Source organism: Acomys minous (genome assembly GCF_964271855.1).
Source record: "Acomys minous genome assembly, chromosome: 12".
In the NCBI taxonomy this organism is placed as follows: domain Eukaryota; kingdom Metazoa; phylum Chordata; class Mammalia; order Rodentia; family Muridae; genus Acomys; species Acomys minous.
This window is the reverse complement of record NC_140493.1, coordinates 66,339,185-66,567,277: the sequence shown is the minus strand read 5'-3', so window position 1 is coordinate 66,567,277 and position 228,093 is coordinate 66,339,185. Positions and strand designations below refer to the sequence as shown.

Genomic DNA, 228,093 nt, shown 5'->3' with positions numbered 1-228,093 from the left:
TGCAATTTTCCCACTCCCCAGGCTGATCGTGCTCTACCCTTTGGTTCCTAAGACTGTAGACCCACAAAACAACCAAGGTGTTCACATTCAATAATTCCCATATGTAACCTTGTTGTAGCTTTCCTTTCCTTAGGTGTAAGATCTCAAAGCCTCACCAGGGCCACACAAGCCCTGTGTGCTCTGGCCTCTGACAACCTTCCAGCTTCCTGTCACTTGGCCCTTTGCCCCAAACAACTAGGACACCGTCTGGGTTCTCCAGTCCTCAGATACAAGGTCCCTGAAACCTTGGGCTTTTCTAAGTTGTTCCTCTCCTTGAAAGCCTGACCCCTTATCTTAGGTAGGTTTCTATTGCTGTGATAAAACACTATGTCCAAAGCAACTTGAGGGAAAAATGTTTTATTTCACCTTATGGTTCCACATCACAGTCCCTCATGGAAGGAACTCCTGGCAAGAATCTGGAACAGACACTGAAACAGCTGCCATAGGAAAACCCTGCTCACTGGCTTACTCAGTCTGCTTTCTTACATCACCCAAGAGGCGTGGCACTGCCCACAGTGAACTGGGCCCTCCCACATCAATCATTAACCAAAAAGCTGTATGACAGGTTTGCCTATAGGCCAATATTATGGAGACATTCTCTATATTGATGTTATCTCTACCCAGATGACTCTACCCTGTGTCCAGTTGACATAAAAACTAGCCAGCATTCATGCCAGCTCTTCCTGGACCTGGGGATGGTTTGTTTGTTTGTTTGTTTGTTTGTTTGTTTTTTCAACATGACTTGTTTTAGCTTAGACCACTCTGTCATATAATTTCACTGACAGTACCAAACTGACACTTGACGAAACTCCAAAACAAGGATTAATGAAATTGAAGCAGGAGACAATGTCTCTGCCTCCAAATAAACTAAAACACTCCGAGAGAGTTGGGACAGTTCATCTTGTTCCTTGTGGTATCCATAGCGCTGAATGCAGTGTCTGAGACAAGGCAGGAGCATGGCAAGTTTCTTCAGACAAATGGGAACGGATGTGATGCATGTGAAGCCATCCAGAAGGCTTTTCCTGGAAGAATAGGTCGTCGAGATCCCTTGGTTGTTTCAGGAAACACAGAAGACCACTGTGACAGGAATAGGGAGGCATGGACAGCCACTGTGCCAGCTGGAGGAGCAAGCGGGGAGAGGCAAAGAGGAACTCTGGAGTCTGCAATGATCAAGGCCACAGTGCTAGAAGGTGCAAATCAGAAACACTCCAGAGAAGCTGGACCAGGGCATGTCTGAAAGGCCTTGTGTACATCCCCCAACCAAAAGCTTGACGGACAATGGCTTCTTAAGGGACTTCTGAAGCTTTCTGATATCCGTTTCTGCCTACATTGTCTTCAGGAGGCTTATTACTTCCTGCCAAGAATCCTTTTATGTCTTCCCCCCAACAGCCGTACAGAGCTGATAGTTTTTGGTGGTTCCTGAGCATGTATCAAGTCAGTGACAGGTGAACTCACATCCATGATGTATATCACAGTGCTCAGCACTCCCACGATGATCTCACAGTTGTCAGCACTTCTGGGGGTGAAGGGCGTGATTTAAAATACTTAGTACAGAAAGAATCTCCTGTAGAAGATTCAGCCAGGGCTGCCACACAGGCTTAGTACGTATCACAGTATACAACATGAACAAGCTCCATCCATATATTCAGAAAGTAAAGGGCACTGGCCAAAATGTTACATCTTATCAAACCAAAAGAGAAGGCTAACAGTTCCTGAGTTTGACCCAGAAAAAAAAAACAGTAGAGATTTGATTCAAAAACCAAGTCAATCAAAACCTGAAATCTATAAAAGATTGCTAAATTACAAGTTGGAAAAAAATTACTAGAGCCACAGTGGGCATTGATAGGCTCGTATAACTCAACACAAGCATTCTTTTTTAGGAAATACATCTGTTAAGTGGAGAATTAACTTTCACCATCATGAAATGGCCAAAGAACTCACAAGGGAGTGGTGCTACATAGATGTGGATACAAATGAAGTCATAGGCTTAATGATCAAGACTTAAAAGTGTCCCCATTTGATGGTTTCTATTTTCACTGCCAGCAAGGAGACAAAACCAACTACACACATGGAAAGGGAAGTGACAGCATCACCAGTGATAGATCTGAGATAGCTACTGGAAAAAACAGAACCAGACAACTGATGAAGGAAACGGAGAAGCCACCGGGATGTTGAAGACAGGGGATATAAAAACGTATGACTCGCAGTATACAATAAGTACTCAGCTCCTCCCCTTTACTACCACCTTCTAATTATTCATACTTGTATTCTCAATTTTTCCACATAATTAGCATCCAGTTTTAGTAGCGTTGGGACTAAGTCCTCACACTTAGTAGGTGAGGTACATGTTTATAGAACAGGGATGGTTTTTACAGAACTTTGCTATCCTGGTCAGAGAGGTGACAAGAGCAGCATCCCTTTGATCCTGGTCTGACTAGACATCAGAGAACCTGGACCGAGGGACAGAAAAAGTTACAACTTTTTCACACTGTTCCAGCTGCCTCTGGGTCTTGATTTCCCACCCATTAAACAATGACCTATATCCACCAACTTAGAAAACCATGTTGTTAAGGTAACCAACCTGAATGGAAGTGCTTTGTAATGTACCTGACCAAAAAGACTGTGATCCTCTAAGCAGGTAATTTTTCACAGTATCAACAGCCATAAAAATGTTTGTGCCTCATAACCTAGGTATTCCAGCCCCAGAAATATGTCCTACAACAGGTGTTGTATCTATCAGCCCACCCAGAATATCACCATTAACGGTCCATTCCTAGATTGTGGACAAAATCTATTTAATCCAGGATGTGACTGTGTGCAATTCCCACTTCTTTGGCTCTCAGCTAGAGGTAGAAGGAAGGAACGTATTCTGAATTTATTCAGTAAATTAAGTAAATAAATCATCAAATGTAGTGTTCTGCCTGCTGATAAATTAGTTGCAGTTTCTGTAATCTATTACCACAAAATGTTTTGGGATTCAAATTTAAAACTCCCATCATATAAAATAACCAAAAAGAATGAAAAATGCCCAAACATTGCTAATTGCTAATGGCAATTTTCATTACCTCCTCATGGAAATCCTGGGTGTTAGATAGCTGTGTGTTATGGCTTCTTGTCTCAAGGAGGAACCTTGGATTTACATGTATGTAAGATAGGTCGAGAAACAGCAAAATGTAATAGAGTTGAGGAGTCAGAAGGTCTGAACTGCTAACATCAACCTGGCTGTGATGTCCTATGACTATTTCAAATGTTACCAAGTCAGGCTGAAAAGATGACTCAGCAGTTAAGAGAACTTGCTGAGCTTGTAGATGACGGAGATGGATTTTCAGCACTGCTCACAACCACCTGCAATTCCAGATCCAGAGCTGGTGCCCTCTTCTGGCCTCCATGAGCACATGCATGTGCATGTGTACACACACACACACACACACACACACACACACACACACACACACACACACACACACTAATTTTTTTAATTTTGAATGATTTATTTTTATTTTATGTGTATTGGTGTTTTGACTGCGTGTATGTCTGTGTGAATGTCAGATTTCCTGAAACTGGAGTTACAGATAGTTGTAAAGCTGTCATGTGAATGCTGGAGATTGAGCCCAGGTCCTCTGGAAGAGCACTTAACCACTGAGCCATCTTTCTGGCCCCAAGATAAATCTTTTTTAAAAATAAAACAAAGTTGTCAAATACCTCAGACAGGATTCCAGATGTCTACGCACTTTGAAATGTAGACACTGCGTGAAGGTGACATAGCCACAGCATGCTGCTTCCCCCGCTAATTGGGGTCCACTAGGAATGCTTTAGATCCAAACATTAACCTTCCTTTTACCCATTCCTGTTAAGAAACACACTAGGATTCTATAGTTGGTCTTCATGTACATGCAAGGCAAAGACAGAAACATGGCCATAATTGACAAAATAAATATTTATTAGAAATCAAAACAGTATTTCTTCAGTGAGACCAAAGTAGTCTTACTCTTTATGATTTCTTGAACATGTGCTTCCACACATATAACACTAAACACAAGTCTATAAATTAAGTTTTACAATCAAGCACATCCAGTGAGAATGAGATGATGATTTTGTATCTGGAACCAAGATCACAGTAAACATAAAATAAGATAAAAATGTGTAAATCAATGCAGAAATCAAGTATGGTGTACAGACTCTGGTGAGGGCCTGTCTCCCTGGGTCTCACCCAGAGCAAAAGGGGACAGTCACCAGGCCCTGAGGAAGAAAGGAACCTCAATAATACTGTATTCTCTTGGGCATATGCCTAAGAGGTCAATGATTTCACAGTACAACTTTTCACTCCTTCTCCCCATACCAGGAAGGAAGGCAAGCACCTGTGCTCTTCCGGACAGACACATGATGTAATGTCTACAATACAGAACTCTTCCTGAGGAAATGTTTTGCTAACACAGGGTTTGCAGCTACTGTCTGAGCATGCTCAATCCCATCCTGGAAAACCTCTTGCCCCTAAATCACTGAAATATAAGTCATGGAGTTTTAAGATGTCCTGATGATAGGACCGTGGAATCAGTGGTGTGTGTTGTTGCTATTGCTGTTTTGATATTTGGTATCTTTATTTTGTTTTGTTATTGTGTGGCTTTAGGCACATTTGACCTTTAGACTTGCCATTGGGGTTGTAAGGACAATGCTAACTTCCAAGTCATGAGAAAGAGAGGGGGAAAAATACTAGCCCCTGAATGTGCCAACTACAAAAAGACCCAATGACAAACTGTACAGAAGGGGCACCTATGGACCAGAAATGAGGACACCCTAGCCTCACCTGCTCTGGGGTGACTTTGAATAAGTCTGTGTTTGTTCCAGAGCCTGGGTCTCCAGGTGTATGATGGGGGATTTGGTCCTTTGGAGCAGGCTGCCTTTTGTCCAGCTGCCTTTCCCTGCTTTGGTGAACCCTCTTAGCTTGACCTTCCAGGCTGAAAGCCTTAGGGGGAATTTGACGTTTACATAAATATCCAGTTTAGAAGTGGTTTTCCCATCCAGTTCCACAGAAAGCAGATCTCCACAACACATGAGGAGACAACGGGCCAGCTAGTTGTTTCTGTTCACTCAACTTCGCCCACCTTCCATTCAAGTGGGAAATGCAGAGCTGTGTGGGTTTTGTCTACCAAAGTAAAGCTGGCATCCCAGCTCCCTGGAGCCAATGGCGGCCCTTCAGACATGGACTTTTGTTCAGGATAACTCAAGGAACCTCCAGCTATGAAATACTGATTTATAGAATGTCTAGGAACCTTAAAATTCACCTAATTACCTTCTTCAACGTCTTCCCCATAAGTGCTCAGCCCTTTTCTTGAACACCTCCGAAAGCCGGAGCGGCTGTCTACTGAACTGGCTCTCACTATTTCTGCCCATTGGGAGCACATCTTCTCCTTCAGCCCATGATGTCTCCTCAGTCTTCCCTTTTCCAGACATATGATTTGTCATTTTCCCCTACTTGAGTGTGATCTTTGAGCACTAGAGATCCCAGACAGGTGAGCAGGCAGGGACTGCTACAGACTGGGCAGTCTTCAAGTGCTGTGCCACCTACCATCTCTTCCAGACCCAGCCATGCAGGATGTAATGGCCAACTTTTCGCCTGCCCAGCTAAACTGGTACATGGAACCTTCTAGAATGGAGAAACCTGCCAGAGTGGGCTGTTTTGCTGGTCGTGCCTGATTAGCTCACCAAATGCCAAGTTGTCTAAAGACCCAACTTATTTCCAAAACCTTTAGCATTAAAAACATCTTCATAATGACCTATAACTCCATCTCATGCCTTTCCACATGAATCCTTTTACTAAATAACAGCTGAGTGTGGGTTGGGGAAGGAGGGTAATTGCAGTTTTAGTCAGTGGAAAAATTCTTCAATCTCCACCTCTACTCTCCAAACTAACTCTGAAATTTCAAGGGGAAAAAAAAATATGAAAATAAGCCCCAAGTTTGGCAAACATTCTCTCATCAAAAGCCTTCTGCTACAGTTTCAAAATTCACAGTTAGCAAAAACATATGCTAGCAGGGCATTCCGGGCATCTTGCTGAATTCCCCAATGGGAAACACTGGCATGTGCTAGTCACCTCTGAGTTTTAAGACCCTATAAATAGATCAGCTGCTATTTGTGTCTCAAATAAAGTGAGGCCAGTACTGAGTGAGACTGGAAGAAGAGGATGGGTGCCAAACCCTTCCCCCAGATCACAGCCTGTCTCCTTCAGGCTTCACGTGTGTGAGGAAAAGCGTATCGTCTTCTCCCTGGCCACCTGAGACCTAGTATATAATACTTACATCTGGTCCAAAAGCCCAAAATCTGTTTCTCAGCTTTCGAAGTTGCCCACTTCATCTGAAGCAATTTTCATTCAAAACTGAAATGGCTTTCCTGAACTAAGAATTAAAAACCTTATGTCGATTATACTATTAAAGCATCTCTCGGTTGGAGATAGGTTAGCCTTGGATTTTGTCCCAAGGATGGAGCCCAGTTTCCTGTTTCCTGGAGACTCAGGAAGGGCATTTCCATAGCTCACTACCCTCCCCCACCTCCAGCAGATCCAGCTTAGCCTGGGTCCTCTGCACATTCTGGGATAGAATCAAAAGTCTTTCATAAATTCAGGCGATGCAATCATAGTTGGGAAGGTAAAGAGGAGTCTTGGCTGAAGCTGGCCCCAATAATAAGAGGGGAGGGGAAGACCGCTCTCCCTACTCCTCAGACGCCAGCTCCTCCTTTCCCCAGCACATGTGTCTTGGAGCTCAGCCTCACCCTGGGCGGTCGGGAGACTTCCAGACTCAGGACTGCTGGGCATGGGTTTGTACTGACCTCTCTCAAGTCACAAAACCCAGGATGCTTCCCTTCAGATCCCGATGACCGCTGCCCCTCAGCAGGCACCAGTCAACAGGAGAAGCTGAACTCAGCGCTATGCACAGCACCTCAGCACTCAGCCTGCAGCATCAGACCGCGTTGTTCACAGCAGTTCTAAGCCATGCTTCTACACGGACGTTTCTGGAAATTCATCTAACTCATCAAATGCGTAGAGGGTGGTTTTGCTGTTGCTCCTGGAAGAATCTTGGATTTTGTTCACATCTGCTGTGGGAAACAGGGCTGGAGTTTAGATGCCCATCCCTCTCTGTGTGTCCTGCTCCTGCGCCCTTTTTCTCTGCTGGTGCTGAGGCAGAACCCAGGACCTGAGCTATACCCCAGGCCCCTAACATTGAATTTTTAAAAGCTGTTCTAAATAGTGCTATAGAGTATCAGAGCTTGGAGGGGACCCCCAATTTCACAGGTGGGAAAAGCCAGGGTTCTTGGTCTTGATTCTCGCAAAGTTACGTAGTCCGCAAAAGAAGATCCCACACCACTCCAGAGCAGCAGTACCTGTTCGTCTTATGGGCCCTGGATCTTCATTAAGGAAGGACACGTGCGTTTTCCATTCAGTCCACTTCACCTCGTTGATCCTGCAAGTGTGATCACATTACTTACTACTTTATAATCGAATCTCAGTAAACACCAGCAAACTCATTTGGGGTGCCCCAGGTCCATGTAGCTCCTGACTGTCATGGATATGGGAATGCTCCAATTCCTGTTTGATAACCCCACCCACCTCAAAGACTACCGCCCCACACCCCTTCCGTTACCGCAGACACAGCCGGAAGTCCTCGTCTGCTACTTTGCACAGCTCTCCCATGCGGAATCTGCTTCTCAACCACTCTGGTAACACTTTCTCAAACTCCAAAATGGTCCTGGCTCTCTAGGGAGATAAAGAAGCCTAAACTAGTTTTTCCATGCCTGCTCTGAGAGCCCTGCTCCAAAGAAGGGCAGGTACCCATCTAAGAGCTCACTCCAGCCTCACTTGTGCTTAAAGCAGAGGTCTTAAAGATTGAGATCACCTGCAGGATTCAAACAAAGCAGAAACTTTGGGAACGATGCTTAAATTGCTTTAAGCTTCACATAAGTATCTGCACATCAGGAGCCTCCTAACTGAACTGTTGGGATCTTGGAGCTGCGAGTGCAGGAAACAGAAGTCAAACATTCCCACACTCTCTCCCAGGCCTGGACTCCATGGACGCTTTCCTGGTCACGTGCCCAGTCTCTCTGGAACATTATGCAGCCCAGTCAGAAAGATTCTGGCAACTGGAAACCCAAAGTTTCTCTCCCTGTCGTCGTGGTGTGTGCCTCAGTTCTGCCAGCTGGGATGGCAGAAAGAAGCCACAGTCCCTCCCTTGCAGGCAGCTCTGCAGATATCTGAAGGGGTGCTCCCCTCCCCCACCCCTACTTCCAACAAACACTTCCTAAGTGGCACTGCTTCCAGTCAGCTCACAAATCAGGCCATCACCGCAGGACCCACACTGTGTTCTCAGAAGTGGGAAATGATAAGGATGGGATGAAAGGGGGGGGGGGCAGGGGGGGAGGGAGAGTCACTTTCATTTTCCAAAATCTTACTTCTCTTACTTCAACCTGGGGTCACTTTTCAATGTCCACATACCGCAGGTGACAATGAACAGAGCATCCCTAAAAACCTACATTTCCCTGTATGTGCCGCTGGTCTAGACCCTGTTCTCAAAGAGCCCACATTAAGGCTTAAGCAGAGTCTCGGGATGCACCCAAGACCCACTGGTGCCGAGGGGTGTGCAATGCATCAAGATGAAGTGCTGAACAAAGTCCCTACGGAGGGAGGCCTCTGCCCGGCTCACCTGCAAGCGCCAGATCCGCTCACTCTCTTTGGAGACGTTCTCCACCGTCTCCCCCATCAGGGCGATGAGCATATTGAGGAGGAGGACGAAGGTGAGGATGACGTAGGTGATGAGGAGGAAGAGGAAGAGGATGGGGTAGGTGGAGTTCTGCTGGATGTTCAGGTCGCCCAGGCCTATGGTGAGCTTGAAAAGCTCCAGCACCGCGTCGCTGAAGCTGCCGTAGGAGCTGCAGTCCTTTTTCTCCTCCGAGCACTTCTCAATTAGCGAGGCCAGCGCTGGGGAGGCAACAGAGTTTCGTAGGTTCCCTGCTGGCCGGCAACTCACAGAGCTCACATGTGGGCCTGTGTACACGCCTCTCAGTTCCCAGCTCTCCTCTTCTATATCTCCAGTTTGGGGTTCCCCCAGAAGCCTAATGACACTGATTTTTTCCCACCCAGCCTGCAGAAAGCCCTTCCTGCCCACTGAAGCCCAGCCTCTCCTCCTGCCCTCTACCCCCCAGCCCCGGTTTAGCCCTTACTCATCCACAGCCTACCAGGGTTGCCACTTATCCTGTGTGTGACCCTGGCTCCCTATAGACTAAGGTTCTGACTGCCTAAAGCCTAAGCAGTCTCCTCCAGGCCTGTCAGTTCCTGCACCCCCTCCTAATGTTGTACTGTACGGTCCCTGTGGATGAGATCTGGGCTTGCTTTTTTTTTTCTTCTGTCCAACACACCACAGTGATGGTTCTCTGCTGGGTAAGTGAATGGACAGGCTCGTGTGTGAGCGAATGCATGGAGTAATAAGTACATGGTGGAGGATCAAATGAAGGAGCAAGAATTGTCCCTGAAAAAGCATCAGACACATGGGAGCAGCTGCCTAGTTTGAGTCAACAGTCACTGAAGAAAAAAAAGGGGGGGGAAGATCCCTGTAGAAAAATATACTCAACATGCTATCTCCTTATGCAGTGGCTAGAAATAGAACTGGGTTTGCTGTTCCCTCTGCATTTTAAAAAAGGGTCTCCACATCTCTGGTCCTCTCACAGAGATATCTGAAGCAAACTGTGAGAGTCACCTTGGTACAACTAGGTGGCTCCTAGTTTTTGAAGACTACCCATCCGGATTCTTTGAGCTCTCATTTGCCCATCTGTGGAATGGGGCGAGAACATCTACTGAGCTATCTCAGATTGTGATGGATGTGAGAGTCTGGGGGAAACCACAGGTTGGGTGGGTAAGAGTGATGGCCATGAGTCTCTAATCCATGGGTTCAGGGCTGGTAGTCCAGCTTGGCCACGTCGCTGAGAGAAGAAACACGGCTCTGCTTTGCAAACACTAATGTGGCGGGTATTGCATCATCACCGATGAGGCCACTCTGTGTTTGTTTTGTCATTTGGATAGCTAGATAAGGTTCTTAGCAAGCATGGAAGTTACTGCTCATTATGAAGCAATTACCTACTCCAAATCCAAGTAAGAACAGGATGTAAACAAACAAGAACTTCAGAACATCGTGCAAAATGACCTGCAAAGAAATAAACACGATTCAAGTGTAAGGTGTGAGTCCATGGTCGCTGTACATACATCTCCCTGGTACCCACTTAACCCCGCCTTCTCTCTGGCCAGTCTCCCTCCCCTTCTCATGCCTTTGATGCTCCCAGGCTCCTCTGAGGGCCCCAGATCTACGTACCAGGAATCTTTCTTCCCTGCTTTACCCCCAAGGCCTCTCTTCCCATTACCTGACCTCCCAGGATGCAGTTTCTGTGATTCACCCTGTGCCTTTCTCTATGGAGTCTCACATCTTGGCTTCCCTGGGCCAGCGACATGCCAGAGCCAGCCAATACCAACTTCTAAGATCTGATTGCTGAATTTGTATGAATATTGGGGCCATGGCCACTATGAAAAACTGAGTCAAGCGTTCAATTATAAGATAAATAATTCTGGGGCTCTCATGAAAAATGCCAAATTGTGTAGTTGAAGGGTGCCCAAAGCATAGTTCTCTGATCTTCTAACACATATAAATGGTAGCTGTGTGACACAATAGCTGTGTTAATAAACCTGAAATTGGTGATCACGTCACAATATACAGTTATACCCAACCCTGCACTTTAAATGTATACAGACGTTCAATCGTAGCTCAATAGAAAATTAGAAAAAGTGATTTTTATTGCAAAGCTATTCAGCCATGTCAGTCAGGTGCAGAGAGCATGCCTATAGCCCAAGCATGGTGAAGGCTGAGGCAGGAAGAGCAGGCCCTCTAGCCAGCCTGGGCTCTATTTTTAAGAGCCTGTCTAGAATTAAAATCTTAGTCACATACATGTATAGTTAAGCTACATTTTTAAGATAATAAATAGCCAAGATTGGGTGCCATCTGGCTATTTCACTACACTATACAATTATCTGTGCTCTGTGGGATGGTTTACATATCTATTGTAATCAGATAGTGGAAATTCTATGCAATGATGTGCAACTGGGCATCTCTTGCCAGATATATTAAGTGACATGATGTCAGCAGCTGCAAAGCTGTCACGGTAGGAACACTTATGCCATGAAAACTGGCAATGCTACAAATATCTAATCCTACCAGCAAAAAAACACCTCCTTGTTTTATTCACATCTCCATCTGAATTCAAGACAGTGACCCAGAAAATGTTAAGGCAGATTAAACATTAAAATGCGGGCTGTCCGAAACTCACAACTGGTCAAAGTGCAGAGAAAAAGTATCTGTGGAGATTTAGTCACAGATGGGATGACTACATTATGTCCCCTCCCTCACAAGGCTTAGGAACCACTGTGGGACAAAGGGCAAAACGATTGTAAGGACCAACGGCCAGGGGAGATTAGATGGAATTGGCATCTTCTGGAGATGCCAGGGCCTCTGCAGCAATGAACTGCCACTGTTTCCTGGAGAAGACCTGCGTAAGGTCAAGCTAACCAACATCCCAGCTTGGAGTGGGGAGGGGATCACCAGCCCCCACCCCTAGCATAGAAGCTATTCATATTGATGGCTGCAGGGGCGGGGAGGAAGAGTCAGCTTTTCTTTAAGAGTTGGGCCTATGTTATTTGACTACATCCCAGTGGATGGCCCCACACCCATGAGAAGCACAAATTGGAATCATTAGGCATGTGGGGCATATATTATATATGTATTAGGTAGTTTATGCATGTATTTGTGTGCGTATATATTTTTGAGATTTTTTTTAAGAAAAGATAACATGAAGTTAAGAGGGTTTGGTGAGGAAAGGCTCTAAATACGATCAAAATACACTGTATGCATGTGTGAAATTTTCAAAAATTAGTTAAGATATTGTATCTTTAAAGAATATACTGTGAATAATACAGGAATGTTAGCGATCCTTCTGGTACTTGCTAACAATTCCAGTTCAGCGAAGCAGCTGCTCTCAGCTTGACCAACAAGCTCCGCGCTGCGTCTTCAGCGCATCACCTCACACACACTTGCTTACGAAGTGAGCCAGCTGCAGCCAGCTGCAACAGCAGCCTGGAGCAGATGGGCCCACTCAGAAAACAACAAACTATGCATGGATGCAATGTATCTGCTCTCACCTATGTACGTACAGGTGTGTGCGCGCGCACACACACACACACACACACACACACACACACACACACACACACACACATCCCAAAGAGCAATTGTTAGCACACCAGTGCTCAGGGGTCAGAACATTTCCTTCACAAAGTGTGTCCCTTTCCAATGCCCAGCAAGCCCAGTTGTTTTAAAGTCTGGACCCTTAAAAGTCTGAAATGAAGACTGTGGCATTTGGGAGAGAGTGCTGAACTACCAATTGCTGCTCCAGATCTGGGTCGGCACACCTGAGCCTGGACCCCTCTCCCTCAAGGGGCGCTCCAGCGGCTCGGTTCCCAGCGTACCTTCTGGATCATGACGCTGTACATGCCCATGGACTGGAAGCCTCTGGTGTAGTAGAGCATGTTCGCCCAGCCCAGGGCCATGGCCAGCACGAGGCAGGCGAGGTATTCTTTGTAGGCGAACAAGTACAGGAAGACAGACAATATCACAAGCGCAGCTTGGACGAAACTGTTCAGGAGACACGGGAGACAGGGGCCTTACTTCTCAGCAGCAGCAGGCACAGGCTTTTCCGCCCCCGAACCTTAACCTCCCAAAGGGTCACCCTGGTGGCTGATGCCAACCAGACGCACAAGCCTGCCTGGCATCCGTCCGTTCAGCTGGGTCTGAATGCAGTGTAGACTGCAGCACTGGGACACAAGGCAGAGCCAGTGTGGGCTGGTAGTATCTGACGGGGACTTAAAGGCCAGATGCCAGCAGAGTCTGGCATACAACCCACAAGGCCTGATGGCTTTTAGAAATCAGCTACATGATTACAATTTCCACACAGATGTGGGAAACACTAGGGTAGATGAGTTAGTAAAAAAGTACGTTTTCAATAAAAATGTTCTAACATTTATACTCAGAAACTAATCATAAAGTCCCCCAAAGCTACTCTTGTGTCATTTTAAGGTATGACATACATTATATGAAGCATGACAGCTATAAAACAGCAGACACTGCCTTTCTACTTATACGAAGTACCCAGAGTGGTCAAACTCAGAGGTGGTCGCCAGGGGGGAAGCCTGAATGGGGTGATTTACTCTTTGGGAGCTTCAGTTTTGCGAGAAGAAAAGCACCCCAGAGGCTGGGGCACAGCAGTCTTGAGCTGTGCTTGAATGTGGTTAAGAAGACAGCTTCAGGGCTGCAGAGATGGCTCAAGTGGTAAAGTGCTTCCTGCCAAGACTGAGGACCTGAGTTTGATTCCTGGAAATCACATAGTAGAAAAAGAAAACCAACTCCTTCATGGTGTCCTCTCACTTCCACATATGTACTATGGCATGTTACACACACCCCCTTCACACACACACATACACACACACACAGACAAATATTTTCTTAATTATTTTAAAGATGGTAGTCTTTGTGTGATGTGTCACTATAGAAGAGGTCGCAGAATGATTGCAAGAGCCAGAGGTTGGGGGAGGTGCTCTGCAAAGCAGTTGTTTCTGAGTATGACAGGGCTGTCGTGTACAAGAGACCTACGCAAGATCAAGCCAACCAAAATTCCAGCATGAGTAGAGGACGGGCCCACAGAGCCCCACCCATGGCTGAGGAGCTCTCTGCACCTGATGCCTGCTTCGAGGGGGGGGGACAGTGTTTGGTGATGTAGCCCCTGGTGGGTTACCAGCCCGCACTACATAACTGAGCTCTGAGCCAGCCACACAGTGAAACCCCATCTCAAAAAAAAAAACCATAAATCAAAACTAGTACATGAAATTTGGAGGAAGAAGTTGGAGAGGAATGTGAGAGTGTTGGAGCAGGTGAGAGCAAAATGTTGAATTGACGAAAATGTTTTACATAAATGTATTAAAAAAACAATAAATATAGCATACAAGAAGCATACATGATGAAAATGTCCTCCTAAGCAGTGTCCATTTTTCCAGCTTTGCAGACATCTAGTTGAAAATATGCTTGTGTTTCTAATGTCAGACAGTTCACACAAGGTATCTTACGGAGTTCAGACCACAGCAAGCTTGCTTTTCCCTCAGGGGAAGAACAAAGGCCTAACTGGTAGACCACCCTGGGGACTCGAGTGAGGAAAAGCAGCTCTGCTCTCCTCTACTCTAACAAAACACAGAAGCAGAAGAGCAGGGCAGCACACTAGGACCAGAGGCTGTATAAACATATCCCCTCTTAGAGCCAGCATACTTTCTCAGCGGCAGCAGGCACACATCTGGCCTACATCCTGGGGCAGTGTCCATCTGGCCTGTCCACTTGCTGCACCTGTCCTTGGGGCATGAAGAACTCCATCCGTACCTCTAGACAGCAGGTCGGAGTTGGAGATGGCTCAGACAGCATAATGCTTCCTGCACAAGCATGAAGACTTGAGTTCAGATCCTCAGCACCCACGTTTTAAAAAGCCAGATGTGGCAATGAGTCCCATCATGCCAGCCCTGGGGAGGCAGAGATCAGAGGGTCCCTAGGGCAATCAAAGAACTCCAGACTCAGTGAAAGACTGTGTCTCAAAAAGTAAGCTGGATACCCTATGAGCATATAAAGGGGGAGGAAGTCCCCCTCAGGCACAGTCATAGGGGAGGGGAGTAAGAGGAAAATGGGAGGGAGGGAGGAATGGGAGGATACAAGGGATGGGATAACCATTGAGATGTAACAAGAATAAATTAATAAGAAAATAAATAAAATAAAATGAATATACAAGAAAAAAAGTAAGCTGGAGAGTGATTGAGAAAGATGCCCAACATTGAACTATGGCCTACATACATAACACATGCACTCCTGTACTCCTGTACATGTGCAGATATCACACACACACACACACACACACACACACACACACACACACACGGAAACATCAGTCTCCTACATATTCAAAAGAGAGACATTAATGGTGTGCTACAGTGGCAAAACCAGCATTCCTCATCCTTAGCTGTGGCCTCTGTGACATTACCACAGAGTCAAGCTGAATCTGCCTCTGCTCACTAAGCCAAGGGTCACGGGAGCCCTCAGTGTCAGCTGCACACGACTTCATGCAGAGAGACTGCTAAGCTGGGCTTTCTCGATGGAGCCCAGGGCCACCAACACAACAATAGCTGGGTCTCTGACACCACCGGGGCATGCATCGTGGTGGGTGACTCGCTACCTTGCTCTGAGAACTCCAGGGGCGACTATACATGAGACAGATTTCTCAGGTGCCTTCTAAGTCCTGACCAACCAAGATATCCATTGGCAACTCTGAGGCACCACTGAGGGTAGATGGGACTTCCCTGAGACACTGCTGTGTGCAAACCCAAGCCTATGCTTCTCCATGGTGCCTGCCACTTGGGGGCCTAAGAGATGGAGTCATCCCTCCCCTGCCATCAGGGCAAGCTCTGCCCTAAGGGTTGCTGATCCCCTTCCCAGGCATTGAAACAGATGTCCATCTACAAGCGGCAAAGGGGGCCTCTGGACTATAATAATAGCAGGACGTTTAGATATGATGACATGTTTGGATGGCTATTCCAGAGAGTCTTCAGCTTTTCCTCTCCATTGTGACCAAAGGGACAGACCTACTTACAAGACAAAGTGAAACCAGGCATCCGACAGGATGGACTGAAGATCGGAGGGTCGCAGCAGGAAAATGGCAATGCCCTAAGAGCAACAGAAAAGAAGAGCTTTTTCCTGCAGTCCACCCAGTGTTCTGGGAAGAACTACTCCAGCGGGGGTTCAGGGAGGGCTGTGTGTGTGACAGCTCAGCTAGAGTCCAAGGCTGGGATATGGAAGCTGACCTGTGCCTGGAGGACGTCACTGAGCCCTCGATGAGGGTGGATGCTCCCACAGGCTTCTCACTCGCATCCTCAGCCCAGAAACTGCAAAGCCACACAGCCACCGTAGCTACCCACCAAATGTGGCCTAATTCCCCAGCCTCCGAGCTTTCTCGGAGCCTGCTGCTTATCATGGCTTTCCAGGCGTACCCTGCTCTAGGGGCGATGTAGCTTCCACCCTCCTCTCACTCCCAGATAACTCATCTCCCTCCCTCCAAACACCTCTAATACACCTTACAGTCTAGATGTCTGTGCCCGTTAGCGCCCTTGCCAAACCGAGCTTAAGAAGGGCAGGCTCCCTCCATCCCTGTCACACACCCCAGTGTCCCAGATACAAAAGGCTCAAGATCCACAGGTTGGTTCATTGCCTGACTCTATGGCTCATGAATGGGCGGGTGAGTGAGTGAGTGGATAGACGGATGGGCAAACGTATAGATGGATAAAAATGGCTGAATAAAATCAGAAGCATGGTGCTTTGGTTATGTAGGATTTGTAATGGATGAGTGAGGGGCTGGGTAGAATAGAGGCAGGTCACAGGATGGTAGAATCAAGAAGAAAGAATGGTAGACCCAAGTGGCCTGAAGGATAGACACCTGGTGAGCGGAGGATGGGATGGAGCAGGTAGAACTGGCCTGTCTTGGTCATTGTTCTCTGTGCTGTAAACTTAGGAATCTAAGGCCTGAAAAAGAAACATCTTCCTGAAGCCCCTATAGTAATGGAAATACAGGCCAAGAGTAGAAGCCTGCCCTGCTCCCACCCGGCTGGCCTCCGGTAGTCTAGGAAGGCATAGAGCCGTACTCACCTCTTTCACAGAGATGCACATGGCCCAGATAAGAACAAACATCCTCCCTAGGAGTTGCAACCAACTCATCTTGTGTGTCAGGGCCAAGGGATGTGGGAGGGCCTGGGACAGAACGAAAGAAGGTGGTGAGGATGAGGAGCGGAGAGAGAAAGGCAGCGCCAGCTCTGGAGGACCCAGGCTGTACATGGGTGCTGGACCTTCAAGATGGACCATGGATCATTGTGGCACTCCATCTCCTGGCTCTGCCTGCGCCACCCTCAGTGGGAAGCCAGAAATTTGCAGTGAGGGCAAAGCATTATGGGCTAACAACCCACGGCCCACCTGCATGGGTCCTTTCAACCATGTCGACTACCAGACACTCAGAGGGTCCTCTTCCCAAAGTTCAGTGAAGCCGAAACTCTGCACCCCACTAACAGATGGGTAACTGAGGCCCAGTGTAGTAGGGAAGCTTAGCCAAGTACCTTCTCCTCCACCTGCCTCCTGTGGGCCTCACAGCAGACAGTGTATTCTAGAGCCACATAGAAAGCCTGGGAAGGACCTAGCCCTCCCTAATGCACAACTCTCTCTCCCAGTAAGAGTCTCCCTAGATCTGTGCACCTGCATCTCTGCTAACTGTTCTTTTCACTGGGAACTTTGGAAAATAACTGGATGCTACCATGAAAATCACTTAGCCTATCTGAGCCTCAGTTTCCCCATCTCCACATGGGGCAGTTCCAAGATCCTCCACCTCAGACCTCACAACCACCACCCCATCCCCAGGACTCCTCTCCCCCACCTCGTACCTCATCCTCCCGAGGACGGTAGTAAGAGACGAGGGTCAGGGTGATGTTGTAGAAGAAATAGAAACAGAACGACAGGAAGAACATGTACTTGGCAAATTTCTTCCATTTCATGTGCAGCAGCGTGTGCAGAGGCTCCAGGGTCAGCATCTCATGACGGTTCTAGGGACAGAACACCACGTGGAGATGAGGCAGGCAGAGGAGGACCATTTTCTTTTCTTTTTAATATTTTATTAATTTATTCATATTGCATCTCAATTGTTAGCCCATCCCTTGTATCCTCCCAATTCTCCCTCCTTCCTGCTTCCTCCCCTACTCCCCTGCCCTATGACTGTGACTGAGGGGGGACCTCCTCCCCCTGTATATGCTCATAGGGTATCGAGTCTCTTCTTGGTGACCTGCTATCCTTCCTCTGAGGGCCACCAGGTCTCCCCATCAAGGGGACGTGGTCAAAAATGGGGCACCAGGGTTTGTATGAAAGTCAGACCCTCCCTCTCCACTCAACGGTGGAGAATGTCCTGTCCATTGGCTAGGTCTGGGTAGGAGTTCCAAGTTTACTGCCTATATTTTCCTTGGATGGTGCCATGGTTTGAGCAGGACCCCAGGACCCAGATCCGCCCATCATAATGTTCTTCTTGTAGGTTTCCAGGACCCTCTGGATCCTTCTATTCCCCTGTTCTCCCATGCTTCCCTCACCTAAGGTCCTAATATGATGAGAAGGATCATTTTCAAAGGTCCCACCAGGAGCCCAGAGTCAGTGGGGCCAGTGGCAGAAGGCTCCAGCCATCATGGGCAACAGACTGGCTTGGTGGAAGTGCTGGGAGTTCCCAGCACCCAGGGCTCCTTTGCGGGCAGTCAAATGCTACATGGGTCTGGGGTTTTCCAGCAGGAGGACCTAACAATGCACAGCAGGAAGTGGGGACTAGAAATGGGTCCCAGTATCCCTGTGACCTTAGGACAGCTCCTGAGCCTTTCTTGGCTCGCCTTTTCATCTATACCACAACCCTTAACCACGCTGGCAAACAGGCTGCTGCGAGGGTCCAGGGAACCTCTGCGGAGCAAGGCTGGACATAACGTACAAAGGATGGAGAGCTGGCCCACTGCCTTGCTCGCCCCAAGAGCTGAAATCTGTCTGAGCCGATCCTCTGTCTTTACCTGTGGCTGCATCAGCTTTCCCCCTCCTGACTTCTCCAGGAAGGGTCCAGATTGCTCTAGCTAGTGAGCTTGATCTCGTGTGTACTCAAGTTTAGAGGAAGAAAGGACTCTAAGTCAGGCCATACAGGTGAGTTCGGGTGTGCAACATCAATATCACACACTTCTCATTGCCTGCAAACTGCCCAGGACTCTGAGGCCAGCCCCTCACCCTTCACTCTGTTATTCACTGTTAGCCAGGAGCAGAAGAGCGAGCTTCTGTCTGGGCCCCGCCCTCTACATCAGACTCCACCACCAAAACAAATCACCAATATGGGACTTAGGGGACTCTGGCACAATTGTCCCCAGGGTCCTCAAGCCCTGGCCTGAGGTCTAGCCCTCATTCCTCATTTCTGCCAGCCTGCCTGGGAGACCCACATCAATGTTGGTGTTGTAGACGATAATTTCCAGCACAGAGTTATCTGTCGTGGTGTCTACGTTGGTGAGGTCATACAGTGAGGATGACACAGGCCCGTACGCCCAGTCTGTGAACTTCCTGGACAGGCTCCGGAGAGGCTTCTCTTTGATCTCGCGACTGAGGATGTACTTCAGAATCTGGGGACAGGAAGGAGGATAGTGAGGGATGGACCAACCAGAGGTAGGTTAACCCTGAATATGTTCCCACCAAAAAACAGTATGAGTACCACCTCTGCCTGGAGCCATGACCTTGGATATCTGTGAAACGGGAGCGAAGCCACACACTTCTGGCCTTCTCTCAGAGTGTGTGATCCCTCTTGCACACCGCAGAAAGCCAGATCATCCTCTAGGAGGTCCCTAAACCAGCTGGGTCCCAGCTCGGTAAGGAATCCATGAATTGGCCGTTTTTAGAAGTGGTTTCCATGAGGCCTGAACTTGAGGCTCTGGTTTCTCTGCTCCTCCATTCCACCCCCACTCTAGACTTTCCAGCCAGACGCATCATCACTCTGGCTGGACAAGCTATGACATCAGGCACCAGGCTTCACAAAGAGGCCCATCAAGCCCACTCTGCAGGTCAGTGGTCCTCAAACTCTGCTGTGTATTAGGGTCTCTGGGGAATTTTTCAAAGCACCCAGATGCAGATCGTATTTGTAATGTTCTCCTGATGAGTCCTCTGTACCACTGCTCTGTCTTACCACTATCTGAAAGCTACCCCACTGATCACCCTAACTTGGGGATAGAGAATCCAGGAGCATGAACTCAAAACCCAACAGGAGGGACCTGTTGGGAGGACAACATAATCGTGTGACTCTCACGCAGCCCCACAGCATCCCCACTGCATCTCCCACTACAGCCCAGGCAAACAGCTTCTGCACCCCAATGAGTAAAAGCCCCAAGAGCATGTCTGCAGCTTGGGCATTGCAATGTCCTCCACTCCTGGTATGGCAGCCATCTTGGGTGACATCCAGGAAAATGTTCTACAAGACACTGGATAAAGGCAAGGACTCAGGAAACTCCCTGAGACCGGCCTGGATAAGAACACTATCCCGTAGAGCATAAGGGTTCCCAGGGCCATGTCTCCTGCAAGATGCACCTTCCCTGGGCTGGAGTGGCGGGGAGCACAAATGAGACAGGAGCATACAAGGAAACCCACAAATACCCTCTGACTCTCCTCAGAGCCCCTGCAAGCTCTGACCCTGGCTACCAGGATAGGGGGGTCAGGTCATACAATTCACCCTTTGTTAAAGCCGGTCTCCGCTTCCTCCTCCCCCACAAGGGAATAAAAAGGTCCCTTGTGGGCTCCAGCTGACCTCAGGGCAGCTGACTAGGAGAAAGCAAGGGTACACAGCTAGAATTGTTCAGTATGTGCCAACCATCCAGTGTCCCCTCACAGCCTCCCAGGAGCCACACCCCCCTCCCAAGGTCCGTCCCCTGAGAAGAAGGTTGATCTCAACAGAACCACAGCTCCAGCCACATTGACCTGACCCAACCTAGGTCTTCCCAAGGCTCCCAGATCAGCCTGGTGTTCTTTGAGCACATCACACAGGCAAAGGTGCCTGTAGAGCCACACTCTGCTGGAGAAGAGGCCTGGCCAACAGGCTAAGGTCCCTCTATTGCCAGGGATCAGAAGCCTATCTGCTGTGGACCCACAGCAGCCACTGTGGAGCCTCTGCCCCCAGAAGAAGCAAGCCTGAAGGACGGACACACGGCCTGTGGCTGAGCATCACCACTCAGGAATGTTCAACCGCAAAGCACCTGGCATATTGCATCACCTCAGTCTTAAGGATTCCCCAATCTGGCTCCACCTAGGAAGTTCCAGGAAGGGAGACTGAACGCTGAAGTCCAGGACTGATATCGTAAGGGTGGACCATATGCTAGAGTTTCCTGAGCCGCCACCGCCACGCGTCCAGACCTCAGCTGGAGCCTGTGGGATTCTCAGACGGGCCCCAGGCTGCCCGAGTGGCAGCTGTGCCTCCCCAGCCCCCACACCCGCTACAGGGCCCCACCTCAGCCTTGCCCATCTTGGCAGCCAGCTGCAGTGGCGTGAGGCCATCATTATTGCGCATGGTCTCCAGCTCCCAGTTGCCACTCTTCAGCAGGATCATGTCATACATGCGCTTGACAAAGTCGTTCTGGGTCTTGAAGTCCTCAGCCACTGTGACCAGCGCGTGCAGGATGTTATTTCCCCGAGAGTCCTGGGAGGTGATGTCCGTCTGCCCGTTCTCCATCAGGAGTTGCACGATCTCAGGCTGGTTGGTGCATGCTGCCAGGGCCAGTGGTGTCTCGCCTGGGGGAGGGGAGTGTCTGAGCTCGGTCCCCTTGCAGGCCAAATACAATATACTCCTGGCCCCAGGTCCAGAGGCCCAGATGTCGACCACCACAGCAGCACCCATTCCCTGAGGTTCCCTGGCCACCTCCCCTTGCTCAGTGAAGAGGGAAGTGAGTTCAGACCTGCAGTCACCTGATCTCCCTGCTCCCCAATGACTTCCTAATGCTCTGCTCAGCAGACAAGCAGAACAAGCATGCTAGGTCCCTGCTTCCCCAGTGTGAGAACTCCAACTCCAGTACAACCCCTAAGGCCTTATGTGGTGTGAGCTCCTCTCACCCTCTCACACATGCTCACACCTCTCCAGTGGCAGCAGCCTTCGTCCTCCAACAAGGGGCATTTTCTAACTTCAGGGCCTTTGCATACCCTGTTCTAACTTCCTGTAGCTACTCTGTAGTGCTTACTCCCAGTCTTTGCTCAGATCCTACCTTCCCAGTGACTCACTGTAACCATCCTATTTAAAATCTAGAAACCCTCCTACCCACCCAGAGAAAACGCCTGCTCCTCTTCCTCTGTTTTACTCCCACCTGCGCCCTCTCTTCCTCCCGCCCCACAAATGTCTCCCAACACAGGCTGTAGTTAGACCCCGTGCTAAGCAATGAGCACCCAAGGCTGACGGACGGAGCCAGAAGCTGTCCTCAAAGATGTGCAGACTCATCCAGTCCTGCTAATTAAAAAGCCAAAGGTAGGGCTGGGGAGATAGTTCCGTGGATAAGAGTTCAGATCCCCAGAGCCCATGTAAAAGGCGGGGCATGGCGGCCACAGGCAGAGACAAGAGTCTACGGGGCTTACTGACCACCAGCCTAGTTCCAGATCCAGTGAGAGACTCTGTCTCAAGAGAAAAGGATGAAAAGTAATGCAGGGGACAGCAGATGTCCCCCTCTGGCCTCTGCACACACATTCACATGCATCTCACATAGAAACTTCACACACAAACAAAAAAGAGGGGGGACAGCAATGACAGGTCCAGTGAGGCTTCTGATTGCCCATCCTGACTGTGATGGCAGTAATATATTATAAAAATAACATAACTGTACACTAAAATGAGTGGATTTCACTATATCTAAATTACATTTTTTTTTCAACCCAGAGAATTTGTAAAGGCAATGTGACCATTGTCAGAAGAGGGGGAAAGGCATTTGTGTCGATTCTAACCTCCCACCAACACATACACACACGTACATGTACACATACACGCACACACATGTACACATACACATACATGCACACACTCACATATATGTACACACATGAGCACACATAGACACACCCCAAGAAAAACAAAACAGTAAATAAAGCCAGGAGGTCGTGAAGAAAATACATTATAAGCATTACAGCCAAGGGTACCAGAAAGTTCCAGAACCTCAAGCTTACACAAGAGGCACCTCTGTAAGGACAACTATCTGGCACACACAACACAACTACAACTGTTTTTGGATTTCTGATGGGTCAGGATTCTCCTCCCTCCCTCTGCCAGTCTGCCCAGATGCCCCTCATCTCTGTCTTACTGCTCCAGGGCAGGGCACTTTTCTTCTCAGCCCACTCTCCTCACCTATATAATGGGACACCATTTACACACACACACACACACACACACACACACACACACACACACACACACACACACACACACCAACCCAAGTCTTTGTTCCCTGCAGGTGTGGGCCCTACCAGGCAGCACTGTCAAACCGGCTCTCCCACCCCAGCGAACCCCTATGGAGGTGGCACCGGTGACCCCTCTGCGATGAGTCAGCACAAGGCCGGCTCTGAGAGGAGGGGGCTCTGTCTTGCAGCGCCCCCGTGTGGCAGGGTCGGTCACAGCCGAACACAGGGCAGGAGGCTCCTCCTTTTCTCCAGTCTTCCACCCCGGGCTCGCCCCACCCCACCCCACTCCACCCCCACGCAGGGTCACCTACCAAAATAAAAGCCTTCGTGCTGGTATTTGGGGTTGAAGAAGACCCCCTTGGCGTGCGCGTTGACGTCTGCACCTGCTGCTATGAGCACTGCTGTGATGTCTCCCTGGCGCCGCTCGATGGCAATGTTCAATGCCGTCTGCCCTGCGAACAGAGCCCGCATGGCTCTCAGGGGCCCGGGACAACCTTAAGCTGATCTTGGAGCCCCTTGACCCCAAGTAGCATGGCAGTAGCTGACTGAAAAGACTAAGGGTATAGACACCCTACGGGGAGGACACAATGTTGACGCCAGTTGCATTCTGTAAAAGCAGGAATGAACCACACCCCACCATGGAATAAAGCAGGCCAGGGATGACCACAATCTGCTGCAAGCCCAACAGCAAGGTCTTGGTAAAGAGGGTAGTGAAAGCTAAGGAGGAGGATTTGCGGCCAGGACAGAAAAGCCTTACTATGAGCATGAATAAGGTTGGTATGATAACGCTATCAAAAACGTGTTAAGTCTGTCCGGTGTGGAATCCTAAGGCCCATGAGGAACAGATCCCATCCTTGCCCTCAAAAGGACCCCAGTAGGCAGGCCTAGTGGCCCAGGCCAGGAATCCCAGCTACTCAGGAGGCAGGAACGGAAAGATCACAAGTTCAAGGCTGTCTGCCTGTGAAGTGAGTTCAAGACCAACTTGAACAAGTTAGTGAGATCCTTGCTCAAAGTTTTAAAAAGAGCTGGGGATGTAGCTTCGCGGTAAGAGCACTTCCCAGTACCACCACCCCAAAATTAAAGGGCTCTTGTACCAGCAGTGGGGAGACCATAAGACCCTGAGCTATAAACAAAGAGAAAAGGAAAGCACAGAAAGAGATTAGAAAGGGAGAAGAGTCAGCCTGGCACCCGTCTGAACCTCTGAGGAACTGGTGTCAGCTCTCAGGTGACAAGCTGACCACAAGATACAGCTCCCTTTCTCTATTTGCACTGATTCCCCAGGGAGCTTGTCCTGCAGTTCAGCAGTCAGTCAGTCAGTCACAGCAATCCCTCCCTGGGGCCCCGGCCCCTCCCCCATAGTGCCATGACTTTCCCTTTGAGAATGGAGAAATAGAAGGATCCAGAGAGTCCAGGAACTCTACAAGAAGACCATCAAGGCTGGCGGATCTGGACCCAGGGGGCGGGGGAGGGTGGGGCTGCACAAACTACTGTACCAGCCAAGGACAATACATGCAGAAAACCTAGGACACCACCCCCACCCCCACCCCCGGTTTGGATCTATCCAATGGACAGTGCACTCTTCACAGCTGTGTGGAAGGCAGGGACTGCCTCTGGCATGGACTCTGGTGCCCCCTATTTGACCACTTCCCCTTGATGGGGAGGCCTGGTGGCACTCAGAGGAAGGGGATGCAGGCTATCCAGATGAGACCTGTGATTATATGGTGGGGGAGGAGGTCCCCTTCTGCCACAGGCCTAGGGGAGGGGGATAGGGTGAAAGAGGGAGAGAGGACCAGGAAGATACGAGGGGATAACAATCAGGGTGTAATCTGAATAAATTGGTTTTTTTTTAATTCTGTAGAGTTCAAACAATAAATCAAGATTACTTTCCCCATAAGGAGGGTTTGAGACCACATCTAAACCCCCACCTGGAAAAGCTGAGGTGTTTATACCTCCTGGCAATGTCAGCAAGATGGCTGATCATGAGCTGATCACTTCTGCTAACTGCAGCAAGTTGTTTACTGACTCCAGAGACTCTCGGGGCTTAGCCTGTTAACTGCTCACAGTGGGTTTCCTGGGCAGGGAAACAAGGCACTCAATTTTATCCCCTCAGTCCACAAAACTAGACTGAAATGGGACAGTTTAAAATATTGATGACTGCGACGCTGATGGCTTCCTTTGCTGACCTTCCCTGGTTCTCTAGCCTCTCCTCCAGGCTTTTCATTTGCTTGCTTGCTTGTTTGTTTGTTTGTTTGTTTGTTTGTTTGTTTTGTGGTTCTGGGAACTCTAACACATGCTAGGGAACCTCCCTTCAGCCAAGTTACATCCCCAAGCCACACAGTCTTCCTAGTGTCAAATCCACCAAGCTCACTCCCATCTTGAGGCTCCTAAACTTGGTTGGGATCCTTCCCATGAGATAAGCTTTTGATCAAGGCCACCACCGCTCTACAGTTGCTTACCCCAGCCTCTCGCTGTCACATCGCATCATCTTTACTTCTGCTCCTAGCATACTCTGTCTAAAGTCGCCTTTTAGAGCATCGACGGTTCCTGACTTGCTCACGCGTGCTCAGCATTATTTACAGGAAGAGGAAGGGTGAGAGGGTCCCTATTGCATATTTGGCTTCCCCATGGCCAAAGTGTCTCTGTGTGGCAAGAAGGGCATAGCTCTGCAGCCACACCCACCTTGGGAAATCCTAACCTCTCCCCCTTGCCCTCAGGTTGCCTCTGTCTCCGGGTACCTTCATAGGCCTCTTCTGTGTACTCAGCGTTGATGAACCTGTCCAGGATGTCATTCTCCTCAGCGAAGGTAAGCAGAATCCGGACGATCTCTTTGGTGTTGGGGTTGATGTTGAGCAAAGCCTTCATCAGGCAGGTCTTCCCAGTGTCTGAGGCTGTCAGCTTGTGCATGAGGAAGTCTGCAGACAGAACCAACGATAAAGGCAGGGGCAGGAAGGCCTGGCTGCCCTGGGCCTCCCAGACAGAACAGGGTACAGCCTCACACCTCAAAAGCCTGAACTTGGGCCCCCAACCCCATAACACCAGATATACTTTCTTCTTCTCCTCAGCCCCTCCTCCAGCTCCCTTCCTGGTTTGTCACTCACAGCTCTCTAGCAACCACCTACAAAGGCTTCATCCAATGCCCCCTGCTCTTTGAGCTCTGCACCTTCTCTCCAGAGGGGAGACGATGTCACCTGCTGCAGGTTTCCCACTTCCCATGTTGGTGCCTATATCCCCAGTCAATTCTTCCCTGTGGCCTAAAAACTATAGCTCGTCACCTCCCCACCAACCTGCTCCTTTCCTAATCCCCAGACAGCTATGAACCCCCAAATCCCTCAATTCCTGTCGATGCCTGAGGAACTCTCCAGAGCTCTTCCTCCTGCCCCAGGCCTGCTTCACGATCCCAACACTCCACGCAGTAGTCAGCCCAGCCCTCTGCCTGCCTAAACCCACCCATGACTCCCCAGGGCCCTCTAAGTAAAGCTCAAGGGTGCTCTCCCAATATCCAAAGTGCCTCACAGGAGATGGAGCAGGGGCCAGGCCAACCCAACCAGGACCCAGAGGCCCGCACCCTGTGCCACGGCTGGCTACTAACCAGGCACATCCAGGCCACGGCGGCGGCGTCTGCAGAGGTCCTGCAGCTCCTGCAGCAGTTCCCGCAGCTCCCTCACGCAGCCTTCGGACACAGCCGCAAAGATGCGCTTCTTCAGCCGCTTCTTCTTCTGCCTCTGTTCTTCCTTGGCCAGGTTTGCGCTAAGACCAGAAGGCACTGTGAATTCACCCCCACGTTCACCCCCAGCTCCCACCCTTGTCCGCCACCACCAACGCTGCCGGCCTCCAGGCCGCTGCTCCAATTCTTACGCCGCTGGTGTCTTTAAGGATGCCGGTGTTTGTGCTCTGTGTTGCCTGACCAGGCTCCCCTTCCAATACACATGCAGTCACAGTGATCAAAACACTCCTGCGCGCACACACACGCGCGCGCGCGCACACACTCACACACACACACACACACACAGGGATGATCAAGAAGAATCTATGCCTGTTGTAGCCGTTACTTTGAAATATGGAACTAAAGGAAGAGAAAGCTCCCTCTCGTCTCCCTATCTGAACTTTTCCATCTATCCCGCCCTGCCCCCAACACTCCAAACAGACCGTTACAATCATGCAGATGTGCCTTCTGTCGCTTGTATGTTTTCTTGCAAAAATGCATACTGATGTCTGTGTGACTAGATCTTAAATTTATGTAATTGTGCAACTTGTGCTTAAGTCCTTATTCTTTTGTGCGTTGTTTGAATGTTTTATGTGCATTGTTTGAATGTTTTATAACGACAGATCGTAGACTGATACGTCACTCCACTCCACAGAAGGTCAAGTGCCACCACTATGGCCCAGGCCTCCAGATGTTTGTCCCAACTCCCCAGGGATGATGGCTTCTTTCTCTTCCCTGTGCCATCTCCTCTTGCTGAGAATGCTGGGATAAGGGGAAGAGCCACACTTACCTTGGACTGTTGGGGTTTGATGGAGTCTCTGTCACATCATCCTGAGGAGACTGAGGGGAATCCATGTCATCACAGTTGCCAGAGAGGCTGGAGATGAAGGAGAAGAAAGTGAAGGCAAAGAGCAGGACAGATTTAGAAATGGATGGTGCTGCTATACCACAACCAGGCCCAGCCACGTGTCCAGGCCAGCAGCTAGTACTCACCACTGCCGGATGTTGGAATCCATCGGCTTGGAGAAGATGGGAGGAGATGTCTTGGTGACTGTGGAGTTGGGCTCAAATCCTTCTATCTCCAGGAAGAAGTGTGCACTGAGGGACACCCAATCAAGGCCATTAGAACTGGGACAGGGCCTGACTGCCTGTGTGTCCTGCAGCCTTGCCACAGAGGACCCACTCACCCTGAGCCCTGAGCCTGTGTGCCACGTGTCCTAGCCAAGCACTGTAAGAAGGCATAGACCCTAGTTCTAAGCTGAATCTACATGGCTTTTTTCTCTAGAAGCACCATGTGGATGAGCCCCAGGTGCTCACTGCTGATGGCCCGGCGCCTGAGGATCTGCAGCTGTCCCCAGGTCTGTGGTGTTTTGAAGATGGGAACATGGCAAGAGGAGCTGGCTTCCCCTTCGCCGTCCAGCCGATCCTAGAGCCTGGGCCTGAAGGCAGAGCCTTTTAGAGGGGCCTCTGGGCTCAGTTCTACATAGGCCTCCCAGCAACTTTTTAAAAAAGGGCCAGAGTCACCTTAGCTGCTGTGTTCTGCCCACTAGTTCCTTTGCCACAACAGGAAATGGGCAGAGAAAGCTAGTCTAGGGCAGGGAGGACTCAAGGGGCCAGAGGCCCAGGCTGAATATTCCTCTCCAAGAAGAAAACCCAGACCAAGCATGGTGACTTAGTCCCCCAATCTCATCACTCAGGAGGCTGAGTCAGGAAGATCACAGATTTGAGGACAGCCTGTGCTTCATAGCAGGTATTGTTTTTAAATTACATGTATTATCTGTATTATCTGTAGGCCCAGCTAGCAATCAATCAAGACACAGACCCTTATTATATTTTAAAATAGCCTTGGTTAACTTGGGGCAGGGCAGATATATCAATCCTCTAAACTACCTCGCATAGTGGGGCAGGTATGGGATCCCTGCCTCAATCCCGTGCCATCAGCTTCCAATAACTTCTATCAAGCTACCTCCCACCCATAATCCTGAATAGTTATTAATTTTCTTTATCTGGGCTGGATTCTCCATCCACGCCGGCCATGTGCTTCTCCTCCAGCTAACCCATGGCGGCCCCCTCTCTTCACTTCGGGTCTCTCTCCTTCTCCTCGTGGTCATCCTTCTTTTTTCCAGGACTCCTCTCTCCTAGCCCCACCTATCTCCTTTGCTCTGCCCACGTGGGACGGCTTCTTATTAAGCAAAAGTTGGGTCACAGAGACAGCAAGCTGTAATTGCATCAAAATACATCAGACCATCCCCCGACAAGCAGGACTAGCTCTGAAAAGGTAAAATGAAATATAACCTATATTACGTAAGAAGGGACGTCATGAAGACATCAAGCAACATCAAATGGTGACAAGAATGGTGGGCAGGAGAGGAAACCTCGCACGCTGATGTAGGGCGTGTAAGTAGCACAGCCTCTGTGGGGCTCATTATGGAGGCACCTCAAAACTTTAAAAATAGAACTCCCATATGATCCAGCTATACAATCTGTAGGTCAATAGGAAAAACAATCTGTGCTAGCTCTCTACAAGGACACCTGCACGTCTGTGTTTATTGCATCACGATTCACAACAGCCAAGTTATGGAGTCAGCCAAGCTGCCCACCCACAGATGAACAAATAAAATGTGGTATCTTATAAAATAGTGTTCTATTCAGCCATGAAGAATGAGATTCTGGGCCATTTTCAGAAAAGCATGTGGAACTGGAGATCAGCCTGCTAAGTGAAATAAGCCAGACTTGGAAACAAAAATATCATGTTTTCTCTAACATCTGGAGATAGAAAAGTGACATAAAACTACAAATGGAAATGCTATGGATATAGATGGATAAGAATAAAAGGAGAAGGAATAAGAATAAGAAAGTTGGGCATGGTGGTACACATGTTTAATACCAACACTCAGGAAGCAGAGGCAGGTGGATCTCTGTGAGTTCAAAGCCAGCCTGGTCTACAGAGTGAGTTCCAAGACAGCCAAGGCTATTAAAAAAGAAACCTGTCTCAACAAAGCAAAACAAAACAAAATGTAAGTAGGATGAAGGAGAGATGGCTGAGCAGGCAAGAGCACTGGCTGCTCTCACAGAGAACCCGGGTTTGATTCCCAGAAAGTACATGGAGGTTCACAACCATCTGTAATTCCAGTCCTAATGGATCCTGTACCCTCCCTCTTCTGGCTTCTGTGGGCACTGCACACACATAGTATAAAGTCATAAATGTAGGCCAAATATCCATACACATAATTAATATGTATTCACATATAAATAAATATTCAAAAACTACCTTTTTTTTCTTGGTTTTTTCAAGACAGGGTCTCTCTGTGTAGCCCTGGCTATCCTGGACTCACGTTGTAGACCAGGCTGGCCTCAAACTCAGAGATCCTCCTGACTCTGCCTCCTGAGTGCTGAGATTAAAGGCATGCACCACCATGCCCGGTTTTCAAAAACTACTTTTTAAATAGAGAAAAAGTAGCATGAGAGGCAACTATTATCAAAGTACATTATGTACATATGTACACCTCATGAATGAAGCCCCTAACTTTGTGCAGTTGATATATGCTAGCAAAAAATAAAGTGAATTTTAAAAACAAAAAAGAAAGGAGGGAGGGGGCCCAGAAAATATGGCCAGGAAGTGGAGGAAAACAACAAAGCCATGGCCAGCTTTCTCCTCAGGCTTCAAGGAGAAACATGTGGGAATGCGAATGAGAGACATATGCTAACTCAAGAAAAGCCACACACTCTGTCCAAGACATGCCAGCCACAGGCAACCACACCCACAAATGCATGACCTCAGACACCACAGTCACACACTGGGAGATGAGTCTTCTGGTAACACTGAGGTGAGGATCAGCTGAGGGGGAACTTAGTCACAGTACCCCCAACCCTGCCACTGCCGCAGCATTAGTTGCTGCTGACCATGTGACCCATCCGGCATGCTGCCCTCCAGACTGCAGGCATACAGCGTTCCTAAACACCTTTGCTGCCTCAGTGATTCCCAGGGCCCAGAACAGAGGAAGTTCCAAAGTGCAGCTCTACCCATCTCAAGTTGAGAGGGAAGAGCAGCAGGCTGTTGTGACCAGGGCCCTAGTCTACAGCCAAGGCATCTGAGACTAAGAATGAGTAAGCACCCTCCCCCAAGGGCAGACGCGAGTCGGCCATAGGACCTGCTTCCCACTGTGCCGGCTAATAACTGACACAGCGATGGACACTGCCCTGCTCTCAGCTTCGTCCTCTGGGCCTGCTTCCAGCCAAACCCACTTCAGGGGGTTAGCTAAAAGGAGGCTATCCAGTTGGGCAGGCAGGAGAGTCCCGGTGGCCCGGGGAGTCCCTCTCCTCACTTCAGGCACAGACAAGCCTAAAAGCTCCTAGTTAATCCAGGAATGAGGGATAAATGGGGCAGAAGACACATTGGCTTCCCTTCCCCGCCCCGACTCCCTGGCTTCTGACCATCAAAAGGAGACTTCTGCCTGGCTTGGTGACTCACACTATGGAGAGAGAGAGAAAGGGGGGGGTGCTGGGAGGGAGGGAGAGGCAGAGAGAGAGAAAGAGAGAGAGAGAGAGAGAGAGAGAGAGAGAGAGAGAGAGAGAGAGAGAGAGAGAGAGAGAGAGAGACTGAGAGTCTGGCCTCACCTAAAAACAAACACTTCAAAAGTCATGAGACATATCAAAAGAGAAAACAAAGGGAGGAGAAAACTTTTGGCCAGGACTCAAAGCTCTGCATCTGCCTCCAGCTTGGCACTCTCCACATCTTTGGACCTGGAATCCTCAGCTGATAGGATACTAGCTGGTCCAGATGATTCCTAGCCAAGGCAACTCCAATACCATCCATTTATGGCCTGCCCAGCTAACATGGACATTGGAGGTTAATCAGTCAGATGACCCTTCCCTGAACTGCTGCTCCAGAGCTGCCCCCACTCCACTAGGACAGCCTGACTCAGAGGCTCCAAGCACATTTCCTGGATACTCAGCCTCAAGCCATCCTGGTTGAGAATTGCCTCCACACAGAACTCCAAACCCACACTGATGGGTTTTCTCCACAAAAGTTTGGTCTGGTCCTCCCTTGAGGTCACCCTGCCCTTGAGGCTGCTTCACTTAACATATATTTATCAAGCACCTACAATGTGCCAGGCACTGGCTTTGTAGCTATGATGCAGGCAGACTTCCTTCTTTCCCAGATCTGCTGTTCCAGTGGGGCTGGTCAAAACTAGCTCCAAGGTGAAACCACTGCATAGCACTTTGGCCAGTTCACCCTTTGCTCAGGACAATACATTATCATTAAGATGTAAAGTCTCCCAATGGTGGGCACTATAATGACGTTATCCTTGATTTTCCAGAACCAATCTTGATTCCCTAACAGTGGTCCTAGTACTCAGAAGACCTCACTGAATAGATGTATGAAAGGATGGGTGCCCACAGGGGCCCATGGAGACTGCACTGCAGACCAGAGAGCATGTGTAGGACTGACCTGGGCTCTCTGCACATAAGTAACAGTTGTGTAGCTTGGTCTTCATACAGGACTCCTAACAGTGGGAGAGGGGCTGTCTCTGACTCTGTTGCCTGCCTTTGGGACCCTTTTCCCCTACTGGGCTGCCTCATCCAGCCTCAATAGGAGAAGATGCACCTTGTCTTATTGCAACTTGATATGCCAAGGCTTCTTGATTACCATGGGAAACCCCGCCTTTTCTAAAGAGAATGGAAGAAAGAGTGGATGGGGGGGGCCAGGGAGGGGTGGGGGGGAAGGACTGGGAAGAGACAAGGGAGGAGATACTGCAGCCGGCATGTTTAATTAATTAATTAGTTAATTAATTAAAATGTTAAATTTTTAAATGATAAGTAATTAATGAGAAGTATTCAAGTGGAAGGAATAATGGCTGGTCAGACAGAAGGAAAGAAGAGCTAATAGATGAACAGTGGGTAGATGACAGAATAATAAAAGAATGAGTAGATTGATGGGTAGATGGGTGGATGGTGGATAAATAGATGGATAGGTAATAAGCAATCAAGTAGATAGATAGGGTGGAAAGGTCTATGGATAAGACCAATGTTCAAACGGATTAACACAACCTTAAACTACCAGTGGTGGAGGCTGAATCCCCCCTGTGATTGGCCGTGCTCCCAGCTTTCACCTTTCCCCCACCCCTTCTCAGTCTCATTCATACTCAAAGCTGAAGTGGGGTCTTCTTGTCACTTCTCCACCAGATCCCATCTTTTCTTGGGCTCCTCCAAGGGATCTTGATTCCCTAAGAGTGGTCCTAGTACTCTGAAGACCCCACTAAATAGATGTGTGAAAGAATAGATGACCACAGGGGCCCATAGAGACTGAATTGCCGACCAGAGAGCATCCATAGCACTGAACTACGCCTTCTGAAATATTTAACAGTTGTGTAGCTGTTCGTGTACAAGCCACATCATGTAACTATTCACACCCAGGCCCAAAGCAGAGAGCCCCAAGGAAGGGGAGAGTCACCTCATGATGCAATGACCTGGCTGGTGCAGAGCCTCTGGGCAGCTTCCTCATTGGCTCACACACTCTCCTCATTGCTTGCCTGATCCCTCATTGGCTCACGCACTAACTCAAAACTAATCAGTTGCCCAGTATGTGTAACTGAGGGGATAGGAAGGGGACAATTGCCCCTTCCAGAGACTCCATCCTCAGAGATGTCAACCAGGGCTGACACATTTATCCCAGTGACCACATCAGTCTCTTTAGGGAAAGGCTGGGTCATAGGGACACAGGAACAGTGAAGACTCTAATAACTGAGGGCAGGAATAGGAGGCTTTCTGTGCTGTGCTAACTGGGATACAGTCTGGATCTTGAAAAATGTCATGGTTCTGGAAGAGTTCTGAAACAGAGAGAAGAATGAGAAATGCTTCCTGGACTAGAAAAAAAAAAGTCTTTGCCGGAAAAGGAAACATCTGGAGGCCAGAGAACAAGATGCAGAGAGAGGAGTGATGACAGCCAGGCTGGGGAAGATCAAATGATTAAGCAAGGGCCTAACTCATAAGGCAGGTCCTGACCCATGCCTGCCCTACTTGACACTACACAACCACATCCCACCCACCATCATAAGCACACGGTAAGGCCTGGACCACATGACGTCCTGCTCCTGCCTGCTGCAAATGCTCATTGTTTATTCCTTTGGTCTAGGTCAAAGGGTGCAACCTGGGTGTGGTTAACTCAGGTGCAGCACAGACAGCTGTATATCATTTCTCCACCATTTCTGTCACTTTGAAAACTCCAAGACCAGGAGACAGCCTAAGGCTAGATAGGAGCTTGTCTAGCCATCTGCTTTGACCCAAGAAATGTCCAAGTGTCTGAACTCCCCAAGGCCAGCTCTCTGACCCTGACTGCCACCTTGCCTAGGGTCCAGTAAGGAGGTCAACGTGGCAAGTACTCAAGGAATGACGTGATGGCTCAGGACAGCTCCCAGGTCCAAAGATCTCACCTCTCTGTGGACTTGTAGTCCTCATGACACCTCTAATTTTCCCATTAGTTCATAGCCCCCTGGTTACTGGCGTTGCCCTCTATCTTTCTTTCTTTCTTTCTTTGCTAGATTTTTTAAATTAGGGTATACATTTATATTGTTACACATGAATAAAATAAACTACATACAGCAGGAGGAAACATGAGATAATCAGGAGTTATATAAATGTTACATTCATAGTGATTTGGCTATTTGTATTTGGCAAACTTGAAGTAAACATCTTTCTAATCTTGTTGGGTTTAAATTTCTGAATGGAGATTAATATCTATCATATTTCATTTCTATTAACTTTAAACATCTAACTTGATTTTAAAACATCTTAACCTCTAACCAACTAAGCCTAATTGTAAGACTAAACTATCTGGTCTTCATCCCCATCAGAGACTTTAGAAGGAATAAAACTTAAACACCTGAGTGAACTGGAAGTATAGGTTAACAGCTTTCAAAATGAAAAAAAAAAATGACTGAGGCAGTTTACTGCCTGAACAGTCACCCAACACTCTCTATAACATTGCAGCAGCATCTTTGGTCTTCTAGCCCAATGTGTCTGACAGACATATTTGCAAGGCAGGAACTATTGAGGACTTGCTCACCTTGTGTTGGCAGAGTTTGGCCATCAACTCTGCCTGCACCTAAGCTTGCCTATATTTAGGCAGAATTCTGTCTGTGGCAGAAACAAGGACATTTTGCCCAGTGGTTTGTTTGCCACATTTGGAGCCAACTCTATCTATAAGGAAGTTCTTTGATGCTCATCATTTTCTTTGAGACAGGCTGGGTGTTGACAGGAGTTAACTTGTCTTGTTGCCAAAGACTTTTAAAAATAATTTTTTTAAATCTTGAAATTCCATATTCTGTAGGTCTCTGAGGCTTTTGAAGACCTTACTTAACTATTTTACCTTATATGTCTATAGAATCCTATCTATCTATTAGACCTAGAATATATATTCTTGTGATAAAATTAGACTAGTATTTGACATGACCATGATTTGCATCAATATAAAAAGTTCAATACCAATGAATTAAAAATAACCTTATTTGTGAGTAACAATTAAGGCCTTGAGATGAGGAGTAGACTCAATAATATATCTTTTGTTCTATCCTCCCTCTATATTTCTATATCGTCCTTTCTTTTCAGCTCCTATCTCCTTACTTACAAAAGAAAGATAAAGGAAAAGAGAGATGTCCCTGAGTTCAACCTAGTCTTTAACATATAGCTTATTCTTTATTTTTTCTTCTCTTTAGACCCAAGACTTATACTCAGCTCTGAGTATAAGCGCAAACATTCACATAAAAACCCTCAGAAAGTCTTTGGAACCACCACTTCAGGAGACAAAGTCACACCTTGTACTGTTGGTTGGGACAAGCAGTCATTTGGCCAGTGACTCTGTGCCCAAAACTAAGTTCATGAACAGACATGGAGTTGAGGGGAGTTCATCTGGGACTGATGTGAAAGAACCCAGGGTTTTCTTGAAAGCCTATCCACAATCCTTTCCCTATTCCTGAATCTTTCCCTGGAGTGAAAAGAAGGAAAAATGGGCCACATTGGCTTAGGTCAATGGTGCTTTTGATACTTTCCGGATGGGCCCATGAGGTTCTAGGCTGCCCCCACTCCCATGCTACCTGTCTCACTTCTACTTGAACTACAAGGTGGAAACTCTGCCTAGGTGTCCTCTGGGCACCTCTTACTTGGCACTTCACACCTGAACTTGGCTCACCGCTCCTGCCTTGCTCCTTCCTTTGATGTGAGTCCTTGACTGAGGTCACCCACCATCCTTCTGAGGGTGAATCGTCTGGATCTTCCTTCTCTATTCTTGTCTCCAGACAATCCGATGACTAACTCCACTCCTGTCCTTCCCTTCCTCCACGCGTGACCACCCAGGCTCAGGCCTCACCACTTCTCACTTGTTTCCCAACATCTTCCTCATGCTCTCCCTATCCACAGTCTCCACCTCATACACTGTCCCCATGGGTCATACAGAGCAGCATTTCCAAAGTTCCTATCTCCTTCTGCCCTCCTTCCTTCAGGAAGTCACCCTGTGACTGCTCCAGTTATCTGAGGAGCATCAGGGCTGGGGCGCAGGCAGAGGAGGCAGGGGAAATGAGCCATCTAGACTGTGGACTACCTTGGTCCAGGGAGAGCACAACTGAACTAGCCTCTTGGTTCAGCTTGTCCCAGCTGAGAGGGACCCAATCAACTAAAGAATGAAAAAGCAGCTATGGACATCTAGAAAGCATCCTCCACTCAACTTAGAAGTGAGACAGAACCATTCTGGCCCTGCCCAGCTCCCAGGAGCCCCATACTATCAAAGTCAACTCACAGTGAGCACTGACCACCTTAACTTTGCTAACCACTTAGTCAACGTGATGTCAATTAACTATGTCTTGTAAGTTGATGTCATCCAGCTCGACACAACTGTAGCCCATCTCAATAATAGTCTCCATTTTCCCTACCAGGTGACCGTGCCATGCCTCTGAAACCCTACAAGAGTCACAGTCATTACAACAGCTGAAGCCGAAGGTGGCACTGCACACCTGTAATCCCAGCACTCAGAAGGTGGAGGATTCTAAAGGCAAAACTTTGGCGATGTATCAAGTACCAGATAAGCTTGAGAAACTGAGGAAGACCCTATCGCAAAAGAAAATAACTAAGCCAAGAGAATTATGTGCCCAGCTTGTTTATTGACAGTAGCCGTGAGAAAAGTCAGGTGTATTCTGGTTAGCTATAGCTACCTTTATCCAGCCCAGAAACATCTACCTCCTTCCCTGGGGTACCACGACCCTCCTGTTTTGCTGCCTCCCAAAACATGCTTTTTCTGTAAGTTTCCAGTAGGTTACACTTTACACAATATTGAATCCATGCCACAGTATCTTCTGCCTTCCCGGGTTTCCCCAAAACAACTCATTATAGATACTTGATTCCACAGTAGATTGAAAGCCGTGTGTTTATGTGTGTGTCTCTGCATCTGTGTGTGTGCCTGTGTGTCTGTGTGTGTCTGTGTGTGCGTGTGTATGCCTGTGTACGTACATGTGTGTGTGCGTGTGTGTGTGTGTGTGTGTGTGTGTGTGTGTGTGTGTGTGTGTGTGTGTGAAAAGCATGCCTATCTGAGGATCTAGACTGCCTAGAATGACACCCACCTTTTTACTCTTGTTCTTAAGAATGGCTTCAATGACCCTAACCCCTGCAAATGTCTTCCTGAACGTTCTTGCTTCGGTGCCCCCATCCCCTCTAAAGAGACCCCATTCCTGTGCCAGTCATGAAGACCTCAGCAAAGACAGCAGAACATGCAGTGCTGCCTCCCCACCTGTGCCCAGCCTGTCATCAGGCCACCCCAAATGGCAATCAGAGTCGAGTGCGTGAAGCCGTGTAGGCCTGGAGTGGGTGCTCCATGTCTGTCCCACCCTGTACACCGCTCAGGCCCAAGCCATCGGTCTTACCTCTTCTTGGTGGGGGTGAGGTCTGCTGCCCTCTTCTCTGTCAGCACAACAGGGTTCCCACTGGGTGCCGCAGTTCTTCTGCCCATGAGGGGCACCATCTCCTTGGAGTGGGCATTCATTGCTGGAGCCCAAGGCATATGCTGAGTTTGAGGGGGCAGGAGGTAACTGCTGGAGGCCTCAAACTCCCATGGGATATCACCCACCTCCTGCTCGGACCTGTCCGACAGGGAGCTCACTGCCTATCTTTGCAGGCTGTCAGGCCTTCTAGGGAACAGGCAAACTGTTCCTGCAGTTCCCATACTCCCTGGTTCTGAAGGCCCAGGAGAGGCCAGCACAGCATCCAGGAAAGGACCACTCTGCCTCTAACCTCCCATCACCATCTCCAGCCCGAGCATTGTCTAGACAGACTTCTGAGAGTTAACTCTGCCTTCTCAGTGTCCCCCATAAGACTTAGCATTCGGGTCTGTTTGTCAAGGTCACAGAACATTTGACCTTAATAGACCATCAATGTCACCTCCTTTTCTCTAGATGATGCTCTGAATAACAACACAGCTGGGTGTTTTGAATTCCTCGGAACCTGCATGCAGTCTCTACAGCTCATTCATTTTCCCCACAAGCTAAGCACAGCCAGACCATGACTGGTACCCTGTCAGACTCCCTCTTGCCTAGAAGATGCAGACACAGAATACAGGAGGGCAACCTTTCAGTCCAAACATGCCTTACCAATGGTCGGTATGGGGTGAGCTGACTAGGAAATGGACTTCAGAGGGAGGGCTAAAGAACAGAATGTAGCAGCCATGCTGTCTAGGCTTGGGGCACAGCCTGCACCAGGCTCAGGACAGCTCAGTGAGGGTCAAGGAGAGGGCGGAGCTGCAGACTCTACATGAGTTCACGGGGACCCCTGGCAGAGAAGGGCTTGGCAGCAGGCTGAGCCACACTGTGAAGCTCTCAGACATACATAACTTGGAAGCTGAGATTGATGCCAGGGAAGCGGGGAGCGGGAAAAAGTTCCAGGTTCCACAGGCAACAAAGCCTGAAGGAGATCAAACCATGGGGCTGGGGGGTGGGGAGACACCAGGGACCTGGGGGCCAGGAAGAAGCTGCTGTGGAGAGCATGGGGAAAAGCAAGAGGCTGCCAGCCATGCAGGACAGGATAGACATGGAAAGGTAGTGTGCACAAGAAAAGGCAGCTCTAAAGTTAGGGGACCAACCTCCATCTAAGCCACCTCAGATAACTTACTTAGACACAGAAGGGACGCCCAGCCCCTGCCTACCTCCATCACAGCCAGAACCAGATGGGTGCCCTTTAATGTTTGCCTCTACCCAAAGCAATCAGTGGACAAATGGGCCTAAAGAGGAAGAAGACAGAGGTGTGCCTCACCCTCCCCTATCCTCTGACTTCCGTCCTGAGAAATAGCTAAGTGGTCCCCAATTAGCCCGTACCCCTGACTATAGGCTGTTCTGGACAGCTGGGGCAAGTGGGGGTCAGGATAATCTGGACTCAGGCTCCAGCAGCTATAATTAGCTCCTGAGTCACCCTACAAGCCTTGCATCCTCACCTGCTGGACTCTCTCCCTGACCGGGGACCCAGCTCCCTCACCCAGGAAGTACAGTGTCTCACCTGCCAGGGCCCTGACACTGATTGAGATGGCCCGTCCTAGAGGCACACACCTGGCAGGAGCCACAGGGAGTCCTCCATAGCTGCTACCTCAGTACCTGTGAGTGCGGGGGCTCTGTCCCTCCCTCGTTAGTGCTGGGATAGCTCATCCCGTCTTGGACACCCATCACACTCCTGGCATGGAGCTTCATGTCCCTGAGTTAGCTGAGAGAGACACGAGCCCTAGAGTTTCTCTCTTCCTGGGACTCCCAAACATCAGAGAAATCTCCCTGGGCCTGTCAGAGCCTGAAACTCTCCTTTGCCTGTGGCCAAAAGCTGCCACAGCCATTTTCCCCCATACTAGAACCCCAGCTCTCCTTGCATCCTCCCGGGGCCAATGGTCACACACAGCCCAGAGGATCCCAGACCCATGCTCTGGGGGGCATTAGCTTCCCTGAGGGACAAGGAGTTACCTGGCAGGTTCCAGATGGTGGTGGCAGCCCTTGCTTTGACATCACCGCATGTCTGGGGCCCAAAGCCCACCGTCAGGAAGGTGGCTGAGGTGGCGAGAGGCTCTCATCATAGGCACAGAGATAGCTGACAGCTGGAATGAAGCATCAGAGGCAAAACTGGCTGGGCCACCTGCCCTCGGCGGCGCCAGGCAGGCCACACCCACCACCCACGTGCCCTACCTGAGTCACCCCCACACCCACAGATCAGCCTCACCCTATAGGAGAAAAGGCAGGAAAAGCCCTTGCTGTGCACAAAGCCGTAGGTCTGGCTCCAGCCCTTCCCTCTTATATTTGATCCTCAGAGGCCTCAGTTTCCCCTCTGGGAAATGAGACCCATTACAGAGAGAGAGAGAGAGCTTGCTGATCGAGGAGGATGCCATGCAGAGGCAAAGATGGTGGCGGGAAAGAGGCTTCATGAGTGATCAAAGGCTACAACCAAGGGCTATGCTGGTGGACTTCAGGGTGGCCAGCTGTGAGACTTGACATCCATCTTTCAAAAGTAGTTCCTGGGGTCAAATCCCTCAGAGACAGAGGAAGTCCAGTGTTTCCCAACAGCTGTTACACATCATGGACCTTCATGGGCAACAACCTCACCACTTCCTGCCTCTGTGATCTTAGGCAAGCTATTCTCCCAAGCCTAGGTTTCCTCACCTGTCAACCACACATAACTCAGCTTGGGAGGTTGAGCATAAATGAGGGAACAAGTGGAAAAGGCTAAAAAAAAAAAAAAAAAAAAAAAAATCAAAGGCCTAGAGTGCATAGAATTCACAACCTGTGACAACGGATCATTTTATTGCCACACCAATTTATTCTCCCAGTGTCTGTGCCACTGTTCTCCAAGGCCAGAATGTTACCAAAACCTCTGTGCCCTCCCTGCTTGCCCAAATGGCTTCTGGGAAAGGGGTGGAGCAGAACTTGACTCAGGAACTGCACACCTCCTTCTACAGGGAAGATGCGTAGGCAAGGCATGACAGGGTCTGAATGGAAGTCCCTGCTGTGTGACAGCGCAATTGGCTGATGCGGCAGGGACTTTCCCGACTTTTCCCAGGGAGTTGGGATCCTGGATCCCTGATCACTACAACCTGCTACGCCTGGGGAAGGTGGACTGAGGCACGGTCAACTTCTAGGCCAAGAGAAAGAAAGGCCTGTGGCCAGGACAGGGCAGAGCAGGTTTCTGGTGTGGCTGCGATGGAGCGACCTGCTGTTACTGCTTACAACTCCCCACTGCTGTTGCCAGCACAGCCACCATCAAAGCCCTGCCTTCCATTAAAAGCAGCCTCTCTCTTCCGCACCTGCCCAGGCCTGACTAAGCCTTGGGCCATCTTTGCTTCTGATGTCTCAGAATCCTGGCCATGAGGCTGTTCCTGGCTCTGTGCTGAAACTTTCCTTGCTGTCACACTTCAGCAACCAGCTGGAGACTAGCTTAAAAGGTCCTTTATCTCTCAGCCAATGGCATGTTCTGTAACAACAGGGGTCAGGGGACGCCCCCTCTGTTCTAAGGGTATGACTTCACGGGACACCCAGTGTAGCACCAAGGGCTGGTCCCAACTCGGTGTCATTGAATCCAGCCATTGTGAGACCCCCTACATAGGAGGCCCCAGCAAAACGCCAGCGAAGGATTCAGAACTTAAGAGTGCTGCCCCTACCCTCAGGAAACTTATGGGCTACCCAGAAGACCAGCTCCAGCAGGGATGATCCCATCACAGATGACAAGGGCCAACTGAGAGGCAAGAGGGAGTCATCCAACGGGGAAGCAACATGGGTTCAAATCAGAGGGAGCATTTGGACTGGAGTTAGAAGGGGAGACGGGCAGACACCTGCGACCCAGGCCTGTCTCAAGGTGTGGTGACATGCCTAAGGCAAGGTGTAAACTCAGCAAAGTAACCAGACATGGGCCCAAGATGCAGTCCACTGAGTGACCCCAGGATGCTGGGTCAACTCTGACCCTTTAGTCACCCAGGGTCCGGCAGGCCCCTGGCCAGCCAGCGACACTGTCGCCACTGTCATCTCACAGGGGACTGACCCAGCTGGGCTGAGCCAGTGGCACACGCTAAAGGCTTCTGACTTCCTGTACAGCATTAAGGTTGCCAGCGTGAGGTGCCTATCCTGTACGTGGGGTCCACACAGCACAGCCGCAGGCCTGTGCAGCTAGCTCAAAGCCCCACCTCCTCCTTTCTAGCAAGCCCAGCCTTGCTTGCCTGGTTCTGTGGATGACCCAGAGGGTTTATTCAACTTCCTCCAGTACCAGGTTCCCAGTTCCAGAAGTAGCCATGAGCTGTGCCGTGCATGCTTTTCTTTAGGAACCTGAACTCTCCTTCCATGAGGAAAAGAGTGTATGCCAATCCCAGGAAGAAGCCTTTTGGATGTGGATATGTGTGTGTGTGCGCGGAAGAGGAGACAGGGCCAGAGCCTGGGCTTGGATGCAGGGAGAGAGAGAGAAAAGGAAGATTCTGGTTATCCCTGCCCTGCCCTGTCTTACAGAGGCCCAAACACCAGGCAACCTCTAGGTGTCCACCAAGATACCCATGTGTGCCTCACCGCGCTAAGGTCAGAGCAGCAGCAGGCCTAGTCAGCAGTCTATCTGCAAAAGCCATCCTCTGCCTGACGCCTAACGCCCACGGAGGGCTCACAGGAGGCTATGAGCAAACCCGTGCAACTCTCCGCACCTTCTAAGACCCGCAGACACCAGTCCAGGCGGCCAACCCAAGGATTCCATCTCTCCAGGGAGGACAAATAGGAATCTCTGTGGGGGAGGGGCTGGGGAAGAGGGGCAGGTTCTTCCCCTGCCAGGAAGTGAGGCAGAATTCCTTCTCCCACCTCAGGCCTGAACAAAGGAGGTCAGGATTGGTTCCTTCTGCATTCAGGGCGAAGAGCTGAGAAGCTGCCTCATTGGGGATGTTGAGGCAGGACGTCAAATGGCAGAGGAGGCTGTTGGGGGAGGGGATAGAGAACTCAATCCATGAGAAATCTGTATTCTGTTCAGTTTTCCTGCGAACCTAAAGCTGCTCCAAAAGTAATTCATTAATTTAGGCCTGAGCTTGCTCAGTGGCATAGTGCTTGGCTAAAATGTATGAGGCTCTAGGTTCCATCCTCAGGACCAGCAGGAAAGGGTGGGGCCAGGAATGGGAAGAAAGAAGGAGGAAACTGGAAGCCGCTGGGTTCAAGTTGCATTGATAAACATAGTATTCTAATTTTAAAAAGAAAAGAAAGACGCAGACATGACATTTAAAAAAAAGTTTCACACCAAAGTTTTGCCCGTTTGTTTTACTTTCAGCATTTCATTTATTTCAAAATCTTATGACAGCCAAAACAGTAGAATGAACTGCATTTAATAAACCACACGTACACACATGCAGATGTTAAGTTAAAGGGAATAAACTTTGTTTTGATAGGTAGTGGTAACAAAAGTTAAAATTGCTTTCATTAGTAACATAATTCAACATCCCTAATTTAGCACAAATCTTACACTTTTTTTTTTTTTTTGCTTTCCTGTGTTCTGTGAAATCACCGCACCTAAACTGTTTCTACATATTCAAATTTAATTTTACTGTCTTTGCTTGTACTCTAATTCCAAACAAAACTTGGCATAAGCTTCTCCAATGTCTGTTCCATTTCATCATCAATGTCATCCAAATGTGGATGACCAGCCCATGATAAACCCATTCCATTTTCCTTATGGTCTGAAAGCAAAATCTTCCCTCAGTTAATTTTTGATATTCATCTTGGGGATCTGCAGCCTCTGTACCAGCCCTGGAATGTCCTACCTCCAGGGGCCCAGAGCAAGACCCCTCCGACTCCAAGGAAAGAGGGGTCCCTGGACAAACAGAGCCCCAAAGAGTTCCACCTACTTATCAGGATAAAATCCTGTAGCAGAACCCAGAGCTGGCAATGGCTAAGCCCCAAATGACTGTGGCTCCTGTGCCTAATATCTAAGCTGTCTGCAGATGCCTCTGTGTTTTATCCATCAAGTCACTCCTGTGACTATACAGAATCCCACAGGGATGGTTGTGAGGAGTACCCCACACATCGGAATATGTGACGTAGCTTGAACAGCTTGCAGAAACGCTGACTGTTCTGGTTACAACAGGCAATGCCTTGCAAGAAGAACTGTAGGACTCACTCACCTACCACCAAGCCTTGTCTCCCCCAGGTCTCCCTCATATGAGAGCTTGTCTGTCCACGTACCAGACTGACGCTTCCTCCCATAAATTACTGCCTCAAGGATGTGGCAACGAATACAAAGCCAAGGCTCAAGCTGCGGACGGGATGGACCAAGCTGATCTCGAATGTTTGTGCTGTTGCTGGGAGACCTTCCGTATCAAAGGCACCAGCAGGCACGTCTTCAAGAGCAGAATCTTCTTCAGCTTAGTCTGTGGGAACTGCTGAGTGCTCTCTTCTCTAACCCTGTGGAGGACCTCTTAATGTGTGCGGTAAAATTACTGAAATTGGCAAGGTTAGTGTTAGGAGGCACTAAAGCACGGGAAAGGGAAAGTCTACATTCAGAGACTTGAAAATGCCTGAGATGCAAACTGCCTCAGAGAGGTAAAGAAGAAGCTCCTGAGGCTTAGTAAACTCTGATCAGGTCGCTGACGTAGAGTCCGTGCAGCTTCGCCATCCGGAGTAGATATGCTTGAAAAACGATCCTAACTGCTTCGTGGGTGGACTGACATTTTATGCATCCAATGCTGTCCCTTTTAACAAATTTCGACCCTTCCTTTTGCAAAGGGACACCTACACAATCTACTCGAGCTCTGGGTAAACTCAAAAGTGGGTCCAATTTATAGAACTCTGAGGCTGGAGAGGTGGCTGAGATGTTTAAAAAAAAAACAAACTTGTTGTGAAGTCCAGAGTTCGAAACCCCAGAACCCATGGAAATATGGCGCTGCTGTGGCAGCTCACCCAGCATGAAAAACTGCATTGGCTAGTCCTGGTTCCGCTTCTGAGGCTTTGCCTCGATGAATAAGGTGGAGAGCAATCTAGGGAGATTACCAATATCAGCCTCAGATCTACACACACACACACACACACACACACACACACACACACACACACGCGCGCGCGCCCCCATAAATGCAAACACATATACATACACTCCACACACAAGCCCATATACATGCACATCACACACAGAAACAAATGAAAAAGAAATCTGTAGTTATTGAACAATCACACTAGGTTTCCTGAGCCAAGCTACGAGTAAAGCAAGAAGTGCAGGGCCCACAGCAGGTGGCGAGAAGCCGGCCCAGCTCCCTTCAGACAGGACTGACCTGCATGCCCCAAGCCTGACTCAGCAGTAAAGGTGGGTTTGAAGTCAGGCTGCCCGGGGTCAAACCCGGGTCACACTCTTTGCTGGCTGTGTAAGTTACTATTGGAGCCTTGATTTTCTCACTTATGAAGTAGCGCTAATAACAGCTTCCTTGTGAGCTATTAGGAAGCGTAAAGGATAATGCGTAGCAAGCCCTTTCATAAGCACTCCCACGTCCTGATGGTGTGTTTGTATTCTTCCTCCTCGCTCACCTTCCCTGTGGGCTGTGCACACCTCACTTCACCCATGGGCACCTCCAGGGCCAACCTTGGGCTCTTCCACTGAGCTTTACATGTAGATGACCCCAATGGGCTCCTAAGTTTAAACACTTGGTCTCCAACTATTGGCACTGTTTTGGGAGCCTCCCACAACTCAACTATCAGACACTGACTACTTGGAGTCTGGCCCCAGCATGTTGTCATGCCTTATACAGACATGTAAAGGCTAACTTCCTAGTGATCCATGAGCAGTCAGTCTCAAGAAACACCACTGAGCTTTCAAGATGGCTCAGCAGGTAAAGTCTTCTTGCCTCCAAGTCTGAAGACCTGAGTTCGATCCCTAGCACCCATAGGCAGGAGAAAATTGATTCCCACAAGCTGTCATTTGACCTACACACATATGCTGTGGCAAATAAACGATTTAGAGTAGAAAAAAGGAAGAAAGACAACTGATGATATAAAATGTATTTTTAATGAGATAATGAGAAGTTCACTTAACCTGTCCAAATATGGGCCACACACAAACAGCACACAAGATAAGGTCAGGCAACTTCTAACAGTTAAAAACAAAAACAAACTTCCATTCCTTCAAGAGGGTGATTTTTTTTTTCTCTTAGAATTTGCTCACAGTTAGCCAGGCATAGTGAGACACGCCTTTAATCCCAGTGCTCAGAAGGCAGGTGGATCTCTGTGAGTCTGAGGCCAGCCCGGTCTACATAGTAAGTTCCAGGACAGCCAAGGCTACATAGTGAGACCATGTCTTAAAATAATAATAGTAATAATTTCCCACTGCGTCTCTCTCTCTCTCTCTCTCTCTCTCTCTCTCTCTCTCTCTCTCTCTCTCTCTCTCCTCACACTTTACTTTCTTTAATAAATCTTTGTGTCTGCTCTGGTCTGATAAATACTTTATTTGTCACAGCTATTCCCTGCACAACATAGCTGACAAATGTCAGTCAACTAAGCAGCATTCCTCTGTGGCTTCAGCTTCAAGCTCCTGCCTTGAGTCTCTGCCTTGGGTCCCCTGATGATGGATGTAACCTGTGAGATTAAATAAACCCTTTCCTCCCCAAGTTGCTTTTGATGGGAATGTTTTAACACACATACACACACACACACACACACACACAGAGAGAGAGAGAGAGAGAGAGAGAGAGAGAGAGAGAGAGAGAGAGAGAGACTGAACAGAGAACAAAGAACTGCTTAGCAACATCAACCCAATTACTATCACCAAGTACTATCATACTTGTTATAAAGTATATTTACAAACAGATACACAGTTTATTTTATGAATTACATACAAGACTAACAGTGGCAGGTAAATTTAGCACTGCAGAGGGTGGAGCAGGGTTGTGATTATAATACATGAAAGGTCACTGAAATTGTTCTACCATGTCCATTGAGTGTGTTTCTGTATTTTTACTTAAATAGCAATGAAGCTAATATTTGGTGAGGAAGGAGAGAGCTACTTCTAGAGCAACCTTGATTCTGCTGGACTTGAGGTTGGGACTGGTGTCCTCCACCTTCTCTGGGTTTGTCAAATGACAAACTCTTCCAAAACCTCTCAGAGCAAGTAAGATAGTCAGTAGAGTGTAGAGGAGAAAGATTTGGGCATTTTATATCAGAGCAAGCAGTTAAAGGTTTGTTTCCCTGGACTCCATTTGCTCGTAGTCCCAGCCACCCAAAAATCAAATAAAAGCAGGGCCTAACATGTGTCCACGTAGAGATCTGCCATCCACTCTGTTTTATAAGGTCTGTAAAGAGTTGAAAGCCAAATGTTTGAAGACAGTCCACAGATCTCTCTTCTCATGCCCCTCCAACCTTCCCATGGCACGCCCAGTGAAGTCCCAGGAATGTGCCTGGGCAGGCACAGAGAGCACACAGGCAACATCCACCACAGGGGCAACGGGCCATCCAAAGGCCCAGCACTGACCCCTGCATGGTGTCCCTCACTTCTCTGCTGGGGCCATGGAATCCTTGAAGAGCTCAGCGTCCTCTGGCTTAAGGGATCCTGTGAAATGCTTCAGGTGCATTTCCTCAGGCTGGGTGCTATGCCTGTCTCGAGTGCTTGCATCCCTCAGAAGGGGAACCAGGGCAAAGTTCTTCCAGTTTCTCCCTGAAACTGAAAAGGCAGCAGCACATCATTAGTCTCTTGGATGCAGCAAAATAGACTGGAGTTCACCGATAGGCCTCGCAGCTCCAGGTGAAAGGGAACCCAGGCACCCTTCAATCAAAGAAGCTTCTCTTTACAGCAAACAGAGACCACGACAGAAAATCACAACGGGATGCCACGCACAGATCGAATGGTCCTGGAGAGCCCAGCCCCAGTGAACACAGCACACAACCCCTGCACCTAAGGCTCAGGGAACATTTTGGAAAAGGAAGCAGAGATTGTTAAGAGGGCCAGGACATCTGCTATGATGAGACTGTCCCCTAGAAATGGCTGCCTAAATAAGACCTAAATGGTGACAGTGTCGCTAGACATGCTAATGCTGAAGGGGAAATCTCAGACTCTCGTTGCTAGACAAAGAACTCAGATGACCAACAACTACTGAGAGAGGGAGAATTAACCTCCCCCAGGGATTAGCCCCCTAATTGGTTATCTAGTACAAAGGGTTAGCCTTAAAATCATAAGCAGACTCCACAGGTTACATTTGTGTATGTATATGTGTGTGTGTGTGTTTGTGTGCGTGTGTGTGTATATATATATATGTGTGTGTGTGTGTGTGTGTGTGTGTGTGTATGTGTGCGTGTGTGTGTATATATATATATGTGTGTGTGTGTGTATATGTATATGTGTGTGTATGTATATATATGTGTGTATATATATATATACACACACACACACAAAGAAGAGGTCATAGGAGGTGTTGGAGGGAGGGGACATGAGTAGGAGTTGGGAGGAGGAAAATAGCATTATTACATTTTCATTTCAAAATATATTTTTTAAAAATCTCAGCCAGAGATAGGCACAGTGGTGCCAGCCTATAATCCTAACACTCAGGGCGGCAGAGGCAGGTGCATCTCTATGAGTTCAAGGCCAGCCTGGCCTAGAGAGCAATTCCAGGTCAGCCAAGGCTACAACAGAGAAACTGTCTCAAAGAAACCAAAACCAAAAAAAAAAAAAAAAAAGATCTTAGCCAGGCTTAGTTAGGGGCACACACCTTTAATCCCAACACTCAGGAGGCTAAGACAGATGAATCTCTGTGAGTTCGAGGCCAGCCTGGTCTACATAGTGAGTTCCAGAACAGCCAAGGCTACATAGTAAATCCCTGTCTTGGAAAAAAAATAACTTCAACCTTGAAGTTCCCTTTTCCTTTGACAGCTCAAGGAGCCTCATCCACCCTAGTAAGATCTTGAGTTTTCTTCCTCTCTCAGGACCTAGAAAACCTGTAACGTCATGAGTTTATCATACATCTGCTTCAGGCTCCTCTGCCTCTCTGCTCAGATAGGCAGGTAGAGAGGTTTCTGCAATGCAGCTCCACACTAGGAAGCTCTAAAGTGAGACACAACAGCCAAAATCAAGGTCCCACCAGGGAACAGAAGGTGCAGAAAATGCCAAGGGAGGCATGGTGACACTGGGTTTCAAGTAAGAACTTTGGCTTGGCATGACCTACCAGGGAGCTCTTAAAGAAGACTCAGTTATCAGTGCACATCAAGATACTGACTAACTGGCTGAAAAAACGCCCAGCTTGGGAGCTGGTGGCCTAGCCAGTTCCAGGGTGTCCAGAGGCATCTGAGGTCCCCAGCACCGTTCATCACATTCTACCTCACTCCCCACCTTCCTTCCCTGGCCTTTCTTTCTTTTTTTTTAATATATTTTATTAATTTATTCATATTACATCTAAATTGTTATCCCATCCCTTCTATCCTCCCATTCCTCCCTCCCTCCCATTTCCCCCTTACTCCCCTCCCCTACGACTGTGACTGAGGGGAACCTCCCCTGTATATGCTCAAAGGGCATCAAGTCTCTTCTTGGTAGCCTGCTATCCTTCCTCTGAGTGCCACCAGGCCTCCCCATCCAGGGGACGTGGTCAGATATGGAGCACCAGAGTTCGTGTGAAAGTCAGTCTCCACTCAACTGTGGAGAATGTCCTGTCCATTGGCTAGCTCTGAGTAGGGGTTTAAAGTTTACTGCATGTATTGTCCTTGGCTTTCTCTCTTTCATTCCCCCACGTCTTCCTATCACATGCAGTATGTTGAGGAGAGGTCCTTGCTGTCTAAATTATCCTACTATCATCACCAGAGTTTCTACTGCTACAAAAGTGAGAAGGCAATATTTTAAAGGAATGCTCCTTAAGAAAGAAGTACATACATTCAATAGTGAAAGTGTAAAATCTAATATAAAACTTCACAGCTTCTGTTCCAAATGGCGATTCTAACTGGATGGTAGTCAGCTGAGATTTATAATGTAGAAGGCACGAGGTTCTCGTGCTCACAAATAAGCACTAAGGGAACCAGAATCTTAAACACTCAGCGTTGTCTTCTCAGGAGAGGAGAGGGGTGTGTGTGTGTGTGTGTGTGGTGTGGTGTGTGTATGTGTGTGTTTGTGTAGTGTGTGTGTGTGGTGTGTGTGTGTGTGTGGTGTGTGTGGTATGTGTGTGGTGTGTGTGTATGTGTGGTGTGCGTGTGTGTGTGTGTGTGTGTGTGGTGTGTGTGGTGTGTGTATGTGTGTGTTTGTGTAGTGTGTGTGGTGTGTGTGTTATGTGTGTATGTGTGGTGTGTGTGTGTGGTGTGGTGTGTGTGTGTGTGTGTGTGTGTGTGTGTGTGTGTGTGTGTGTGTGCATATGTGTGCCTGCTTTCCACCCAGAAGGCTGAGATTGGATGTTGCTAGTAGCCTGGTGATCTGTGCTATCTGTGGGAGCAGGCCTTACCCAAAATCCCCCAGACTAGACTCTTCCTCCCTAGACCTTTATCTTGAGCATTGTTTCTCAGCTAATGTAACCATCTCTAGGGGAGATGTCCCATGCACTTTGTACTTGGTGACCTCTGTGATGACCCAGACTGCACCAGATCCCCCCCCCATGCCCTTAAGCTATAGAACCCATTCCTATGGAAGAGATCACATGTACTTTGCAAAAGAGTTTCAATGTATTCACACCAAGCTTTATTGTGATAATTTTCATCAGGATACTTTTTCCCAATATGATACTGTACTTAAATATTTCTAAAATAAACTGCCCAGTGTCAGACTATACACATTTGAACCAACACTGGCTAACCAAGTCAGTAGGAAAATCATGGGTAGCCACTCAAATCACATACAAAGCCATTTTTGAGTAGATCTCAGACATGTTAGCTCACCTAAGATAATGAGCCAGACGACAATGTGACCAGGGAGTTCTTCCCAATTACACACAGAACACACAAAAATCACAGAACTGCTGGGGACCTGTGCGAGACTAACGAAGCTCCAGAGCAGGGAACCGATTTCCAAAAGTGAGAGATGGAATCTAGGGTGTTTCACATATTAAACCCGTGCTCGACCACTAAGCTACCTCCCCAGCCCCCAAGTGAGCCTTTGATGAAATAGATGTCTATATCCAACTGTAATGGAGGATCCTGTACTGGACTGTCCTGCTCAGGACAACCACAGCTGAGCAAAATCCCATTCAACAGATGTGGTTAGGCCTGGGGTGATAGACGTGAGCTACTACAAACACTAAGAGACGTGACATTCACACAGGAGCCCAGCGAACACCCTGACTCTCTGCTTATAAACTACTTTACAAACTATCGTAGAGTAAGTGGCCATGCTGGCAGCTGACACAGCTAGACTCAGTAGAACAGAGCATAGGAAAAGAGAGGCTGTGGCGCTGGATGGCTGGCCGGGCTTTGGGCAGAGTGGTTACCCATAAGTCCTTAGCTGAGAACTAGACTCCGCTTGCTGATGGTAAGACTACTTGAGGCTTAGTGGAGAATGGCTGCAATTGGAAGTGAGGCAGACACACTTGAGCTTGAGTGTAAGAAGGGGCCGTAGCCAGTATCCGGAAGCATTCTTACACTCACGCCTGTACAAACTCAAGGCAGTTCCTTAGTAATTGAGGTACCAACTGGGGGGGGGGGGGGGGGAAAAAACCTCAGTGTTCTGAGAGGTAAGGTAACTGAATGCAGGTTCTCCACAGCTTATCTACAATGCCCAGCACACAATACTGGATCTAAGAGGGAAAAAGCAAGAAAATGTGGTCTTCTGTCACCACACACACACACACACACACACACACACACACACAAAAGCAGTTAAGAGAAATGAATGCCAATATCAAATGGCTGAGAAACACTTAAAGAAATGCTCGACCTCCTTAGTCATCAGAGAAATGCAAATCAAAACGACACTGAGATTCCATCTGACACCCATCAGAATGGCTAAGATCAATAACTCAACTGACACCACATGCTGGCGAGGATGTGGAGAAAGAGGAACACTTCTTCATTGCTGGTGGGAATGTAAACTAGTAAAACCACTTTGGAAATCTATCTGGTGCTTTCTCAGAAAAATGGGAATAGGGCTTCCTCAAGACCCAGCTATTCCACTCCTTGGAATATACCCAGAAGATGCACTACCACACAACAGGGACATCTGCTCAACCATGTTCATAGCTGCCTTATTCATAATAGCCAGAACATGGAAACAACCTATGTGTCCCTCAGTAGAAGAATGGATAAAGAAACTGTGGTACATCTACACTATGGAATACTACTCAGCTATTAAAAACAAGGAATTTCCAAAATTTGTGGACAAATGGATTGAACTAGAAATTATCATAATGAGTGAGTTCACACAGAAGCAAAAAGAGTTAAATGGTATATACTCACTTATATCAAGACACTAGTTCAAGGTATACATCCCCATGAAAAACTGTACCTACCAGGAAAGTGGGTCAGAGGGGAGGACACCCTATTGAGACTTTAGGTGTGAGAAGCCTGGGAGAATGAAGAAATAGAAGGATCCAGTGGGTCCTGGAAAACTACAGGCGGGTCTGGGCCCTGGGATCCTCCGCAAACTATGGCAACAGCCAAGGAAAATATAGGCAGTAAACTTTGAACCCCTACCCAGACTAGCCGATGGACAGGACATTCTCCACCGTTAAGTGGAGAAGGAGATCTGACTTTCACACAAACTCTGGTGCCCCATATTTGATCATGTCCCTTGGATGGAGACACCTGGTGGCACTCAGAGGAAGGATAATAGGTCACCAAGGAGAGACTTGATACCCTATGAACATATACAGGGGGAGGAGGTCCCCCTCAGTCACAGACATAGGAGAGGGGAGTAGGGGGGAAGTGGGAGGAAGGGAGGAATGGGAGGATACAAGGGATGGGCTAACAACTGAGATGTAATATGAATAAATTAATTTAAAAAAGAGATTGAGAGAGAGAGAGAAATGGATGCCAAGGTGGCCCAGGTGATGAAATTAGCTAGGGACTACTGACCCCGGGCCAGCGCTTGGTAGGCTGGGAGCACAGCCACTGATCCAGTCCATCCCTTAGCAAACAGAAAGGAACTTATTAATATGTTCAAAAAAGGAGAGGAAGATGCGTTTGGAATGAAGGAATGGCTACAGGACCTCAGCAAAGAAATGGAAACTTCAACGCAGAAAAAACAAAAGCCCTAAAACCAAAAAGCTTAAAACTTGAAGTGCAAAACTCTCTGGATGGGATGAAGAGTGATTTGGAGACGGCTAAAAAGTGCTGGAGAGGGTGGGAGGAGGAGCCAATTAATATGAAGGCAGATCAAAAGACCCCCAATCTGAGAAAGAAAGAAAAATAAATAAAGACAAAAATAACAAAGCCAGTGAGAACTCTGAGAAATACTGCCTGTTCTAACATCCAGCCTCTCAAACTGTGGGCTGTGACCCCAGTATGAGGTTGCATAATTGAATGCCAGGGGTACTGAAAATGTTGACTACATTAAAAGTTTGCTGAACATGCAATGACCAGAAGTTATTTGAAATCAAATGTGTAATAAATCCGAGGAGCTTCTATTCTACCAGTACTGCGCAGCTGTGGTTGAGGACATGCATCAGCCACTAAACATGTCACTGAGCAGTCATGCACATTACTAAGCATAGGCTGGCAGCTGTTGCTGCTACACAGTCCACGTCTTCTGTGAGGAAGGCCAACATGGAGTAGGGAACCCACCTACCCAGTGTCAGGCCCCTGCCTCGCCACCGTGGTAGCACCCATCATACCTCACCTCGGCCTGACCTCAGGGAGAAGCTCAGGGTACGCTTGACGCCCTCACAGTTGCCTGGGTCTTCATTGATGATGCCCACGTTGGTGTTCCAGGTAGTCCAGTTCACCTCATCCACCCTGTGGGGGAGGGAACAGGGTCCGGGAGGCCAGCTGTCTAAGGCTGAATGGCCTTTGTATCGGATGAAGACATAACAAGTGGAGAAACAGCCAGGGCTTGTTTTCTGGACACCTCTCCTCCCCCAACACACAAATCCAAGAAGTTTAACCACTGGGTTCATGGGTTTGCCTCTATTCACCAGGGTAGTCATTTTTGGACACCTAAGTTTCAGTTCTTTGTTTGTTTGTTTGTTTGTTTGTTTTTTTCTTTTTTATTTATTTATTTATTATTAATTTATTCTTGTTACATCTCAATGGTTATCCCTTCCCTTGTATCCTCCCGTTCTTCCCTCCCTCCCATTTTCCCCTTACTCCCCTCCCCTATGACTGTTCCTGAGGGGGATTACCTCCCCCTCTATATGTTCATAAGGTATCAAGTCTCTTCTTGGTAACCTGCTGTCCTTCCTCTGAGTGCCATCAGGTCTCCCCCTCCAGGGGACATGGTCAAAGGTGAGGCACCAGAGTATGTGAGAAAGTAATATCCCACTCTCCACTCTACTGTGGAGAGTGTTCCGTCCATTGGCTAGATCTGGGTAGGGGTTTAAGGTTTACCGCCTGTATTGTCCTTGGCTGGTGTCTTAGTTTGAGCGGGACCCCTATGCCCAAATCTGCCTATCATAATGTTCTACTTGTAGGCTTCTAGGACCCTCTGAGTCCTTCTACTTTGCCCTTCTTGTTTGTTTGTTTTTTGAGACAGGTTTCTCTGTGTAGTCCTGGACTCACTTTGTAGACCAAGCTGGCCTCGAACTCACAGCATGCCTCTGCCTCCTGAGTGCTGGGATTAAAGGTGTGCGCCACCACGCCTGGCTTTTTTTTTTTTCAGTTCTTAATGTTGGAAGCCCTACCTCCTGAGATCTGAGGTGGGTGTCCTGTGCCCATAACTGAGTCCTATTGTGGTCCTGGGAACCTGCTCGGGCCTTGAGAGGTTCCCTACTCCTATGACTAGGCCTGAGGGAGCCTGAGCCTGCTCTACTATGCCCTCATCTTGCTCCAGATTGGTCCCCCATGCCCAGGACTGAGACCAGGAGCTTCTCTCAGCGTTGACGCCTGCTTGGGCCTACCTGAAACACCACCGGTAGTCATCCTTGCCGTCAGGCGTGAAGCCCACCTGCAGCAGCTTGCCGGAGCGGAAGGCCCTCCTCATGCACTTCAGGAAGCTCTTCTCTGTATCCAGGATGGTGATGGCTCTCTGACAGGAAAGTGGAACAGGCCACCAGCCTGAATCAGTCTCTCTAGAATCTCTCTCATCCCCTGGAACCTCCTACTAATGTGTGGCAGGTACATGCTCCATGAAGGAGACCAGCCAAGCGTGCCTATGCCTGGCGACCACCTGCTGGGTCCAGGAAGGCAACCCTGTGAATCCAGAGAGCTCACAAAGTAACCACATGGGATACTGGGTGAGGTCATAGTCAAGACTGATGTGTCTAAACCCTAACTCTGCTACCTGCCAGCTGTGTGACCTGAAACACAGATAGATGACATCTCCAGACGTCACTGCTTTGGGATTGAAACAGCCCCAGGCCAAGTAAAGCATCTGTGAGTGCCAGCTAGGCTCACCAGACTGCATGTAGATGGTAGACAACAGGGATGCCCATGGGAAGGGAGTATCCTTGGACCCGATTAGGCTTCCTGGCTCCTCCTCAACCCCACAGAGGCTCATGCACTCCACTGTGTAACAGGCAGAAGGAAAGGTCAACAGCCTCCAGGCTGCTCCACTCTGCCACCCACCTGCAGCTTCCAGATGTTCTTGCTCTCCTGAGCGATCTTGTTGACAGTCTCACCCATGAGAGCAATGAGCATGTTGAGCAGGAGGATGTAGGTGAGGACCACATAGGCTAGTAACAGGATGATGAAGACAGCCTTGAAGTCGTAGTTCTCGGTGAACTCCAGGTCGCCCATGCCGATGGTGAACTTGAACAGCTCCAGGCAGGTGGAGTACAGGCTGTTGTAGGAATTGTACTTTGACTTGCAGCAAGGCCCGCACCACTTGTGTATTTCAGCCTCCGATGGCACGGAGTTGTTCTTGCCGTCTTCAATCAGTGTCACTACGGCTACAGGTCACAGGAGAAAGGTGTGGGTGGATGGGCACCAAGACCCCAGACCTTCTTCTACCCCAGCACCCTGCAGCAGGAAGGCCACTCAGCCACGTAGCACCTCCCCACCCCCAGGCTGTCAGAAAACTGTAATAAAACACACTGCTTTGCAGGGCTGGAGAGATGGCTTAGTGGTCAAGAGCACTGCCTGCTCTTCCAAAGGAACCGGGTTCAATTCCCAGCACCCACATGGCAGCTCACAACTGTCTGTAACTCCAAGATCTGATACCCTCATACTAAGGCACATAAAATTAAATAAAATATTTTTTAAAAAGACACTGCTTTGTTATGATAAGAGCTTTATCATGATCTAGTTTTTTTAAAAAAAGAGTATTTGAAGAAACGCACAAAGTCGTGTACATATAGAGGCCTATGTGTAATATACAACCTGCTCAACCTCACAAGACAGGCTGGCTCGCTTTATGAGCCACACCCTGTCTTTCCAGGTCCACTCTAGAACCATGGATGACAAGAAGTTCAAAGCAGGGGACATTCTTCTTTGGAAGTGTAGTACAGAGCCTGAGAGTGGTTACGCAGCTGTGTGCTGTTCTTACTGCACGCCAATACCCGAGAACCGCCAAGCACAATCCCTTCTTGTACTGGTACGCAGAGCTTCAGCTCAACGGCCACGACCCATCCCCATGAGGCCCCTCCTCCTATACTGGGCAAGAATTCTAAAATAAACCGCAGAGTGGGAGCAGAGATGGCATGCCTCGGGAAGCACATAACTGCAGGAGTCAGCCGAGGACTGAGAAAGATGCATGTGTTGATGACAGGATGTGGATCAACTAGAGGGCACAAGGATCTGGCTTTAAGGGCCTCCCAGGGGCTGGATCTGAACTTCAAAATAACTCCTGATAGAAAAAGATTTTGATTCATGTAATACTGAGAATCTACACAGAGTTAAAAAATAACCCCGAGGCCATCCATCCTTGTGCCAAAAAGCTGAATTGTGGAGAAGAAGACAAGTTCTTCCTTATGATAAAATGCCAGGGACTAACGGTGCAAGGAATGATGCGATTGGGCATTTGCCTGCCAGGATTAGACCCTAGGTTCTATCTCCAGTGTGAGGAAAAAAAAAATAAAGGAAGAGAGGATACAACGGAGGGAGGAATAGAGAAGGAAAGGAAAAGAGAGACAGAGAGAGGGAAGCAAGAGGCAGATTTTTTAATGGTAAAACTGGGGGCTCTGGATAAGAGGAAGAGAGAAGTCATTCTTACAACTCTTAAAACTTTCCTCTGAGTCTGAACTAGTGTTGAAATAAGTTGGATTAAAAACAAAAATGTACTTATGTGGCAAGCAAGTAGCACACTATCTCTAAAACGACTGAGTACATCTCATAAGTCACGCTTCCAGGAGCTGGCTCATGCTGATGTGTGTTCTCTCTACCCACTCTGTCACCTACAAACATGCACCTGTCTTCCCCACCTGGCTCCTCCCATCCTAGCCCTGCAGAGCCCTGGGGAGGTCAGATGAGCAACAGGCCTACCCACCCACCAGCTTGACTCAGCCTGTTACCTGTGGAAAATCCAAACAAAAACACGAGGTAGACGAACATAAATCGACACAGGTCTCTGAGGATCATCTGCAGGAAAGAACAGGCTCATGAAAGGCAAGCCCAGCCCCAGGAGGGATAGAGGAATGACCCTGGCTGCAGCAGCCTCGAGTGGCCAGAGGACAAGTGACAGGAAACTGCAGAGGGCTGAACTCCATGGTTTTCAGCTGAGACATCATCAGGGAATCACTCACAACTCTCCCACAACTTTTGCTCAGGTTGGGAGATGGTAGTTCAAGATGCAAAGGCAACAAATTTGAAGAAAGCCTCCATGCTAGAGTCAATGCCAGGTTGCTTGATTCTTGGGGAATAAATAGGCTAAGAGCTAAGCCAATGGCTCCCCGGAGGATACAGAAAGGCTGAACGAGGGGATGGGACAGTATCTCACTATGGGGCAAATGGGGCTCTGTGGAAAACGCACTTGGGAACCCACCTTCTCAATCATGACCGCATAGATGCCCATCTGCTGGAATCCTCGGGTATAGTATAGCATGTTGGTCCAGCCCAGGGCCAGGGAAAACACCATGGATGCCACATACTCCTTGCGTTGGCCGAAGTACAGTACCACAGACACCAGCATGAACAGTGACTGCACAAAGCTGAGGGCAGAGGCAAAGTCATTCAGCTTAGAGGAGCCAGGAACAAAAGGCCTTGGGCTTCGAGAATGGGAAGAGTGAGAATGTAGCCACTCAGGAGCTGGGTGGAGGCTGCCCTGCTCCCTTTAGCCAACCTTCTCAGCAGGCACAAGGAGGAAAACGCATGGCAGGTTGGGAGGCAAAAATCTTATTCTTAGAAGCAAAACGTAAATATAGTATAGACATTCCTTGATTTATGACAGTTGTATCCTGCATGACTCATCGCACATTGAAAATATAAGCGAGAAATGTATTGACTACAGCAACCAGCTGAGTTGGCATTCTACAGGATCAGGAGCTTCCCCCTCAAGACTACTGCGCTGAAAATACTGAAGGCTGTGCAAGGAAACAAGAATATGTCAAGAAAGAGGAAGACGTGAGAAGGAGGCGGGGCTGTGAGAATTCTGACAGAAGTGCCAGAGTGAAAAGAGGGATCAGGCTGGGAGAACAACTGAGTAAGAAAGCGAAACAGGACACAGGGTATGGTAGTACATCTGTCAGCCCAGCACTCCAGAAGCAAAGGCAGGAGGCTTTTGTGAGTTAGACTAGGGGCCAGGTTGGGCTACACAGCATGACCCTGCCTCTAGAAAGAAATCCCTCAGTAGCGGCTGCCTGTGACTCTGCCGCCTGCCTTCAGTTTCCTTTCCCCTAGCTGAGCTGCCTTGTCTGGCCTCAGTAGAAGAGGATTTGCTTAGTCCTGCTGCAACTTGAGGCGCCAGGGTTGGTTGGTACCCCTTGGAGGCCTCCCTTTCTCTGAGAAAAAAGGAGAGGGAGGAAAGGAGGGAGGGGGGCATGAGGGTGGGACTAGGAGGAGAGGAGGGTGGGGCCTGGGATCAGACTGTAAAGTGAGTAAATGAATAAATAGAAATCCCTCAAGGGGTAAAAAGTGATTTGACCATGTGTTATAATGTATAAGCTTGATTTTTGAGGAAAACTGCACCTGCTTTAAGAATTAGCAGTATGTACAAAGAAAACTAAACAGGTGAAAATTAAGGCAATTAGCTTCAAAAGAAACAAAACGTAATAGAACTATTATGAAGCATTTTCAATGCTTATTTACAATATTTTGCCATTTTACTTATTTACAAAATTATGCCAATATTTACAAAGTCATAAGAATGCAAATGTTGATTACTGACTAAAATAAAAATATTATACAATTCATTGGAATGATGAAAGAGGGGAAGTTGATGGGGAGGAGGGTACTAAATACTTATCAGCATCAGAAGAGCCCAAGGACAGAGGGTTTCAGGGAATGGGAAGGCTTGGGGAAAGCAATTGGTTTGGGGTAGAAGCACTTTTGTACTCTTGTGATTTTTATTAATATATATGAGTAGTTTTGATAAAATAAAAGCACTATATATGTGTGCGTGTATGCAAGTGTGTGAATGTGTATGTGTACAAGTGTGTGTATGTGAGTGTGTGTGTGTGTGTGTGTGTGTTAACATAAATACAATGGTATCTATACTTTCTAGAAATGGAATCTTGAGTCTACTGATATAATGCGTTGTAGGGGAACACTTCTTCTTTTGGGAAGTTAGTATTGTGATAACCAGTTGCTATAGACCCTATAGCTTGAGCTTGCCCTTTGGGACTGAAATAAAAGCATCTGAAGATTAGGATGTGAACAGGAGGTTTATGAGTCCTAGGGACAATCTAGTCACAACAGCACTAGAAATCAGATCCTTGGTCACACCAGAAATGAGAAAGAGAAGCCCCAGGACTGAGGAAACGCTGAGCATCAGAAGAGAGTTTAAGGCAAGATCCCAGGAGGGCCGAGGTTGGAAGCCCTCTGTGCAGGATGAGCTGTGCGGGTTCCAGCTGTCCCTGTGAGCAGAGGCTCTCTGCAACACCTGTGCCTTTGCTTCCCTGTGAGCCGAGGCTCTCTGCGACACCTGTGCCTTTGCTTCCCTGTGAGCAGAGGCTCTCTGCAACACCTGTGCCTTTGCTTATCCATCTCCTCTAAAGTCAACGGCTCTCAAACAGGAGCCACCCCACCCCCACTGCCCCAGCCACCCACACCTACAAGAGGACCTTTGTCTGTATCTGTCTGCAGGTGTAGTCAAGCCTGGAAGATAGGGGAAAGCTACTGGCATCTAGTGGGTTGAGGCCACGGAGGCTGCTAAACCCCCTGTGCACAGGATAACCCCGTTCCCACCAACTGTGAATTATCTATTCCAAGATGTCTGTGCAGCTGGGATGAAAAACTCTGCCTTAAGGACCAGAAATTCTTGAAAGCAAGAACCTCCATCTCCCATTGTTGACCCAGGGAATGGAAGAGGGATACACACACGACATAAAGAAAGGAACACCTAACTGCAGCTGTAAATCATGTGACCTGTGACACAGTCCGTCAACCCCAGCACCTGGTACTTAGCTGGCAGAGTAAACAACAGCTGATATTCATCTGATGAATATGGGTTGAGTGCCTCCCACCATTGCTTCACCATGCCTCCTGAGGCCCTACTATGTGGCTGTTCAAACATAGGTGAGAGAACGAGAGGGAACTAACTTCAGTTACCCCAGGAGGTCAAACAGAGCACAAAGCATCACTTACAAAAGTGTCTCACTGTAGCTGTCCACAAACAAACTCCTGAGGGACGGCCGCCTCTGTAGGAAATACTGAATCTGCAAGCAAACAGGCAGAGTAAGTTTCTGGGAAGTGTTAGACGTGACTGAACGTGGCACGCTTTCAAAGTGTCACAACACTGGAACACTGGAGTGCACTCCAGCAGAGAGAATAAAGAATGGAGCAGTAGTAATCTGGCCTAATGTGGTGAGTGACTGACGTTCTGTGACTCATGGAGAGCTTTAACAAGTCTTACTGCAGCCACCAGTGGATCTAGAAGGCAATTCAGGAAGAAAAAGATCACCAAAATTCTATCCACTGCTGTGATCCTATGACAGCGTTGAGAAGCATCTTTTCTTGGCATTTGTTCTCCCACCACCACCTTCCTTTTCTATAAATGAGCATAACGTCACAGTAAAAATCCTTTATGTAGCCACAACTGAACTAACTAGCCAGATCAACCTTTCACCAAAATACCTACACATACTTTCTCCGCCCCCCCACCCCATTATCCTGCTGTTTGCTAAGAGGTGTCCACTTGCTGCTGGGGCTTTATACTTTCTTTGATAGCATAAGTTACAACTATGAAAAGACAGTGTTTCCATGAAGACAAAGTCCAGTGATTTATAAGGATTTATAAGTGTGACAGTCGGCCTCGCAGGCTCATATGTTTGAATGCTTTGTCCCCAGTTGGTGGACCTGTCTGGGAAGGGTTAAGAAGTGTGGTCTTGTTGGAGGAGGTGTGTCATGGCTGCCTGCCACCTGCAACCTCCATTCCTCCATCATGGATTCTAACCCTCTGAAACCATAAGGCCAAATAAACTCTTTTTTTTTTTTTCTGTAAGTCACTTTGTTCGTGGTGTCTCATCACAGCAATGGAAAAGTAACTAAGATAGTAAATCACTAAAAAAAAAAAAAAATATGGCTTAAACCAAGAAGTTTAGAGGTTAAGATCACAGTGGTCAAATACCAGGCATGGTGGTACATGCTTGAATCCCAGAACTCGAGAGGCAGAGGCAGGAGAATCGCTGTGAGTTCGAGGGAAGCCTGCTCTACAAAGTGAGTCTAGGACAGCAGAGGCTACCCAAAGAAACCCTGTCTCGAAAAAGAAAAACAAACAAACAAACAAAAATCACAATGCTGTAACCAGGTGTACTGGTACACACCTGTCGTCCCAAAGTTAAAGCAAGAAGAGCAAGAATTCAAGGCAGACTAGGTTACATAGAGAAACCTCGTGTCAAAAAAATAATCATAACGATTTCAAATTCTGAATTCAGATCTCTTTCCATGGACCTGAGTCCTCTCCCCTCCTGAGTGTCACTCAAGGAGAGTGAAACTAAAAAGCATAAACCATGTATTTCCCAGGTTCTACTTTTTGCAGAGAAGTTGACATGCAATTCTAAAAGCAGGCCCCATGTTCAAAGGAAAGGTCCCAGGGCCTGAGGAGATGCTACAGTCAGGAAAGTGCTTTCTGTGCCAGCAAGATGGCCAGTATCCATGGGTCAAAAGCCAGGGGCAACAGCATTATACAGCTGTTAGATTAGTGCTGGGTAGAAGGACCCTTGGGGCTTGTTGGCCAGGCAGTCAAAGAAAAGACCTCTTCACAAGAACAGCCGTGAAACGTCGTGGTGCAGACCTGCCCTGTGTTGTTTGATTACCACGTGCCCTTAGGAATACGCAGGGTGGTCCCCAAAACCCAGCCACGAACACCAGAAGGATTCTCAGCTTCGCCCGTAGCTCTCTTGGCTTTTGTCAGCAATAGTAGAAACCGGCAGTTTGTGAAGGAATGCTTACCCCTCGGAAGAAGAAGTAGACTCCTCCCAACACAGACAGGATCTCTCCAGTGACTCGGAAATAGTCCCCGACGGTGTTCCTCAGCTTATAGGGGGGCTGTGAGGCACAGGGAAGCTGGCTGCCCAATTCACTCAATCATGCATCAAACATTCACCAGGTGCCACCAGATACCAAGCCTCACGATTAAGACTTGGCTCCTGCCTAGAAGCCAAGCCTCCATTAAGAGAGAGAAATAGAGGCCTGGCAAGATGACTCCACAGCCTGCTCCTCCGCACGAGCCTGAGAACTGGTTTTGGTCCCCAGAACCCATTGTGAAAGGACAGGGCTGACTCCTAATATCTGGGTTTTTTTCCTTCCAATTCCAGTCTCTACATGTGCACTATGGCACCAATGCATGCGCTTGCGAGCTTGTGCATGCATAGACAACAACAATAATGATTTAAAGAGAGAGGCTCAAAGACAAATGAGTTCTCATGGGACACCTGCAAGAAGGTCCCTCCGTAAGACCTGCTTCCCCTAGTCTCAGGATCAGAGGATCCTTCCAGTGCTGTGCTGTCTCCCAAGCAATGTCCTGCCCAGGGCTCTGAGCGGATGGCGGCAGGTGACAGGGTAGGTGGAGGTGCTCCCACAGATCTAGAGCGCTGGGAATCCCGTTCTTCCCACAGCTTGTGGTGCCCAGCTGCTCTACTAGCAAGTAAGGTCAAAGTTCCCCATGGATGGGGCAAGAGGGGACTGTCCTCCACACACCCGTGTTTACAGCCCTCATGCTTAGCGGCCATTGGTGTTTTACAAGCACTACTTAGTCACTTATCTTACTTATTAGCATATTTCTCCTCTCTCCCCAACCCTCTGTCTCTTCTTTCTCTCTTCTCTCTCCCTCTCTTGCTCTCTGTCTGTCTGTCTGTCTCTGTCTCTGTCTGTCTCTGTCTCTGTCTGTCTCTGTCTCTCTCTCTGTCTCTCTCTCTCTCTGTCTCTCTCTCTCTCTGTCTTTCTCTAAAAAATGTAGGCATTCATTCTTTTTGTTATTTTGTTACAGTGCTAGCGTGCTGGGACTCAAACATGAGGCCTTGCCCATCCTAGGCAAGCACTGTGCCATTGAGTTACATCCATAACCATTTTCTTGTCTTTTAAAATGAAGTCACTAAATACCTTTCATACACAGAACTCTAACTTTTAAGCTAAATTTACAGGCAAAATTCTCTAGGTATATGGTGGGAAATTAGTGCTCAGGGCAATAGACGAGAAAGGCTTGATTCAGAAACACAATGAAGTCCATAGCTCCGAGGAGGCTAAAGAGTCTCTCCCTTAGCTGAGCTACAGAAGTTACCCAGCACAGGTATAGGGAGCAAGATTTTTTTTGTAACAAGCAGGTGAACCGAATAGTGCAGGCCAGCAGGAAGCAATGGAACTGAGCCTTGCATCACCCCATGGTCTGCAGACACCCAGCCCAGGGGCAGCTGCCTCCTTGGGCCTGCGTCCCGATAGTCAGGGCTCACATGCTCAACCTCCCAGGACCACAGACTGAAAAGACAAAGTCTAGGCATGGGACAGCCTGCAAGAGAGAAATTGAGGCCGAGGAAGCCAGGCTTTCCAAGCAGCCTTTCCACCTCTCAGTGAGCTAGGAAGTGGGCCCCAGGGATGTTCCGGGCCTAGAGCCTATAGCACCTTAGGGGAGTGCCCCACCTCAACCCCAACCCCCAAACAGGGCCCATGCTGCTGGCCGCACCAAGCCTTCCACGGGCCGATAGTAGGCAGCTGTGGTGAAGACGGTCATGTACAAGCAGTAGACAAAGAAGTTGAAGTAGAAGGTACGCTTGACAAATCTGTCCCACTTGTCCTGCAGCAGTCGGTTCAAGGGTTCCACCAGAAGCATGTCGTGGCGGTTCTATGAGAACAGAGAGAAGGGAGGCTCACTCCTGTACCAGCAACTGCCTGGATAGCCACCCCAGCCTGTGGTGCTCCTCCCGCCTGTGGTGCCTACACAGTCAAGGAAGAATGTCTGTCCCCTCCGCTTGCCAAGCAATCAAGAGCCACCAGTGGTCTGGGCCTTGGGTTGGTCCCAGCTCTGCTGTGGCTCCTTCAGTGACCCACTCTCTTAGCTTCAGTCCCCATGAGTACAGGGGCGGGTAAGAAACCGGGCGTGCCCTAAATCAGCAGTTCTTAACCTGAGGGTTAAACGATGCTTTTACAAGGGTCACCTAAACCATCAGAAAACACAGTGTACTTAACATTACAACTCATAACAGTAGCAAAATTACAACTATGAAGTAGCAAAAAAAAAAAAAACTATGGTTTGGGAGCTGTATTAAAAAGTTGCAATATTAGAAAGATTGAGGGGGCTGGAGAGATGGCTTAAGTAGTTTAAGAGCACTGACTGCTTTTCCAGAGGTTCTGAGTTCGATTCCCAGCAACCACATGGTGGTTCACAACCATCTATAACGTGACCTAATAGGCTCTGTATACATAATAAATAAATAAATAAATCTTTAAAAAGAAAAAAAGGAATGATTGAGAACCACCGACCTCAGTGCTCACTTAAAGACGTCCGTATTTCCCAACACTCTAATCTATAGTTCTCTCTAGCAACTAGCTCTCTTCACTTGCAGACAAGAAGATGGTTCTAGGGAGCTTGGGGCTTGCTTCTACATCTTTTTATTTCTCGTGTTTGCAGCCCTGGGTCAGGCAGAGGTGGCAATTACTTATGCGTGATATGTGAGGGACCCACAGGGGGAACGGTGCCAAACAGTGGCACAGTGCTTGCCTAGGATAGGCAAGGCCTCATGTTTGAGTCCCAGCACTCCAGCATTGTAACAAAATAACAAAAAGAAAGAATGCCTACATTTTTTAGAGAAAGACAGAGACAGAGAGACAGAGACAGAGAGACAAGAGACAGAGAGAGACAGACAGACAGATAGACTGACAGAGAGCAAAAGAGGGAGAGAGAAGAGAGAGACTGTCATTTAAAGTATGCTTTAGGCCAAAATCTCATATCCAAAGGCTTGGAGGCTCACAGGGCCTAACATGTATAACAGATGAGGTGAGCCTGCGGCAGCTTTGTCCAACCCTCTCTCCAGCACTGGAGTCCAAACCCAGCCCAAGCTTGAGCTCTACCAGAGAGTCCCTATTGTGTGATTCCTTGAATACTTTGGGGGACGGGAAGTTCCCCCCATTCCATCAAAAGCCTCTAAAGAGATGTTAACTGCAGAGATGACTGTAATTTGAAGTCAAATGGTCATCTCTGCCTTCCACCCATGTACCAGCTCAAGCTGAATGTCCCCACGAGCAGCCCACACTCCGACCCCCAGAAAACACTGGGGACATGAATTGTTGGTGGTGTTCTCTCCTTCGGGTTAAATTCCTCAGTGTGTGGTGAGGCCATTCCCTATTCACACCACCCCTCTGAGAACTCAGAAGCCAGACTCAACTTGGCAGCCCAGGTGGGATTGACAGGGCAAAATAGGCCAGGCCTCGCCTTCCTTGGACTCCGGACCTATAAATAACAACTTCATCCAGTGAGGCACTGTGGCAGCCCTCACTGCCTCCAGCAGAGACTTCAGCCCCCAAGTCCACTTATGGAGCTTGGAGTTATCACTTAGGAAGAGAGGATGGATGAAGTGGCATTTCACCCAGTGAAGGCAGGACAGGCTGCTCAGTAAGAACCAAAAATATTAAATAAAATGCCATCCTTGGCACACAAAAGTAAACTCCAAATGAAGTAGCCAAAACGATATCCCTACAAAAGAGTGGAGAGAGATCACAGAAGGGCCGCCCTGTAGCTATAAGGAACAGGCTTCACAGCATGGCGTACGACCCAGAAGCCATTAAAAAAAAAAAAAAGGAAAAAAGTCCAGGCAGCTTGGCCCTATCAAAATGAAAACCTTTTATAAGTAAAGGGTATTGTATGTGAAATTAAAAGGCAAGAAACAGACAAGGAGGGAAATGCACTGCGAGTGAGCGAGCAATAGAGAAAAGATTGACTCATTCAGAACTCCAGAGAGTCATAAACCAGAGGAAGCCAGCAGTGGAGACCCACCAAAGAATTACAAAGGCCAGTAAATGCATCACAATGCTCCTCTTCACTGTGGGGAGGGGGGAATGAGGGGCCTGGGGGGGAGGGGAGGAGGGGGGACGTGGGGGTGGCCCAGGACTTATTGTCCTAGCACTTTGGAAGGGGGAGGGTCAGGAGTCCAGGGCCTACCTGGCCTGCAAAGCAAACCCCATCCCAAAAAAAGAAAGAAAGAAAGAAAGAAAGAAAGAAAGAAAGAAAGAAAGAAAGAAAGAAAAGAGGAGGAGGAGGAGGAAGAAGAACAACAACAACAACAACAGTGGGCATAATACACTGAAAAATTCTCAGGCTGGTGTGAGTGGTCTGCTATGTGATGGGCAATTTCAAAGAGCCTGACTGTCCTGTGGGACTGAATGCTGGGCAATAGCGTTGTCTGTGTGTTAATGTAACACTCCAACGAGGGGAAACCCTGCTTATGCTACGGTGTATAGAGCATGATCCTGTTTACACACATGGTATAAAAGAGAGCTTCCTTTTACATGGTACAAAAGAGTCCTTATGCTGTACTTCTGAAATGGTCTCATTTTTATGAGCTAACAACTGCCTTTGTCTGCTAAGGAAAATACAATGGGAATAGGGAGGGAACAGGGACACAGGACATGTCCCTGTCCTGTGGTGGTGGGGGGACACAGCAGCGTTCACGTGAGAGGCCAGATGGAGCCTGAGCAAGGGCAGGGTGGGCGGCTGGCTACGTCTTGTCCTAGGCCTGGCCACTCACGGGGGTCTCGCTGCTGCTGTAGGCGATCGCCTCCAGAACTGAGTTCTTCTCACAGGTGTCGATGCAGGACAGGTCGTACAGTGACGAGTGCACAGGCCCGTAGGCCCACTCAGTGAACTTCCTGGACAGGTGTCGGCACTCAGGCTCGTGGATCTCCCTCTGCAGAATGTAGGCCAATACCTGGAGCACGTAAGAGAGCACATCAGGCCAGCCCAGGCCATGGACTGCTTCCCCATGCGGGCTCTGAGCTCCAGTAAACGCGCTCAGCTTCTCAGCTCCATCAGACGGACAGCCCAAGTCCCAGCAATTTCCCCACTATCAAGATCTACTGGCCAGCTCCCCTTCTGACCTCCCACACCAAGGGCATTACACCAGGACCCCAAGATTTACAGTCCTTCTGTGAAGGACAATGGTGAACCCTTCTAGAAAATGTCAAGACAGAAAGAAATCATCAAAAATCTAAGGAACAAGCCAACCGTGGTGGTTCATGCCTGTAATCCCAGCTCTCAGAAGGAGGATTGCTGCAACCTTGAGACCAGCCTAGTAAATTACATGCCAGCCTGAGCTACAGAGTAAAACACATACACAGCGTGGGGGCACGGGCGGGGGTGTAAAATCCAAGAAATGCAAGGAAAGCCATGGACAGAGTCCTACAGGGCTTCCGTGATGGGCAGGGCCAGCTCTCAGTATCTCTGCTTGAGAAAGCTCCTCCCCTGCAATTTGAGCAACCCAAGCACAGCATCAGCCTGACCTGACATCATCCATAGGACCCTGATTTGCCTGGAGACTTATCTACTACAAATTCCCCCTTAGGGCCTCCCTGTCATTCCAAAAATCTTGCTCACCCTGGTAAAGTGCCAATAGCCTTTTTTTTTTCTCTCAACCTAGGCTAGACACACACACACCTTGTGTCCCGGTGACAAAGTTGGAAATTAGAAACTGCCGTCTAACCTTCCTAGTCTCTGCTCACAGCTCCTGTGGCTCACATTAACAGCCCCATTAGCTGGCAGAATTAGAGTCCTGCACACACAGTCCTCTCTATCCAGCCTCCTTGCCTGAGGTAACAAAGCCCCCACCCTACCCCAATCTTCCCAGTGCTAGCAGCCAGAGCCAGCGGTGTGAGCCCCTTCTTGTTGGTGATTTCTTCCAGCTTCAGCGTAGGGTGGAGTTTGGCCCCCAGGATCAGGATCTCATTGTACATGTTTGTCACGAACTTGGTGTTGTCGGCTGTGTTATCGGCCACCTCCACCAGAGCGTGCAGCACCGTGTTGCCCACGGAATCCCCGGCACTGATATCTGCTGGCTGCCAGGAGTTCTGGAGCAGGAACTTCACAATGGCCAACTGGTTGGTGCACGCAGCCAGAGACAAGGGCAGCTCACCTGCAGCCAACACAGGATCCCCAGTGGAGCCTCAGGAATGAGACTGGCCAGTCCCCAGATGACTGGGCCCTCCAGCTCCCTCACGTCTGCCATATGGCCTCCCTACCAAAGTAGAAGCCAGGCCTCCCCTTGGTTTTCTTGAAGAAGTCCCCGTTAGCGGCAGCCTGGACGTCTGCTCCATTCTCCACCAAGAGGGTCACCAGTGCCATGTTCCGCCTTTCAATAGCAATATGCAGTGCTGTCTGACCTGCAGAGGGGATGCCCGCTGTTGGCCCCGTGATTGCAGCCTGTGGGGGCCCAGAGAGATGCATCCAGGGAAGAGCCCTAGGCAGGTAGCGACTGCTTCTGGAAGAAGCACACAGAAAATGCCTACACAACCCCTCACTATCGGAGGTCAGCATCCCACAAATGAAGCCAGGAAAGTCTTGAAACAGGAACAGAACAGAACAGAAAAACCAAGCTGCAAAGGAGAGGAGGCAGGAGAAGGGAGGAGGGGGGAAGAGGAAAGGAGGAAGGCACAGGATGTGACAGCAAGGGGCAGGAGGGCAGGAGGGCAGCAGAGATCCCAGGATGGCAGGAGAAGACTGCAGATGAGAAAGGGGAGGGATCAGAACCATGGCGGAAAGCCACCCAGTGACAGGGAGTGGGCAATCCCCTCAGGGCTACGTTGCAGCTGGCCCAGCCCGCCCCCACCTCACCCTTGTAGTAGCTATCTGTGTAGCTGGCGTTTACGAACTGCTTCAGGCTGTCCGTCTGCCGGGCGATGTCCAGGAGCAGAGCAATGGTGTCGTTCTGCCCGTTGTGCAGATTGAGCATGGCCTTTAGCAGACAGGTCTTTCCCGTCTCTGGGTCTGAAGGGCAGAGGCGGAAGGTCAAAACCAAGCCATATTGCCAAAGGCCCCCTCCCGAAAAGGCAGCCCTCGCAGGACCACCTTTGAACTCGCTGTCAGTCAGGCGCTTCTTGCTCTTCTGCAGGAAGGCCAGCAGGCTCTCCAGCTCCTGGCAGTTACTCTGAGCCACAGCCTCGAAGATGCTCCTACGATCATAGAGCCTGGGCGGCTTCTCAGCACCGCTGGAGACAGAGTCCTGGGATGACTGTCTGGGAAATACAACACACCGTCATCTCAAGCCCAGCTCTCCCCTATAACCTTTGGGGCTTTTTCAAGGAATATGGCTAAACCCCAAGGCAAACCAGCCAGTTTAGGAAACAAATGTCACTGTAATGGGGACCCTGGGTACACCTCTCCCCATCCCCTGACCTGTCTGTAGGCAGCATGGGAAAAGTCTTTGCTACTGTCACCTCTTCTTCTACCCAGCCCCCCTGCCGTCCCTCTGGGGCTCAGGAGACAGGAGCCTGGAGGAGGTAGGCAGGGCTGGCTTGGCCCCTGCTAAACGAAAAGACAACTTCATGCTACCCAGAATCCACTCTGTGTGACACCCTGCCCTGCCTCAGAGGTAGGCTCCTCATCTGAGCTGTTTGTCTTCTTAGCCCACAAGATCCTAACCTTGAACGAGAAGTCTAAGCATCTGGGGCTGGTGAGCATTCCAGGCCTGGGGACCTAGCATATGCTAGAAGCTAGGATCGGTATATACACTCACGCCAGCATCTGTGACTGTGTGTCAGTGAGGTCACAAGAGTGTGGGCCAACCATCTCTGAAGGCTCCCCAGATCCCCACATCCCCACATCCCCACATCCCCAGCTCTGTGACATTTAGCCCAGGAGCAAGAGCACGTTGTGATGTTACCCCATGGCCAGGACTGCCACTGGCAGAACCACTTGGGTCTTGGACGGGAAGAGCTCCAGACTTACCTGACACAGGAAGCAGGTCCATCCCCAGGCCTCTGGATGGTGACGACAGAGCTGACCGTGATGATAGGGCAGGAGGCCAGGCTGCCTTCCTCACAAGGGCAATCCATAGGGGAAGCCTCCTCCGAGTCACCCTTCCCAAAAAGTCGGGTGCGACTTTTGGTAGTGAAGATGTGGGGCTTGGCTGGAGGTGGCTTGGAGTTAGGGTCTCTGTCTGGAGGGTCCAGGCAGGAGCTCTCTTGGGGTGAGCACTCAGATTCACCTGACTCTAAGCTGTCCCGTTTCTTCATCCTTTCCAGATCCTCTGTGGCCCAGTGTGCAACCTGCGGGTAGCCACAAAGATGAGGTCTGTGCCCATCTTGGGGATCACAAGTTTTCATCCCCTCCCCAATCTCCTTGTCAAGGCTGAAGCAGGACACCACGAAAGCCCAATCAGTACTACCTAGTAGAACTAAAGCTTTCAAGGCTGCGCCTCCCATCTCAGCAGCCCCCCCCCCCCGGGGAAACAGATCCGCAGTGCTCAGCAGGCCCTGTGGTCACAGTGGCCGAGCTCCCCACCTCAGAGCCAGCGAGCTCTGGTGATGAGGTCAGAAGCCTCCCGTCCCTGAGATTCTCTGGGCCCCACCTGCCTGGTCTGCTCTTCCTGCCTCCCCATATAAGAGGAGAGAAGCAACATGAAGGGAGTTGGTAGTAAGGCCAGTGAGGACGGCCAAGCCCCAAAGAGCCACCCCATCAGTGTTCACAGAGGAGGGTGTTGCCCCGATGTGTGCTGCATAAACTCCTGGACCGGCTGCCGTTGGCCACACTTGCCGTTGTCCTTCCGCACAGCTGCAGCAATTGTGTCCGGAAGGGATTGGTGTGTGTGCAAACACATGTGCAGCATCTATTCATGCCTTGGGTCACTTTTGTGAGATTAATATATTCCAAGCCTCCCAGCCTAGACTTTGCTGCATCATTTGCTGTGGAGCTGACAGCAGTTCTAAACCTGAGTCTCTAGAGATAAGCCAGCTCCTCAAGTGGGTGCGGTCCACTTAAGAGAGTGCTGACACTTGTTTCCATCCTGTCTCCCATGCTCCCCCTCCATGGCCTGGCCATCCCACTCCCTGGTGCCCAGGTCTCTCCAGGATCAGGGGTTTTTGCCCCCATGGTGCCTCCACTTGTTCAGAATAGGAAAACTGAAATACATAATCAACAGGTAGGATCACAGCAAGGACAACAGCCCCCTGCTTAATTGATAAACTGGACCTGCGACCAACTGTTTGACCAGGGTAACTTCTCCACAGGAATTCAGCAGGCTTTACTCCCTGATAGGCTTAGACCAGGTCCACTCATGTACACTCCAGGCCTGGGACTGTCTGACTCCCCTCTCCACAAGAAAAAAAAAAAAAACCTAACCAGACCCTCCCAGATTTTATACTAAGATACAAGCCAGGTTAGAGAGAAAGATAGCAGACCCTACTGCAAAAGCAATGTCCCTAAGCAATCTTATCTGGGAAGAAATGACCCCAGAGCACAGGCAAACATGCCAGGGACTAAAACATGAACACTGTGACAAATGGGTTGTAGCTACCCATGATATCGGGACCACCCCTTATCAGGCCTCCTCCCTGGCCCAAGCCTTTGCAGCTGCAACACAGCCTAATTCAAAATGTTTTAAATGTGGAGAGATTGGACACTGCATGGGAAACTTCCCCAAAAATGACTCAGTTGCCCTCAAATATAACAGCGATAAAACCTAAAATCCTAATCTCGTAAAAGACTACAATTAAGCCGGGTGTGGTGGTGCACGCCTTTAATCCCAGCACTCAGGAGGCAGAGGCAGGCGAATCTCTGTGAGTTCGAGGCCAGCCTGGTCTACAAAGCAAGTCCAGGACAGCCAAAGCTACACAGAGAAACCTTGTCTCGAAAAACCAAAAAAAAAAAAAGCCTACAATTAAAGAGTACAAATTCATAATCAATAACCTTAAATAATAATAAAGCTTACTCTTTAACAAAAAGGAGAGACACCTTAGTACTTTACAGTTAGGCTGTTTCTAAATAAAATCACATATCAAGCCTTCTCTGGCATTCTATGGCTGTCCTTAACACTAATGTCTCCTTATCTCTCCAGAGCTTGTACCAGGAGCTAAGCCTGTGCTAACTCACCATAATATTGTTTTACAGGTAAAACAAATAAGACCAAAAAGATCCTACTAGTTAACAACCTCCAAACTGATCTATTTCCTTCATGAAAGCAGGAGTAACTCCAGGGACTTAATTTCTAACGCTTCTGTGCCTTGTACAGTCAATTTCGAAAAGGTTACCAAGACATACAAAAAAAAATCTTCTTACACAGGTCACATAACTAACATGGTCTTTTGTGCCTCAGTTATTTTAAGCAGATGGAATAAATGATAAATGTTGCCGGCCCAGGGCTGAGATCCCTCCAACACCTGCCCCCTGTTTTCTGCAGTGCTACCCGTACTTCCAAACTAATGCCAACAAAGAACAGTGACATCCAACACGCTGCTGACTTCCTTCCCTCCACTACCCATCCTAACACTTCTGTCTCTTCTGCATCCAGCAATACACCTTTGCTGACAGCAGTACCAGTTAATACCACCCTTCTATACCCTGGGACCACTAAAAAAAAAAATCTCACTGGTTCTCACCTGTCAGATATTCCCTTTTCAACCAAATGTGCACCCTACACTCTCTTCTAGGCCTAAACCAATGGACCACTGATGTGTTGCCCATCACACTGTTACCAGCTTACTTGGGCGTTTCCTCCTTTCTTAGGCAACCCCACGCCGCCCCCGTCAGCTTGCACTCCCTTGTCCTCATTTCACAGGTCTATCTCTATGGGTAAGAAAAAACTACTACAAATCAGACAGAGACTAGAGATATCCCTCCCTGGACCTGCCACCCCTGAGTCTGCTGGGATCATGCCATCAGCCTTCGCTCAGATGCTCCACCTGGCCAGACCTCCAAAACAAACTCGACCAGATGATGGCATCTACAGCTGTCAGCCCTGAGCCCCTCCAGTACAGATGAACTCTCTTGCCAGGGCTATGCTCTAAAACAAAGGAACACTAGGCTTAATAACTGCTAAGCATGGGGCCTGTCATGGTATTGGGAAAAGAATGTTACCTTTATGTAAACGTATCAAGTGTTTTTAAAACCAATGATAATACCCTCAAAAACTGCATATTTAATATATTTCAACCCACTGAACAATTAAGTTGGTTCAATAACCCCTTGTTTTCCTAGCTCCTACCCCTTATTAGCCCTCTAATTATGTTATGTTTTATTTTGATGCTTGCCCCTTGCCTCATACAATTCCTATGGCAACAGATTACCTCCATTGATAAAATTACCACCAGTCAGGCCACAGTATGTTACCAGACCCTAGATCCTTCTGCTATAAATGAGAGGTTTCTTAAAGCTCATGATGACACTTCTCTGTTATAAAATAAAATGCGGGATGGGAGATGTTGGCAGGACCCTGCTGTTTGAGGTTTTAGTCTTCCCAGTATAGACAGCCATTCTGAGCTTGGCACTAGATGGAGGACTCCTTCCCCCAGCAGGGCCTCCTACTCTCATCTGGAGAGCGTCTTTAGGCATAGATGCCCCTAACCACATTTGACATATGGCCTTTGACACAATTCCCTGCTAGCTCTCCCTCCCTGAGCCTATAGGATAATTAGGTACTGTGTCCTGTTCTTATGATAGGAGTGTGCTGCCATATGCAAATTAAGCATCCTTGAAGTGCCTAATTCCAACCAATTATGTGCACCTATCCTGGGAGCCCCCCACCCCCTCCTCAAGGACTATATAGCCTTTGTTCTTCCCAAATAATAAGATCTATCTCCCTGAAGTGGTTCCTTACCGTCTTCTGAGGCCTGTGCCTTGCCTTCTGCTCCTCATACCTTCGTGGGCGGTGGCCAATAGCCCCCCAGGGAAGAGAAAAGCCACACACTTGGAGTGTTTTCTTCTCCTCCTCTCTTCCAAATCTCCTCACCTCTCAAATGTTCCCTCCCCTTAAAATCCAACACTAGTATACTTACCTCATCAAGGCCTCTCATTCCTGAACCTTCACAGAGACCAGGCTCCTGCCTATCCATCCTGATATCTCTTTTAGCACAGTCTACCTTGTTGTCCAACTATCTCTGTACACCTGCTTGCTTCCTCCCAGGCCCTGTGACCCCTGCCCAGCAGAAACTTTGCATTAAAAAGCCATGTTGCATCGCTTCCCATCAAGGCTCAGGGAGCATCACGGAAGAAAAAGCAGAAAGCCTTCAGGTAAGAGCCTGAGGTCCAGGAGGACCATGGGAAACAATGTCTGTGGACATGACCAGGCTGCTATGTTGGAGGACCCACTGCAGCTATAGTTTCCTGTACAAGACCCATCCGATCCACACTTCAGTGAAGGGAGGAGTCGAGGGGACCCATCCCTACCGATGAGTTATTGGAAGTTGGTGACGACTGGGGGGAGGAAAGTCAGTTTTCTTCAGAAGCGTGGCCCCTGGCAGATTGCCTGCACTCCAATGGATGATCCCACTCCTGTGCACACTAGGAAGAAGAAGAAGAAGAAGAAGAAGAAGAAGAAGAAGAAGAAGAAGAAGAAGAAGAAGAAGAAGAAGAAGAAGAAGAAGAGGAAGAAGAGGAGGAGGAGGAGGAAGAGGAAGAGGAAAGAAGAGGAAGAGGAGGAGTGAAAAATGAAATTGAGAGGGTGGCACAGGGGTGGATTAAAATACAGTGTATCCATGTATAACATTCTCAGAGAAAACTTTTGGAAGGGAGCTTTTTTGGGTGTTTTTGTTTGGTTTAGTTTGGTTTTTTTTGTTTGGTTGGTTGGTTTGTTTTGTTTTGTTTTTTTCTCTGTGTAATAGAACCCTGGCTATCCTGGACTCACTTTGTAGACCAGGCTGGCTTCAAACTCACAGAGATCCACTTGCCTCTGCCTTCTCAAGTGCTGGGACTAAAGACATGAGCCACCACACCCAGCAAGAATAAACTTTAAAACATATTTTTAGAAAAGGAAAGGTTGTGTTGGACTCTGTGAGAGAAATAAGAGTGATCAGACACTGAGTCTCTTCCTTCTCAGTTCACAGGGAAATGAACATTCCAGCTGTGTCTGCCTTCTGGAAAGCGGCCACTGACAGAGTTGGGGCACGTCTCTTGAGTCCTTCGTTTTCAAGGGAAAATTCAGGCAGCACAACCCCTGAGTGCATGGCTAGGCCCATGAATCTGCTGTGGACGAATGTTCAGAGTCACCAAAAAGAAAATGAGGAGGCCTGACCAGTCCCAGCCTGTGACTGGCAGAGCACAACTGCTTCCCCTATCGGTGTGCTCTCAGGAGCACCTGGGGTTGTCCAATCCTGGGCCGCTGCAGCAGAGAGTGCTCCCAGAACAGAAAGCCCCCTCCTCACCACTCCTCGTTTGCTCAGCCCATCACTCAGCTCCATCATCTATACTGTGCTGCAGGTCAGACAGGCAACAGGAACTGTAGGACCAGAAGCTGTTGGCCTTGAAGGCCAAGGAATAGAATGGGACCGGAATTAGACAAGCAACAGGAAGCCCTTTCAGCTTCCTGCCCAGGACTATGTATAGTCTGGGGAGTTGTAGTGATTTTTAAAAGCTCAGCAGGGCTGGGCGTGTGATTCGGTCATAGAACACATGAGTACACATGAAGCCCTGGGTTCCACTCCAAGCACAGTAAAAATCAACTAAAACTAAAACAGGAGGCAAATGAGACTAAGATTGGCCAGCAGGTTTGAGCACGTGCTGTGTACAACACAAGCACACATCTATTTTTACGTAGTCCTCACCTCTCTAAGAGGTAAATCTCTTGCAGATGTGGAAGCTGAAGCCCAGAGAGATGCCACACAGTGACCAGGAGGAATCTAGATTAGATTGAGAGCATCTCTGGCATTTTGCTACCTCTTTGGAAGTACTGCCCACATGTTAACATGGTCCTAACCTCCACAGCAAGGCCTGGAGGCTGATCAGACCAGGCACTCCTACTCCTGGGACCAAGTATAAGCTCCAAACATACAACACCCTCCTGGTCAAGCAGGCATCATCCTAAAATACGCCAGACCCTAAGCAAAGTACAGATAAGGTACACATGGTACCCACCCACCCCACCCCACCCCGCCCTGCCTTGTGCGCCCTGGATGTCCGTAGTTGCCACTTAGATAATGCTGGCTACAAACAAGAGTAGAGCAATCCTGGCCAGCTGCTGTTCACAGCCCGACAAGAGAGAAGCTACCAGCAGGACCCTCCATGAACTTTCCAGTGACAGTGACATTATTGGTTGGGTCTCTGCTGTTTCCTTGGGCTGAGCCAAATCAAACTAAGCCAGGAAACCGGGAAGTGACCCACATTCTACATCCAACTCCCCATTGAAAACCAAGCTTCTCCAAGTTTAAGGATGAGACGATTTCGGTGACGGTACGGGGAAGGAGTGGAGGGGGCATCTGGAATGGAAGAGAAGGAAACAGTGGCAAGAGAGACCGCCATAGTATGCCATGGACATGAGCCCCACATGATGTCCCTGTCACACAAGTAGGTGGTGCAGTGATCCAGGGAATCCGACTGTGTTTTAGGCAAACACCTGTTGGTTTTCTGGTGAAGGTGAAGGTTCTGGTTTATGCCAGGGCCATGGCCCCTACACACTCAAGGGCTGTCTTGAAAACCTGCCCACCAGACCCACCTTAACTCTGGATCTGCCTTTCCTTGGGTGGTATTCAGTCTGGCTTTGCAGGGGAAGGTATCCCTCCTTTCTCTCTAGATCGTGGGGACATCCGGAGTGTGCTTCTCCTGCTTGCCTCTGTGCCCAAAACCTCCCTCCCATTAGAATCTTGAGAGCATCTCCCTCCGGCTGCCTGTGATTCTGAGACACTGGAAAGCGGAGTCAGCCACATTGCACCCAGTTCTACCAGACCCAAGTATCAGCCCAACAAAGACAGAGAAGTGAGCGGGATTTCCGGCTTGCTACACCAGGAAAATGAAGGACAGAGGGGCTCTGCTAACAACAGACAAGAGTCAGAACAGGAACCCAGGCTGCCCCACCCTAGTCCTGCACCTCCCTGCACAGCAAAGCCTACACACTGAAAGCTACCAGCTGTACACAAACCTCCGGCCTCTACAGCAGCTGCAGTTTCCTCATTCCTGCTGCAGCAGCTCCAATACTAACAGTCATCTTTTTCAGGGACCCACTGCTTACAAACCCAGCCCAGTTAAGCACTTAGGCCCTGTTGCTTCTGCCTCCAAGCAACCCCTGAGGCAGCCACTGCACTACCCAGTTTTCAGATAGGGTAACTGAGGCCCACAGAACCCCACAGAACCACACACAGCTGGACAGTGGCAGTGAGAGGAACTTACCTACAGGCACACCCCAAATGAAGCCAGTACCTCGGAGCTGTTCTTTGTGGGAGAGCCGGGCTGGTGTGTGGTAAGAGCGGCCTTCCTGTCTCTGTGAGGGTCCTCACCCCTCCCTGGATGCACAGCAGAGGTGGGCTCTGGGCATACTCTGACACTCAAGGAAACATTTCCAGCAACCAAGGGCAGCAGCTGCTGTTGCCACGGCTCCGATTCCCAGAGGATCCCAAAGCTTTTCCCATCATTTTTGCCCTTTTTCAGAAACCACAGCCGTTGCCCCGCCTCCAGCCATGCCAGGGCCGAGATGCACTTAGCCGCCCGCCGGCAGCCCCTTCCAGTCTGAGCCATGCCTTGGCTCTCAGGATAAGAGCACCTTGAATTTCCAAACCATCTCCTTTATGTCACAGTCTGGGGAGCACCTTCCCCAAATCACTGTCACAGCCAGAGAGGCAAAGCCCAGTGTCCTAAATCTGCCATGTTTTCAAAGTGAATAGAAATGGGACCCCCAACTCACCTCTCTTTTCTCTGCTTCCTTTGGGCCTCTGGGTTCCTGTGTACTCAAACCCAGGGTAGAGATAAAGTTTGGGGGTCTCTACACCTTCCAGGACAGAGCCTTACTCAACTAGGGTTCTTTAGTGAATAAAAGAACACAATACTTTTTTTTAAACATTAAGTGTGTCAGTTCCTCACTTCCCTTAGTGCCATCCTAACAGCCAGGAGGCAGGTTCATCCATCGCACACAGTAGGACATGCAGGCTGCACACACAAATGTCCTGCAGAAGTAGCTGCCTCTAGGAAACCGGAGGGGTGTAAATTATGAGACAGTTCGACCCCCCCACCCCACCCCACCTATCCCATCCCTGACAAACCAGAGACACTGAGGTGCCTATTTAACATATCAAAGTGTGTCCGGCCTCTAGGTTTTCCCAACACCCCTCAGTCCCTTACAGGATGTGGCTAGCATACCCAGCCCTCTACCCAGAACTCTCCAAACCAGGTGCGGGCTGCCTTTTTCCGCAGAGGCTTTTCCCTATATAATCCAGATATTTTGGACACCCACCCCTTATTGTACCTTTGGCCTCCTAACTACCATACCTGGTTCCCTCTCTCCTCTCTCCTTTCTCTCCCCCGCCCCCACTGCCCACATGGCTCAGGGTGGCTATGCTCTCCCTTTATTTACAATAGACTCTCTCCTCTACCATGCCTAAGAGCAGCCAGGTCCTTTCCTTTCCATTTCTTTCTTTCATTCAAATAAGACCACGTCCCCTGGATGGGGAGGCCTGGTGGCACTCAGAGGAAGGATAGCAGGCTACCAAGAAGAGACTTGATAGCCTATAATCATATACAGGGGGAGGAAATCCCCCTCAGTCACAGTCATAGGGGAGGGGAGTAAGGAGAAAATGGGAGGGAGGGAGGAATGGGAGGATACATGGGATGGGATAACAGTTGAGATGTAATATGAATAAATTAATAAAATATATTTTAAAAAATAATAATAATAAGCCATAGCTCAGATGGCCTGAGCAGAGCAGCCACAATAGCCCCCCCTGGAGTAGTACATAAGCTGGCCCAGAGTGGAGGGAGGCATCAGAACACAGTGACTCCCAGGCACCCTACAGATCTGCCATCCAAGGCTTCCCCACACCCACCTTCCAAGCCCTGCAACTACCCTGGCCAGGGGCTGGCCAAAAACTGTCATACTTAAGTTGCAGAGGAGAAACCTGTGGCACTAAGGTATTAGCCAGGTATGCAGGTCATGTGACTAGTCTGGGCTTGAGAGCCATGCTTAGCAAACCATCCCTCATCACACAACTCTGTTCCGCAAACCATTTTAGCTCCAATTAATACGATTCCAAGGGCTTACTCTCATTTTTAAATTGTGGTAAGATATGGAGAGCCAAAACTTTAACATCCTAACCATTTCAAGGGCGCAGTGGTGGGTGCCCTTCCTTCGGGTTCATTCGCGTTATTGACATCACCACAACATCTCTGCAGAGCTCTCTCACCTCCCCCACTGAAGCTCTATCTTCCCTAGACAGCACCCCAAACCTTAGTCCCCAGCAGCTGCTTCTCTGTCTCCACGGCTGCCCCTTCTTGTCAATGTCCCTGCAGACACAGGGTTCCTCTCCTCCCTGAGTCTGTAGGTGGGGACAGAAAACCTCCTCTCAGCTTGTCTCGTGCTCTGTCCAAATTACGCCTCCCCCGACTGACTGTAAAAGGACTCTCTTCCAGTCCTCTAATCTGATGTTCTTTCTCGTCCTCAGCCCCTCCTTCTCAGCCTCTCTGTCTGTGTTCAACTTCTAGGCCTCCCACCCCTCCCTCCTTGTATGTGCCAGTCCCTTTCTGTCAGCTGGAAGGCCCCAAGTGCCTCCTCACCCCTGCTTCCTGAGCACCAGTCAGCCACCCAGGGGTCCACACTGCTGAAAGACACCCCAGCCTTCAGCTCTGTGTCTTTAGCCCATAACCCACCCATCTCGTCTTCCACTGGGACCCATCTGCTATCATCACGGGGCAGGAGGCAGCTTTCCAGCTACCCTCGCCCATGTCCTCACTCTTCCTCTGCTCTCCTTCTGCCCAAGCCACCTGCACCATCCATCTTGTCCACCTACTTAGCAGTCTTCAGGTGCCAGCTAAGAACTGCAGATATCACGATTCTGCCATTCGGTCTTACCTCCATGGCCCTTCCCTGTCAAGGGCCCCGTCTAAACTGATCACATGCTAACTCCTTCAGAAAATTCAGCCTGTATACTTCCTGTGACAGGTGGCCCTGTGGTTCCAGTGGCAACAACAGCAATGGTCAGGAGCACTTATAAAATGTTTCAGGTTAATCCCAGCACTCGGGAGGCAGAGGCAGGCGGATTGCTGTAAGTTCGAGGCCAGCCTGGTCTACAAAGTTAGTCCAGGACAGCCAAGGCTACACAGAGAAACCTTGTCTCCGGGAAAAAAAAAAAAAAGAACGTTCCAGGTTGGTATATACATATTGTTCCATTGGATTCTCACAAAAGCTTTCATGAACTAAGTATAGTGTGTGGGGGTGTGCGTGTGTAGGTGTTTGTGGGGGTGTGAGTGTGTAGGGGGGGAGGGTGCATGCGTTTGCAGGACCCAGAGCAGGATATCAGGTGTCTTCTCTCTTTCACGCTCTGCTTCAGTCTACACTGAGGTTAGAAGCATCTACCTGACTGGCTGGCCAGTCAGCCCCCAGGATCTCCCTGTGTCTGTCTCCCTGCCACCCCAACAGTGGGGTTACAGGCACGTGCAGCCATGCCTGACTTTTTATAGGGTGTTGGGAATTTGAACTCAAGTCCTTATGCTCCAATAGCAAGTGCTGTTCCTGACTCAGCCATCTCTCTAGCCCACTGGGTATGACTCTGTCCCTGTCATACAGCCAGGCTACGTGATGTGCCCAAGCACAGCAATGGCTGCATGGTCTCTCTGGAGCTTCCTGATGCTAGGTTGAGATTGTACTTCTTGTTTTCGGGACTTGCTTCTGAGATTTCTAATGGCCTGGGGCAATAGGAGCCCTTGTGCTCACCATCACTGTGAACCTGCACTGTGCCTTGCCGGAAGCAGCAGGCATGGACTGTGGTTTCCTGTGACTTTTCCTGACTGCCATTTGTGCTGAGCACGGGTGACAAGGACTAATCTCACATTTTGGCATCACGACAATCAGTAAGGTTTTCTGAGTCATAACCTGAAACACAGTGTTCTTGGATCTGTGTGACAAGGTGCCCACTGAAATCCCCAGAAGTCAAACAAGTTTTCACGATGACTTCTAGGGACAGGCTTTTTACTAAACTCTGACTAACTGATGTGGAAAGAGCCAACACTGGAGAACAGTTGAAAGACACACTGACAAGTGACTAGGCAAAACCAGGCGTGAAAGACACGAAAGGCCACTGAGGTCATCCAGGGCTACCGTTTTCTCTGAGTGCTGCCGGGGACCACACTGATTTAAGATGAGATCTTGATCCTGGCTGTAGAAACTGAATTGCTTTTCTCTGCTTGAGTTTCTCTAGGATTTCTATTTGTTGTTTTTTTAAGTAGGATCTGCCTATGTAGCCCTGGCTCACCTGGAACATGCTGTGGAGCTCAAAGGCTCCAAACTTAATTCAACATCAAGTACACAATGTGTCTGAGGTGTTTCTGGCAACACCGGTGTGTGAATATCACATGGCACAACTTCACTACAGCCTTAGTTCTGAACACAAGGCAGGTTTGCTTTGAACTGCGTGTCCCTCAAGCAGTGCAGAGAGAGAGATGGCTCAGTGGTCGACTGCGTGTACCTCAAGTGGTACAGAGAGATGGCTCAGCAGTGAACTGCGTGTACCTCCATGGCTCAGAAGCCAATGCTCAAAAGACAAAAATAAAAATATAATGGTGGAATTATAGAAAACAAAGACTTTTAGTATTTTCCCAACATCTTTAGCATGTGTTAAATCAGTGTGTTCGGGTGGATTTTGTTAGACAAACTCATTCACCTCATTAGTATTCAGCTTCGAGTTAATAAAGGGTGAAAATTATGTATATGTATAACAAATAATTGTTTTAAAATAAATTTCTTGTTTGTTTGTTTGTTTGTTTTGAGACAGTCTCTATAAATAGGCTGGCTTTCCTGGAACTCACTCTGTAGAGCAGGCTGGCCTCAAACTCACCTGCCTCTGCCTCCTGAGTGCTGGATGAAAGGTGTGCACCTCCACGCCTGACCCTAAAATAAATTTCTTTATATTATTGACAAACATCTGGTCTGTATACCTATACTATATGCCTATATACATTTAGTCAGGTAAATTATTTCTCAGGTGAAAAGATACTAAAGGTGGAAAAAGTTAAAAGGCCTTCCCTTAAAGGAAGGGAGGGGTGACCGGGGCCAGTCCCAACCCCAGGGAGCGGGGTAAGCGGTACCTGGCTGACCTGAGCTCCCTAAGTCTCACCTGGGACTCAACTTACTGACTTTTCTGTTTCCCTTCCCAGATTTTAAAAAGGCTTCAAGGGGCCCCCAATCCAGGCGACAGACGACAAACCTGGATGAAAACCACCTTCCCTTCTGCGGTCTGCCTGTGTTGCGTGAGTCTAAGAGGGCAAGTTTAGAAGAGAGAAAAGGGTCAGCATCCTCCAGGAACAGAAGGGACTGACCATCTGGGCTGGATGGAGAAACAAGGTACCCATAGTCAACACAGAAGACTGGACCCTGCTCTCCAGGGCTGTCCCAGGGCAGTGGCAGGGAACAAGGACAAAGGCGCCTAGAGGGTTGTGTGGGGGCAGAAAGTGGATTGGCACCAAAGAGGCTGCTCTGAGCTCAACACAGCTGCAGGAGCTGAGCTGGGAGCTGTACCTGTGCTGCTACTTCTTTGTGCTGGGGCTAATGAGCTGGTGGTCATTGAGCTCCGGGACCCAAGGCAGGCCAGAGGAATTAATGTTCTCAGAAGCACAGCTGCTGACTGCTGAGCTGTGTCCGGCCATTAGCCTGAGGTTGTGACTAATTGCTTCATAATGAAGGGGAAAAGAGATTTGCTTAATGTTTCGTGAGTCAGTTCAGCAAGCATCTCTGTACTGACACTATCTTGCTGCCAAAGACTTGCCCTGATGCATTTCCTGCCTTCTGGTTCTTTTCCCTCCTTAGGTTGGAATGGATTTTTATGTTTTAATGTATGCTTAATGTGCTCCAGATTATTTATTCCTAAGACATTTTTATTAAGCCTCTTTCAATTGTTCATATCTTAGGAATTAAAAAATATGCTGAGTTGATTTTTTTTTTAAGATAGGTATTTTATTAGTGCGTCTTCCTGTGTCAATAAACAAAAAAGACCTTGTGTGAAGTGATCATGAGGTAGTCCATCATCTGGTCCTGCCCCTTAGCATTAAAAACAAACAAACAAACAGCCCATGGCTGAGACAGAGGTCAAGTGGACCCTTGCCACATGCTTTGAGAATCTCGCAGTGGTACAACAGGGTGAACAAAAAGCCTCTGCCCGCCGGGAGCAGAGTGAATGACAATCATACACAGACTCACTCACATCAGGCAGGGTCCATAGCACTGACTGGGAGATGGTATCCTTGCTGCTGCAGCAGGCACATGACCTTTAGGCAGGGCCATAGACACATGCAGGATTCCGCTTTGCTAGACCATTCCAAGTATGAGCAACGGGCAGCTTAGGGTGGAAGTGAAGAGAGCAGAGAGCCCAGGGACCTGCCTCCTGAGGTTTCTGTTCTACTTGGGAAAGAAAAAAAATGACAAAACAGAAAACACGAAAGCCACACAATCAGTATGTAGCTGCAGTCACGGGCCAAGAGGGGCGTGCTGCAGTGCAAGGATGGGCTGGAGTTCACCACTCTGCCTTGTGTGGGGCCAAGCTGCCCAGCTCTCTCCAGGCCATTTTACATTCTGTCCTGAGGCTGCTGCCTACAGTAGGAGCTACCCTCCATCCAGTGTCCACACCACCAACCCCATCGGCCGTACTCCAGCCCAGGAAGCCCTGCCCGATAAACTCCACTGACTTCAGGAGACTATACCCTTCACAGTTTGGCCAACATGTCTCACCACAACTCCTGGGGGCGTCTTCTCGTCTGCCCTCTGACCAAGTTACTGCCGACCAAGTGTCGCACCCTGGATATGTCAACACTTTAATGTGAATGCATGCGCCTGTCCTGACCCTTCTCCCTTGAGTTCTACAGAGACTGGTCTCTGTCTTCCTTCATCCCTTTGGGACTCAGCCTCCTCATGCGGACCCAGGGTGCCTCTAATTCTTCCCTGCTGCGCCCTCCTCCCCTGCCCCTACCCCCACCACACACACACACACACACACACACACACACACACACACACCCGCACAGCTTCTCCTCTCAGCCACCTCCGTTCCTTCATGACATCCCAACAACCTGTAAAACCACTCTCTACCAGGGACCCCCCACAGCCACCACAGTCAGCTACAACCCAGATCAACGCATCACTCAGCCCTCCTCAGAGAAGCTGATGGCCACACAGAGACCCACAACCGGACAGTGTGCAGACAGTGAGAGACATTGGCGCACTCAGCCCTAAGTGGAATATCTTCACTAAACCTCATCCCTTGAGGCTCAGGGAACTATGGGGAAGAGGAGGCAGAAAATCTGTAAGAACCAGAAGTAGTGGGTGACTCTAAGGAAACAGTGTTTGAACTCACAAAGGGCGTGATAGCACGAACAAGACCTGAGCAAATTCAAGCCAGACACGGTCCTAGAGCAGAGAAGGGGGGAGTGGTCACAAAGTCCCACCCCTAATCAAAAAGCTACTTGCAATTGGTATCTGTTAGAGGAGGGAAAATCATTTTTATCCAGGGTATATCAACCACACTCCAAGGGAGGCCTGATGCTCAGGAGTTGTTGACCAACACAAAACAGACTCTGGTGGTGGTGGTTGTGGTGGGGGGGTTATGTCTGTGTCTGTGTGTCTGTGTGTCTGTGTGTGTATCTGTGTGCGTGTCTCTCTGTGTGTGTGTATGTGTCTCTCTGTGTGTGTATGAGTCTGTGTATCTGTGTGTGTATGTGTCTGTGTATGTGTCTCTGTGTGTATGTGTCTATGTCTGTGTGTGTATGTGTCTCTGTGTTGTCTGTGTGTGTATGAGTCTGTGTATCTGTGTGTGTATGTGTCTGTGTGTCTGTGTATGTGTCTCTGTGTGTGTATGTGTCTGTGTGTGTCTGTGCCTGTGTGTGTATGTTTCTGTGTCTCTGTGTATGTGTCTATGTCTGTGTGTGTATGTGTCTCTGTGTGTGTGTGTCTCTGTGTGTGTCTGTGTGTCTGTGTGTGTCTATGTCTGTGTGTGTATGTGTCTCTGTGTGTGTGTGTCTCTGTGTGTGTCTATGTCTGTGTGTGTCTATGTCTATGTGTGTATGTGTCTCTGTGTGTGTGTGTCTCTGTGTCTGTGTGTATGTCTGTATGTCTGTGTGTGTGTGTGTCTCTGTGTGTGTGTGTATGTGTCTGTGTGTGTCCGTGTGTGTGTGTGTGTCTGTGTCTGTGTGTATGTCTGTATGTCTGTGTGTGTATGTGTCTGTGTATATATTTGTGTGTCTGTGTGTGTATGTGTCTGTGTGTATGTCTGTGTGTGTATGTCTGTGTGTCTCTGTGTGTATGTATCTGTGTGTGTTTGTGTGTCTGTGTGTCTGTGTGTGTATGTATCTGTGTGTGTCTGTGTGTCTGTGTGTGTCTGTGTGTGTGTGTGTGTGTGTGTGTGTGTGTGTGTGTCTCTCTCTCTCTGTGTTTTTTGTGTTGTTGTTTTATGGCTTTGTTCTCTTGTCTTTTGGGGGTTTTGCTTTGTTGGTTTTTTGGTTGTTTCTGCTTGGGGGATAGAGAGAAAGAACACGAAATGTTGGGGTGGGGGAGGGATCTAGGAGAAGTTGAGGGAAGGGAAAGAATATGATGAAACAATATTGAAAGAAATTTTTTTAATGTAAAAAAAGAAAAAATGGTCAAAAGTGATTAAATAAGTGAAACAAAGAGAGTGGGATTCACAGTGGGACCCCTCGCCTTGTCTTTAGCTAAGTTTCTTAGTGTTTGGAGCCAGCCCACTTTTTGGTGTGTCTGATTCTCCATCTGTGAAACGTGGATAACACTACTCAGCTCCTAGATTATAAAGATTAAGTGGGTTCAAATAAGCAGGACTTAGCTTGTTTCACACTGCACAGTGGGTCTCAACAGATATTCCATGTTATTGAAACTCTGGGCATTTGGCTGGATGTCGCTTGCATGGAAAATAGATGACTCCCCCTTCTGGGCATATAGACTTCTGTAGTCACCATGCTTATTTTATCTCCTGGGGGTGGGAATTCATCCACACATCCACCTGACAGGCCTACCAGCTCCCCTGTTTTTTGTTTGTTTGTTTGTTTGTTTGTTTTGTGTTTGTTTGTTTGGTTGGTTTGGTTTTTCGAGACAGGGTTTCTCTATGTAACCTTGGCTGTCCTGGACTTGCTTTGTAGACCAGGGCTAGAGAGATGGCTCAGCCATTAAAGGCTAGGCTCACAACCATAAATATAAGAGTTTGGTTCCCAGTTCCCCTGTTGATCTAGAAGTGAAACTAGTCTGGTCTGCGCTGGAAACCATGGAAACTTCACGGACACCATGGCTCTTGTGTCTGTATGGTCAGGATGAATTAAGGTCTTCTGTGATAATAAAACAGCCCCCAAAGCTCAAAGGCTCCTGACAGCAAGGCTTCTTTCTCACTCACAGTTGTGTCCTCCACTGACTGGTAAAGACTCAGTGCCATATTGCTCTCAGTCAGGAACCCAGTGAGACAAATTCTGTACTCTCTGAAGTACCACCAGTCACGTGGACAATGGGAACAGAGTGTGGCAAAGACATCTGCTCAAGAGTGACACATTTCTGTTTACATTTCCCCAGCCAAAGCGAGTCAGACAAAGAGAAAATGTAAGTTCTCCTAAGACTAGAGCACTGATATCCAGCCTGACGCTAGCAGCGGCCTAATTCACCATCTGGCCTCCAGCATCTTCTGACACCTTGCAGAAATGAGGGCTGAAGCAGTGGGTGGGTTGTAACTTCAAGCCAGAGAAAAGAAGCCCTGACACAGTGTTCAACCCCACCTCCTCTGGAGATGTAGGTCACGGACAAGCGAGGCGGCAGCAGCACATTTAGCTAACAAACTTGGGCCCCAAGGCTCAGGCCTCAAGGACAGAGCAGACATGTGGCCTGAAAAGGCCTCAGAGTTCTAGGCCATGTTGGCCCCGTGGCTTAAAGGACACCATCCAGATCTTCATCTTTTCTTCTTATTATTATTATTATTACATTTACTTATCAATTTGGGGCACAACATGTGTGTGCCACTGCACAGGTGTGGAGGTCAGAGGACAGTATGGATCCTAGGGACAGGAATCATCACTGGGCTTGGCAGCCAGTCTGTTTACCCAGTGAGCCATTGCACCAGCTCAAAATCTTAATCTTTATTTATACATTACCCACAGCTCTCTGAAGATGCAAGGACACCTGCACCTTAGGGAGCTAAGGGGTTCTAGAACACTGCTTCTTCACTTGGCAGGGTTGTCAAGAAGCCCTCAGCCTTTCCTCCTCTCTCATACTCCAAGGGCTGAAAAATAACTATCCCAACTCACCTGGCTAAGGGAAACCTGGTTGGCTTGTGTAAGATGTGTGTCCTTGCCCTGGGGGACACAGGCAAGGCTTTTGTGTGTGTGTGACAGGGTCTCTCTATGTGTCTCTGGCTCTCCTGGAGCTCACTGTGGAGACCTGGAACTCAGTGAGACCCACCTGCCTCTGCCTCCCAAGTGCTGTGATTAAAAGCATGTGCCACCATATCTACTCATGAAGGACCTGCAGCCCTGTCAGTCATGTTAGCTTCTCCTAGACAGAGGGATGTGTGTTTATCAGATGGACAAGACTCTGGAAAAAAAAAGAACTTTATTCAGTTTTCTAACCTGTAGTCAGTAATGGGTGACAAATTCATCAAAATGGTTCCCACAATCATATAGCTTGTAAAATGGTTCATACAAAGAGACAACATGCCATCCTTCCAAAGCCATAGGTGGCCCCAGCCTTGAGTCCTTTAGGAGTCTAGAAGTAGGCACAATGAGGCAATCCTCTCCTGGAAGGTACTGTGCATGCACATAGTGTTCTCTAATCCTATATGCATGCCCTCCCAGACAGGACATTTCTACTGAGCCAGAACCACCAGAGGCCAGCAAGATCTTCACCGTAAAGAAAGGGGTGAGACCTGTGGGACAAGGGATAAGTCATGAAACTGGCTGCTACCCGTGGCAGCTGTACACAGCTGTATACAGCTGTACACAGTCACAGAAAAGGGCCAGTGCCTTGCTGCCATCTTAAAAACAATCTGTCAAAATGGGATTCACAGTGCCTGCTGGACACAGTGGCACATGCCTTTAATCCCAGCACTTGGGAGGCAGAGGCAGATGGCTCAGTGTGAGTTAGAGGCCAGCCTGGTCTACAAAGCAAGTCCAGGACAGCCAAGGTTACACAGAGAAACCCTGTCTTGAAAAATCAAAAAAACAAAAAAAACAAAACAAAACAAAACAAAAAACCAATGAGGTCCATCACAATGCTCTGTGGTCCCTTTTGTTGTCCGTGCCACCTGCCTTTTCTTCTCTGGGATGTGCCTTCAAGCCAGTTGTGTTGTGAGGACCTAGGGCCACCCTGATACAACATTTTCCCTGCTTCAGTGCCCGAGGGGAGAACATGCTGTAGCTGAGGGACAAGGCTGGGCAAGAGGCTCCAGCCACCAGTTCCCTCCACCTCCTGCATTTGCATTTGCAATCAGCTCTCAGAAGATCCTGTTCGTGGAAGGCACTGGTTTGGGGTCTGGTTAATGATTATCATTTGCCTTCAAGGTAAGATTTTGATCAGTCTAGATAATACTTCAAAATCAAGTATAACTTGCAGTGTGCCCACAGAACTGTCCAGGAAAAGGACAACCCAGAGATTATGTTGGTATTGTCAATTAGATTTTTTTTTAAAGTCCCACCATTCCTTTAACCATAGAGCTTGATGAACTAAGGGTCCTTTTGGCCAAGGTCTCTTCGGAGCATGACCAGAGCTGCCCCAAAGGCTGCATCTACGTCCTGCCCAAAGCACACGGGCAAAGGGAATGCCCTCTGGACCTCCTGCTTCAGCACCTCATTCCTGGACAGCGCACTCCCACTCCCCATCACGCGGTCCACACCCCACTCTTTGAGCTGTTGAAAAGGAAGCATGGAATGCAGGTTCTGAACAATGCCTCTGCACAGGGCCCGGGTCACATGCCCCAGGGAAAGGTCAGAGGATGAGATGCTAGTCACAGAGGCCAGCTGGTCTGGCAGGTGCCTCTCCCCCAGCACTGTTGGAGTGATGGTGAGATGGGTGTCTTTCTGCTGTGCAGCCGCCTGGATCATGCGTGAATAGACAGTAGATTCTTCAACTTCCAGGCCTGTCAGAAACGGAAGATCTGTGTGAGACCACGCAGCCCCTGGTGGCAGGCAGAGACTGTTTTAGAATCTCCAGGACGAAAGGACGAAAGGAGAGCTGCTGCTCTCCTCCCACTCTGGCTGGAAGCTTCTGGGCTCAGAGATCCACAGTCTGGCTGGATCCCAGTCACTGGTCTCCCTGTGGCTAAAGCCAGGCTTCTGGGAGATACTTCATCCATATTGTTGTGAGTCCTAACCCTGAACTGAGCATCATAACTATAGCACAGCTATAGGACACTAAGGAGCCAAACGCAAGCATCCATTAACAAGCATCATCTGAAATGCTTTTTGAGCCATTAGCAGTGTCACTGCATGGATCCTGCACTAAACTATCCCTGCTCTATGAGAGCAGCCTAAGCCATTCTCCGTACAGGGATGGGATGCCTAGGGCCCAGGAAGAAGGGATTGTTTGTTCTCTTCAGCTGGCTGACACCGAGGCAGTGTCCCAGGCAGATTTTAGTCCCCTGTTCTATGTTAGCTCTTCATTCTTTAAAAAAAAAAATTATCTGAGTGCAGTGTAACCTCAGCACTCAGAAATCTGAAGCAGAAGAATCATAAGATCAAAGCCAACCTTGTCTATAAAGTCAGGCCCTCTCTCAAAAAAGAATTAAAAGTATAAATAATAAAGAAGGGGTTTTTTTTTCTCCAGTATGCTTTCAAATTAGAATCCCTTCGGGGGCCGGGGCATGGCTTGGGAGTAGAGCACCTGCCTCGCATGATTAGAGCCCTGTGTTCGATACCAAGCACCATAAAAAGAAAAAAATTACTCTGATCTCTAACTTTCCATTAGCTGGGGGAGAATAAACCCAACTTTGATGGGGAAAACGTTATCCATGCTCAGGGCTCCTTACTAAGTGTACTTCACCACAGTAGACTGAGTTGCTCTGAAGGAACTGTGGGACCCACTCCCAGGCCGGCTGATGGAACTGCTCTAGGCTGCAGATTCTGAGATGCAGCCAGGTTGAAGAGCCATCGGGCCTAAGCCTGTAGGTGCTCCCAAAATATAAATATGAGACATAAACACAGCTTCTGATTTGGGGAATCTGGGGCCGACCTTGATATTCTGCATTTATGAAAAGCTCCCAGAGGTAGGGCACTGCTGGTCCCAACTAGAGCAGGGAAAAGTAACAGCATCAGCCTCACCTGAAGGTCATGCTTAGCTCCACCCTGTCCCCAGCTAAGTAGGCATTTCTGGGCATAGGGAGGTCAACACCGAGTCTCAGAGGAGCCTTGTATGTGTGTATATACACATGGGCTGCAGGTACTTGTTCAGGCAGGTACATGTGGGTCAGGTGCACATGTGTGTGTGGCCATGTAGAGGACAAACGTCGACATCAGATGTCTTCCTTGACTGCTCTCCACATTATCTTTTGAGGCAAGGTCTCTCACTAAAACTGGAGCTCACTAGTCTCTCGTATCGCTCCCTGGTGGCGAGCTCTGTGACCAGCCCCATCTATCCCAGCTTTCCCAGGGCCCAGCTCTTATGCGGATGCTAGCATTCCAAACTCAGGTCCTCAAGCTTTCATTTTACCAGCTAAGATATCTTCCCAGCCCTCAAGAGGGTTTTAAAACTCCACGATTAAAGCTGAGGGTGTAACTCGGTGGGATGACACTCCCTCAGCACTGGTGAGAACCAGTACCCTAGTGTGCTGTCGTGACTCACGTCATCAAAGCACCCAGACTATAAATTCAGTCATGTGCACTCAGGAATTGGAAATAGAAAAACAATTTCAATACAGCATGGAGTCAGTCACACAGTCTGATCCTTCTAAGAATGACACTAAAATGTCAGCTCTTTGTTTCCATGTTTGTGTTTAGATGCTGGGGATCAAAGCCAGGCCCTGGGCATATACCAAGCTTGTATTCCACAGCCACACTACATCCCCAGTCCTGAGTTTCTTCCTCCCGCCCCCCAACTCTAAGGTCTCACTATGCAGCCTTGGCTGGCCTAAAACTCACTATATAGGCCGGATTGGCCTCAAGCTCATAAAAATCCACCTGCCTCAGCTTATAGGAGTGTGCCACCACACCCAGTTTCCAATTTTCTTTGTAAATGAGAAAATCAGGAACAAAAAGCATAGAAGAGGGAACATCACAGAGTAAAAGGTTTTGGCCCACATTTGGAGGACAACAGTACAGCGTGAAGCACTGAACTTGCCATCTATGAGTCTGGGGAGGAAGATACTGAGGGACAGAAAGCAAGCCCTTCCTTCCTTTCCCATGGGGATTCAAGCCTTGAAGGCCTAAGATGCTTCTGGAGGCAGGGATGGTGTGCCAGAACTACGGTCAAAACTTACGGACACTTCTGTACCCAAGTGGCCAGTGAAGCCAAGCAGGTTTTGTTTGGAGGCCTTCCCACCAGAAAATTCTTCTCCGCCCACATTTACAGAAGATGTAAAATTCTGTCCCTGGCCCTGCTTCAGGCTGGCCGCTCTTCTAGAGGATCTGGTTCCAATTGCCAACATTCAGATGGTGGTTCACAACTGTCTGTAACCCCAGTCCCAGGGCTATAACACCTTCTTCTGACCTCTCAGGCAGTGCATGCATGGGATGCACAGACATACATGCAGTCAAGAACATCCATTCACATAAAGCAGCAATAAAGGACCTAGTTCCCACACCAAACAAAACTGGAGTCTCTAAAAGGTACATAAAGAGACTGTAAGGATTTAGGGTGTCTACCTGTCAAGACTAGGACTTGGGGGGTGTGATGTATGTAAATCTATACTTAGGTTTTCCCTATCTTTCTCTCTCTCTCTCTCTCTCTCTCTCTCTCTCTCTCTCTCTCTCTCTCTCAAGACAGGGTTTCTCTGTGTAGCCTTAGCTGTCCTGGACTTACTTTGTAGAGCAGGTTGACCTCAAACTCACAGAGATCCACCTGCCTCTGCCTCCCTGAGTGCTGGAATTACATGCATGCACCTCCATGCCCAGCTTAGTTAGTTAGGTTTTCTTAAAACTCTGTTTTGGGGTAAGTTTGCCTACCAGGTATAAGGAGTTGAGCCTGTCCCCCAACACAGAAAAACTTTTTGAACTCACGTTCTTTAGAGAGCACAGCATATAATGTGTAAGACTGAGTCCTTAGAGAGAACTGCTCAATTGAAGGGCAGGAATGTACACACAGTACAATGTCATAAAAAGCTAAATTACATAAAAACACTAACCTTCAAAGCACCCCAGCTTCATCAAAAAGAAATGAACGTGAAAGGTCTTACAGAAAGATGCATGGAACAGTGGCAGAACACAGGCCAAGAATGGAGTCAGAGGAGGGGGAGGCTGAGTGCTGTGAGAAAACTCCAAGAAAGCAAGAGTCTTATGACCTCAGTTTCTGCAAAAACATGGAATTGTTCTTGGGATGTGCTTGCGTGCCCCTCCCAGGTGTAGCAGATAGGCGTGAGTTTGCTTTATACTATTCATTACAACTGGCTATTGGTGTTTGTTTATATGCCTCTATGGAGAAGCATGGTTTTGCCATGTTTGGCTTGCCCACCACCAAGTGGCTTGTCCTTGTGACTGTGCACTTTACTCATGCGACCTCTTAAGCCTCAGAGTATAAATTGTCTGATGCTCTGAATAAAGTTGGCTACTGCATGAGACTTTAATCCACCTCATTTTTAGAATCTGTTCTCCTGGCTTCACAGCGCCCACTAGAGCAGTATAACAGCCCCATCCTGACAGTTCAGAGAACAGTTGGTAGACCCAATCTGGGTTACTGCAGTATCTGAGTATAGGGTTTGCCTAGCATGGTCTGAGAACTGGCTCTGCACGTCAAAGCCTTCTCCTGGCTCTTCCTACAAAGAAACACTAAGACAGTCCCAGACAAAAAGGTAGAATTTACCCCGCGATCTGCCACCCCAGCCTGCCAACTTGTACACCCAGCAAGTGGAAGCCCCCCGCCACATGCCTTCTGCCTGTGCCTCACCTTTTTCCCATAGGTCACATCTCCTGCAGTTATCTGACTTTGACATGGTCCAGTGGCCACTGCACCTGATGGCCACAATCTCCCTAGACCTGGATGACTGACCAGAAATGTCTACCTTCAGGGCTTACAATGCAGACCACTGGTAGAAGACAATTGCCTCTGTTCATACATAGCCAAGGAAAACCTGATAGATCCTCTTCGGAAATAAGAGAAGGTCGAAGGAAGGACTCCATAGTTCCTAAGGAGCCTTCCTAGAAATCAAGGCTATTAGGATTTTATAATGCTATCAAACATCAGTGGTCTTTCTGCTCAAGTGCCACATCCCATTTCAGATATTTGTAGTCATCAGAAGGAAGGCCTTAGATGTAAGGAACCAGGAGACCTGGACTTTCTAACACAGAAAGTAAGACTGTGGGGCTGAGGGTAACTAAGAAACTGTTGCAATAATCCACAGTCAAGGCCAGAAGGAGGTGCCCGGCCACGTGCCACAAAAAAGAAAAAGAAAAAAATGCACAATGACATTTCAGAGACAGAGAAAAGGAAAATGAAAGCTCAGGACTCCTGGGGCAGGCAAGAGTATGCAGGGTGAGACACTAAGTAACCAGGGCAACAAGCAGAGAACACACCATTCTGTGGGCTACGCCTTACCTAGATCTGCCATCCACTGAACAAGCATGTGGACAAACGTGGCCAGCACATTGCCTCCATTGAGTGAGGCTGCCACCCCCAGGTAGGTCCTGTCGAAGTAAGGGAAGAAGGCGACTGGGGCTGCAGGATCCGGAGTCTGCAGAGGCTGGAATCCCACAGGCATGGAGGCTGCCAGCTGGACCGAGGTGCTGATGTTGAGGACTGCACAAAGACAGCGGAGCTTAGCCCTGCATGGATAACTCAGGGTCACGTATCATAACATCTTAACAAAGCTGGGGAGCGGGTAAGGTGTGATCTTGTTTAAAACATGTGTACTTGAACAGCGCTTCTTTTTAGAGGCCTGGCCGATTGCCCCCATCAAGTGTGCACTGGACTCAGCAACTTATGTCTAATAAATAAAGTAAAACAAAAGCAATAATGCTTTACTTCCAGAGCTAGCAGGATTAGAGACCAAACTGAAGACAGTGTCCAATTTCCTCATCTGTTGGGAGATCAGAAACTGCAAAAGCAAACACAGCCTCAAAGGGCAATAAAGAACCTTCATGCCGTGCCACAGCAAACCTTCTTTCTAGCAAGGCTATGAGCCATAAGTGCCCCACCTCCCTCTCAGCTCAGGGCCAGAGGCCAGGGAGGGGACCCCACCAACCCTGCCCATAGAACCAGAGAATCCAACCACCTCAGGAAGAGGGGACCTTGCTATGACTAGAAAGCCCTCATCCACACTCATGATGGAATTCAATTCCATTATGAGGCTAAGAAGTGCCACCAGCAGGGACTTTCCAGGTTGGGTCAGATGGCTCGTTGATTAATGGATTTGTGGGTTATGGTGAGAACAGCTTTATTAGAAAAGCTAGCTCATAATGGATAGTTTTCTGTCTCCCTGTATGATGTCCTTTGTTATGCTATAATCCAGCAAGAAGGCCCAAGACTAGATGTGGCCCCTTGTAGTGGAAGTTTTGGATTCTTTAACAACTCAGTTATGTTATGTAAATATGCTGTTGTTTCAATCCCAAGTGTGGGATATGGGGCTGCCTCAGCTTTTCCACAGCTGATAACTGCATCATGAGGCTCAGAGAGGGGTGTGGTCTTTGCCAGCTGGAGTTAGTGGAATTCTGAGGACTCTGGGAAAGTATAAATACCAGAGCCAGAGCCAGAGGAGGAGGCTTTGAGGAGACGGCTGGAAGAGGAAGAAGGCCGCTTGTTCGTCCTGCTGCATTTGCCGTTTGCTGTTGCTGGACTGCTAGATATCCTGACGACTGAGATTGGTATTGTCCCAAAGAACCCAGTGACCATAACCAGCTGGAACTAAGTCTAAAGAGGTCTATGTCCCCTGTCCCTTCTAACCTTCTTTCTCTCCTAACTAGGGTTGTGGGAGTTAGAGGCTTAAGGAACTCCGAATAAAATAGAGTTTAAAACCTAGTGCCTACAGCCTCTCGATGTCGTATCACCAAACCTCTAAAGCCATAAGCTAAATAAACCTTTTTTTTGTCATAAATGTCCAGTCTGTGGCACTCAGATACAGCTTTGTTACCCCAGTATATTCAATATCATGGTTTTTAGTTGGGGAGGGGAACTAGTCACAGTGCTGCACATTTGTACCCTAGGAACTCAGGAAATAGAGGGAAGCAGAGACAGGAGAATAAAGAGTTCAAGGCCAGCCTGAACTACATAAGACTGTCAAAAAATGCTTATGGGCAGAAGAGGTGGGTCTGTGGTTAAGAGCCCTGGCTACGCATCCAGCAGACCTGGGGTCTTCAGAATAAAGAGAGTTTCTGTAACTAAGACGTGAAGCTTCTGGAAGGAGGCATGGAAGAGAAGGGTATAGAAACTCACATGCCGTCTCCTGTACATTGCTGTTCACAGCCATCTCTTCAACTGTACCCTTTGCTGTATCCTTTAAAATACAACCAGTCAACACATCTCTCTAAGCCACGCAGAGAGAGAAAGTATGGGAACCTCGGCTTATAGACAGTTGTTCAAAGGCACAGAGCAGCCTTATGCTGACATACGCATGGGGGTGGAGAGGGGGACTCTCTAGGCCTGAGCTCTCAACCTGTGGAATCCCTTCAGAGAAGGTGTCAGGGTTGAACTGAACTGGAGGACGTCCAGCTGGTGTCTGCTGTTTCCCGGTTCATTGTTTGCTACTCTGTGGAGAAACTCGATGCAGCCAGTGTCAGGAGCATCTGTGTTACAACCCTACAGTAGGAAAAAGTTGTCCTTTCCCCCTTTACCACTAACCAACTATAGGACATTTCCATCGCTTTACAAAGAAAATGGGGCTGGAGAGATGGCTCAGTGGTGAAGAGCACCGCCTGCTCTTCTGAGGGTCCCGAGTTCAATCCCCAGCAACTACATGGTGGCTCACAACCATCTATAATATGATCTGATGCCCTCTTCTGGCATGTAGGTGTACATGCAGGCAGAATATTATATACATAATAAATAAATAAATAAATAAATAAATAAATAAATAAATGTAAAAAAAAAAAAAAAAAGAAAGAAAATGTAGCCTATAATAGTCACTCAACTGTGGCCCCTAGCAACCAATCATCTTTCTCTCTCCATGGCCATACCATGGCATTGTTGCATTGTCTACTGAGCATGTTACTATGGCTTTGTGCCCGTTTTTCACTCTTCACACTGTGGCGTCCATCAGTGCTTCAGTGCTTTTTAGCTGCGTATGCGGCTCACAATTCTCACACTCCATTCTGGTTGATTTTACTCGGGGCTGAAGGGAACGATCCTGGCATGAACTATGGGGTTTTGAGTGTTTGTGCGGACACATGTTTCTACTTCTCTTGCTGTGGCTCTAGGACTGAGTCACCGGGTCCTGTGGTAACTCCACATTTAACCTGTGTGGACCCTGAGACTGTTTTCCAAAGGGTCTGCGCCACATCACAACCCGCACTAGCACATCCTTCGGTTTCATAGATTCTTGAAAAAACAAATGGAGACTATGTCCTGACAGAGTGTTCTGCACTTAGACGTGCATCTAGTGTAACTTTCACTGACAAATGCACAATAACAGCTCTAGTCCCCTCTTCTTGCCCTCTTCACTCCTCATTCTGAGAACAGACCCCAGGGCTTGGTGCATGCTGGGAAAGTACTCAACCACTGAGCCGTGGGCCCAGCTAATCTCTATTATCTTGGTGATGGAGTACATAAAAAGAAAGAGGGCCTTCTGTGGGAAGGACTGTAAGCTTTGTCACAGGTGAGAGCAGTCTTGGCGGGCTTTGCCCTTGGACACACCATGGATGCTCCCTGAGATTAACCTTGAGATAGACTGTGTGGAGCCATCCTGGGCCTGGAATTCAGGAAGGGGACCTGGGGACTCCACCTGGACGATTGTGTTTCTAATCGACCCTCATTGGTAGAGGGAGAATGGCCCTTGCACGTGAGAGACAGGCAGGCGGAGAGGACAGAGAGCAGTAGCAGGTTCATACCGGGGTTGAGCACACATAGATTGGGAAGAGAATCAGCGAACAAGCCAGAGACACCTAGGGACCCGTCCCATGGAACGGATACCAGAAGGTTCACTCTTGTTTCCCTTTAACCTTTTTCCCCTTTTGTGTAAGCTAGTTGGGTTGTATAATAAAGTATAGTTGTTAAAAAAACAACAGAGCCAACAGTCTTCTCCTGCTCCTAGCCCTAGCAGGGCTAAAGTCCAGATGGTCAGCGTAGGGGGACAAGAACCTGTCAGCTTCCCAAGCAGAGAGATCCTCCTGCAGGGCTGAACGTGTTTCCACTTCACAGAACCCCAGGATGCTGAGCTTGTGGCTACACTGTGGGTCGCAGACCCTGGGTCAGAGCGGGTACTGAAGAGATACCAGTGTGAGTCTAAGGATGAAACAAATGGCAAACTTACCTGCATCAGTCCTTTGGCCCATGCATGAGTACACAGAGGCTTGCAAATCACCCAGGGCTACGCCCACCTGTGTTCCCTTTGGGATCTCAAACCATGCGTGAGAGGTTCTGCCTGCCATGCTGCCTGGCTCTGCAATGTCGGGGAGTAGGTGGACAGGAAAGCCCGCCACTTCCAGTCTGCAAGACAAAAAGCAAGCTGTAGGGTTCGCATGGTGTCCAGCCATGTGGTCTTTAAGGTTCCTAGAAACTTACGGCTCCAGCTTACACACAGCAGAAGAGAGGACAGAATGCTGTGGTACCCCAAAGTGCTTCTGGCATTTTTAAAGTCATGAGTTTGGGTTTTGTAGATAGTAAACAAAAGCTTGAGATTCACTGTGGAGTGGGGGGGTGGGGGGGCGGGGGCAACCAGTCTCAACAGCAGCCATCAGAAAGAGGCAGAGGTAGACAGAGGAGAAGCATGGGAGCGGGTTAGACATGAGCCGGACCTGAAGGGCATCCCAGTGCCTGTGTTTTAAGGGGACACAAACCCCCTGCAGAGAGGACACCAGAGCCCCCAGTACTGTTAGAGTCGGTTAGCACATTCCAAACCAAATCAGGCCCAGTGGCCTCATGAACACCCAATGCATCCGTTGCTCATGGTTAGTGAAGGCTGCAGGAAAACATACCAGGAAGCTCTTTACCTGAACTACCATGTGCTTTTAACTGTATCTTGGGGCTCAAAAGTGGGGCCCTGAAGGAAGTGAACTTACAGGGCCCTGGAGTTCTGTACCTGCAAAGGCAATCGTTTGCGGAGAATGAACCTGAAAGACGCCCCCCCCCCCACCAAGCAGGCTCCCTCTGAGCCTACCCCTACTGTAAAATGCAGTGAAGAGTGAATGCTCCATCCCCCCCCGCCCCAAAGCTCTCCCTCCCGGCACAGCCTTCATCTGGACCCAGCCACGGTGTGTCATACTCACATCTCCAAGTTCCAGCTCTGGCTCTGGGTGTTAAAATAGCCCCAGCTAGCAGCATTCTGGTCAGACATCAGGGGTCTTGGTGAGCCACACAGCATGGCAACCACGTAGTCTTGGATGGTGCCAGCTGCATCATAGGACTTCAGGAACTCCGGCCTGTTTGTCACACCAAAAAACGGTTCGGTACAATCTAATGAGGCTGTGGAAGCTCAGGCTGTGTCTAGCTGGGAGTAGATGGGGTTAGACATGAACCAGCTGGGGCTCAGCTGCGGCCCCACACACTGAGACTCAATACAATGAGTCCCTGGGAAAGGCTGTCCCAGCCACTGTAGATAAAGCTATCTCAAGTCAGGCCCAGGGGATGAGACTTGGAGGGGGAAGCACTGTGGCCAGGAAAGAAGGTCATGTCCCTGTCCCCTATATCCTTGACCCTACTGTGAACTCACTTGACAAGTCACTTACCCTCTCTGCCTCTCCCTCCTTCTCCCTCTCAGTCCCTACCGTCATCCCCTGTTCTGGGTTAAAAGCAAATAACCAACTGTTATCCTTCACAAACAGACTATTCCAGACCAAATCTGAGCCTTGTGACTCCACCTTGTGCCAGGCCACCCTCAAGGCACAGGGCAGCAGGTAGAGATGCCGCCCTTCCCGCCAGTTCTCTCCCCAGAAATCACTCAAAGGAGAGTGGTCATACCTGTTTTTCAAAAGCCAGAAGATGGTTGCACAGCCAAATCCTGTGGCCACGCTGAGATGGGACTCTGGCTTGGGCAGAGAAGCCAGGAAACTACTGTTGCAACGGCCATCCTGCCATGTAATCAAGTGGCTCACGCCTCTGGGCTCAAATACGAGGGCAGGTCCTCCATCCATCCATTCACAGCCTGCAACAAAAAATGGAGAAACCCGCATTGAGTTGGGGATAGGCTTGTCCTTGAGCCGTCTCTGCCAGCAAGGTCACAGCACAGACATTTCCACTCTGCAATAGTGCTTCATTCATACGTGGTTCTGATATCAGAGTGGCTGAGTGACCCCAGGAAAGTCCTTCCACGTGTCAAGCCTCAGTTCTGTGCACTCCCTCTTCCTCCCCTCCCCCCTCCCCCTCTTCTTCCTCCTCCCCCTGTTCTTCCCCTCCCCCTCCTCCCCTCCCTCTCCTCCTCCTCCCCCTCCCCCTCCCTCTCCCTCTCTTAAAAGAGACTGTGAGTGGCTGGAGAGATGACTCAGCAGTTCAGAGCACTGGCTGATCTTCCAGAAGACTCTGTTTCAACTCCCAGCACCCACATGGTGGCTCAGAACAGTCTGTATCTCTAGTCCCAGGTGATGCAATGCCCTCTTCTGGCCTAAACGGGCACTGCACACACAGGGGGCATAGGCTTTCAGGCAAGCACTCATAAATAAATAAAAATAATAAAATTAATATATAATAAAATATCATAAAAAATTTAAAGAAAGAGATTTGGAACATGAGTTTCTTCTCTGTCTCTCTTGTCTACTTCCCAACCACAAGGTGAGAAGTTTGTTTCTGCCACCAGTTTGTTTCCACCATGTTATGCCACTATAGGCCCAAAGCACTTCACTGGAACTCCAAAACTGTAAGCTGAAATGAGCCTTTTCTCTCTATAAGCAACAGAAAGCTAACGTGACTCCTAACCCTGCCCTTGGCCTCAGGTCTTCCAGAAGCCTTTGAAAAAGACAGGTGCCTCCCTTACATATCCTCTTCTCAGATATGGCTGTTTCTCACATCACCATGCAGCATGTCAGCCCAGACCAGTTCACAGCAAGTGAGCATACTCAAGACTTAGTAAAATAAAATAAAATAAAATAAAATAAAAAGACTTAGTAGGGCAGAAGTTTTTGGACTGTGTCTGATCCTGGACCCAGATTTTGGATCCAATGTCATTATATTTTTATATAAATTTATTCATAGGGAACCAAAGAATGAGAGTTACCTGCCCCTCTCTCTCAGGCTGTGTTATAGTCCCAGGCTATAGTTCACATGCATGGTGACTGCATGGTATGTTGACTGACAGTCTACTGGGCATCAGACATGGTCTCTGAGCTTGCAGTAATGAAGAAGGGGAAGCCATTGCCCTCATGAAGCTCCCATGCTAAGATGGTGGCAGAGTACAAACCAGAAAAGATATGATGCCAGGTGCTTTATGTTGCTGTGTGAAATGTGCGAAGGGGAAGGGAATAGAAGGTGATAGGTTATTTGAGATGGTCCAGGAAGTCCTCTCTTAAGTGACATGTGAAAAACATGACTGGAGTAAGGGAATGAGCCATGCGACTAGCTGGAGGCAGGCTGGAGAGATGGCTCAGCTGTTAAGAGCACTGGCTGCTGCTCTCCCAGAGGTCATGAGTCCAATCCCCAGCAACCACATGGTGGCTCCAACCATCTATAATGGGGTCTGATACCCTCTCCTGGCCTGCAGGTGTACATGCAAACAAAACAACTCAGACATAAAATACATGAATAAGTAATTCTTTAAAAAAAAAAAATACCTGGGGGCACATGTTGCAGATAGGTAAAAACAGTGATCGCAAAGATGCTAAAGGGACTTTGTCAAACAGTCGGTCAGTATGCCGCACAGGAGAAGAAGGTTATAGTGAAAGCTGTACATCAGGGACCTACAACATTTGCCTGTTGTTGTGTGCCCCTGGGAGGCGGGGACAGGAATGGGTACTTCCTCCTGTGACAACCTCCCCAACAGCTGCAGAGCCACCTGAATCTAAGTGTGCACTTCTTACCTCAGGCCCGAAGCTGCAGTCCTGCAGCTCCAGCTCTGTCTCTTCATCGTTTTCCAAAACTCTTTTGATCCCAGTTTTACATTGTTTGAATCATAAATTTATTATATGTAATGTTTATAATGCCCCCACATATTGCTTAACACACTTTAAAATAGTGATTCATTTACTCTGTGGTATTTTTGTTTGTTTGTTCAATGTGTGTGGATGTTTTATACATGTATGTGTACCACATGCATGCAGTACCTGTGGAGGCCAGAAGAGGGCACAAGACTCCACTAGTACTGGTATTACAGACAGTTGTGAGCTGCCATATTGGAGCTGAGAATTGATTATATGATTATTATCCCCACGTAAGAAAAAAATGGAGGATGCTTTTAAAATATGCCCAGCTTCACAGACCTAATACACAATGTGGTAGAATAAGTGTGTGAATCTAGGAAGCCTGTCCCAGAACCTGACCCAGTGGGTCCCTCCTCTTTCCATCCTTCCCTTCGGTAAAGTACTGTTAGAATTTGAAGCTTCCAAAAAAAAAAAAAAAAAAGAATTTGAAGCTTTTAAGCTTTTAATGGCACAACAATAAATGAATGCATTCTCAACTTTTTTACATCTTCAAATATTACAGGCAGTGCAGAGATCCTGCTGGCCCATTCCCTGCTTAGTCACCGCCCGTTCTTATCAGTGTGCATCCTTACTGGCTCACTGTCTATTGATGACACTCACACAACAGGTTTCTGTTTATGCAGTTGACCTGGGCGTGTTTGTTTAAACAACAATACTCTGCTGTGTCTCTAGCTGCCCAGCAACATGTTTTGCGATGTTTTGCGATCTCTGTGTTTCCACACTCTTGAATGCACCTTATTCTTCTTAGCTACATGCTGTCCCACGGCATGGGACTGACTCCGTGTTTGTAATGAAGCCCCACAGGTAAATGCAACATTTTTACGACTGTAAACAAAGATGCAGTGAAGGCCAGTGACAATGCCTCCTCAAATCCTTCTCCTGGACCAGTTCCAAGTAGTATAATTTCTGAGGCACAGCAGCCGCCCTCTTCTAGCAGGCCTTGCCAAGCTGCCGTCCAAAACAACTCTGATCACTTATACCAGCTGAATACCAGCTGCCGCATTTGTAACAAAGCAGCTTTCTGCCCCTTTGACAACTCCTGAAATTCCCAGGCTGGGTGGTTTCTTTCAGGCCAATGGGTGGAAAATGATGTCTCATGGTTGTTGACATCTGCGTTCTCCTAATTGCAGATGACATAGAGCATCTTCTCTTCTGTATTTCCTCTTCCAGGAACTGTTTGCCGGGGACCCTTGGTCTGTCTGCAGCTCACCTTTCAGCTTTGCTTTATGGTCCTTATTTCTCGCCCTCTTTTATTGGGCCTGAAAGTGGACTCTGAAAAAAAGCCTAACCGCAGGCCTCTCAGACATTGCCCATCACTCCCAGTCCGCCCACTTGCTGGCCTGTGTCCTCCCTGAAGCACTTAGCCCTCTGGTCACGTTGCAGGCGTCTGACCGTGTTGGCCATGCTACACTCAAATTCTCTATCTCCCAGGGGGTACAGGGCCTCCATGTGGTAGGTACTAAAACCAACCTGAATTATGGGCACCATTAAAAGAGGCACAACTCGATCCCAAACCTGACTTTGCTGGACTCGGTCCGTCATCACACGCTTCCTCCTTCCCAGAAGCAGAGAGCGGGATGACAAGACAGCAGGCGGCTCCGTGAAACTTTAAGCAGCTCTTCCACAGATGTGGCTGATGGTTTGTGTGGTTGTCACAGAGTCCAGGAGACACGGAGAAAGGAGGGCAGGTGACCAGACCACAATCATTAGATCTCTGCTCTCCCTTTTAGGAAGGGTTTTAGTATTAAAAGGACATTTATTCTTGTTAATGAAGAATTAGAGCATTTAAAAAGCTTTTACAACCCTAGACTCCCTGGGAGAGGTCAGTTCTGGCGCCCTCCTCGGACTCCTGATGTTGCTTGCAGCCTAACAGCTCACTTGTCTCACGACAGGCAGACAAGGGGGGTGGGGAACACTCCTATTCTACAGATAGTCCTGTGAGGCAGTGGGGGGGGGGGGGAAGGCAAGGCTCAGAGGATGCATCACTAGAGAAAGTGAGCCACCACTCACTTAGCCCAGGGGGGCCGGAGTTGCTGACTCTCCAGGCAGAAAGGAGGGGGATCCAGCATCCGTCCTCTTACCCACATCACCCATCGACCCCAAGTACCACTTCTCTGCTTGAAGCGCCTGCACTCAGCCAGGCACAGTGCCATGTGTATGTGTCTGGGAAGTGCAAGACTCCAACTCAAATAAATAACACCCGTCTGCACTCAAGTGATAGCGTTCCGGAGGCTGAGTGATTGTTTTGTGATATAATACTCTCCTTCCTGGTCTATGGCTATATGACATTGTCTATCGCTTAAAAAGAAGTAATGCCTAGCAATTCGGGCATCTTGTGACGTCCTGTAAAGTCTATTCCTTCTATGGACATTCTGTTGGGAAGTCCCTCCTTTCCTAACCCACTGCCCCCGTGGCTCTGGTCTTCTGAGAGGCCTTTGAAAGCTTGGTGTCAGAAATGGCATAGACCAGGATGGCTGCTGTGTGGCCCAGACTGTGTTATTCTAACCTCTCTGACCTTCCTGCTCTTCGTCTGCACAGCGTTGACAGTCACACGCGTCACAAAGCTGTTGGGAAAGACAGGTGAGGTCATGCAGGTAACATCCCTAGCCTGACACCTGGCACCTGAAGTGCCCATTGTTGTTTTACTGGCACAGTCTCCTGTGTGGGCCACACAGAGCAACAAATCTCCGTCACATGACAGATGAGGCAATGCTTTGTAGGTATATGCTTAGCACATCCCCAGGACCAAATAACAAGAAAATGATGATGATAATGATGATGGTGGTAGTGGTGGTGATGATGATGTGATGTGATAATAAGTAAAGCGATAGTGACTAGAATTAAGTGAAATTATATAAAGATTAGAAACGATGCCCAGCTGGGGCTGGTGGCACAGACTTGTAATCCCAGCTACTTAGGTGGATGAGACAGGAGGATCATAAGGTTTTTTGCAGCCTGCCTAAGCTATTGTGAGCTCAAGGCCAGTGTGGGCAATTTATCAAGTCACTATCTTAAAATAAAAAGTAAAAATGAGACTGGGGCATAGTTCCATGACAGAGTACTTGCCTAGCACACGTGAGGACCTGGGTTGAATCCCTAGAACCACAAAAGAAAAAGAAAACCTGGGTACTTGGGAGTAGAGGCAGGAGGATCAAGCATTCTAGACTAGCCTTAGCTATATAATGAGTTCAAGGCCAGCCTCAGGTATATAAGACTGCATCTCAAAAAAAAAAAATTATACCCAGGGCCAACAGGATGGTTCAGCAGGTAAAAGTTCTTGCTACACAGTCTTACCACCTGAGTTCCACCCTCATACCTGCAGTGGAATAAGAGAACACACACAGACACACACAGACACATACGCACGCATACACACATGCACGTGCACACACACACACATACACACATACACACATAGGCGTGTGCACACACACACACAGAGCATAACAACTTGAAATTTATTTCCTTTTTAAAACATTTGAATTCCAGTTTCCTCAACCTGGCATCTTGTCCAGTAGGAGCCAACCCTGTTGCTTCTGGAACAAAAAAAATCATGTGGGAAATTGTCACTACTGAATCCCAAAGAAAACTCAAACTCACTTTCTCCTCTGGCCGTTCACAAGTCATATACATCGATATACAAGCAGAGTTTGACTCTCCAATTACATATTTGACGCAGACAAAATGTATACAAAGCCGGGCGTGGTGGCGCACGCCTTTAATCCCAGCACTCGGGAGGCAGAGGCAGGCGGATCGCTGTGAATTCGAAGCCAGCTTGGTCTACAAAGGGAGTCCAGGCCAGCCAAGGCTACACAGAGAAACCCTGTCTCAAAAAAACAAAAAACAAAAAATGTATACAAAGCACAGGCGACAGCGTACAATATTTTGTCCTGAGCAGCAAGGCACTATGCCCATACCAAGACAACCTGATCCTGGTCCAAGAGCCCTGTTCTTGTCTGTTAAGTGACCACAGAATGAGGTCACTACCCACACCCAGCGTACCTTGGCCTGCTTTCCAAAACAGGATGCCATGCATCTGTCCTGACACTCCAATGCCCCCGACTCTCCGGAGATGCTGCCGAGGAAGGGCGTTGAGGCATTCATTGAGGGCTTGGATAACTCTAGTCACATCCTGCTCCCGCCCCTGGAAACAGAACGGGACAGGGTGGGCACAGGCAGACAGACAGACAGACAGACCGAAGAGGGAAAGCCTGCAGGGGTCTCCTAGAGCAGGGTCTGATTCCCCAAGGGTCACTGCCAACATATGAAACTGAAGGAGCTGATTAGCTCCCACTGGGCCTGGCCTGATACTGTCCAACAAAGGCCCCACTCCCCACCTCAGGGAGAGAGCACAGCTGCAGACAGTTCTGCGGGGATACCTGGCTCTGCTGAGAAAAGCCTGCTCCACCATCAGTGGGAGAAATAAGGAGAGGGTCTCCTTCCCAAGCAGTGTGGAAGGGGCTGGCGGTGCAGCGGCACATGAAACGCCCCTTTCTCGCCCCCACTCTAGGTAGGCTGGAACGAACGACTGCAGGCAGAGCCAACAGGAGAGAAAGCAAATAGTGCTCTTGACAAGCAAAAGAACATGACAAAAAAAAAATCACAGACAATGAGGACCCACTGAAGTTTACGTTACCACTCTTTATTATAGGAATGAAAGAAGAAAAAAAGGAAAGGGAATGCGGAGAGAAAAAAAAAGTGATAAGAGGAGGAGCAGAAGTTAGCTGGTAAGACGAGTCCCCTTGGAACTCAAATGAACCCAAAGGTCAGACATTAACCACTGAGGAAGGGATGCCCATACAACAGTCTCCCTGCCTGAGCCTGAGGTGAGATTTCAGGTGGGATGGAAGGCAGGTATAGTGCCTTTGTAGGCTGGGTTGTTTGGTTTGGTTTGGTTTGGCTTGGTTTGGTTTGTTTGTTTGGTGGTGGTGGGGCGGGGGACAAGGAAGGGAGTGGGGTGAGCAATCTTGCCTGTTGCCCAGACTAGCTCAGAACTCCTGTCCCAGCAATCCTCCCCCCAGCCTCAGCTTCCCAAAAAGCTGGAATGTGAGGCTCATAATTTCCCTATACTAATATTCTGAGCATAGCAAAAGATGTCATACGGGTGGGGGTGGATATTGCCCTCTGAGCCTGGACACAGGAAAGCTGTGGTCAAGAAAGACCCAAAAGACTGGGTACAAGCCAGACGGTGGTGGTGCATACCTTTAATCCCAGCACTGGGGAGGCAGAGGCAAGTGGATCTCCTTGAGTTCAAGGTTATCCTGATCTGTCTACATATAGAGTTCCAGGGCAGCTAGGACTACATAGTGAGGCCCTATCACAAAAACAAAATAAAATAAAAGTCCAAAGGACTAACGCGCTCTCAGACAAGCCCTAGTACAATAAATAAATAAATAAATAAAAATGTGTGAGCCCAAGAGTTTGAGACTACCCTGAGCTAGTGAGACATAGACTCATAGTGAGATTCCATTTTAAAAAAAAATAGATGAGTAAATAATTAATAAAAAATGAAGCAGATCCTGAGGCTAGGGAACTGGCTCAGTCAGTAAAGTGCTTGGCAGTAAGCATGAGGACATGGTTTGAAGCCAAACACCCACACAGAAAAGCTGGGCACAGCAGCATCTGCCTGTGACCGTAGAGCTGCTGAAGTGAGGACAGCAGAGTCTCTGGGGCTTGCTGGCAAGCTCCAGGCTCAGTGAAAGACCCTGTCTCAAAAAAGTTAGGTGGATAAATGAATGAGGAAAATACCCAACATTCACCTCTGGCCTCTACATGAACACATATGCACCCACCCACATACACATGACCACACACACACACACACACACACACACACACACACACACACACACACACACACCTTAGCCATTAAGAGCATGCACAGCTCTTGCAGAAGACCCAAGTTGAACTCCCAGCACCGACACTGGGGGGTCACAACCGCCTGTACCTCCAGTTCTCATTTGGAGCTGACACCCTTGTCCTCTGTGGGCACTGGCACTCACATGCACAAATCTGCACAAAGACTCTCACACATACACATAATTAAAAATACAGTAAATCATTTTTTAAAATACAAGAGATAGGACTGTGGCTCAGTGGTAAAGCATTAGCTTAGAATCTACCAGGTCCCTCTCCTCCTCACAGCTGTCTGTAACTCCAGGATCAGACACCCTCACACTGACATACACACAGGCAAAACACCAATGCACATAAGGTAAAAATAAATAAATACATAAATAAGTAAGTAAGTAAATAAATATTTTTAAAGGAAGAATTAATAGTTCTGGGGCCAGGAGAATGCTTGCCCAGCATTCTCAAGGCCCTAGGTTAGATTCTCAACAAAATAACCACCAAAAAAGTTAAAAATTAGTCTGGAAATATTTAAGTCATATCTGATGAAAATCATTAAAACAGCTGCGCAGTGGTAGCACACACCTTTAATCCCAGCACACAGGAGGCAGAGGCAGGCAGATCTCTGCATAGCCAGCCCAGTCTGCAGAGTGAGTCCCAAGACAGCCAGGGCTGCACAGAGAAACCTTATCTTGGAAGAAAATTAAAAATTTAGATTGTGAACTGGAGACATGATTCAGCAATTAAGAGTACTTGCTGCTTTGCCAGAGAACTAAGGTTCAGACCCCAATTCCCACATCAAGTGGCTCACAACTGCCTGTAATTGCAATTCCACAGGATCTAACACCCTCTTTTGTCCTTTTCAGGCACTACAAACACATACTCAAGCACACACATATGAAATAAATAATTTTTTTAAGAACTAGGGTTCTAGCTGGGCATGGTGGCACATGCCTTAATCTCAGCACTGAGGAGGCAGGGGCAGGTGGATCTCTGAGTTTGAGGCCAACCTGGTCTACAAAGCCAGTCCAGGCCAGCCAGGGCTACACAGAGAAACCCTGTCTCAAATAGAAGAAGGAGAAGAGGAGTTCTGACTGAACTCATTGTGGTCCATAAAGTGAGTTCCAGGCTAGCCAGGGCTACACAGAGAAACCCTGTCTCAAAAACCAAAAAAGAAAAGTAGAGTTCTAAGTTTTATAGATTGAAAATGTTTTTTGATTTCATCTAAAATATGGTATTTGGGCACACAAAAATTACAATTATCAAATACAAAATAAATAAGCCGTTAACAACTAGTAAGGTTCATAGAAAACTCAGAGAAGGGAAAGAAAAATGTAACTCAAAAATAAATGTCATGGGCTGGAGAGATGGCTCAGAGGTTAAGAGCACTGACTGCTCTTCTGAAGGTCCAGAGTTCAATTCCCAGCAACTACATGGTGGCTCACAACCATCCACAATGAGATCTGGTGCCTCCTTGTGATGGCCAGGTACACGTGTGGGCAGAATACTGTGTAAATAATAAATAAATCTTTAAAAAAAATAAATGTCATTCTGTGGAAATGCTGTGGAAAGCTTACAGGCTGGAGAAAACACAAGGAGGCTGAGTCTTTGAGCTGCTGCTTTCCTCCAGGGAGAACACCTACCCCCTGGGGGGAAAACCGGAACCTCAGTCAACAGAGCTCTTATCCTAACAAGTCAACACAAAGACGGAAGACAGATAAGGGTGAGCTAGGGGAGGAGAGGATGCAGAGCACATACCCTGACCAGGCAGCCCTGCACCCTAACAAGGAGCCTCTCACTGTGCCAGAGACAGAGGAGGTGCGTAGCTGTGCAGGATCTCCACAGAGGAAGACAGACAGGGAGGGCAGAGGTGGAAGAAGAAAGCAGAGGGGACATACAGTCCAATATGGCAGCCGTTGACAGTATGTGTCAGGTCTGAATTAAAATAACGTATGTTATATCTCAGGGTTGGGGAGACAGACGGGTCACCCAAGTGCTAGCCTTACAGGCATAGCGGCCTGATTTTAATCCCTGGAACCCATGTTTTAAAAAGGTCTGGTGCTGTGATATGTCCTTGTAATCCTAGCACTGGAGAGGCAGAAACAGGCAGATCCCTGGGGCTCATGGAGCAACCAACCAGCCTATTTGTCCAGTTCCAGGCCAGAGACACTTTAAAAGGAGGGGGAGGGGGGGAGAGGAAGGGAATGAATAAAACCTAAGGGCTGAGGGATACAGTGCAAGGTTGGCCTCTGGACTCCACATGCATGTACACCAGTCCAGAGTTAATATGAATAGCTTACTAATTATTGCATGTTAAAATCATATATAATGAAAATTAATTTTATCCCACCACTCAGAAGGCAGAGGCAGGTAGATCTCTGTTACATAGCAAGTTCCTAACCAGCCAGGCCTACAGAGTGGGACTCTGTCTATAAATAAATAAATCATTTTGAATTTAATTAATTTCACCCACTCCTTTTACATCTTTAAAAATAGCTACTCAGAAACTGAAAAGTCCATGGGCAGCCCACACTGTGACTTGCATTTCTGTTAGACAGTGGTAGTTTAAAAGTCCCCAAATGGTACATCATCTCAGGACAGAAGGGCCTCTGTTTGAAATGGGTCCAGGGTGAGTGAGTTGTGTGGGTGGAGACCATGGAGGAGGAAAAGAGCCAGCTCGGAGTAGAGACAAGGAGGCTGTGTTCAGCAGTTCATTTTAGGGTTGAGTGTGATTGGGGCAGTTGTGGGACAATGGGCACACCCATATTGTAACAGGAAAGCCATTGTGCTACTTTTTCTCAGTTCAAAACATCAGTGGGTTTATACCCAGATCAAGCCCTGGAACTAGCACTAATTCAGACCCACCCATCCCTGCGCCCCACAGCCAAGGAGACTGAGCCCTGAGCCAGAGACAAACTTTGTGTTTAGCTGCATGGGACAGGACACACCTGCAGTCTCAGTGTTTGGGAGGTTAAGTCAGGAAGAGCCAAGTTTGAGGCCAGCAAGACCCTATCTCATAACAGAGAGGGGAGGAGGGGAGGAGAGAGAGAGAGAGAGAGAGAGAGAGAGAGAGACAGAGACAGAGACAGAGACACAGAGACAGAGACAGAGAGACAGAGAGACAGAGAGGAGAGAGAGAGACAGAGAGGCAGAGATCATTTTCATGAGAAAAGGGCAGTGCCTGAACCCACTGTACTGTAATCCTGGCCCAGCTCCTCACTCCTCCAGGATCAGAGCCAACTTCTCCAGGTCATAACTCACCAAGTCAAATAAGCATTCTGAAAAGCCCTGAGGCCCCAAATGAATTAAATGTGAAGGCCTCTGGGAAAATTAGATATGCTCCTGCAATCTTCATCTTCTTAAATGTGTCCAAGCAAAATGGATTCTGAACCCCAAAGAACTGAATACAGACCCTTGGCAAAAGCTTTTGAGACACAAAGCTCAAGTATGTGGGGGGGGAGGCAGGGGTGTGCTGCACTCAGTCCAAGTTTCTGGCTGGAGGAAGCCTTAGAGGCCACCAAGTTGAGGCCAAGAAAAATGTGAGGAATATATATATATATATATATATATATATATATATATATATATATATATATATATATATATAGAGAGAGAGAGAGAGAGAGAGAGAGAGAGAGAGAGACAGAGAGAGAGAGAGAGAGACAGAGAGACAGAGAGACAGAGACAGAGACAGAGACAGAGACAGAGACAGAGACAGAGAGAGGATGTCTGTGCAGACACATGCCTACCGTGGGGCACATGTGGCAGTCAGGGGGCAGCTTTTCAGAATTAATTTTTCTCTCCATGGTGGGTTCTGAAGACAGAATTCAGGTGACCAGGCTTGCTCAGCAGCAGCTTTTTACCTGCTGAGCCATCCTGTGGGACTCTGAATGTTTACTTTATTCTAAGTTTTAGTTTTCAAAAGCCAGTGGTTGTATAATTATCAGTCTGATTCTTTTTAAATGTTTTAATCAGCTTATCTGTGTCTCCCCGACCTCCTCTGACAACTTTCTTCCAGTGACTCTCAATTGGGACTGGAATTCTTTGAGTAACCAAGTGAAATTTTCAGTTCACTTTCGCTTCTACGGAATGAGGTAAGCCAAACTTTACATCTGATTTCCAGAGCACAGACAGCATAAGGGAGTAAAAATGATGCCTGAACTTGAGGGCACAGGGCAGACGTGAGCCACGAGCAGCAAGCGTGATAGTCAGGCCTGTGGTTAGGACTCTGAAAGCGAGTCTTCTCAGGTCAAAGTACAGGAAAAATAATGGGTACAGAGTGCAGGGATCCAGCGCCCCCAGAGAAGCTGAGAGTAGAAGGATCGGTGCCAGCAGGAAGGAAGAAAGCCCCCTGGGCAAAATCTAACGGCTTAGCCTGAGAAGGGCAGCAGGCGGAGGTCGGACAGGCAGGACAGACCAGGGTACTTTCTTCGCTGAAAGGTGCTGTCCGGGATGCCGCCTCAGTGGTCCGGGAGCGGCGGCTCCAGGGCTGCCTCACCTGGGGCCCGGCCGCCACGCTCTCGATCTCTGCCTTGGCAGCGCGGGCGCAGCTCGCCAGCACCACGAACCCGGATGGGTGGCCGGGTGCAGCCTCCAGCAGGGCGGCCTTCACCGACGTGGTGCCCAAGTCGATGCCGAGAGTGACGGGTTGCGAAGCCATGGCAGCGGTGACAGCTCACACTGCTCAGAAGGCTTGAACGGCTTCTTGTCTTCCCATTGGTCGAGGGAGGCAGACGCCCACACCCTCCTTTGCAGCGGCCTCCGGCGATAGGTGGAGAAGTGACATAAGGCGGGACTTATTGGGCTTGAGGTTCCGGAACAGTGCGCGCGTCCCAGGATCTTCACCAAGGAGCACAGGGTTTCAGAAATGACAGAAGCCCCGAGAGCCCAGGTGACTAGATCTCCCCTCACATCCGAGCTCCTGTCTCTGCCAAGGCGCCTGCGCCCTTCCATCCTCCCCTCGACCCTACCTAGCATTATCTGGCTCGTGAAAACTACAACTTCCAGAGCTCCTTGTACGGCGCTCCACAAGTCAGGTGGTTTAGGTCAGGTGACAGCTGGCCCCGCCCTCACACAAAGTCCCTGGAGCCCAAAGAGTCCCCCTTACACTCTTAAGTGGCATCAGGCGCGAGATTGCTGCTTTAGGAGAGGACGGTCCACCAAGCCTGAGAGGCTGTCAGGTGAGAGCCATCGCCATCAGGACGGCCGGCAGGACACCACTCAGCCCAGCAGAGACTAGCCCGGCGTCTCAGAGGTGCAGCCTGCGGCGATTCAAGCCTACTTGAGCAACGCCTAGGTTTCTCTATCCTTTGGCCCCAACCCAGGCCTGCACGCCCCTAGGTTGAAGAGCCAGGTGAGCAAAAGTACTGACACTGGCTGCCAGCAGGTGCTTGTGGCACTATTCGCGTGCAGCTGGAACCCATTGCTTGCCTCCTCTGGTGCCGCCCGACTCTGGCTTGGGAATGTGCAGGTAACTTTGGGGGAGGTAGGGGGAGTTAGATGCTGATAGGACCGTTCCGGGAACTCCTGTTGATTCGCCCAGAGCAAGAGAGGACACCTGGATCTTACCTTTTCAATAATATTGAGGAAAATAACTCTCTGTGCTTTGTGAGAGCTTGCCGGGAGCCCTGGGTGGTAGTAGTAATAACATTACATCATTGTTTCTCAACGTTTTTTATCTTATCAATCCACCTCCTTCAATTTTTAATACAGCTGATAAGGTCTGGTTTTGTTTTGGTTTTGTTTTTGGTTTTTTGTTTTTGGGGGTTTTTTTTGTTTGTTTGTTTGTTTTGTATTATGGCCTTTGGGAGAGCTGCAAACAATTATTACAGACGCTTTTCAGACCCCAAGAGCCTGTTTTAGCCCGCCTTCGAGAATGCTTGCCTTACATTTCATCTCTCTTTAAGTCTGTGGTGTAGTTACCACTGTCCCTGTTTCCCGATTGGGAAGCATAGGTTAAGAAGTTTCCAGAATCATACAGCAAATTAATGGGAAGCCTGGGACCCAGACAGGCCGTCTCCCGGATGCGTGGTCCTTGTCCAACCCGTGTTATCCCTTGAGGAAGTTCCAGATTATGGACCAATAGCAAGACTACCTCAGACACCTGGCAAAGGGAAGCTGCCACAGGAGCTCTGTGGTGCCAGGTGCTCTTGATTGGGGTGGGTAGAGGCGCTTGAAAGTGTGCCATCTGATTGAGGCCTGGAAGATGGTTAGAGCGCGTGCACACGCACGCGCACATACCACAGCACAGAAGATGGGCATGGCAAGTGCTTTGCTTCTGTCTTGTAGCTTTTTACAAGCCTGGTTGTGTGTAACCATTCTGGTCTTTTTAGCATTGTAGTCCCCTTGTCAGCTTCTTTTCCATCTCTTCTGAGTTTCTCCTTCAAACTGTCTTGGCCTTTAGTACTGGGGGCTTTTTGCTGACAGGGTGTTGAATTTCACAGTCTGTATCTGCTTCAGTGGATTTTTTTTTTTCAGAGAACGCTCTGCCAGTGAAACTCCATTCATTTTTTTCCCCTGTTAACTGGGTTGCAGAAAGCTGTTGAGGGAAAGTGTGTGTGTGCTCACTTCCTCAGAGCAGGACTTTGCACAGCCCACTTAGCTGCTCTGAGGGGCTTTGCCCATGAAACAAAGAGAAGTTCTCTCTGGGGTCTGCTTCCCAGAGGTTGTGATGCCAAGGTTGTGAGGTCAGAGGCGTGAGGAGAAGCCCTTTGTGAACTGTCACGCTGCCACGGCTCAGGTAGCATGCTGTCCACCGAGAGCTAAGCTAACCCAGCCCTGACAGGCCACTCTCTTGCTGGTTTTCCTTCCTAGTCCTGAGAAGCCAAAGATCACGATGAGGAACTGGCTGCTTGTTTTGACCCCTTTCCTCTTGAAGCTCACGGAGAAATGTGGTAAGTTTAAGATTGGCCTCTCAGCTTTATAAAAAGGGAAATAGTGGAAAGAGTAACTTTTTAAATTTTTATTGCCTTTATTGTTTTAATAGTATGTTGTCTCAGCTTTTCATATCTAGGCATATTGCAGTGGGTTTTGATTTTGTTAGAGATATAATTTTCTTCTCATACTATTTAGTTAGTGTAGGGGTGTGTGTGTGTGTGTGTGTGTGTGTGTGTGTGTGTGTGTGTGTGTTTCAAGAACCAGAGTTCAAATATTCTTTCTAAAGACTAACCTCTTTGTCACCAAAGGTTTGGTGCTATCCAGGCCACTACCTTTGGTTGGCCTGCCACTCCAAGAGGTAGCCAGATCCAGGTCTGGTATAGGGACATTTTACGAAGAGCCAGGTGGTCCCAAACATAATTAGCCTTTTACCCTGGGGTCCCTCTTGCCTTTTCTGTATCAACGCAGATAACAGTTGGTTCTTAAGTCAGACTATATGACTGCCCTTCAGAGCCTCACCAAGCTAAGATAGTGTCTGTTTTAAAAAAAAAAAAAATAGCTTGTGCTTCTGCACTCTGGACCTTGTAAAGAGGGTTGTGGGAGGCCTTGTACCTGGTGCTCCTGACCCCACATTGTAAGAGAAAATACCTTTCTCTTAGAGAAGATCGGAACTGGTTATAGCATATCCCAAACCACACAGAAAGCACACGGTGCAGTTTACACATCCTTGCCAGAGAACACTTTCAGATGCAGCTGTCATCCTAGCAATCCTTGCAATACCCAAGAGTTTGTGAAGTTCCTTCTGTGAACTCACAGTACCCGGCCCATTTTAACCATTTAACCATTAACTCCAAAGCCAAGGTACCGTGAAGTCCCTACTTAATAATTTCCAGGTCCTTACTCCAAAGCCAAGGTACCGTAAAGTCCCTAACAGTTTCCAGCAGATGTGGGGCAGACACTGGAAATCGTAAACATGTTCCCTGAAGCTGCACACACTGGCTACGCCATTATGGTTGTCCTCTTGATGGCCAGGGAGTTGGTCATCTGATTAGCTCATCCGTGTAGGTGCTACTTTTTAAGTCTACTTTGTTTGGGGTTCCTTCAGCCTCTACTCCCCAAACCTAGCAAGGGGAGAGAGAGGATGAGAAGGGAAGGGGGGTGTGGGTCTCTGTAGACTCCGTTCCAGCTGGTTAGCGTTGTCGGGTTCTTTGGGGGCAATTCCAATGCCAGGATGTACACCCGCAGCCTTCCTCCTCCCTGACCATCTCAAAGTGTCCTTCTCTCAGAGTGTCTCTCGAAGCATTCTTCAAAGAAGCATTCCCTTCTTCTCTCTGTGCTCTGGTATTTATACCCTCTCAGAGTCCTCAGAATTAAACTCTCTGCAGCTGGCAAAGACCACGCCCCTCTTCGAGCCACAGGAGGCCATTATCAGCTGTGGATAAACTAAACGCAGCTCCATATCCCACACTTGGGATTTAAAAAAAAAAAAAACTGTTTACATAACTGCGGTTTTTAAAGAAACCAAAACTTCCCCTACACATCCAAGTTTGGTAAACATCAGCCGTGTTCCTTTGCAGTCACACCTAACGGAGATGTAGTCTCTGAAAGAAAGAAAAAAAAGGCCCCTGAGACCATGAGACCTGGGCGTGCCACCTTTCTCCAAAGGACGCGACTGCCACTGAGTCTCTCTCTCTCTCTCTGGGGAGTGAGTGCGTATGCTTGAGTATGCATGTGTACATGAGCACAGAATGGATCCTACCTAGGAGATGATGGCACGCTGCCAGTACCCCACTTAAACAGAGGGTAAGCCGAGACCCAGGCCACGTAGAAAGCTTCAAAGATAAAGCAAGGACTGGGACAGGGCCTCAGTTCCATTGGCCTCTTCTGCCCATCTCTGCTGAAGGCAAATTGGAGGCTCCTGTAAATTTGAGAACCTGGAATTGCATTGGATCCCAGCCTCCTTCTGCCAGACTTTTCTTCTCAGTTTGGGGCATCAGCCTCAAGGATGAGGGATGAACTGAAGGCCTCTAGAGTTTGTCGTTTCTGACTCTGAGCCGGAGTCTGTGGTAGTGCGGCCTAGTGGTCATGACCTGGACTTTAGACCCAACGAGCACAGCAGTGAGCCCTTGCTCGGTCATTTCCGCCTATGTGGACAGGGCTTCTTGCCTCCTGGAGTGAGTTTCCTTAAGAGTTGACTGAAGATGCCTGTTGTGATGATTATAAAGTGGAGGTTAAGGGAATACCAGAAATGGAGGCATACCTGTAGCACCAGCACTCTGGAAGCTGAGAGATAAAGATCAGTACTGTCTGTGTGTTCCTGGCAGCCTTGGCAACATAGTGAGACCGGAGGAGGAGGAGGAGGGGAGGGGGAAGAGAAGGAAGAAGAAGAGGAGGAAGAAGGAAGAAGAAGAAGAGGAAGAAGGAAGAAGAAGAAGAGGAGCCAGCAGCAGTGGCTGGCATGAAGAAGGATTCAGAGTGGTACCAGCTAGTAGCAGAGGCTTACATCTATAATCCTAGCTACTTGGGAGACTGAGGCAGGAGGATCTCAAGTTTGAGTCCTACAAGGGGCTTTGGGACAAAACGAACCGAAGGCTGCCTGAACAACTGAGTGAGGCCCTGTCTCAAAGTTAGAAAGTAAAAACGTAAGCAGAGCTGAATGAGGAGTAAAGACGCTCCTTATAGAAATGAGTGGAAGTAAAGCATAATGTCACACAGAGAAAGCCCACACAGAAAACTCTAAAAAAAACCTCCGTGGTGTCAGGCCAGTGTAGATCACTTGTGCAAGGGCCTGCATCCAATGCCCAGTTTGGAGAAAAGAACGGGATGGGACGGGCATGGTGACGCACGCCTTTAATCTGAGCACTTGGGGGGCAGAGGCAGGCGGATCTCTGTGAGTTCAAGGCCAGCCTGGCCTATATGATCCAGGACAGCCAAGGATACACTGAGAAAAAAAAAAAAAAAGAGTGGGATGGAGAGGAGAATGATGGTTCGCTTTAGGTGAACCAAGGTGATCTCGCCATGACTCAGCTGGTAATTCTGATATGACATTTGGAAGACCCTACTCGACACTTAAAAATCCACTTTCCCAGGATCTGATTCAGCTTCCCAGCTGCCTCCTGCCTCACGGTTAGTTGTAAAGTGATGACAGTAGTAGAGCTTTTAGCAGTGAGGCCATGTAGACAGTAGAAAGCTGCTGCTCACCGGTCTGCCTTTTACCTGTGAGATAGGTCTAATTACCCCCATTGTACAGGTGAGGTTGTACAGGTGTGGCCTCAACACTAAAGTACCTTCCTGTGGATCACACAGCTAGAAAGTGTCAAAGCCAGGATGGAAATATGACTCCGAAGCCTATGGTGTCATTTGCTTGAGGGCTAGTGTTTTCTGTCGCACTGAGTGAGGAGATTTAAATACTCTCTGATCTGGGTCTTTGAAAGCTCCTACCGTCCTACTTTAATATTGCAGAGACTGGAAAAGATAACTCCCTGACATCTCCTTAAGTCACAAGGCACACATGCACACATGAACACACACATATGTCCATGTGTGTGTGTGTGCTCTGAGCAGTGGCTTGCACTGGATTTTAACTTATCTGATTAGTCCTGAGCTGTAAATACAATTTAATAGATTGGGATAGTAAGCCCTGCACTCCTCTAGCTGGGTAAGCCCAGAACAAACCCTCAGATTGATAGCATAGTGGCACAGCAGGCAGGACAGAGTTAGGTAGCACAGCAGGCAGGGCAGAGTTAGGTAGCATAGCAGCCTCTAGACCTGAGGCTACAGGGACCAACCTGTCCTGAGGCATCCATCCAGGTGAGGGGACTAGAGACTGTGTACTATGAAGAGTCACATCTGGGAGACTTGCACCTTGGAGACAGCCAACATCTGCATTTATACAAGGGGACTTAGCTGGATAAAGCAGCTCAGGTACAAAAGAACTGGGTCCAGAACTGTGAGGAGTTTCAAGCTAGTGAGCACCTTGGGAGATGTGTGGGGTGTGTCCAGGCAGAGGAATAAAAACTGCAGGTGGAAATACCAAGGAGAGAACCCAGCTGAAGAGGTTGGAAGAGACACTGAAGGTCCTTCCAACCTGAGCCCTGAAACTTCCGGTCCCAAGTTCTTCGTCCTTGCTGCAGAGGGCTCTGGGTAGAGGCCTGAAGCGTCTGTCTCTGTGTGAGCCATCTTCACCAGATGGAGCACTTCCTGTGCTGCATAAGATGCCCTTCCCTGGGCGTCTGGACCCCTGATCATAACTCTAGGTTGTGCACATCCCTGAGGTCCGTGAGGCGGGGGAGGTGAGCTGGGCAGGTAGGCCATAAAGCTTTGAGCACACTTGGGGATGGCACAGTGACAAGGAAGGTAGCCAGCCATGCCCTGTGGCCACAGTGTTCCGGAGTATTTAATCTCCCAACTTGATCCTCCTCTTGTTCTTTTTGTTTGTTTTGTTGTTGTCGTTGTTGTTGTTTTGGTTTTTGAGACAGGGTTTCTCTGTGTAGCCTTGGCTGTCCTAGACTCACTTTGTAGACCAGGCTGACCTCGAACTCACATCAATCCTCAGGCCTCTGCCTCCTGAGTGCTGGGATTAAAGGTGTGTGCCACCATGCCCGGCTCCCTCTTGTTCTTTTTGATGCTGGAGATTTGATTCAAGGTCTTATGCCTACTGCTCATGCATTCTACCTCTGAGCTGCACTCCCAGTTTGCCCCTCACCCCATCATGGTTTTCTGAGACTCAAACCTGCCTCCTCCCTCGCCCTGCTGGCCTGTTTGTCCACCTTCTCCTAAGTAAGCACCTTAATGCCAAGAAGCAAAACCCTGACAGTGAGAAGTACACATCCCTCACCACGGTCCTCAAGTCCCCAACAGACAGACAGCCTCAGGAAAGGAACCATGTATGGGTTGGACCAAGTCTGTAGGAAAGCCCAGAAGGCTCTTTAGAAACACGTTAGCCCTTTTAATGCCAGCGCTTGGGAGACAGAGGCAGTCGAATCGCTGTGAGTTCAAGGCCAGCCTGGTCTACAAAATGAGTCCAGGACAGCCAAGGCTCCACAGAGAAACCCTGTCTTGAAAAACCAAATAAATAAATAAATAAATGAAACATGTTAGCCAGGCCACGTGCCCATCTCAGAATGCAGGAATGAGACCAGACCAGTTTTTCAGAGGCCCCCCCTTCGCTGTCCATCTGCAGAGGTAGGTGAGGGGCTCCACCCTTTATATCACAGCTGTTTCTTTGGGTCTCTTTTCTTATATATAACTTTATGGCTCCACCGGTCCCAAACGATTTCTGGGGAACTCAGATTGTCCATAGAGGGGAAGGAGGAGGGGTAAGTTCCAGCACTTTCTGCTCTAGCCTGTGTGCAGAAACAGGAGGGCATACTGTAAGTCTGGAAGTAGACCTAGGGAGCAGGACTGTCAGCGAGTGGGGGGCGGGGCAGGGGGACAGAGGGGACAGACTTGAGAGTTCAGATGGCAGGGGCCTGTGCCCACGTCTCCTTGTGAGCTGAGCTCTCTGACCTGGTGACTCATGTCGTTGGCTTGGTTCTTTCCAGAGTCAACTGTCAGTCTCACTGTTCCTCCCACGGTGAAGCTGGAAAACAGCAGTTCGGCCAACGTCAGCATCACCCTCGGGTAAGTCCTCAGGCCCTGTTCTGGCCTCAGCCCCACGTGGGACTGACCTCTGGCACAGGCTGCATGTACTTTGGGTGCCATGCTCTTGCCTCTTTGTTGTAGAGCATAAGAGTGATGCAAACCTGTGACTGCAGAGCAGGGTCCCAGAGTCAGACACGCACTGAGTCCTTGATGCCACTGGGAGGAAAAGGGGACTTTTTCCTAGAAACCTCAGCAGTTTCTTCTAGCAAGAAGAGTCACACAGATGATGCCAGGCTTCCAGATCCTTCCCAAGAACAAACATTTCAACAGAGCCCTAAAGATGAAGGGACAGGGACCTGAACTACTGACCAGCTCAGCCCTGCTGAGGTCACAGTATCAAGGGGCCCCACATGTCCCCGCCTTTGCCTAGGTCACACTTTGCCTTTGTCCTAGTCTTACTGACACCACTGGTTTAGGCCTGAAGATCCTGACTTGGTTCAGCCCCCATCAGAAGATTCTCCTCTGTCTCTATGCTGCACTGTGCCTATGGCTCCCGGCGGAGACAGTGCCCTTTTCTCCTCAACTGTCCTGTCAAGCCTGATCTCAAACCCAAGCTCCGGTCCTCAGCCTGCTCACAGGCCTGCTCTGTCTTCTGTGCCTTGCACACCTAGCCCAATCTCAAACCCAAGCTCTGGTCCTCGGCCTCCTCACAGGCTTGCTGCTCTGTCTTCCATGCCTTGCACACCTAGCCTGATGTCAAACCCAAGCTCTGGTCCTCGGCCTCCTCACAGGCCTGCTGTTCTGTCTTCCGTGCCTTGCACACCTACATCACGCAAACCGTCCAGGTTATCGGCTTACCCATCTCTCCCCTCTCTGCAATCCTTAAATGGCTTCCCACGTTTGAGACGCCCGTGGGTTGGTTGCTCACAAAGAGCCTTATTCAGTTCCTCCTGACCTTCAAGCAACACCCAGTCAGACCTGACCTACCAAAGGAGCCTTTCCCCCTGGGCAGAGAGACATAAGCCTGTCCCCTCTTTTTGCCCCCATTATTTGCATCTGGAATTCCACCTTCTTGTGTCCTCACCCTATCGCAAAGGGACATCTAGTTTCCTGATAGCGCAGGAACAGCTCTTACCTCTCCCAGTTTAGGGGCAAATAAAGGTATTCTCTTACAGAAAATAAATGAGAGTAAAGCATACTACCGTACAAAAGAAGCCACACAGACAAAGAACTCTGTGCTGTCAGATCATTTGTAATAAAATATAAGACAGGAACTCCGTAGTGTCTGGCCAGTGGTTTCCCTCCAGGTCAGGAGACTAGAGGGGGGCGGAACAGGGCCCCTGGGGGGTCGGAAATGCTTATTCCTTGGCCTGGAGGTTGGATGTCTGTAGTCTGAGCGCATGGCCCTTCCTGGCCCTGATTTCTAGAGAGATGAAGGCCTGGGGTGAAATCCAGAAGCTTGGCTGATGTCTTACAGGGTCCAACTTCACAACAGTAACCAGGCTCTTGTCCTCCCCAGGCAACCATTAAATGCGACCTTGGTGATCACTTTTGAAATCACGTTTCGTTCCAAAAATCTTACTATTCTGGAACTCCCTGATGAAGTGAGTAACAGCCCTTCACTAACACTTAAGGCGATGCTAGGCAACAGAACACACTTGAATTAAGAGTGCGTGGAAATAAGTCACCTACGCTGCACCTCTCCCCCTGCCCGCACCCCCAACCCCCCTGCTCCCCTCCACTCCATCATCCTAGAAATCTATGGTTTGGGCTTTGCTGCTGTCTTTGAGGATGAGCATTTTCTGCTATGTAGTTTAGAAGCTCTCGTCCAGTGGCATGAATAGCTTCCGGGGTCAATCCTGTGGCCTAACCATGGTTAGCAATAATAAGGTATGGTGTGCAGTCAGGCGCAAAAGGAGAAGCCTGAGGCAAAGAGACATTTGAGACGTCTAAAGATATTTTAAGCCCTACACACCCATGGATAGGAAGTATCGGCTTTGCTTTAAAACATTTTAGGAAATGAGGGGATTCTCAGTGTAGAGTATTTACCCAGCATACGAGGCTTTAGGTTCAGTCCCTGGCACCAGCACACACACACACACACACACACACACACACAGAAAATGGGCTATAAGGTCCCTTGACTATAAAATACAAAAGCAATTAATTCATAGTGTTAGGCCAGTGGTTATCCTTGGGGGTCAAGAGACTGGAGGGGAGCAGGATGGAGCTTCTGGGGTGGTGGGAATGTTCATTGCTTGGTCTGGAGGATGAATGTGTGCAGTCTGTACACACTCAAGCTGTGGCTGTGCGCACTTCTCTGAATGTGTATTATCAGCCAAACTTTTTATGTAATTAGCAGTCAAGGCCAAAGCAGTAATCTTTATGAACATCTCAACCTCCCCCCTCAGGGTCCTGCTTCCCTGGCCCCGCCCTATGTAGAGCTAAGCATTCTTGTCCTATACCTGTGATATGAGAACCTGGGAGTCAGGTGGTCTAGGAGTTCAACCTAGAAGTCAGGGTCAGGGATATCAACCAGACAGCATTCTCCTCATTTGTAGGTATATAGGGTTCATCACATCTCCTGGACCATACTCTGGGGTTTATAAGCAATAGCAGCAGGTATAAAATAGCTGGTATTGACCTGGCAGGGCCTCAAGAGTCTTCAGTAAGAAGCCCTGCTAGCCTGGACATCCCATCCCTTGGGAGCCGAAAGCAGGATGATCTCAAAGTCTAGTCAGGGTGGGGCAGGAGGTGGGGGTGGAGGGAGCAGCCAGATGTGGCTGCTTAAGCCTGTAATCCCAACACTCAAGAGACTGAGGCACAGGGAGTCCTGTGAGTCTGAGGCCAGCTGGGGCTATATAGTAAGCTGCAGGCCAGCCAGAGCTACATAGCAAGACTCTGACTTTAGAAAGCAGTTGAGGCAGAGCATGAAGAAACATCCTTTTATAAGTTTGGCTGAGTAGCACCATAACGGAAACAGAAATACTCCTCACACAGTTCTGTCGTGGTAGAGAGCACTCCCGGCCCACCACATGCCCAGGTCTGTGCTGTAAACTTTGGGGACATCACATCATCCAGAGCAGCCCAGTGATGCAGGCACCAATGTGATCCCCATGTACAGATGGGTAGACTGAGGTAGCATGGCTCATGAGGGGAAGAAAGCTGCCCTATACTCCTTCTGTGGTTAGCCAGGGAGAGTCAAAGACCAGCAGGGTGGGGCTCAGGGTGGCTGACTCAGTGCTTCTTGGGCCTGCTTTGGTTAGTAAGTTCTCAGAAAGCAGAACCAAGTATGATATGCCCCGCCCCGTCCCCTGGTTCTCAGCCTGGAGCCAAGCCCTGTACCTATACATGGCCACAGATCAAATTCAATCTTCCTAACAGGTTATAGTGCCTCTCGGGGAGAAGAATGCCTCTTTCCAAGTGACTTCTCAAAATGTTGGACAAGTGACTGCTTATCTGCATGGAAATCACTCCAACCAGACCTGGTAGGCTGGCATCCACGCCGACCCATGTGGCCTCATTATTGCGGGAAGAATGGCCATGCACAAATGTGCATGGGGGCTTCCTCCAAAACCTTCACAGAATGCATCCCAACCCCTTATCCCTTTCTAGCCCCAGGATTCGGTTCCTAGTGATACACAGCAGACTCATTAGCATCATAAACCAGGTGATTGGCTGGATCTACTTCATGGCCTGGTCCGTCTCCTTCTACCCACAGGTGATCCAGAACTGGAGGCGGAAAAGGTAACCTGCCCAGCTTGTAGCTGTCCCTGCAGGCCCTCGTGGGGCTGCAGGAAGACACCCCTCTACACACCTTTCTGTTTGCCGGTGGGGTTAGGTTTCCCATGCTATGAATTTGGTTCTTTGCCCAGCTCAGCCCTTCCCTATGACAACAGTAACATGAAGCTTCTTGGCTAAGGCAAACATAGGCTGGGTAAGGGAAAATCTGCTCTGAAGCTCCTCGGCCCTGAAAGGCCGGGCATCATGTCCTGCAACTTCCAGCCCCAGAGACTACAAGCTTCTGCTTACTGAAAGTAGGCCTGGGGCCAAGGACATAGCTTTCCTGTCTTCACGCTGCCCCGTGGGTCTCAGGTCTCATAGGGGACTGCCAAGCAGTGAGCCAGGGAAATGGGTGCTGTCTCTCCCCTAGAGACCTCCGGGAGAAGCCTCTGGGGCATGGGAGGGGAGGAAGGGATGGCTTTCAAGGGAGCCAGTTGAACGGCATCAGCTATGGCAGTGGCGAGACCTGTAAGGATGATGCTGAGGCTTCCTTCCCCATGTGCTAGGAGCTATGCCCCTCCCATGCCATGGGTCCCCTGCCTCACCGTGCCCTGCTTTGTTCCCCTCTGCCTCTCTGCAGTGTCGTTGGTCTCAGCTTTGACTTCTTAGCCCTGAACTTGACAGGCTTCGTGGCCTATAGCGTTTTCAACGTCGGCCTTCTGTGGGTGCCCTACATCCAGGTATGGCATTGCTCACTCCCTACAGCCCACCCAGTCCCCTGGGTGACTGTGCTTCTCTTCACCTCTCAGCTTCTCCTCACCCCCACCCCCTAAACAGGAGCAGTTTCTCCTCAAATACCCCAACGGCGTGAACCCTGTCAACAGTAATGACGTCTTCTTCAGCTTACACGCAGTCGCCCTCACCCTGATTGTCATCCTGCAATGCTGCCTGTATGAGGTAAGCAGTGAGGCCTGGTGACCTGTCCTGCCATTGGTGCCCTAACCTAACCCCCGCCCAGATTTTCCCACATATCGTGAAAGGATGGTAACATGATACACCTGCAGCCCCCCCCCCCTGCCCTGACCCCCCTCCCCGCCAGCCTTCGTAGCTGAATGGGTGTGGGGTAGACTTTCCTATCCTGTTCCTGGCTTAACTGAGGGAGCATGTAAGGAAAATGGTGTGTGTGGGCCAAGGGTGAGTGAGGTTCCTCGGTAAAGGGGAAAGCAAGGTCATTCATTCACCATGCAGTGAGGGGAACTGTGAGCAGATGGGGATGGCCAGGGTTAGAGGGGTACCAGCGGGCAGAATCCAGAGGAACCTGAATTCAGCTCTGTCACAGAAAAGCTAGCTGAGGTCTCAGCGTAGGATGAGGGCACCTTTAAGAAGTTTCATAGCAGCACCCCCTGCTGTGACAGTTTTACCATCACCTTTCCATAATGTGCCGCCACCTAACATCACACAAGGCCAGTGGGGGCTGTGTGACTCTCACGGAGCTTGTTTTTCTTACACCTTTGTTGTGACACTCAGCTGTAGGGGCCTCACTTGGGGGCCATGTCTAGAGAACAGCTGGGGTGGGGGATGGGGACAGATTCTAAGATTCCCAGGTTTTGTCCACGTCATGGAATGAGCCAACAGCAGGGCTAGGTGAGGTGCTGGGCCTCCAGCATCGGGGTTTATGCCCCTACACTCCCTCCAAATGAGCTCTGAGGTGTCCAGATCTGAGAAGGTGGAACTTGGTCACCAGGGGGTAAAGGGGCCACATGGAGGGAACAGGAAGGCTTGATTGTATGGGAACAGGGCGTGGGGTTCCACACCTCATCCCAGCCCAGGTTTGGTTAACTCAGAACCCGGATAGAACCGAATACTCCCTGGATTCGGTCTCCCTCGTGCAGACACAGCCCCAGTGCTCTTGGCCCCTTCATTACACATTACCCCAAGGCCAGGCAGCTTCTGCCTCCAGTCCTGCCCTCCCATCCATCCTGCCCCCTGCCCGGTCCACTCCTTCCTGAAACCCTGAAGCAACCCTTCAGGTCCACATCTACAAACTCTACCCGTCTCATCCTCAGCGAGGCAACCAGCGCGTGTCATGGCCCTCCGTTGGCTTCCTGGTACTCGCATGGCTCTTTGTCTTAGTCACCATGATTGTGGCTGCAGTTGGTGTCACCACATGGCTGCAGTTCCTCTTCTGCTTCTCCTACATCAAGCTCGTCATCACGCTGATCAAGTATTTCCCACAGGTATTCCAGAGCCTTCCTGCATGTCCGTAGGGCTGGTAGTGTGAGAGGCGAGAAGTACTAAGCCCAGGCCCTGCTCCTATGGGGTGGCTTTTACCAAGCTAAGGAGACCGGGGGTGGGTGGGAAATGGGCGGGGGTGGGGGTGTAAGGGTGAGGGTGGGAAGGGAAAGAGCCTGTAGCCCAGAATGGCAGAAAGCCAGTAGGTACCACTGTCTGCTCTTTCCTGGAGCCAGACTCAGTCTTTCCTGATAACTCTGGATTTCTCTCTCATGCCTGACTGCCACAATAGCCATCCCTAAGGACCAATGGCAGGGGACTCAGAAAAGACCAGACAGAGGAGGGAGCTGACCACTGTGGTCTTCTTTGCAGAGATGCTCTCCCAGGAGGTCCCTCAGCACACTCCCTTGCCCAGGCCTTATAGTTCAATCCAGGTCCTGAGGCTTAGACTCATACAAAGCCCTCCTTGACAAGCATGATGGCCCTAGGCTAGAGTCCAGTCATGACATCCACACATGACCTTTAGAGCCATTTTGAATTTCTTCCCCAAGAAAGATGCTTCGGTGCTGATAGTCTTATATTCCTTGGGCTAGAGATACAACACTCACTGCGGGCAGGCAGGGGTAGACCCTGAGGGAGAGCAGCACTGAATTCTGTAGACAGTGGAGAGTGCTGGTTCAGGCCCTGGCAGCCTGCAGGAAACCTAGCTGCTGAGCAATGTTAAAAATGTAGAAACTGCCCAGGTGTGGTAACTCACGCCTTTAATCCCTGCACTTGGGAGGCAGAGGCAAGAGGATCTGAGTTCGAGGCCAGCGTGGTCTACAAAGAGAGTCCAGGACAGCCAAGGCTACACAGAGAAACCCTGTCTCGAAAAACCAAAAGAAAGAAAAGAAAAAAAAAATGAAAATGTAGAAACTGGGTAGCTAGGACCAGGTCCCAGGATATTTGCATGGAGGCTTAAGTCTGGGAACCCGATGCAGGAGCATCCATGGGAGACATTTGGAATTACGTGGAACTAGAGAGGGACCAGCAAGTGTGGGTGAGAATGAGAAATATCAGGACAGGAGACCAGAAAACCACCAAGAAGGCCAAGCCTTTCCTCCTGCAAGGTAGGAAGGGAGCTGAGGCCAGCCAGAGATGTTCCCAGGGCACTGTGGGTTTGGAGGAAGAATTTGAGGCTGGAGCCAAAAAAAAGAGGGGGATGCCCAGGAGGCCAGGAAGGCGGGCAGGTCAGAGGTAACAGCTGGGCCACTTTACAGCGGGGAGACCTACAGGACTCGGTAGCTTTTCCCTAGTAGCCCCCAGCTCCAGCACCAGAGCTGGATCCCACCCCCCAGAGTCAGGCACATTCCTAACTACTGTGGAGTCAAGACTGATATCAGGGCCAGAATCACTAGAGCTGTGAAGACTCAAGTCCCAGCGAGGCACTGTGGCACACACTGTAAGCCTAGTACTTGGGGTCCCTGGGAAGCTGAGGCATGAGGTCTGTGAGTTCAAGCCCAGCCTGGCCTACATAGGGAGACAGTGGTCTAAAAATAAAACAAAACCAGAGAGGATTGCATCTACTCTTAAGAGGTTGAAAACGAGGCAGCATTCCCTCAGAGACGGAGAAGGAGAGGGAAGAAAGGGACGTTCCACTTGCCTTGCGAGCACACTGTTTCCCTGGCTACGATTTCTCAAAGCCCAGAGGTCATTGTGTTCTTTGGAACCCAGAGCTTAGTACATGAGTGGGAAGAAGTCACAATGCATGTGTGGCTCTGTCCAGCCTCCCATAGCCTCCGTCTGTCCGTCCCCAGGCCTACATGAACTTTTACTACAAAAGCACGGAAGGCTGGAGCATTGGCGGCGTGCTCCTGGACTTCACAGGGGGCAGCTTTAGCCTCCTCCAGATGTTTCTCCAGTCTTACAATAATGGTGAGTCCACTAAAAGCCCAAGAGGGAGGGGCTTCCTGGGAACCCCTCAGTTGTGCAGTTTCCTGGGCAAATGTGGGGAGGGGGGCTCACACCCACCCACTTAGGAGCTGCCAGCCTAAAACCAGATTCTGCCCCCTCTTGCTATTAACAGACCAGTGGACCCTGATCTTCGGAGACCCAACCAAGTTCGGACTTGGCATCTTCACCATCTTCTTTGATGTTGTCTTCTTCATCCAGCACTTCTGTTTGTACAGAAAGAAACCGGGGTACGACCAGCTGAGCTAGAACCCAGAGACCCAGTATAAACAGCCAGGGCCTGGGCCCTGGTGGGAAAGGTTGTGTCCAGCCAAGGCCCGAGAAGCAGCTGGTGTACAGGGCTGGAACAGTATGCCAACAGAGAAGCACTCTTCTTCAAGGGCCAAGTGCCTTAAACTCAGCCTGCCTGCCTGCCTTTATCCAGGCTCCTCCTGAGCCACAGAGGACTCCCTCTCCAAGACAGACACCTGACTGCGCTCCAACTGAAAGCCAGACTTGAGCTGGCCTCTCCCAACCTAGTGTTCCATGCCCCTGCTGTGAGGCACCCAGCCCTCCTGCATCTTGATATGCCATCTCTCTTTTCTTTAAGGCTTCAGGCAGCACACACAGGTCCCGACAGCCATCCCAGCCAGAACTGGGCACCAAGTTTGCAGCCGATGGCCTTGCCCCAAACCACCAGTGTTTCTGGGAGCAGCTTGAAGGGCTGACCTTGCAGCCAGGAGAGCCAAACGAGCTTTGTTCTGCCGCAGTGTTCCCAGGACCAAGCAGCCAGTTGCTGTGGCCAATGGACTTGCAGGTGCTGATGCTGGTGATGGAGGGGAGCGGACTGGGGTTAGGCTTTCAGGTCCTTCCTCTAGAGGCCACATTTCCATACAACTCTGCTCCAGTAAGTACAGAACATGTGGCCCAGGACAGTGCCTGGCAAAGTGTATTTCTGATCCCCAAGGTGCCTGCCAGATCCGTGGACCCACACCCACTACCCTCTGGGATCTTTACACACAAAGACAGATACCACAGTACCTCTTTTTTTTTTCCATCCCCAAAGGATGCTTTGAAATGGCTTGTCTTCTTTTGCCCTCTTTCCTACCTCTACTTTCTAAGGGCCAGATGGAGCCCCATCTGAGCACTGCTCCCAACCCTACACCTATGGAGCAGGTGCTTAGTGCCAGCCTGTGCCTTAGAGGCCAATCCTCAGTCAGGCAGTGAGAATAGCTCCCCTCGATGGGATGCCAGGCCTCCTTCCCCCAGCCCTTAACCGAGACTCCAGTTTCTCAGCTGTGGGAACCTGAGAAGAGGACCTCACCTCCTGTATTGCTTTTGGTCCCACCCCAATCCCAAACCTCCTTCCTTCTCATCTCAAGTTGTCCTTCCTGTGCCAGCTGGGGAAGGGACCAGGGTGTGCCTTGCGCTTATCAATCCGTTCTTCCTGTTTTCCATATGACTAATATTGAAGGGCCCTTGTATTTTTTTCTTTCGTGTTTTCTTGTTTTGTTTCATCTTGGTGGAGTATGTCCTTAATTAAAAGGTGGCTTGTTTCCTATTTGTTCACTCGGAACACTGACTAGATGCTGAAGGCAGGATGTTGGCCTTCAGAACCAAGTCCTTGGGGCTTGGAGGACGGTGCTTACCTATGTGAAGAAATACACAGGGCTGTCGAGTACATTGACTTGAGGTGGCTGCATGTTGGCCCACATTGGCTTAGGAAAGACCTCCCAGGTTCAGGATGCCTACCCAACGAGAGCGAGGTAGGTTTACTTCACAGGGCCTACCTGACAGTACCAAGGTGCCATTAGCATAGCCAGGCTGTGGGTGTGAGGAGGGGTTGGAAGGTTCAGGGTGGGGCATGAAATGGGTGATGAGGACCTCTGCAGATTGAAAAACCTCTAATTCACGATTACAGCCTGGTCAAGCCCATAGCTCAGCAAATGATTACGGTAGTGCACCTGTAATGTCAGATATGCAGTAGGCTAAGGCAGGAAGGCCACAAGTTCAAGGCCAACTTGAACAACTCAGCAAGACTGTCTCAAAAAGGGTAAGCTAGAGCCGGGCGTGGTAGCACACACCTTCCATCCCAGCATTCAGGAGGCAGAGGCAGGCAGATCTGGTGGGCTCAAGGCCAGCTTGGTCTACAGAGTAAGTCCAGGACAGCCAAGGCTACACAGAGAAAGGGGAGCTGGGGATGTGGCTCGCTGGTGGAATGCTTGCCTAGAGTGCAGGCTTAAGGCTCTGGGTTCAACAGCACCAGGAAAAAAAAAAAAAGACGGTGGTATTGGATGCTGCCCTTTAAAACCAGATTTTAAATTCTGGACTTTTTCTGTAGGAGAGGACGCTATGACTAACAGCAGGACTCAGAGCATATTAGATGCATGCTGTGATACGTGCTGTATCACTGACCCATACCTCCAGCTTTCTGGGCTTCCCTTTACTTTTCTGACTTGGCAATGACAGGCAAGCCCCTGAGTGGCATCTGCCTAGACTTCCTAGCTCGCCATCTAGCCAGTTCTCAGCCCTTGTAAACATCTGGGTTTTTCTCGTCAACCTGAGTGCCCATGAGGCAACTCTAAAGTGGGAGCTGAAGCTAGGCTGCACAAGAGGCACATGGAAGAGAAAATACACACCAGACTTCCCGGAGCTGCACTGAAGGTGCTTCCGGACAGCTCCACAAACACGGCTTCAGCAAAGGCACAGTGTGTTCCCAGTGAGGCCTCAGGGGTGGTGACTTTACCCCAGAACAGCAGGAAATGGGCTAGCCATCCTTAAACCAAACCACCTTCCAAGACACCTGCCCAAATCTCAGCAGAAACCCCTCGGGTATTCCAGCGTCCTTTATTATTGGGCACAAGTGTCGAGCATGGGATAACATCATACTGCCCCATTTCCATAGTAACCAGCTGTGGATTAGTAAGCTAAATTCAAAAGGAGAATCGGCTTTTCCAAACAGTAAGATAAAAAACACTGTGTATCAAAGTTGTGTTAAAAAATACAAAAGGCAAACTCACAGGTGTAGGGCAGTCCTGAGAGCTGGCCTGAACGTCAGTCTTGAAACTTTAAATATAAACTGTTTAAGCAGGCAGATGCTGGGGAAGCCAGAACCCACCAGGGGAAGAAAAGTGGTGGGAGCCCGCTTCTTCTATCCCAGTGGCCTTCATACTGTCTCTGGCATATGTTGTGGGTCCAGGGAGAGGCACTGAGGAGGTGACACAGAGCAGGGCCAAGCCCTTCAACCAGCGCAAATTGGGGAAAATGGCCCTACCTGGTATTTCCAAGCTTTGGCAGCTCTCAAAAGGTGTTTCCGGCCTGCCCAGGCCATGCTGTGGCCAAGCGGCAGGTCTCGGGCGGAACCTAAGGTCACTGGAGACTGGTTACTACTCCAGGCCTTACTTCCAATCCTCAGTACCCAACCAAGAGAGCTGCTCCAGTGGCCTCAGACTGGGGGTTGAGGAGAAGGAAGGAAGGTTGTCTTGGACCTTTGGGATCAGCTGTTACCCCCTCAGAGCTGGGGCCCAGCACACAGCACAAGCCAGAAGGAGATACAGACAGAGCGTGGATGTGTTGTCACTGTACAAAATGGTTGGCGGGTGCGAGTCGAGACTGGCTGACTGCTAGGACAGCATGGACTGCTGTACAGCCTTCTGCAGCGACTGCCGAGTCACCAGCAGGCGCACCACCTCCTCTGAACGTTTGGTGAGCCTCTTCCGAGCCTGGTCATGAGTGACCATAGTCATGTCCCAGCCGTTCACCTGGCCCAAGGAGAAAACACAGGTTACCTCAGCTTTCAACCTCTAGAATCTGGAGACAGGGTTTTGAGGGGCCCAGGATACCCAAGCAGCCCCCCCCCAAGCTAATATCCCCTAAAGTTGAGATGCCCAGCATTCTAGCAGAGACACAAAGGACAGCTGGCTTCCTTAGGGGCAATATCAGCATGGCTTCCAAAACTCCTCTCTGTGAAGCTAGGTCAGCCTTCAACCCCAAGTGCCCCTCTCACCTAAACCCTGTTTTCCTCCTTTGGGACAACTGTACCTGCATGATCTTGTCTCCAATCTGCAGCCCAGCAATTTCAGCAGGACCTCCCTCAGACACTCGTGTGACGTAAATGCCCTGGAAAGAGGCAATACAGGTAAAGCCCTGTGGTCACCGGATTGGCCCTTTACCCACAGAGCCCAGCGTGACATACTCTCAGAAACTCCACTGTCCCTGTCCCCACCTTTCCCATTGACACATCGAACCTCAATGGATGGTGCCATGATAGCCAGGGGACAAGGTAGCTAGCTGCCCCTGGGGTGTCTCGGTACTGCTGACGTCTCTCCTCCTCCCTGCTGCCTCAGCATACCTTCTACCTAATCCCACCAGATCATTTAGGATTGTCTGGGGGGGGGGGGGAGGGAGGGGAAGAGGTCTGTTCTTTCCACGAAGGCCCAGGAAGAAAAAAGCTGCCACCTCAGGCTTCTGTGCCCCAAGGGCAGGTCTGGGACCATAGTGTCCCTCTCACCTTGTCTGTTTTATCTTCTGAGAAGGGATTCTGAGAAGGGTCCTGGTCGATCCCACCTCCAATACTGAAGCCCAGGATTAAGTTCTCACCTTGACGCAACTTATGAATTTCAACTCTTTGCTGGTAAAAAGAAAAGGCAAGTTGAGGGTAATGGGTAGGTGGGTTGAGAAAGATCTAATCTCTGTGCCCAGCAGCAACATCAGGCTGCTAGGCCAGCTTAGAACTATACCAGGATATTGGGGCTCAGGGTCCTCTGTAGAAATCCAGCTGGTCACCTATCAGGGAGGTTGGTGGTTGAGTCTCCAAACAGGCACATAGAACCACACACACAGCCCTTTGCCTGCAACTTTTCCCACCCATTAACAATATGTATTCTGGCCCTGTCCTGGTCCAAGAGGCAGAGGTGACTACTATAGAAATGACACTCATCTTTTTTTTATTTTTTTATTTTATTTATTTATTTATTTATTTATTTATTTATTTTTGGTGGTGGTGGGAGCCACCCAGAACAGGAGAGATCAAGCCCTGAGAAAATGCAGGCACTTGCTGAGGCAGCTCAGATTGCTGAGCAAGCCCTCCCAGAGACCGGGCAAGCCAGGAGGCGCACAGGATAAGTATAGAACAAAGCTGCACAGAAGAGAAGAAAAGGGCTTCCCAGCCAAGAAGAGTGGTGTGTACAGCACACGGCCCAGGGCCAGGAGGTGAGATGGGCCTGAAGGATGAGACAGCGAGGTGTAGGCCTAGTCATATACTCTCCCCAATCCTCAGGACCCATGTGAGGGGTGTATGCAGCGTAAGAGACAGTATTCCAGGGCTCTCTCAAGCTGAGGTCTCCAACTGTGCAGGCTCCTCTGAGAGCCCTCAGAGAGCATCCTCCAGCCGCCAAGGGTTACCCCCAAAGTCGAGAAGTCTATTTTATTTAAATACTTTGTTCAGATTACATCCTGATTATTGTCCCCTCATTTGCATCTTCCCTCCCCCCCCCCTTTCAACCTTTCCTCTCCCCTAGGCCTGTGACAGAAGGGGACCTCCTCCCTCACCATATGATCCTGCCCTATCAGGTCTCATCTAGATAGTCTGCTTCCCCTTCCTCTGAGTGCCACCAGGCCTCCCCACCAAGGGGAAGTGGTCAAATAGGGGGCAACAGAGTTCATGTCAGAGTCAGTCCCTGCTCTGCACACAACTGTGGGGAATACGCTGTCCATTGGCTAGATCCGAATAGGGGGACTAGTTTACTGCATGCATTGTCCTTGGTTGACGCAGTAGTTTGTGTATGCTCCTGGGTCCAGATCCGCCAGCCTTAATGGTCTCATTGTAGGGTCAAAGTTGAGAATTCTAACACAAAGAAGTAGGGGTAACCTTCTGGCCTTTGAAAGGCTTCAACAAAGGAAGAATCACTTGTACCCCTGTAGCCTTGAAAAATGATAGTGTCACCATCTGACCTCAACCTTGAACCTACTGGAACTCAAAAAGGAGGTGCATGGTGGTGCATGCTTATAACCCCAGCACCTGGGGAGGCAGAGGCAGGTGGATCTCTGTGAGTTCCAGGCCAGCCTGGTCTACAAAGCGAGTCCAGTACAGCCAAAGCTACACAGAGAAACCCTGTCTCTAAAAAAAATAAAAAATAAAAAACCAGGGGGCTTGGGGGGAAGAAGGTAGGAGTAGGGTAAGGCATTGATGGCAGAATGGCCACTAGAATTGTCAGTAGGTAGGGGACTGAATTTCTCATTGATGGGATATGGAGGCCTGAGGACATGAACTACTTCGTGACAAAGTGGCACAGAACAGCCCTTCATATGTCTAGACCAGTGTTTCTCAACCTGTGGGTCCCGACCCTGGAGGAAAAGGGTTGAATGACCCATTCACAGGGGTCACCCGAGACCACCTAAAAACAGATATTTACATTATGACTCATAACAGTAGTAAAACTATAATATGAAGTAGCAACAAAAGTCATTTTATGGTTGGGGGTCACCACAACATCAACCGTATTAAAGGGTCGCTGCATTTGGAAGGCTGAGAACCAGTCTAGATGAAGGTAGGCGTCACTCAGTTGGGGACCCTGAGAGAGTGCAGCGTCAGGAGTTGGGGTGTCAAGAGCCATCTGCATAGGTTTCCAGGAGGCAGATCGCTGGAGCTAGAGTTCAGGAGAGGCTGTAACAGAATCCGGATGTTAACTCTACTTGAGAGGACAAGACTGGGCGGAAGCATCTCCGCCCCATGAGCAATCGAAGACTGAGAAAGAGGGCAGAACTGCCTGCTTAATCGCACCTGGCGTTAGGATTGGAGGACTGTGTCTTCCGGCTTTAAGGAAGACAGAGTGTGCCAAGAAGGAAAAGGAAGGAGAAACCTGATGCCTAAAGTCTATTCACCTGGGGCTTGCTGCCCAAAAGTGTGAGCTCCACCACACCCACTCCCCAACACAGCTCCTTGCATGCCCACCAGCAAGGTCCAAAAAGAGACAAAGCCTTGAGGGAGAAGTCTGGCAGTAAAGTGGCTCTCCCGAGCTCCTCACTTACACCCTCTTTTTTTTTTTTTTTTTTCCCCAGATAGGGTCAAGCCTGGACTCCTGTCTGGAGAAGCGAGGGAGGAATCCTAGAAAAAAACCACGCTGGTACAAGTGGAGTGGAAAGCCAGGAAGCTTTCCACTGGCCCGGCGATATTTCCTTCTAGCCCAGACCCAAGCTGAGGCTCTAAGCTCACCCTCACATGCCACCTTTATGAGTGGCTTCGTTGCCCCCACCTTCTTGACTTTGGGAGCGCTCCAGCACACCCGTCTAACATGACCCATCTCTTCGGCACCAGAGTTAGGACTGTGGAGCCAAGAGAGCATGTTGAATCACACTTTTGACTCTCCAACTCTTGGAAGGCTATGGCGAAGTACTGCCAGGAGTTCAAGGCCAGTTAAGAGTAAGGCCCTGTCTGCGGAGAGATCTGGGTCCTTCCAGAAAGCTTCCGGAGGACTAAGCGTACCCACCCACCTCTGTCTCAGCAGGCTCCATCAGCCCGTGACCTTGGTGTTTAGACCTAACCCCTTCCCCCCTCCCGCGCCCTCCTGTTGCACCTGATACACAAGACCAACCCAGAAGGCAACCCTGAAAAAAGTCTAGAACGTTAAGTGCCATGCACTGGACACGCACATTGCACCAAGGACTACGTATTCTAAAAAGTTCAGAAGGCCAAACCTTAGCTCTCCAGGGGTCGTCCCCAGAGCGAGGCCGGATGAGAAGGGGGGGGGGGGGAAGGGGCTGCTAGGACAAACTCTGGCCAGCCCCACCCCCTAAACCTCCTACGGCTAGGCGGCGGCGGCTCTAAATCGGCTGGAGAAGAGGAAACGCTTCCTCATTCCAGAGGCTGCGACTCACGGACAACGGCGCCCGCCCCCCACGGCCGCCCAGCTGGGGACACGGAGGCCTAGGGCTGGGGAGTTTTCTAACACTCCCACGGGCCGGCCTTTCTCCTACGCCCTCCAGGTCCGCGCTTACTAAGAGATATCCACCCGGCGGCGGCAGTGCACAGGATCTGGCCTCTGCCCAAGTTCCCAGGTGGCGCTAAGGTCCCAGCCACCTCTCCTGGCCAGGGAAGGCTGGCTGCAAGTACTGCTAAGCAGAAACGGCAGCTGCAGCTCTGCCCACCGGAATGCACGCAGGAGCCCTGGCTCCCCATACTTTCTCAGCCTGACTAGATGTCAGTTTGCCGCTCTGCGAAATGGGCGTGAGCCAACAGGAGGAACCCACGCGAGCGCACTCACCACTACGGCGGTGACAGGCTGGCCCGGGATGTAGGACATTTCGACCCGAATCTGACAAGCCGACAACGCCCGGTGAGACCCGCAGCGAGAATGCCCGCGGCCGCACCCTCCCTGGTTAACAAAGGGCACTCCTGCTCGACCCGCCCCCTCATGAATATTTAAGAAGTCTCCAGCCAATCAGCAGCTGGAGCGCTGCTGGGCATTCCGGAGTCCCCGGGACTTGTGTGCAAAAGAGGGGCGGGAGAGGAGCGAGCCCGACGCGCAAGCGTGGAAGGGGGCGGGGGCGGGGCGGAGCTTGTGCGCCTGCGCAACCTCAGCTCTCCCAGCAGCCTCAGCGCAAGATGGCGACGTGGGACTCCCCTCTTCTTCCTGTCTGAGGGGACACGAGGGGACTGTGCGCCGCTGTGCTCCAGGTAACTCGGCGAGGCTGGCGGGCGTGTGCTGACGCGCCGCTGTCCCAGGACGGCTCGAGCCTCGGCGTTCCGTGGAGGCCATGAGGCCCCAAGCACGGTGTCGGGGGCTCGGAGGTCCCGGGGGGGTGGGGGGGGAGGCACCGCGCGCTCAACTCGCCGGGCTTCGAGCGCCACTTGTAACTTGGTTCTCTCCGCAGTTCCGCGCGAGTCCGCGAGAAGGCAGGAGCGGAGCCCCGGCGGGTGCGATGGCCGCGGTGGTGGCCAAGCGGGAAGGGCCGCCGTTCATCAGCGAGGCAGCCGTGCGAGGCAACGCCGCGGTCCTGGATTACTGCCGGACCTCAGTGTCAGCGCTGTCGGGGGCCACGGCCGGCATTCTCGGCCTCACCGGCCTCTACGGCTTCATCTTCTATCTGCTTGCCTCCGTCCTGCTCTCCCTGCTCCTAATCCTCAAAGCGGGAAGGAGGTGGAACAAATATTTTAAGTCACGAAGACCTCTCTTTACAGGCGGCCTCATTGGCGGCCTCTTCACCTACGTCCTCTTTTGGACTTTCCTCTATGGCATGGTGCACGTCTACTGAAATGAGGGCAGGGGTGACTTAAACATATTGACAAGACTCCTGCCAGAAATTAACACCGTGTAGACTCACTTAGTTTTTAAATTGTTCGAATTCGCTGCTTGTCCTGTACTGTTATAACTTATATCTGAAGACAGAGAGCCTGTAATATTCTTCAGATTAAATGAAGTGTGACGACGCCTTGTCGGGTTCGTTCCTACCTTGATGCTTAGCCAACGCTTTGAAGTCGCCAAGATTGGCTCCCTGGAGAGCGGGCACTAGGCCCATAGCCTGTAATTGTTATGGATTTAAACCTAGTAGGTCCAAAGGGACGTAGGAGAACTTAACGTTCACATCTGAAGAACTGAGAACAGTTGAAGTTAGTAAGCGTTCTCTGCGTGTGGGCACTGGGCCTTGTACTTTTTACATAATAACTGTGGAGGTGTTGCTGCTAACCCCCAGTTGGTGAAAAGCCTGAGGGTGCAGAGAGGTTAGCTGTCTCTGCCAAAGGAGAGTGTGGAGCCAGGAGCCAGTTAGAAGTCTCTTTGCTTGTGCTGTATTGGATGGGTGTTCCTTTCCAGCATCCCCTCCCACTAACCACGCCTTCCGGTATGAATGAAAGCAGCTAAGTTCCGGTTGCCTTGTCTCAGCTATTCGCCTTTCTTATGAGGAACAAAAAAAAAAGCAAGCTATTTTTCTAAAATTGTCCTATGGCGATTAAATAGGTTATTTGGACATTTAGCCAAATGGGTTTGTTTCGAGTGTGATGCCTCTGACTGTATGCTCATTCGTTGTCCTTCTGTGCAAGGAGGGTTTTAGAATGAAATACATGTTTAACTGAGAAATAAATAATTGTGTTAGACTTGTCCTGAGCATGTTGCACATGGAATTTGTAGTCTGACTGGGGAGATTGGCATCCTTGATTTTACAGATGATACGGCTGCCATGAAAGAACACACAGAGGCACCAAGTCTGGACTAGGTTTGGGGTGGAGTCAAGGAAGGTTTGAACAAATAACATTATATCCGAGACTGAAAGGTTAAATATCAGCAGACTAAAATAAGGGGAAGAGGCTACTGTTGAGAAAAGAGCATGAAGAAGAGCCACAAGGCAGGAGGAAGTTGGCCTTGATTCCATGAGCATTTAGGGGAAGTCTTTGGAAATTTTAGGAGCGGTGTGATCTGGCTTGAGGGTTTTGTTTGGTTTTTTGTTGTTGTTGTTTATTTTGTTTTTAAGATAGGAAATTTTTTAAAATTTATTTTTAAGTATTTATTTATTATGTATACAGTATTCTGCCTGCATGTACACCTGCAGGCCAGAAGAGGGCACCAGATCTCATTGTGGATGGTTGTGAGCCACCATGTGGTTGCTGGGAATTGAACTCAGGACCTCTGGAAGAGCAGTCAGTGCTCTTAACCGCTGAGCCATCTCTCCAGCCCCAAGATAGGAAAATTTTAAGACCTCTTTCCCAGACTGTAGATTGTGTGTGCCCACGCAGTAATGGCCTGGGCACCCAGACCTGAATCCTGTTGTGGGTTCTGAGCCACATGCATCTTATGCCAAGAAGCTGAGGTCACAGCGTTACCTCTCTGTCCCAAAGTGCCCTCTTCTGAAGATCCTGACATGCAGGCTTATATAGCTCCCACCTCTGAAGGGAAGGAAGGGCTCCTTCCTGTCGTTGAACAGTTAGTTCGTTGCCACTGTTTGCTGCTATAAAGATAGGTAGTGACTTTTTATATCTCTATCAATTTTGAGCAGATGGTATGTTAATTTCAGTTGTTTCCCAGCATATATCCAATGAGAACTACTAGCCTTATTAATTTTCATTCTTAGTTGTATATAATATGTATGTCTGCATGTTGGTGGGTATGTGCACATGCGAGTCAGAGGCCAGAGTTATCAGCTCCCCTGGAGCTAGTTACAGATGTGCTAGGAACAGATTGGGTCTTGTGGAGGAACATCAAGTGCTCTTAACCGCTGAGCCATCTCCTTCCTTGTCTTTTAGCATCTGTTCAAGAGTCAAAGCGAAGAACCGACTCTGACCTTCACAAGCACACTGAGGCACACACACAAGTAAATGTAATTTTAAGAAACGAATCTCCCTACTTGGATTTGAGTATCTTTGCATGGTAGGTAACAAGGAACAAAATACATTTGTTATGTTTTTTCTTGTGTACCTCTTTTTAACTAACTTTACGTTTTTCCCCCTATTTAGGGTAACCCTAAAGGGGTGGGGGGAGACACATTTAAAATTGATACCCTTTCTTATTTTAAAGCCAGATAAAAGTGCCCAAAAGTGTATGTCAGACAGGTCCCAGAAAGTGCCTGCCATCTTGGTGCATTGACTGTGCCAGCTGAAGGGAGACCAGCTGGCAGAAGGGTGCTTGTTCATTATGGGGAGGGTCTAGGTAAAACTAAGTGGAGCTGAAAGATGCTGTGTCCCCAGCTCAGACACCTGGAACAAGTCATGTTCCACCTTCATGATGGGCTCCCCACAGGGGACACCTGGTGGAAATGAGGGAGGGCAAAAGGCAGCAGTGACCTAGGCATGTTCAAGGCCCGTTCCCCTGTCTCATTGATAGCACCCAATGTGTCAGTTTCTTGTTGGCCCACATCATGATACTCCCGAAAATAGGAGGAAATAACTTTTAGGACAGTACTAAGTGGCCCAGTTGAGGCTAGGGATTGACGCAAAGAATTCGTCAGATCCTGGGAGATCAGAATAGGAGGGCGCTCTTGGGCTAGAGCTGTAGTCACTAAGCCAAGCAGTGCCAGAAAGGAATAAAAGTGTTGCCCCAAGTTCAGGAGTTCAAGTTCTGGCTTAAAAGTCTGGTTACACCTGTGGAAGCTGTGATGAGGATCAGGAGTTGGAGGCACACCTGAGCTACAGAGGACCACCACCCTGGGGGTTTGGGAGACTTGTTGTGTTTTGATTGTTTTTAAGTTGCTGGTTTCCCTAAAATGGATGAGCTGGCATATCAAGGTTATGCGGGAGGCAAGGGTGAGGGCATACGGTGACTTTGAGTGGGGAGCCCTGTGAGTTACTGTCATAAGAGCCCTGGCCTTTCTAAGCTTGACACCACCCCCTAATTTTCATCCAAGGGTCCACCTAGATAATTTTGCTGTCCGAAGAGGAACACTAGGTTAACAGGCTTGTCAGGCACTGAGGTGTAGTGGAAACCAAGAGATTAAAAGAGCACCTCACAAACCAGGTGGTGGGAGCACGCACCTTTAATCCCAGTACTCAGGAGGCAGAGGCAAGTGGATCTCTGAGTTCAGAGCCAGCAGAGTCTACAATGAGTCCAGGGCTGCAGAGAGAAGCCCTGGGGCAGGCAGGGGGACCACTAGGATTCACCACCCACCAGACTGTAAGCCTGTGAGGCCAGGGGCCATGTGTCTTGTTCACCAGTGTAAGGATTTAGTCACTATCTGACAAAAACAGCAACTCGGTATTTACTAACAAAACTAGTAAAAGACATTTTCATTCTGGTTGTTTGTTTGTTTGTCTGAGGGGGCGGTTCGAGACAGGGTTTCTCCGTATAGCCTTGGCTATCCTGGACCTGCTTTGTAGACAGGCTGGCCTCGAACTCACAGCGATCCACCTGTCTCTGCCTCCTGAGTGCTGGCATTATAGATGTGCTCCATCACGCCCGGCTGGCATTTTCATCCTGATACAAAAACAAATAGACTATCCCCAAGCCATTTCAAAATCTTAGGAAGAGCTAGGCCAAGCTCCACCCAGCCACGCCCCTGGCCTCTTCTTTGCTCCTGAACAGAAAAGGAGCATGCTGACTTTGCTTCAACAAGGATGTTAGCTGCCTACGTGGACCACCCAGGCTTTCACTTTCAGAAAGGAGAATGGCATGGCAGCGGTCCCACACGACCAAAGGTGAGGGAGCTTCTTCCCTTAAAAGAGGTCCTGCTCTGGCCACAACTACCCCGCCCCAGTGACACCATCTCTCCCCTCTACTCCTCTTTTTATTTAGTTTTGGGTTTTCCAGACAGTCTCTCCACATAGCCCTTTTCCTAGGCATGGGTGTTTTGCCTGCGTGTATATCTGCACCAGGGTGTGCCTGGTACCCACAGAGTCCAGAACAGGGTATCTGATTCCCTTGGAACTACAGTTACAGGAGGCTGTGAGCCATCATGTGAGTGCTGGGAACTGAACGTGGGTTTTCTAGAGGAACAGCCTGTTCTCTTCACCACTGAGCCATCGCTTCAGCCCTCCACCCCTGTGTCTACCCTCCCCTCGGCCTTTTTCAGAAGGGGGCCTCACTGCTTCCCAGGCTGAAATTCCTGAGCTCAGGAGACCTCCACCTCCCATACGCCGGGTCTACAGGTGTGCACCGCTCACCCAACTGCCAGGCCCTTCTGATCACCGTCTGCCAGGGCCCTGCATGTGGTGGGGAGCTTCCCAGAGAGGAGCACCCAGACAGCACCTGGGACTCGCTTCAAGGCAGAGTTTGACACCTGACAACTTGGTCCACAGATGATGAACTCAGGGTTTCTCACCTTGGATTCTTCCATAGTCCCCTATTCCTGGGCTAGGGGAAAGCAAGCCTGCTAGCTCCCCGGCCCTATATTTAAGTGGGTCCCAAATCTGTTTCTGACAGGAAATTTGGTCTTACAGGATTAGATCCTTCCGTGAAGGAGTGGCCAGGTAGCTGGATTGATCCTCAGAAAAAATAAAAGGGTAAAAGAAAGGGATCTCTCTCCCTCCCCCCCCCCTCTCTCTCTCTCTCTCTCTCTTCCTCTCTCCCCTCTACAAGATCTCACTATATAACCCTGCCTGGCACAGAACTAGCTCCATTAACTGGGCTTGCCTCAAACAGATCCACCTACCTGAGCCTCTGCCTCCCAAGTGCTGGGATTAACATGCCTGCTTACTTGTATGCTTGTGAACCTTTTAAGATTTGAATTAGATTAGGTATTACCTCAACAAAAGGTTTGAACTTAAACTGAGCACACTGCTATTTTCCAGGGGGATATGAGAAGCAGGGTGTAGTGGCATACACTGTTAGTTCCAGTACTCAAGGGGCAGGCAGATCTCTGTGAGACCACCCCCTGTATCAAAACAAAAGGAAACAGGGATGGGAGTGGGACCTCTTGCCCTCATGGCAGTGTGTGTAAGCCACCCAAGCTGGTGGTAACAACACTGCTAATGTGTTTGCAAGTCACTTTGGGATCTTGGGGAAACGCGAGTAGGATTAGGGAGAGGCCTGTGACCCTGTTTTTTGTCAGGCTCTCTGGAGAGTGGGTGCTGATCTATGGACCCCACTTTGAGTTCAGTGAAATGAAATGCCATGGGGAAGGAATGGCACGTATGTCGGGGCAGCGTTGCCATGGAAGTTATCCTGCATCTCATTAGCACATCAAGGCTGAGCTGCTGACAGCAGGAAGGAAGTCAGTCAGGGACCCCCAGTCCCACCAAGCAGCAGCAAGAACAGGACCATGCAGGGAAGCAAGTCCATCTCACCTGGGCAAGTCTATTTTTCGGAGCTACCCTGGGCTGCCGGGGGGGGGGGGGGGGGAGGCATTAGACTGACCTGGTGGCTTACTTGCCTTCCCTCTCCAGTCTTGCCTAGGAGCCCTAGAAGTTTGCACTCCCTTTAAGTCTTTCCAGGTGCCTTCTTGGCCACCTTTAAATTTTATATCTGGGGGCAGAGCTAAATGTCCCCTGGATTTCATCCAACAGCTTTTTCTGAACAACCATCATTTTCTGCAGGGACTTGGGCAAAGTCGTGGTTAGAGGCTGGAGGAAGGCCAGACTGGCTCGGCTGGCTGTGGTATCTGTAATGAGAGTTACAGGTATGCACCATACATGGGGGCCAGGTCAGCATCTCATGTAAGCCTCTCAGATAGGACTAAAGTGCAGCATGCACCAATAAATGTGTCTGTCTGTGTGAATAAATGCATATCCGGCTGGGTTCAGATGTAAGCAGTCTCATCGCCTGAAAACCCAGGCCTACCCCTACCCTGGGGGCCTGCCCCAGGCTCCCCTTTCTGCTTCTAAGCCACTCTGGCCACCAGAAGGTCCTCCACACAACAAAAAAAAAAGCTTGCAGAAGGATCCCACCAATCTGGATGTTGTTGAGGGGCATGTTTCCAGAAGCCTCATCCTGAGCAAGTACCAAGATGCCTCTTCCCAGTCAGAGCTGTGGCTTGTCCTGGCCCCATCATCTTTGACTCTGTTCTCTGCCAAGAGCTCTGGCTACGTCTTCACTGTTTGCAAGATGTGTGGCTGCTTCACATACACAATGGTATCTTCCTGGCGGCCAGACCTTGGGGGAGGGGCACACAGAAGCAAGGAGAGGGCAGTCAGGAACTCTCAGCCATGGCCTTTCTCAAGTGCGCACTGAGGGCAGGCACAGCCGAGGAGAAAGAACATCATCCTAGCGGCCGCTGAGATGGATGCTGGTGTTCAGGCTGAGGCCTGGGACACACAGCCTCCCAGAGCTGTAGGAGGCTGTGCTAGACAAAGCAAAGTGGACTTGCAGGTGGGTGACCAGACAGTGACTGTGCTTAGGATCCCTCAGTCTGGCCTCACTGCTGCAACCCGAAGCCTCCACCCTTCTGTTTTTACTCAGCTCCATCCCTGGTTATATCAAAGCTTTTTCCCTGCCCTGACCCAGCTGCCAAGTGGAGGCTACGCAGCCTTCGCAAAGAGTGAAAGGAGGGGTTGAGAGAAGGACCGTCCTAGGCCTGGGAAACTGACTCTGCAGCGAATCCCAAGTAACCTCTCTGCAGAAGCCAGTCCCCAGCCAGCTTTGTCCCACCGTCCCTCACCTGGCAGGCTCAAAGAGCTCCTGGCAGTTGCTATTCCACTTCCTGCCACTGCCGGTCAACTCTTGGGGCTGCTCATCCTGCAGAACCCCCTCCAGCGGCTTGTCCTCTGACAGCTCCTGCTCCATCTTGTTGGCCTCAACCTCAGCATTGGCTTCCTCCTTCTGACCCCTTGGTAAGACAGGGCCACAGTCTATTTGGGGCTCTGGCAGAGAATTGACCCCCAGCTGGGCCAGACTCTTCGGTCCAGCGCAGCAGCCTGTGGCCAGGTGGGGCTGTACCGCCTAGGCTCAGGCTGCATCTGGGAAGATGCAGACACATCACACAGTCTGCTCTGTGTTCCATGTCCAGGTTGCTGAGGCTGAGGGATTACATGTTGCCTGACCCAGTTCTTCATTCTGGTCCCAGCTCCTCCACAATGCCATCTCCAACTACAAGGCAACAACTCTTTTTCCTTTCTTGTCATCCCAGACCCCAGGTCCTCCCATGCTTTGTTTTGTGTTCCAATGCTAAGTACACACACACACACACACACACACACACACACACGTATGCACGCACTTCTTCCTTCAACCCCAGGCCTCTAGACTCATTTTGTATAAACCAGTGTTCCCATCTCACAGATGAAAAAACTGAGCCCCAAAGGAGTCATAGCGATTGTCTAAAGCCCTCCTATAAAGAAATCTTCTGCCATACAGCCTGGGGAGACTTCTCCCCCGGATCTTCTGGACCAAACAGGTCCTCATAGCACACCCCGTGCACACCCAACCCAGAAGTCTTTAGACAGGGGCTGGGGGAGCCCTCGGGCCACAGGGAAGAAGGTTAACTTACCTCACTTTCTCAAACTTCTTATCTCGGTAAAACTCGCTCTTTCTGATGAGGTAGATGAGTACCAGGTCACAGAAGAAAGCCCCCTGCAAAAGATTTGGACGCTCTGAGTCAGAATCCTCGCTTCATAGTGCTTGGAGACTGCAACAGCTCAGGAGCAGGGCAACCACCTAAAACGCGAAGAAACAGCCCAGAAAGGGGTGATGTCCAGGGCCACAAAGCCACTCCATGGTAGATATGAGTTAGACTGGGGCAAGGCTGCCTGACTTCATGGATGAAGTTCCCTTCTCTGCCCTAACCAGGTCTAATAACTTCACACATTTGCTAAGAAGACTGCCTGCCAGGTTTGCCCTGGGCTGCCAGAAAGGTGTAGAGCACAGAGATCTGGGGACTCCCCGTGATGCAGGAGACAGCAGACTGTGGTATGGAGCCACTAGTCCTATAATGGGAACGGGGTCGGAGCAGGTGGAAAACAGCGTTCGCTCAGCCTGACGAGCAAAGGGTGCTTCCCAGGAGTGGGGACCGGTGTGTCGGAGAATGCTTTGGGGATGCTAGTCCTAGTTCTGTTTGGGGAGGCACGACGGCGGCAGTTGTGATGGTTTGGAGAGAGCCCTCTAGTAGCCAGTGTGAGATGGGCCGGCAGGCATCTCAATCTCAACAACAGGGATGTTACAATGGGGACGGTTAAGGAAAGACAGGAAAAGCTGAACTAACCCATTTGGGGCCGACTGACTTCAGATCAGAGCGTGCTGTGTGTAATGCCTGTCTGCTCCAGCAGAGGGCAACTCTATAGTGCGGGGATGGAGATGCTGTTGCTGAAGGCAGAGGAGGGGCTGAGTGGAGCTTACACTTCTTCCTCAGACTTCAGAAATGTCATTCATCAGTTCCTTGGTCTTATTTCTTCCCTCAGCCCTCACCACCACCTTTCACTGTACCCATTACCTTCATTTCACGGCTTTGTCCCCAGACTTCCAAAGTTTACCTACATCATAAGAGAGCATGCATGCAGCCAGGCATCTATAAAAAATGAGTGCCTTAGTGAGGAACACTACACTTGGGACCATTCTTTGTTTAGTTCTGGTTTGATTTTTCAAGACTGGGTTTCTCTGTGTATCCCTGGCTGTCCTGGAACTTGCTCATTTAACCAGGCTGGCCTCAAACTAAGAGATCCACCTGCCTCTGCCTCCCAAGCCCTGGGATCAAAGGTGTACACCATCACTGCCCAAGAGGGATCACTCTAGCCCTGTCAAGACAGGTTTCTCAGTCTCAATGCAAAGTCAATCCTGGGTCCTGATAGAATCCTTCGGTGGCTGCTTGGGCTGCCCCAGCAGAGGCTTCTGGAAGCCTTGGCAGGGAACTTGCTGTGTTCGTTTGTTGTCATGAGCCCCCAACAATGACTCCTACAACTCCCCCATGTAACCTCCTCCCGGATGAACCCGGATGAAAAGGAAGCACCATTTGCAGGAAGCCCTTCCCTGCATTCCAGCCATTTCTTCCACAGAAGCCACTCTGGGTGGGGCTAAACACCCACCCCAAAGGATGACAAGACTATCTCCCCTGCGTCGTCCTCAGCTGGAGACCATTTTTAAGCAACCCAGCTGTGAGGAGAGTCCTACTGACATTCAGTGACTAGAAGCCAAGGATTCTTAAACACAGTTCACTCCCAAAGTCAAAACGTCCCTGGCCCCAAATGCCAACAGTGCCCAAACTGGCATAGCCTAATCGGTTTCACATTACTAGAACTGGAGATAGAGAGTTTTAGATATAGATCCTAGACCACAGCAGGACTGGAGTACTATCCACCTGTGTGCCACACTTTCACCCCCCACCCCCACCCCAAGCTCACAGAGCCAGCAGTCAATGCCCCCTGGGGCAGCTGGCAGGATGTGAAATCCCCCTTGCCCCTTTGATCTCCCAGGCCTCCTGTGTTCTGGATTCAGCACGCTCCTGCCCAGCAGTTAGTTACTTCCCTCTCCCTAGGAAGCCAGCAAGGCAGGGGGGTGGGGGTGGGGTACTCACAGCACCCATGAGCGCCAGCCCAGACCCTATGTTGATGACCGTGGGGATGATGCTGAATTTTCCTGCCTGCAAGACAGGAACAGCCAGGTGAGTAAGGCAGGGTGGACAGCTGGGTCACCAGGGGCTCTCCAACCTACCTGACCCAGCAGCCACCAGGCGCTGGGATGGGAAGAAGAGCCACATACCTTACCATTAACAATCACATCAAAGCGGATGCCATAGGCTTTCACCAGGTCTCGGAACTCCACCCCATGAGAGTCACGGTAATACCTGGCAAACCTGGGGAGCACAAAGTGGCAGCTTTGGGGGGGACTCTCAGCAATCCAGGATCCTAGGGCTGCTCCAGGAGAGTGCCCAGATCTGCTTGCTGCTGCTGAGGCAAATGCAATGGCAGGGCTTTCCCAGCATGCTTAGTGCCAACCCCTGAACCGTGAGAACACTGATGGCCTTGACCCAGCAGAGGGTACAGAACAGAGTCAAGGTCACCAGGTAGCACAGAAAACGGTAGTTACCTGAAGTTATACCCAGAGGAGATGGATTTTGTGTGTTTGTTGTCCAGACGGTTGAAATAATAGTGTGGGTTGCATTTAGAGGCAGCTTTATCAAGGTCACAGTTCCATTCGATGTGGATTCCTATCACACCACCCTTGATACAAGAGACAGGGAGAATGCTAGAGCTTTCTGTAGAAACGCAGAAGTCACAGGATAGCCCTTTACGAACGCCAGACAAGTCAGCCAGAGGTCTGGCAGGACCGTACTTTACACACAAATCAGCATGCATCCATGAGGTTCCTTTCAACTGTTTCTGATGATGCCCTGGGGTCAGAAAACTACCTAGTGGGCGCCATTTCAGGCCCACCCGACCACCACAACTCCCACTGAGTGGCTGACACAGCCAGGTCATGTGTCACACTAATTATGAAAATAGAAAGCTCCTGAGGACAAGTTAACAGTTCAGGATCACCCTGCCCCTAAACAGCCCTCCACCCTCACCTTCTCACTGCAGATCCCCCCTACCCCCATGTCCCCAGGAAGGCCTCCCTGGGCACACACCACTCACCTTCAGGGCAATGTCCTGGAAGTCAGCCCCTGCCCAGCGGACAATGGACCCCAGTCGGAAGATGGGACAGTAGACATTCTTGGGGCTGAAGTGACAGGTTTTCAGGAAGTGTTTGTTGTCTGTTTCTAGCACATTGGCTCTGAGAGGAAGCCATGACAAGAGGGTGAGATACTTGGCTGCTGGGCCACACCCAGGAGGCAATGGGCCCTTTGCCAGACATGACCTCTCCCCGAGCTTGTATCTTATTCCTTTCAAGAAAAGAGACCCCACCCACGCAGAGGAAAGGTCACCTCTGTTCATTCAGGCATGTACATACACCATGCCTCGCATGAGCACCGTCACTGGGAGACCCTCGGCCCACCTCCCCACCGAGCAGCCAAGCCCCCACCTACTTGGAGAAGTTGAACTTGGGGAAGCGAATGAAGTTCTTTATGAAAATGGTGAACCCTTCGGCATCCTTCAGAAGGGGGTCCCTAAAAACCAGGCCAGAGCAGCCTGAGCAGGAGGCCTGCCCCTGCCCCTCCCCCATGACTTCCCTAGACCTCTGGAGGAGGGAGCCTCCGGCCTTAGGTGGGACCCACTATGTAAGACCGTGTAGGCAACTCCTCTGGGACCACAAGCCACAGTCACTCACGTTGGCATGGACAATGTCTCCACTGGGCACCAAGCGAAGATCTCACAGGTGCCCCTGGTAGAGTTCCCCACCCGGAGACAGCGTCCAGTTTTCAGTCCTGCCGAGGAGGGACAGGGACACCGCCATGGACCTTCCTGCCCGTGTAACTTCGCCCTGCTCCAGCCCCAGCCACCCCAGGCCCTCACCATGTCCAGCTACAACAGGCTCCCCAGGATGGCAGTCCAAGTCCTCAGAACACTCGCCGTCAGGGATGCCTTCCCGCTGCAAGGAAAGAAAGGAATCTGCAAGGTTCGCCCAGCCTAGGGCCAGGTCCTGTCAGAGTTAGAAGAGGCCTTCTCCCCTGGTCTGAGGCCACGTGGCCTTTAAAAATCTGTTTCTCAGGCTGGCAAAGTGACTAGGTAGTTAAAAAAAAATCCACCATGAAAGCCTGACATCCTGAGTTTAACCCCTGAAAACTACGGTGAAAGGAGAAAAACAACTCCTGAAAGTTGTTCTCTGACCTCCACATACATGCCAAGGCACACACAGGCACAGGCATATGCACTCGCACACACAAAAATGTAAAGCTTTTTTTAAAAAATGAAAATAAAACCGTTTCTCCCCCAAACCATGTGGCAACCATGCAGTAGTTATATAGCATTTTGGCACCCTTGGAGCAAACCAATGCCCTGTTTCAGGAGGATTGTCACCACAAATTGGGAGACTTTCTAACCCTCCCCAACACACATGCCAAATCAAACCTCAGCACAGATGCCTTGCCGCTGGTTAGGAGTCACGATCAGGTTGGTGACCACGAAGAAAACGTTTTCCCCCTGAGGAGCCAGACAGAGTTTGAGGAATCTCCTCCTGGCCTCTCGGGGAAGAGTCAAGCAGGTAGAAAGTGAACTTCTGCAAGGGGTTGGGAACAAGGCGGGCCATAAAACTGGTGCCACTGTCTACCTGTCTGGTGAGCCCACACTTTCCAAGTGGGCATTCTTTGACAGATACCTTACAGCTTCACAAGCCCCAAGCACTTCCATCCCATAATTCTGTCCAGACTTCAACCCTGGTTCTGCACGGGGGCAGCTATGAACACGCTGGGGGATGCTGTTCCCAGAGGCACTGGGATGTAAAGGACAGATTCTCTGTGCCATGTCACTCTAGGCCCCGTGTGGTCTCAACAGGCACGTAGACCAGGCCTGGCACAGAGAAGGAGACAGGGACACTATGGGGGAAAGGACCTAGCCAGGGTTGCTGTCTGCATCCTGCGCCAGGGAGACGAATTCCCTGGCACCTCCTATATGACCCACTCAAGCCACACTTCACCATCCCAGGTCCCAGAGACAGGTGGTGATCTGACCTGAGATGGAATGACAAAGTCAGCTACATCCCAGAGCCGTTCCCCAAGCATCGTGGTATTGGTATAGGCCACTCCCTTGACTTTGGTTACCACAGCACTCTGCAGGGAAGTGTCAATGTCCTGATAACTCTTCTTTATCAGAAACACCCATCTGTGGAAATATGACCAACAGTTGGACGTCAGTCACAAGGCTGCCCAGACCCAGGCTGGAGTGAGAACCTAAGAATCCAGAGGTTCACCTGTCCCACAGGCCATGCACTCACAAGACGCTAAAGCAGGAAGATAAATGGCTGAAGGCTAGCCTGGGCTACAGGGTGAGATCTTTTAAAGGAAATCTGGGCCTGAAGAGTTTGGCTTAGTAGTTAAGAGCACTTATTGATCTTCAGAGGACCCGTTTCCATCCCAGGCACCCACATGGTAGTTTACAGCCATCTGTGACTGTGGTCCCAGTTCTCACTGCCTCAGGGATGGGGACCAGGCACACTTATGCTGCACAAACACACACGCAAGAAAAAAAAAATATATATATATATATGTTTTTCATACACATAAAGTAATACAATTAGTAATTCTATAAAGGAAAGACATTGCTGGGTGTGGTGACACAGACCTTTAGTTGGGAGGCAGAGGCAGGCAGATTGCTGAGCTTGAGGCCAGAATGAGCTATAGACAGAGTGAGGTACATAAAGGACAGCCAGGGCTACATAGTGAGCTCCTATCCCAAAATACCAAAAATTTTTTTAAAAAATTAAAAAAAAAAAAAAAAGAACTCCAAGGGTGGAAGGGGGTTGTCTTACACATATAAGGCTTTGGGGTTTGCACCAAAAACAGAAAACAAATAAAAATAAATGAATTCTTTTTTTTAAAGATTTATTTATTTATTATTATATATGCAGTTCTCTGCATGCATGTACACCTACATGCCAGAAGATCACATTATAGGTGGTTGTGAGCCATCATGTGGTTGCTGGGAATTGAACTCAGGACCTCTGGAAGAGCTGTCAGTGCCCTTAACCTCTGAGCCATCTCTCCATCCCGTGAACTCTTGAATTCATTTATACTAAAAACATAACCAGGGCCAGCAGGATGGCTCAGTAGATAGAAAGCACTTGCCTCTAAGGTTGGTGTTCTGCGTTTGAGCCCACACGCATGATGGAAGGGAAGAACAGACTCCCACATGAGTGCCATGGCACATGCTGACCTGTACACATAAATAATCAAAAATCAAAGGGCCCAAGAGATTGTCCAGTGGTTAGGAGCACTTACCACTCTTGCAGCGGACCTGAGTTCATTTCCCAGTGACCACACCAAGTTGCTCATAACCACTTGTAATTAACTCAAGTTCCAGGGCTTCTGTCATGCTCTGACCTCCACAAACACCTGCACGCAGTGCATATAAACTTATACAGCCTCATACGCACAATTAAAAATAATTTAAAACAATTAAAACATGCCAGGGGGTGGTGGTGTGTGCCTTTAATCTCAGCACTCGGGTAGACAAAAGCAGATAAATCTCTAAGTTTAAGGCCAGCCTGGTCTACATAGTGAATTCCAGGATATCCAGGGCTACACAGAGAAACCCTGGTGGGGGGGAGGGGGGCAGGGGCAGGAAGCAGCCATTAGAAGGCAGCAAGGTTGGGTCAGGACTGCCCTCTCAGGAGCAATAACTGCACAACATTTAATGAGGAAAAGAAAGTGAGCCAGAGCTGTCCACAGTGGTTGCATCTTTCCACCTGTGCCCTCTCTTTCTCAGGAGCAAGGTCTAGTTGTTAACTCCAACAAGCTGCCCGTGGGCTGGGGGGGGGGGGGGGGGCCCACATCCTCCTGATGCGTGAGATGGCAACAAGAGGGACAGTAGAGCAGCTGGACACTGGAGAGGCTCCCTATGTTTCCGGTGAGCTAACCCTGAGTTCCAGAACATGCCAATCTGATGAGCTGGCCCAGGCAAGAGTAAGACAGCAATGCTCAATGCTTATAAATAACCTGCTGGGCGCCTGGGCCAGCTGTCAGGCCAGGGCCCAGGGAGGCCTTTGGGGGAAGCTGGAACCCAGTGTCCTGACATCCCTGCCTCCTGCCTGGCCATGGCTGTGACACTGAAAGCTCCAGATCCAAAAAGGGGCTCCTCATAGACAACGTCAAACCAAGGTATACAGGTGCCCCCTTGTCACCTCCCCAACCTTACATCCGAGGCCCCTTGAGGGCTGACTCCCCAAGGCCCCTTGTCTACACCTTCCCCACCTTATCCCCGCAGCTTCGGAAAAGTGCCTGAGAACTCACATGAGCAAGTACAACAGGATGGTGAGCTGCAGCACCCGGTAGAGCAGCCCCACCTTCTTGCTCTTGGCCACCACGAATTTTGCGGTCTTGTAGTCGAACAGAGACAGGACGAACCCCTTCCAGGCTGCCTGGCCCATGCCTCCGGCTCACTCCGGTGCGCGCCGCCTCCCTTCGCCACTCTGCGTGCGCTGCCGCTGCCGCAGTCCCCGGGAGCGCGGCTCCAGAGGGCATGAGCCGTTGAGAAGGTACCCAGAGCTCCAGGCCCCCAGGACGATCCCGCAGCCGCGGGGAGCGGGACTGCGGCGAGCACCCAGCCTTGGGATGTGGCCGCCTCCGCTGAGACAGGGTGACACCACCCGGCTGTGCCTCCAGCCACTGGCCTGCTTGGACGCGCGCACCGGGCGGGCGGAGGCAAGGAAGGAAGGTGCTTCCCAAGGCGTCTCGCCCGCCCCTACCTCCTCCCACGGGACTAGCTCGAAGGGAACCCGATGGGGAAACAGAGGCAGGATCCAGGAGGGACCAACAGCGCAGGAAGTATAGGAGGAGGGGTAGAGACAGCTACTGGTAATGACTGGTTTCTTGATTGCCCTGGCCTCTCTTCTCACGCTGTCAGGCTTGTATGTCCCTGGCCGCCTGTGTTGGCTGTAATCAAGGGGGCGTTTCCATCGCTTCTGAGGCTGCGGGTTTAAACCCTACAAATTTCTGGGGTCAGGGATCAGCGGTACCAGACAGGTACGATGGGGTAGGGAGTCATAGCACCGAGGCTTGAGACCCTAAAATATGCCTAGAGACAAAATTGTTCCCAAAGAAAAAGATGAGCCCGACGCCATCCTCTGAGGCAGAACCAAAAGAGGGCGGGGGGGGGGGGGGTGGTCTGGAGCTGAGCTTTAGAACTTGTTATGGACCGGGTTAGGTTGTCTGTGCTGAGGGCTGCAGCATGAGAGGCTTCCTGTGGTATGTCTTTATGCAGGATGCCTTTAGGCTGTGTGGTAAGAAATTACAGGGTTGTATGCATGTGTGGTGAGGGGCTGTGCATGTATTGAGGGGTTGGGTGTGGTGGTGGTCTATGTGCGGGAGCTGAGAGGTGAGGATCTGTGCACACTGATTTTCTGCACCTGTGTCTGAGCACGTTTCACCCCCTCCCCCGCTCCCGCCCACCCGCTCCTGGCCCTGGCACCCACTCCTGGCCCTGGTCCTCGACCTCTTGCCCAATGGGAAGCTCACTCTCTAAAACTACAGACTAGAAGTTGGGTGAGACGCTGAAGTCCGCCGGGTGTGATCTTCTCCAAAAGTAAAAGTCTCAGGGAAAAAGGTCGCCATTTTTGAAACCCAATGGAATGACTATTACAAATAATAATAATAATAATAATAATAATAATAATAATAATAATAATAAATTCTTGGGCTTTACCCTTGAATTTTCCATTCATTCTAAGAAGGGGCGTAGAGTTCTGCATTTTTGTTCTTAAAGTGTCATTTTGTTTGTTTGGGTTTTTTTTTGCTTTTTTTTTTTTTTGGTTTTTCGAGACAGGGTTTCTCTGTGTAGCCTTGGCTGTCCTGGACTCACTTTGTAGACCAGGCTGGCCTCGAACTCACAGCGATCTGCCTGCCTCTGCCTCCCAAGTGCTGGGATTAAAGGCGTGCGACACCACCGCCAGGCTAACGTATCATTTGGAAACCATGCATTGTTGTAACTTTTCAAGCTCAGCCCAACCAGTTGCTCAAAAAGGCTTTTTTTCATACATCCAAAGCAATTCCCACCCCCACTCCCATCACTTCTGTTGCATGGAGCCAACTCAGTCATCCAGAGTGCTTTTTTGTTTTTAATTGTTCTTTCGGTTGATTGGTTGGTTGGGTTTTTGTTGTTGTTTTGTTTTGTTTTATTGAGACAGGCATTGCCCTGGCTGTCCTGGAACTCACTGACCATGGTAGCCTAAAACTCAACAGAGAACTGCCTGCCTCTGCCTCCCGAGTGCTGGGATTAAAGGCGTGCGCCACTGCACAGGCTATGTGCAGACGATCTCACAAACGTGCTGCTGTGTGCCCTGACAAGACCAGAAGTTCCAAGAGGCTGAGCGCCTTGCTTTGGATAATCCTATATCCCGGGTCCAGCAACATGCCTGCCATATGCTAGTTCTGTGTGTTTATCAAATGATTAAACTGGCCTGGTTTCTTTTTTTTTTTTTTTTTTTTCAAGACTGGGTTTCTCTGTGTAGCCTCAGCTGGCCTAGACTCACTTTGTAGTCCAGGCTAGCCTTGAACTCACAGCGATCTACCAGCCTTGGCCTCCCAAGTGCTAGGATTAAAGGCGTGTGCCACCACCCAGCCCTGGCATGGTTTCTTTTAAACATATTTGGACCTGCCACTCTGTCCCAGTCATAACCCTGGAAGCTGGAGGCATCCTGTCTTCTGCCAGCCTCCATCTCAGTCCTCCCCTAGCATGGCTCTGCTATTCCCTTCCAGCTACTGCTGAAGGGGAAGCAGCCACCACCGTGGAGTGACGTCACGCCTTGAAGATGCCCACCAGCTGGCATCCCATTACTGCCTTGCCAGGAGCAATAACTGCAGCTGTCCACAGTGGCTCTGCTCCAGCACAGGATGGTGAAGTGGGAAGGTAGATGTTCACGCTGGAGAGATGGCAGGAATCCTCTGCTACATCTATCCCTGAGGAATCCTCATCTGGAAAGGATCCCATAGCCCATGGCATGGCTGCCTGAAACATCAAGATGGTGTCCTAGGGACACAGGGGTTTCACGTCCAACAATCTTGTCCTGACCTTCTAAGAAGAAAGCTTCATCCGAGGCAGTGACAGCCTAAAAATCACTCTTGGAGAGAAAAAAAATAAGTGCTTCTCTTTCGGTCGCTGAGGAGCCAGCAAAGTATACAGCTTTCCCCAGCGTAACTTCTGAGTCAACTGATGGCCCCCGCTGTGCCTGCCCTCTTGGGTTAAAAGGACTGACGCCCAAGCAAATGGTTTTTGAGGAGATGGCTTTCCTTCTTCCTGTGTTAGCTTAGGGCCTTCCAGACAGCCTGTGACTTCTCACTGAAACCCCAGTGCAGGGGGTGGGCAGGAACAGACACATTCTGGGGGCTCACTGGGCAGCCAGTCTACCTGGAACTGCTCAAGGTTCCTTGAGAGGCACTGTCTCAAAAAATAGGTAGAGAGCAATAAAGGAAGATGCCTGGTGCCCACCTCTGACTGCCATGTCCCATACACATACACACACACACACACACCTGCATATACATGTGTACATACACTGGCATGCAGAGAGAGAGAGGGAGAGAGAAAGAGAGAGAGGGAGAGGGACAGAGAGAGGGAGAGAGAGGGATGGAGGAAGAGAGAGAGAGAGAGAGAGAGAGAGAGAGAGAGAGAGAGAGAGAGAGAAAGGAAGATGTCTGTGGTGAGCATCTCCACTCCCCAAATGAGATTCTAGATTTGGCTAGAGCCTATTTATTGAGAGAAAGGGTGACACCCTGGTGTATACTCAGGCACAGCCCACTAACTAGATTGGGTACAGTAGTAGAAGCATTTGAGGACAGTGTCCCACTATATAGTCCAAGCCAGCTTCAAACTAGTGATCCTCCTGCCTCAGCTTTCTCAGCACCAGGATTTCAGGCATGCACCCACACATGCTTCCACCTGCTGCTTCTGTTGTTGCTCGAACCTTTGCAGAGCACCTACTGTAAGTGTGCTGGCAGGAAGATATTCTAAATATTTATTATTTATACATATTCTGCTCACATGTGTGCCTGCCCACCAGAAGAGGGCACCAGATCTCATTGTAGACGGCTGGGGGCCACCGTGTGGTTGCTGGGAATTGAACTCATGACCTTTGGAAGAACAGACAGTGCTCTTAACCTCTGAGCCCCTCTCCAGCCCACAGGAAGATATTCTAAAGAGATGCTCGTGCCCTCCCTTAGACTATCAGACGACTGAAACTGATTCCCGAGGCATCGTCCCAGGGATCCCACACTAGGAGAAAGGAGCCACTGGAGTCTGGTGCTTGCTAGAGGTGTCTTCCAGGAAGAGATTTCTTCACACAGTCCTGACAACTTCTCAGCCTTCCTTGCAGGAGAGACAGCCAAGATTGGTATTGGTGGAGGGCAGGACCACTCATGCCTCCTGCTATCTTTAAGCCTCTTACAGAGCCGTGGATGAAGGCTGAAGTTACTGGATCGCTCCACTGATCCTCCTTGAGCACATCGGCCTCTGCTTTTCACTGCATCTTGCCTACTAGGTTTGTTGAGGGTAGGTGGCCAAGGCTAGCACCAGCAGGGCCAAGTCTCTGACCCTGACAACTCCAGTAAGCTACTATGCGCTGTTGGAGAGGCCAGAATGTCACCACCCCTCTGACCTGTCACAATGGCTGCTCTGGCTTTAGAGAGAGACGTCTTGCTCTGATGTGCCCTCCTGAACATGCACTGCATAGCTGAAAGCAGGCTACAAGTTCTGACAGAACTATCCAGAAGCTTTATTGACACTGAAGGGTATTTAGAGAGGAAAGGGTTGTTTGGTTGTTTGGTTGTCTTTTCGAGACAGGGTTTCTCTGTGTAGCCTTGGCTGCCCTAGATCTCACTCTGTAGGCCAGGCTGGCCTCAAACTCACAGAGATCCACCTGCCTATGCTTCCCCAGTGCTGGGATTAAAGGCGTGCACCACCAGGCTGGGCTCAGTTGCCTCTTTTTTATGCTTACTGGCTGGTCATGACATCGACTTACTGTGTCTAAAAAAAAAGACAGCAAGATGGCTTGGCTGTGGCGGGGTGAGGGTTGGGGGTGTAAAGATGCTGACTGCCAAGCCTAAGGATTTGAGTTCAATCCCTGGGCCTCACATGGTGGAATGAGAGAACCAGTTCCTGCTAGGAGTGTCCTGACCTCCATACATGTGCTACAGCGCAGGCGTGCACATACACATACAATCAATAATAAAATTTAACTTGAAAAGAATAAAATACTAGAGTGTGTTTAAGAAGTCAAGGTATGCTTTCCTGAAGCTAATGTTTCAAGTTATGCCTGAATCTGATATTACAATGTGGATCATATTTCTTCCTGTGGTTTAAGTTAAAATAATGTGGGGGAAAATACACCGCAGTATATCTAAGTTGCACCCCAGTGTATCTGAACTCCGTCTCTACATCCTGAGGCCAATATACCATGCCCACAAGCTCCGATTTAGCACCCTTTGTGCCCAAGGGGAGAGGAGTGCTCTAGCCATCACACTGACATTATTAAAAGTCTGAGGACATTTCCAAATTTATCGCCTGCTGCTGCTCTCTTCTTCTCTTTCTCCTCCTCCTTTTCTCTCTTTGGTGGCAGCTGTTGTAATGCTGGCGCTCAACCCCGAGACCTCACAAATATTAAGCTCTCGCTGTCTGAAAAGCTCCAACCCCAGCTCTCATGTGTTTTTGAGAAACAATTTTCTTTTATTTTTTTTCCCTAGCCCCATGTCACGAGTCTTAGAGCCCCACAATGCCCTGGTGAAATGATCCTTGTCATTACGGTCATAATGAGAATTTCAGAGCATTCGATCCCAGCAGAGCCCAGCAGATCCTTCTATACCTACATGATTCCTCACAACCTAGCCTGCATGGTTGGAAGCATCACTGCCCCCTGACTGCCCCACCCCACCCCCACGGTTAGATGTGCCCATGACCGTATTGTTGGAAGCCTCTGTGTCAGAACTAGACCCGGGTGCACCGGCGCCACTGCCCAAGGGCCTGCTGAGCCAGCGAGAAGGGCGATGGCAAAGCCCACTTGACACTTGCTGAAGCAAGATCTGAATCGTTCACTGGGGCCCTCGGCTCACATTCTTGGGGAGGCTCTTTCATGTACAGCATCCATTGTCTGCCTTGTCACTAGAGAGGGAGGCCACCGCTGGGGCCAGGACCCCACAGACACTCTTTCTCCCTGGTTGTGCAGAGGTTCTCAGTGAGAAAGGACTTTCCCATGTTTTGTATGCATGTGTGGCTGGGGACAGGGGGCTGCAACAATTCCTAATGCACCTACAGATAGTCCTACCGAGTCGGTTTAAATGTCACTCCTGGAGTCAGGTCAGGGACCAGAGGTGAGGCTAATCTTCAACGTTCCCTCCTTACCTTCTCTTCTCCCTTCCCCCACTCCTCCCACCCAGTGGCCACCACACCTCTTTCCAGCGAGCACAGTCTCTGGAAGTCACGGACAGGCTTGGCATCCAGAGCCCCTCTCTGTTTCACAAACCTGCACACGGTGGATGAGCACAGACATACCGTGCAGTGACGGAGAGTTAGACACAGAGTCTCCAGGCCTCCTGACTGCTCTCTGTTGTTGAATATTTACTATACTCTATAGGGCTCTGACTGTGACCTGGCTAGCCGCCCAATAATCAAGACACGGAGAGGCCTAACAATTTATTTAAGCATGTGGGAAGGACTGTAAGCTTTGTCACAGGTGAAAGCAGTCTTGGCGGGCTTTACCCTTGGACACACCATGGATACCCTGAGATAGACTGGGTGCAGCCATCCTGGGCCTGGAATTCAAAAAACAGACCTGGGGACTCCACCTGGACTATTGTTTTTCTAATCGACCCTCAATGAAAGAAAGAGACCGCCCTTCACACGTGAGACAAACAGGCAAAAAAAGAAAAAGGGACAACAGGGTCAGACCCGGCTTGAGCACACGTGGATTGGCAAACAGGCCGGACCAGCACACAGGCCAAGGACACCTAGGGACCCGTCCCATGAAACGGATACCAAAAGGTTCACTCTTTTTTTCCGTTTAACCTTTTCCCCCTCTTGTGTAAACTAGTTGGGTGGTATAATAAAGTTTAATTGTTAAAAAAAAAAACAGAGCCAACATAAGCAGCTTTAGCACAACTGGGCAGTTACGATTTAAACTGATTTTCTAAGCTACTCTGGCTACTTCCCGGCTGCATTCCCCAAGTTACTTGCCAATAAATCGTCCTGCATGCACTGGATCTGCGCCATCAGGCCATGTCTTCTTTCTCCATCTTCTTCCTTCTCTCTCCCACTTCTCCCAGCCTCACAGCCCTATCTGAGACCGCCCAGTCCGGGAACCGAAGCTCCGCTCACCTCTAGTCTGCCCAGCTACAGGCTCCAGCCTTTATTAGCCAATCAGCGATAATATGGGAGCAACGTTTACATGACAATGTTCAGTGTATCTGAGAATGGGTCCGGAATGCAACATGATCTTCGGCTCTAGAATTTAGCATCTTAATACACAGAGCACCAGACCAACCCTCAAAACATCTCCTTTTCTCCTAAGACCTGGCACCTTTTAAATCTATTTTCCTTGTGGTTTGGACCGACTTCCTGGTACCATCTTGCTCAGCTCTGAGTTCTGGGACAGTCTCCAGTAGAAACCATAGTAACAGGGCTGGTGAGATGGCTCAGCAGTTCAGAGTGCTGGCTGCTCTTCCAAGGGTTCAATTCTCAGTTCCCACATGGCAGCACACAACTGTCTATACCCACCCCAGGGGATCTGTCACCTTCACATAGATGTACATGCAGGCAAAAACACCAGTGTACGTAAGATTAAAAAAAAAAAGAATAAAAGGATTTCTTTAAAAAGGAAGAAAAGCGCCGGGCGTGGTGGTGCACACCTTTAATCCCAGCACTCGGGAGGCAGAGGCAGGCGGATCGCTGTGAGTTCGAGGCCAGCCTGGTCTACAAAGCGAGTCCAGGACAGTTAAGGCTACACAGAGAAACCCTGTCTCGAAAAACCAAAAAAAATAAAAAAATAAATAAATAAAAAGGAAGAAAAGAAACCACAGTGAATACCAAGAAGAGACTTGATACCCTATGAGCATATACAGGGGGAGGTAATCCCCCTCAGGAACAGTCATAGGGGAGGGGAATAAGGGGAAAATGGGAGGGAGGGAAGAGTGGGAGGATACAAGGGATGGGATAACCATTGAGATGTAACAAGAATAAATTTTATATATATAATAAAATAAAAGAAAATAAACCACAGTGAACACCATGAGAGGTCTCCCCACTCCACGGAAACGCACTGGGCCCTGGGGCTGATTTCGGCACACGCACACCTGCCACCAGTCTCTTTCTCTACTACAAATTCTACTGTCATAGAGAAGAAAGTATTTTTGACCCACCCTGGCCAACAAGGCTAAGTATCTGTGGCCTGACACGCAGAAGGTCTGATTGGGGAAATCAGGAGGCTTGAGGCACTTGGGCAAACAGGACACTTCTAATTTTTATTACTAACCTAAGCAATACATAAGGTGATGCTTACAGTTAAATACAGGCCCAGCTGGGGAATACACCTGGTGTTATAGAAATATTATGTGTTGCCATGTGAAAGAGCCAAGAACTTCCTAGGCCTGTGGCTTTCCCACAGAGATAACGTGGATGTGCCAGAGCATTCCTTTCACTGTTATGATCTATAAATGGGCAGCCATTGTGGGCCATGACAAGGTATACCCCCTGAGGAGTTATGCCACGCCACAGCTGGGGGGCAGCGGGTGATTCTTTTTCTATCCGGCCACACATGCACCTGTTGGTGGCAGGTGATGACGTAAGAAGTTACTAGGACCCTAAGGGCAGGCCATCAGAATCGTTGCACACTAACAAGTGGGTTCACTTATCATAGTGAATGCACTTTCTCCCAGGAGACTGCCGTGTGAGAACACTCTGCACTCTGCCCCACCCGAACTCCACAGTCAGTTCACAGCTTCTGACACAGACTCCCACAAATATGATGTCATGGGAGGCAAGACTAACTGCTGGGGGCTGGAGAGACGGCCCAGTCCTTAAGAAGGCGTGCTCCTACAGAGGTCCTGGCTTTGGTTCCCAGCCCACCAAATGGTGGCTCACAGCCATCCGTAACTCTAGTTCCAAAGTATACCACACTCTCTTCTGGGCTCTGCAAGCAGCAAGTACACACATGGCACACAAACATACATGCAAGCAAAACACTCATGCACATAAAAAAAAAGAAAAAAAGAAAAGAAAATCTCCCTTATTTCTAGGGATCCAGCAGAAACACACCAGCTGCAGGTAGGTGGCCGCAGGGACGCAGCCAATAACACCCCTGCTTCTGTCAGTGGCTTGAAAGTGTCCCATTCTCACCTCCACAAATTCCAAGATGCGTGGAGTCCCCCACCTTCAGCATTAGGGAGAGCCCAAGCGATTCAGTCTCAGAAAAACATTCCTCACAGAATGGAAGGAAACGGGGAAACAAGGCATGAATCTCACATGACATGGATCTTGGAGAGGAGTTCAGATGCGGCTTCCACATAGCGAGCTTTAGTTTCCAGCCCCAAAGGAGGAAGGAGATTGGAAGACAGCCTTGGCTCGGGGTTCCTACAAGGTGATATAGCTCTCCTCAGAGTCCTGAGCATCCCGAAAAGCCTGAGACCACAGAAGCTACAAACCTCAGGCCTGGAGCCACAGTCCTTGTAAGCCAGCGCTCAGGACTCTGAGGCAGGAGGGTTTCACGTTCTAAGCCACGTTGAGCTACATAGTATGTGCCCATCTCAGAAAACCGACAGATAAAAGATGCACAAAGCACACTCTCCTAAATGAGACCAGAGCATGCAGAGCGGGAGATCGATGAGCCTGGATCAATGAGACATCTCTTTCCACTGTGGTCTGACTGAAATTTCACACTTCAACTGTGGATGTAGGCAGTAGTACCTATAATCCAGTCACCAACAGAAATCATAACAATCCCCCCCACATTATACCCATTACGACATGTCTAAGTGCAGTGTAAGCTCATCACTATTTTGAAAGTAAGGTAGTCACAGGACCTGCTGTTTTAATGCTTCACACATCTTTATGCACATAATTTTAAAAGTATTTTAATTATTATATTTTAATATATATTTTTATTCACAAATGTTTGTGTACTTCAAGTACATAAAGAGGGCTGGAGAAATGGTGCAGCACCCAAGAGTACTAGCTGTTCTTCCAGAGGACCCAGGTTCAATTCCCAGCACCCACAGGATGGCTTACAACTAGCTATAAGTCCAGTTCTAGGGGATCTCATGTCGGCTCCGGCCTCTCTGGGAAATAGGCATTCTATGGTCTGCAGTCTGTCTCTAAAGACATTCCTTTCTGTGCTCACCCACAAGGCTGGGCAAGGTTATCTGCAATCTCACAGGAATCCTGTTTACCACAACTAGATACCGAACAGAGTCCACTCTGAGCTACACAAGACCTGGCCAAAGAAACAACAACAACAACAAAAAGACAAGACAAAAAAACAAGGCATGACACCAGACAAAATTTTTTATTAACTCATTAATTTATTTATTCACTTTATATCCCAATCATAGCCGCCTCCCGTCTCTCCTCCTGGTCCCACTCTCCCTCCCTGTTCCCCTAGTCCCCCCCTCCTCTAACCCTCAAAAAGGGGAGCCCCCACCCACCAACCCACCCCAGCACATCAAGTCCCATCAGGACTGAGCACATGCTCTTCCATGGTGGCCTGGCAAGGCAGCCCCACCAGGGGGAAGTGATCAAAGAACAGGCAACAGAGTCCATGCCAGTGACAGACCCCACGCCCCTTAATCGGGAACCCACATGAAGACCAAGCTGCCTATTGGACACATATGTGACAAAAATTTTTTTCAAGAAAATTAAAATACACAGATGAGAAAACACATAACAAAACGAACACAGTAAAATGTTAATGGTGGAAAATAGGTGGCAGACCATGTGTTCACAGTGAAAGTCAACTTTTTTCTTCGAACACTGCCATAGCACAATGCTTGAAAAAAGACTGAGAATGAGTCACTCGATTGCCAAGAGGCCTATGACACACAGAAACCAGAACCCTTAGCCTAGTGGTTTTGTCATCATAAGCAGTAGGCCAACCATCTAAGGGAATTCTTCATCTAGGAGGCAAACTTCTCAAGCCCTTGGCCCCCAATTCTTGCCAGTTAGAAAAACAAAATGTCAGTAGTCTGTCCCACCAATGTGGGCCGGTGCTGCTGGCCTTAATATCAGATGTCACAACTGAAAGACAGGAGAGAGGCTCCCGAGAAGCCAGGATCTGGCAGGGCTCTATACAGGCCTATCTTGTCCAGCCTACCCCAGGCCCTGGGCAGAAAAAGCACATAGTGGCCACTCTGTCCTCAGCTTGTGTTGGGCTACGGGACCCTGGAAACCAAGAAATCAACTGAAAAAAAAAATCTACCTTGAAATACTGTATTTCGAGCAGGGTGTGGGGGCACACACCTTTAATCCCAGCATTCGGGAGGCAGAGGCAGGCAGATTGCTGTGAGTTTGAGGCCAGCCTGGTCTACAAAGCGAGTCCAGGACAGCCAAGGCTACACAGAGAGACCCTGTCTCGAAAAACCAAGAAAAAAAATTTATTTCTGGGCTGGAGAGATGTCTCAGAGGTTAAGGGCACTGACTATTCCTCCAGAGATCCTGAGTTCAATTCCCAGCAACCACATGATGGCTCACAACCATCTGTAATGTGATCTGATGCCCTTTTCTGGCCTGCAGTTGTACATGCAGCCAGAGCACTGTATACCTAATAATAAATAAATCTTAAAAAAAAAGAAAAAAGTGTATTTCCAAGTTGTTGCCTTCTTGCAGTCTACCAAATAAACTAAACAATAATAATAATAATAATAATAATTTAAAGAGTGCAGTAAGTTGGACAGATGATAAGGACCCAGCTGGGTGGTGCAAGCCTTTAATCCCAGCACCCAAGAAGCAGAAACAGGGGAATCTCTGAGCTCAAGACCAATCTACACACACACACACACACACACACACACACACACACACACAAAGACAGACAGACAGAGACAGAGAGAAAAATGCATATACACATATACTTACATAAAAATAAATCTTTGAAAAAAAATACATCTTTGTTTAAAAGACTACAAAAGATCAAACTGGGTGCAGCAGTCCTCCCAGCACTGAGTTGGCAGAGGCAGGCAGATCTTTGTGAGTTGAAGGCCAACCTGGTCTACAAAGTGATTCCAAGATGGCCAGGGCTATGTACAGACACGGGCTAGGTCTCAAACAAAATTTTTAAAAGAGAAAATAAAATTAATATTTTAATAGGAATAAAAATGTGTCCAATCACTTATCAAAATGCATGGCAAACTGTGGGAAATATATACACATTAAAGACATTACTGTAAAGGTAAATTTATTTAATAGCAAATGTTCCAAGTTTCCCTTTTGCACAATTCACAGTCACTGTGTGGACAGTGTGAGTTTGTGAACAACCCTCTACAGTTTGTTTGGTGTTCCTAGATCACCCTTAGGAGCGTGAGGGGCAGACACAGGGGGAGTCCGGGCTTCGGGACTGGCTTGTACGCCCTCGGTGGTGAGGAAGTGGGTGCTAGTCTTCTTCAAGCAGACTGTCAGCTGTCAGCTGCGCCCTCCTTATGCTCTCCAGGTTCAGCTGTTTGTATTTTCTTTTGAAAAAGCCACACTGAAACAAAGAGTGCGGGAGCCTCATGACAGGGCTGAGGTAGCCACCTGCTTCTGGCTGTCCCTAAACAGCCCAGGGGATTCCTGGCCCTGCTTCTTGGGCTTTGTCTTTCCTCTCTCCCTGCTCCTCTGACCTTTCTCCATCCTCGCAGTCCCTTCTGCAGGGCTGCATTCCTGGTGCCCATCCCCAAAGTCCCTGAACACCAAAGGATGCTCAAAACCCCTTTAACTTAACTAACGGGGAGTGCTGTGGATTCTGTCCTGCTTGGCTAATCCTCTTGCTGGGAGAGTGCCCAGGACAGCCCCATACCAAAGGCAGCCTCCTAGATCTAGAAGCTTGGGGTCTAGGAATAGGAGGAGTGACACCTAGGTGCGATGCCGGGCGTCTGTAAGGCTTTCAGAAGGGAGCCCGCCTGCCTTGCACACAAGCCAGCACAGAGCGTCCAGGAGCCTGGCTAAGCTTTCCCAGGGGCGTGTGTGAATGGTGAGATGGCAGAGGCTGGCACCCCTGGCAAGAGTAGTCGAGTGAGCCCCAACAGAGAGTCAAGAACCTGTTTAGAGAATGGTTCATCGGGTCTGGAGGAAAAAAAGTAAAACTTAGAGGTGTGCGGGACAGAGGCTGGGACACAGAGGCCTCAAATAGCACTAAGAGAGTCTGGACTCTGAGATAGCGGAAAACAAAGCACTTTAAAGAGAGTGATAGTCAGATATGTCTTAGGAATATTCTCTGTGCTCAAATACTTCAATTTGGCTTCCCTCCCCCCTCCCTTTTTTTTTCCAGTGAAAAACTGTCAAGTTCATTTGCCTAAACAGGATACATAGTTTCAACAAGAAAGAAAAGAAAAGAGGCCACAGGCCAGGGTAGGTGCACTAGGTCTGGGATTAGCTGTCCTCAAAGGCACTGAGGCCAGTCGCAGAGCCCAGCAGCGCCTCCCTACAAACATGACGAGGAGAACTGACCTTGAACAAAAGAGCTATAACCACGACCAACACCAGAAGGCCTCCAACACTGCTGCCGATGATGAGGGGCAAAGAGTGAGGCTTCTCATCTTTCAGGAAGATAACAGTGATCTGGATGAAGACATAGTCCAATAAGTCAGTAAATTACAAAGGAGGAAGAGAGCCAACATGTTATTTTAAGGAGCAAACGGTAAGGGCCTGGTAGCAACCTGCATATTGATCAAGACTAAGGACATACAGCAAAAAGCTGGCCATCCTCTGGCTCAGCACTTTACAGCCCCTGGAAACACCTAATGACCACAGCACTTTACAAGAAACGATTCTGGTCTCTGATCCAAATGAGCTAGGTCACCTTGTCTTAAAAGTGGTCTGCCGGTCTGAGAAGGCTCACACAGCACAGATTCTACAGCAGTGGTGCCCCCTGTGTCCTTGATCTCCCTGTGGCCACTGTTTACTACGTCAAGGCTTGTTTAAATGACGTCTGAGTCCTTTTCAACTCAAGTCTGACATGTTTGGGCTTTTCTGTTGGTTGGTTGGTTGCTTGCTTGCTTGCTTGCTTGGTTCTTTTAAGACAGGGTTTCTCTGTGTAGCCTTGGCTGTCCTGGACTCACTTTGTAGACCAGCCTGGCCTCAAACTAACAAGAATCTGCCTGCCTCTGCCTCCCCTGGGCTGGGAAAGCTGGGTGTGCTGGGAATTACAGGAGTGCGCCACCGCACCCAGCTCAGACAGATGTTTGTAAATCTTGCAGAAACATTTAAAGTCTTGGGCAATACATTTTCCTACACGAAATGTCTAGCAGGGTTGCCCAGCTCTTCCTTCATCAGGCTGAGTGCAGTCTTTGGGACACTGGGAAGTGCAAAAGTGGATCCCAGCCATGGCACTGCAGGGCTCTTCTCTTAGAAACTATCCCCAGTCTTTTCCTGAGGCTCTCATCAGTTCCTGAGTCTTCTCTCACCCTGTCACGCTGAAAACTCTATGGTCCCCTGACCCGGGCCTGTCCCTCCTGGTTGGTGGCCAGAGCATGTTGCCAGGACACAGAGCCAGAGGGTCATCATGACTCCCTGTTACAAGACACTGAGTTCCCTTCAGGCCAGTGCGTAGGCACCAAGGTCAAGCATGCTTTGAAGAGATTTCCATACTGGGTAGGGAATTACCCAACTCACCCTTGAGGCCTCTCCTGGCTAAGTTATAAATGTGACTGACTCAGGGCCGGGCCTCTGGACCACACTTAGCTTACAGGTAAGCCAGACCTCACAAGACTAAGTTCTGACCTTGAGAGTTGGAAAGGAACCGAGCAACAGGACTGGAGGGTGAGACAGCGACAGGCTGTAATCTTAACAAAGCAGTGAAAGGTAAGGGCATGCGAAACAGAAATCTGGATCCTGGGCTGAGGAATGAAGGACGCCCCAAGATACCAGGGCACAATAGGCCAGACTGGAGTGGGAACAGCAGCGCCCCTGTTTCTCAAAGCCTACTTCCTTTGTCCCCTTTGAAATGCACAGGTTCTCCTCCAAGTGGCCCAAAGCTGCTCCAGCAGAGTGTAAGGGAGAAGCTTGTGACAAGCATGGAAAGAGGGCAGTCCACAGCTATCCTGTCAGCCACCGTGGCTCAGGGGCAGTCAGGACAGAGCTGCCTCCTTAGCTGGTGACTGAGATCGCCACCACACTAACAGCATGTAAAGGAACTCCTTGGAGCTTTCAGGAAGTCTCTTCCTGAAAATGGAGGTACATGAGGAAAATTCTTCCTGACAACTCCTCGTTCCCCTGCCTTGTATTCTGTCATGGGAAACGCTAGCTGAACGTCCTTAACCCTAAACTCCAAAAGCCATACTCCGAAACCCAAATCATATTTGAAATCTTCTTTAATTGTGTATGGGTGTTTGCCTATACCTATAACTGTGCACCATTTGTGAGCCTGGTGCCCACAGAGATCAGAAGAGGACATCAGACCACGTGGTGCTGGGCCCTCTGGCATAGCAGCCAGTGCTCTTAACCACGGAGCCCCCTCTCCAGGACCCCAAATCTAATACTTTTTGACTATTATGTTGGCACTCATGATATTTTGGAGTTTGGAGTAAGTCAGCTTCTAGATTTTCAGATTACAGAGGCTCAGCTAGTCTGCAACGTTCTAAAATCTGAAATAACTCTGTACTGTGAACTGAAGTCTGATGGATTCTCAGCATTTAGATCATCTGAAATCTGACAACTCGCCCACTGTGGTGGCGCACGCCTTTAAGCCCAGCACGTGGGAGGCAGAGGTAGGTAGATCTCTTTAAATTCGAGGCCAGCCTGGTTTACAAAGGGAGTCCAGGACAGCCAAAGCTACACAGAGAAACCCTGTCTCAAAGGAGAAAAAACAAACAAACAAACTGGCAACTCTGTGCTGGCCACGAGGTAAGGTGTGACCATCAGAAAAGGATGGAGCCAGGCAGGCTGCCGAGTGTGGGCATGACTCCCTCTCCAGACAAACAGCCGGTGCCTATATGGGACACTATCTGGAGTTGCCCTTTGTCAGTCAAGTGCCCTTGGGATGCACAGCTACTTAGAATCATAGATCCATTGTACATCCTCTATCACAGGAACCACTTCATGCAGAGCACTGAAAGATAGAGAGTCCGCTGTGGGCTATAGCTAGCCTAGATTAGTAACAGGCATACAAGAAATGGTTACAGTAACTACCTTTGGAAAGAGGGCATTGAGGTGTGGGAAAGGGAAGCAGGAAGGAACCATTAGTTTCAGTTGGTACATTTCTGCTAAAATTGGATTTCAATTATTAAAAAAAAAAAAATATATATATATATATATATATATATATATATATATATTTTTTTTTTTAAAGACACTCCTGACTGTCCTGAAACTCTGTATACCAGGCTGGCCTCAAATTAAAGATCTGCTTCACAAGAGCTGGAACTGAAGGCATGTACCACCACCCTGGCTTACTTTATGGAAAAAAAAAAATATATATATATATATATATATTAGAATCTAGGCAGTGTGATTAAGAATAAGATGCTTGGGGCTGGAGAGATGGCTCAGAGGTTAAGAACACTGCCGGTTCTTCCAGAGGTCCTGAGTTCAATTCCCAGCAACCACATGGTGACTCACCACCATCTATAATGAGATCTGGTGCCCTCTTCTGGAATACACGCAGGCGAAACACTGTATACTTAATAAATAAATGAGTCTTAAAAAAAAAAAAAGAATAAGGTGCTTGCTGGGGGGTGGGGGTGGGGTGAGGGGGTGGCACATGCCTTTAATCCCAGAACTTGGGAGGCAGAAGCAGGTGGATCTCTGAGTTCGAGGTTAGCCTGGTCTACAAAGAGAGTTCTAGGGCAGCCAGGCTGTACAGAGAAACTCTGTCTCAAAAAAGCAAACAAAAAAAAATGTTTCTTCAATATTATTTTCTGTGTCAGCAATACTTCAGAGGCTAGCAAAATGGCTCAGAGGGTGAAAGTGTCTGCAGTCAACCTGACAACTCTTGCAAGCTGTCCTCTGACCACCACGTGTGCACCTTGGCATGTACATGCTCACAGACATGCATATACATACAAACTAAATACGTGTAACAAGCACGGTGTATGGAGATCAGGCTGTGCCCTGTTCTAAGTTACAGTATACTGTGTACCCAGGAACTCACTGTTGCAGGCCAGGCTGACCTCAGGCTCACAGGGATCCACCTGCCTCCGCCTCCCAAGTGCCAGGACTTAAGGTGTGCAGCGCCATGCCTGGCTCTGCACTGTCATGCCTGTAGGATCAGCCTGCGAGCTCTACATTAGGCATGGTTTCTCCAAACAGGAAGTGATGTGGCCAGGACTTCCAAGTATAAAGACTCAATTGGTCTCTCTGGGGCAGAAGCTCCCAGTCACAAGGGAGGGGGCAGTTGGTAGCGCAGCCAAGGTAAGAAGTGACAACAACCCCCCCCCCCAGAACACTAATCACACTAATCGGAAAAATGCCAGGAGTTACCTGCGTCCTGTGGTTCTCTGTATTCAGCCCCTCATAGAGAGACTTGTTGAAAGATATTTCTCCAAGGATCTGTAGCTCTGTTACGTCTCTTAGTGACTGTAAGAGAGAGGGAAAGGCGGGGGTAGGGAGACTCAAAACGTATTTTAGATATGAGCTCATTGTTTCTGGAGTTCCAACCACTGTTCCCTTAGACTATATTCCTTCTCCAGTATACCTTTAGCCTTCGTAAATGGTCCCAGCAGCCACAAGCTATCCAAGCAGCAAGTGTTGGTCATTTCCCAGCCTCTTTTCCCTTACACTTGATCTCATGGCACAACCCCCCCATCCAAAGTCAGTTCTGGAAAGTTCTTCTAAATATTCAGTCATGCATGTGTCCCTTTCCCACCTCTATTTCTTTCTTTCAGGTGTTTTTTTGGTTTTTTGGTTTTTGTTTTTTCTTTCTTTGAGATAGGATCTCATAGCCTCGGCCGTCCGGGAACTTGCTCTGTAGACCAGGCTGGCCTCGAACTCAGAGATGCACCTGCCTCTGCTTCCCAAGTGCTGGGATTAAAGGTGTGCGCCATCACCGCCCCACCCCCTCTTCTATTTCAGTTGAGACCACATTACTCTCATCTGAATCACTGCACAGTATTAAACTGCATCATTTGTCCCCCATTTTATAATAAGGCCTCTCCAGGAAAATAAAATTTGAGCAATATTATGCAAGTTAACTACAAGTACAAAGGCACAGTGGCCATAATAACATTAGCAAGCTAAAAAACAAAGATGACAGAATAGCTAGGTATAAGGAAAAGACGAGAAAGGACTGCAGGGCTGGAGAGATGGCTCAGTGGTTAAGAGCACTGCCTGCTCTTCCTGAGGTCCTGAGTTCAAGTCCCAACAACCACATGGTAGCTCACAACCATCTCTAATGGGATCTGGTGCCCTCTTCTGCAGATAAAGCAGTCATATGCAATAAAAAAAAAATTTAAAAAAAAAAAAAAAAAGAAAGGACTGCAAGCACTGGGTGAGGAATTAAGTTGAGATTAGGTCATGTAATTATTTTTTTATTTTTTATTTTTTATTTTATTTACCTTTATTTTATGTGCATTGGCGTTTTGCCTGCATATGTATCTTTGTGAGAGTGTCAGGTCTTTAGAGTTATGGACAGCCCTCAAAAGGCAAAGGCAGGCAGACCTCTGTGAGTTCAAAACCAACCTAGTCTACAAAGTGAGTCCAGGACAGCCAAGGGTGTCTTGAAAAACAGAACAAAACAAAACAAACATGAAAACGAAACAAACAAAAGACACCTACTAAGGAACAAACTTGTGGGGCTGGAGAGATGACTCAGAGATTAGGAGCACTAACCGTTCTTCCAAAGGTCCTGAGTTCAATTCCCAGCAACCACACGGTGACTCAGAACCATCTATAATGAGATCTGGGTGCCTTCTTCTGTTGTGCAGGTGCACATGTAGGAAGTATAATAAATAAATCTCTCTTTAAAAAAAAAGTAACACACTCGCTAAGAGCAGGTTGGAGCAGAAGGTTCAACCACATGATCTATTTTGGACAGCACATTTCAGATGCTAGTGTCCTTTCTGGAGGACAGGCCCTACAGCCGGATGACCCAATCCGCAGCATTTCAGTGTCGAGTACCTGCTTGGCGTGGCCCATGGAGATCTCTGCAACCACGGTTACATTTTCTTTATTAGATGTAATAGCACAGATCACTGAATGCCATTCTTCTACACGCTGCGAAAGCAAAAGTGAGTCTGCTTACTCCTCTGTTCTAGTGCGTTAGGGATGAAAATCTGAGTGTCTGGGACAGAGCACCCAAGGTCCCAGAGTAGACGCTGTGAGCAGTTTGTGCAATTTCCCTTTGCCCAAGTAAAGTGTCACCCTGGCAAACGGGTCCGATGAGGCTGAGTCTCAGAAAGTACTTTCCAGAACCTGTGACCTGACTTCTGCTGTCCCTTTTAAGGGGCTTTTCACATGCCTCCTTAGGGTTTTGGTGTTATTTGGAGGGGTGGGGGGGAGCAGGGTTTCTCTGTGTAGCCTTGGCTGTCCTGGACTCACTTTATAGACCAGGCTGGCCTCGAACTCACAGCGATTCTCCTACCTCTGCCTCCGAGTGCTGGGATTAGCTCACCTGAACAGGACTGCTTCCACACGCGGGCTCTTGACTCTGCGTGCACTCGGTGTGGGCCTGAAACGAGAGCCTTTCCTGAGCCGACTCGAGCGCTCTAAGTCGCGCTAGACATCTGCCCCCTGGCGGCTTGCCGGAGGCCCGGCGTGCTGTGCGGCCGCGGGCGGGCGCTAGGACCCAGCGGGCCGGCGGGCGCGCTCGCGGAAGTCTCGCGGTATTTCCGTTTGAAATGACTGGCGGGCGCCCGCCATGGCCGCGTCCGTCCCGCAGTCTGGGACCCGGCTTTTCCGAACGTACGCGGCGAGGGGAGTCCGGCAGTCGCATCAGCAGCCAGGCCGGCTGGCGGTGCAATGGTTCCGGCCGCTGGACAAGCGGCGCGCCTTCAGCAGCAGCAGCAGCCACAGCGGCAGTGACCTGTCGCCGCAGCTTGCTGCTTCCGACGACCCTGAGGACCCCGACTTCACTGTCAGCCCCGTGGGCCCGCGGCGCAGGCGTCCTCGAGGCCGCGTCTCCCAGGACCAGTGGACCCTGACGGTCACCCAGAGACTGCAGAGCCTGCGGCCTCGGCACCCCCAGAAGTGCAGCACCCCGTGCAGCCGGCTGCGACCGCCGCCATCCTTTGCCAGCTGCAGCCCGGGCTGCCTCGGCTCGGACCTCAGCCTGTGCATCCAGTCCGAGGACAGCAGCGAGCTGGGCACCAGTGCCTCCTTGTTCAGCCCTCCAGCCTCGCCAGGAGCCCCCGACTCTCCGGATGCAGAGGCTGCAGTCCCCAGCGGCCTCCACTTCCCGGCAGCCTCCCCGGATGAAGCGTCTCTGCCCTGTCCCCAAGAAGCGGCAAAAGAGGATGGCGGGTTGACCAGGCTGGCCCCCCAAGCTGGAGTCGGCTTCAGGTCATCTCTCTTTAGCCTCGTGGACTCAGGGGCCACAGAAGATAAAGAGTCTGTGGACGAATCGTGTTGCGGAAGACAGCAGGTGGGAAACAGACTAAAGGGGCAAGCGCGCGTGGGAAAGAGAAGGGCCACGGGCCAAAAGGTTGTGTCTCGAGGAACCGACCAGACGGACTATGGGGAGGCCAGTGCTTGCAAAGACCTTCGTGTACCAGGGCAAATCGGCAGGCCTAAGAGAACTGGGCCACTCCGGAAGAGCAAACAACAAGAAGCCGTGGGACTCTCTGCCCTGACCTACCACCAATCTAAGAAGAAAAGGAAAGTTTCGGGCCCCTCCCCGGACTTGAATTCTAACCATAAGGCCTGTTCTTGGAGCAAAACGAGAGCCTCCTTTGGTTTCCACAAGAAGAAAGTTATAACTAATGTGTCGGAGGTATGCAGCGTTGCCAGTTCTCCCTCTAGGTCCCTCCTGTCTGAATATTCACCCTCTCCTACCAAGAACAAAGCAAACAGTACTGTTTCCTCTTGCCACTCTTCTTCTGTGTATTTGCTAAGCCCCCTAAAGACCCTCCACGTCACAGACAAAAAGCCATCTTATGCTGAAAAGGTTTATGGGGAGTGTAACCAGGAGGGGCCTATCCCTTTTAGTGACTGCCTTTCCACAGAAAAACTGGAACGCTGCGAGAAGATTGGGGAAGGGGTGTTTGGGGAAGTGTTTCAGATCATCACTGACCAGACACCTGTAGCACTAAAGATCATTGCTGTTGAAGGACCAGACTTAGTCAATGGGTCCCATCAAAAGACCTTTGAGGAGATCCTGCCAGAGATCATCATCTCCAAAGAGCTGAGCCTCTTGTCTGACGAGGTCTACAACCGCACGGAAGGCTTTATTGAGCTGAACTCAGTGCACTGCGTCCAAGGGCCTTACCCTCCCTTGCTGCTCAAAGCCTGGGATCGCTACAACGCAATCAGTAAGTCTGCTAACGACCGGCCTGACTTTTTCCAGGAAGACCAGCTCTTTATTGTCCTGGAATTTGAGTTTGGCGGGGTTGACTTAGAGCAAATGAAAACAAAGCTGTCCTCCGTGGCAACTGCAAAGAGCATCCTACACCAGATCACCGCATCCCTCGCAGTGGCAGAAGCGTCGCTGCACTTTGAGCACCGGGACTTACACTGGGGGAATGTGCTCTTAAAGAAAACCAGCCTCAAAGAGGTCCGCTACACCCTGAATGGGAAAACAGGCACCATTCCCACCCATGGGCTACAAGTAAACATCATCGACTACACCCTGTCCCGCCTGGAGCGGGATGGGATTGTGGTTTTCTGTGACATCTCCTCGGAAGAGGACCTCTTTACAGGTGACGGTGACTACCAGTTTGAGATCTACAGGCTCATGAGGAAGGAGAACAAAAACTGCTGGGGTGAGTATCACCCTTACAGTAATGTGCTGTGGCTGCATTACCTCACAGACAAGATTCTGAATCAGATGAGCTTTAAGAATAAAGGTCAGAGCGCGGCCATGAGGCAGGTGAAGAGAAAACTGCAGCATTTCTACAGGACCGTGCTGAGCTTCAGCTCGGCCACTGACCTGCTCTGCCAACACAGTCTGTTCAAATAAAGCCGGGTACCTTAGTGCTCACCTCGAGGGCGCTGTCAAGGCTTCACTGAGTACACTTTTTAAGCCTCTGGTACTGTTTAATCTCTGCCACTAGAGCAGGATGGAGGTAAATACCCATCCTTACTCGCTGCCTGTCAGCTTTTTAAAAGAGAGTCTGTCTTGTTTTGAAAAGGTAACCAAAATGTCTGTCAACACGATTAAACTTGCTTTTAACAAATGAAGCCCGTTTCCTGTGTACAGAGTGTACAAATCTTATGCTGCTGTTTTTGAGCTTTGATACCTTATGTAGGATAAGCAACAAAAGAGTCAGAAAAGCCCAGTCCTCTGCTGTCAAGAGGAAGAGCAGAGAACAAGAAAGAGACTAACTAGAGAGTCAAGACCAAGAGGGAAGGGTGCACATCTGCATGAGTAAAGTGTGGGAATGTTGATCAAATTCACTCACCAGTCACAGAAACAAGCAGAATTTCAACAGGAAAATAAATGTCTCTATGGTGCTGATGTTCGAATTTTTGCGCATTTTCATCAAAGAAAGGGAAACAAATTCTGCCTTAAAATCTTAGTGGCTAATTTTCCTTCTGACTGTTGCTCCTAATATTTTCCCATGATTGAGTAGTCTTGTTTCTTACTCCTAAAGCTTATCTTGGTTTCGTTTGTTGTTTGTTTTTTTTGTTGTTGTTGCTGTTGTTCGAGACTGGGGTTTCTCTGTGTGGCTCTGGCTGTCCTGGAACTCACTCTATAGTATACCAGGCTGGCCTTGAACTCACAGACATCCACCTCCTGAGTGCTGGAATTAAAGGTGTGAGCCACCACTGCCTGGCTGGTTTTTTGTGTTTCTTTTTGTTTTGTTAAGTTTTAAATGCACTTAGTTTATGTGCCAGTACAGGTTAAGGGCTGAGGGACAAGTAGAGATCAGAGGACATCTCAAGTGTCATCTTCTGGAGTACCATCAACCTTTGAAACCGTCATTCATTGTCCAGTTAAGCTAGGTTTCTGGGATCCTTCCCTTCCCTAGCAGTGAGATTACAAACACATACCTCCTCACCCAGCATGTTAAACAGATGCTGGGATAGCACTCTAATCTTCGTGCTTACAAGGCAGGTGCTATACTAAGCTCTTTTCCAGCCCTTGTTGGGTTTTTTCTTAGTACTAAGTTTTGAATCCAGGGCCTTGAGCAGGCTAGCCTTTCACTGAGAGCTGTGTCCCCAGCCCTCTTCTTAGTTTATGACAAAATCTCAGTAAGTTGCTCAAGCTAGTCTTGAACTTATTCTGTAGCTGCAAGCTTAAATTTAGGAACTGCCTCAGAGACAGCTGCAATTACAAGGCTGCGTCCCTGGGCCTGGCTTAACGCTCTGATGTCTCTACCTTTGAGATCTGTAGTCTCTGGCGAGAGATGTGATCATAATGAAGAATCTCATTTAAATACCTGAGTCTTTGTCAGGTTCATCACTCTTACAATCTGGAAGTCTTGTAATTTGATGGGGACACAAATTTGCAACTGGAATCCAGCTCCAAAGCGGTTCTCCCCATGCACCTGCCAGACAGAATGAACAGGAAGTCAAAGCTCGGCGGGTTTAGCTTTAGGCAGCAAGCACGATGCACTTACGTTGAAGAGGAACTCTTTGTGGTCAGAAGGACTCTGGCTTGTGTTCATGTACATCACTGATGGTCTGCAATGAGAGGACATGTGTGAGAACTCAAGGTTTCTCCCTGGTTCTGAATGAACTTGAGTGTTTCCAACTGGATACACTAGGACAGACAGCACCAGGTCCTTAAGAGGCCTCAAAACTGAAAGCCAAAATCTTAAGTACTTGTAAGGCAGTCTGGGACAGAAGAGTATTTGGAGAGCTGGGTGAAGGATGACTTACTCAGTGAGCCATCTCCCAGCCCTTCTCCAATCCCACGGCCACTCTCTTTCCATAGCATCACGTCAGTTTCCTTTTGTAGCAGGACCAGTTGGCACTGTGCTTCTAATGACCACCATGGTCTTTCAAAAACCCAAAATGATGCATACAAGTTATGCAGTAAAGAAACCAAAACTGCTGCTCCATGGGTGGAAAGGTTTATTCCAAACAGCCTGTCTCGAGCCGATAGGTACCACAGGAGTATGCTAATTGAAAGCTGTATGTCCCTTTGCTGGAGGTCAGGGAACTGACTCCTTTTGACAGATGGGGACCAGTCTCAAAAGTTCCTGAAGAATGCTAACTTTTATTTAGCCATCAGAAATCCTGTAGTCTAGGTTGTGCTGGGCCTAGACTCAATTTTGGACAAGTTAATAGGCTTGCCCTTTTGGGGGTGGGGGAGCAGGGGAGTGCCCTTTGGTCCTGACAGTATCCGAGATAGGTTGGGCACTAAACCTCCTCTCAGAAAAAAGGGAAGTGATTACATCCACCCTGATGGGCACTTCTGCCCACAACAGAGAGTCCCAAAACTGTCCTCATTGCATGACCATCACACAAACCCCTTGGGTGTACTTACCTGGAAAGCACTGCAATGAAGGCGTGCCTGAATTGAAGGCTGCGGGTCTCTCTGGCCAAAGACTTCTCATTAGAACTGGGAATAAAAATGTGAATTGACCACACAACTGCTTTCTTACCTTGACTTCCTAAGAATCATCTCAAAGATGGAGTCCCTTAGGCCACACTTAGAGAAAGGTTGGTTTTGTTTTTTTTTTTTTTAGAAGGATTTCTCAGCTTTCATACTTGGTATTTTGAGTCAAAGAATTTACTGTTATGGGGCCGGGTATGGTGTCACACGCCTTTAAGCCCAGCACACGGGAGGCAGAGGCAGGTGGGTCATTGTGAGTTCGAGGCCAGCCTGGTATACAAAGTGAGTCCAGGACAGGCAAGGCTACACAGAGAAACCCTGTCTCGAAAAACCAAAAAATTAAAAATAAAAATAAAATAATAATAATTTTTAAAAATTATTGTTATGAACTTGTCCTATACACTAAGCAATAGTTATTAGCATCTGTGGTATCTGTCAGTAGAAGTCAGTATCACCTCCTAAGTTAATGGCAATCAAAATTGTCTCTAGGATGCTGGGCGTGATGATGCACACCTTTTAGGCCTGCTGTATCTACAGAGCAAGTACCAGAATGGCCAGGGCACACAGAGAAACCCTGTCACAAAACACAAGACTCCTGACACTGCCTCAAGAGCAGAACTGCCCTTGATTGAGAGCCCCTTCCCAGCACCATATCCTGTTCTACCTTTGAACACGGAGGCTTTGCAGAGTTATGTCAGAGTTAAGGAAGCCAGAACTAGGACTCAGGTTCAAAGCTCATTCCACCAGAATATACCCCAGTGTTCCTTTGTGAGAATTAAAATAGCTTAAGTATCTTTGTTGAGAGGAAATTTCTGTGGGCCCAGTGAGGTACCCCTTTTCTCCCAGAACAGCTAACAAGCTATAGAACACTCAGGCTGAACATGGCAAGATTTTCCCCCCAAGGCCAGCATTTAAGTTGCTAACACAGTCGCTACTTACTTGGAGACAGTCACAGTGATGTCTGCTGTCCTGTTTGGAAAGATACTCTCCTCTAGCTGCCAAATAACGGAGACGTTTACCTATTTTAAAGGAGAAAATAAGTAAATGTGGGAAACTAGTCACAACTGCTTGCTGCTCACACCCCAGACTACTTCAATGCCAGAGACTGGAGCTCTGACAGAAGGGTTAGAAGGGGCGTCCTTGATGGAGGAAGAATGTCACAGGGTGGGCTGGGGGGTGGGCCTTGAGTTTTCTGCAGCCGTGCTCCCTGCCGTGATGAACGTGGACTAAGCCTCGGAAATTATCAGCAAGCTCCCAACTAAATGCTTTCTTTTCTAAGACTTGCCTTGGGCATCTGGTCTCTTCACAGCAATAGAACAGCAGACGAAGACACTGGCTAAGCAGCACTAGGAAACCCACTTTACACTCCCCATGTTCTTTGTAGCACAGCCACTGTTTCTTGTAAGCCTCACAATGCAAATGTTGAGTGGGCCAAACAGACAGCATTATTCTCCTGCAAGTGAGGGAGGCCACAGCCCAGTCTCTGCACAGAACACAGATGCTTTGTTTGGATATTCCTTCCATGCTACCCCCACTCCCCGCTGCTTTCCTCAGGGAAGCCAACACTGCCTATGCTGTACATCCGACTTCCATCCTCCACTTCAGGGCGGCTTCCCTGTTGTAAACACTGCTCTGTGGTGACCACAGCAAACGGAAACATAGTGAACACAACTGAAAATAGCAGATAAGGCTGGGAGCTCAAGGGTAGTGAGAAGAGCCGTCACGACAGACTCACAGTTGATCTCTTGAGTATGGGGTGACCAATCTTGCAGTTCATGACCAGGACAGAAGCAACTGGTTTGGGGTCATCACACTGAACGTCTGGAGAGGGTGGCTGTTAAAACAGAAGAAGTTGTTTTATCTTTGTTTTAATGTTAATGTTAAATGTTTGTTTATTTATTTTATGTGTATGAGTGTTTTGCCTGCATGTGCACGTCTGGTACCCTCAGAGGTCAGAAAAGGACATCAGATTCCCCTAGAACTGGAATTACAGATGGCTGTGAGCCACTGTGTAGCTGCTGTGATTCAAACCCAGGTCCTCTGGAAGGGGAGCTGGTGGTCTTTACTGAGTCATCTTTCCAGCCCCAAAAGATGCTCTTAAGGAGGAAAAGGAGCCGTTTCCTCACATCAGTCCAACAACCAACCATTCGCTGGTCTGTCTACATGTCAGACGTGGTCTCTGGTTTCCTCACAACTGAGAGTTGAGCTTAAACCAAAAGTCTTAGGGTAGTGCTCTGAGAGCGAGAGTGAGGCACAGGAGCGGTAGAGACGGTCCAGCTGACAGGACGACAGAGTCCTCCTGGAGAGGAAGGCACTGAACCTGGGCTATGGAGCAGTGCAAGTGTCACACTGAGATGGAGGAAAAGCTTGTGTGGGCGCAACCACTACTGTGCAGCCTTCCAACCAGGGCTCCTCATCTAGATGGCCAATCAGAGAGCTACATGCCCCCAGATGCCCCACCACCAGTTCTGTTCCAGATATGTAGCAGGTAATTCCAATGTTTCATAGTATCGACACAGGCTTAGCTCAAGTGAACTGAGACCCCTGGGGCAAACCTATAGTCCCAACAGTCAGGTTTTACTGACTCCATGCAATGTCTTGGGAGGTGTCTCCACTCACCAAGGAAAATGAAGAGTGGTCAGAGGGTTGGGGGCGGGCGGAGTTAAGGAAAGACAGATGCAGCTACCCTGAGAGCCTCACAGGAGGTCAGAGTAAAAGGGTCCAGTGATCCCAGGGCAGCGCAGTCCCGGTTTGGTTACCATAGGCTACGCGATGGACACTGAATCTACTTTTCTGTCAAAGTGACTTAGATTACCCAGACGACAACAGGGCGGTTTCCCAGTTCCCAAAAAGCCTAACATCAGAGTCAGAGTTTCCGACCACTTTTGGATTAAGAGAACAAAAACATCTCGGTGTTGTGACGCTTGGCAGCCACATGCTTGCAAGCCCGTCTTTGCAGCTGGCTTTGGTTCTGGGAGCCCAACCTGGTGATTGCTGGGGTAGAATTTTCACTTCCTCCATTCTTTAGGCATTTGAAGTTCTCTCTCACAACCCTGGCTAAGGGAGACTGTGAGCAAGGACAGGTGACGGTGCAGGCACATGGTGCCATAGCAGGCTTTGTAGAGCACAGAACTGGACAGGGTTCATCTGATTGCTGTTCCTGTCCTGGATGGAGCAGGAGCCTGGTGGCCATAGAGTAGAATCAGGTGGGCAAACATGGGAAGACAGGGCTTCCCGAGCCGCTGTCACAAGTACCTTTTGTATCCTCTTAAACTGTAAGTTTCTGGGGTAATTCAGAGCCATGTTTGTCATGTAGGAGTCTTCCCCGGAGTTAGCCAGGCTGATGTTCATGGTCACCTCCTTTGTGACACCCACCACCAGTTCCTGCCTGTGAAGGGTAAAAGGGAGAGAGAGAGCCCACTGGCAGTGTATTTAATCCATAAAATTCCTCCTCACAGCAAACCATATTCCTAACTATGCCCTAAGAAAAACTGCATAATGGGCCAAATTTCCTTCCTTTTAACAGAGCTGAACGCCTGGCCCCACATTAACTGCTTAGCCACTAAACAGTTAGTGAGATAGTTTGGCCTACCATGAGCCACACTCCATGCCCCACGAGCTCTATTGGCCCTCAGAATTACTCTACAAAGTAGTATAGTTACCTCCCATTTTGTAGAAGAAACAGAAGCCCAAAGACCGAGGCCTTTACCACTGAGCCTTACTCAGTTTATTTTGGTTGGTCGGCTAGTTTTTTAAACAGTTTCATTCTGTTGCTCAGGTTCACCTGCCACTTGCTGTGTACAGAAACTGACCATGCAGTCCTCCTGCCTCAGCCTCCCAAGTGCTGGGATTACAGATATGAGCCAGAATGATGCGTGTATGTGTGTGCGCGCGCGCGCGCGTGTGTGTGTGTGTGTGTGTGTGTGTGTTTTGAGACAGAGGCTCACTTTGTAGTCCAAACAGGGAAGTCTAGTTCTCATTTGATTCTGCAGAGGATCCACGTTTGCAGAGCAGTCAAAACCCACTGCAACAGTGGCGTCTCAGTAGTAGCTTGTCGGCTGTACACACTAGGGGGCGATAGAGGGCAAGCTGCGCACACAGCATCCTCCTGTAATTTATTCCGGGTTAAGAGTGGCTGTTTTAGATGAGTTCTTTAGTGCTGGCCCCCACATACTCACGCACATCTGATATGGAAGCCTTCAAAACATCCACTCAAGGACGGGGAATCTGCCCTAGAGAAGCCAACTCCAGACAGCTGGCCATCAGCAACATGACACACACAGAAGCCATTGAGGGCGTTTTTAAGACTGCCACATGCCCCAAACCAAATATGATCTCAGCTCAGCTCCAGCAATCCCATCAGGGAATTGACCTTCTGTTGGATTCAGGGTGGTGAACATTTGCAGGGATGGAAGGACGGCCCACACCCTGCTGGCTCATCCTCGTGTCATTAACCTCATGTGGATACTCTGTATTATGAAATATGGCAGGTACCACTAAGGAACTACATTTTGGGTTTCATTTTATTTCATGTATATGAGTGGGCTTTGCCTGCATTTATGGATGTGCACCTCATGCATGCAGTGAGTGCCCTGGGAGGCCAGATTAACCACAAGACCATCTCTCTAGCCTTGGAATTACACTTTTAAAATTGCATCTAAAGAGCCGGGCATGGTGGCGCACGCCTTTAATTCCAGCACGCGGAAGGTAGAGGCAGGTGGATCGCTGTGAGTTCGAGGCCAGCCTGGTCTACAAAGGGAGTCCAGGACAGCCAAGGCTAACAGCTAACACACAGAGAAACCCTGTCTCAAAAAACCAAAAAAAGAAAAAAATTGCATTCAGGGGCTGGAGAGATGGCTCAGTGGTTAAGAGCACTGGCTGCTCTTCCAGAGGACCTGAGTTCAATTCCCAGCAACCACATGGTGGCTCACAACCATCTGTATTATGTATAATCAGATGCCGTCTTCTGGTGTACATGAAAACAGCCTACTCATAAACATAATAAATAAATAAATACCTTTTTAAAAAATTGCATTCAAATGTAATAACCTTATAATTAAATATTCAGCTGGGACTAGAGGTGAGTGTGTTGGGTGATACAGTTCTAGATGCCTGGGCTGAGCCTTCTCCTCGCTACATACCTCTGCTATCAGCAAATCCTAAGGCTAACTTCAAAAGATAACCCCTGCCTTTGCTTCCAGTCAGGCTAAGCCTCCACCCTCTTAACCTACATCTGTACTGTCTCAACAGTAATTATCTCTCCATTTCTCTCTTTTATTTATTTTTATTTTTTTATTTTTTTATTTTTTGTATTAATTTATTCTTGTTACATCTCAATGGTTATCCCATCCCTTGTATCCTCCCATTCTTCCCTCCCTCCCATTTTCCCCTTATTCCCCTCCCCTATGACTGTTCCTGAGGGGGATTACCTCCCCCTGTATGTGCTCATAGGGTATCAAGTCTCTTCTTGGTAACCTGCTGTCCTTCCTCTGAGTGCCACCAGGTCTCCCCCTCCAGGGGACATGGTCAAAGGTGAGGCACTAGAGTATGTGAGAAAGTCATATCCCACTCTCCACTCTACTGTGGAGACTGTTCTAACCATTGGCTAGATCTGGGTAGGGGATCTCCCGCTTTCTTACAGTCCATCAGTGTCTAGCTCAGTGGTTCTCAACCTGTGGGTCACGACCCTTTCACAGGGGTCACCTAAGACTGGCAGAAAGATACTTCCATTACCGTTCGTACCCGTGGCAAAATTGCAATGAAAGTGATTTTTATGGTTGGGGGACACCATAGCCTGAGGAACTGTAGTAAAGGGTCATGGCATTAGGAAAGCTTGAGACCCACTGCTCTAGCAAGAGCTAAACTGTTAAAGGTGTGAGCCCACCTTGCTCCCCTGGCCCCCAGCTCTCACTCAAGGCCCTTCTAAGGTCCTACGGGACCCCCTTAGAGCTCCTCCCCCTCTCACCTGTCACTCCTCCTCCCTCTCACCTGCAGGGCTGCTTCCATCCAGGTAGGAGCTCTACCCTCGGACACCCACCAGGATGGTACCCACCTCCTCCTCCTGTCACCTTCCCTGATCTTCCTACTTAAAGCATCACCTCTTCCCCGAACATCTTCCCTCCATGATCTTTGCGCCACATCCCACCCACCCAGAGTTTGCTTCTTTTCCCTTAAGGACCAGGAGGGCAAGGACTTTTGTCTATAGTGTGGATGGGACTGAATTGGCTCCCAGGGTCTAGAGTCCCTGGAACAGAGCAGAGCTACTCCAGAATTTGTTTATGAGTTTGGCCAAGAGGTGAACCAGGGGAGGATTCTGGGAGTGAGGATCACTGTGCACAAAGCATTGTCCAGGGTGTGAAGAGACCTGGCTTCCAGCCTCAATGGGAGAGGATGTGTTCAGTCCTAATGTGTCTTGATATACTGGGGTGGGTTGGTGAGGGGGCTCCCCTTTTCTATAGAGTGGGGGAGAGGGTAAAAAGGAGGAAGGGTGGGACCCAGAGGAGGGAGAGGGCTACGATCAGGATTTAAAGTGAATTAAATAAAGACTTGGTGTCTTTGCAAGGACTTCGGCTATTGATCTGTTTCCTGATCTATACAACGGGAAGACAATGCTTTATCTTGCCTCCCTCACAGAGTGGCTAAAATAACAAAATCCTGTTGAGGAGCGCCATCAGGGGAAGGGAAAGGGGAGTGCATGGATCTGGATAGAGGGCGTGGCCAGGTGAGCCCTTGAAGGACATCAGCTGCAGAAATGATACTGACGATAGCACGATCGGACTCACTGAGAGATGGTGGTGCTCAGCTGGACCTCGGCGATGCAGAACACTTTGTTCTTACAGTCCTTCTCATAGGGCAGCTGCAACCAGACAAAGGGGAGCAGAGTCAGCTGGGACCCCACCTTCCTCAGCAGCCCCGACTCTGACCTCCTCCTAGCCCATCACGTCCTCCCGCTTAGAGAAGCACTGCTTGAAGAGAGTGAAGGCTGACAGCTGGGACTTTGCCACATGGCCAAGAGAGCTGTGTGTGTGACATTCCTAGACAACATGAGCACACTATGACTTCAGCCTTTACCCAAGCTCAAATACAGGGTGGCCTTAGTGGAATGTCAAGCATGCTGTCATGTTTGCATCGTGTGCACTGAGCGCTAGCATTCAAGCAGCTATCTGCTCCACCATCTGCGGAGGAAAAACCTTTGTGAAGGAAAGCATCTTAGTTTTGGAATATAGGCAGAAACCGCTAGCATGAATTCACGGGAGCACCCTCCTCCAGCAAGGCAGTTTTATGGGCAAATTAACTACTCCCCTTGTTACTCTGCATACACCTCAAAATCCAACCAGACAACCACATTTGCTTGCAATCCTAGCCCTGGGGGTACTGCGGTAGAACGATGAGTTTGAAGTCTGGGCTACACAGCAAGACCTTGTGTCAAAAACAGAGAAAGAAAGGACACATTTGGTTCAGAAGTTCTCTTCAAGATTGAAAAGTCTTAGTTTGAGTGGAAAAAAAAAAAAGCAAGTGTTTTAAAGTAGCCACATCTAGTTTTTTGTACTGAAGGCAACAGCCAGCTCCCCAGCTTAGGAGTCTTTTGCTCATAGCTTCCCAGCAGCTGACAATCACAGGAGCAGTTTTCTGCAGGGATAGCATCATGCGCTGCACTTGGAGTGGGGGCCCAGAGCTTGAAAGGAGACCACATGCCCCCCAGCAAGTGTAGATGTTGTTTACAAAAGTCACAGTGTAGAGGGGGGTGGGGGTGAGGCCTCCCAGCAGAGGCAGAGGCAGGGGGATCTCAGTGAGTTTGAGGTCAGAATGGTCTATACAGTGAGTTCCAGGACAGCCAGGGCTACACAGAGAAACCTGTCTCAAAAAAAAAAGAAAAAAAAGAAAAAAAAAAGAAGAAGAAGAAGAAAGAAAGAAAGGAAAAAGTCACAATACAGAGATCTAACTGGATTGGCAATTTTGTGCTGCCTTATTTGTTTTTCTTGATGCTTAGGTTGAAACCCATGGCCCAAGTCCTGTTTTTAATGTAAATATTACTTATTTTGACTGCATGTTGTATACAGTCCATGTGATGTGAGTGTGGGCAGCTGCATGCCACAGGGCCCTGTTGAGGTCCAAGGGCAGCTCTCAGGAGTCAGTTCTCTCCCTGTCAGGGGGTCTGGGAACTGAACTCAGGTCACTAGGCTTGCAAGTGCTTTCCCCTTCCCCATCCAACCCTGATGAAAGACAACAGGGTTAGCCTACCTTAGCTCCCAGCTGTAACACATCCTCACAGAACCTATTTTTCCCTCATCCCTCTTTTTGATGAGATAAATAGTTTACAATCTCTTTCCAAAACCATCATGGTAATAATCAATGACAACTTATAAATAGATGTTAAGCAGGATATATACATCTCAACTTTTCTCCCTAAAACACTCATTTATAATGGAAAATGGACGCAGGAATGGCAGGCACTCTGTCCATACTGTGCCTCCTATGTGATGTGCTCCGACACAACTTTACTTCTGTGATGCACCTGCCAAAATGCACAGCCTGGCTCTCACCGTGAGGAAATACCAGAAATAAGCCAACTGAGAGACAGGCTACAACCCTCAAAACTGTGAGGGGTCCTCAGAGTATGGCGTCCAATGCCTGTAGTCCTGCTGCTTGGAAGATGGAAGCAGGAAGATCAGGAGTTCAAGGGCATCCTTGGTTATATAGGGAGTTCAAGGCTAGCCTGGACTATATGAGACCCTATCTCAAAATAAAAATAAAGGGGGCTGGAGAGATGGCTCAGGGGTGAAGAGCACTAGCTGCTCTTCCAGAGAGTCCTGAGTCAATTCCCAGCACCTACATTGTAGCTCACAACCATCTGTATGGGATCTCATGCCCTCTTTGGGCATGCATGAAGACAGAGCACTCACATACATAAAATACAATACATCTTTTCGTGCTGGGCGTGGTGGCACATGCCTTTAATCCCAGCACTTGGGAGGCAGAGGCAGGCAGATAGCTGTGAGTTTGAGGCCAGCCTGGTCTACAAAGCGAATCCAGGACAGCCAAGGCTACATAGAGAAACCCTGTCTCGAAAAACCAAAACAAACCAAACCAAAACAAAACAAAACAAAAAAACAATACATCTTTGCCAGGTGGTGGAGAAATGTGCCTTTAATCCCAGCACTCAGGGAGGCAGAGGAAGGCAGATCTCTGTGAGTTCAAGGCTAGCCTGGTCTACAGAGTGAGTTCCAGGACAGCCAGAGCTACATGAAAACAAACAAACAAAAAAACAAAAAAACACTGTCTTGAAAAAAAACAAAGTAAAATTAATTAAAAGAAGAAGAATCAGCTGGGCTGTGGTGTCACAAGCCTTTAATCTCAGAACTCGGGAAGCAGAGGCAGGTGGATCCCTATGAGTTGGAGGCCAGCCTGGTCTACAAACTGAGTCCAGGACAGCCAAGGCTACACAGAGAAACCCTGTCTCTCAAAAACCAAAAGGAAAAAGAAAAATCAAAATAAATAAATATAAAGACAAGGAAAGACATTAAGTCAATCATTCTAAATTCAAAGTGACTAAGACAATTGACAATAAAAATCCTATATTTATTTATTTTAATTTATTATTGATTGACTGATAAAGGGTCTCATATAGCTCAGGCTGGCCTTGAACTCACTGTTCAACTATCGATGACCTTGACCTTATGTTTTTCTGCCTCTAGCTCCTGCATTACAGTCATGTGCTGCAGCAGGCCTAGTTTTACTGAGTGCTAAAAATGGAACCTAAGGCTCCATGTATCCCAGGCAAGCATTCTACCAACTGAGCTACACACCCAGAACTTTTTTTTCTTTTGCTAAAAAGCGAGTTACTAGGATATCAGGCAAAATGTGAGTGAACTTGTACAGTAGATAGCAGTATTCCATCAGTGTTAATCTGGTTTCACTCACTGTGTGATGGCAGAGAAAGGTCTTGTTTTTAGCAAGTGTATACTGAGCATGGGGGTAAAGAGGTATCAGATCTGTAACTTACTATCAAATGAGAAATCTTCCGGTTTTTTTTGTTGTTGTTGTTGTTTTTGTTTTTGTTTTTGACAGAGTCTCACTATGTAGCACAGTATGGCCTGGACTTGCTATGTAGACTTAACTGGTTTCGAACTCATAGAGATCTGCCCTCAGTTTGTTCTCCCTGGATGCTGGAGTTAGAGTGCGACACCACACCACCAACTACTTCTTTCTTTCTTTCCTTCCTTTTTTTTTCCCCCTGTTTGTTTCCTTTTCCTCAAGATGGGGTTCCTCTGTGTAGTCTTGGCTGTCCTAGACTCGCTTTGTAAACCAGGCTGGCCCTGAACTCACAGCGATCCGCCTGCCTCTGCCTCCCGAGTGCTGGGATTAAAGTCATGAGCCACCAGGCCCAGCTAACTACTACTTTCTAGTGTTCTTGTTATCACTTCTTTCTCTCTGGTGACTTTACTCTGCAGGTGGAGATTGGCAGAGTACCCTGGGAGCCACAGCCTGGGGAAGGACACATCCCCTTAGGTATGACAGGATTAGAAAATTCAGCTCAGCCGGGCGTGGTGGCGCACGCCTTTAATCCCAGCACTCGGGAGGCAGAGGCAGGCGGATCGCTGTGAGTTCGAGGCCAGCCTGGTCTACAGAGCGAGTCCAGGACAGTCAAGGCTACACAGAGAAACCCTGTCTCGAAAAACAAAAAAAAAAAAAGAAAGAAAGAAAGAAAATTAAGCTCATTTATCTTTCCTTGATCATGAAAAGGTTTCTGTGATACTACCTGCCTGTCCCAGCTGCACTGATGGGCACCAGGGTAGAGGTAGGTGCAGGCTTGGTGGGCCAGACACCTCAGCATCAAGGCCCTGAGCAAGCAAGCATGTCCAGGGGCTTTCTTTCTACAGCTCACAGCAGCTCAGAGGCTAGCTCCAGTCTAGCCCCAAGGGGCCCACCACACCACCTTCAGATACCGTGCAAAGCGAGAGCCCCAGTGCAGTGTAGCCATGTGCACCACTAAGCACTTAGGGAGCACATTTGGTGAAGAAGGCCAGGGCAGCAGTTAGAGACCCAACAGTGAGCAACGACCAGCAGCCATCTCAGGGGCCCCACTTCCCCACCGACAGTCTGAAGACCCTCCCTCACAACTCTAACCATCTTTGAAGTAAGGTAAGCAGGTGTTTCATGTGGGATGTGTCCCCCTCCCCCCCAAGATGATTGGGTCCTTCTTGTGGACAGAGTCACCTGGAAGATGGCAGAGGGTTCCTTGTAGTGGTCCAGGATGGGGTTGGGGGTGTCACTCCATTCCTCAGGTGTCTGGAACTTGTAGCTGACCTTGATGGTGATGTTGGAAAAGCAGTCCCCCTCACAAAGCTGTGGGTGGAGAGGAAGGCGAGGTCAGAGATATGACCCGGAAGTCTTCCAAGGACTCAGGCAGAGGGGAGATGTCCCTCAAGCAAGCCACCAAGAGCTTCAGAGACGTTTCCCCAATCTGTCCCACCCTTGGGTTTCAAGGCTCTTTATGGTTGTCACCTCAGTCACAGAGGGATTCTAACTTAGAGTTTGCATAGAGGACAAGCAGGAAGGAGCCCTAGCCACGTGTGAGTTAACAAAGCTCCCCCAGGGGTACTGAGGGGCGACAACTGAAATTAGGCGGCGGGCGAGCAGGGAAGGCCATTTGCTACACCCCATTTAAACGAGCTTTCCTGTCAGAATAAGAGCACTGAGGGCTGGTGGGATGGCTCAGTGTGTCAAAGAGTTGCTCCCACACCTGACAACCTGAGATCAATTCCCAGAGCCCACATGGTAGAAGGAGAGAACTGGCCGCACAGGATGTCCTCTGACCTCCACACATACACTGTGGAAGGCATAAATAAGCAAACAAATAAAAGTGTAGCACACAGGAGCAAATGAACCTGGGTGCCTGATAGAATATAGTTAGGCTTTTTTTAAAAAAAAGATTTATTTTATTATTTTAATTAGGTATATGTTGGGGGGCAGTATGTGCACCTGAGTGCTGGTGCCTAAGAAGGCCAGAGGCATTGGGTCCTCAGAGCTGGATTCACAAGCCCCTTCAATGTGGCGCTGGAAACCAATGTCAGGTCCTCTAGAAAAGCAATATGTACTCCTAATCACAGAGCTATCTCTCTAGCTCTATGCCTTTATTTTGAGAGGGCCATAGATGTTCTAGAAACTTTCCTAAGCCGAGTAACAAAAGTGCACTTAAAGCAGAATCCATGAGTTTGTTTTCTGAAATAAACAGTCCATATAATCCAAAGTTCTAAGACCTATTAGACTCTGAGTTCTGGCAAGGCCACTTTTAAAAAAGCCATACCTCGGGGCTAGAGAGATGGCTCAGAGGTTAAGAGCCCTGTCTGCTCTTCCAAGGACCCAGGTTCAATTCCCAGCACCCACATGGCAGCTCACAACTGCCTGCAACTCCAGTTCTGGGTGATCTGACACCTCACACCAATGCACATAAAATAAAATTTAAAATAATTAAAAAAAAAAAAAAGTCCTTTCTAGACGTGGTGGTGTACACCTTTAGTCCCAGCACTTGGGAGGCAGAGGCAGGTGGATCACTGTGAGTTCGAGGACAGCCTGGTCTATAAAGTAGGTCCAGGACAGCCAAGGCTCCACAGAGAAACCCTGTCTCAGAAAATAAAACAAAAACAAAAACAAAACAAAACAAAACTCTCACAATCTTCACCAAGAGTTCTTTCTTTCTTTATTTCTTTCTTTCTTTATTTTGGTTTTTTGAGACAGGGTTTCTCTGTGGCACCTTGGCCATCCTGGACTCACTTTGTAGACCAGGCTGGCCTCGAACTCACAGCGATCCACCTACCTCTGCCTCTCGAGTGCTGGGAATAAAGGCGTGCACCACCACGCCCAGCTCCTGAGTTCTTTTTTTAAATAACCTTTAAAAATAATGCTATCTTTCCACTTCTGCCTCTAAAAAAATGTTTCTTTGTGTATGTGTATAGGTGTTTTGCCTGTAGGCATGTCTCTGCACCATGTGAGTACCCAGTGCCTTTAGAAGTCATTAGAGGGCATCGGAGCCCCTTGAACTGGGGAGCTACAGGTGGTTGTGAGCCGCCATGTGGGTGCTAGGAATCAAACCTGGATCCTGTGGAAGAGCAGTCGGTGCTCTTAACCACTGACCTTAATTGTTAATTTTTCCATTGTGGATTCACTCAAGGCCCTTCAGCTTGCTGTAACTATCAGGTAAGATTAGACAACATACGGAAACCATATTCCCCTCTTCATCCAGCCTCTAGGAAGCTCAGTGCCGTTGTTGTCTGTGTTCAGTTTTGGTAGATGCCTTTCCCTCTCTCCTGCTCTTTCTCCCTTCTTCCTTAGCGTCTTCCCTCCCAGTGGACTAAACCTAGGGCCTCACACATGCAGAGCATGCAAAGCAGGCACCGTACCACGGAGCCACACCCACAGCCCAAGGGTCTTTAGTGTGGACTTCTGGTAGGATTATACTTCCAGTGTCACTTTGTGGTTCTCAGTGTGTTACAGCTGCTTCAGTCACCTCAGTTGTCTGTGTGGAGAGGCTCCTGCAGCGCAGACACCTTCTCTGGGGTGTTGTCTGAATTCTCTACTTACCTCCTCCTCCGTGGGGATGAGTGAGAAGTGTTCACACAGAGAGGGCTCCGTGCCCCACTTCCTAAGGCAGCTCTGACAACCGCTTGAGTCTGCACATCGCAGCCTCTGCCTCTGCTTGGTCACATCCACATCCACCGTGAAGTTGAGTGACATCTCTCTAAGGCCTGGGGTTGGAGACCAGACTTTCTTATGAGGCTGGGAAAGGAAAGGGCCCAAGCAGAGAGAGAACCCCAGCCTGAGGTAGCTCTGTGAGCTCCTGCGGTCAGACCCCTAGGGTTTTGGGTGTTTGTTCGTTTGTTTGTTTGCTTGTTTTTGAGACAGGTCTTACTGTCTGGAACTTGCTATGTAAACCAAACTTGCCTTGAATTCAGAGATCCACTGCCTCTGCCTCCCAAGTGCTGGGATTAAGCCCAGGTATTCATCATTCTGAAGGTGATTCCCACCCACCCCCCACCCCCCATTTCTCTGGTGGACCTGGCCACGGTCTCTCAGTGTTCTGCGCCCACACCCAGCACATGAGTTGAATCCAACTTTCCTCAGGCAAAGAAGGGTTTATGCAGGTGAGCTGGCTGGGTTCATGTCAACCTGACACAAGCTGGTGTGCTTTGGAAGACAGAACCTAACTGAGAAAATAATGTCCCCACCAGACTGGCCTGTGGGCAAGCCTGCGGTGCATTTCCTCTAGTGATGCTCAGTGATGCTCAGTGTGGGAGGGCCTAGCTCACTGTGAGCAGTAGCATCCCTGGGCTGGTGGTCCTGTAAGAGAGCAGGCTGAGCAGGCCACAAGGAGCTAGCCAGTAAGCAATGCTCTTCCATGGCTTCTGCTCTTGCTCCTATTTCCAGGCTCTTGCCTTGAGTTCTGGCCTTGAATTTTCTGGGCGATGGACCACAAACTGTAAGTTGAAAAAAAGACAACCCTTTCCTCCCCAAGACACTCTTGGCCATGGTGCTTTTTATCACAACAATAGATACCCTAAGACAGCCACCAGAAGAATGAGGTAGAAGTATGGGGGAGGGGAAGGAGAAGAGGGGGAGGAAGAGCAGGAGGGAGGAGGAAGGGAAGGAGGGAAAAGGTAGAGTAAGCGGAGAGAGAAATCATGACATGAAATCTGAGCAGAGCAAAGCTGGAAACATCTTGAAGATAGTCTGGATCAAGTCCCTTACTGTACAGAACAGAAACCAAGGTCCAGCAAGAGATGGACACCTGCTGGTGTCACCAAGGAGGAGGACCCCTGCCCTGTGACAGGGGCACAGAGTAGCCTCTGTGTCCTGGGAATAGTAAGTCTGACTTGATTCTTGCCTTTTTGAAACAGGCTCTCATGCATCCCAGGCTGGCTTTGAACTCAATCTGTAGCTGAACATGACCTTGAACTCTTGATCCTTCCCCCATCTCCCATGTGCTGGGATCACAAGCTCGCACTACCATACCCAGCCAGGCTGTCATTTTCTACCCATGGGGTTGGTCATGACCTTCACCCAAGAGAATTGTTCATGGGGTTTAAACCTGGGAGACTGCTGGGAGGGAGCTCTTGCACACTGGTCTGGGACAGCCATGCCCTCCTCCCTCTGGCCTTTTTCCTTCTGAAAATATACCCCCAGGTAAGGAGTGGATGAGCAGCCAGGTTCTCCGTGGAGAGAGAGTGCTTCTTCTGGGAGCTCTGTAATGCTCAGGTGGGGCCCAGCAGGCAAAGATGGGGTAGCCGCCGCCATGGCCTTTATGAGTCCCTACAACCAATCAGGAAAGACCACAAGAGCAGGATGCCCACCAGGCAGCCATTACCTGGCTCAGAGGCTGTGCCTGAGGAGTCAACTTCAAAACACAGCTCTACTTCCATCGCGTCGGTGAAGACCATGGGCACCGCATCGGGGGTAAAGGTCATAAACACGTTCAGGTCAACCACAGGCCGTGAGCTAAAGAAGACAGCAAAGAGGCCCACAAGAAGTAAGCACAGATCCTGCCACATTCAACGTCCGCAACATTGCAGGGGCGCAGAGTCGCTCAGGATATGTTAGCGGGAGGGAAAGAGGTGAGGCTTTGCCTTCATTGGGGACGCAGACAATTGACCATAAACAGGAATAGAGAAATACAAGGTCCAGGTGACGCTGTAATAGGATAAGGTGATTAAACGAAGGCTACCTGATAAGGAAGTCTTGAGAATAAGAGCAAGAAAAAGCCAGCTACGTGAAGGTCAGAGAGACTGGAGTGAAACAGACGTGGTGACAAGAGCTGGGAGTAGGAGGGTGGACAGGGCCAATGGCAGACAGCACTGTAGGCTGTGACAAGGAGCAGGAATTGTACTCAGGTGGGAGCCATTGAGAGGTGTTAGGCAGTAGAGTTTGACAGCACAGGGAAGTCTACATGGTCGTCCTGGCTAAAGATGACAGCCCCCCAGTGCTGCAAAGTGTTTCAGAGTCAGAGTCAACCAAAAAAGCTATAGATGGGATGATGGAGGAAGGATGAAGACGCCTGGACGGAGCTTTTGTCCTCTGTAGGCCAGAGCGCCTCGAGCTGGTGATCCACCTGCCTCGGCCTCCTAAGTAGCTGAGGCCACCAGGCCCAACCCTGGACTCGAACCCTCACTCTCTAGGTCGGTAATGTGGTACCATTTGCGGCAACAGGAGCCTGGGGGAGGGGCAGACCGGGAACTGGAAGGTGAGGAGGAGACCTGCTCACATGGAGATTTTGGTGAGCAAACAGCAGGTGTGGAACTCTCAGGAGGGCTGGGTATACAAGGTCTTGGAGCCACAGCTCTGAAATTCACAGCATGCCCCCTGCCCAACCGGCCAACTATGCTGCCCACCTTGAGTACTCCTCCATGTAAGCCTTCTGGCCATATGAGGTAAGCACCGTCATTAATCCCAGCTGTGGCTAAGAGAGTTGGGACTTCGAACTCGCGAGCCCACCCCAAGTCATACTGTTGAGAGCTGAGGAGCAAACTCACCCAGGCAGGTCCCGGAACCCGTGCCCCATCCCACATTTCTCCCCTCCCTTGGTGCCTGGAATCTGCAGGGCCCATAGAGTGTAGAGCAAAGGGTGAAGCTGGGGCTTAAGTCACAAAAAGGCAGGGAAGACCCCTACCGGAGTACAACTGCCTGGTCCCGAGAGCCGACCGTGATGTCAGCAAGGCGGTCGCCATTGAAATCTAAACCACCAGACACAGACATGCCAAAGTAGTGGAGTCCCAAGGCCACGGAGGAGGCGCTGATCCGCTGTGGAAGGAGAAAGAGAAGCTTCACCCGCTAGGCCCTCCAGCAGCGCTACCCACCTTCCCACCCTGCCAGTGAACTGTCTCTGAGGAAGACACATGCAGGGAGGGGGGCGGGAGGGAAGGGGGGCACAATGGAGGAAAGAGCAGCATGCTCTGAGGACACAGTGAAAGGGTCGGGTGAGGTAGGAGGAGCTAAGGGGATGTAAGTGCAAAGAGGCCTCATGTAGGCTGGGGGCGGCGGGGAGGGGGGAGGGAGGGGGCTGGGGGCCTGGGGGCGTGTCAGGAAAGGCTCTTCAGAAGTGACCTCATCAGGATGAGTTTTGAAGCATCCCTGGAAGTGAAGGGAGAAGATGGGCTGAAGGTGGGAGCTGGGGCCCAGGAGAGGATGGAAGGCCTAAACTGATGCCATGGTGTGTGTGTGTGTGTGTGTGTGTGTGTGTGTGTGTGTGTGTGTGTGTGTGTGTGTGTGTGTGTGTGTCGGGGTGGGGGCGAACAGAGCTAACATTAGGATGTGGCAGCTGACAGGCTATGGACTGAGATGTGTAAGAGTAAGAGGCCTAGGGACATCCTGGAGGAAGTGCTTAGGAAGCAGCTGAAGGGGGTGGGGTGGGGCCTCAATATGGGGTGCTGGATGGAGACAAGAACCAGAGGCAAAAGAAGAGGTGACTCCGGCCTTCCCTAGCATTCTCCACCACCAGAGGCTGGCCCAGCACTTAGGACTGGCTCGGGGCTTTAGCTCATTCTGTCTCTGGGAGGTTTAAAGCCCAGAGAAGAAGCAAGAAACAACCCATACAGTCACCTGGGAAGCACTGACATGGAGGCCATCTGAGTGTCCGTTATAGATGTACACGCTGCCATAGCTGGCCCCGTCGCCTGCCCCAAAGCCCTCCAGAGGGGCCCCGATGGCCACATCTGTGAATTTATCTTGGTTGATATCCCCCACGGCGGCCATGGCAAAGCCGAAGCGGCTATTGGTGAGCCCAGGGTGCCCACTCAGTGTGTATGCCAAGGAGAAGGAAGCATCCTGCAACGCGAACCAACAGGTCAGTCCCCAAGACAGGTGTGCAGGGCAACCACCCCAGGACCACCTTGAGGGCATGCTTCCTCTCATTGGTTCCCACTCTCCAGCAGGCGTCTGAGGCTGAGAAAAGACAAGGGAACTGAGCCTAGAGTAAAGCTAAGTCAGGACCTGGCGGGGCGGTGGTGGCGCACGCCTTTAATCCCAGCACTCGGGAGGCAGAGGCAGATGGATCTCTGAGTTTGAGGCCAGCCTGGTCTACAAAGGGAGTCCAGGACAGCCAAGGCTGTTAACACAGAGAAACCTGTCTCAGAAAAAACAAAACCAACAAACAAACATACCAAAAAAAAAAAAAGTTCAGGACCTGGAGCCTGCCCCTCTGTTCCCATTAGCTACATTAGCAATAAAGAGGCTCAGGGACCAGTCACAGCTCCCCATACCCTTGCTGGGAAAGCCTGAGCAAGGCTCAGTGTCACTAGCTCACTGAATCCCATCCTCTTCTTTGGTCATGTGAGAGTGAGAGCCATTGCTGTGGATACTGTGAGAAACAAGTGTGACCGGAACAAGCATTCCGTATACTTGGGCAACTATGACAGATGCTACCAACAATCACCCAGGTAAGAGATGGGAACGGCCACACACCCGTAACACCCACTGTCCACTGTCCACTGTCCACTCTCACCAAGCAGATGTCAGGCCCATCCAACCTCCACTGCCCGCGCAGGCGCAGCCTTGGCAAGCTCGTGAGCCTGAGCACTCACCTGCTCATGAACGTGGTACACATAGACTCTGCCTTCTTCTCCACGAATGTGGTAAAATGGAGCAGCCACCAGCAGAAAATCTGTGGTTCCATCCATGTTGGTATCCACAGGGCACAGCTCAGAGCCAAAGTAGGACCCCATCTACATCGCAGCGAGAACTTAGCACTCGTGAGGATGGGGGAGGACCCCTTTCCACCCTCTCCACGGCTAGACCCACTTGCTTAAGGTCTTCCTGGAGCAGCGAACTGGGGATGCTCCAGACACCAGGGCCACGGAATTACTCCCAGGCCCGAGCCTCGCCCAAGGAGGGGTGGGGCGGGGCCGGCCCACCCTGGCCCACCCTTCTCCCCAGGACCTCAGGGCCCCTATGGTGGAAAGGTGACTTCTCCAGGAGATACCTGCTCTCCTTCCATCTGTTGTACAAAGGTGTCCTCTCTGTCCTGCTGCTGGAGCTCAAACACGGCCCCGCGAAGCTTGTGCCTTGGAGCCCCTGCCACGTAGGAGAAGCCCCCGGCCTTGCGTAACACTGCCACCGAATAACCTAGAGCCAGAGCGGTGTGACTGCAAACACTCGCATCCCACCTCCAGCCTCTCCCTTCAACTCCATCATCCCAGGCACATGTTCCACTTCTGCACTGACAGTGACATGATGTGTGCCCTCACACATATGTACTTGGGTGATGACACTCCTTCAGCACATGAGCATTGTATTCGAGAACCAGGATGAAGGACGGGGAGTGGTACTCAGTACTGTTATTAACAGAGATGTCCCAATTCCCTCTTATTCAGAGTGCACAGGCCACCCTGTCTCCATTCCTAATTCTCAATCTCAGGGTCCGTGAGGTCTGATCACCTGATAGCGTGTGACCCATGAGACTCACCACTGCCTGACTCCACCAAGAATCTTAATATGCTCACAAGAAAGCAAGCTCTTGGTGTCCCTGGGTTAGCTTCCAAGCCAGTCTCCTAGCCCCTCCCCCAGAAGACAGGAACTACTCTTGCCCCTTGCCCAACCTCCAGGCCCCATTCATTTGCTAGGTTTCACTGCACTCTTGGCTTTGCCTTCCCCCCTCCAGGCCCCACCCACACCCTGCCCACCCACTATCCTCCAGAGCCCTTTCCTCCTAGCCTCCTTACCTGGACCCAGGCCACACACCCCACCCTAGTCCCATCTGGATCCACCAGACCCCTGCCCTTACCGAGATAGCTGTACTGTGCAGTCCCAGAGTCCTCAGCTGTCTGGTTTAGGAAGCGGCCCCGACTATTTTGTGTGTTGTAGAGCAGCGCACCCCCAGACCAGTTAAAGGCTCCCACAGTGCCAAGCAACACCTGCCCCTGAAAAGGAGCCAGAGGTCACCAAATGAGTGGGAGGGCCTTCCTGGACAGCGAGGGCCTCCAATGGTCAGATGGCAAACACTGGGTTGCTGCTCTTTTCCCGAGTCTGCGGCTGTAGCCAGAGCTCCAGAAGGCAACTTGGGACTCAGACAGTGAGCATTTTTAAATGTATGATTTTTTTTTTCAAGACAGGGTTTCTCTGTGTAGCCTTGGCCATCCTGAACTCACTTTGTAGACCAGGCTGGCCTCGAACTCACAGCGATCCGCCTGCCTCTGCCTCCCGAGTGCTGGGATTAAAGGCGTGCGCCACCACGCCCAGCTACGTTCCTCATTTTTAATTATAGGAAAAGGTAGAATGTTAGGATTCTGCTTCAGTCCTAATTGTGAGGTCATCGATTACCTGTCATGGGGGCATGACCCTGGCCAGGGCCATATAAAAGGACAAACCCTCCACATGGTCTCTCTCTCTCTCTCCTCCCTCTCTCTCTCCCTCTCCCTCTTCCTCTCTCTCTCTCTGGGGTGACCCCTTACCCCCTATTCCTTCTCCCCCACATTCATTTAATAAACTCCTCTATAATATAATATCTGCTGCCTGGTACTTTCTATCTATCATTGCTTTAATTATTAAATATAGCGCTAAGAGAATGCCCCAATCCTTTAGGCACACAATGTGACCTCCTAGAATAATCCTGCTGTTCTTTTGTTTATCTCAGTGGTGCTACAGCTAGGGAAAGCCAGCAGATGATTTCTCTGTTTCTAAACTCCAGAGACCCTCCCACGGGATAACTATGAGCCAAGAACCCCTCATTCCCCAGTGGTGGTGCATCCTGGGGATCCTGCTGGTGCTGAGTGGGCCACAAACCTTGTCCAGGAGCTGGGCACTGAAGCCAGTCTGTGCCAGTTGATATTGAAGGGCATCTCCAACTGTACCTGGAAGCCAAGGAGTCTGGTGAGACACTCTGTGCCAAAGGGCGGGGTGAGGTATGGCCAGGCCCCCAAAGGGATGGGTATTTGGTGGGATGGTGCACTGAGCTGAGAGCAGAGATCTGGGTTGTGCTTAAGCAAGTGTTGGCTGCCTGGGCCTGGGCGGTTCCCACTCTCTTCCTAGGCCTCTGGCTCCTCATCTATAAGCTGTCCCTGGTCTTATGTGCTTTTTCTCCGTTGGATCAGCAGAATTTCAGAGATTCAGGGGTGTGAGGAGGCCTGGGGGTGCCATTGCCGGTTAAGAGATTAACAGCTGTGCCTCAGGAAGGTGGTTGGAGTCAGGGAGAGTTGGCCTTGGGGAGGGTGTCCTGCTGAACGCTGAGGGTCTCTCCCAAGACACTTGGGAGCACTCACCTTCCATATGGATGATTCTTTGTTGCAGCTGGCTCAGCAGCCCATCCAGCGCCATGTAGTTTGTCACCTTGAAAGTGTGGGTCTCTTTGGGGTCCGAGGCAATCAGCTTCAGCTCGCTGTCTGTCCTAGTTTTATTGAACGCATCGCCCACCTGTACAAAGACCGTAGCCAGTGAGTGATCCAACTCCACCTCCTTCCTTCTCACTGCCCTGCACCCCCAAAAAAATCTCCACTCTTGGTGGTGCGTTCCTGACACACCTGGCTCTCCTCAGCATTCTCATGCATGCTGACCCCACAGCCTGCAGAGCCTGGTGAGCCTCCCCTGTGCATAGGGCCAGCTGCTCATGTTAGCCACCAGGACTCAGATCAGGGTCTCCCTAGGAACCTTCGTACAGGCTCTCCCCATCCTGCTCAGCCAGGGAGCTATGCCCGCCTCAGGATGAACCTTCTGTAGGATCCAACAGTGGGACATTTAAGTCCAGGTGACCAGGAGAAGAGGAGTGACGATAGACAGGGGTTGGATACACTGTTTCCAGAAGTCTCCACTGGGCTCCTCTCCCACCAGTTCTGTACAGAGTCAGGCTTGCCTCCCAGCTCTTGGCTCTTACCCCAATGGCAAAGCGCACAACACCCTGCATCTTTGGGGAGCTGATGACAGTCGTAAGGTTGAGAGGGTCCCCAAATATGTCACCATCAGTAATCACCACCATGACCTTCAATGCTTTCTTTCTGGAGCCACGACTTGGAATGAAGATGTTGTCTCTTAACAGGAGAGAGAATGCAGAGAGTCTTCCAAAGGGGTGTCTGGGCTCTGGGCACGTTTTTATTCATTGATCTACTAGAATCTACTAGAGCATTAAGGACACCTCCAGATGGGGAACAAAGGCCCAGGAAAGGGTTAATTTAACACTTACATGATACCGCAAGCCACACAGACATGCTCAGTCCTCACCTGCTCCCCACAGTAAGAGCACTGTGTCGGCCTCTTTTATGTGTACACAGTATGGAACTTCGGGTTAAAAGAGCAGGCAATGCTTATTTACTTATTTTACTTCGATTAAAAAAAATTGTACGTTCAGGTTTTTTTGTTTGGCTTGGTTTTTGGTATTTATTTGTCTGTTTTGAGACAGGATTTCTCTATATAGCCCTGGCTATCCTGGAGCTAGCTATGCAGATCAGGCTGGCCTCCAACTCACTTTTGGGGTTTTGAGGCACATCTTTCCAGCCTCCTGAGTGCTGGCATTACACACATGTGTCACCACGCCTAGTTTCTTTTTATTTTATTTTAATTTTAATTTATGTCCATTGGTGTAAGAGTGTCAGATCTTGGAGTTACAGACAGTTGTGAGCTGCCATGTGGGTGATGGGAATTGAACCTGGATCCTTTGGAAGAGCAGGCAGTGCTCTTAACCACTGAGCCATCTCTCCAGCCCACCATGCCTAGTTTCAATGGTACTCATGCACCGGGCACTGTTATAAATATTGCATATAATAGTTTAATTGTTTGATCGTCACAAAACCCTAAGAAGCAACAATTTGTGTTATGCTTATGTTAGAAGTGAGGAGAGAAAGCACAGAAGGTTAAATAGCTTGCCTAAGATCACACGAGAAGAACTGGGATCTGAGCCCAGCAGCCTTCTCCTGGACACTCCTGAGCAGCTGTGTACAGAACAGTCCCCTGGTGTCATCTCCCGCAGCTCCTCGCGGCACCCCAACTTCCTACCCCCACAGTTCTGCCACACTGGAGCCACTCACAGGACGTGCTTCATGGCCGAGGCAGTCTTAGTAACATTCTTCACTTGAACAATGTTCTGAACTTTGGCAAGGGAGGCTGTAATGTCCCGGCTGTCCTCCAGATCGAACTCAGTCTGGATCACCGCCCCATACTGCACCAGGGCAAAGCTGCACTGGAGAACAGAGTGAGGTGGGAGGGGTTGTCAGATTGTCCTAGAGACACTCTTGCCCCAAGAGGGTTTCTCCAGGAAAGGCAGGAGGAAAGCACTTGTCCACTCTGTTGTTCCTGGACACAAGGAGACGCTACAGCAAAAGGAAGTCTCTAGTCAGGCACGGGCAGATGAGACTGATTGCTCCTGAAATCCATGTCCCCATGAAGACCCCTCTATATTAACTGCAGGATCAGCCACGTGACATTAGCAAATACATGTGTTTGGACATTGGGGCATTCGTGACTACCACAAATGAGTAGGGCCATCTCAGGCCATCCATGCCTAGTCAAGCAAGAGATGCCTGTAGCTGCATGGTAGCCCCAGGCAAAACTGACAGAAGTCACCCAGCCAAGCTCAGCACAAACTCTCGGAGAGCTGTGAGCAAATGAAGGGCCGTGCTTCCAAAGCTGTGGACTAGACATAGATATGTGACAGGTGACAAGGGCTCAGCCCTCAAGGAGGCCCACCTCAAAACACTTGTCATAGAAGTTCTTCATCATGTTGGAAATGAAGTCTTTGGCCCTCTGGAAGTCTGGGGGGTCAATGCTTCCTGAGCCATCCAGGACAATAGCGATCTCAGTGCCTGGTCAGGATATAAGGGAAGGTGAGGAGTGGTCATGAGATTCCAGGCAGAAGTAAAGGCAGTGCGTTCTGCCCTGGAAGGCACTGACCCACCCCCCCACACACACAGGGCACTGACCCACCCCCCCCCACACACACACAGGGCACTGACCCAGCCCCCCCCCAGGACACTGACCCACCCCCCACACACAGGGCACTGATCCACGCCACACACATACAGAGCACTGACCCAGCACCCCCCCCACACACACACACAGGGCACTGATCCATCACACACACACACACACACACACACACACACAGGGCACTGACCCAGCCCCCACACACACACAGGGCACTGACCCACCCCCCCACACACACATACACATGGCACGGACCCAGCCCACACACACACACACAAGGCACAGACCCAGCCCCCCCCACACACATAGGGCACTGACCTAACCCCCCCCCCCAACAGGGCACTGACTCACCCCACACACACACAGGGCACTGACCCAGCCCCCCCACCCCACCCCACATACACAGGGCACGACCCACCCCGCTCACACACACACAGGGCACTGACCCAGTCCCCCCCGCCCAGGACACTGACCCAGCCCCCAACACATACACAAAATATTCTGTCTCTGTGGTTCAGTTCAGGGAAGCTCCTGAGAATGGAGCCCTCTCTCCCTCCTACAGACCCCTAAACCCCCTAGACAGGGAGGGTTTCTCTGTGTAGCCTTGGCTGTCTTAGGACTCACTTTGTAGACCAGGCTGGCCTTGAACTTACAGAGACCCACCTGCCTTTCCTCCTGAGTGCTGGGATTAGAACCTGGTTCTGAGGACTACGGAAATCACTCCTATTTGGGGGGGCGGGGCTCAGTTTCCCCACCTCTAAGATGAGCAGGGCCAGTGAGATGGCTCAGCAGGTAAAGGAGCTTGCTGCCAAGCCTGGTGAACCTGAGTTTGATGCCTGAAACCTACACAGCAGAGAGAGAGAACTGACTCTTGGGCTGTCCTCTGACCCACACATGTGTGGTACAGGTGCGTGTTTGGCACATGCACACACACACACACACACACACACACACACACACACACACACACTGAACAAACATACAAATGTTTTTTTAATGAGGAGACAGAACTGGAACCGTCATACCTAGAGGACCTGGCTACTGTTCCCCACCTTCTAGATTTGAACACACCCTGATCCCAGAGGCCAATTGCCTGGGGCTTCATTATGGAGGCCCCTGATCTGCTTCTCCTCACCAGCTTCCTCCTCCTCCTGCTCCTCTTCCTTCTCCACTGCCCGGCGGCGTCTCCTGGCTGATTTCTTATCCTCCCCTGTGCCACCTCCTTTGCCTCTGTAGTAGTCACGAGAGTCGTCTGGATCCAGGAGTCCTTTTTAAAGAAACATACAGAGAAACATACAGACACAGAAGAAGTCAGAAGACACCTCTATGCATGGCCACCTGTCCCAGAACCACCATTAGCTCTGCCCTGACAAGGACCCTGAAGCTGCTTGACTCATTCTGGGCCTTAGAGTCTGTCTGCTTCTGTTGTGAGCTGGTGTTTTTTTTTTCCTTGGATCCCTTAATGGTTGTCCAAGGCCGGAGACTCTTCAGTCCTTACCAAGGTCAGAGAAGTAGGCTTGGGCCTGCAGGTCCAAGCTGGGAGTCAGAAGGCTGCAGGCACCTATGAGCTCTGAGTTAAGGCTGTGGGGCTGCCGGGCCTGTACCTGAATGCAGACCTAGGGAGAGCAGAAAGGAAGGAGCAGGCAGGCTGCATTAGCCCCATATTCCCTAGTCACAGCCACTGTCACCCCCACTCCAGAACACAGCGGCTCAAACAGACAGAGGACAGAGGAACAGCTGCCTCCCTCCTCAGGGTCAGGAGTCAGTTGGCTAGAGTAAAAATGCAGTTGTCAGTGGGTGCTGGGCCAGACTTGGCATCAGTGTAGATAGTGAGACCATAAGCAGATGGCAGCGTAGCGACAGATTAGCAACACCACCATCACCCACAGAGACCAACCAACACCTCCCCGAGGCTTTTTGTCCTCCTGTCCACGTACTCACCAAAACACCATGGTGGTTCCGGACCATTGTCACTCCCTGGTACCTGCCCTTTGGCATATAGACACGTTCTGAAACAGTTAGGGCAGGGAAGGATGAAGGGGTTCTGGGAGGCAACCACCTAGTCAAGGTCAGAGGCACAGGGCTGCTGATGCCAGCGGCCTCTAGAAGCTGGGGGTTGGGGCCTCCATGGACCTGAGTAGCTTGAGCATCCCAAGGATGCAGTCCTTGTCCAACTCCATCTACCATCTCAACAGAGAGTCCCCAGCCTTGACACCAGGGATGGCAATTCAGAAGTGACTGCCATCTAGGGCGTTTCAAGGGGCTCCTGGCCTGCGTGGGGGTGGGGGTAGAGGGGTGCATTAATCTGCAGGGGCCTGTGAGCATGCACCTGAGTGCATATCTGGGGACAGATATCCATGAAGACTCCCACTGTCAGCCCCTGGCCTCTGTGCATGGTCACGCCCACCGACACATGAACACACACAGACACATGAAAACATGAATCTGTTACTTAACGTAGTGTTTAACAGGCGCATGGCGAGCAGTCAGTGAGTACTGGTTCCGGATCAGTCATTAGGACTGTGTCGGGGGAAGCAGGCTGGGCTATGGTGGGTGGCATAAGCCTGGGCATTGGGGTTCAAGGCTCACTGTGGGGCTAGAGGCTAGGGGTGGTTGGTCTGGATCAGCCAGGACTGTGAATGGAATGGCTTGGGCTGAGAGTATGCAAGAGTCCCAGGAAGTTGTCCTGGGAGCATGCTATGGAGGTGGGGTCGGCTTACCTACTGGCTGGCAGGCAATTTCACCTGGAACACTGGATGTGGGGCATCGATACAGGGCCGCTGAGCTCTTGTTCGAGCTGCACCTGGCTACCAGGAGGCTGAGTGGGTGGGTAGACAGAAAAGACAAGCTGGCTGAGGGCTCCTTTCCTCTCCCTGTCTGCCCAAGTGCAATTTTCCTGTTCCTGCCTGAGGAGGAAGCCCAGGCCTGGGGAAGACAGACAGCTAGCTCTCTAGCCCAGACCCACAGACTCAGCATTACAAGGAAGGCACTTAGCCAACCCCTACTTCTACACGGCTCCAGGCAGGGAAACCATTAAGTGCGATCCCTGTCTGCCTACCATACACCCTGACAATTTGGAGCACTTCTCCTGGTTAGAAAAGACTTGTGTCCTGTGGGATGGATTGGGGAAACCAGGAAGTCACCAGCCAGCCACACTGCTGGTTCCTTGAAGGGCAGAGCTGGCTGGAGCATTTGACCTATCTGGCTTTAGTATTTCCTGGCTAAGAACTAGAGGGTTGGGGATCTCAGGAAGACAGACTAAGAAGATGTCAGTCCTGCTGCAATGCTCTTGTCCCCCCAACCCAAGTCCAAAAAAGATGGCAGAGAGGACAATGTCAGCTTAAACAATTCTTTCTATCCGCTGTGCTCCATGGGGCCTAGGGCTTGGCTGGCTTGAGACATAGGGTGACCGAGCGCCTCTAGCTGGGGTTGGAAGCTGAGCAGTGGGTGATGGGAATTGAAGATTGCCTTGGTAATAGTGAACCAAGTTCAAGGTCTTTGCAGTGACAAGAAGCTATCTGAGGACTCTGTAAAGGGGGAGGCATGTGGTTAGAATGTGCTTTTCAAAGGTCATGATGTAGCTGTGAGAGGATAAAGGACAAGTTAGCAGCGCTGGAGGAGGGACAGACACGGGCTGCTGTCTATTTCCTCAACTTTGACCACTTGATACTTTTTGTTTGTCTCGTCAAGACAGGGTTTCTCTGTGTAGCCCTGGCTGTCCTGGAACTCAGTCTGTAGACCGGGCTGGCCTCAAACTCAGAGATCCACCTTCCTCAGCCTCCTGCATGCTGTGATTAAAGGGGTGCACAGCCATGCCCACCTTAGAAAAAGGACCAGGCGCTTTTCTTTCTATTGTCTTTTTGGTGGTGCTGAGGACTGAACCCAGGGCCAGGCAAGTGCTCTGCCACTGACCTACTCCCCAACCCATCTTTGTCTTATATTTTTAAATCCTTCATCACAGCCCGTAGGCCAGGGAGGATCTGACCCCATCTCTGCCTTTCCAACCTGTCCTACTCACTCAGAGAAGGACCTGCAGATATGTGCTGTGGGCCTTTAACAACTTAAGGTCCTGGGCCTTTCTTGCCTCAGGCCCTCTGGCCAGTTGTCCTTTCTGCCTGGAACCCTAGCCTCCCACTCCCCAAGCGAGTTCCCCCAACAGCCTTGTCTATCCTGCAATTCCCAGGGTCTAGAACGTTGCCAGACACAGTGTAAGGGTTCAATACACATTTGTTAAATGGTTTGCATGAAAGTACAGGCAGCAGCTCAGGGACTGATCTGGGGCGTTGGACAGAGGAGTAGAAGACCAAGGTGTGCCTGAGTCCCCAGATTACGTCACTGCTCAGGAACTATGCCTCTCTCCCCAGGCTGTCTTAGCCCTGTCCCAGTACCTGGCCCCTTACTCCTAATGGTAGGTGCACTGATAACCATGTTCCTTCCCGAACCACCCGAAACAGCCTGGCTCTCCTCTGTCTTCAGCCCTTTGCCCAGGCTGTTTCCTCCACCTGCGGTGTCTTTTACTCCCTTCTCCTGCAGAACAGCCTTCCCTGGGTGCCAGCTCTGCAGGGACCTTCCCAGAGGAGGGTACAATAGAGGATACAACTTGACTCTAGTAGCCCTAACTACTGGATTCTCACCCCGGCCCCCACCTTCGTTCCCACCTTGACTACGAGCACCCAAGGGACCACCATGTGCAGCTGTGCAGGCTGCACACTGCAGATCCCCAAGATGGCCATTCATATTTCAAGTGCGCGATTCTGTGGCCTAAGGGCCCAGTCTGTGTGGCTCCCATCCCCTTTATGGGTGGTGCCCTTCAGGTTTGCTCACTCAGTGACTAGCAAACCAGCTAAACATAGACTGCCGACCAGCTATCTGCTGACAGCCCAGGTTCCCTGCTCCACTCTGGACTGGGTGCAGCTCTCTCTCATCCAACTCCTGCCTTCTCCCAGCCGGCAGTCTTACTTAGTCCTGTCTACTTCAGAAAGTACTAGAGTTAAGATGGGACGGGAGTAGCTAACAACCTGTTCCTCTCTCTATGGTGAGCTGGGCCAGGCAATTGGTGTATTTCCTGCCCGCCCCCACCCCCCTGCAGCAAGCCCAGAAACCCAGAATAGTCTCTACCACATCCTCCTGCTGACATTGCAAGCCCCCCCCACCCCCTCCCAGCCTCTCTGCCTTGACACATGTGCAGGGAAGGGTTCAGGAGCCCCATTAGGCTCCCCTTCTCACAGCTCCCAGCACTCTATTCATTGAGGGCTTTAAACACAAGCACACCCTCCCTATCTGCTTCGGCCTTTGGGCCTCTAAGGAAGTGGTACTGAGTCTGTGAGCCTAGGACTGGTAAAGGACCATTGGGGTAGTGTTAGAAGGTGGCAAGGCAGGAGATAGCTTGACTAAAATCATTTATGTTGTGCAAACAGTTTGGAAAACAAAATACAAACTTAAATCTTATAGGTATGATCAGATAACCACACCTGGCAGTGGGGCAGAAGTGCCAGGGGTATTGTCCACAGGCTCACCATCAGTGCAGCTGTTCCCACCGTGCAAAACTCCAGCCTCAGACAGGACACTGACTGGGCTGAAGGACCTAGCGCTGTTTGATGGTTGCTCGACAGAATGGGTTCTGTTTGTCTCATTTCTATCAAATTAAAAACTAGGCAGAAGAACCTACAGAGAGAGTAGTCGGGGTGACTGTCAGTGAGGAAGTGTCTGGTGCATACATGGGGCTCCCAGGAGACTTCTGGGGGCTTTTGTTTGTTTGTTTGTTGTTGCTTTAGTTTTTTTTAGACATGATCTTTCTGTGCAGCCCTGACTGTCCTGGTGGTACTCACTAGGTAGACCAGCTGGCCTGAAACACACTGAGATGCCCCGCCTCTGCCTCCAAAGTGCTGGGACTGAAGCTGTGGCAAATAAACAAATAATAAATAAATCCTTTAAAAATAATGAGGAGGGGGTGGTGCATGCCATATCCCAACACTCAGAAGGAGGAAGTGCTTGCTTAGCATGGAGGAGGTCCTGGTTTCAAGTCCCAGAATACGAAAAAAGAAGACAAAAAAAAAAAAAAAAACCCCAAAAAAACAAAAAAACACTAAGTTAAACCAACTCAACTATACCGGTAGCAACAGGAAATGGAAACGGGCCACGGATAGGACTTTGCACACTGAGTCTCTCTCCCTCGCTTTGCCCCTGCCTCAATGCTGTGCGCAACCTCTTATCTAGAGATATATTTGACCTGCTGTGGCCCTCCCAACACTGGGGCTACCTGAACCAAAATGCCGGCGTGGCAGGGGTCTCTGTCTGCTTTGCTCACTGTTCCATTCCCAGGGCTTGGCACACAGTGTGTGGGGGGGGGGGGAGGGAGGCAGGGTGGCAGGAGGTGCTTAGCACACAGTAGGAGCCCTATCAGAACTTGGAATGAATGGTAACTTACATTCTCATCTCACATTTCCAGGCTGAACATAATGTTAATTCATTTGACCTGCTTTGATTTCATGCAATCATGCCTTATTTAATTTTATTTAACTTTTCTGATCTTTCATGTTACAGCACTCCCACTCTTAATGTCTTCATATCAGGGCTAGGAACAAAGCTCACTAGTGGCGTGTGCTTAACATTCGTGAGGCCTTGGATCCAATTTTCAACATCACACACACACACACACACACACACACACACACACACACACACACACACACCACAATAAGCTTGGGGCAGGGTTTCCTGGATAAAGTGTGTGCTTATAATATGTAAGATCCTGGGTCCAATTCCAAGCACCACATTTGTTTTTTCTTTTGCATGGACCTACACATCTCTCTAGAGCTGGTACCTGGGGTGCAATTGCTGAGCCAAAGGCCGCTGGGCATCCTTGGCCCACCAGACACGGCCATGATGCTCTCCAAGACAACAATGCCAACACACTCCCACACATCCCTTGTTTCACCACATCCTCACCAGTACAGCTCTCTTAGATCTGACAGTTCCTGCTCAGCCAGGGGGTGAATACAGATGACATTTCCAATATACGAGACAACATTTATCACAGTAAAGAAAGACCTTTGGGTCCATTTTCTCAAACAGTCCCACAGCAACCCTGTAAGTTCTGGAATCATCAGTTAGCGGGGAGAAACTGAGGCTGGGGGCTCAGCACCTTGTTAGGCTTGCTCGGTGAATACAGTGAGGCACCTCTGAGCCATGAGCCTTAATGTACTCTTTTGCTTTGTTTTTGGGAAACAGGTTTTCTCTGTGTAGCCCTGGATGTCCTGGAACTCACTCTATAGACCAGACTGGCCTTGAACTCAGAGATCTGCCTACCTCTGCCTCTGCCTCCTGGGTGCTAGGATTAAAAGCATGTGCCACCACCACCCAAAACAATGCACTCTTTTGTTTTGTTTTTTGGAAACAGGGTGTCTCTGTGTAGCCTTGGCTGTCCTGGACTCACTTTGTAGACCAGGCTGGCCTCGAACTCACAGTGATCCACTTGCCTCTGTCTCCCAAGTGTTGGGATCAAAGGCGTGCAAGTGCCACCATGCCCAGCTCTTAACTCCAATGAGCTCTTAACTTCAATGGCTGAGCCTTATAGTTCCCAGTTTTCTTTCCTTCCTTCCTTCCTTCCTTTATTTATTTGCTGTGACTATTGTCACTCTCCAACTTTCCTACATTGAGAACATGTAACTTTTATAAGTCAGGAAGGACCCTTGGTGAACTTCATTTTAAAGTATTATTGGGAGCCGGGCGTGGTGGCGCACACCTTTAATCCCAGCACTCGGGAGGCAGAGGCAGGTGGATCATTGTGAGTTCGAGGCCAGCCTGGTCTACAAAGTGAGTCCAGGATGGCCAAGGCTACACAGAGAAACCCTGTCTCGAAAAACCAAAAAAAAAAAAAAAAAAAAAAAAAAAAAAAGAAAGAAAAAGAAAGAAAGAAAGAAAGAAAAAAGTATTATTGGGGCTGGAGAAATGGCTCAGTGGTTAAGAGCACTGCCTGCTCTTCTGAAGGTCCTGAGTTCAATTCCCAGCAATCACATGGTGGCTCACAACCATCTCTAATGTAACCTGATGCCCTCTTATGGCCTGCAGGTGTACACACAGACAACACTATATACATATTAATAAATAAATCTTTAAAAAATTTTTCCACTTTCCCAGGAATGTACTTACCCCTCCCAACTAGGAAAGTTCCTAACGCCCCTGTGACTGCTTCAGCCAATCACATACTGCAAAACTCATTTCTTTGTCTAAAACCTGTAAAAGGTCCATGCCTCTGTTTCTCAGGGTCTCCTGCTCAAAAGAGCTTGCCAGACCCCGACGCGTCGGCTCAACAAATTCCTGTGCGTTTGCACTGACAATGGACTCTATTTCTTAGTAGGGACTCCGGAAATAGACTGGAGATCTCTCTAGAGTTCTCAGTCTTCTTTTATTTTTTTTTTATACAGTACTCTGCTTGTATGTATATCTGTTGGGGCATCAGATCACATCGTAGATGGTTGTGAGCCACCATGTGGCTGCTGGGAATCGAACTCTTCACCTCAGGAAGAGCAGTCAGTGCTCTTAACCTCTGAGCTATCTCTCCAGCCCCTAGAGGTCTCAGTCTTACAGTGTCATTCACCAAGTGAAGTGAAGGCTATGAGGTGGGATATCGCAGCCTTCTCTGGGGTGTACCTCAGGCATCTTTGAGGCACCTAATCCTCAGCCTTCCACATGATAGCCCCCTACTCACCAGGTCTGGTTGGTGCTGGGGTCCTGATGCAGATGGCAGCTGAGCACAAAAGGTGCACCTGCCTTAAGTTCTGTGACCCAGGACGAGGCCACGTCCACATTGAAGGCTCCCAGTGGCATCAGGCCTGTGGACAAAAGAGAAACATCTGATGAAAGGGCACATTGTTGAGGCTATGGCTGTTTTGGTCCTGACATCTTGTGGCGTCATCATCTCACTATGAAGATGGGAAAACAGTCCCCGTCACCATCAGCGCCTTTCCTACTGGAGAAGGAATGCATGTGGCTCTGTCTGACCCAGGGCTGCTGGTCTCTCCTAAACCAAGCTGCTCCAGGGTCAGAAGCCGTATTTCTTTTTTCTTTCTTTTTTCTTTCTCTCTCTCTCTCTCTCTCTCTCTCTCTCTCTCTCTCTCTCTCTCTCTCTCTCTCTCTCTCTTTGTTTTTGTTTTTCGAGACAGGGTTTCTCTGTGTAGCCTTAGCTGTCCTGGACTCACTTTGTAGACCAGGCTGGCCTCGAACTCACAGAGATCCACGGGCCCTCTGCCTCCCAAGTGCTGGGATTAAAAGGTGTGTGTCACCACTGCCTGGCTAGGAGCCGTATTTCTGCACTGTGACTTGGCGAGAGCAAAAGCAGCCTTCCGGCCGGCCTTTGACACCTGCTGGGAGAGCCCTTTGTGTTGCTTATGCTGCTGGGAGCGCAGCTACACCTGGATGTTTGGATTACCTCCCACTGAGAGAGACAAAGGAATTTGGCAAGTTTCTCCAGGCTCTGCTCTCTTTCCAGCCCACCTGAGGACTTGTAACAAGATCCTGTAACAAGAGATTTATCTGTGATCAGTATGTAAACCTGTACTCCGTCAGATTAAAGGAGGCCTTGATTGGAACTGTCCTGTCTCTCTCCATTCACATCTTCTCTTTCAGGTGGAACCCTGGTTTGATATGCTCTGCAGGACGAGACACTCCAGGCCAGGGAAGGCACCCTCTGAGGTGCAAGCACTACCCACGGGTTTACACTTCCTGCTCTGTGATCTTTCACACTGGTCACATGCCTCATACTGTGTCCTATTCCAAACTTAACAGGGAACCAGAGCTCCCAGAGAAGGCCCATACCCCTTCAAGTGACCCAAGAAGAAACACAATGTCCTCAAAATGCCGTCTAGCAATGTTTTCCTCCTTAACAACCCTAAACTGGAAACAAGCCAAACGACATCTGTGGGAGAGCGGATGAGGTAACCGTGTGATCATACACTGGAACGTCACTAATCCGGAGTAAAAGAGAAGGAACTGAGGCACATAGCAACTTGAGAGGGGGGCCCTCAACTCATCATGCCCAATGAGAGGAATTTAAGGACCTGAAAAGAGCTATGAACATCTCGGGGTGCTGATGCACACCTTGAATCAAGTACTAGGGAGCCAGAGGCAAGTGGATTGTTAAGAGTTCAAGACCAGCCTGCTCTACATAGTGAGACCCTCTATTTAAAAAAAAAAAAAAAAAAAAGAACCAGGAGTAGTGTTGCACACTGTTAATCCCAGCACTTGAAAGGCAGAGGCAGCTGGATCTCTGAGGTCAAAGCCAGCCTGCTCTATAGAGCAAGTTCCAAGACAGCCAGGGCTGTCTTGTTTTGGAAAAAACAAAAACAGAATTTGAACTCTAGTCCATTTATATGCCAAAATATTTAAGCATACATAAAAGCCCAGGGTAGATATATATGAAGAAGCAAATAGAAAAATATTCAGAACTGTAAAACATAACAGCCCAATTTCTTCTCTTTTTTTTCTTTTTCTTTTTTTCTTTTTATTTATTTATTTATTTATTTTAGGGTTTTTGAGACAAGGTTTCTCTGTGTAGCCTTGGTTGTCCTGGGCTCACTTTGTAGACCAGGCTGGCCTCGAACTCACAGAGATCCACATGCTTCCTTCCCAATTTCTTAATTTTTCAATATGTATGACACTTTTCACCAAATTTGTGGAGGCAAGTCAAACATGGTGGCTCGCTTCTGTAATCCTAGCACTAGGAAGGCAGAGGCAGGCAGATCTCTGTAAATCTGAGACCAGCCTGGTCTACAGAGTGAGTTCCAGGATAGCCAGGGCTACATAATGAGACAATTTAATAAACAAACAAGTAAATAAATAAATAAATAAATTAGAACAAGTTGATATTGACTCATTCCTCCCTAAGGCCATCCTAATTCACACTCGAATGACGGGAGAAATTTATTTCCCACAGCGTTTTCTGTCTTGGTTGAAAAATACACCATCCTGGGGGCTGGAGAGATGGCTCAGTCATTAAGAGAGTCGCATGCTCTTCCAAAGGTCCTGAGTTCAACCCCCAGCAACTACATGGTGGCTCACACCCACCTGGAATGTGATCTGATGCCCTCTTCTGGCCTACAGGTGTACATGCAGCAAAACACTGTATACATAATAATAAACAAATACATTTTAAAAAACAAACGAACAAAAACATCATCCTGTTCCAAAACTAGGGTTGAATTTAAGTGGTAGCGCAATTGTTTAGCATGTGTGAGGCCCTGAATTCAACTCTCAACACCACAAAAGCAAAATTAAATTAAGCATTTAGCCAGTTGGTTCTTGTCAATATTTTGCTATCAGAAAATTACAGGCCCAGTTGCTATCAGAAAATGTTATCTGGGTATCTTGGACTTGATAAAATGTGATATTTATGTTAAAATTAATAGGTGAATAATCTTCCAGTTAATAAAGTTTTTTTAGAAGAGATTTTAAGAACAAACAAAATAATTATGAAAGAGTATATTTATAAACTATGCTATCTTGGGTACAAGGAATGGAAATATATATAGGTACATAATTCTATTTTTTCTTCAGTAGGAAGATACAGCAATTTTTAATATATATGAATCCAATAATATCACTTCAAAATCCAAACAGCAAAAACCTTACTGAATTTAAAACACTACAGATATTGGTGAATGGCGGTGATGCACACCTTAATCCTAGCATTCAGGAGACAGAAGAAAGAGAATCTCAGCAGGGCAGTGGTGGCGCATGCCTGTAATCCCAGCACTCGGAAGGCAGAGGCAGGCGGATCGCTGTGAGTTCGAAGCCAGCTTGGTCTACAAAGCAAGTCCAAGACAGCCAAGGCTACACAGAGAAACCCTGTCTTGAAAAACCAAGAAGAAGAAGGAGGAGGAGGAGAAGAAGAGGGATCTCTGAGTTGAGGCCAGCCTGGTCTATAGAGTGAGTTCCAAGACAGCCAGGCTACACAGAGAAACCCTGTCTGTAACCTCCCCACCAGCCCCCTCCAAGAAAAAAAGAAGAAAGAAAAGAAAGAAGAATGTGTCTTAGGACCAGTTAGGATGCCCTCTTCCTTTATGCTAGTGACTTGTTTTAGTTTTGTCTTAGTATTTGCTACAAGGTTTCAGCTCATTAATCATTTTCAATTAATGTTCATATCCTCTCTCTCTCTCTCTCTCTCTCTCTCTCTCTCTCTCTCTCTCTCTCTGTTTTTTTGCAAGATTTCACATCACTCAGGCTGGGGTCACACTCAATTACTTAGGACAACTTTGTCTTACTAACACACTTTCTCCACTTTTTGGTTGCTGGTACCACAGTCATATACCACCAGATCTGATTTTATTAATCATTTATAAAAATAAACTTTAAGCTGGGTGTGGTGGCACACACTTTTAATCCCAGCATTTGGGAGGCAGAGGCAGGCAGATCTCTGTGAGTTCAAGATCTATGAGTTTCTGGTCTACAAAGAGAGTCCAGGACAGCCAAGGCTACACAGAGAAACCCTGTCTCAAAAAACAAAATAAAAACAAAACAAAAAAAAAACTTTAGCTTTGTTAATTTTCTTCATAGCAAGTTCATTTTCTACTTTATTAGTATTTGCTTATATCTTTATTCCTTCCTGTACTATCTTTGGGCTTAATTTGCTCTTCTTTTAGCTTATTGAAATAGAGCCTTCCAGTCTAAAAGATAACATGGTGGTTAAGAGCACTAGCTGCTCTTCCAGAAGACCCAGGTTCAATTCCCGGCTCCCACATGGTGGTTAACAACCATCTGAAACTCCATTTACAGAGAACCTTGTGGGAAGGATTGTAAGCTTTGTCACAGGTGAAAGCAGTCTTGGCTGGCTTTGCCCTTGGACACACCACGATCCCTGAGATTAACGTTGAGATAGACTGGATGGAGCCATCCTGGGCCTGGAATTCAGGAAAGGGACCTAGGGACTCCACCTGGACTATTGTGTTTCTAATCGACCCTCAATGGGAGAGGGAGACCGCCCCTTGCACAGAGAGACAGGCAGGAAGAGAGGACAGAGAGGAGTAGCAGGTTCAGACCAGGCTTGAGCACAGAAAGAGGATCAGAAAGAGGGTCAGCGAACAGGCCGGACCAGCGCGCACAGGCCAGAGACACCTAGGGACCCGTCCCGTGGAACGGATACCGGAAGGTTCACTCTTGTTTCCCTTTAACATTTTTCCCCTTTTGTGTAAGCTAGTTGGGTTGTATAATAAAGTTTAGTTGTTAAAAAACAGACCCAACAGATCAGAGCCAACGTACATCAGGCACGTACGTGGTTGTGGTGCACAAATACACAATGCAGGCAAATCAGGCAAATTAAATATACACATAAAAAGAAGTGTGTGTGTGGGAGGGGGCTAAGAGTCTCCACCATATTTCTCTGGAAGTTTTACAACAGGGGTGGCGGGGGGGGGGGGGAAATAGAATTGTATGTGTATGTTTTTTTTCTTAAGGTGGGATTTCATGTAGCCCAGGCTGACCTTGAACTCCTGAAGTAGATGAAGATCACACTGAACTGGTTCTCCAGTCTTCAGGGTCAGCCAAGTGCCTAGATGACAGGCCTGTACCGGCATACTCAGGCTCACTGACGTGTGTAAGGCTGTGCAGCTCCCGTAATCACTGCTTTCACTGTGTCCTGCAGGCTCTGATTTCTCATATCTTGATGTAAACACTCAGCATTTCCGTTGTGACTTCCTCTGTGACTCTGGCCCCATCTGAACATCAGTTCTCAGAGGACGTGTTGGGTGGGGTGGTTATGATAGTAGAGTTTATACTGTAAGATTTTATAGTGATAAACTATTCATTGGCAAAAGACTGCAAGATGTAATGTTTTGTTAGTAATCAGAAGGATGTGATTAAAGCTGAATGATGTTTTTAATATGAGATGATTCGGTTTTCATGCTAATTGCATGTTTTTGAGCTTTGGCTGTTTTTACTTAATATTTTAGTTTTTCTGGGGTTTTGTAGAGTTATTTTATTTTATAAGTATTTGGTTTGCACGTATGTGTGTGCAACATGTGTGTGCCTGGTGCCCACAGAAGTCAGAAGAGGACATCAGATTCCCTAGAGCAGGAGTTGTTAACTGCTGTGAGGGTGCTGAGAACTGAACCCTGGTCCTCTGTAAGACAGTGAGTGCCCTGAACTGCTGAGCCATCTCTCCAGTGCCCAACACTTTAATAATATTATTAATCCATTTGTATTATATATTTATATATTACAATTTTTATTTGTGGCTACACAAGTAAAAAGAGGAAACTGTAAAGAAAAGGTGCACTATTTAAGTTCTGAGGAGTAGATATATTTTTTGTTCTGATTTTAATTCTATTATAGTCACAGAAATATTCTGAACTGTCTTCATCCATCAGTAAAGGATTGCTTTGTAATTCAGCATATAGGTCAAGCTTGCCAAAACCCTCACACGTGTTTGAAAAAAAAAACAAAACACAAAACCACTTGTTTTTATGATTGTTAGGTATGTGCTCCATTGACTAAGTCAAGCTTGTCATTTGGTCAGACCTGTATTTTTGGGGGGGGTGGAGATGGGGTTTGAGACAGGGTGACTCTGTGTAGCCTTGGTTGTCCCAGACTCACTCTGTAGACCAGGTTGGCCTTGAATTCACAGTGATCCACCTGCCTCTGCCTCCCAAGTGCTAGGATTAAAGGTGTGCACCGTTGCCGCCTGGCTCAGACTTGTATTTTTGATGCTTTGGTTTTGTTTGTTTTATAGTTAACATGAAAGTTTTGTTGAAGTGTTGAAGTCTTCTTTGGTTATACATCAGTAAAGGGCTTTTTGTTTGTTTATTTGCTGGTTTTGAGACAAGGTTTCTTTGTGTAGTACTGGCTGTCCTGAAACTTGCTCTGGAGACCAGGCTGGCCTCGAACTCACAGAGATCCACCTGCTTCTGCCTCTCAAGTGCTGGGATTACAGATGTGCAGCACCACACCTGACCTAAGATGCATTTTAAAAATATTTTGTAAAAATTAATTATTTATTTTATATATAGGTGTGCTTTCTCTGCATGTACCCTGCATGCCAAAAAAGGGCATCAGATCCCACTATAGATGGTTGTGAGCCACCATGTAGGTTCTGGGAATCAAACTCAGGACCTGTAGAAGAGCAGCCAGTGCTCTTAACCTCTGAGCCATCTCTCCAGCCCCCTAAGATGCATTTTAGCCGGGCATGGTAGCACACATCTTTAATCTCAGCACTTGGGAGGTAGGCACAGGTAGATCACTGTGAGTTCGAGGCCAGCCTGGTCTACAAAGCGAGTCCAGGATAGCCAAGGCTACACAGAGAAACCCTGTCTCAAAAACCAAAAAACCAAACAAACAATGAGATGGCACACAACAGATATGCATATAAAGAAATTTATTTGAGGGAAGGGAAAGGGAGAGGAATGAGGACCTGAGTGGGCCATGAGGGGAGACAGAGAGACAGAGACAGAGAGACAGAGAAATTGGGAGAGACAGAGAGACTGTGAGAGAGACAGAGACACAGAGAGAGACTGTGAGAGACAGAGACAGAGAGAGGAGGGAGGGAGGGAGAAAGGAAGGAAGGCACCTTTAGGGAAAGTGCAAGGGTAAGAGAGTGCAAGAGACAAAGTAAGAGAGTGATGGATGCTGGGTTTTCTCCTGGGCCCCCAGTGCACACCTAGTGGCAGGCAGGCAGGTGACAATGTCAGAGGCTGCTAAGCAACCTAGGGGCAGGCTGCTGATATGCCAACACTTTCCATGTAGTCCCAGCTGTCCTGGAGCTCACTGTGAAAACCAGGCTGGTGTCGAAGGAACTCCTACTCCCACCTCTGCCTCCCAAAGTTTCAGGATTACAAGCTTGTATCACCACGCCTGCCAAACCTGAGTGTCCTAAATCACAGATGCTGAATCCAGAGGGCAGGGAAGGGCTCAAGAGCCTAACATGGGCCCTCAGTATGAATACGTCTACAGCTGGCAGGTCCTCGGATTCTATTTTGAAGTTGTAAAATTTTTCGGTAAAGGGGGAGAGTGGAAGAGACACAGCCAGCCTGTGGGGATCCTGGCAGCTGTGTCACATGTGTGATAGACTTATGAGCTTGCTACAGCTATCCTGTACACTTTCAGGCATGCTTGTAGTCTTGTCATGAAAAGCCTTCCACTTGTTCAATTCCTAGTTCTTCTACCTGAGCCTGTGGCAGGAGGATCCAAGAAAAATAAATTCAGTTTACCTTATATTTTTCCTATGTGAATCACTCTTGTGGCCTCATCTAGATCTTTTTTTACTGGTGTGTGTGTGTGTGTGTGTGTGTGTGTAGATGTGTTAATACATGTAGGCATATCTGTTCTCCTTAATCAATTTTCTGTCTTACTTTTCCAAGTAGGATCTCTCTCTCTCTCACTGAATTTAGACCTGGTTGTTTCGTTGCCTGGTGAGCCCCCTGGGATCTGCTTGTCTTTGCAGAGAGAGCTCTAGAAGGAAAGATGGGATGCTTACTGAATGCCCAGACCTGTAGACAAGATTTACACATGCTTTTCTCTTCTTTCTTTCTTTTTTCTTTTTCCCCTGGAGACAGGGTTTCTCTGTGTAGCTTTGGCTGTCCTGGACTCACTTTGTAAGACCAGGCTGGCCTTGAACTCAGAGATCCACCTGCCTCTGCCTCCCAAGTGCTGGGATTAAAAGCGTGTGCCACCACGCCCGGTTACACATGCTCTTCTCAAACGTGGCGTATGTGCATGTTCATGTGTGTGTGGGGGTATGCTGCTGGGTACGGACACCAGAGACTTACGTCAGGTGACTTCCTCTACCACTCCCTCACCTTATTTTGAGAACCTGTTGTTCATTGGTTGCCTACACTGATTAGACTGGGAGCTCTGGGGACCCCATCTGACTCTGCACCTCCAACCGCAGCTCTGCAGTCACAGAAACACGCCCCCATTCCCAGCTTTATGTGGGTGCTGTGGGGGGGGTCTGAATTCAAGTTTTTGTGCTTAGAGCCAGAGAGGGAGGCGGATGTCTGTGGGTTTGAGGCCAGCCTGGTCTACACAGTAAGTTTCAGTTCAGCCAGGGCTGCACAGTGAGACCCTCTCTTTAAAATTAAAAGTCCTCCTGCCTGCACAGCAAACCCTTTACCCACTGGGACACCTCCGCAGCCCCATGCTTCTACGTTCCATTCCTTTACTATCTTTATCTTTACCTTTGCTTTGCCTGGAATAATTCATGCTGATTCACATAGATGCATAGCACAATAATAAAGTCAGTAAAATTATAGAGCAGGAAAAAAAATGGACAGAAGGAAATCATGGTTTTTGTTCTTATTTTTCCCCCCTAAGGGAGGAATCCATCTAAACCAGGGAGAAGACCAAACATTAACATGCAGGTCCAACAGAATCCTTTTAATTCCTAAACCCCACTTTGGGCTCTGGACACAGCTCCTGGTCTCAGCTGGTGCTTAAGAACACTGTAGCTGGATAAATGTGTCCATGAGATAAGATCAGTCAATGTCACTAATGGTGTCTACAAAACAGGAAAAAGAAACTATTCTGAGTGGGGTGTGGTGGCGCTCGCCTTTAATCCCAGCACTCGGGAGGCAGAGGCAGGAGGATCGCTGTAAGTTCGAGGCCAGCCTGGTCTACAAAGCGAGTCTAGGACAGCCAAGGCTACACAGAGAAACCCTGTCTCGAAAACAACAAAAACAAAAACAAAACCAACCAAACAAAAAAGAAACAAAGAAACTATTCTGGCCAAATGTGGTGGTGGATCTCTACGAGTTCGAAGCAAGCCTGGTCTACTTAGCAAGTTCCAGGACAGCCAGGGCTACACAAAAGGGCTCTGCTTCAAAAAACAAAACGTATGTGATGGAGCACAACTGTTACTTGTGTTTTTATACCAAACTACATTTCTGCGAGCAGTGGCTCAGGGACAGCCTAACTGTGCTCGAGTTTCTCAGAGCTGTCATTCACGTCCCCTCTGAAGGAATGCAGAAACCACGACCAGACCATGAGTTCCCCAGGGCTTGGGAAGTCACAGCCCACTTTGGGAACCTCATGAGAACATCAGAACCTCTCTAGTTCCCAAAAGTGCACTGCATGTAGTAGGGAGCTCAGGACACACACATCTCAAAACACGACTGTGGTAGACCAGAAGTGACTCTCCAAAATATATTTCTTCAACACAGATGGGCTGGCTTTTCTGAGGAACTACAGACACAATGACATTGTATCTCTCAAAGGCCCCCTCGCTAAAAACAAGAACAACTTTACATCTAGAAGGGCCGCCCTCTTTTATTTTTTATTTTTTTATGGTTTTTTTTGAGACAGGGTTTCTCTGTGTAGCCTTGGCTGTCCTGGACTCTTTGTAGACCAGGCTGGCCTCGAACTCACAGTGATCCGCCTGCCTCTGCCTCCCGAGTGCTGGGATTAAAGGCATGCCCACCATGCCTGGCCTTCAGGGCCGCCCTCTTGAGCTGAGCTGGGCTTTTACCACCCGGACACCATGGGCTGCATCTCCACATCTTTCCCCTCCTTCTCAGAAGGACCTCAAACCTCAGCAAGGCCAGGTCCCTGCTCTTTTTCTGCAGCTCAGGTCCCTGGACAAGGCGCCATCTGCTCCTCTGGCTTCACCTGATCCTGTCTTCTCCTGTCAATCTGCCTTATGTCAGGGTTCCAAGTCAGGGAAGGGACCGATGGTGTTCAATCAGGATGACTTGGGGTTTGGGCTCCGCTTCCTTGGCTCCTTTCATGCTGAATCTTGTGTCTCAGTGTCCTCAGGAGGACTACACTAGCTGGGCGTGGTGGTGCACGCCTTTAATCCCAGCACTCGGGAGGCAGAGGCAGGCGGATCGCTGTGAGTTTGAGGCTAGCCTGGTCTACAAAGCAAGTCCAGGACAGCCAAGGCTACATAGAGAAACCTTGTCTCAAAAAAACAAAAGAAAAGAGCTACACAATGGGAACTGCCAGTTTGCTCCAGTGTAAGTGAGGGACTGTCTGTCTTCCTTTATTTTTTACTGCCTATAATTGAATGATAGAGTGAATTTGAAATCCTGAGCACCAAAGGCGCCTTCCCACCCTGGCCAGCTGCTCCCTCCACCCCACAGGCCTTCCTCATCAGTTGCCTCCATGTGCCCGGCAGATCAACCTTATGGGCCTGCTCAGCCAGCCAGCAGCAGCCAGTCCAGATCCTGAGGAAGGTCCCTGAACCCACTCAGCATCCTGTGGTGGTGTTTGCTGGCTCTGACTAAACCTTATCTTGATAAACTCGTAAGTGATTAAATCTGTCTCCCCCAACCTGTGATCTGATCTGAGTCATACATGACACCCCCAAACCACAAAGCCCAGCCCAGCTCAGGCCTGCCAGGCTCAGAAGAGATACCCTGAAATAACATACCATAATAGGCCAGCCAGCCCTCTTTCTCACCCCCTCTCATGCCCATGTTTGCTCAGTTCAATTGAGAGGGCTGGCTACATCCCTAAAGGGGTGGGAAAGGGAAGGAAAGACGCAGAGAAAACCTCCTAGCTGCCTCCCAAGGTATTTGCATCTTCTAGGCACCGTGCTGCAGGATGAGGCTAACAGTTTGCTCTTGGACTCAGTATTTGGTTATTTGCTTTCAGTGCCTTTGCCAAAAGCTGGAATCACTTACTGGATTGGAATCCAGTTATGGAATCACATAAACAGAGAGGAGGGTTACAAATGGCCCCCAAGGAGCTGAACTCCCTGTTATGCTAGTGCCTCACTGGGCTAGGGAAGAGCCCTGCTATAGGGCAAGTGACTAGGTCATCGAGAGCCAATTGTATAGACAGGGGGCATAGGAACTGTATGTGCATATGTGAGTACACTGATAGATAGGTGTGTGGTGCATGGGTGCTTGCACACGCTCATGAGTTTCATAGTCCCTGGGGTCTGAGGTGGGGCTTTATATTTCATTTTCACGTGGGCTTCCATGTACCCTTTACTTCATACTTTTCTACAGACTCAGAGAAAATAGCATGAGCCCCAAGGGCAGAAGTCTTGAGTTCAAATCCTTGCTATGCCATGGAGTCACTGAAGGACCTTGGGTTGGCCCGTTGCTTTGGTCTTCACATTGTGACATGGGCTGTGCTAGGTTTAGTGTGTGGATGCTGGTGTTAAACGCTCTGTGACCACAGGTAAAGGGCTGTCACTTCTCTCACAGGCTCACCGCCCACCCTCTTCCTCCAAACCAGCCAGACATGAGAAGCCAGTCAGACTTGTGTCTGTCACCACTCTACCCACAGGGCTGCCCCCCTAAACTGTCTGCAGTCACATGGGCCTCTGAGTCAAAGACCTCCTAACTGTGGCAGCCAGCACTTCATCTTCTGCTGCACTGGGCATTTTAAATGTCTCCTCACAGCACAGTGGCCATCACTGTTCCCAATAAACGAAGCCCAGATGTATATAAGGCGCTAGCTACAGACATGCGACTAGACTCAGCATCCTGACGCCCGGTCCAGAGGCCCGGAAACGTCCCAGGGGAAGAGGGTCATGGCCATCTTTAGATCACAAGCATCTGCAGAACATCTGTCTGGAAGGAGCAGCTCACGACCACATCCCTTCATCTCACTCACAGAGCCTTGCCACCTCAGACCCCAAACCTCACAGGCACCTGAAGAGCCCCTCCCTCCCCACTTCTAGTTCACCTGGTAACAAAAACAGACAACTGCCTGGTTTCGGGCAGTTCCTGGATGCATGGGAATTTCCCAATGTTCTCCCTGAACATCCCTACAAGCACCTCCGTCTCTACATGCCTGCCCTCCTCAGCACTCAGGATGGCTCCACTGCTAAAGCCTCCTCACCAGAGCCTCTGCTGTCTCCTCTTACTCCCTAACTCTATTTTCTATACAAGAAACATCGTCCCTCCCATGCTTAGGATAAGCCAATGGCTTCCCGGAGCCCTCTATGGTGAAGTCCCCAGCCTGACACTCTTAAGTCCTCCATGCTGCTCAACAGCAGCTCTGAGGAGCCCTCAGGTGTCAATGTCTTCCACATACCAGTGCACACCACATACCCCATAATACTCTATGTACTTCTGCGCATGGCACATATAGCTCATGTATACCTATGTGTTATACATAGCCCCATAAACCCCATGTACTCCAGTACATACCACTCATACCCGAGGCATAACATGTATCATACACACATAATGCATGCCACAAACCAATGCATACTGTATGCTCCATACATCCTATGGAACTCCCCTATAAAATCTACACCTCATACATGCCATGTCTTTTATACTGCATACCTATACACTTCAGTCTATAATAGTACACACTGACCATAAAGACCCTATATGCACCATTCACATCCCTACATATACTCCCTACACATACCACACACACAAGCCAGGTGGCCAAAGGTCAGTGATGCGAGGTTCCATCTGGCTTATTTGCTGAGGCCCTTCTATTCTCCTAGGCACATCTCAGGTACCAGGATTTCTGCTCCTGAGGACCAAGATTTTCTCTCACATCTATACAAGCATAGGCTAGGCTTAGGCGGAACCAGGCTGGCCACCCAGTGACTTCCCCATTGGGGCCACAGACCTGAATAAATCATGCTCTGGCCTCCAGTTCCTTCCTCTTAACCCCTGGATTTCACAGATCCATAGCAAAGCTCCCTTCACACAAGAGAAGTAAACTCGACCTGTGAGAGCCAGGAGGAAGTGAGTTACTGTGGCCATGGACTGTGTCAGGGCTGGATTAACCCGAGGGCAGACTACACAGCACTGTGATATCCTGAGGGCTTGGGCTGCTCTAGATTTCAATGCACCTGCACCTGCATCCTCTCTGAACCCTCCTTAGTTCATTTGCTCCCATGAGTGACAGGAAAAGATCAGCACCATAGTGGGTGGTTTGGAAGGGCAGATGGCCTCAACCCAGGGAAGCCAGCCAGGCCCAGGACTGGAGAGCTTGGGCTTGCGCTCAGTCTGCGTTCACGTTCTCCTTGGTACCACTTTGCCTGCTTCCTCATGACTCAGCCTCAGTCTTGAGGCCTGACCTTTCAACAAGCCTCAGGTATCAGAGTATAGAGCTGCGCTATCTTACTTCCTCTACCAAATACCAAGGCCATGCTCTCACTCCAGCCCATAGCATAGCGAACCCACAGGCTACAGGGACCTCAGGGCCAAGCTACCTATCTTGCATTTTTCTTTCTTTCTTTCTTTCTTTCTTTCTTTCTTTCTTTCTTTCTTTCTTTCTTTCTTTCTTTTGAGACAGTGTTTCTCTGGGTCTCTGTGTAGCCCTGGTTATCCTAGAACTTGCCTTGTAGACCAGGTTGTCTTGGAACTCAGAAATCTGCCTGTCTCTGCCTCCCAAGTGCTGGGGATAAAGGCATACGCTACTGCTTGGCTCCATCTTCTTTGTTGGATGCCAACCTGGGATGTGCCAAGGCCTCAGGGGTTTGATGAATGAAAGGCACTAGAAGAGGTGCTGAGGTGACGCCTAATTGCTGAGGGGTCGCAGGAAACAAATTGCCACCACCAGGGTCATCGTTCCAGGCCATGGAGCGTCCTGGAGCTATGAGTCAGGACAAAGGCCCAGATGTTCTGTCTCTACTGTTCCTTGGTTGTACCCTTTCAGTCTGTCTGTCTCTAGGCCTCAGTCCCTTCTGTACTGGAGTGGATTCATCTAGCCAGCATCTTCTCTAGAAAGCCTTGACAATGAGGCATCACAGCTCTGATTAAAAAAAAAAACAAACAAAAAACAAAAAGAGGGGCTGGAGAGATGGCTTAGAGGTTAAGAGTACTAACTGCTTTTCCAGAGGTCCTGAGTTCAGGTCCCAGCAACCACATGGTGGCTCTTATCTATACTGTGATCTGATGCCTTCTTCTGGCCTGCAGGTGTACAAGCAGGCAGAGCACTGTATACATAATAATAAACACATAAATCTTAAAAAAAAAAAACACACACCAAAAAGGTCATAATGAGCTGGGCGTGGTGGTGCACGCCTTTAATTCCAGCACTCATGAGGCAGAGGCAGAGAGGCAGGTGAATCCCTGTGAGTTCCAGGCCAGCCTGGTTTACAAAGTGAGTCCAGGACAGCCAGGACTATTACACAGAGAAACCCTGTCTTAAAAAACTGAAAAAACAAAACGAAACAAACAAACAAGAAACCAAAAAAGGCGAGACACCACTTCCCACTCTGAAGGTAACAGAAAGACAAGTCTAGAACACAAAATAATAAAAAGTTAATCAGCTTTGATCTTTCCATGGTGACTACTCAAATCCTTAAAAAACAATACCTTGTGCCTATGCACACGTATGTGTAGACACATGTGCATGGTACCATACAAAGGTCAGAAGACAAGTCAGTTGTCTCTTTTTACCATGTAGGTCTCTGGGACGGAAATCAGGTCATCCGGCTTGGCAGAAAACGCCTTAACCTGCTGAGTCACCTCACTGGCCCCCTCAGGTCTTTTTAAAATATCAAAATTCTCTCAGGAGGTAAAGGCAGGTGGTTCTCTGTGAGTTCAAGGCCAGCCTAGTCTACAAAGTGAGTCCAGAACAGCCAAAGATACACAGATAAACTGGAGTCCAGGGCCTGACCTATTCAGAGCTCCAACCCAAGGCAAGGTGTGTGACCCCAATGAGGAAGTCAGGAGGTGGTCAGCCTGGTTCCACCTAAGCCTAGCCTATACTTGTTCAGATGTGAGAGAAACAAAGCAAAATGTCAAAAATGTATCCCCAGCTGGGTGGTGGTGGCACAGGCCTTTAATCCCAGCACCAGCAGAGGCAGGTGGATCTCTGTGAGTTCGAGGCCAGCCTGGTCTACAAAGTGAGTCTAGGACAGCCAAGGCTATACAGAGAAACCATCTTGAAAAACAAAACAAATAAAATGTATCCCCAAACATGTTGCACTGGTGATCTGGGCAGGATCTAGCCTGCCTCCTAGGTTCTCTGGCTTAATGTGAGTGCTCATCCTGCATCCTCTTCCTATGATGCCTCAGCATACTTTTACTGACTGCCATGAACTGGCTTTCACAGACACAGCTCCCAGCTTTTATATTACGGTGCCTGATGCTCACCTTATTCTCCTGCCAAGCATGAGCAAAAAAGAGGCCCAGATCACTAGGCAAGACCAGACTAGAGCCCCATCTGAGCAGTCCCCAGGGGCTTACCTGACTATGCTATAAGGTCTCTCGGACCTTATAGGTTGTCTCAGGACAGTTTGTCCAAAAGCAGCTCCCATGCAGGGTTAAAGACAGAATGGGACCCCCTGCAGAAATACCTGGCCCTCCCCACCACTGCTGAACGGAAAGCAGGTTGCCCCCACCCACGCACATTTATTCTGTAGATTCTCACTCCACAAATCCTCCTGACTCCTAGAAGCTGAAACTGCTCTAAAGGCCCTCTTTTGGGTGGCATGGGACATCATTAGCTTCCACACCCTGGCAACTAACTGGGCAGAGAGCTGAGGATGTGGCAGAGTGAGGGGAGGCTGGATGGAGAGGCAAAGAGGTGGCAGAGTCCTAAAGGCCTGAGCCCAGCGGCCGTCAGCACTGAAGAGGGCCTTCCTAGCAAACCAGGAGATCTGTCTGAGCAAAGGTAATTTCCTGGGGGACCCCCCTTCCTCATTGCTCTGCCCTTCTGAGCCCAGGCAGACAGATGTGAGAGCATCTGAAGGCAGGAGGAAAGGCTGACTTACTGGCCATGCAGAGAAGGCTGTGGAAGAGCCACTTCATAGCTGGAGCAGATGCAGCTGTGTGAGCGGAGTGGGGCGACACAGAAGGGCCTTAGAAGACACCCAGCTTCCCCTCTGCAGAGGAGGCCAGGAGGCGGGGACAGCAGCATTTACAGACAAGCCCACAGGATCACAGATACTTTCAAGTAGAGCCACTATAGCATATATAAGACAGCATGTGGCTTCCCCCATAGCTGCGGGCTGGGTCCTGGGAACTTAAGACATCATCAGCCCAGCTCCATCACTCACTGGACCTACCATTTCATGCAGGAATGGGCTAAGATTTGGCTGGTAGTAGTCCTGGGTGTCTTTGGCAGACAGAGGAGGTACAGGAGTAACAACTATCCAGGTAGGTGAATTCTAGCCCATCCCATCCAGAATGTTTCCCCAGACAGACACACGGGACCAGCTTCTAGGTCAGTCTTGGGTCCTCTCCCATAGAAAGTGCCCCTACAGCTGGAAATTGGGGTCCAGTACTCAAGGCCTGGGGTTGTGGAGGGCTGGGTGAGTGTAAAGACAAAAGTATTAGTTGAAGTCATGGCTTCAATCCAGCTACGGCTCAACTGTCTTCCAAATCTGAAGCTGATAATGGCTTTACAGAGCTCTGAGCTTCCAGCCTAACAGAAGACGTAGACCTCATGGCCCCATAGCACAGCTCTGACCCTGCCCGGACTGTGGAGACTCTACTACCAACAGGGGCAGTCATATCTAAAGACCAACTGCCTCAATGGCCAAATTTGCCCACAGAGCAGTGAGGGAAAGAAGCCATTCTTCATAGCCCAGCAGAATTCTGGACAGGGAAGCCTAGCACAATCCCAGCATTTAGGAGTGTAGGGCAGGAAGACTGAGTTCAAGGCCAGCCTGGGCCATGTAAAGCCCATCTGCAAAGATGGGCTACTCTGGACCATATTGTCCAACCAGCTACCAGCCAGAGGAGGTTGACACATTAAAACGATGCTGGTGCATGAAAAGAACTGAAATTTAGATTACTCAGTTTTGTGGGTTTTTGAATTGTTTTTCGAGATAGGGTTTCTCTTGCAGTCCTGGCTACCCTTGACTCGCTTCATAGACCAGGCTGTCCTCAAACTCAAGGAGATCTGCCTGCCTTTCGATTAAAGGCATGTGCCACCGTGCCTGGCTAGATTACTCAATCTTAATTTTAATTCAGAAAGGCTGGACATTAAACCTCTCATTCATACATGTACGTTAGAGAACCCCGAAGTGTTACAGTGTTAGCATAAAGTAGACAACCACGTGGCCTTAATGACTACATGAAAATCAATTTTATTTTGTTTTTCACATGGAAAACTTATTTAGCCAAAGTTCTGCGAAGATTCAATGACACTTCAAACATTTCTGTACTGTTAGCTTTGGTCTGACATTTGACTAGATCTTATGCAATTATTCAAAAAAGATTACAATCCACCATTTCCCTCTGCACAATACATTATTAGCAGCCAGAAAAGCAGAGTTTTAGGTCTGATGCCACATCATTAGGCATAGCATGCTAAGGCTGTCAGACAGACCCACCACAAGCTGCAGTGGCACCAGCAGCCAGCCCATCGCTCATCACTGCTCTATGCCCAGTTTCTCCTGCATCCAAAGACATTTGGTAAAGTCACTCAAGGATTCACTCAGCCCTGGCCCACAGGGAAGAAAGGGGCAGGCTAGCATCACAAAACCACACCCTTGGTAGGGCAGGAAAGCCCAGAATGGTAGCTCACGTAGGAACTCTGCAAGCAGCAAGAGTGTGTGAACCCCAGGCACCTCAGGCCAGGCAATGCGGATGGCCAAAAGCTGCGCAGGGAGCAGGGGTATTTTCTCCATCTCTGTGGGACTCTATCGTGCCAACTGTACCCATCAAGGATTGTCAATGCCAGTAACTACAACTTGCGGAAGGGCCCTCCCAGCCCATCTGATACTAATGCTTTCTCACACACCAGAGCTTCAGGCCCCTAGGTTAGGGGCTTGACTTCGTCATCTCATATTCTGTTCTTCTCTCAACACCCACTCCTGGGCTGGAAGTTAGGCAAAAATTCAAGGAACCAACTTGAATGCCAACCTTATACCACTAACTAGACTGCATCCTTCCTAATTATCCATGTCATGAAAGATATGAGAAAGGCTGAGGACAGGCTCCAGTCACAGAACAAAGGCAGTCCACTACTTGATGCATGGCAAGAAATGCTTGAAACAGCATTAGTGAACAGCCGGAAGCCTGAACTACAGGTGAGCAACTGTTATGCTGACCAATCACTACATATTTCTGAACTTCGTAACAATTCTATGGACACAACATATAGCATGGTGGCGGTAAAATGGAATGCAGTGCAAAGTCCTTCAAGTAGTTTGGGGGGTCGGGGAAAGGTAAAAAAAAGTATACATACATAGAAAAAAATGTTCTTTATTCTATCCTCGATGCTACTGTGATTTTGAAAAGAAAGTTTATAGAGCCATGGCAAACCTGTAATCCCAGTGTTTGGGAGGTTGATGTAAGATTGAGAGCTCTAGACTAGCTAGGGCTCTAGCCCAGGCAAGCTTGTGTAACAAGGAGAGACCTTGTGATGCATGTTCAGGGAGTGAGGTGTCCATCGGGAGGTGGGATGCTGCAGTGAGGGCAAGCACAAAGTGTGACACATACAGCAGCAGAGAAGGCTGCTCTTCAGTCTCCAGCCAGCCTTTCCTCAAGAAGCTCCGAAGAGTACACTT

At 49.2% G+C, this 228,093-nt stretch overlaps 9 protein-coding genes across 23 annotated transcripts; 3 read left to right on the top strand and 6 right to left on the bottom strand.

Annotated features, from left to right (window-relative positions):
* Positions 1-3,956: 3,956 nt before the first annotated feature.
* TRPV3 (transient receptor potential cation channel subfamily V member 3) lies at positions 3,957-39,981 on the bottom strand. Of its 6 annotated transcripts, none has more exons than XM_084748277.1 (18): positions 39,846-39,981; positions 37,776-37,915; positions 27,862-27,966; positions 27,659-27,745; positions 26,755-26,912; positions 25,901-26,077; positions 23,477-23,617; positions 21,241-21,521; positions 19,196-19,372; positions 17,630-17,788; positions 16,848-16,949; positions 15,799-15,872; positions 12,590-12,755; positions 10,157-10,223; positions 8,730-9,004; positions 7,674-7,786; positions 7,414-7,493; positions 3,957-7,128 (listed from the first exon to the last, which is right to left on the bottom strand). In XM_084748277.1, the coding sequence occupies exons 1-18, from the start codon at positions 39,885-39,887 to the stop codon at positions 7,031-7,033; spliced, it is 2,442 nt and encodes an 813-aa protein (XP_084604403.1). In that variant the 5' UTR covers positions 39,888-39,981; the 3' UTR covers positions 3,957-7,030. The 6 variants fall into 6 exon arrangements, with proteins under 6 accessions (XP_084604403.1, XP_084604404.1, XP_084604405.1 ...); XM_084748278.1 differs by having other exon boundaries at positions 3,957-7,125; XM_084748279.1 differs by having other exon boundaries at positions 37,776-37,991; positions 39,846-39,972.
* A 5,908-nt stretch (positions 39,982-45,889) lies between these two features.
* TRPV1 (transient receptor potential cation channel subfamily V member 1) lies at positions 45,890-84,067 on the bottom strand. 2 transcript variants are annotated; one of them, XM_084749850.1, is made up of 16 exons: positions 83,754-84,067; positions 70,378-70,697; positions 69,499-69,665; positions 69,265-69,417; positions 68,673-68,813; positions 68,268-68,566; positions 67,187-67,366; positions 64,129-64,287; positions 62,403-62,498; positions 60,597-60,667; positions 57,838-58,003; positions 57,368-57,434; positions 55,485-55,807; positions 54,818-54,945; positions 53,602-53,717; positions 45,890-47,526 (listed from the first exon to the last, which is right to left on the bottom strand). In XM_084749850.1, exons 2-16 carry the CDS (start codon positions 70,662-70,664, stop codon positions 47,354-47,356), a joined length of 2,526 nt encoding a protein of 841 aa, XP_084605976.1. In that variant the 5' UTR covers positions 70,665-70,697; positions 83,754-84,067; the 3' UTR covers positions 45,890-47,353. The 2 variants fall into 2 exon arrangements, with proteins under 2 accessions (XP_084605976.1, XP_084605977.1); XM_084749851.1 differs by lacking the exon at positions 83,754-84,067 and having other exon boundaries at positions 68,673-68,808; positions 69,260-69,417; positions 70,378-70,689.
* A 4,058-nt stretch (positions 84,068-88,125) lies between these two features.
* On the bottom strand, positions 88,126-112,461 carry SHPK (sedoheptulokinase). 3 transcript variants are annotated; one of them, XM_084751025.1, is made up of 7 exons: positions 112,214-112,461; positions 105,949-106,090; positions 99,779-99,962; positions 99,088-99,240; positions 98,133-98,308; positions 94,268-94,468; positions 88,126-89,663 (listed from the first exon to the last, which is right to left on the bottom strand). In XM_084751025.1, the coding sequence occupies exons 1-7, from the start codon at positions 112,454-112,456 to the stop codon at positions 89,251-89,253; spliced, it is 1,512 nt and encodes a 503-aa protein (XP_084607151.1). In that variant the 5' UTR covers positions 112,457-112,461; the 3' UTR covers positions 88,126-89,250. The 3 variants fall into 3 exon arrangements, with proteins under 3 accessions (XP_084607151.1, XP_084607152.1, XP_084607153.1); XM_084751026.1 differs by having other exon boundaries at positions 112,295-112,461; XM_084751027.1 differs by lacking the exon at positions 94,268-94,468.
* Positions 112,462-112,569: 108 nt separating this feature from the next.
* On the top strand, positions 112,570-129,700 carry CTNS (cystinosin, lysosomal cystine transporter). 4 transcript variants are annotated; one of them, XM_084751037.1, is made up of 12 exons: positions 112,570-112,687; positions 114,610-114,689; positions 120,216-120,294; positions 121,775-121,859; positions 123,640-123,743; positions 123,871-124,002; positions 124,619-124,718; positions 124,816-124,935; positions 126,045-126,215; positions 128,007-128,124; positions 128,276-128,390; positions 128,750-129,700. In XM_084751037.1, the coding sequence occupies exons 2-12, from the start codon at positions 114,632-114,634 to the stop codon at positions 128,865-128,867; spliced, it is 1,200 nt and encodes a 399-aa protein (XP_084607163.1). In that variant the 5' UTR covers positions 112,570-112,687; positions 114,610-114,631; the 3' UTR covers positions 128,868-129,700. The 4 variants fall into 4 exon arrangements, with proteins under 4 accessions (XP_084607163.1, XP_084607162.1, XP_084607161.1 ...); XM_084751036.1 differs by lacking the exon at positions 112,570-112,687 and adding an exon at positions 112,846-112,976; XM_084751035.1 differs by lacking the exon at positions 112,570-112,687 and adding an exon at positions 112,846-113,149.
* Positions 129,701-130,970: 1,270 nt separating this feature from the next.
* On the bottom strand, positions 130,971-136,557 carry TAX1BP3 (Tax1 binding protein 3). Its single transcript, XM_084751038.1, has 4 exons — positions 136,401-136,557; positions 132,650-132,769; positions 132,181-132,258; positions 130,971-131,900 (listed from the first exon to the last, which is right to left on the bottom strand). Exons 1-4 carry the CDS (start codon positions 136,437-136,439, stop codon positions 131,763-131,765), a joined length of 375 nt encoding a protein of 124 aa, XP_084607164.1. The 5' UTR covers positions 136,440-136,557; the 3' UTR covers positions 130,971-131,762.
* A 104-nt stretch (positions 136,558-136,661) lies between these two features.
* EMC6 (ER membrane protein complex subunit 6) lies at positions 136,662-137,565 on the top strand. The gene is made up of 2 exons (XM_084751039.1): positions 136,662-136,813; positions 137,011-137,565. Exon 2 carries the CDS (start codon positions 137,059-137,061, stop codon positions 137,389-137,391), a length of 333 nt encoding a protein of 110 aa, XP_084607165.1. The 5' UTR covers positions 136,662-136,813; positions 137,011-137,058; the 3' UTR covers positions 137,392-137,565.
* Positions 137,566-142,098: 4,533 nt separating this feature from the next.
* P2RX5 (purinergic receptor P2X 5) lies at positions 142,099-152,840 on the bottom strand. Of its 3 annotated transcripts, XM_084751031.1 has the most exons (13): positions 152,308-152,722; positions 150,031-150,181; positions 149,432-149,503; positions 148,877-148,952; positions 148,692-148,788; positions 148,450-148,530; positions 148,058-148,196; positions 147,510-147,643; positions 147,183-147,276; positions 146,998-147,063; positions 144,982-145,064; positions 144,154-144,321; positions 142,099-143,648 (listed from the first exon to the last, which is right to left on the bottom strand). In XM_084751031.1, exons 1-13 carry the CDS (start codon positions 152,442-152,444, stop codon positions 143,579-143,581), a joined length of 1,368 nt encoding a protein of 455 aa, XP_084607157.1. In that variant the 5' UTR covers positions 152,445-152,722; the 3' UTR covers positions 142,099-143,578. The 3 variants fall into 3 exon arrangements, with proteins under 3 accessions (XP_084607157.1, XP_084607159.1, XP_084607158.1); XM_084751033.1 differs by lacking the exon at positions 144,154-144,321 and having other exon boundaries at positions 152,308-152,840; XM_084751032.1 differs by lacking the exon at positions 149,432-149,503 and having other exon boundaries at positions 152,308-152,740.
* Positions 152,841-164,424: 11,584 nt separating this feature from the next.
* Positions 164,425-225,441, bottom strand: ITGAE (integrin subunit alpha E). 2 transcript variants are annotated; one of them, XM_084751301.1, is made up of 31 exons: positions 225,349-225,441; positions 209,434-209,557; positions 203,444-203,541; positions 202,665-202,732; positions 202,222-202,339; positions 201,859-201,990; positions 200,487-200,602; positions 199,829-199,980; positions 198,682-198,835; positions 198,074-198,224; positions 197,598-197,665; positions 196,600-196,735; positions 195,799-195,941; positions 195,401-195,541; positions 194,421-194,645; positions 193,492-193,622; positions 192,193-192,323; positions 190,413-190,576; positions 188,049-188,177; positions 183,614-183,687; positions 180,087-180,219; positions 178,567-178,665; positions 177,771-177,850; positions 176,763-176,837; positions 175,891-175,954; positions 175,711-175,818; positions 171,786-171,842; positions 171,293-171,388; positions 169,658-169,753; positions 165,689-165,799; positions 164,425-164,729 (listed from the first exon to the last, which is right to left on the bottom strand). In XM_084751301.1, exons 1-31 carry the CDS (start codon positions 225,383-225,385, stop codon positions 164,637-164,639), a joined length of 3,504 nt encoding a protein of 1,167 aa, XP_084607427.1. In that variant the 5' UTR covers positions 225,386-225,441; the 3' UTR covers positions 164,425-164,636. The 2 variants fall into 2 exon arrangements, with proteins under 2 accessions (XP_084607427.1, XP_084607428.1); XM_084751302.1 differs by lacking the exon at positions 171,293-171,388.
* HASPIN (histone H3 associated protein kinase) lies at positions 171,904-174,508 on the top strand. The gene has a single exon (XM_084751309.1). The coding sequence runs from the start codon at positions 172,032-172,034 to the stop codon at positions 174,285-174,287; it is 2,256 nt and encodes a 751-aa protein (XP_084607435.1). The 5' UTR covers positions 171,904-172,031; the 3' UTR covers positions 174,288-174,508.
* Positions 225,442-228,093: the final 2,652 nt, after the last annotated feature.

Bases quoted from the DNA above. Each gene is read 5' to 3' on its own strand.
- TRPV3 (XM_084748277.1), bottom strand. From the start codon at position 39,887: ATGTCAAAGCAAGGGCTGCCACCACCATCTGGAACCTGCCAG. The intron at 27,967-37,775 runs GTAAGACCGATG...GGTGTCCCTCAG, and splicing joins CTCACCCCCACCAAGAAGAG to TGCACACTTCTTCCTGGAGA. The intron at 15,873-16,847 runs GTGAGTACGGCT...TGTTGCTCTTAG, and splicing joins TGTGCATCTCTGTGAAAGAG to GGCATTGCCATTTTCCTGCT.
- TRPV1 (XM_084749850.1), bottom strand. From the start codon at position 70,664: ATGAAGAAACGGGACAGCTTAGAGTCAGGTGAATCTGAGTGCTCACCC. The intron at 68,567-68,672 runs GTAGGGAGGCCA...TGTTGGCTGCAG, and splicing joins GAGGCCTGGCTTCTACTTTG to GTGAGCTGCCCTTGTCTCTG. The intron at 54,946-55,484 runs GTGGGTGGCAGA...CTTTCCTGTCAG, and splicing joins AGAACATCTGGAAGCTGCAG to AGAGCCATCACCATCCTGGA.
- SHPK (XM_084751025.1), bottom strand. From the start codon at position 112,456: ATGGCTTCGCAACCCGTCACTCTCGGCATCGACTTGGGCACCACGTCG. The intron at 99,241-99,778 runs GTATGACCACTC...TGTGACAAACAG, and splicing joins TTCTGGCTTTTGAAAAACAG to GCCGGAGTTCCTGAAGTCCT. The intron at 98,309-99,087 runs GTGAGTATGACA...TTTGTCTTGCAG, and splicing joins CAGAGCTGGAACTTGGAGAT to ACTGGAAGTGGCGGGCTTTC.
- CTNS (XM_084751034.1), top strand. The intron at 120,295-121,774 runs GTAAGTCCTCAG...TGTCCTCCCCAG, and splicing joins AACGTCAGCATCACCCTCGG to GCAACCATTAAATGCGACCT. The intron at 126,216-128,006 runs GTATTCCAGAGC...GTCCGTCCCCAG, and splicing joins TGATCAAGTATTTCCCACAG to GCCTACATGAACTTTTACTA.
- TAX1BP3 (XM_084751038.1), bottom strand. From the start codon at position 136,439: ATGTCCTACATCCCGGGCCAGCCTGTCACCGCCGTAGTG. The intron at 132,770-136,400 runs GTGAGTGCGCTC...TCTTTTTACCAG, and splicing joins AGCCTGTCACCGCCGTAGTG to CAAAGAGTTGAAATTCATAA. The intron at 131,901-132,180 runs GTACAGTTGTCC...TCCTTGGGCCAG, and splicing joins TTGGAGACAAGATCATGCAG to GTGAACGGCTGGGACATGAC.
- EMC6 (XM_084751039.1), top strand. From the start codon at position 137,059: ATGGCCGCGGTGGTGGCCAAGCGGGAAGGGCCGCCGTTCATCAGCGAG.
- P2RX5 (XM_084751031.1), bottom strand. From the start codon at position 152,444: ATGGGCCAGGCAGCCTGGAAGGGGTTCGTCCTGTCTCTGTTCGACTAC. The intron at 147,644-148,057 runs GTGAGTGGTGTG...TCTTGTATCAAG, and splicing joins TCCAGGACATTGCCCTGAAG to GGTGGTGTGATAGGAATCCA. The intron at 144,322-144,981 runs GTAAGTTAACCT...TGTCTTACCAAG, and splicing joins AAGAAGTTTGAGAAAGTGAG to GGGTCAGAAGGAGGAAGCCA.
- HASPIN (XM_084751309.1), top strand. From the start codon at position 172,032: ATGGCCGCGTCCGTCCCGCAGTCTGGGACCCGGCTTTTCCGAACGTAC.
- ITGAE (XM_084751301.1), bottom strand. From the start codon at position 225,385: ATGAAGTGGCTCTTCCACAGCCTTCTCTGCATGGCCA. The intron at 202,340-202,664 runs GTGAGTACGTGG...TGCTCTCCCTAG, and splicing joins GGAACCACCATGGTGTTTTG to GTCTGCATTCAGGTACAGGC. The intron at 176,838-177,770 runs GTAAGTAGCGAC...TTTTATTCCCAG, and splicing joins ATCACTGTGACTGTCTCCAA to TTCTAATGAGAAGTCTTTGG.